The sequence below is a fragment of the Lissotriton helveticus genome, chromosome 6 (genome assembly GCF_964261635.1).
Source record: "Lissotriton helveticus chromosome 6, aLisHel1.1, whole genome shotgun sequence".
NCBI classification, from domain to species: domain Eukaryota; kingdom Metazoa; phylum Chordata; class Amphibia; order Caudata; family Salamandridae; genus Lissotriton; species Lissotriton helveticus.
The window spans coordinates 1,813,345,594-1,813,633,951 of record NC_136067.1 but is presented as its reverse complement, the minus strand read 5'-3'; the positions used below and the strand labels follow the sequence as shown (position 1 = coordinate 1,813,633,951).

Here is a 288,358-nt window from a genome sequence, read left to right as displayed (position 1 = left end):
TCGCTGAATCCATAAAGCTGATTTCTGTTGTCCTAGGGAAACACGAATCATGAGTCCCAAAGCACTGCCCTCAAAGTGGTGAAAAGCTCCTGCTTTTATCAGGAGTTAAGCAGCACGGGTGCGGTGGTAGCAACATACCGTATAGTGATCAGTAGGAGTGAACAGGTCCTTTTTACCTGTGTCACTAGAGTGAGGCTTACAGGTTCACTCATTTAAAGTTCCACCGCTGTGTGCTTAACTCACACTTTGCTTACATCAGTTTGCTGTTTAGTGCTGTGCAATGCATGTGTTATGTACATGTGCTGGATGTATGTGTCCCAGTCAGTGGTGCGATACAGGGCTAATGAAGTAATTTGCAGTGTGTGTATGTTATATGCATGTGCTGGGTGCATGTGTGCCTGTGAATGGTGCAATACACGAAGGATGTAGTGCAGTATATGTTTGATGTTTACATGTGCTGAATATATGTGTTTGCGGTGAATGGTACAGTAAATGGAAGACTCTGATTTCCATTTTGGGAGACCCAGGGATGCATGGTGAAACATGGGGAGGTAGAGGAATCCCCCAGGACAGATTTGTGCATTTCTGCTTTCCTGTTAGCTGGGTGGAACACTTTGGAGAGAGTGAGAGTCAGGCTCCAAAGGTACACTTCAAAGGGTGCTCTTTTATTCAGAGGGAGAACCAATGTGCAGGCATAGAGCTTCGGGGGAGCTAAACCAAGCATCCTTTTCTTGCAACCAAAAGATGCATAATTTGCTTTATTACAGTTAATAACCATCTTATTTGGTTCAACCTGTAAGTATGGATGGTCTTGTTACTCCTGAATGATGCTCAGTTCTTGTTAGAAACTGGGTGTCTGGTTGGCAGAGGTATGCACCCCATCCAAGCAGGATGCGCAATCCTCCTCAGGGTAAGTAAGATGCACAATAAAAGTTTACCTGTGCTCACCCTCTGGTAGCTTGGCACAGAGCAGTCAGGCTAAACTAGAGAGCCCAGGAAGAACTATCAGAATGCAGATGAGTACTCAGACACACCTAACCTGCCTGTGTTTGTGGCTGTCTATAGAGAATAATGTGTATTTGAGACAGGCAGCAGGCACACTTATCTGTAAGAGCCCAATTTCTTAAAGTGGCACTTCTAAAATAGTAATGTAAAATTCAGTGTTATCAGTAAAGAAGACCCACCTACTCCTTCCTTTCTAATCAGGAATTACAGCCTAAAGGTGTATTAAGGAATTCCCAGTGATAACCTATGAGAGTAGTAGGGCTAATAGTGGTAAAAAGCGAATTTAGGTGTTTTTCTCTACCAGGACATGCAAACTTAAAAGTGCATGTCCCATCTTTTAATTACACAGCACCCTGCCCTATGGACTACATAGGGCCTACCTTAGGGGTAATATATGTGGAATAAAAGGGGAGTTTAAGGCTTGGCAAAGGGTTTAAAATGCCACGTCAAAATGGCAATACAACTACACACACAGGTTTTGCAACTCCAGGCCTGAGACATGTTTAAAGGGCTACCCGTGTGGGTGGCATAATCAGTGCTGCAGGCCCACTGGTATCATTTAATTTACAGACCCGGGGTATATGGTATACAACTTTACATGAGATTTACAACAAATAAAATATGCCAATCATGTATACACCAATGTTGCTATATTTAGGTGAGATTCACATGCACTTTAGCAGTAGTCAGCAGTGGTAAAGTGCTTAGAGTCCTAAGGCCAACGAACAGAAAGAGCAAAAGCGGAGGTGCGCAAGCAAAGTGTTTGGGGGAAGACCACCCTAAGGCTGACAGGTCTAACACTACTTTAACCCCAAAGGCCATGCCATCAAATTAGGATAAACAAGTGTGAGCCAGTCCCAACATATTTGTCATCATAAGGCTTTATTAGAAGACTTATGGTTTTATTTTTCATATGGTACAGTCACAAACGCAAAATATTAAGAAGAGTCCTGAGGTATGATTACACACTAGATCTTCTTTCCTTTCTTTTACAGGGTCCTGGGAGTTCCTGTCTGCCAGTGCCTTTAGTATAAAGAAGAATATCAGGTAAGATACTTATTTTTTTAGATTTATTTTTATTAGCCAGGTAAGTTAGAATGGTGCTCCCCTTTTCGGTAAACAACCTTTACAACGCACTTTTTACAACGCACTACCATTACAACGCATTTTTTACAACGCAAAAACTTTTACAACGCATACCATTACAACGCATGTTTTTACAACGCTAGTACTTTTACAACGCATGCCATTACAACGTAAGTATTGGTAAGTATATAATTATATTTAATATTTTATATGTTTGGTTTTTTTTACGTTTTCAGTTTTTAGATAAAGGGGTATTTTTAGGGTTTAGGGTCAGTTTTCAGTTTTTGGGTAAAGGGGTATTTTTAGGGTTCAGGGTCAGTTTTCAGTTTTTGGATAAAGGGGTATTTTTAGGGTTTAGGGTCAGTTTTCAGTTTTTGGGTAAAGGGGTATTTTTAGGGTTCAGGGTCAGTTTTCATTTTTTGGGTACAGGGGTATTTTTAGGGTTCAGGGTCAGTTTTCAGTTTTTGGGTAAAGGGGTATTTTTAGGGTTCAGGGTCAGTTTTCAGTTTTTGGGTACAGGGGTATTTTTAGGGTTCAGGGTCAGTTTTCAGTTTTTGGGTACAGGGGTATTTTTAGGGTTTAGGGTCAGTTTTCAGTTTTTGGGTAAAGGGGTATTTTTAGGGTTCAGGGTCAGTTTTCATTTTTTGGGTACAGGGGTATTTTTAGGGTTCAGGGACAGTTTTGGGTTTATGGGGTACAGGGGTATTTTTAGGGTTTAGGGACAGTTTTGGGTTTTTGGGGTACAGGGGTATTTTTAGGTTTCTGGGTTAATTTGGTTTTTTGGGGTACAGGGGTACAAGGTAAAAAAAATTAAATAAAATAAATTAAATTAAATTAAATTTGATTAATTACAATTAATTTAAAAAAAAATATTATATACTTACCAATACTTACGTTGTAATGGCATGCGTTGTAAAAGTACTAGCGTTGTAAAATCATGCGTTGTAATGGTATGCGTTGTAAAAGTTTTTGCGTTGTAAAAAATGCGTTGTAACGGTATGCGTTGTAAAAGTATGCGTTGTAACGTCATACATCCCCTCTTTTCTCTGTTTTTGCTGTTTAGTTGGATTGGTTGAGGGGGGAGCTATATTTGGAAGAGAGAACCCACTTCTCTCGGAAAAACAAAATCACTGGACCTAGTGGACCTAGCAAAAAAAAAATTCACCCTCTTGACAAGGTTACCGTCACCTCACAATGCTTAATATTTATTGTTCCATTTCTCCAACTCCCACACACCCCCCTCATTTTTTCCTTACTCACTAAGAGGCTCGACTTATGAACCGTACATGCACCTGGTGAAACCACTCCCTTCCTCGGATGGGGCAAGCAGCAGATACCGGTCGGCAGACAGGAATCATCGAATCTCTCTCCGGTGGCTTCGCTATCTCTCCTGACCGTGGGTCTTCCTGGATTCCCCCCTCTGGATTTCCTGGTTCTGTCAGGACCATCTCTCAAGTCGCTCCTGTTTCCGGTTGTCCGCAATTCACACCTTCATCCTCTCTTTCACCTTCTAGTAACGCTGCCTAGCCACTTCCTTAGTCCACTTTTACGCTCTGCCCCTCCCCTTGGCCTGACTACTTGTTTCCACAAAGAGGGTCGGGAAAGCGTTGTCAACTCCAGCTTTGGTGGTCCCAGGTATGTGACACATATGTCTGTCTTTTGATTGAACTTGAAAGGGGTGGGGCTTTCAGCTTATGAGTCCCCCGGGTAATCTAACAGGAACTAACTGAGACATGACCTGCTGGATGAGTTAAGCAGTTTCGATGAAGATGATGGTTTTCTAGTCATCTTCCTTTCTGGCTCTGACTTAAGCAAACACTTGATACAACCTAAGCCAGATGTACTAGTGCTTTCTAACTTTCTAACTGGCATTTGTTTGACCTCTCAGCCACTTTTGACACCATGTCCTCTTTTTGGCTGCATGATGGTTATCGTCTAAGTCTCTGGGATTTTCAAGTTTAGTTTAGTTTTTTCTGTTGCAGGTTTAGTATAGTTATTCCATTTTCTGTGCAAGTGAAGTCCGGTATTCTTAAGGATTTTCCACAGTTCATCCTGTCATTAACGTATACTCACTTGTGGATTGGGTCTAACACTGATAACCATGTTTCCATACCTATTACAATGACATACAAAAATATTCATGTTATCATTTCACAGGAAGGCTTTGCTTTGGTGTCAAGTAGATTTAGTCAGTCATGATATACATGGAAATGAAATGGTTCCAAGACTTATGGTCAAATTTACAAAGTTTTCACGGAGTGCATAATAGCAACTAAGTTGAAAGGGATAGAGCAGAACAGCGCCACTCTAATAAGAAATTTAGCTGTTTTTCTCTCTCCCTGCGCTGCCAAACTTTCATCTTAATACTTGTTTAACTTTGTATATGTGTGCTGTAAAGTACAGTGGAAAAGCAACGTGATAAGAGTTTTGATAAAAGAAACATTTTATCAAATATCTTGCCTGTCTCGAGGAGGTTTACATTTTTGCCACAAATCCCAGTCTACCAATGTTAGTTGATACTTTTGCTCTGAGAATCTTCTGCTTGATCTATTTACATTACACTTAATTCCTATGCTTTTAATCCACCCTCAAACGCTGTTTTACTATACCAAGTTTGCCAAGACGGGACCAACAATGTAGGGGTTCTTTGCTGTAGTGACCAGAAGATGTGAAGGGGCCATATTTCCAAGGACTCGACTTGGCGCTGATGGAGCGGTAATTTCTTCTGGTAATTTCTCTTTTTTTTTTTCTTTTTTTTTATTATTCATCATCAGAAAAAACAAAGTACAAACAATTAATTACTTTGGCATATATATCTAATACAACAGAAATAATTCAATTAAAGCTTAGTCACTTGAAGTAACAACCAAGATGCAAAACATGATTTGAATACAGTTTCCAAGAAAGAAGAGTTGAAAGATCTGAGCAATTTTGACACCGCCAATTTTAATCCTATCAAAATGAGCATGAGTCTATCCCCTTTTAATTAACCCTGGGCGAAGCACTATGCTACGCTCGCGGAGTTTGCGAAGTTTTCGCAACTTCGAACTACGCGAGCTGCACGTAGCACAGTGCGAACATGCGTAGCGCAGTGTAGCGTAGTGCAGCGGTCATTTTTTGCTTGTTCGTGGTCCTGAACGTCATGTTCGCGACCGCGAGCAAGCAAAATGACATCCCGGCGAGATTCTCAACGCGAGGAGGTCAGGTTTCTTATTGTGAGTGGTTGCGCATGCTCGCGACCGCTCTCAATGAGAAACTACCTGTTCACGTTGAGAAAGCTGCCGCTCGAGTAATAATCTACTCGAGCAGCAGAAAACTACAGCTCGCACTGTGCAAGATGCCGTTTTCAATGCTGCACAGTGCCGGATGCTTGTCCGCACTGTGCAATCATTGAAAATGCATCTTGCACAGTGCGAACATGCTACTACGCAGCTCGTGTAGTGCTACGTGAAGTTCGCGTTGTGTGAAGTGCACTTCGCGTAGCTTCGCGTAGCGCTACTTCGCGAACTACGCCCACCCTTACTTTTAATACCCGTCTAATTTAAGATTCCATTTTTCAACCGGGGCCCATATCTGTTTCCCAAGCTGTTTTGCATTCAAGCCTTTTTTTCATATGAAGCTTTCTCTAGGGTATAGATAGCTAATAATTTTGATAGCCATTGTTGAAACGAAGGGGGATTAGAGTCTTTCCATAACTTTGCAATACAAAGCCGGCTCAGCGTCATTGCAATAAACAAACATTCTTGATGGGGTACATCCTGCCCCTCCTTTGCCACCCCCAGGACCATAATCTCATCAGTTAATTTAATAGAAAGCTCCAATTCCTCTTTAAAGAATTCTTCCACAGCGTGTTTAAAGGGATCTAGTTTAGGACAAGCCGCAAACATGTGTATCGTGTCTGCCTTCATACTCTGACATCTTGGGCAGAGGATCCCACTCGTTCCCCCCCAGCGGGCTATTCTATGCGGTGTATAATATAATTCATATAAAGTTTTGTAGTGTTGTGCCTGCAGATTTGCAACCTTTAAGATAGTGTTTCCTAACCTAAGCGATTTTTCACCCTCATTCCCGACTAGATTTAATTTAGTTCTCCATTTATCAAATACCTTTCCTCTATCATCCTCGTTATACAGGCATAATGCACCATAAAGTTGAGACATTGAACATCCCTCCTCATCTTGAACAAGTTCCATCAAGTCTACCCTAGTAAACTTACAGTTACCTGCTTGTTTTGTCTGCAGGACTGATCTTATCTGTAAGTATTTAAAGAAATCTCTTCGATCCAAATTGTATAGCTGTTGCGCCCTTTCAAATGTTATTAACCCTGATTGATCTATAATGTCTCCAATTGTTCCGACCCCGAGATTATCCCACCGCCTCATCACTTGATCATGAAATACATCTGGGAGAAGTTTATTCATATATAAAGGGGTATAGAAGTTCATTCTCCCTAATTTAATTTTCTTCCGGATAATTGACCAAACTGAAATGACCGCACCCAACACCTTCAACTTCGTTCTTTTATAGTAGTTTAGCTCCTTGAATGTAAGAAGTCCCTTATTAGAGTCCAAAACCAAAAGATCATATATATCCGGAATGCCAGCATTACCCCTCCATATGTCTTTCATATTCCCACCGAGGAGTCCTTTGCAATACTGAAGAACTGAGGCAAAATAATATGTCTTAAAGTCAGGTACTGCAAGCCCCCCCGTTCTTTAGATAGTGCCAGCATCTTTATGGATCTTCGGGTTCTGCCCTTGGCCCATATGAAGCGATTACAAATCCCCTCTATTTCCTTAAACCACTTATTAGTAAATAATTTCTCAATGCAAAACCCTCATGCTACCTCTAATTTACAGCTGAAAAAGGTGTTGGGCCCTTCACACCATGTATTACCGTCAAAAATGCAATTATTATTTAAACCAATAAAGAGATTTGTTGAGTATTTTAAAGGGTTTTATTTTCTAGTCAAAGTTAATTTTTCTCTGACCCTTTATTCATTAGTAAAATATCAATCAGGTTACAAAATTTGGAAAACAGGAAAAATAGCATTAATACAGAACACATTACATTCTGCATACAAGCATTGCGGGAAACATCCTTTACAACGCAACTGTTACTCTGCACTACCATTACGACGCAACTTTTACAACGCAAGTCATTACAACGACTTGCACTGGGGGGCGCTCCAGGATAGGGAATAGGTTAATTTACTATCCAACACCTTCCCTACTATCCACGGGGACTGGAGTCGGAATAGTAAATTAAACTATTCACTATCCAGCGCCCCCACTTGCATTGTAAAAGTTGCGTCGTAATGGCATGCGTTGTAACAGCATACGTTGTAACGACGTACATCCAGCATTACATGTAGGAAAGAAATGTGGCGCAAAATATCAGTCAAAACTCTTAAATAGTCTTGCAAAGCTAACCAATATTTAAATAGTTAGCAAAAATCTCCCTTGAAGAGAAATAAATGCAGAAGACAAATACATCTTTTCAGACCTAATTAATTAGTCAAAGCATAAACTTAAAGTTTAGCATCTAAATTTAAAAAAGCCTTTCTAGCTCCGGGGTAGGAGCTTCGCGAGCATTCAAGATGGTCGCGTGAGCACAGAACTCCCAAGACCCTTCGCCGCCCTTCGCAGAAATCCTGACTTTATCCTGAATTTGAATATGGGCTTTTGACAACTAGCTCTGGCTGATCCTAATATCCTTCAAAACTACTGATTTGGATGCTGGGAACCACTTCTACGTCGTCCTGGACTTTGTGGCCCACCCCTGGACGAGACCTGGGACTTGGCTACGCTACAGGCCAGACAGCAGTTGAACAACAACGGCTGGAGGGATCCCTCCCTCTGGAGGGTCGCTGCCCAACTTTCGTTTTCCTGCTCTCGGCTTGGACGGACCGGCTAACTGCTCGGGTCTCCACTTGCCCTGTTGGGTTCTCCTGTGCCAGTGAGGTGCCTTCTCATCTTTTGCCTGACTGTTCCTCAATATTGGCATCTACGCTGGTTTTTGGCTAGTTTCGCCGTCTTTTGCCATATCGCTGCTGGCCATTTTCACCAGGTCGCGCGGGCCCCTTCGGGGTCCGTTCTCCAATATGGCCACCAAAACCGAAGCGGAGAAACGCAAGACTAAGCTGCTACATCGTGGGGGCCAGACCCAGACCAACATTATGGACCACTACTCCCAAGTGAAGGGTTCTCCCAGTGGTGCTGGCCGTACACCTGATGATCCTAAGACTATCTGGGACCAGCCCTACGGACCCTGATCCAACCTCCGGCCTGTTAGGTGGCTCAATTCTCTCAGATAACAATAATGTAAGTGAACCACTCAACGCTTCTGCTAAGGTCATAGCTGAACAAGATACGTGTCCATCTCTGTTACAACCTACTCCAGCAACTATATGAGCTAGTGACTTTCTGAGATCTACCAAGGAAAGGCTGCCAGCTACAGACGGAGAGAGGAGAGGTAACACTACAGACCTAACTGTCGATGACAACACCTCAGCTTTGTTTACCGCCTCAACCTCGGCTACTGCATCCCTCTCCACGACTACGAATAATATCCTCTCTAAGAAGCCAGAGGAGGAAGACAAGCAAGAACCTAATTCTACCCAGCTTGACACAATACTTCAAATACTAATTAATCAACGCGCTGAAGCACAAGAACACTATCTACAACTGCGTGAAGATAACAATAAACTCCAGTCTTCTTTATCAGAACTAACCTCCAAGTTCTGTGAGGTTTCGCAGGACATCGAAGAGCTGCAGCACAGAGTAGCAGGGGTACATTCAGTAGTAGACCAACATGACACTCAGATAACTGCACTTCAACTCAAAGTTGAGGATTTAGAAAATAGACAGAGAAGATCAAATCTGAGACTCTTTGGGGTGCCGGAAGGGTCAGAGCGTCTTCAAAGAAAACAAGGGAAACCCTACTCACATGGGAACCAGGGCCAACAATTATATCAAAGAACAAAGGTTCCTGTGGTATAGTAAAACATAATATGAATTAATTATGTAGCTTAATAGCAATAGGTATCAGCACCAAGGGTTGACAAGAATGGCGGAAAGAAATGCACGACCAATTATATAACTTATTATCATGTTTTTACTTCATCATATAAACTCTGTTTAAATTCTGTTTAAATTTTTCATGCAGTTCAGTGCATACAAATACATAAACCATACATAAACAGGTGCACAGTGTCCCAAGTGTATCAGTGAAACCGAAATAACAATACATATAACATAGACTACATAGGCGCGCAGTGGTTTCTTATTGGATACATAAAAAAAGGAAACGGACCAAAGAGAAAAATAATTGGTTACTAAAGTGATACTACACAATCGTAGACACTGTTTTAAAGGTTCAATTCCTTGTTGCGTCGACGGCGTTTCGACCCTTTGAGATATGGGTCTCGTCAGGACAGGACAGTGAGGGACATCTATAATTTAAAAAGGACGGAGTGAAAAATGAATATACTGTATAACGGCTTTTTATTAAAAACCAAGTTATATTTATTTAGACAAGGGGCCTATAATACCTGAATATTATTCTCGTGTTCACCCATGCATGGTGAGAATGAAAAGCTCACTTACAGGTAACCCAGCCGGGTACTGTTGTTGAAGCAGATAAAGGGGAAACAGATAAAGGAAAACAAAATAAGAGGCGGGATACGGATTAATAAACCCGTGAGTAATACAAAATTATCCACATGTGTGATTTTGCCAGGTACTTACCACATGTAGTGGTCAACGAATTGTAATGAATTCTGTGCGCACAGTGGCACTTTTAAAGTTGTCTCAGGGTAATGCCTAAAAATAATGAGGTTCCCAGAAATACGCTATTAGAAACTGTCTCCACACATGTTTCTAGAGCCAACATTTTACAACAATATTTAGAGTTGTATTAAACTTTGTTACCTGAGGCCATAGGAATTAATACCGGATAGCCTAGATAGCTTCCGGATCTAGGGTCCGATCTGTAGCAGTATATTTTGAAAAGGATGATGCCTATTTAAATAAGGAAAAGGAACGCGTCACTGATAACGAAATTCGCGTTTTCCCACCAACTCTTTAGTAAAAAGACATTTTCATTATTTTTATTTTAAAAGTTTACCTCTGTTTTGCGGAGCCCGATCGCGTCTCACAATCCTCTCAATCCGTGTACGGAAACCCTTTCCCCGCCCTTCCGGTATATCAAGTCTTGCCAGACCTGACCGTGAGAGTCAAGAAAACTCGATCACTGTCAGGTTCCACAGTCAAATTCCTAGATAGGTATTCGAACCCGACCACTTCAACCCGTGATATCCCGAATAAGTCATTTCTTGAGCATATGAGGGCAAGCAAACAGTCAAACATATATATGCAACCAATTTACAAACAGTACCTTGAATTTGCAATTGCTATGTTAACAATCATGATCCAGCCTGCAAGATCGTAATACTAATCAGGTCTCCAATTCAATTATACATCTGGCTGCCTTATCTTTCCATAAATCCATAGTTGGAAAATAATGGAGTAAATCCATAGTTGGAAATTAATGTAGTGTACAGCCTAACAATTATACTATACATTATGAGGCTCAGTTAGTGAGTGACATACAACGCTATTTACAAACAAAGTGTGTCTATATGGAATAGATTCCATGGGAATAAGTTAGGTATTCATATTTGACATACACCTAGATCACGGTTAGTAAAGTCAAGCAATTTCATTGAATTTCAATAAAAAAATCCTACAAGATCATAATTTCAAGAATGTTCATATCTACAGTGTAACTATACATATCGCTGCTTAATCATTACATGAAAACATAGTTGGAAATTAATATACTATACAGCTTAACACACATAATATACAGTGTAATGTTCAGTTGTTGAATATAACACATCGCTATTACAGGCAAAGTTGGGTGCATGTCTATATGGTATAGATTCTGTTTAGGCACGATTGTTAAGTGAAAACCATCACGGTTGGCAGGCAATGTTTGGGTGCATGTATATGTGATATAATTTATGTCGAAACAAGTTAGTCATTCATTTTTGACACATACCCTCTCCATTCGTCAGCAGAGTTTAGACCATAGTTGATAGAGTCAAGTCTATCGATCCAGTGACATTCTCTTCGTTGTAAAATCTGTGAAATGTCGCCTCCTCTTTCTGACATTGTTATGCTGTCAATAACTTGCCATTTGATTTGGTCAGCATTATGATTCAGATCTTTGTAGTGTGTTACAAGTGGTGCTGTCAGGACTGATTTCCTAATACGACTTCTGTGTTGGCCTATCCTCGCTTTGATGGGCTGTTGTGTCTGAAGTCTGAAGGGTCAGAGGGGTCAGACTCCAGAGCGTTTCTTGTTGGCCTACTACAAAAAGCTTTCCCGGACTTAGCCGATTGGGACTGGGATTCCCAAATCCAACGAGCACACCGTTTACCCCTAATTCAAAAAAACAAAGAGAGCAAATTCCCACGTCCTTTTCTTATTTTTTTGGGGCAACTTTTTGCTGAGACAGGCCATATGGCAGAAAGCTCGTCCTACTACTCCTATAGCTATAGGGAACCTATCCCTATTTGTCAGGGCTGATCTTAGCAATGCCACAATGGATAGACGCTGGGAACTGCGCAAATTGATTGACCCAATCAAATCTGTGGGGGGGTAAGTCTTTCTTCAAGAACCAGCGTGCCTGAAAGTCATGAAAGGCGGGCTTCCTCATTTTTTTAACGATCCTAGAGAAGCTGAACATTATCTTTCTGGACTAAGTAAAAGCTAAGTAAAAGCTAAAACCTTAGAGACTTAACTACTCAGCTAAAAATACTATGTTTTTCTTGTTCTGATTTTGCTGATTTAATAGACTATAGTTAAGGAAATGAAGCTCTAGGAGAAGTAATGTTTTTCGGAGGGGGTGGTGGTAGGACTCTTCAGGCAGTCTGCCGCAGAAGCTGCCTCTCCAACGGCAGCAGAACCTGAAGGGTGGTCCCTTCCCGTTGCGGGTGGGTGACAGGGGGGCGGAGGGTGGGATTCTTCGACTCTCCGAGGGGTGGAGGGGGTAAAAAACTGAAAATATTTGTTTGCAACCTGAGAGGGAGACTTGCTACAAATGATAAAAATGTAAGAAAAATTTCACTCATGCATGGCTTTAGAACTGGAAAATACCACTTGGCTTACTATTATGTTGATTGTTTCATTTACAATGTATAAAATAATATGTCTTGCCTGGAATGTTGCGGGGCTAAATAGCAAAAATAAGCGACGTCTGGTGTCTGAAGAACTAAGAATACATAATCCCCATCTCATACTGCTTTCTGAAACGCACATAGCTGGCAAAGATAAAAAACTACTTTGTCAATTAGGCTATGATAGTGTTTGTTGTACCACATTTGGGGCATCAATAAGAGGGGTTGCGATTCTCAAAGACAAACGATTTAAGGCCGAAATTCTACAAACTGCTTACGACAAAGATGGCAGATGGGTAATAGCTCAAATAAATATTGAAAATCACAAATACGTCATTTGCGCGGTGTATGCTTCGAACCAAGATGAACCTAGGGTCTTCGATGACTTGAATATAAAACTCTTGGACTGGGATGGGGAACTTATTATAATGGGGGATTTTAATTGTATCATGGATTACCAATTAGACACTACTAGGCCAGGGAGCTTCCAACGGATGCGCAAAACTAGAGCCTCAATTTTAGATTTATGCCGCACTCATAATATCAAAGACGCATGGCGATATTTACACTTAAACTCTCCAGGCTATACATATTACTCTTCACCTCATAAACTTTGCTCCCGGCTGGACATGGCTTTCATTAACTCAAATTTTTTAAACACTTGTCTAATGGAGGTCTGCCCCCGAATCTCATCCGACCATAATCCTATAATGCTGACTTTTGACACTTCACATATAAACAATTGCCCCAGATCATTTTCTTTTCCTAGACATTTGACAACAGATCTTACTTATATTTCACAGCTAAGAACCCATCTTACTGATTTTATAGAAATTAACCAAAATTCTGCTCCATGTAACACAGTCTGGGACGCCTGTAAGGCAAGCATCAGGGGATTCACGCAGGGATATGTGCTCAGACAAAATTTTGAACGTCAAAAACTTAACGAGTCTATGATCTTTAGTATCTCTGCTCAAGAAGCACAGCTGTCTACTGCACTACAGCTCAATTTGCCAATGACAGTAGAAATAGGCCTTAAATTAAATCAATTGAAATCAGAAATAAAAGCAAAACTTATTAAAAAAAACAGTATTAACATACACAAATATAAGATCGAACAATATGAGGGCGCGGACAAAATTGGGAAAATTTTGGCATACAAAGCAGAGGAAGATAGAGCCTGTACTACAATTGCCAACATTCGGGGCTCTGACAATCACATGATCAACCTCATGACATACTGGAACAATTCGCAGACTTCTATAGGACTCTATATACTCCAGAATCCACTCCAAACGAAATTATAATACAGAATTATCTAGATGAGCTCCCTTTAGCCCTACTTAGTCAATCAGAATCAGGTCTCTTGTCGGAAAACATTACTGGACAAGAACTACACCAAGCTTTCGCTGCTCTACCCTCAGGAAAGGCTTCAGGAGAAGACACAATCCCTCTAGAGATTTACAAAATCTGCTTAGAGGAAATCGCACCTTTACTATTACGGGTAATGCAATTGATTGGGGAAACCGGAAAGGCCCCCAAGTCTTGGAATAGAGCCAAAATAATATTCTTTCTTAAAAAAGGCAAACCAAAAGAGGAAAGAGGGTCATATAGACCCATCTCCCTGATCAATACGAACGCAAAAATATTTGCCAAAATTTTAGCTACCAGGCTGGCTCCTCTTATGCCCAAAATGGTTATCCCACAGCAACACGGGTTTGTTAATGGGAGGGACACTACCACACACGTCAATATGGCTATCACAGCGTTTGATGTGGCTGAGATCGAGTCCACCCCACTCGGTATGATACTTCTAGATGCCGAGAAGGCTTTTGACCGAGTGGGGTGGGACTACTTATAGCGTGTTATGACTAAAATGGGGTTTAATGGACATTTTCTAAAATGGATAAAAACGCTATATGATAACCCCTCAGCCCGCATTAGCTATGGGGGATTGACCTCTACAGATTTTCTGATACTGAGGGGCACCCGTCAAGGCTGCCCTCTATCACCGTTATTATTTGCCCTTTCACTTGAACCATTTTTACACTCCCTTCAAATACAATCTAAAATTATACCGTTTAAATCTAATGAACAGGTGTTAAAAATAACGGCATATGCTGATGACATTGCCATATATTCTTCCGACATTATCCAGACTTTAGAAGGAATTAACACAGAGGCTCTTAAATTTGGCAAAGTATCTGGGTATAAATTAAACTCAAACAAAACACAAATTATAGCTAATTACTCACCAACAGCAAATGTCCCTGAGATATGTAAGACTGCCACTTATCTAGGTGTAAAAATTACTTCGAAAATACGAGAAATAAACAATCTTAACTACAATGAACTAATTAAATATACCACCGCCACACTAAAAAAATAGCATAGATTACCTTTGAACTTAATCGGCAGAATTAACCTCATTAAAATGAAGATACTTCCCAAATTTTTGTACTTATTTCGTTCTATCCCACTTGCTCTAAACAATTCCTTTTTTAAGCAGCTTGACGGGATTTTTAGCAGTTTCATTTGGGGATACAAAAAAGCCAGAAGATCGCTGAAACTCCTTAAAAATAGCACAGACAAAGGCGGCTTAAACTTTCCAGATGTGAAATTATACTTTTGGTCCTCATTTATTAGGCGCCTTCGATCTCTGCTATATAGAGAAGACACTTTCTTTTTTCATGTATTTATGTTAAAATCTGAGTCTAATATGTTTTTATTGCGAGCTAACGACCCTAATTATTATAAAAGGGTGAAATTTAAGACCGCCAAAGACAGTATCAGGATATGGGCTAACATTTTGGTCTACTGCAAAAGTTCTTTTTATCATCCGAAACTACAGCTTTGGGACAATCCTGGTCTCCCGGGAATATTCAACGATGGAATGGCCCGTAGATGGTCAACCCATGGTATTAATACTTTGGGGGATTTATATGGCATACAAGGGTTTTTAGACTTTCATACTCTACAAACCCTCTACAATCTGACGGAAAATATGAGGTTCAAATATATACAAATACACGATTTCCTAATCAGAAAGAAACAGCTACTTAATATCCCAGACTCTGATATTTGGAACTGTTTATACTCCACTAAAAACAAATCAGTGATAAGTGAGGCATACAAATACTTCTGTGCTGTTAAAATTGACGATTGCTCAAAATTAGCTCAAAAATGGAGCAGTAAAATTGGCTTAAACATAACGTCTAAGCAAATTATATGCTCTTTAGCTAACATCAACAATGCTGTACGTTCATCTAGCTTAAGACTACAACAGTTTCGCACAGTTTGTATGCTATATTATACACCGGAAAAGATCTCAAAGTGGTCCCACAACAACATTCAAGGGGACCGCACTAAATGTCCCAAATGCCTTGCTTACGCAGCAGACCTAGAACATATGCTGTTCTCCTGTCCAATGCTAAAGGACTTTTGGGGGGAAATAATTAAAGTTTTAAAAATCAAAAAGATATCTCTACCTACTCGTACCGCATCAACTGTACTACTTGATTTACATCCTGTTTCCCTATCCCAACCTGCTTTGATAACAATTCTTATATCCTGTGCTAAACTTACATTGGCTAGAGCTTGGATCTGTCCCAAACCCCCTAACATCTGGGAATGGTGGTCATTAGTTAACGAAATTCGCTCTATGGAAATCGGGTTAGCTAACCTTAGAGGAGCTCGCTCACGAAAAAAGTTTGAGAAAATATGGGGCGACTTTATCGAAGGCCCTGTGTTCACTTAAAGGCGGAGAAGAGGAGGAAAGGGATATATATGTCTCCTTTCTCTTTTCTTCAGCGGAAAATTAAAATCTGTTTTTTTTTCTTTTTTTTGATGTACTGATATACATTTTTTTCTGTGGCTCCGATATTATCACTCATGTATGTACAAAATGAATTACTTTGCAATGTGTTTCAAGTGGAAAATTAAATTAGTTTTTGCCATGACCATGCTACCTATACTTTGTATCTTATTTTATGTATTTTGTTATGTCTTCCTCATCAGCTTGCAAATAAAAAAAAAAGTTAAAAAAAAAAAAGATCCTAAGGCTGCCTCCGCTGCTATGTCGGAAGTGTCGTTGCAAGATGTCATGGAGGCCCTTAACAGTATGAAGGCCTCCATGGCACAGCAATATGAGGCTCTTGCCTCCAAAATTGACACAGTGGCGGTGGATGTAATGTTGATTCGAGCGGATCTGGCGAAGACCAACGAGAGGGTCAAGGCGCTGGACCTCAAGACTTCCAGTCTGACGACTGATGTTACCGACACCCGACCGAGATCAGGAACTTGCGTTCTTCCCATGAGACGGTGACTCGTCGTCTGGAGGACTACGAAAATAGGGCCCGCCGCAATAATGTGCGTATAATCGGGGTCCCGGAAAATCTCGAATCTGCAGCAACCGACCTCCTGGTGGAAGATCTAGTTTCCAATTATCTAGCTCCCGCTGGACTCACTAAATTCTTTGCGGTCGAGCGCGCTCATCGAGCTCCAGGCGGGAAGGCTAGGCTGGGGGCCCCCCCGAGACCTTTCGTTGCTAGGCTGTTCCATTTCAGGGACAGAGACGCCATCCTGCAAGCTTCTCGGGAGAAGGGCCCTGTGCAGTTCGAGAACGCCACTGTGAACTTCTACCTAGACTTTACCCCGTTTGTTCAGAGGCAGAGACTGGGATTCCAGGGAGTTAAGAGATGTTTGCGGGACTTGGGCCTCAAGTACGCCATGTTGTTTCCCTCCAGACTTCGTATTGAGTATGGGGAACAAACATTTTTCTTCGACCGACCGGACAGTGTCAGTGACTGGCTTGACTCTTTGCCAAAAAGGGATGATCGTGCTGAGCACCCCGGCGGCGCCGATGGTGGTTCGCCGGAGCAAGAGTGACTTGTGGGACCGGACGTCTGAACTTTATAATCTCATTAGCTGAGTTTGCACAATGATTCTTTTGTTTTCCTTATTGGTTGGCCTGTGGGTGGCGGGGGTGACGGGGGACTCTTCCTCCTCCGGGGTTCTTCGTGTAGAATGGGGTTTGAGGGGGCGACAGGCACACTGCGAGTTGGGGTGGCTTTTGAGTCTTATGCAGGGGTGCAGGGTGGGGGATGTTGTAACGGGTTCGCCTTGGGGGGTGGTGGGGGGTGTTTGTTTTGTTGTTTCTTTACACAGGGCATCAAATTGTTTTTTCTAACTGCTTCGGTTTTGGGGTTCCATGTGCATGGCGCTTGATCTCTTCTAAGGGATGGGGAGTGGTGAGTTGAGACTCTTATCATGGAATGTTAATGGATTGGGAGACAGGATAAAAGTAGGGGTAGTGTTGCAGTTCCTTAGACGCCACTCCCCTGATGTTGTTCTTCTACAGGAAACGCATCTTATAGGGAATATGTGTCGAGCCATGAACAGGCGTGGTTACCGCCTAGCCGTTCATTCTGGCTTCACCTCTGGCTCCAGGGGAGTTGGCATTCTTATCCGGTCTTCTCTCCCCCTGGAAATTGATACAGTCATACTTGATGATAGGGGGCGTTATGCCGCACTCACGGGTAGATGGGAAGGGAAGACACTGTCTATTCTTACGATATACGTCCCCCCGGGCCTACAGGCCTCCACATACGCCGATTTGTGCGGGGTCATCTTGGGACTGCCTGAGGGTCTTCTTATCCTCGGTGGGGACTTTAACTCTGTTGTTTCCGGTACAGCCGATCGCTTTCCTCCCAGGGACCTGCATAAATCTCATATGTGGCTGAGCGATTTTCTAGATACCTTTGGGCTTATTGATAGTTGGAGATTGATGCACCCATCACAGCTTCAATACACCTTCCACTCTGGGGTACATGGTAGCCTCTCCAGACTGGATTATTTTCTCATGCCGTCTGACCAGGCCACGTCCATCAGCGAAGTCCGCCATCTTCCCAGGGGTATTTCTGACCATTCCCCATTGTGGCTTCGGTTTGTGGTAGGGGTGGGTAGTGTTGGCAGAATTGCTCCTATCAACCCTTGGTACTTTCCTAACCCCCAAACCCGTTCCGAACTTGTTAAAACCATGGACCATTACTTCAATGAAAATGTGGGTTCTGTCTCTTCTTCTGTTTCACTGTGGGAGGCCTTCAAAACTGTTATCCATGGCCGCTCTCTTTCGCTTATTGCTGCTGCCAAAAAAGCAAAGAATGAGGAGCTTGAGCGCCTCCAATCTGAGATAACTGCACTGGAGGGTGACCTTGATACAGGGGTGACACGCCCAAAACTTCATTCACTTAGCCTGAAACAGGCCGACTATCGAGCTGTTGTCACTGATGCTGCGAAGGTGATGGGCAGAGAGCAGCAGGGCAGGCTGTATGATGTGGGTGACAACGCTGGTAAATTGATTGCGCAGTTGGACAAGAAAGAAAGAGTGAATCGTGTTGTCCCTGTGATTGAGAGGCTCGATGGAGAGTGTGTCACTGACCCGGCTGGGATTGTTGAGTGCTTTGCCGACCACTTCAAAACGGTGTATACTTTGGTCTGCGATAGGGAAGAGGAGGACTCCCGGCTGTTACTCCGTGATATTGCATTGCCCTGTCTTTCTGAGGAGGACAGGGACCCTATGGATGCGCCCCTTACGGCGGACGAAGTGGCGGGGGCCATACGCTCCCTACGCTCCGGTAAAGCCATGGGCCCCAATGGATTACCCATTGAACTTTACAAACTACGACCCGACAAAATGGCGCCCTACTTGAAGGGCATGTTCCTTGAGGCCTTGGACTCGGGTTCTCTTCCCGCTGATCAGCGACTTGCCACCATCGTGGTAATTTATAAGGAGGGTAAGCCTCGAGACCGGTGTACCTCGTATAGAGCCATATCCCTTCTTAATGCCGAACCCAAAATTCTAGCTAAACTGTTAGCTAATCGTTTGATTAAGGTGATCGGGGACTTGATCCATCCGGATGAGTCGGGTTTCATTCCTCATCGAAACACCGCCCTTAATCTTCGGAGACTCCACGGAGTTCTCGCGAGGGCTGGGACTCTTAATGAGCCGGCCATTTTGGCTTCTTTGGACGCAACCATGGCTTTTGATACCATCGAATGGCCCTATCTTTGGGCGGCCCTCACTAAATTTGGGTTCGGTCCCGTGTCCATCGCGTGGGTGGAACTTCTTTATGAGATGCCCCTCGCCCAGGTGGTGGTTAATGGGAACGTGTCCGGTGTTTTTGCGCTCGGACGCGGCACTCGGCAGGGTTGTCCGTTGTCCCCATTGCTCTTCGCCCTCGCGCTAGAGCCGTTGGCGGAATGGCTCCGATGGGAACCTTCTATAAAGGGCATTTGGTGGACTCCTGACTTCGAGGATCGTATCTCGCTATACGCAGATGACATCCTTCTATATCTTACCTCCCCTAAGAAGTCCCTGAATGTGCTCTTCGACGTTCTTGCATCCTTCGGGAGGAACTCGGGTCTCATTATCAATTGGACCAAATCCTTTGTCTACGTTTTGGCTGGTGGTTTTCCCCCGTTGCCACGTAGATTTCCAATTCAAGTATCTGAGACCGGCTTCAAATACCTGGGGATACATATCTCCTTGGACCCTGCCGTTCGCCATGAGCGTAATCTATTGCCTCCTCTTCAACGACTGAAGCTGGATGTTACACGCTGGCGTCGTCTGCCACTGTCACCGCTCGGTTGTGCGGCTCTATTCAAAATGATGTCACTGCCCAGATTTTTTTATGCTCTCCAGAACTCCTTTGACCTTGTCCCCTCGGGTTATTTCCGAGAGGTGGAGAGTTTACAGCGGCAACTCGTCTGGGATGGCCGTGCTCGCATAGCCCTGTCTAAACTCACGCTTCCGTGGTATGACGGGGGCATTGCCCTTCCCGACATCAGACGCTACTACTGGGCCTCCCAGCTGAGTGTGGTTAACCACGCAACATATGCCCCCGGACCTGCCCCGGCTTTTGCCATGGATAGGCATCTTCTACCAGGGGGGACTTTTAATAGGGCACTGTACTCCAAGAGGCTCATCAGAACACTTGCGGGACCCACTAAAACTGCTGTGCGTGTGTGGCATGATGCGACTGCGGCTCTGGGATGGAATGACAGACTAACTCGTGCGACCCCGTTGTATGACTCTGAAAGTCTGGCTAACCTATGGCGAACGAAAGGATTTGCTAAATGGGATTTGATAGGGATCTCTAGGGTGGGGGATCTTTGGTCTAAAGGTGACGTTAAGACCTTTGAGGCGCTCAAAATAGAGTAGAACTCGGGGACAGAGAATACTTCAGGTACGCTCAGGTCCGGCACGCCCTGTTGTCAGTCTTTGCTGTCGGCACAGACATCCCCGAATCCTCACCCTTGGAGGATCGCATCCTGGATGGATATGTGCCCGATAGCACGGTTTCACTGATTTACAAGAAGATGAACAACAATAGGGTTGACCTGCTTGTGCGCCTGAGGGCCTTATGGATTGCCGATGGTCTAGAAATAGATGATGAGGACTGGCAGTCCGCTCTGTCCTCGCCGAAGGAGGTTGCTATATCCTCTCGCCTCAGATTTGTTCAACTCAAGATCCTCCACCGCGTGTATGTCTCTGGTCCGAGTCTGGTCCACATGGGGTACACTTTGGATGCTCTGTGTAAGCGCGGATGTGGTATGACTGGTACCTTCCTTCACATCCTATGGGAGTGTCCGGATATGGTCCAGTTTTGGTCCCGTGTGCATGGTGTTATGGAGGAGGTCACTGGTGTGGCGCTGCTGCCCGAAGCCAGGCGCTGCCTCCTGAATGTCTGGGAGCCCAATGACTGCAACTCTGCTCAGATCACCTGGGTCACCTTAGGCAATATGATTGCCAAACGAGATATCGCACAGCTCTGGGGCTCCCCCAGGCCTCCAACCATATTGCACTGGAAAGAGAACATGGACTGGTGCATGTTTCGTGAGAAGACTGTATACCTGTCACGTGGTAGGCCCAAGAAATGGGGTAGAATCTGGTCTCAATGGAACACTTATCGTGGCAATATTTGTACCCCCCCCCCCGCAAGAGTTGTTCCCTGACGTAACCTTGTCCCCTTGATTGACATTCCACCTATTAACTGATACTGTATTGTTTTAGGTTTTCTCACTGCCCCCTTCCCATGAAGAATTATAATTGCAAAGTATATAACATGTTTACTGAGCGCCGAAACATGGTCCCATGACTGTACCCTCAACTCTCTTATGCCCTGTGTGAATGTTATTGTTTCATTTGTTTTTCTTCGTATAGTTTCTACAAACACTGCACCATAGTATAAAAAACACAAAATTCCATAGACCTATTAACTATCCTGATTTCGACCTTGGCAACTATACGCATGCATCGATATTTCGCCGCCGGACCTCAGGGGTGTCGGCTGATTGGCTATGTATAACCTGTACCGTTGCTTGTTGCTATACTTATCGTGGCCGGCCCCCAGGGTTGTAGGCTAAGCGCTGTGTCAATGTGCAAATGTTAATAAAGGTATTTAAAAAAAAAAAAAAAAAAAAAAAAGCCTTTCTATCTATTGCTGCTCTTCTGCATCTCTGTGTGTCTGATAGGAGCTGCTCCTTGAAAGGGAGAACAGCCATAACAACGCGGGGTTTACCCCGCACTGCCATTACAATGTGGGGATTACAACGACTTTCGCTGGAGGGCGCTGTTGGATAGGGAATAGTTTAATTTTCTATCCAAAACCTTCCCTACTGTCAACGTGGGCTGGAGTTGGAATAGAAAATTAAACTATTCCACTATCCAGCGCCCTCCAGAGAAAGTCGTTGTAACGATTTTCGTTGTAATCCCCGCGAAATTACAAAAGGAACAGGAGCGGAAATTGTCCGTAGTGATAATGTACCCTGATGTTAGCACTTGGCTCCAGACTCTTCCATTCTAGATCGGTGGGATGGTTGTTGTACGGTGGATATCACATCTCTCCCGTGGCCCCTCCCTGCAAGATTGGGGGGGGTGTTGTGCCACTACGTCCCCTCATGGGTATTCCCCATTCCCTACGTTCTTACCATCTAATTTTGTTAGACGCTACCCGGTGGGTTTACTGTTGGTTGCAATTTACTGGGTCGGTGTTTTTGAGTGTTGGGATGTACAGGGGCGGAACCTTTAGCAAATTGGGGCAGCTGAAGTGGGTGGGGGGGAGGGAGGGATTGTTCATATGGTTTGAGCCGCAGGTGTTGTGATTGGTATGTCAATGATACAGATGCTCAATATGCTACTTTCCACATACACTATAGAATAACTGATTGCTCTTGTTTTGCTGCCTACTGTCATAAATGAGAGGTATTACGTTTAAATGTGTGACCTGGAATGTCCGAGGATTAAATACGCCTCGGAAGATGAGGCAGGTTTTAGCGCACCTAGACAGACACGATGTGATAATCGCTCTATTACAGGAGACTCATCTCAATAAACACACCGAGGGTAAAATAGCTAGCAGGTGGGATGCTTACAGACTAGCTTCCTCGTACTCCACCAATGCACGAGGGGTGCTTATTCTCATTAAGAAAGGAGTGCCTTTTCCGGTCATACGCACGAGTGTGGACACTGAAGGTCGGTGGGCTGTGGCTCAGGGTAAGCTGGGTCTTACGGTAGTCACCATTGTCAATACATATGGCCCCGTGGTAGATGATGCTACACCCTTCCTACACATGCTTGATGAGTTGCGCACATGGCCGGAGACGGCTCTTCTATGGGGGGGGCCATCTTAATACTCACCTAGACCCTCTAGTGAATAAATCTGACCCGACGGGGGCTCGTATGGTTAAAGTAGCCCACTGCAACAGAGGGGTCATGGTGGAGCTGAGGTTATTAGACTCTTGGCGTTTGAGGAATGCAGGCGTACTGGCTGGTACACACATAACACCAGCATTCAACAGCTGGTCTCGCCTGGATTATTGGCTCCTTAGTGAGGATGCGAATGCATGGGCGGCGAAGGTTGACATTCTCCCTCAGACCCTGTCCGACCACAGCCCAGTAGTAATAGAAGTGATGTTGCCTGATACTCCCCACAGACCCATCACATGGCGATTTAAAGCGACGGCGCTGCTGTGCCCCGTTTTTGCAGACACCATACGGTCTAATATAGTGCAATTTTTCGAATTAAATAAAGGCTCAGTGGACAGCCAAGCTACCCTATGGGAGGCGTTTAAGGTGACAATCCAAGGGGTGTGCATTGGGACGACTTCAGGGTTTCTTAGGGATATTAGGGGACAACTATCGACAATTGAGGAGAGACTGAGGGAATTAAAGGTCCAATACGACCACACTCCCACCTTGGAAACACTGGCCCAGATCCATGAGATGGCAGAGGAATACAATACGCTGACAGAAACGGAAATTAAATATCTGTCCAAACACCATGTTGCACGCGCATATGGAGAGGGTGGGAGGCCAGGTAGAACTTTGGCAGATAAACTGCAATGCAGGTCAGCGAACCCCCCAATCGACCACATAGTGGATAACAATGGAATATCAAACCAAACACACGATGCAATAGTAGAGCAGTTCCGACAGTTCTATGCTTCAATGTACTCCACTAGGGGAGGGATGACGAAGGATGCCATGACAGATTACCTCAAAGACACGGCTGTAGCTTGGCTCTCTGACGTCCACAGAAAATATTTGGGGTTGCCCATAGATGACAAAGACATTAGGGAGGTCATATTTTCTCTACCTAACAATAAAGCTCCGGGGCCGGACGACCTAACTGCGGAATTTTATAAATACTATGCGGACCCTCTTATCCCGCATCTGCTGGAGGTGTATGCTGAAGCCCACGATACAAGACATCTACCTCCTTCCCTAAGGCAGGCCCTCATAATTACCCTTCTGAAGATAGATAAGCCCCAGAAGAGTTGTGACTCATACCGCCCACTCTCGTTAATACATCTAGATGCGAAAATCTTAGTGAAAGTATTGGCCACAGAATTACAACCCCTTATGCCCCTCTTGGTACTTCCAGACCAATCCGGATTTATACCGGAGCGCTCCACCTTCCTTAACCTGCGTACTATCTTTGCCATGTTGTATGTGTTAAACCCTGCTTTGCCCGCTGTTGCAGTGCTTTTAGATGCTGCAAAAGCATTCAATTCTGTGGAATGGCGGTGTCTGTTTTACATGCTTCATAGGATGGGCTTCCCCCTGGTATTCATCAGGTGGGTACAGGTCCTGTACACTGAAATCACAGCAAGGTTGCGGGTTGGTGGAATCACTTCAGAACCATTTCCAGGGGAGAGAGGCACCAGACAGGGGTGCCCTCTGTCTCCTCTCCTATTTGCCCTCATTCTAGAACCCCTGGCATGCAAGGTCAGGCATGGACATAGGGCAGCTGCATTGAACTTTCACAATCGGCCTGTGGGAATATCTCTATATGCAGACGACATGGTTGTCTATGTCCGTGAGCCCCACATGTACCTCTCCTCAGTAATAAGGGAATACATAAAATTTGGCCTCTTCTCAGGGCTCCAAATAAATTGGGAAAAATCCGTCATAATCCCCCTGACGCAAATCACTACTCCGCCACAGCTAGAATACCCGCTCTTATGGTCTGTAGACCCATTGAAATATCTGGGGGTGTGGATCCACCGAGATCCGGAAGTAGTGGTTAAGGAAAACTATGGCCGGGCCTACACCACACTGACACAGCAGATAGACCGCTGGGTGGGCATGCCTTTCTCTCTTTCAGATCGCATAGCTATATTAAAGATGGTCATCCTATTTATCCTGTAACGTTCCAGTTTGCTTAACAAAACACTTTTTTAAACAACTCCGGACTCAACTGTTGCGCTTAGTGTAGGGGAATAAGCGACCCAGAATCAGTTGGCATACACTTACACAGAAATTTGAAAGACGGGGATTTCAAGCTCCAGATTTTTACGTGTATTATCTGTGTAGTCAGGCACAATATGCTTATTTTTGGTTTAAACCGCATGGCTACATACCTCACGTTGCAGTAGAAGAGGGCGACGCGTATCCTGTGCCTTTGAGCGGAGTCCTCACTCACACTAAGCGGCATACACCAAAAAATGAGATCAACACCATAGACGTCATGGTGAGGGCATGGCAGGAAATTGGGAAGAGGACTAACAGTCTTCCATTGTATGCGCCTGATATGCCGAAACAGGGACATGCCGCTATTTCGGTGGCCCAGGAACATGGCCCGATGCTGACACTCCGAGAGGTGGGGATAACACTAGTGGGTGACCTGTACACTGACGTGAAATATGTAACTGATAATGACCTAGGTTAATTAAAACATCCTACGCCACTCTTTCAATACACTTGCTTTAGACTGCGTCAGGCGATGAAGGCTCATTAGACTACTTTCCCTAACAAACCAAGAGTGTCTCAGGCATTGCAGACGGTGATAGTGGCTCCTAGCAGGAGAAAGTTGATAACGAAACTGTACAAAGCAATACAAGGAGACACAGATGTAGGGCATGATTAGAGTTTGGACCGCTGGAATGCCATATTGACGCCCCCGATTACAGATAAAGTATGGGAACAGATTTGCACACTGACGCATCATACACGTTAAATTCATACATCAGGTATACTACTCCCCCCAAAAATTGCATAGGTTGGGTCTGCGTGGATCATCCTGCTGTAGGAAATGTGGGCAAGATAAGGCTGACTTTTTGCATCTAGCGTGGCAGTGTGGGGCGGTATTCATGTACTGGGAACAAGTTATTGCTCTACTTCATAGGATGACAGGCCAGGCGCTGCAATGAACGCCCCTAAAGTGCTTATTAAGCTACGCCCCCCAATGCAGATCGTTAGTGGGTCGATTTGTGCAAGTGGCTTTACTACTAGCTAAAAGGCGTATACTGTTTACATGGGATAGTTGACTAAAACCGAATGCGAATCTGTGGCTTAAATATATGGCCTATTGTCAGGAACAACTAGAACTATATGCAGAAGAATTGCCGATGTCATCCAGACCAAAGGATATTAGGGCCCCCTTCAGGGAATACTTGTGGGCTCAAACTGAGCAAGCCTCGGGATGACTGCCTGTCGCGCTAATGATCATAAACAAAAGGAATCCACTAAGTGGAGTACGGTTGTTACCACAATGGTGGGGAGCAACCAGTGTTGTTTAAATACCCCTCACACACCAACAGGCCCCTTGGTGTCATGCTTCATCATCGGGGTCTTCGCAAACCTCTACGGGATGCGGCGTGCTACGACTCACGGCTACGTAGGAGCACTATCTGTGAACTATGTGTTGGTGTGTGTGGGTAAATAATGTGAGTGGTGAGGTGCAGGTGAAAAAATTAAAAGATACCTGGCATGTAAGTACTGAAATTTTTTTTAATTAGTCTTCGGCTGGTATCGTTAAAAGAGTGCTAGAGTGGTTGCTGTCTACTGATTAGGGTAGAACAACCATGTTAGTGCGTCGACATGTTTCGGAGTTTAAGGAACTCCTTCTTCAGGACGAGGATATGCACTACTTATCCCCACCTTACTCACACGTATGTAGATATAAAAGTGTGCTCTACAAAAAATAATTAGGTGAAAATGTACCTATCTGTTTTTAAAAAAGTAATGAGGTCCGTTGCGCCCAATTGGCGGATAAAGACACTTATAATAAAGGGTCAAATTGCCTCATGAGCCAAAGACGTTGTGAGGGGGTCCGTTCTGCCCGATATGGCAACGGTTACTTCTAGGGCTGTCTGGCTTCCTACCCCTCCACACGGCTCCGTTGAATCGCGTGGAGGGGTAGGAAGCCAGACAGCCCTAGAAGTAACCGTTGCCATAAACCCTTTATTATAAGTGTCTTTATCCGCCAATTGGGCGCAACGGACCTCATTACTTTTTTAAAAACAGATAGATACATTTTCACCTAATTATTTTTTGTAGAGCACACTTTTATATCTACATACGTGTGAGTAAGGTGGGGATAAGTAGTGCATATCCTCGTCCTGAAGAAGGAGTTCCTTAACCACTTGGATGCTAAGCTACTTGCGCTGCTTCCATGTAATTTCCATTGAAATCAATGGAAACTCCATGACGAGCTGAGCTCGTCATGAGAGTCCAAGGGGTTAAACTCTGAAACATGTCGACGCACTAACATGGTTGTTCTACCCTAATCAGTAGACAGCAACCACTCCAGCACTCTTTTAACGATACCAGCCGAAGACTAATTAAATTTTTTTTCAGTACTTACGTGCCAGGTATCTTTTAATTTTTTCACCTTCACCTCACCACTCACATTATTTACCCACACACACCAACACATAGTTCACAGATAGTGCTCCTACGTAGCCGTGAGTCGTAGCACGCCGCATCCCGTAGAGGTTTGCGAAGACCCCGATGATGAAGCATGACACCAAGGGGCCTGTTGGTGTGTGAGGGGTATTTAAACAACACTGGTTGCTCCCCACCATTGTGGTAACAACCGTACTCCACTTAGTGGATTCCTTTTGTTTATGACTATTGCCAGGGGAGACAGAATCCACTATTGCCTCTCCCTCCCCCTCTTTGTTTATTATTATTGTCGCGCTAATGACCCTGAACTATTGTGTAAAGCTCGGACTTGATCAGCATATGACAACATCAGCAAACATGATTAGTATGTGTGGTATTGTAACCAATCACTGAGTTCAATCTGTTTTATGCAGCTAAAGGTTGTTACATTGGGCAGACTTGTTATTTTTTATGTTTGAAGCAATGCTATTGTATTGTAATGGTGCACTGCGGTCATTTTATGTGCTTCATCAGCAATTCTTCAATAAACAAAGTTTTTTTAAAAACTATATCGGGAGGGACACTAGCTGGGAAGTTTTAATTCGGGTGAATTCTGTCCGGTAATTAGACATTACTCCATAAGTGAGGACTGGGACCAAGAAGATCGAGGGGAAAGGTATTAAAAACTCTTCTTCTCGGGCATTGATTTTTCTGTGTACAGGATGGAAATTCTGCTTTTGTTGATTAAACCATCTTACTATATAGCCCTTTAACGGAACAGATAAACACAAGCACTGGCAAAGCCAATGAGTGTGACATCAATGTGCTTTTGCATGTAACCATCATTTGTGCACTCCTGTGCTTGTGTGCATCAGCAGATTAAGCCAGAACTATTGGCTTTGACAACGCTTGTTTAATCATTTCATGTGCACAGCATTTCACTACATACCCTGAAATATTTGTCATCAATAATTGCATTCTTGTCACAGGCATATAGGTTAGGGACTGATTATCTTGAGTTCAAAAACTCTAAACTTGTCAAAGAACACAATGACAGTGGCGCAGTGACTCTAAAACTGGGCGCGAATGATGTTTGTGGCCAGTCTGAAATCACCTGCTTCATGCAAATTACACAAGCGCCAGGGATTTTCATGAGAATTGACTGAGTAATTAATACCTTTAAGAATTTGCATCGCCAAAACAGTGCAGAAATGCGGATACTGTACAGAAAAAACGGCACTTTATTACCCATTCCGTGGTAAAACTTGGACTCAGGGACAAAAACCTGACATGCACTTTTGCACTCGGTATTACCAATGAATTTGTAAAGAGACCTTTATCTCTGTAATGACACAGCATGGTCAGTGCAATAAACTGATAATACCACAAATGTCAGCGATAACCACAGTATCGCTAAGAAGAATAGATGCTTAAGAACAGGTAATTAAGAGCCACGGCTGCTAGAACATATCTAGGTCAACTAGAAAGAAAAAAACATATTCCTGGCCAGCAGACCCTTCAAATGAACATTATCCTGCGCTGCTTTTAGGGTTATTAGCGGAAGTGTCTGTCCCTAATCCTGTGGCTGGGTGACATGAATGCATGGATTCCAATACCTAATCAAGGAGAAATGTGTTGTTGATGTTCAATGTACAGTGAGCAGACACTGAGGCATGAACAAGCACTTTGCTTTTGGTAACCTTTCACATTGATTGCCCCTAATCAAAGAACAACCCAATGGATTGTGTAATTGTCTGCACATGACAAATTACTAAGGAGTAATTACCCCTAACTGAACCGCTTGATTGCAGCTCGCTCACTGTGCATGTAAAACAAAAGCTTTCATGGGGAGGAGCATTTGGTTAAGCTCACTTAGATGCAAGGTTTATTTAAACAGTAGTATATAGCATCAGCCTCCTCGTGAAATTCCCTAAACCCATTATTCAGATGGCAAAATATTTTCTTTCTTGATCTAAAACAGGTTTCCCTCTGTTTTCCTCTGAACTAACTGGTGAAAGTTTTCTGGACATGTTGAATTATGTTAAAAGTAGGTTTGCAGAACTGCAGTGCACCTATTTATTAGATAATAGGTGTGTTACGTACACACTGTGTTATCCAACACAATGGCTGATGGTGTTTCTTCTTGCATTTACTCAACATCATGACTGCTTTCGGTAACTCCTAAATGGGTTTGTTAGGAGTTCCCTATTCCATGATTGCAGATGCTATTAAGAAGTTGACGTCACCTGTGAGAATAGCCTGATTCTATAGCAAGTCTCGCTAAGTTGATATTAATAAAACTTAAATCAGGGTGGGGTGGGGTGTGATAAGTAGAAGGCTAGGTAGTGTCAGTTGTTTATGCAACGTGATGTTTCTATTGCATACAGGGCCGGACTGGCCATTTATTAAATCAGGCATTTTCCCAGAGGGCTGGAGACATTCGAGGCCGGTTATTAAAGGTATGTGGCCACTGCTGACTCTTCTGTCACTTTCTAATACTCCCAGAACAGCAAGTGTGCGGGAAGATATCAAATACTAGGGCTAACTGAGTTAAAAATAAGTATTTTTTACATCTCACTTCTTTTACCAAGCTATGTATTCTTGTACCATATCCCCATTTTCAGGAACCACAATATGGGAGCCCTGACAGCCCCTTGAAAAAAATTCTTAAGAAATCTGCACACAGGAAAGCTGAGTCAGATCTGGAAGTTTGGGATACGAAAAACTCCAAGATGACCACCGCAGATGAACATTTAGCTCACCAATCTTGGAGCAGCACAAGCCTTTGATGCCATCATTGCAGCTGGGTATGCCTCCTAAATAATGAACCCACAATATTGGTGGGATAGAACGTTGAGGGTAAAACAAAGAAAGAAATAATGACAGATATTTAAGTCTAGATTTTCTATATCTAACTCCACATAAATATAACTATGTGCTACATATATATTCAAGGTACTTAAAGTTAGGAATAGTAAATCTATACTTTCCTATATGCAGTTACCATTCTATATATTTTCCCTCGATATTCTGTTCTCAATATTTTTTTACCATGATATTGATGCTGTCGATATTTAGTAGTACAATCTGGCAGCAGGGAGCTTCTGGAGTGCGCAAACAGTGAATGGCACTTCAACTAACCGCCCAAGTGGATCAGTGTCTCCAGTGTGCTTTCCTGAAGTGCTGAGTTTTGTCTTGTTTTTTCTCCATTTCTTTTTACATTTTGAAAATCACACCATTTTGGGCATAAACCTGTTGATCCTCACACTTGCATGAGTGAAAAAATCAGAAATCAGTCAAGTGCAGATCTATTTGAATATTTCTCTAAAGTGAGAGCACTCAATACAAACTTATACAGAACATTTTGTATAAAGCATGGAGAGTAGAATGTGTTGTAACTAACTGGGTTACTATGAAGAACATTCACAGAACTTTTACAGTGTTTGGAAAAAGAACACTTAATAAACCTTTATCAGTTGTCGGAGAATCAGTTGACGAATTAGACTGAAAACATCTCTATTCCCAGATCACTGAATAAAATAGTTGCATACAATATCAAAACACAAAATCTCAGAAAATAAATTTCGATAACCAAAATATCAACTTCCTATACATAACTAGTTAAACCAAAAACTTCAAAAACACAAATATTGTTGTTAAAAATATCGATGTTTACTTATATCAAAATCACACATATCAGAAATGAAAATATCGACACCTTTAACTAAAAACATATATCAAAAATATCGATTCACACAATATCAGATGCATCATCATCATCATCATCAAACCACTTTATTCGGTTAAATTAAAACCATAAAAGTACAGCACAAACATACAAACATATAAAAACAAAAATACAAAATACAGTACCTAAAATATAATGGAATGTGGTGTAATCCGGCCACAACAGTCTATGTGCAAAGGTGCAATACAGTACTTGATCAAACATAGTGCATTTCAGGGCAAAAAGTGACAGTGCATCATAAAAATTCAGTACACACCATAATTAAAATTTCGACCATAATTAAATAATTTAAAAAGGATAAAAAGCAAGTCATCTAAAACTCCGTTAATTGTGGGCTTTTCTCCCGGCTATTCCTCAGTCTAACAGCTGCCACAAGAAAACTGGCTATATAAAAAATCTCATTCGGATCATTTAACAACTGTAAGTACAATAAGGCTGGCTTTACTTGAATAATTATTTTTAATATTGGGAGTAAGAACCTCTTTCTGATCTCACTATAAAAGTCACAAAACATTATGAGGTGCATTGTGTCCTGAACTGAAAAGTTATCACAACCGCAGGGCCCTACTTTTTTCAGACTGCACCACCCCTTAAAGCTTCCTAAAGAAAGATGAATTAGATTAAAACGGAAATGTGTTAAAAGCATACGGTGAAAAGGCCTAGTAACAATTTTTAAATAGGGTTCCAACGTGGGTGAAATCTTTAGAAGATAATGTGCTTTAACCGTTACTTTTATCAGCTCCAGTTCTTCTCGTTGTACGGCCCATAAATTTAAAAGCTGTTTTTTTACCCACGTAGAATCTGTTATTGTAATTTTCTCAGGGTTTTCAAAAAGGTCCTGTTGGCCAACTGTTGCTAAAGTTTCCTTTACATAAACAAGCCACCTAATCTTATGTACATAATCTAGAATAAGACAATCCCAAATTAGTCTATGATTAAGATCTAATTCAGGATTAAGCCATAATTTAAGCCAAAAAATGACTGGAGCCAGAGTGAGTTTATCTGTTTTATAGCCCATCCCCAATTCCTGATGAACAGCATAGGTAGGCGTTGACTGGGGGACCGATAGTACTCCCCCTAGAAATTTGTTCTCCTCTGTCTGCAAACCCTCCATGGGTCTATGCCCCCAAATTGAGGAACCATATGTTGCAATCGCAATGCATTTTGATTTATTTATAAATGTTCAACATTGCCTCTACAGGTTTCGCCCCCAGCCGTTTCAAGAACCCATTTACGGACGCAATTGCCCTACCCATACTATTAACTTCAATTTTTTGTTGGGCAAACCATGTACCATTCTCATCAAAAAGAACCCCCAAGTACATAAAAGAGGTGACCCTGGTAACTTCGGATCCTTCACACAAAAAAGGCCTGCAATTTCTTTTACTCTGGCGGCCTATACTCATCACATGTGATTTAGCTATATTTACCCTTAAATCCAATAAGTTCATGAAATTTCCAAATCCTTCTAACAGCTTCTGTAGGCCGACTGATGTGCGAGATATCAAAACCGCATCATTGGCGTATAGAAGCACAGGGCAATGCTCCTGTCCAATAATGGGGACGTCTAAAGTAGCTACATCTAAAAACTTGCCTAGATTATTAATATAAAGGGTAAAAAGTAATGGTGCTAAAATGCAGCCTTGTCGGACTCCACGGCCAGAACTAAAGTGCTTAGTGCAGTTTCCCTCTTGATCAATCCGTACCCGTGCAGAGAGGTTCTGATGCAGGTCACCTAAACAATAAACAAGGCTCTTTTCCATCCCCATCTCTAGGAGAACCTGCCAAAGCTTTGACCTGTTAACCAGGTCAAGAACTGACGATAAATCCATGAAAGCCAGCTGGAGTATTCCATCTTTCGCTACAGTATATTTACCAATTAACAGGGATAAGTTAAGGCACTGGTCTTGGGTCCCCCTGCCACTTCTAAAACCATATTGAAAATTCGATACTACCTTGTTCTCGTCTAACCATCCCGTCAATTTTCCTAACACCACCCTCCCCAAAACTTTACAGCAGAATCGATTAGGGAGATCGGTCTATAACATCGGGCATCTCCTCTACTGCCTTTTTTAGAAATGGGAACTATAATAGATGTAGCCCAAGAAGGTGGATGGTTTCCCTTTGCTGCCGTATTAAAAATTTTAGTCAGGACTTTTGCCCAGAAAACGGGATACATTTTGTGCAAATTGGCTGGAACACCATCTTATTGCTGGACATAGCCTTTCCTCCTCATTAAAGCTCAAAGGTGGAGTTAAGTCTCTTGGGACAGCACAGGATACAGAATCTGTATGTGCGGGTGTCTCATATATAGCCTTGAAATGGGCTAGCCACTGTGCTTCGGTGATGTTACATTCAGCCGCAGTGTTACCTTTGTCCGAAAAAAGGGGCTCATTAACAATTTCCCAGAAACTGCGGCTATTTTTAAGAACATCAACCTACATCAAGGCCTCCCAAGCTTCCTTTCTGATGTCATTCTTCCTGGCTCTTACAGCTAATTTATAATCCTTTCTAAGTATGGCCAATTTAGTCCTATTTTGTGGGATCTGTTTTATAGCACTCATGAACTTACTATGTGCCTGTGAACATGTGGAATTAAACCATTTCTCGGCCATTTGTTGCCCCCTTTTACCTGGGGCCAGTAAATTCAAGGATATTTGTTTACATATGGCTGTATAGGCCTCAATTACCGGTATGCCCTCAGATGTTACATCTAAACATATGCCCCCCATATCATTTACCAACAAAAAGAGAGTATCCACAAAAATTTCGGGAATAAGCTTAGTCCATTTCAACCTTCTGCCCTGATCACTCAGTTTGATACTGACCTCCACCCTTGCATGACTCGTAGGTCGTCCCAAACCACATTCATTATTTAGTTCTAAAATGACCGGGTTGTGATCACTAAAATGCGAATATTTCGCACTATAAAAATAAACACAGGGCAACAGGAGGGGGGACAAGAAAATTTAATCAATCACAGTATTACATCCTCTGGCTGTGAAAGTTGGGATCCTATTATTTAATTCAATTGTATTGGCTTCATAGAGATCCACTACTGCTAGAACCTCTTCCAGGCATTCCCCTCGTTTATTATGCTCAAAATGAGGAGCGGCATACATTGTGGAATCACCACTCTTCAGTCCTGCCTGCACTGATGTATATTAAAATCACCCAAAATAATAATGGGATGATAAGTGGTTTGATTTTCCCTATACTCCTCTAAAAATGATTTTTAAATTAACAGATTTTCATTTCCAATTAAACAATCTGCCGAGTTATAAAAATTTACTACCAAAAGCTTAATGGAGTTATGATCCCTTAGTTCTACTGCTAGACAATGGGGTGTACCCACTTTGACCCTTTTATATAACCACGGCAATTTAACAGAAAATAGCAGAAGAAGCCTCCCTTTTGCTCTACCAGAGGAAGAAGTTTCCGCTGGCTGTGAAAAAGATGTAAACCCATCCAGCCACCATTCCCCCTCCGTGTCCCAGGTCTCCTGGAACTCCACCAGATCATATGAGTTAATCAACTGTAACCACTTAGGATCATCTTTCTTAGAATTTAAGCCAGCAATATTCCAGCTCAAGATACCAAACTTAGACATATTTTGATTACTTAAACGCCACGGCTTAATATTCTCAGCGTTAATACTCTGGTCAGAGGTGACTGTATTGAGTCAATCATTTTCATCCAGGGTGGTAGGGGGTGATGATATAATTTCAATTTGATTATTACGTCCCTCTGCACTTGGCATCAAAAGATTGGGACTTCCCTCCTGTACATTTACCAGACTCCTTGCCTGTTAAGCACCATATGGTATTCTCCCATTATTTGAAGTGTTTACATACTGACTAACTCTAGTAGATGTACCCCCAAAACCTGTCTTATCAGATGCAATAATATTACCAAGATAATAAATTATCATTAATAAATATAAAAAAGCACTTTTTACATAAAACAATTATTTGAAACAAACCTAAAACACTTTATACACATGTTAAAATGAAACATAAATATATTACATCATCAAAATATGTAGCGTTCACTACAAAAAATTATATAACTAAAATCATAACAATATAACTCCCAAAACATTTGCATTACCTACAAACATTTAGACTATAGCCTAAATATTAAAAACTATCAAACTATATATCATACATTTTAAATAAAACCAATAAAATCAAAGTATAGACAGCCTTAACAATAAAATCAGACAAACAATTAAATCAACAATATAAAAGGCACACTAATTTAAACTACAAAATACTTCAAAAATGACAAATGTTGCAAGACAGGAAATTCTGCTGGATTAGCTTACCAGACCATTAAAGACAAAATACATAGAGGTAAACATCCTTTACAACGCAACTTTTACCACGCAGTGCCTTTACGACACAACTTTTACAACGCAAACCATTACAACGCATTGCGCTGGGGGGCGCTCTAGGATAGGGAATAGGTTTAATGTACTATCCAACACCTTCCCTACTATCCACGGGGACTGGAGTTGGAATAGTAAATTAAACAAATCACTATCCAGCGCCCAAAAGCACTATGCGTTGGAATGGTATGCGTTGTAAAACTTGCGATGTAAAGGTAGGCGTTGTAACAGTATGCGTTGTAACGTCATACATCCTACATAGATCTCAACAACTACCTAACCAAGGCAACTGACCCGCTTCCTCAAGGATAACAATATCCTGGACTCGTCCCAATCTGGATTCTGCAGCAACCACAGCACCGAAACTGCCCTCCTCGCCACCACCTACGACATCCGGGCTCTGCTGGACAACGGCGAAACCGCAGCCTTCATCCTCCTGGACCTCTTGGCTCCCTTCGACATCATCTGCTGCCACACCCTACACACACACCTCCACGACGCAGGGATCTGCAACAAAATCGTAGACTGGATCACCTCCTTCCTCACCGGCAGAACCCAGAGAGTCCGCCTCCCCCCCTTTCCGATCCGAAGCCACCAAGATCACCTGCGGCGTACCCCAAGGATCATCCCTCAGCCCAACTCTTTTTAATGTCTACATGGCACCACTTGCCAACATCATCCATTTGCACAACCTCAACATCATCTCATACGCCGATGACAGCCAGCTGATCCTCTCTCTCACCAAGGACCCCGCCACTGCCGAAACCAACCTCCATAAAGGAATGAAGGCCGTCACCGAATAGATGAAGAGCAGTCGCCTGAAACTGAACTCAGACAAGACGGAGGTCCTCATCCTCAGCTCCACCTGATCCGCCTGGGATGACTCCTGGTGGCCGGCTGTGCTAGGATCTGTCCAAACCCCACCGACCATGCACACAACCTGGGGTTCATCCTGGACTCATCACTCAGCAATGACTTAGCAAGTCAATGCCGTCTCCTCCTCCTGCTTCAACACCCTCTGCATGCTTCGCAAGATCTACAGATGGATCCACACCGGAACCAGAAGGATGGTCACCCAGGACCTCGTCAGCAGCAGGCTCGACTACGGCAACGTCCTCTACGCGGGAAACACGGCCAAACTCCAGAAAACACTTCAACGCATACAGAACGCCTCTGCATGCCTTATCCTCGAAATCCCCTGCCACAGTCACATCACTGCCCACCTGAGAGGCATGCTCTGGCTCCCCGCCAACAAGAGAATCACCTTCAAGCTCCTCACCAACGCTCAAAAAGCACTGCACAACGCCAGACCAACATACTTCAACAAACGAGTCGCCTTCTACACCCCAAACCGCTAGCTCCGCTCTGCTGACCTCACCCTCGCCACCGTTCCACGCATCCACCGAACGACCACTGGTGGCAGATCATTCTCCCACCTCGCTGCCAAGACATAGAACATCCTTCCCATCCACCTGTGACAGGCCCAGGACCTGCTGACCTTCTCAAGACCTGGCTGTTCGAGCAGTAGCAGCACCCCTCCTCCCCCCCCTTAGCGCCTTGAGACCCTCACTGGTGAGTAGGGTGCTCTACAAATGATTGATTGACTGATTGATTTATTGATTGAAGTAAATAAAACTTATATTTAAACTAAAACGTACTTGTTAATTACTGAAAATTGTAAAATATCAGATCATTTATAAAACACTCTCCAACTTCTATCTCTTTCCATTGACTTCCAAAAAGAAAACACTACGATTTAGAAAGTGATAAACAGCCAGAAAAAAAGCATTAATCCAAAATCAGCAAAAAAAATGATAGTAATTAAACATAAATTTATAAAAAATACAATACACCCAAATAGCGAGTAAAAATAAACCTAGGAACCTCAATCTATACAAACTACCATTAAATAAAAAAGAAATTCAAATGTTTTTATCCAACAAAAAATGAAAGCACCTGTTCCAAATTGGAACAACCGCAAGGGAAAAGCTGCAGTGAGAAACAGAACATACATGTAAATATACAAAATAGAAGTAGCTGCATATTGTTACATGTAAATAACAAATGTTCAAGCTTTAAAATATTGTATATATTTATACTATTATACTACTTTCAGATACAATAACAAAGAAAGCAAAATGCATTACCTTGGAGAAACGAAAGCAATTACTAAATCACATGGGCTACACCTAGAGGCAAGAAAGTGCATCAACAGAAAATATATATTGGAAACATACCAAATATTATTCTAATGTATGCTATGGGAGGGGAACTACAAAATATTATGTCATTAATGTAAGAGAACACAACCACTCCCAAATGTGACGGAAATAAACAATGGGATATTGCAGGTTATAATAGAGGCAAGCACTCGCTCCCAGGAACAGGAACCCACAACCAAAATACTTAAAGATGTACTGCCTAAAATCCCAGAACACATCATAAGCCAACTACCACCTACACCCACTTTAAAATGTTTAATTGCACAAACTATAAAAGCCATCAGTGATACTCCTTTTGCCCCTATAAGGTACCAAGACATTGTGATACCTGTACATTTAACAATGACGCATAAGGAGGAATCTTTCCATTTACCTGATAACCTAAATATGATAAACACATCTTTATATTCCCTACAGCAAATAACTTACTAAAACTAAGCCTTTGTCATACCTTCAAAATGTGTCCCAAACCATTCACTGAGATATACACCATGAACGGTGAATTTCAAAACACAAAGGTTCCTCATATATATGCCCTACAGACTGGGCTATTGCAATGTTCTATATCTTGAGCTCTCTCAGTCTCAACTAATGAGACTCCAGCGTGTACAGAATGTTGCAGCTTTCTGCTGCTAAATCTTCCGAGATGCTCCTCCACGGCCCCTGCTCTTGTTTCCTTTAAAGACATGTGCTATTAGTTCAAAATTTTGAACAACAAAGACCCATGATATCTGCACATTCAAATCAAACCCTACATCCCAAGAAAAAAATCTGAGACCAGCCGGGGCTTCTCTGGCCTGTATTACCATCTTTAAAAAGTCACGTACCGGAGGTTGATCCTCCGGCTTTCTGGCCCCCAAGATATGGAATTCTCATCCCCTTTCAGTTAGGAAAGAAACTTCTGAGTTATCCTTCCAGAAGAGTCTGAAAATCTGGTTAATACATATCTAACTGAGCCATATTGGCGGCTTCTCTGTTCTGAATCTCTGGAGCGAAACCTCAGCGCTGGGACACTTCTCGTGAAGTAACTATATGCTCTACAAGTCACTTTATTATTATTATTACTGTGCAAACAAGTGGAATCAGTCAGCATTTGTGCATCACCATTTCATTTGCAACATTTCTGCATTAACGTTTCACAGTGAATGCAGACTCTTAATAACAAACTCACTACAGCACAGTGAATACAAGGGATGTGTCCTTTAGGATTCCAAAGCCAATGTGAGCTCTGAGCGGTGCTGTAATGCTCCCCGGGAAAATATCAATAGCAAATCCCCAGGGCAGTACTACATTCCTATGAAGAGATCTGGGACTGAACTACCTAAAGTGACCCTGAAGCACAACAAGAGTGGGCACCTACTTTCTGTACCCTGGGGCACTTTGGTATCATGCAAGGGGCTGCAGACCCTTGCTTGGCCGCTTCTATAATACAGCTAGTGCAGGTGCAAATGTAGTACTGACACTTTCCTAAAGGACCTCACCCTCATTTGTATAGGGGTATGGTCATATGGAAAATAAATCCTCTGTGCCTATGCCCTATAATGAATATGGGCAGGGAAGCAGAGAGGTTGTCAGGAGTTGCACTGACTATATGTCAGAAAGAGGTGCGCTGTCTGAGGTTACCCCTCTGGATGGGTGACAGGCTGTCCCATGATTCCCCAGACAGCTCTTTAAACCCTATAAGTAGCCCTGTAAAAATGTTTCGGGAGCAGTCACTCTTTGCACCCACCTGAAGGGGGTAACTGTGACAGGCAGGCGGGTGATTCAATCAGCCAGTCCATCTTTCATTAATGTTCTGGCCCTAGGGCTGCACAAGCTCTTAGCTGCACAGTGCATTATCAGTATAGTGCACTGACCTGTTTCCACAGGACGCACCTCCTTAAAGGTGCGCTGCGGCGCAAACAGGGACAGTGCACACTTAATGTAATATGGCCCTTCGAGGTTAGAATAGGGGGTTAACCCCCACATGCATCAACCTATTTAGGAAGTGCAAACGGTGCGAATCGGTAAATTCGGCCGTTTGCACTTCCTAAATACGTTTTTGGGATGCATGAAACAATTTGCTATTTTTTGCATTTCTTAAAAATGCAAATGCAATTAAGGAATCGCATTTGTGCGATTCCTTAAATGCAATGCATCAATTTGTAAAAAATAGCGAATTTTGAAATTGGAAGTGCAAATTAACACGAGGTTGACCCTTGTGTTAATTTGCGAAAATTTAAAAAAAAGCAAAAAAATGCATTTTTTAAACTTGCATGTTACAGACACACATGTCCTTAGGACATGTGTGTGTGAAACATGCACTTGAAAATACATTTCAGGTGTGCAGGGGGGGGTCCTTTGGACCCCCCTCTGCACCCTTGCAATGCATCAACAAATTGCGAGTGCAAAAAAAAAAAATGCAAAACGGCATTGATTCCTATGGGCCTCTAGGCCCATAGGAATCAATGTAATGCCATTCCGCAATTAAGGAATCGCAATTTCCGAAAATTAAGAAATCCTAAAAACTTTTAGGATTTCTTGATGCATAGGATTTTGCATTTCCTAAATAGCGATTCCTTAATTTTCGCTATTTAAGAAATGCAAAATCCTAGATTGATGCATGTGGGGGTAAGTGATTTCACTGCATATTTCTTCCACTTTAAGCTGCAAAAGTCACAATATTGAAGCTTTTGACTCATAAAAATGTTAGCGTGTGCTACCTGGCAATAATTTGACTGGTAAAAACGTTGGGTAAGGACACAATTTGTAATGTCGATTTGGGTGCAAAATCACGTTTGTGCCCAAATTGGCATTACCAGCCAACTCACAATAAAGACATAAGTCTTTATTGTTTCTTCTCCCTCGAACATGCCCATGACCACCTCACACTATTCATGATACTTCATTAGCAAAAGTGTAGAAGCATAGGCCCAGATTCATCAAACAAAAATCCGCTCGCAAAGGGGCAGATTCTCAGAATCTGCCCATTTGCGAGCTGTATTTTTGCATTTGGGATGCAGCATCCCAATTGCAAAAATCACAATTTTAGAAATCGCTAAATTGCGATTATTTGCATTCAAGGAATCTCAAATTGAGATTCCTTACATGCAATGCATGAAAGTTTTTAAAATAGCGAATTCGCTAATAGGGCATGCAAATTACCATGAAGTACAACTTCATGGTAATTTGCAAAAACTTTGAAAAATGCACTAAAGTGCATTTTTCAAAGTTTCATGTTGCAACATATGTGCACATATCAATTTCAGGGGTGCAACAGGGTGTCCTTTGGACACCCCTGCACCCTTGAAATTGCAATCTCAATTTGCGAATCGCTAATTGTGATTCGCAAAGTGAGATTGTCTTCCCATTCATTCCTATGGGCCTCTAGGCCCATAGGAATGAATGGGGAGGTATTCCTTACTTGCGACTCGCAATTTGCGAGTCGCAATTAAGGAATTCTAGGAAATCGCTATTTTTTAAGTGATTTCTTGATGCATTCCATTTTGCTATTCCTTAATAGCGAATCGGTATTTTTCGCTATTAAGGAATCGCAAATTGGGTTGTTGATGCATCTGGGGGATAGTGAGTTAATGTAAGAACAGAATTTGTGCAAGAAATTAGAAAAAGAGAATGTGAGATGGTTATAGGGGAGACGTGCTTGAAATGTCCTGCATAATTGTGGTCTGCATCGATTTAGCACTCCTGAGCTAAAAAATGAGAACATCTAGTCTTTTGCTTAATAATGAATGGCATTTATTTAAAAAACATGCTTTTTAATAGAGACTTATTTTAGTTTATATGGTATCCAGCAATGAAAGCACTTACAGTAGAAATGTGTTTGCCAGAATCCTTGTTCACTGCTGTTTGCTTTGCTTCTGAATACTTTGGCCTCTTTTTTAATAACAATATTTATGTAGCCACACACAGGCAACCAGGGTAACTGCAAGCAGAAAAACAGATCGGACAATCAAAGAAAAACAGAAACTTTAAACCATTACTCTCTCAGCCTCAATATGTGTCACGAGTCCTGAAATGTACTGTGACTGAAGAAAACACTAGTCTAAAAGGCTGTCTTCCCACAGGAAATCTTTGTTGTAAATCTGCCAAAAGATTATTATTATATTAAAAATAGATTGAATAATGAAGCTATCTATAATCAAGCTTAATGGCGGGACACCTCTCACCTACGGGTAGCTTAAGTTTCAGAACTTCAGTGGTTTATTACATTTCCTTGATGTAAGGAATAGCACTGTGTAAATGAAATAGTATTGGATAGACTACAAAGATTAGTGTAACTTCTACAAATATTTTGTGTTTCGGTGTTCCCGATGTTAGGCTTTAGATTTGACTAAGAGTAGTGCCTGGAAACTCGCCTTGAGGCATGGTCGGCGCTGTATAAAAACAGCAAATAAAATATTATAGAGGAAAGGGGGTCATTTAGATCCTGCCAGCAGTACGCCGAGCCCTGCTGGGTGGCAGAGGCATCACCCCTACTCACCTTTCACGGTCCTCCCTCTCAATTTCTTTTTCACCTCTGCAGAGACTTTTTATTTCTGATGAAATTTGTCTCACCAACATGTCATGAGCCCTTTCAATAGACGTGGATGATGTGCGTCTGCCATTGGCTCATGTTTCACAACCAAACGTCCAAAGCAGGAGTTATTTTATAAAACAAAAACAAAAAAAGCAACAGCTCTGATGTGCAGTAAGTTTTTTCCAGCGCCTGGGCCACATTGCTTAGTTTCTTTTCCCAGGACCACCATGACTCACTGGGCAGATATGGGCAAGGAAAATACACTTGAGGAGGGCCGCCATAAGAAGTGTCCTCCAAGTGCATGAAAGAAAGCGACTTTCTGGTGCACGGGTCGCAATGTTTAATTTGTAAAATATTAAGTGCCAGGGCTCTGAGCAGGAGCCCACTGCAGCTGGCACCACCCATCGTCCTTGTCATCGCTGCCAAAACAACTACTAATCATCTCTCTTGCATGTAAATGCGACAGTTTAGATTATTCCAGGTCCCCAAAGCTACAGGAATGGCGGGGGAGGCACGTATTAGGAATTTGAATCTATATTGTATTCCTAAACTACCGTTGTTCTGCTCATCTCTAAATTAGATAAGCAGCTCCACCATGTGGTGGACTGTTCCTAGAATGGTGCTGAAAATTAGGTTCCGGTGCCGTGCACCGGAAACCAATTAAGTGCTGGTGCTTAGCACCGCAAATCCCCTGCTCAAATTAAGCACTGACGGGTTGCCACCTTTAAGGAAGGCTGCATCAGCGGTCAATCAGTGACTCCCTCGCCTCTAAATTAAGCAAATGAATTTGAAAGGGAATCACAGATAAACTAGGTGTAATTTTAAAGGATGTCATTCCAACTAACCAACGAGTAAGGCCATACAGTTGTTACTGAAGCTCATCACAATCCTACCTAAATTAGCTTGGGGGCTCTTGGAACCCTTATTTAACATCCGCAATTAAAAGTTACGCAGCAACGAGAGAAGTTGATTGGTGTGCTATAGCATTTTAGATCACATGGGTAACGTCCATATCCCACTTAGGCCTGGGCAGCAAACTCCGCTCAGCTTCACTTGTGGAGTTGTTTGTACTCTACAGACAGCGCAGAGCTCGGAGTTGTGATAAACTCCGCAGAGCATGGTTTTTCCTCTCTCGCGGCTCGCCAGCATTAAGTTGGCGAGTGAGGAAAATCCAATGCTAGACCACCTACTGGAGAGATTTCTCAATGTGGGTGGTCACGGCAGGTGGCTTCTGCTCGTGTTGAGAAACCTGCCGCTCACTTTGAGAAAGCAGGCGCTCAAGTAGAACATCTACTCGAGCGGTAGAAAAATATGTGCCCTATTGCGCTAGATGCGGTGCTATTCATGCTGATTTTACATTACGGGACAAACACCTGGTGCTAAAAATCAGCGCAAGCAGCTCAGCTTACCTCACTCTTCCGCTTGCAGAACTCAGCGGAGTACAGCTATGTTTTTTTGTCACTTCGCAGAGTTGAAACTCTGCCCAGTGCTTTATCCACATTTGGTCGTTTTTATAGTTCACTACTTCCAGGTCATTATACAGCCAACTTCCAATGCGCTCAGCATTCTGTATCAAGGACCTGGGATCACCTTCTATCCCCATTCCACCATGCTGCTGACTGATGCTGCATATGGATGGGCTTTGGACTTGCATAGTGGGAGTTTACCAATGGGCCTGCTCTGTGGCCAGCCCCAATTCTGCGGCTTTTGCAGTAAGCCTGATCTGTAACCAGGCCCCACATCAAAATCCCAGTGTGGCTAACCTCGACTTTTGGCTGTAGCCCTGCACAGTGGGCTGTGTGTGGGGGAAGTGTACCAGCCCCTGTGTCATGTGCCGGCTCTACATAGCCTTTAGGGGACTTTGTGTTTATTCCTCTATCACTGAACTAGCTGACCTAACTTTTGGAAGCCATGCGCAGGAGACTCATGTCTCAGGGCCTAGTCTATAGCCATGCACTCCATCCGCCTTGAGTCCACAATGCGAACTCTGCATGAACTTTGACAAAGCATAGTGGCACTTGTATTTCTTTTATTTTTTTGAAGATCCCCAAAAAATATTTCAAATTGTTATAAAAAGTATGGATTTACCCGTGTCCCACATAAAGGATTAATTTCAGTACAGTTCTAGTTTCATGCCAAGTTCAACGTAATTCCAGTAATCAATTTCTGTTGTAGTGGCAAGCAAACCTTACTATGGGAGCTGCATTAGACAAATACACCTTTCTCTACCCCTTATAACAATTTTTCCCCTGCCCGGATCAGCATAAAGCTTGACCTGACAATATGTAGTCAAACAATATTCTGCATTCCTGGCACTGTAGCTGGGTTACTGATCAACTTCTGGTCTTGTGTAGTGGAAACTCTTTAGAGGTTACTGATATGAAGAGAAAACTTCAGAACAGACTGGAAAATAACTGAGGACGGCAGCACACATGACATCAAAATTATTGTTTATTATATGATACCTGGTGCGCTCCACTGTTGCAGTCACGTGAATTCGCCCATCAGTGGCAATGTAGTGTTCAATTCAGTAAAGTCCATATTGTCATAATTTGGATGAAAAAAAACCCTGTGTCATTCTTATTCATGTATGATTTGTGTAACACCAGTTATTACCTTGTGGAGGATTGACAACACCAGAAGCCCTCAGGATGTACTCTGACATAAACCCACTAAGAAACTGCTCAAGCGCCTGGATACCCTCATGAGTGATTAATCACACTCTGCAAATCAAAATAACATTCTCGATGCATGGGAGGAAAGAAACACTTGAGTACGTTGGGCCTGACTTTGAGGTGGGCACTATTGAGCATTCTATAAAAAAAAATGCAGATTTCTTGTCCAATGAGCTCTGTGCTCCTTCACCTCTTTTAGAGCAAGGAGAAAGGCAAATGGATGAACCGCTACCTTCTGTGCTATTGGGGTGTGGTGTGGGCACCTGGTGCCTATGTCACACCAGAAAGGGGGTCTGACTGGCTGCTACTTTACACTGACTGATCCGCAACCCATTCACGTGGCTCTATCACTGAGCAGTATTGGCATGTCCAACCAGGAGGTCTTGCACAGAAGGATGCCCCGAGGGAGTACTCTCAGCATATTAGTCATCTGCAAATATGAAACCGAAAATGGTTATTCATTCATGACAGGGATTGCTTCCCACCAGACACACAAGATGTTATTATTGTCATCACGGATATTATTTACCACGAGACAGTGTTCACTATTGATCTAGTCCCTTTCACGCTGGATGAGTTCAAACTAATCTTACCAATTTGCTCATTTTATTTATCCTCTTTCTTCTAAGATGAATCTTTATTTAGTTGACAGGGATTGGCAAAACAATATCAGAATTCTCAATAAATCTCATCAAAAAGAATGATCATTCAATATAACTAAATCAATGACACTAATAATGACTCTAATGACTATAAACTCTGTTTATAAGTCAATATGCTTTATCTAAATAGATGTGATTGCTCATCAAGTACAATACAGCTTGAATAATAGATCATCACACAAAGAACATTAGTAAATAAATCAATTGTACATCTCAAGTGTCAGCGCAATGAGAGAGTGGATAGGCGTAGAGAGAAAAGGATAAAGACATATACAAATTAGATGTATGCAAATTCAGAATATCATACTAACCAATCTCACAAGGTTCTAGAAATCTGAAAAGCTACCCTCTGACCATGAGAGTAAGCTGGGCACCCCAAAGAAAAATTGTGGAGCATAGTCAAAGAGTCAGGATCAGCAGAACAAACAGTCAGCCCATAGGATTGGGAAACAGCAACACAGCTCTCTCCTCTTGCAAAGTAGGAAAATACGCCTAACCCCCCACCCTCTTACTACTAATAGTTATACATAGATTACATATACATAGATTCACTAAAGGTCCAACCCTCATTATATCTTTACATATAACATAATTCGATTTCATCGGTCCAAACAAGGGGTGTCTAATCACAGCACCACACAACTATTGATATGCCTAAGTTTTCAACAGTTCTTTGTTTCTAACAGCTCACGTCATTAGCTTTTCGGCAGAGGGAGTACAGATAAAATTTCTTCTGCGGCTTGTACATTTCTCCATCTCACTAATGTATCAATGTTTCAGAACAAGTGTTCTCATATTCCACTCTGCAAGGAAGTTCCATTCATAGTCTTCATTTGTTTCATTTGCGCAACCTAGGCCATCATGAGGAACTTTCGGAGGACAGATCACAGTTTCTCCTTTCTACATTTCTAATAAGATAAATAATTCTAAAATTACTCTTGAGCCTTTTCTGCAGAGCAGTGAAATACAATCCAGGAAAACCAATATGAGTGTTATTTTCAGTTTTATTTTATGAAACTCCACTATTAAACGCTCTATAAATGCTTTTGCTTGCATTTTCTTACGCTTTGCACAACTATTTCCAAACAGTTAGTGAAAAGAAATTAGTGAAAAGAAACTCTCCACTTTTGGCTGTTATTCTCTGCATTAATCATGTGCATTTGCGCCCTAGATTAACACTCAAAGCACGCGCTTGTGCAGTTTTTCATCTTTCCCCTTTTAGTATTGCACAATTAATTTTCATATCATTTGGTTAATAATTCACACAATGAGGAGTTCAATCCGAGCAGGTTTTATTTTGCGAAAACCCCGCCTCATCACTATCTCAGGGGCACCTGCCTTTGGGGGAGGGAGCGATACTTTTTACTACAACGGGCATCTCAAGATTCAGCGAACCATCCTGCATTGGTGATATTGAAATACTTCCTACACCTGCAGATTGGTAATTTGATGGAGACACCTAAACACACATAAAGACCATATGTATTGGTGTAATATAAAAGCACAATACTATTTCCACATTCGACAACCAGCATAAATTGTGTTCATTTATTTTTTAAAACGTAAGTTGTTCCATAAATAAATTATCTCCATTAATTTAAACTAATGCATTTCATATTTATATTTTTGCTACTGTCGTTTTCGTTTTGTAAAAGTGACATACGGGCAGCTGTTTTATGGATTTTTTTTCATTTGCTTAAGTAAAGATTGTTTCAAAAAGAGTATTGGTAAACATTGAAAATGATTTTGAGAAATATGCTTTTCGAAGAAATGTATGATTTCGGCCAAGGAAGTATTTTAAAAATTAAAATATCCTTTAACTATTCTATTTTTGCTTCCATCCATCCTTCCTTTCAAACTTCAAACCACCCTTACGTTCCTTTATTCTTTCACCCATCATAATGATTGTGCAAATACTTTTCAGGCCATTTTTGTCAGAGTTTTTATACAGCGCAAACTTGACCCGGAGGAATTGGGTATCAGAGCACTTTACATGAGCACTAGTTGCGTTACGTAAGGGGTCATTCATTTTTAACCCCCACGGGGAGATTTAGTGATTTGCCCAGAATCACAAGATGTTGTGTGTTGTTGCCGAGACACAAACCCAGTTCCTCAGATTTGAGGGGAACCGCCCTAGCCATGAGGCCACATCCTCTCCCCTAAGCCATCAATCCTTTTACCTATACATCTTTTCTTTCATCCATCCATCTGTTTACCCATCGAGCATCAGATCCTTCCATCTGTGTATTATTTCACCATTCTGTCATTTCAAAGATTCACCAATCCTTTCACCTTTCTTCAAATCCATTGATCAATTCTATGTCAGGACCGGAGGCTCAGATTATGCTTTTCTTTCTCTGCCTTTGTTAACATACAAATTTCATAGCAGTCAGAAAAAACTACCTTATCCTTTTTTCTGAACGGTCACAAGAAACATGAATCAATCCATGAATAAACATGACCAAAAACTGCAACTCCCATAACACCAAGGGAGGTTCCACAATAAGTCCTTTTACAGTGTCCATAACCAGCACATAGTCCTTCCATTTTGACTGTCCCTTCTCTTTCTACACTGCTTCGCAGCCAGTTAAGTCACGCTTTTTGTTTCTTGTATCTGACTATTGTGTATTGCTATTTTTCGGAGATTATTTAGGCCTTCCCGTGGCTTTTTTCAGTCTAAAGACTTCGTCCGGGGACAGTTGTTATTATTGGCTTTGTATAATCTTTGCTTTTTTGCAGATTCCCTGCCAGCCGCTGGAGCGTTGGCGTTCCTTACGCGACCGGCGCCATTATGACTGCGGTGCTTTGTAGGCCCGCTAGGAGGTCTCGCCCATCTCGTTGCTCCCGCGTCACGGTCTCCTCAGCAGAGGAACCGCGCTGCGTGAGTCGAGTCTAGGCAAGCCTTGTACCCTGCTATCCTCACCGTTATGCCTAGCTGGGTCTATATTCACCTTGCATACCTCATTGAAAGACGCCCCGGTAGGGGTCCGTATTGTGGCATTGTTCAGCGGGGACATCTCCAGGTAAAATTAATTGCACTATCATTGGTCTGTTTCTGGCACGCAGGGAAGCAGCATTGCCCTGTCTGTTTCCTCTGAGGGCTGGTGCACGTGAAAGGCAGGTGCAGCCTTATTTGAGGTCCTTGGGGCTGCGTGGTGATTTTTGCAGTCCTCCGGTCTGCCTCTTATTATTCTGGGGGTTTTCCCAGCTCCAAATCCAGGCTCACTACGCCTGAAGAGTTGTACTGTTTTCCATTATAGCCCAGAGTTATCCTGTTTAACCCAGTATAGCCTTTGTAATTGAGTTTTTCTTGTGAGTTGGAACACAATGATGTGTGTGAGGAGGATGAGGTCCAGGAGTACCTTCCATGGGATGATGAGTTTTTTGAGGCAGTGGACTCCTCCATTTATAGGGTAGTGCACAAAGTGGTTGGGCCCATGGAACAATGTCTGTCTGACAAGATTGTTTGGGAGTGCGCAAACTTAGTGCAGGTCCGCGTTGAGCCTCCTGCTCCTACTGTTGATTCCGCATCTGGGGAGGGCCCTCCACCTCTCAAAAAGAGTTATCCTGAGGAAAAACAAAAGAGTTGCCCTGAGGAAAACAGTGTACTGGAAGGGTGGAAAAGGACACGTGTGCACACCTCAAAAGCTCCTTCCTTGCTAAAGTAGCATCTTCCTTCCCTGCATCCCGGCAGAGCCCTTAGGGACTCCAGACCCGGCCTCTCTGGATCCTGATGAGGATTCGCAGGGGGATTCAGATGATGAGGCGGGTCCCTCACGCCCTTTGCACCTGGCTGTTCTTTCCTCCTCAACTCCAGAGGATGACTCGGGCATGTTAGACCCGGACAAAATTATTCATCCTCGGTGTGCAGCTTGGGCTCCCGGTGGCAAGGTGGCCACATTTGTCGTCGGTCGCCTCCGCAAGCCCCTGGAGAAAGAGGCTCGGGTTGCTTAAGGGTGGAGTGCCCGAGGCCCATTCTAGAGGGGAAGGTTGCCTTCACCCCAGAGTTAGACTCCAAAATGGCCACTTTCTTGCCAAAATATATGACGGATCCTCGGAAGGGCATTTATCGGGCTTGGCATTCCTGCAAAGATAAACTTTTGGATGCCATTGGTCCTAGGACCAAGATATTGGATATGGCAGAGGCTACCGTGTCTGGTTCCCCTATATCCCCCGATGTGCTCTTCAACTGGGCTCAGTGGGCTATAATTTTCATGGGCAACGCAAATTGTGCCCTGTCATCTGAGCCTCGCTGCTCCCTGTTGATTAAGTTAGACCCCGAACTAAGGGATTTGGCCTCCCCAGAGGCGGGGGCTATTGCGCAGGGGGGCCTCTTCGGAGACCCTTTTGTAAAAGAGCTAGGTAAATTTGTGGCTACATTTACCTTATGGATAGGGCCCAGTCCAATATAAAAAGGGTCTTCCACCCCGAGGTTTTCCACGGGCTGATTGAGGTAGGGGCCGCTCGGTCAGCTGTGGTTTCCAACAAAATCCCAACAGGGGACAAGACTCCGGTCGTGGACAGTACAATACCAGTGCCAACTACAATAACTTTTACCCCACAAGAGGCCAGCGGTTTAAGGGCCATGGAGGATTCAAAAACAACGCTGAGGCAGCGGTAAGTGTACTACCAGCGGCACAGGTCCGTATCGGGGGTCGGTTAACAGCCTTCCGGGATGCTTGGGCAGCTATCACAGCAGACGCATCGAAGGTTTTCATATCGAGTTTTACGAGCATCCTCAGCAGCCGAATTTTCCTTGCCCCCTTTCCTTCTCAGTTTTTGATGCACAGCTGGTCGACGAAGAGGTCTCCACTCGCAAGGGGGTTGATCAGCTCTGCATACCAATGTTTTTCTAAGCAACATCTTCCTAGTCGACAAACCGCCCGGTTAATAAACCTCAAGGAATTTAATGGGTGGTTGATCTACCGGCATTTCAAGATGGAGGGGATTCATCTTCTCAGGGACGTTCTGCTCCCGTCCGACTGGATGGTGAGGCTGGACCTCAAGGACACCTACTTGGTGATCACCATTCATCCCCTGCATCGTCTCTTTCTGCAGTTCTGCTGGAAGGATCTGTTTTATGAGTTCCCCACCCTTTCATTCGGTCTTTCATCAGCACCATGGTGCTTCACAAAGGTGTTCCACCCAGCGGTGGAATTTTTCAGAGCCCAGGGCATATGCATGATTGTTTACCTGGACGACATTCTTCTCATGGGGCAGTGTCCCAGGAATTTATCCAGTCAGCTCCAGCAAATGGTGTCTCTTATGCAGGGGCTGTGATTTGTTATCAACGAAGACAAGTCGGTCCTCAGCCCTTCTCAGAGTGTAATGTTCCTTGGGTTTGTTGTGGATTCCGTACACTCCTGCTTGAATCTGCCGTCTCTGAAGATGGCCAAAATTTATCATGAGCTGCAACAGACCATTTCTAAAACTCATACTTCTCTCTAGTAAATTGCCCGGCTGGTGGGTCTACTGTCCTCTTCCATCCAGGCAATTTTCCCAGGTCCCCGCACTAACGGGCTCGTCAGCGCTTAAAAGCTTACCATCTAAGGAGAGGTTTGTCGTATGATCAGTCAGTCTCTGTGCGGAAGTAAAGGAGGAGATGACGTGATGGATCACTCACATGGGGGCGTGGAATGGCCGAGCGATTTTCGGGTCAGTTCCGATCCTGATCATGGAGTCTGACGCCAGCAGGTCGGGTTAGGGCACCTGCTGCAGAGATTTCTCCACTGGAGGCGCTTGGTCATTAGAAGAGCAGACCCTGCACATCAATTGTCTAGAGCTCCTAGCGGGTTCTTTCACAGTTCGATGTTGGACCAGGGACAGAGTGCGGTCATGTGTACTGGTAAAGATGAGCAATGTTTCCGCAGTCCGGTACGTCAACCAACTGGGAGGTCCTCGCTCCAGAGCCTTGGCAAAACTCGCATAGGATTATTGGGGTTTCTTCTTGGCTCATCAAATCGCAGTAACAGCAGAATACTTTCCGGGCTAGGACAATCAGATTGCGGATTGGCACTCGAGACATCTCCACGATTCCAGCCGGTGGAAGCTGGACCCTCAGGTCTTCCGGTGGTTAGACAGTCTGTGGGGGCCTGTTTCAATGGACCTCTTTATGTCACGTCTGGATCACCAGGTCCAGCGATTTTTCAGCTGGAGGCCGGATCCAATGGCAATTGTTACGGATGCGTTTCTACAGGATTGGAGTCAGGAGAGTGGTTACACATTCCCCCCATTCTTGATGATTATTAGGACGGCAGCCCAGATTCCCCGTCAGATAGCAGAGATGGTGGTGATAACGCCATGTTGGAGGTCTCAAGTTTGTGTTCCGGTTCTTCTGGAACTTTCTTGGGATTCTCCAATCCTGCTCCCCCTGTTTCCTCATCTCCTTCTGAATGCAGACGGGGAGCAGAATCATCTGGTCACCCAAAGGTCTCTCCACCTCATGGCGTGGCAAGTTTCAGGCAGCGGTGGTCGCTCCCGGGCCTTTCGAGACTGGCTGAAGCTCTCCAGTCAAAGGCATGGGCGGACAGCACCACGAAGCGCTATCGGTCGACTTGGACAGGGTGGGTTCATTGGTGTCTTCGAAGGGATTTGGATCCCGTGGTCGCAGCTGTTGTTCCAATTTTGAATTTTCTTGTGGAGTTTGAGACAGACGGCCTGGTGTACCGTTCAATCAATGTGGGGAGTTTGGCGATTTCAGCAGGGCATTGATCAGTGGAAGGGCCTCCGGTAGGAGAGCATCCTTTCTTCTGTAGGCTCCTGCGAGGTATAAGTCAGTCGTTGCCCCCGGAACCACGCTATTCAGTCCTATGGACATCAATTTGGTTTTGAATCTCTTTCTGTCTTGGCAACCAAAGAAATACCTTTCTTTGAAACAACTCTCGTCCAAGCTGGCTATGCTTTTATGTTTAATCTCCTGTAGGAGAGTTACTGATGTTCATGCATTGGATATTTCAGCAAGAGTTTTTTCCCCAGATGGGGTAGTGTTCATGGTGGGAAGGCGCACTAAGTCTCTTACTCTGCCCTCCAGGCGAGCAACAACTTCTTATTACCTTGAGAAAACCGCACAGAGTTGTCTCCTCCCCCACCATAGTCAGGTGGGTGCGTTGGGTCATGCAGGAAGCTGGCTGTGACACAAAGCAGTTTGGGGCTCACTAGACCAGGGGTGCAAAGGCTTCTAAAGTTTTTTCCCTGGGGGCCCCTCTAGAGGACTTAATGCGTGCTGCGGATTGATCCTCGGATTCCACCTTCAGAGATTTTACTTTAAACCGGTGTTGGAGGTCGCTCAGTTGGTGGCAAGTAAGCTTTAAGCTAGCATAATCTGAACCTCTGCTCCTGACATAGAATCAAAATGTGCCTAGTATCATACCGGTAAGTTTCAATTCTATTAAGGACACGGAGGCGAGAATTATCCCACCCAGAGAACGATCTCGTGCAAACCCATCTGTATGTTTGTAAGTAACAGCTATTGATTATTGAGGCAATGTTGTGGGTTATTAAGATTGATATGAATGTTTTGATCGCTGGCAACTGTTAAGAATTGATTGGCTAACACTGCAGGATAGATGGATGGGAGATGGTATTGAGATGCAGAATGAAGAATGGCAGGAGGCAATATCTTTCCCAACAGTGGTTGCCATTCCAGTGTGACTTAGATTGGTGCATCTAAAAATCCTTCACCGAATATACACGACAGGACCTCGGCTAGTGCAGATGGGAAGGGCTGACATGGGGGAGTGTAGAAGGAGATGTGGCCAATTAAGAACATTCATGCACATTGTATGAGAATGCGACCTCATACATCCCTATTGGCAGAAAGTACACACCATTCAATATGCAGTACTGACCTCACACCTTCACCCTAAAGACCGCAGGTGCCTCCTCAATGTGTGGGAGCCTAGGGACTTGAATGTTACTCTGACGCAATGGGTCACTCTGGGTTTAATGCTTTCAAAAAGATATGTCGCACAGTAATGGGGTGCATCCCACCCACCCACTGTGGAGGCCTAGGAAAAAGACCTTGACTGGTGCATGCACAGGGAAAAGACAGTTTATGTGGCTAGGGGTTGCCCCAAAAAATGGTCTCGTATATGGGGCCTGTGAAACTCCTTGGAGATATATGCCAACCGCCTTGTAATATTGAATATGACGATCCCCTCTCCCCGTAGACTTTCCCTCTGATGTATGGCTGTCATTAGCTCTCACTTATTGTCTCCAAGATGAATGATTTTGCAATTTCATCTGTAACGAATTTATGATGCCGATGTATGTTAATAAAAAGATAATATTAAAAAAAAAAGAATTGATTGGCTGTTTGGAATAGGGTTTTTTTATTCTTGGAAACCCTTATGCTGTCTCTGTATCTTTTTTAGAGAATGATGATTCGAAACAGGACCAGTGATGATGTGGTGTGACTCGCGTGACGAAAGAGGAGGGACAGTCAAACTAGAATGACTATGTGCTCGTTATGGACACTGTAAAATGACTTATTGTGGAGCTTCCCTTGGTGTTATGGGAGTTGCAGTCTTTGTTCATGTTTATTCATGGATTAATTCATGTTTCTTGTAACAATTCAGAAAAAAAGGATAGCATAGTTTTTCTGGCTGCTTTGAAATGTGTATGTTAATGAAGGTGGAGAAAGAAAAGCATAATCCTCGCCCTACGTGTCCTTAATAGAATTGAAACTTACTGTTACGATGCTAGGCAAATTTAATCGTCCCTCTCACCCTTCCGTCCAACCATCGTTTTGCTTTTTCTGCTTTCCACCTCTCTTCGTTTCACCTTTACTTCTTTTAATTCTTCCTTTCAAATGTTCCTCGCTTCACCAATAAGTCCTTTATTTCACCCTTTCCTTTATCTGTTTTTCCTACTTTTTTCCGTTCCTCCCGTTTGCCCTTTCTTTCTACCCTCCTTCTCTCCTTCATTCCTTTTCCTGCCGAAACATTTTTATTTTCTCTCCTATTTACCTCTCCTACTTACTCTTTCTTTCTTTCCCTATCTTTTGCATGTACCTCTTTCTCTCTCTATGCTCCCTCTCTCTCTTACTCAAAGGAAATGTTGCAGGAGAGAGATTGTGATGTGTCTGCCGGCTACAGGGACTAGGCCAAATGCTGAGTGCTGTATACTGTCATCATTTAGAAGATACAAATCATATTTGCCATTCCACGCGTCTGTAAATGAACACTAGACTTTTTAGACAGTTCAAGTACTTTGCATTCAGTTGCAATTATCCTTCGAAACGACTCTTGTTTATTTAACAAACAATCGGACAACACCCCGATTGGGGCCCTTTAGCTTTCACTACACTGAAAACTGAAAGAATGGGGACTTCTGAGTAGAAGGATATTTGTGTAAGAAACTGTACCGATCAATATTTACCTAATTACACTTCATGATTAATCACATTTGTTAAACTGGCTTGATTTACCGCGAGTGTAAACATTTAATTTGCAAAAGCAACTGAAAAAGCAATATATTGCCGACCTCTAAGAAAGCGTTTGTAGGCGTTTGTCTGAATCTTCATAACACATGATACACAATAAGATACTCTGTTGCGTTCTTGTTATATTGAAATTATCTTATAAATGTGATCCCAATTGTAGTGTTGTATGGCGTTTCAGGATCCAAGCGCAATTTTCCCAATTCATGCCCTTATATAGGTACAATTCACATTGCCCTAATATAGGCATAGAAATCATATCCATATTTAGACTTAGCCCATGCAGTCCAAATACAGGCATGGCCACTTCCACCCGTTCCAAAAAGCCACAACGATTTCTTGGAAAAATCGACTTAAGCAGTCAGGGACATACCCATGCTTGAATATTTATTTGTCCAAGAACTCATGGAGTTTTCAAAGAACTACCATTCCCTTGGGGTTCTTTATTGACATTATCATGCCCGACTTTACGTCAAACTATGCACCTTCAAGGTATAAATATGCCTTCACTTGCCCTAGCAAAGACACAGTGGTTCGGAGCAGCTCGACTATCTACTTGCCCGACGCCGCTCGCTACAGCAAGTGCCGAAGGAAGCCGACCCTCCAGCTGATGCACTAATCAAGAACTGTCCTTTCTCTTGCCGAGAATCCAGCTCCAGTGTTTCCAAGCTCCCCTTGCGGGGTGTTGGGAAATCGAGTCCGAGACAGAGATACCAGACCTTCTTCATTCTAAACAAAGGTATGGAGCTGATTAGACCCTAAGAGAAATCGTGGATAGATTCTTGGCAAAGAAACTAAACCTATGCTACACCACACTTAGCTCTTCCCTCGTATTAGACTTAGGTTAGGTACATTGGGGTAGGCGTATTTTAGAAGCACCAGTTGAGTACTTTTAGTCATTGTTATTTATGTATGTTTTTGTATATGGCTTAGAAACCATACAATGCTCTTACAGTATTATTTTATGATACTCTTCTTGCTGTACGCATTATACTTTGCAGCCAGTATTACGATTGTAGCAGTTCATTTCTTTTGCATGAGAAAGAAGACTGTTCAATAAATCCTTTTATTGAAAACCCCCTTCTCTCTATTTCTCTGCACCTCTGGTGAAACGAAGCATGCACGATTGACTGAGTAAAATATCTATCTATTGTTTCCTTGACTCTAGAGATACATTTCTTATTCTTGGGGAAATAAAGTTGTCATATTTATGCGGTTGTCAGAAACTAATCCCTTCTTATGTATTCGAGAAACTTTCTAGTGACCTCTGAGCTAGCTGGCACTCACAATTACGTTTAATATATTCGATAGAGACCTAGTCAACCTAAGTCCTACGTCTAATCTATAGGATATATTAATCCAATGGGCAGAGCCTATTTGGAATATAGGAACTACACTACAATAGAAGGAATTGTTTTGGATACAACATATACCTTTCTTTAGCACAATATCTCTTTTATGTTTTTTTTTGGGAAATTCTGTATTATTCAGCAGAAATGACTCTTTAATCAGCAAAACTATCTGTTTTATTACTAGTGTGAAACTAGATTAATTTGATGAAATCCCATTATTGATGGATTTAAATATCGAGTAAATTCATATGGGATATAGACGAATCACCACATGAGAAACATGAGCCGGTCAAAATCTCTAGGAAATTAGAGTTTACAAACTATTTAACAAGGATTGGCAATACTAATATGTCTGACTTTGTCAAGTCATTCACAATGTAACATGAGAGGTATAATGCCTACACCTCCACATTTAGTAATAATCAAAGCAATCCTGTTGTATTTAATAAAAAATAAATAAAAATGACCATGTGGTCTCTGCCTAAAGAGACCTATAAATTATTTAGGAACACTCAAAGAATACATTAACATGTACCCTTTGGAGAAAGCAAGCACTTTCCAGTGCAAAGCCAACAAAAAGAGACCTATTATTTAAAGCATTTCTTATTGCATTTGTTAGAGAGTTCACAATGTAAATCAACTTCCTGTTGTATTCATGAGGTGGCTACAATCTAAAAGCTCCTTGTGGTGCTTCTCCTGGAATGCACAATGTTAAACAATTATTGCTGGAGTGGCAATTAATTTAAATAAGATGGTATAACATCTCTATCTCACACCAACAGTGTTGATCACCTATTGCGGTGTTTCCCTTTACTTCTTGACAAAGATTTGCCGTCGTTTATGAGAAGACCAGGAGCTTAAAATCACAATATTTTTTCAGTCAATAATCAGAGTTGTGATTAATTTTAAGGGTTTTATTTTCATTTAAAAGGTTTAGGTTTTCTTTTTCCTTTAATTAAGTTAGGTTAAGTATCAATCAGATTACAGAATTGATCGTAAAGGAATGGTTAGAGCAATGATAACAAAGAATGCATCAAGCATGTTCCATAAAGGAAAGAATTCCCTTTTCTAGAGAATGGAGCAAAAATGCTGTTAGCAGAAATTCATAGAGAGTTCAAGTTCGAGAGGCAAGAGGATCATAGAGCATAAAGCTTACATTCAGTCAATTATTTACTAAATTTCCCATTAGGAGAGGTTCACCAACTCAATAAGTCTCAGCAATGAAGTAAAATAATCATGCAGTAGGAACTGCATTCAGCAAGTCAGGTAGGGAAAGGGTAGCAAATCAGCATTCTACCTTCAGCATTAAGCCGTTAGCATTCAGCTTCAGTGCGGACAAGTGGTATATAGAAAGGGTCAGGAAAAGGCCTTAACCTACCCTAGAAAACACACTAATATAAACAGTCAAAAGAAGTATTACAATTCATGTAGCATCTTCTTCTCCTCTCGGCCAATCAGCATTCAATTCTTCTTCAGAACAGATTCTTCTCATCCTTTCCCACGTTCGCATACAACGGGATTACTAAGACATCATGAAATATGAAACATATATTAAAACTATGTCTATGTGTGAGGATTTTCAATTCTTAGACCTTCTTCCCCATGGGAATGAGCACATTCTTAATTTTCTAATGATACGTCTAAATGTTAGGCTAAACAATAGGCTATGCAAATTAGAATCATCTGGTGCGAAGAATAGTATTCAGCACTGCTTTTCTTTATTATTAAATGAGGAACATTAAGTTAAAAGATAAACATGTTCTATTCATGAAATGTATTTAGTGTTTGAAGTAATATGAAGTCACTTTATTCAATGATAAAGTGTTTCTAGCAAAGCATTTCAAAACGTTATGTTATTCAAAAGCATTCTTTGTATGTGATGTGAAGCTTACAAATATTTGTCAGGTTAAAGTGAGTTTTAAGCCTTTGGTGCATGTCTCAGCACATGTAACTTTGCTGCTGGAAAAATGAAGCTTGCTCTAAACATTTTGAGGCCTGGTACTAATAGATATGGTTATATATTCTGGTTTTGCATATTTAAATAGGGTGTCAGTTTCATATCAATTGCATGTTAACAGTCTCTTTAACTACATTATTTTGCATTTTGATAAAAAAACGTTCTCTCTATATAATATTTAGATCGTTCACCATGTAAAACCACTTTTTGTTGCATCCCATAAATCAAACTAGCAGTGGATGAACTCAAAACCGCCACAACAATATAACCCCTGGGCATGTAGCAAACATTCCTGTAACTATACCAAAAGGCAAAGATTCAGCCCATTTCTGGGTGTTGTATTCCAAGGCTCTTACACTAATCCCCACAAGATCTACCTCTCCCAGAAGATAGTCAAATGTTCATCAAAGAATTAATAGAGTTAATTTTAAATCAAGCCCTTGCTTCCCAAAACATCATCTTTGTCAGTGATCTCAACTTACACTGGAGCAACCAAACTTACACTGGAACAATCAAATAGATCCCCATGTGACTCAACTTAATACCTTACTTCAAAACAATAAACTTTGACAATTCTGCAGCAAACCAATGCATGATGAGGGAGCCACACTGAGCATCGTGATTGCTGAGAATGAGAACATTTCTTTCAACTCAATACAACCTGTCAACTGGTCTGACTACCACCTCCTCCATTTATCCCTCTTCTGAATGAGAAAGAAATCAAAAGGGCAAGCAATGAAACCAAACCAATGAGTCAGATATGCAACGCATATAAACTCACAAGATCTTTATAATGATTGTGGTGTATTTTATTGTGTGGTTATGTGACCTCACTGTGTAATAGACTCATGAAACCACATTGGGTCATGTCAAGCTCGTTTATAAAAATCTAGCTCACCCATCGGAGCGTCTGTGGCTTTGAGCAGCAAGCCTTAAACAAAGGAGCTAGTTTAAAGCATTTAGATGCTCCAAACAACAGAATAAAAAAGTCAAACAACAGGAAAAAATTCAAATACCAATTTATAAAAATAGATGATATATGTGTATATATTTTAGACACCAACATGAGAAAAATCCACCAGAGGGTTCCGGAGATATAGGTTTTTAAGTAAAACGTAAATCTCAGCTTCGTAGTCCAAACTGTAAACAAGTATTGGTAACCTTCCAGGTGCCGTCAGGCAGATGTTGTAGAATCTCTTTCCGAGTCCTTCTTTGGTCCTTTCTCAGTCCAGATGTGATCTGTGGTCTGGTTGCCAGGGATGCAATATTTAAGCCCAGGAAGTGTCCTGGGGGAATGAAGGGGTCACTAGCCATTGAGCTATCATGAACCCTCCCTCTTTATGATGACCTCCTGCTTTGTGTGGCATCTAGCTATCCAAAAGTGAACTATTCTGCCAAGTCCCAAAATTTTTGAACCCTTCTCTTGGTGTGGGGAGCTTTGTAGCACATCCTGGAGGTGTGGCTACCTGTGGGCTACACACCCACTAAAAAAATTGTTTGGTTATTGGATTTTCTATCTATCTGAACAAATAGGGCTTCTCTTTTGAAGTTTGCCTTTTGGGCCAACACCATGTATGCCTCCCTGTGAGGGGGAGATATCACCTCCCTCTGCAGCAGCCTATATTGTACCTATGCTTGGGCATCATTCACACTACTGCCCAGGAGGTCAGAATGCTGTCTAGTGGCCAGCATATGAAAATGGCCACCGGATTGACTGGGCAAATTTCTGAAAGTTGCTTTTCCTTAAAAGTAACAACTTGGGTTTTATGCCACAATTAATTTAATGCCTTAATGTACCAACTTTAGTAGTCACATTCAGAAGTTAGCAGGGCTGGGGTGTAAGCCTGTAACTCTGTACTTGCCAATAGGGGTACTAGCCTTTCCAATGAAAAATGATCATTTCGGGGGTTTTACTGTTAGGGCACATTGAGGTAGATGTCTTATTTAATAATATACAGCACCCTGCCTTAGGGCTCCATAGTCCTTCTTTAGTGGTGACTTATAGATATTATTAAGGGAGGTTTGGGCGTTTCCATAAGTTTGAATGTCAAAGTTGAACTAGCAGTTTTAACACTGCCCTTCCACTTTTTGGCAGGCTGGAAGCCATATTGTGCTTTGTCACACTCAGAGTGGCACAATCTGCATTGCAGCCCTGGGTGGACACTTTAACTTATATGCCCTTAGTACCCCTGATACCACATACTTCTAGGTAAGTTAACTTATACCCTTTGAATGTAGCCAATTCATTACACATTTTAAAAGGGTTAGAACACTGGCATAGAGGTCTGGTTAGCAGTACTCAATGCACTCTCAGAGTTTAAAAACCAGCAGCATTGGTCCAAAACTTTGGGGGTGATCATACCTAAAAGAAGCATTTTCTTATAGTCTTGCAGTAAAAGTTGACGCTCATTGACAGATGCCGGCCCATAGAATTCATATGAATGATTTTCCATGGAACTTAACTAAGATAGAAGACATTCACGTTTAAGGGAATGTAGATGGAAACAAAACCCACCGGCTTTGAATCTTCTGTCACTTTACCAGTCAAGGAGACAATATACAAACACATCTTGTCATACAGTTTATACTTTCTCAGTAAAAACTGTGTGCTTGTTAGACAACATAAACTTCAGAACTGTGCCAGCCTGTTTCTACACACACCATCAGGATATGTTGGCCTTAGTCCTGTTTGTTCACAGTGCACCATCTGGACCCCAAACCTGACCAGGTAACAAATGGAATGTGCAACCTCAGTACATAACAACCCTGACTCCCCAAGGAAATTGTAGTAACAGATCTAGAACCCTTTTGTTTGGCTACTCATGCATATCCAAAGAGCTACGCAAGAAATAAACAACATGCAGTTTCAATATTTATTGAAGCATTGTGATTCTTGAGTAAAACATGTGAGCTGCAATAGCCAATAGGAGGAAACAGAATAATGTGATTAGCATTAGGAGAATGGTGAAGAAGATACGCAATTCAACTATTTTGCTGTTACAGAGAATATATGCTAGCATATAAGCATTGTTATATATTTTACTCCTACCTAGCGCTTCTCGTCTTAGTGTGCCTAGGGTAGGGAAAATCTGCCAGAATCCCTATGAGGTAATGTAACTCCCCCGTTACCTGAGGCAAGTCATTAAGGTGCCTGACTTGGTGGAGAGCTGGGCATCATCCCTCGCAAGAGGTAAACAAAAATCAACCGGGCTCGAATTCAGGCATGGGGTGACCTCTCAGTGCCAGCAAAATGCTCCTCTAGCTAAACAAGGGAGTAATGTAGTTGATTTAATAAATATCACCCATGTTGCTATGCCAAAGTCCCAGTCAGGCTGCTATTGTTCATTCTTCTACGATAGCTCAGTCGCCGAGCGGACAATAACAAATAACAACATTTTGTACAGTGAGCTCAGTTCTTTGTGATGGGAAGTGAGACAGGAGCCAAACCAGTCAGAGGTTTAAGTATATGGGTTTAATTGATTATGTATACTAGAGATATTCCAGGGGTAGATGCATTGCTTGGTAGTTTAGGTGTAGAAGGTAGAAAAGTATTAAAATAATTGCCAAAACCTGTGGGCAGAGATGTGGATGGATCAAACCATGATGACGAGGATGTATATGAGAATGTTCTTTTGGCATTGGAAGACAATTATGGATAAAAAACGTCATGTTGTCGTGGGGAGACACAAATTTCTTTTGTATGGTCAGGAACCTGGGGAGTCAAGCGGACAATATGTGGTCATGGTAAGGAGATTGGCGGTCATATATAAATTTAGGGATCTTAGAGATTAAATGATAAGAAACCAAATGATAAATAGGTTAAACAATCTAAAAATTCAAGGAAAATTACTAGAGTTGAAGGATCCTCCATTAGACAAGACGATAGAATTGACCAAAAGCATTGAGAACACTTTTGGTTATGTGCAGGAATTAAGTGGAAGTTGGTCCAAAAGAAGTTCAGATGCAGAGAAAATGTGTAAGTTTGTAGAGACAAGAAAACAAACTCATAGATCCTGTGACAAGAATGATATTAGAAGAAAGCAAAGTGGGGTCAGGAAAATAATGTGCTTCAGATGTGGCAGTGAGATGCATACTGCAGAAGCTAGCAATTGCCCGGCAAACAAAAGCAAGTGTTTCTATTGTAATAAGTCGGGGCATTTTGCGAGAATATGTAGGATGAATGAATCAAGGAGTGTTACAAAACCTGTAAATGTGGTAAGAGGCAGATAAATTAGGTCTAAAAGTGAAGATTCTGATTATAGTGATCAAGCCGAAATTGAGGTACTAACAGTGGAAGAAGCTGATGGCAAACAGTGTACAGTCTGAGCGGTGAATGGAGAAAGTTAGGTTTGTGCGGATTCGTGCTCACCTTTCATTGTCATTTATAAGTCTACCTTTGAGAAGGTGAATGTTTCTGAACCTCAATCTAAAGATGTTGAACCAGAGGGATATTGTGGTGACAAGTTACCAGTTCTTGGTTATTTTGTTACTATGTAAGAGTTTCAAGACAGACATGCAAGAGGCAAGGTATACGTATTCGAAAAAGTGAGGTTACTTTTAGGTAGGAAAGAACAGTTTGTGTTGGGCATGGTTTTGGATCAGTGGGCTAATCAATTTCCCAAATTATTTAGCAATGAGCTTGGTTGTCTAAAAAAATGTGTAGATAAAATGATTTTAAAGGAAAGTGCTACACCCGAAAGTGCACAAAGTGCGGAATGTGCCACTGGCTTTGAGGAGTGCTCTGAAAGAAGAATTGCAAAGATTGTGTGATAATGATGTTATAGAACCCATCGAAGCCTCAGAATGTCCTGAGTTATCACCCAAAAACCAGCTGGCATGTGTGTGGATTCAAGAGACTTGAACAAATGTATATGGGTAGATCAGCATTCTCTACCCCGTATAAATGAAATGTTGGTGAGTGTGACTTTGGGTAGGTACTTTACCACTCTGGATTCATCAAATGCCTACCACCAAGTACAATTGAATGCGGAATCTAGATATTTAATATCGTTCATCACGTTGGAAGGGGCATTCAAATTTATCCATATGCCTTTCGGTCTGGCATCTGCATCCGCAGTGTTCCAGAGGGTCATGGGAGGGAACATGACCAATATCTTAGTGTTTCAAGAAAATATCCTGGTATGAGGTAAGGACTTTATGAAGCATGATGAGGTCCTTAAGAATGTGTTGAGCAGATTGGAGATAGCCAATGCTACTATTGATTTGGACAAATACAAGTTTAGAAAAACAGAACTGGAATACCTGGGGCATATTTTAACATATGATGTGGTCAAACCCAAACACAATTTAATAGAGGCCATACAAAGAGCCTCTTCTCCACAAGATAAAAATCAGATCATTCCTTTCTGCCACATTTGTACATCATTTTGCAGAAAAGGTACATATTTTATGTGAATTGATGAAAAAGTGTATTGAGTACTTATGGACACTGACAGATGAATGTCAAAAAGCAATGATGCAGTGAAAATGGCAATTGTAAAGGCAGTGGTATTCAAACCATTTGATCCTGCTGATAGTACAACTGTTGTCAGTGATGCCAGTGGTTATGGGCATGGAGCAATTTTGATGAAAGAACATGAAGGGAAGGAAAGAGTAGTAGAGTTCACATCACAAACTCTAAGAGGTGCTGAAAAGATATACTTAGTTGTAGGAAAGGAGGCCCTGGCCTGTTGGTGGGGAGTGCAACACTTCCGTATTTTTGTATTGGGTATGCAATTATGAGCTTTCAATTGATCATAAGCCCTTAGTTGATTAGTTCTCCAAGGCAGGTGTGACGAAAGCTACACCACGTATTGCAAAGTGGTTACATCGTTTGCAACCAAATGTCTTTTCAGTGAAATATGTACCAGGCATAAGAAATATATACACAGACTGAATGTATAGATTTCTGCTGGATGATGATGGTGGTGAAAAAGAAGATGAATGGACTGTTCAGAAATATCTTAGGTATGTCAAGCCATTGATGAAACTGAATGGAAGGTTGATATGGCTGCTGATCCTGTACTGGTAAAAGTGAGGAACACATTACCCAAAGTTTTTGGTTAGAAATTAGATAAATAATCAATTGTGTACAAGAATGTCTAGGAAGAGCTGTCTGATGTAAATGGGATTGTGAGAAGAGGAGAAAGACTGGTGGTGTCGGAAGGGTTACGGGACAGGTTATTGTGTTTGATGCATGAGGAATATGGTGGAATGTCTGCCATAAAGAGGTAGGTCTGGATGGATTTCTGGTGGCTAGGGATGGACAGGCAACTCAAACAGAATGTTAGGAGTTGTGATTCATGTATGTGCAGCGACAAATCACTCACTCTACAGGAAACCACCATTAATCCTGTGGAATTGCCCAAATGGGCATGGGAAAAGGTAGCCATGGACATTTGTGGTGCATTTGACTGTTCAGGAGTGAATGAGATATTTTCCATAGTGCTTATGGACTACTAATATCAGTTGCCAGAAGTGACATTTGTGCAGGAGGTGAAGACTATGACTGTAATTGCGTTTAGTGAAGATATTTTCCGCAGAGAGGGATGCCCTGCTGAAATTCAGACGGACAACAGTCCACAAATCGTGTCAGATGAGTTTGTGAGTTTTCTCAAGAAATAGGGAATCAAGCAGTGCAAGACACCTGTATATCACCGAAGGGTAAATGGTTTGATTGAGCGCATCGGTCGTGTGCTGGTGGACAGCATGCAATTTGCAGTGTCATCCAATGTCTGTTGGAGAAAACAAGTGAAAGAAATGTTATGGAATTACAGGACAATGTCCCATTCTGTAACTGGGGAGACACCTTTTTGTTTGCTGAAGGGAAAGGTACCCTGTGCAGTGGCTGTCCCTGCTTGGATGGAGAGATATGGTAAAAAGATGATAAAGAGTAAAACATGTGTGATGAGGTGGGACATATCAATCACGTTACAAAAGGAGACACAATGAGAAGGTGATCAAAAGAGACAGAAAATGTGAGGAAGGTATGCTGATCAAAAAAGGAAGTTCCAAATTATCAGAATCCAAAAGGGTGATGAAAGTGCGGGGAAATCTGTTGTTATTGTCTCATTGTAAATGGTGGAACGCCAGAAGAATTGTACCATGCTCTGAGTTGGAAGAGGTCAAATGGATGGAAATAATGGCGTGTCAGGAGAGCAAGGTGGAAAATAGTGGATGGTCAAAGAGAGAGGCGAGCATGTGTTGCAGAGAGATACCATCTATGTCTATGTAGAGTTATTTATAAAGCCCAACTCTTATTCCAGTGTCTTGGCGCTACTGCAGAAGAATATCAGCGGGAAAAATAGGAGGGAAAAGCAAAGGAACTGGAAAAGAGGCCGGTCTTACTTTTTTTTAAAGATCCGTTTTGCCTTGATGCATCTGAGTGTCAATGGAAGTTTATTCCAGAGAGAGAATGGAAGGTTCTCTCTCTGGGGACAAGGAAAGAGAGGGATCTGCCCCCCTGACCTTGCCTTCCTTATCCGCGGAACTTTGGCAAGACACATACAAGACAAAGATTTACAGAACAAAGGTTTCTCTGGGGGATGTAGAACTTAATTCTATCTTGTAAATAACCTGGCCAAGTTCAGCGGAAGGCTTTCTGGGAATTGAGCAATGTCTTAAAATTGATCCTCTTTTTCACCGGAAGCCAGTGAAGACTCTTAAGAAGACATGTTAAATTGGAATTATCGAGGAGCCTGAAAATTGTTCGAGCCACTACATTCTGGACGAGCTGCAGCCTATCAGTCAGGTGTTTGGACAGGCCTGAGTAGAGTCCATTCTCATAGTCAAGCCATGAAGTTATCAGAGCTTGAATCACTTCTTGTCTAGCTGTAAAGGACAGGAGAAACAGGAACTTCCGAAACAAGTGAAGTAGGGCAATACAAGTGCCCACTACCGAATTAACTTGGATGCGAAATAGCAGTTGTCCATCAAATTTTAAGCCCAAGTATTTTGCATTAGCGAGGGCCATCATATGGCCAAAAAGACTGCCACGATGTCAAGTCATCTACACCGAAGAAAAGCCGCTCTGTCTTCCCAGCATTAAATTTAAGTTGATTCATGGACAATCAACTAAACACCGCTGTGAGACATTAGCGGATTTTGTCACCTGGGAAGTCCTTGCAATTCTTCCAGTAGAACAGCAGTTGGGTGTCATCTGCATCTGACACAATGCTTGCCCCTAAAGATTCTACCAAGGTATTCAAGGAGGTAAGATAAACATTAAATAGAATCAGACTCAGGCGTGAGGCTTGTGGCACTCCTACCCTTATTTTACAGGAGTTGGCAGAAAAAGGGTGGCACCATATCTCTTGTCCTTTCTCCTCCAGAAAAGATGAAAGACCACTTCCAGGCCTGCCCCCTAATTCCTACTGAGACGTGCTAAAAGGATGTTGTGATAGATCATATCAAACACAGCCAATAGATCTAACAAAACCAGCAGCACCCTAACCCCCACATCCAGGCTGAGTCGGCAACCTCAAACAGAGCTGTTTCAGTACTGTAATTAGGGCAAAAACTGGATTGGTTAGCATGTAGCAGGTTAGAGCATTCTAGGTACGAAGATATCTGCTGGTTAACATGTTTCTCCAGTACTTTGGAAAAGGCTGGGAGGAGAGGGATCGGTCTATAGTTGGTCGGATCAGAGAGGTCTGCCTGAGTTTTTTTTTAGAAGCGGTACGATTTTCACCTGTTTCCATTTTATTGGCACAGTAGCTGAAGAGAGGGAGATATTAAGTATCTGATTCACCAACAGGTTAATTGCCTCTGTCCTGTGGGATAGGATAAAGGAGGGACCCGGGTCCGAGGGGAGCTTGATTTGAGGTGACTTAAAGCTAGCAGAGAGTCTTCAATGGAGATGGGAGAAAAGGAATCCAGGAAGCTAGCTTTACCTTTAATGATGCAGACTGATAGAATAAGATCTTGACAAATCTCTACCACATTCTCGTTCTCGTTGCGGGCTACTCCCTCTGTGTTAGAGCCCAAAATGCCACTTTCAGCTTCAGAAGCAGGAGGCTGGCCTGAATAGTAGCTGCTTTTTCATGGAAGAAAAGAGTGAGTTGTTCTCACCATTCCTGGGATGGGAGTTTAGTGTTAGTACCTAATTCCGGTGAGCTAAAAGACTTAACGATTTTAAATACCTCCCTGGAGTAGTTTCGTTCGTTTACGATTTTGGCCTCGAAGTAGAGTAGTTTTTGCTAATTCGATCTCTTTATGGTAGTTCTCTAGTGCTACCTTTGCATTTTGGCAGTAGGCCAACCTCCATTGCCTATCTTTATGTGTACATTCTGTCTTTATTATTTTGAGGAAATGGGTATACCAAGGACTGGAAACTTTGGTGCAGCGTTGCTGAATCCTTCTTTCTGATGCTAAAGCTTGGATAACGGACTCAAACCAACTATCTATCCACCTAACATCCTCATCAATATTGCCAGAAAGAGAGGGTTTACCCTCTTCTATCTACTACAGAGAGCTTCAAGTTTAATTTTATGAAAGGCTCTTACTGTACGGGATAAGTTGCATTTATTAACAGGGGGGGCTCTGAGCTTTGCCCATCTGAGCCTGAGCATGTAGTGGTCAGACCAAACCAAAGGGATAGGGGAATTAACCGCCTTGGCTAAAGGATTTTAAACACAAAAATGACCCATGTTTAAAACTGGTCAAATGGTTCTGGGATAGACCAATCAGATAGAAATATGAACAGCCTCCGGTAGGTATTATTGGACTTAAGAAATAGGTATAATCCCTACAGATCAGCTCAAGAACGAGTTGTTGGATGTGATAAAAGATTACTTAGAGGTGTCTTGTACACATTTTCCAGGACAATTCCAGATAGATAGTAGCAAGTCTGTAATGTCTTAAGCGAGAAGGTCATGGTTTATAGTACTTAGGGAATAATAGGGGAACAGGACTGGTCTTCCGCATCTGTTTGGACTCCAGTGCACATTTCTGCAGCGGTTCAGATGGAAGTTCATGCCTGAGGAATGGACAACTTAGCGTGGCTTCTCTGCCATACAGTGATAAGCAGATCAACAGTGGATTGTCAAATCCCTGCAGAACTCAAAGAAGTATCCTACAAGACTCAGTTGTGTGGGTGTCATCCTTCATAGTGACGAACCATGTATATGAGGGACTTGCCTCAGAGTATATCAAATTTTAATTCAGGGGTGTGGAGTTGAATTTGGGTGGCTAGCCACAGTTACCGAGGTTTGGCCATAAAGTGCTTTGTCAGTGGGACATAAATCTTTGAACTGAAAGGTCTTGGAGGTCTGAGTGCTTTAGTTGTGACAGGCAACCAAACATCAGCAGGGTTTCATGCTATCTGGAACTTGTTTGAGAGGTATATATGTAAAATACTTTAGCTTTTAGTAGACCTCAGTATCATGTATTTGCTTAGGCCATACAAATTGCTATTAATAAACAATAGCTGATGCCTTGTGGTGTCCCTCAGGGCTTGTCATTAAGCCTGACCCTGTTCAATGTCTATGTCTCTCCCCTGGCCAATTTGATTAAGTCTTTTAGGTTTTCATTGGTGACCTAAGCAGATGACACCCAGCTCAGTGTGTCACTCTACAATGACATCCACAATACAGCTGAGACATTTAAGAACTGCATGGCTGAAGTCAGCAACTGGATGAGTGACAACTGTCTTGTATTAATCTCAACCAAGATGGTAGTCATGCTTTTCAGAAACAATGTTTGCATCTGGTCCTCCGCTTGGTGGCCACAAGACCTAGGGACACTCCCCATGCCAGCAAACAAAAAAGTAAAAAATCTAGGTGTCCTCATAGATGACAAGCTTACCTACAAACACCAAGTCTATGTCATCAGCTCTTACTCGTTTTACATCTTGATGACAATAAAGAAAATCACCCATCTTATTCCCTTTGATTCCTTAAAGACCATGGTCACAGCCTTAGTGCTTGCAAGACTGGATTGCTCCAATGAACTTTTCTAAAATCTACAAAAAAGGTAATTGAATAAACTCCAGAGGAAGCAAAACACTGCAACACAAAGGCTTCCTTTCATTCCCAGATTCGAATCGTCACCCCGGGCCATAAGTAATTTACATTGGCTGCCTGTTTAGCACCGTATCATTTGTAATGCTCTCTGCATAGCTTTTAAAGCACTTCATGGAATTGGCTGCGACTATTTAAAGAACAACCTTAAATGGTATTCTTCAGGAAGATCCCTATGCTCCAGCCACTCCAGAAATCTGGTTGTTCCTCCCCTGAAGCGTGTGTCTTAGGGAGGCAAGATCTTAATCATATGCACTGCTCTTAAATTTAGCAGTCCACCCTAAAATCTGAAATTCGCCACCACTCTCTTGGCTTTTAAAAAGTTGCTAAAAACCTGGCTTTTCTCTAACTAATTGGCTCTTCTCCATTGATCACAGACAGCACCAAAACGCCTCTGGGTATACAAGCTCTCAACAAATCCTATCAGTATCAATGCACTTATTTTCATTATTGAACAATAATATGCATTACATTTATTGTGTGATTTGATGGTACGCTTTTAGTCAATGTGTCCCTGTTTTTATTTTAGTTGGTCATGCTTAGGAAAAAGCATAGGGCCATATGCATCAAAAATCAGTATTACATGTCCTTAATAGCGAAAAATAAGGAATCTCTATTAAGGACATGCAAACCGCGATGCATCAATGATTTCGGTATTAATTACCGAAACGGTAAAAATCGCTATTAAATAGCGAAACAACGTCAGCGAGACTAGCAAATACCGATTTAGCAAATACCGATTCGGTATTAGTGAATCCGATATTTGCGAAATCGGTAATAGCGAAAACGGCAAAAATACGCGACGCATCAGAAGCAGGCTGATGACATCACAACCAGGAAGAAGGACAGTCCATGCTCCATTCTGTGCCCGAAGGAGCTCAGAGGAGGAGGCAGAGCACAGGAGCTGAGGAGCCAGACTGAACCAGCAGCAACCAGGACTAGGCAAGCAGGTCAAGATGGAGAAGGAGGCCCCCCAGCAGGGAAAGGACACACACAGAAAGAGGAAGCGCAAGTTCTCAGACAAGGACCTCGAAATCCTTATAGAGTGTGTGACCAGCAACAATGACAGACTGTTTGGGAAGTTGTCGCTGAAGGTGCCTGAGGCTGAAAAACGAAAGATGTGGCTGCGCATCAAGGACAAGGTCAATGCCTGTGGAGTCACACACCGCAGCATCGCCGATTTAAAAAAACGCTGGTATGACCTGCGTAAAAGGGCCAAGGAGAGGATTGCGCAGAGGGTCAAGGATGCTGCTGGCACAGGTGGGGGCACATCCAATGTGACACCTAACACAGCCCTGGAGGACCTAGTGGAGTCTACCACAGAGCCGGAAGCTGTTGTGGGGGTCACCCATCTGGACACCTCTGGTGCTGCGGAAGGAGGAGAAGGTAAGATGCATGGCAGCGTAGCAATGCAGCGTGTAGTCAATCCCTGCCCACTCCCCCATGCCAGACCCAGTGCACATGTAGCCGTGCCTCAAACACATAGCCTCACCACAGTGTTGCACCATGGGAGTTGTAGTCAATACATGAATGAGTGCATGTCTGACTCCAGAGGTGAATGAAATGAATACAGCAGCAAAGGGCCAAATGTCAGTCCAAAAAACAGCTTTATTTTGAGACAACAATGCTATATCCACATACAATACATTTATATTAACTATGCAGTGTGTCACACACAGATGCATCCCCCATGGATTCTGACGGCAGTGACCGCCTCGTCATCTCGGAGTCACCAGTGTTGACCGATGCGGAGTGCTCACAGGCACATGAAGCCATGTCCTCTCCATCACCACCACCGCGGACAACACCTCCACCATCCATGCGGAAAAAGACACCACCACCACCACCACCGCCATCCACACGGAAAAAGACACCACCACCGCCATCCTCGCGGGTAAAGACACCACCACCACCACCACCACCAGTGCGGTCAACTCCGCAGAGCCGCAGGGCAGATGTTCCCTCCCTGGTCGAGATGGAGTCGGAGCAGAGTTCAGCAGCCCAAAATGTTCCACGCCAGGGTGTCGTCACTCCAACCACCCAAACTGCAGCACGTCAGCGGGTCAGACAGAGGGCTGTGCCCCTGGTTAGGGCAGCAGCAAGACAAGTGGATCCGTCCGAAGGGTACGGAGTTGTGGAGGCCCGGATGCTGCGTGTCCAGCGCCTACAGGGGAGACACATGGGTGCAATGAAACTCTCAATGACAAAACTGTGCAACAAATTTGGCAACATGACTGACGCTGTGCGTGAGCACACCACTGCCGTAGCTGCGGGCAACAATGAGATTAAGGTTTGCCTGCAGGAAATGACACGTGCCATAGTCACAGGCCAACAAAGTGAGCGCCGGCGTCACAAGCAGGTCATGCTCGCTTTGAATTCCACCAACAAGGCCATCAATAAGCTGTGCAACAGCACAGCTGTGCTGTCCCGCAGGTCCGTGTCCCTGCAAGTGGACCTAGGGCATTATTGTGGGGATGTGGCAAAGGCCCTTGAGAGGGTGACCACTGCAGTGGAGCAACTGCAGCCTGGGTCAGCCAGTGTCAGCATTGTGGGAGTGGATGAGGGGAGTGAGGCAGCCTCCAGTGTGAGCAGCGTCTCCCTGCCGGAGACTAGCGGGAGGAGGCGCAGTGTGCGCAGCGCAACTGCCACTGACACCCATCGTGGAGAAGCTGAGGAGTCACAGGACAAGAGACTGGGGGTACGCGGCAAACGCAAGTAGACATGTGGCAAAGTCAGACTATCCATGGTGACGTAACCATGGCCCAACTATAGTGCCACATGCATCACCCGTGTTGAGAAGGGACAATTTACGTTTAACTTCTACTGCAGCTGCATCATGTTTGAGTTACATATTTCTGCACCTGTCAGGGGTTTGTTTCCATGAAACCCTTCCAAATCAAATACTGTTGTCAAGGCACTCTCTTACCTGTCTCAGAAATGATGCTGTGTGATGTATGTCCGCCTCCGTTGCCCTTCTGCTGTGTTGGGCACATGCGCCTGTTGGTGTTGGGGGGGTTGCTGTGCACGTAGGTCATCCTCTCCGTCCACCTCTATGGGTATCCCCCTGCGGGTGGCGATGTTGTGCAGGATGGCACAGACTGCTATGATCTGGCAGCAGGTCACTGGATCGTACTGCAAGGCTCCTCCAGTCTTGTGCAGTATTCAGAAGCGACTTTTGAGGATGCCGAAAGTACGCTCGACCACATTCCGTGTGCTGATGTGTGTTCTGTTGTAGCGCTGCTCTTGCGGTGTAGCTGGGTTGAGGTAGGGGGTCAGATATTCACGCAATGCGTAAGCGCTGTCACCTGCAGGATGGGGAAAGAAAGGTCATTAGCATGATTGCAATGATACATGTGGGGATGGAGTGAACGATGCTGCATCAATATGTACCTAGTAGGTGTCCCTCTCCAAATTCACCGTTGATCAGGCGCCTGTGGAGGCCACAGTGACGGAATATGTAAGCGTTGTGTGTGCTCCCGGGGAATTGGGCTACAAGGTCCGTAATTATGTACTTAGCATTGCACACAACCTGCACATTAATAGAATGATAAGACTTCCGGTTGCGGTATATGTATTCGGTGGCTGATGGAGGACAGATGGGGACATGCGTGCAGTCAACACACCCTATCACATGGGGGAATTGTGCCACCTGGTAGAATTCCCCTTTGGTGCGGGTCAGCTGCTGGGGGGTTGTGGGGAAGGTGATGTGGCGATTCATGAATGTCAGCATGGCCTCTAGGAACCGGTGGAAGAAGCGTGATAATGCGCTTTGCGACACGCCTCCAGTCTCAGCTATTACCCCCCTGGAAGCTTCCAGACGCCAGCAGGTGCAGGCAGCATAGGACCTGGACATGGGCTGGTATGGCGTTGGTCCTACGGGTCTCATGCTGCAGTTATGGTTCCAGATCAGCTATCAGGCGTATGATCATGGCACGGTTGAATCTGTACTTATCGTACACCTGTTCCTCGGTCTGCCCCAGCAAAGTGATGCGCTCCCTGAAGACCCTGTCCTGGATCATCCTCCTGCGCTGAGCCTGGGCTTTGATCCTCCTCCTCCTAGCACGTAGAGGGCAGCCATTTTGGATGACTTGTGGGGTTTCCCAGGGCATATGTGAAGGCTTACTGATTGTCAGCACCTGCTGGGAATTTTTTTTTCTTTTCTTTCCTTCAAATAACTTTACCTCGTGATTCAGATTCCCCTTATTTTGCTCATGCTAAATAGCGATTTTTGCGTTTTTCGGTATTAGCGATTGTTCATGCATTCCATTGCGATTCTTTAATAGCGATTCGGTATTACCGAGGTCAGCTTTGGTGTTCGTTATTTCCGAATGTCTGATTAGCGATTCGGTAATTTACCGAGGGGATGTTGTTAGCGATTCTTTATTTTTTCCGATTTTTGGTTGATGCATGGCATTTTCTGGTTTACCGTTCGGTAACGGTCTGTTTTACCGATTCGGTATTTTACCGGGAGGTATTTTGCTTGATGCATCTGCCAGATAGTGGTTTTCAGCGAAGTGTGTAAGGAAATTTTCATGTTATTTCTCTCTCCGTACTTCATGAGCATGGAGTTTAGTTTTTTCAAAATAAATGAAAGTGTAGCAACATATTTGGAAGAAAGGTGAGATTTTTGAAAGTTACCAGAGATGTGCATTGAGATAGAGTTTCCAAAGTGTTAATGCACACAGGTGTGCCAATAAGTAAATTCTCAAGCAATGGAACTGACACAGGTGTCCCCAGCAATGTAGTAGGTATGAATTGTGCATAGATTTGTGCAACTCCATTGAAGTTTTGTTTTATTCAGCAGTAGAAATTAGAAGTGGTGATGGGCAGAGACAACTTCAGGAACATTTGATCAACATCATTAACAGGAGAAAATCCCCTTCATCTGTTGGACAGTGAAGAATTTGTAAAATGCATCATTAAAAAGGGAGAAGGACACCATATGCGGTTTGAGCATTTGCAAATCCCAAAATAACTGTGTAATGTCATATGTCTAGATTTGTTGTTCATTTAGTATGAATGTATTCTCTTTACTTAGCTCCATGGCAGATGGAGTGGTTGCAAAAATAGGATAAACACATGTATATATTGTGCAAAACCTATTATCTATGACAGAAAGGGTATCCTGTAATATTCTTTTAGCAATAATCCTAATACAGGTAGCAGTTTTCTTCTCAGAATAGACAGCTTGTCTAAAAAATATATTAAAAATATGATCATTAGTTCTCGTTTGTCAGTCAATTTGCTATCATCATATGTTTTTATCATCTGCTTTTTCACCAAATTAAGGTTGAATTTGACAAACACTGTTGGCACAATTTCCAAAACTATTGGCTGTAAGGGTAATATGATGAATACATTGGGTCAAGCCTAGGAGCAAATAGACTAGAGGTTTTTCACCAAACTCTTTACATACACTAGATTAGGTGTTTCCAACCAGTTTATCTGAGTTGCCAGTAGCTCACAGACACATTCAGAGTAGTTCACAACCTTGATTTAATTTTTAAGATAGGAAAGGATCACATTTTCCTTTTTAAAATTAAGGGTGACTATGTTTATTTCACATTATTATCCCCAGGCTGCAGATTGTAGGGCCTAATATTAAGCAGTGCTGGAATCAGGTTCATGACCTAGGGCACAGAGGTGAAGAACTGAAGCATTTAAATCTTAAATAAAAGTCCTTGTAAACTCAGTATTGGAGCATGAGAGAAAAATGATGTTTCTGAATGATTTTAATTGGGATAAAATTAAAATGAAGAGTCAACTTAATGATTAAGTTAACTCTTCTTTTTAATGTTATCCTATGATTAAGTAAACTCTTCATTTTAATATACCATTTTAAAGAGTTGCATTTACAACCAGCAGTATGGCCTCACACACTTCCAATGAGCAATAAATACTGTGCCATATTTATAACTGAAAAATACTGTCATTTCTTTCAAATGGGAGACATTTAAAGTGGATTAAAATATTTCTATGAAACATTGAGTCAATGTTTTTTCCACTTTCAATTAAGCTAATTACATCTTAAAATGTTATAAAGCATGTTTTGTCACTTTAAATTCCTTCTATTTAAACATATGAATGTGTTTTCCTCATAAAATTGACAGAGTGTCTACAGGCCACTGGGTGCAAGATGCCTGATACTTGTAAATGAGACACTTTGAAATGGGAGAAAATTCTAATTATGAGTTTTCATAGAATCCATATAAATATAGAGTTAACTCTTTAGTTTCATTTTCTCCCCAGTCAAAGTGTTGACTGTAGACACACTTTCATATTTATGACTGAAAAAGACCCATTTTTTAACTGGGAGGAATTTAAAATGCAGAGAAATGTTTTGCAGAACATCTGTCTGCACTTTAAATTTCTCCCATTAAAATAAATGGTTGTATGTTTGTGTTATACATGTAATAGTGCCACATATGGCGAAAGGTATGCCCTGTGCCACAAGGACATACAACATAGACTCTCATGCACCCATACACATATATCTTATACATACGCACACATGTTCATACATCCCTAAAGCCCACACTCTCACCGACACACATGGCAGCTCTGTCATAATGCCCCTAGTATTTTGTTCAAACTGTATTCTTTGGCTCTATGGACATGAGGCTTAAATTCAATGAAACTGGGCACAGGGGTGTCTAGTAACTTTGACTGAGTGGCTTGGCCTTCAGTATCTCACAATGATTTTCACTGATCAGAAGTAGCTCTCACTAAAGAAAAGGTTGGAGACACCTGCAGTAGATATTCTTGACAGGTCATAATGAGGCTACGTTTGACACATATGTTGGTGTATTAAATGCACCATTTTTAATCAACTTGTTATTTTCATCATTGGATAAAGCTCTTCTTGATTTAATTCTGAATCTGTGTTTAATTAGTCTGTACTGTTAATTGAATTACTGTTGTATTGAAAAAAAGAAATATCCTGAATATGAACAAGTAGGATATAATGTATCAAATCCCTCCTTTTGGTATGATTCTGTATCTCAAATACTTTTCACTAGAACTGTTTCATGCCAGTGTGTGTTACCTTGTTCGTAAATGAACTCTAAAAATTCAGGTGAATGCAGCTAAAGTCTTCAAATCATTGAGGAGCGACTTGACTGCTTTTATATCTTATGGACTTGCAAAAAATCTAGCATAACAAAGTTATCCAATGAAATACGAAGGTCATGTGAAATATATACCACTGCCATTATCCCTAACCATTTATACAGAACTCTTTACTAAAATTGTCATTAAATTGTAGAGAAGCAGTGATGTTAACAGCATTGTAGCTCCTAGCAACACAATGTGAAAATGTGGCTGTAGTTGTATAACAGGAAACGGTGGCGAACCCTCAGCATTGTAATCAACAGAAGAAAGGAAAAAATTGCTTCAAAAATTAAAATATAAGACCATGGCGGATGGAAAGGCCCAGTATTCTTCCAGCAAAAAGTGATCATCCATCTAGATTGTCACCTGCTGACTTTAGACATTTACCATTCCAGGAGATATGGAATAAGAATCACTTTTGTTTCTTCAGGTTCTGGATCAACCTTTCTCTAAAAGAACTCTGAAAATTCAGCAGAATAAATGGCTATATGTGGTGTAACCAAATCCAGTGGTGATAACTCACGGTCTTGCAAATAAAAGTAAGCAGATGAATCAGATTGTCTGTAGATGTAAAAATAAACATGTTTGTGCTAGACGTTCCTTGAACTGTCAGCCCATGGGTTCTCACACTACAATTATTGAGGGAAATTATACCATTCATGTTAGCTAGTTGATTGATCAATGTAATTCTCTCCATAGTGATAAAAACAAAACATATCTTCATATTTTTCTATGTCAGGATAAGGATCTTCATTTTGTAACAAGTCTTCAAATCTTCAATTAGCTCTTTGCTTTTATATGCCATGGACTTGCAGACAAACTTGGCATAACAATGTCACACAGTGAAATGCTCAGATTAACTAGTTTCTGTACTACGTCCATTGGCCCCAAGATCTGATTTAGAACTCTTGCCCAAAAATTGCAATCAGGTAGTTGATATTAGGCCACGGTGGACAGATACACCCACTACTCTGCCAGAAACAGGTGCGCATCCATTTGCATCACCGCCTTCTGACTTCACACATTGACTTTTCCATTGACTAGCAGACAGGCCACACATCAGACAAACATAAATTAAGTACCGCTATGAATGTGTGTTGATTCTATTGATACTGGCCCTTGTTATGGCAATACTTTCGATGCTAATGTTTAGCTATGTAGGGATTTCTGAAAATGTACTGTATAATGCTGCCCATTTTCATAATATTATTATAACATAAATATCATATTGCTTGAATTGTACTGCTTTCTGCAATTCACTTTGTTACTTTTATTCTTCAGGAAAAATGGCTGAAAAGAAAGACTTTAAAAATAACAGTATTGATTTGTTGCTTTTGCTAACTTGTGCAGAAAGGCAGTCAGCTCTCACAACAGAAATAAATACATATGCCCACACAACAGTTTCTAGCATTTTTACTTACCCAATGAGCATTATTTTTAGGTAAGTTGAGAGAGATACTTATTTCTTAACTTATCTGTTCCTACTGCCTGGAATTGGTAAACTAGTCCAATGCTGTACTTGCCAAAGAGCCAGGAAGGATCTATCGGGTTATTTTACATAATGCTTGTAAAAGTAATACCTGTAAATGGTGTTGCACATCACATCTGGAAATCACAACAGCGAACACCAAGGTATTTTTCACAAAATGAAGCAAAGAAAATAGCTCATGTGACTAGTCAAAGTGCATAAATGCAAGCTTGATGGTGATTTCAATAACTTGGGACGAAGAAGGGAATTTAATGTTAGATGTGATGCATTATGTTAAGGTAAGTTGAGGGAGATATGTATGTCTTAACTTATCCGTTCCTACTGCCTGGAATTGGTAAACTAGTCCATTGCTGAACTTGCCAAAGAGCCAGGAAGGATCTATCTGGTTATTTAACATAATGTTTGTAAAAGTAATACATGTAAATGGTGTTGCACATCACATCTGAAAATCACAACAGCGAACACCAAGGTTTTTAATTATTACATAATTAAGCAAAGAAAATAGCTCCTGTTACTAGTTAAAGTGCATAAATGCACGCTTGATGGTGATTTCAATTACTTGGAACGAAGAAGGGAATTTAATGTTAGTTGTGATGCCTAAGTTGTACATTTCTTGACTTGTTTTGCTGATGGACCTATGGAGTTTGGCCACATGAATGGAAGAAGTGAAGTGTGTGCATAAACAATGAGAAGGATCTCAGTCTTCTAACTGTAAGGCTAGTGCAAGTGTATTCAATTTTCTTCAGGCATTTTCCCAAGCTGCAACATGATGTGAAATAGAACGATATGGCAGACCCCTCTTATACGAAGGTGTATTGTGTTTATATCCTAATTTTATATTGGGTTTACCTACATTTCTCACCTATTCAAAGAAAGGTTTTCTTAAACAATAACCCATCTTCGCATAATAATAGTTATCACCACTCTCTACCCAACTTTATTGTGATGTCATTAGGTATTATGGTGTGAGATATAGCAGGGGCTAGCGTCTCAGTTTTAAGACATGCTATTGTGGTGTTACTACCAAGAACAAATAATATAACCAAGTGTGACCTAATAATTTTAACTTCATTCCAAGTCTTCTAGCAATTACAAAGAACCTCTTCTGTTGGTCATTCAGCAACTCCAAAGTCATATTGAAAATATTTAGAACACATAGGGGGTTGTTCAAAAAGTTATCTTTCACTTGTTAGTAATTTACTTTCTAATTTACTCTTACACTTTAGAGTAACTCTACTACACTTAGAGATTCTGAGTGTAAAGTTACTGCAAGTGTGGACTTACTTTTCTCGACCTCCTCATTTCAGGTGGTGGAATAAAAATATAAAAAATGTATGACTTTATTATTATTACATGTAACTTATGGCTGTATGCACTTCTGGCAAACCCTCTTGACTCAGGATGGAGACTCCACCTTTGGGGCAGAGACTCCGTATGTTAGTAAATAGGAGACCACTCAACAATAGTGGAGACCTTACTTGGCCATGTGTAAGAAACAACAAAACACACAAGATGAATGTTGCACAATGGCAAAACATTCACCCCCAGTCACAGATCTGGGTTTAATCCATCGTTATTTTGCTCACCAAGCCACCCCAGTTCAGACATGGCCATATGCAAATCAGCCTTGACCCTGTGCCTCATGGGAACAGTCCAGCCCAAACTGCCAAGCAATGTCTTCCCGTGCTCACTAAGCCACTGGAGTCAAGCTATCCTGGCTGAAGATGGCTGACAGCCAGAAACCGGTCCTAGGATGCTTGATTACGGTCCAGGGAAGACATGGCTTGGCAGTTTGGGCTGGACTGTTCCCATGAGGCAAAGCGTCAAGACTGATTTGCAAATGGCCATGTCTGAACTGGGGTGGCTTGGTGAGCAAATAACGATGGATTAAACCCAGATCTGTGACTGGGGGTGAATGTTTTGCCATTGCGCAACATTCCATCCATCATCTTGTGTGTTTTGCTGTTCACCCTATGTGGGAAGTGTATGCCGAGACGTGGGTCCCGTGCTCAAAAAGCCACTGGAGTCAAGCTATCCTGGCTGAAGACGGCTGATAGCCAGAAACTGGTCCTAGGATGCTTGATTCAGGTCCAGGGAAGACATAACTTGGCAGTTCGGGCTGGACTGTTCCAATGAGGCACAGGGTCAAGACTGATTTGCATATGGACATGTCTGAACTGGGGTGGCTTGGTGAGCAGAATAACGATGGATTAAACCCAGATCTGTGTCTGGGGGTGAGTGTTTTGCCATTGTGCAAAATTCCATCCATCATCTTGTGTGTTTTGCTGTTCACCCTATGTGGGAAGGATATGCCCAGATGTGTGTCCTGTGCTCACTAAGCCACTGGAGTCAAGCTATCCTGACTGAAGACGGCTGATAGCCAGAAACCGGTCCTAGGATGCTTGATTCTGGTCCAGGGAAGACATGGCTTGGCAGTTCGGGCTGGACTGTTCCCATGAGGCACAGGGTCAACACTGATTTGCATGTGGCCATGCCTGAACTGGGGTGGCTTGGTGAGCAAAATAACGATGGATCAAACCCAGATCTGTGACTGGGGGTGAGTGTTTTGCCATTGTGCAACATTCCGTCCATCATCTTGTGTGTTTTGCTGTTCACCCTATGTGGGAAGGGTATGCCCAGACGTGGGTCCCGTGCTCACTAAGCCACTGGAGTCAAGCTATCCTGGCTGAAGACGGCTGATGGCCAGAAACCGGTCCTAGGGAGCTTGATTCTGGTCCAGGGAAGACATGGCTTGGCAGTTCGGGCTGGACTGTTCCCATGAGGCACAGGGTCAAGACTGATTTGCATGTGGCCATGTCTGAACTGGGGTGGCTTGGTGAGCAAAATAACGATGGATTAAACCCAGATCTGTGACTGGGGGTGAGTGTTTTGCTATTGTGCAACATTCCGTCCATCATCTTGTGTGTTTTGATGTGTAGGAAACAAGGCACACCTGAAACACATTCTCTTACAACCAAACCATGGGATCTGTTTCTTTCCTCTTCATCTTTTAGGTCCAGCAGTCACCACTGAATCGTTCTTCCTCAAGGCTAATGCATGTATTGAAGAGGAAGACAAATTTCACTGAGGATGAGACAGTCCTTATAGTTAAATTTGTACTTACAAGCAACTACATGAGCTGCCTCCATTCTCCATCAGTGGAACCCAGAAGGCAATCTCATGGCAGGACGTCACAGACTGAATTTTGGGGGAGGTCCAGACTGTGGGGGACATTAGGAAAAATGGCTAGATGAGAGGAGGTGGGCTGAAGGAGAAGTTCTCCTGAATTCAGCTGGATTTCTGGAGGACCAATTGGAGCCTGTCTCCATTATCTGCCAGACACCCTATTCTCCGTATCTGCCATGTGTATCAGTTTCATGTTTGATTAGGTAAGCTAGTCCTGTTTTTTATTTGAATTATGTGGTTTATACTTGGTTAAAAAAGTCCCAGAATTCTAAGAATAAAAGTGTCAGTGGCCTAGCCGGTCACACATGGACCTAGAAAACATAATAGCTATTATTCTCTATAGCTCTATAAAGCTACACCGACAAGCACTCATTCATATTTGTCCTTCTCTCATACTTGCATTGTTAGTCACACATCACATGTATACCCTTCATAAAAGCCCTGTATCACATTTTGTGTTAATGTTTATTTTACTACTAATTTATATACAGCAAGATTGATTGTTTCTGCTGGGAAAGAAGTCAAGGCAACTGCAGCAGGGCTACCCATGAGGCAGATTTTGCAACGCAAACCACCTAGAAAGACAGGTATGTTGCTATGGTATCAAGCTGAGTAACATCCTTTAGAGGATTGTTCTGGTTTGTTTTTTTATCCAAAACAGAAAAGTCAATATGTATTTTGTCATATCTTTTAATTGTACTCAAATCTAACCTTGTCATACATGCTGGTATACTAATATAATACAATATATACTAATGCTTTTATTTGTAACTTTTAAAGGCCTGTGTTGTTCTCCCATCAACTACATTCCACAACATCGACTTCTGTTCCTAGCAGTGCTACAACATCTGGACCAGTACCACACAGCAGACAGATGGTACACACTGATAAGATCAGTCTCTGAACCTTAGCCTAAGGATCTAATATCTTTATTAATTACTGACAGGGTGGATGAATGTCTCTTCTCACACATCTCTGCTGTCACCATGCTCAATATGTCAGCCTATAATATTACATATTGTTATTGACATCAAAACAGACCCTGAAATACAGGCCTGGCGACGAATGTTTTCCCAGTGCTTGCAAAAGAGCTCCTCCTCCTGTAGTGGACAGCCACTGCATTGCAGCATGTGGCAATGTCCTGCCAGATTTGGGCCCGTGTTGCACTGATCATGTGTGTATCAGGACCCCAATAAAGCTGACGATACTTGCAATGACTCACTAGGTGATTCACTAGGTGACTCACTAGGTGATCCCCATCCGACCCCTGCCCTAACCACGTCTTCAACATAGCCAGCACAACCATCGCCCCCCACCTCCGGAAAACAATCAACAGTTCCTTCGAGACAGCAACCTTCCCGGAAAGCTGGAAGCACGCCGAGATCAACACCCTTCTTAAGAAGCCCAAGGCGGACCCCACGGACCTCAAGAACTTCCGGCCCATCTCCCTGCTCCCGTTCCCAGTGAAAGTGACAGAGAATATTGTCAACAAACAGCTAACCCGCTACTTCGAAGACAACAACATCCTGGACCCTTCCCAATCCAGTTTTCGCAGCAACCACAGCACCGAGACCGCCCTCATCGCCGCCACTGACGACATCAGAATCCTAATGGACAAAGGAGAAACAGCCGCCCTCATCCTCCTGGACCTATCAGCAGCCTTTGACACAGTCTGCCACCGCACCCTATCAGCACGCCTCCATGACGCCGGAATTCAAGAGACGGCCCTGGCCTGGACCACATCCTTCCTCTCCGGCAGAACACAGAGCGTCCGCCTCCCACCCTTCCACTCAAAAACCACCGAGATCATCTGCGGTAGCCCACATGGCTAGGCACAGCCCCGGAACCCACAGACCATGCACGCAACCTGGGGGTCATCCTCGACTCCACCCTCTCCATGACCATGCAAGTCAACGCCATCTCTGCATCCTGCTTCAACACCCTCCCAATGCTCTGCAGGATCTTCAAGTGGATGCCTCCCGACACGAAAAAAAACGTCACCCAGGCCCTCGTCACCAGCAGGCTCGACTACGGGAACGCTCTCTACTCAGGAACAACAACCAAGCTCCTGAGATGACTACAACGAATCCAGAACGCCTCGGCACGCCTGATCCTCGATGTCCCCCAATGCAGCCACATCACACCCCACCTGAGAGACATGCATTGGCTTCCCGTCAACAAGAGGATCACCTTCAAACTTCTCATCCATGCACACAAAGCACTACACAACGCCGGACCTACATACCTCAACAACCGATCCTTCTCCTACCTCGCCACCAAGACCTGGAACGCTCTCCCCACCAGCCTACGACAAACTCAGGACCTGCTGGCCTTCAGAAGACTTCTCAAGACCTGGCTCTTCGACCAGTAGCGCCCCCCCCCCCCGTAGCACCTTGAGACCCTCACGGGTAGGTAGCGCGTTCTAGAAATGCATTGATTGATTGATTGATTGAGGTGATGATTTTCAATTCACTTTTTTTTAAAGTGAGGGGGGACCTTCTTGTCATGTCCCTCAGCCATGTTGGGGGCAAGCTTTGGCAAAGGAACAGCAACATGAAGGAGGAAGTTACATGGAGAGGATGGCTCAGAAAGCAAATTGGCCAACTTCCTCTTCCTGTATGTCATTTCCTGTTTGTTGAAGTAGGCAGAGACATCTTAGACAGCTATGATTTTAAAATGTTTGCTCTAAAACGATGTTTTGGTTGCGTGTTGGTCTTGATAAGTGTTACAATATTTGAGAAAATGAACAGTCCACTTCTTTAAAACACAACATTATTGTAGGAGGGATGGGTGGATATAAGGATGCGGAGGCTGAGTATGTTTCTGAATTTTGGTGGTTTATTAATTGTCATAGAGTCAAACTGGTGAATATGTATCTGTATATGTGGTTTCTTAGGATTGACAGGTTCTTCTCTTCTTATGATGTTACTGATGATGGGGTTTCCTTCCTTCTCTTTTCTGTTTGTTACAGGTCTTTCCAGGAGGACCGCGCTGCCAGTAACCTCAAAAAAGAAAAAAACGGTAAGGAAGTGTTCAATATGCCTGTTGTTTTCATCTGCCACCCTCCCCCGTGAAGGTGGTTAGTACAGGGGTAACATGCCAAGATAAGCCATGTGCCTGGGACAGCCCCACTCAGTACAGTTGTCCTCGTAATCTCTCTGGTGCTTTCTAGTGCTTTCAACTAAAAACGATTCAGGGATTTCAGTGTCACCCGGAGCATGGATTGTTTCCCTGAATAACAGGATACTCTTGATAGCTACAAGAATACCCCAGACCGGTGCTAGACACCCATGTCAACAACAAAGCAAAAATGCTTTAGTTGCACCCGACACCAACGATAATGGATTCCTTATGATAAAAGAGATGCATTGTGCTCAAGGAAATAACCCCTCCTTGCTTCCTGCTCCCTTTCCTGAGTCACTCCACACAATGCTGCAACTCTCCCCCGATTTGCAGCTGGCCGAACAGTGTCCCCCAATGGCGTCTACCACTCCTCGGTCCACATCTCTGGAGACTTCGATTGGTGGCAACGTCCTCCCGTCGTCTGTCTCTTCTTCAATCGAAATCTTCCTGCATCCCAGTCAGTCCTTCCTCCTGTCTAGAATTCCTGCTGTATCTTTCCTCCCTCTCACCATCCTCTCCTTCTCTGTCACCTGATTGGTTTGCAGCTGTCAGGGCCCCGTCTTCCTGTTCAGAGACAGAGTAGTCCGTATGCCACTGTTTTTTGCCTTTGGTAGGTCTTGTCCGTTCTCACACTTCATTTTTCTTTCTCATTACAGGTACTCCAGCATCGAGAGACAACGGAAGAGCAGACCCAGGTGTCTATGACAGGTAAGCTGTAGGGTTTAGGGAATTCTTCCCCAAAGTTAGTTGGTGATAATATGCAAAGCAAACAGAGTTGTCTCAGGATGGAATGTGTGAGGAGTATGTTAGACGTTCACCAATCATTATTGACAAGATACTGTCCAACCACATAAATGCACTAACCAAACTAGCAATTCAAGAGAAAAGGGAACTGGCCGGCTGATTTCACATCTGCATTATATCCTTTGATACTTCTAATAAGGCACACAGACGGGATATCTGTCACTCTAAATTAGGCCATATGTCACAGTTTAAGGCACATAATTGATGGACGGAATGCAGAACAAATCAAAACATTCACCCCCAGTCAAGAGATCTGAGTTAAATCGATCATTCTTTTGCTCACCATGCCACCCCAGTTTAGTTTAGGTAAACAATGGACTTAGGCCCAGATCACTGTACTGGGGTGAATGTATGACATTGTTCTGCATTCTGTCCATCAACTTCTTCTTTCTTCTTTTTGCATATGTCACAGTTTGGCAGAGGGGTCAACAAAATGACAGATTGAAGGAGGACCCACCCCTGACAATCCAGGGACAGCCCAATCATCAAATTGAGAGACCCTCCTGCTGCTTTCAATTGTGACTTTTTGTCAAAAGCATTCCCGCTAACATGGCAGGAGAACGTTCAGCAAATCTTTGAATGCATGATGAGATGCCATGCATTAACAGCCTAGTCAGCATGTTTTTTGCTTTCTGAAAACAGACTCCAAACAAAATACCAACTAATGTCTCAAACCCACAGTTTTCTCAGTGTGAGTTAGGACAATTCACATTTTGTCATGTGCAGCATAGCCATTATCCAGTCATGGTCCCAAGCAGAAAAAAATCAGTGCTAAAAGGCCCATCATAAATAAAGCTGTAAATTAGGCCTGGGCAGAATTTTACTATGCCAGAGTATTCAGAGAAATTTTGGTAATTCTGCATGACTCTTTGATTCCAAACTACTGATAATTACATGGTTACTCCTGCTTGCGTAACTAAGAGTAATTTGGGGGGAAGAAATCCTACAGCAAGAGCATATTTAGAGAGTATGAGAGGCTGCTCTCCCTCACTATTTGTGTTCTGTTACATTTAGCATTAGTTCTTAGCGCAAAATGCATCCTAACATCTATTTTGGACCTGAGGGGGGCGTTTTTGCACAAAGAAATAGCGCTAAATGCATATTTACTCTTGTATAATTCTGCGTAAAATCGCGATAGTGATTACAGTACACAGAATTACGGCAGTTACGCTCACCCCTATTGTAAATCTGGCAGCCCTGTGATAAATAGGCCATATGGAGATAATATCCCTTACCGTACATGAGGACAGAAGGGTTGGGCTGAGTTCTGGCCGATGCCCTTTTAATGTCCACCTCTAAATAACACCTCCCCACCCCCAGAGTCTATTTTGCCACTTCATTCATAAGTGATTTGTGAAGGTCAAGAAGACAAACTGACCTGTTCTTCTTTAGAATTCACTATAACATGTTTGATTGTGTATCAACAGGAAATCGAGCAGTTAACCTGTACTTTTAAATGCTTATAATTTACCGTTCTTACACATGATAACAACAGCAATTTTAAGGAATTAACATGTGCTTTCCCAGACTTCATCGTTCGTATACAGTAAGATTACAAGTTTTTACTATGCATTTGTTCTTGTGTTAAAAAAAAAAGAAATGGATGGAGAGTCAAGAACAGCTTCCACAAGTATTATGACAGCTTCTTCTTCACAGAGTAACATGAGTATTACCTTGAGTGATCCAAAAGAGTTTTTAGTTAATCCAGGTGAACCTAATATCAAATGGTTGGATTGGAAAGAATATTTTTTGAATTATATTGCCACTCTAGAGGATAATGGCAGTATTATGTCTCCAGAAAGAAAAAAAAGAGTTTTAATGCATTGTTTAGGACCTGAAGGTCTCAGAGTGTATTTACAGATGCAAAAGATTGAAAGAAGTGGAGATCTGGATGTATTTAAGTGTGCTATAGCTGATCTTGATGACCATTATTCCACAATTGTATGTGTCGCGGTTTCTAGACGCGCCTACTATAAGCGTAGACAAAATACAAATGAGACCATTGAAGATTATATCTCTGTTCTAAAGAATTTGGCCATCAAGTGCAAGTTTGGACCCCTGCATGATGAAATGATTAGGGATCAAGTTGTGATGTGTAGTAAGAATAAGAATGTCCAAGACAAGTAGTGGATAGAAGGGGATGCATGTCTCAAAGACATTATCACATTAGTTAAAAAAGCAGAGCTTTCAGATAGATGTGCCAAAGCAGTCTCTTCTTCCAATGAGCCAGTAACTGTTAATAAGATCAATGACACAAGGAGAGACAAGAATACTAATGTGAGACAGTCCAAACAATATCAACATTTTCAAAATTGGAAACCACACCAAAATCCTAGTTTCAAGAAAGAAGATAACTCTACTCAATTTTTCGCTTGTTACAGATGTGGTAGCACATCACATACTGCCAGGTTTGATAAATGCCCTGCTAAGTCTTCAAGGTGTGCGGTTTGTGGCTTAATCGGTCATTTCACTAAACAATGTAGAAGAAAATTTCAAAAGAAAACAAGAGTAACTTGTGTAACTAATGATGACTCTGACTTATCAGATAATGATGAGGATTATCGTGATGAGGAGTTCGATCCTTCAAGCAACAAAGCGAGACATGTAGTTGTAAATATTACTGGTGATGATAGCAACAAACCTTTATGTATAGTCTCCTTTGGTGGTATAGATCTACAAGTAGCAGAGGATTCTGGATCTCCGTTTACTGTAATACCCAAATCTACTTGGGATAAGAAATTTACAAGGGAAATTGGCCGCAACTTCAACCTACAGATGTAATTCCTGCTAGTTTCACTGGACAAAAAATTGAAATGTTAGGATTATGATCCTTAATGTTTGAATTTAAAGGTAGAAGAGCTGTATGCAAACTGTATGTAGCTAAAGATGGACCACCTGTTTTGGGTTGGAAGGATCAATGCTCACTTGACATAATTCTTAATCCTAATAGCCCAGAACAGGTGTTAGTCATGTGTGAATCTGAAAGCACAAAGAATTGGGTTTTGAAAGAATTTCCAGAAGTCTTCAATGAAAGTATTGGGAATCTCCAAGGCTTTTCACACAAAATTAGACTCAAACTCAAACACTATTCCAAAAGTGCATAAGGTTCGTCACATTCCACCCATCTTTCGTGATGAAGTAAAGAGAGAGATTGATAAATTATTAGATGCTGGAATAATCAAACCTGTAGAGGCATCTGATTGGATTTTTCCGATCGTTATCGCCAGACGCCCAAATGGTAAAATCCGCATGTGCATAGATTAAAGGTATTTGAATGATAATACAATTGTTGATCGCTTTCCTCTTCCTAGGATCGATGAGATGCTTACCTTGACCAAAGGGGCTAAATGGTTTTCAACTATCGATTTGTCTTGTGCGTATCATCAAATTTCCTTGCAGCCTATGAGTAAACACCTTACTTCCTTTTGCACTCCTTTTGGGTGTTTTCAATTTTGCCGCATGCCGTTTGGGTTAGCGTCCGCTGCGGCCGTTTTTCAAAGGCTTAAGCATGAGTCATTTGGTGATATGCAAGGCGTAGTATTTTTTCAGGACGACATACTTATTATGGGCCCAAACAAGAAGATACATGATGAGCGTTTGAGGAAGGTAATGGATATTTTGCATAATAAGGGAGTTACAGCAGAACCTTCCAAGTGTAAGTTTGCGGAAAAAAGTTTGTTACTTACCTGGGGCATGAAGTTAGCTCATCTGGTATAAGGCCAAAGTCTAGTTTGGTGAGTGCAATTAAAGATGCTCCTGCACCTAAATCTAAAGAAGATCTTAGATCATTTCTAAGACTTGCTGAGTTTTATGCAAAGTTTGTAGATAGATTTTCAGAAAAAACCCATATTATGAGGTCTCTACTTAAGAACAAGGTACAATTTAATTGGTGTGAACTGTGCCAGAGATCGTTTGATGAAATTAAAAAGGCGATTTCACAGGCTCCTAGTTTGCAAGGTTTTGATACTAATGCTGATACTATAGTCACAACTGATGCCAGTGGCAAGGGGTTGGGTAGTGTCCTTACCCAAATCAATGAGAACAACAAAGAGGTCATCATAGTGTTTGCTTCTTGGTCCCTTTCTCCCACAGAAGAACGTTATGCAGTTGTTGAAAGGGAGACCCTTGCTGTGGTGTGGGCTTTAGAGCATTTCAGGAAGTTTTTGTGGGGAAGGAAGTTTATTGTTCGCTGTGACCATAAACCTCTAACGAAGTTACTTACAACGGATGGTCTTACCAATGCCACAGCAAAGATAGCAAGGTTGTCCATGAGGCTGCAAGACTTTATGTATGAGGTGCAATACGTGCCAGGCACAAGAAACTTCACGGCTGATTTTTAAGCCGTATGTCATTACCGCTAATTGAGTTAGATAAAAATCAGTGGAATGATTTTTCTATTGCACATATTTCTTTCGATAAAACTCAAGGTAGTTTTACGCAAGAAGAATGGCTCGAAGCGGAAAACAATGACCAAGTTTTACTTGTTTTGAAACAATTGATTGTCAAAGGTTGGAATGGCATGGACAAGAAAATCATCAATGATGATTTAAGAGGTTTTTCGGAAGTTCGAGATGAACTTAGTATGTCCAATATGTTAGTTGTACGAGGTGATAGAATCATTCCACCTAAGGACTTAAAAAAAAATCATTGATCTTTGTCATGAAGGACATTCAGGGATTACTCGCACAAAACTTCGTATTAAAGAACTTTATTGGTGGGCTAAGATGCATGTAGAGGTTGAAAGATGTGTGAGATCATGTGTACAGTGTGAAGTCTCTGATAAAACCTTTAAAACTTTTAATCCACCATTAGCTCCTCCTGATTGTCCTAAATTTCCATGGGAGGTTGTAGCTATTGATTTTATGGGTCCTGTCACTTGGCAAGATGGAGTTCAGAAGTACATCCTAGTCTTAATTGACACATTTTCAAGATGGTTAGAGATCAGTGTAGTAAATGTGATTAATACTAAAACTGTCATTACTTTTCTAGATGAGATTTTCTTAAGGGAAGGCTTTCCTAAGTATATATTATCAGACAATGGTGTGTAATTTAAATCCATGGAGATGAAAAACTATTTATTAGCTTCAGGTATACAACAAAGGTTTACTGCTCTTTACCATCCTAGTGGGAACGGTATTGAGGAAAGACCCAACCATAGTATTAAAGGAGTATTGCAGTTGGCAACTAAGGGTAACTTATCTTGGGATGTTAATTTGAAGAAATTGCTGTGGGCTTATAGGAGTACCATTCATGGCTCAACAAATCAAAGTCCCTTTTCATTAATGAGAGGTAGAATTCCACATTCTAAGATCAATCCGGGTTGGATGGATAAAAGTGGCATGACTAATTGTGATTTAACTAAAGTTAGAAAGAGCATTATGGATTCACAGACAAAGAATAAAATCTATTATGATTCCAAACATGGAACTAAAGAGGCCAGTGTATGCAAAGGTCAATGGGTTTGAGTTAAGAGTGCCAGGAAGACCACAAAAGGTGAGAGTAAGCACAGTGAACCCAGAATGGTTGTTAAAGTTATGAACAATACTGCCTTATTACAAAATGGTGAGGTATGGCATTTTAGTCGTCTTGCACCTGTATCCCGTGGTGATGTTCAAAGTAACAAAGATACAGAGATGTGCAAAAATTTGTCATCTTGGTGGTGGGACATTACGGTGGATGAGTCTCAGGATGGTGATATCTCTTGTGATAATTCACCTTCTGGTGTTGACATTCATGAGGGTGTTCCTATATCGGGGGATAGTTCTCGGGTTAAGGAAGGTTCACAAGTGTCATCGGATGTACCTAACTTTGTGCCTAACGAATCGGTCATCAAAACTTGGAAGAATTGGTAAAAAACCTAAAGGTTTGGAGCTGTTTGATTGTACTTAATATTATTATTTTTGTGTTTTGTTTTGTTTTTTTGTTGTTTTTTTTTAAGAAGGGGGGATTGTGTAGTATATCACTTTAAGATCTGTGTAAGTATATCACTTTAAGATCTCTGTATTGTGTTGAACATTGAGTATGTTCCAGAATTGTTTATATGTGTATGTGCATTCTTAGAGAGCTGTTATTAGAGAAGCTCTGTGTCTTGATAGCTGTATGACGTATTCCTCTGTGCTGGGGGGTTTAATAAAGAATCTAACTACAAGGATCTAATGGTGTACTTTTCATTGCTACAGTAGCCCATTTGCTACTACCTGTCTCCCCCTGTAACGCCCTTAAATTCAGCATTTAGGTGGCAATCCTAGACCGTAAACCTAGAAGTGATGGACAAAAAGAAGACCAGGACTTGATGCCTGAGAACTGAAGCCCTGCTGCAGAAGAAATGTTTGGCGCCAAATCTACAAGTTGCCAGCTCCTGACACGAGGACTTGTTGATGCACAATGTCCAGCTGAACTATCTTCTCTGCACCCAGCCCCTCTGCCCCACCAGCCCCGGTAACGATGAACCACCCATGCTCCTGTGGTTCTGAGAACTCCTACTTCCAGTGGGACCCACCGGACTTACCTCTAAGTCCTCCTGTGCAGTGTATTTCTAGGTGGCCACCTTCGTCGTACCGCACCTGCTACCAACACCTGCAGCACCCAGCTCCTGGCCGAATCCGGGACACTCCAATCTTCTGCTGCTGGAACTTTGAACCTGGCCCTGCTATCGACCTAAAATGAGAAGGTGACCTTCTTGAAAGCATTGCCTGATTTTAGATGCTTTTGTCTACTTTTCGCCATGGGCTTCAATGGTGTGTAATTGCACACAAAAGTGATATATTTTTTGATCTCTCAAAAACTGTATCTCCTAAAGTACTTATTGTAGATCAAAAATCTTGGTCTTAAAAAATACTTACAAATCAATATTACATTTATGAATTGGTTTTGAATTTTTTCAGTGTGAGTCTCATTTATTGCCTCTGCGAGTACAACAAATGCTTAGAACTACCCTCTGATCAGACTAACTGCTCACCCATACTACCACAAAAGAGCACTAGTATTATTTACTTTGACCTCTGTGTACCAGTAAGCTATCCACTGGATTCTCTGTACAGTGTACTTTATTTTGGTACACTATATAGAGAGCCAGCTTCCTACAGCCAGTTAATCAATTAAATACGAATATGGTTAGTACAATTCTGAAAATATGTGATTAACATGACACACATTAAGTTTGCATATTATGCTTTGTAATTATTCTAAATGCTTACTGCTTAATTTCACATTAGCTTGTTATTGATTTCTAAGAGGTGCTACAACTACAGCTACTGAGACAACTACATGTCTCACTTAATGCTGTTCGTCAGAAGAATACAGTGAAATAATTGAAGGAGCATCAGACTACTTTCTGTTAATTGTTTATGCTAAGTGTTTCTAACAACAATAAGATTATGTTATAAAAGTTGAGCACCGAGGGTGATGGGTATAGGGCAATCTTGATGCATGTGACACTGGACAGGACAGTAGAGAATCATATCTTCGGTCACAATTGAAGGCTACTGGGGTGGGTAGCCCTTAGCCTTCACTCACTGACTTATCTCTGCAGCTGATCCAGTGAGATGAGAATAGCGGACTGTGCTATTTCATTGAACATATAACTCTACTGTTCAAACAGGTATGTAGGTGTGTACAATCCATGACATCCGAAATAGGTTTTATTTTCTCTTGTGCAATAATTAGATCAGTGCTTAGAAGAGGGTAGAGTTGCCATAAGTACAAAACAGCAATCATGTTAGAGTGGTTATTCTTATTCACGCTTCTGGTAAACGTAGCTGCTGCCATTTTATCTGTCTTCATTATGGGTGCAATTCACATTGTGTGCACTCAATTAGGATTTCGATTTTAAAATATTTAAAATGTATCCTTTGAGTTCTAGTGTTCTTGAATGTGTTAATGCTTAATGAAAAAGTATCTGGGGTTCTACTGACTATCTCCGTAATGCCTCATAGGATAGATTGTTACCTAAAACACATTTCACTCAAATATTGCTTAGTGGGTTGTGAAATAGTTGCAGTACAACTGGTTTTCTGATTCAGACGGGCACGTTGACTGATCCTTAGTGTCAGGGGGCTTGAAAACTGACCTTTGAGTTTCTAGAAAAAACTAGAAATTGTTCTCAAGGCCATGGGTTTGAGTTATGAAAAGGTTTCTTACAATTTAAAGTGAGGCCCACAACCATATGTCCTTTTAAAGATGGTTTGCTGGTTTATTTCTCTCAAGTACTGCTTTCTCTGTCTCCAAGACTCTTTACACCCTCCATCTTTAGGAGAGTCATTCCAACATGAAGCTGCCTACGTTGGTCAGGAGCTGGATCCCTTTGTCCCTCTGGGTCAACTGAAGGCTGTCTTTCTTTGCCCTTGGAGTAGACTTTCAGGTCCCAAGTGCAGGATAAAGCAGTAGACCGTTTCCCCGCAGTCCTTTTCCATGCAGATAGGAATTCTTCCAGTATGTAAAAGGCAATCTTCTTCCCTTCTATATAATTGATCTGGTCAGCTTTATCCCTTCAGAGTGCTTTGCACCAGATTTTAAAGGGTGAACTCAGTTATGATTGGGGACATTACAGAAATATTCACCCTAAATCTATTGTATTTTCCCTGTCTAGACATTACTACAAAGTAATCTAGTTTCAGTCTCAACAAGGAACCTTTTGTAGCAGCTATCCCAGAGTGCCTTGTACTACGGCTCAGAGATGTCAGCTGTAATCTTTCCCTAAACTAGCATAGTAAGAAATACCTTATTTTGTGCTTCATACTACCTTTCTGCTGTTTCTAACCCAGAGTGCCTTGTTATACTGGTTGCAAAGGTGGCAGCTTCAATATTTCCCTAAACTTAGCACAGTAACAATATATTGTTATTTAGTGCATCCAACCACAATTAGGATTGTTCTATGTTTCCCATTGCCATTAAACTTAGGTTTTACTATTATCCAATTTAAAGGAACTCAGTTACTGCCGTAAAAAATGTATAAGGCTGTGTTTGCCTTTCCAAGATTCAAACTGATACCCTACAGATCGCTGCATGTTACAGTGTGGGGTATTAAACTACCTGATCAATCTGGTTCATTTGCCTGTAGCTCTATCCAATCTTTGCCCAAGGCTGGTAAACTACAGCTTCAAGGGGAAGCAAATAAAACTTCCAAGCAATATGGGCATATCTCCTCACATGCCATGCTGGGAAGGACTACTCTGATCCTGAAAGGCCAGTTACTCACAAAGAGGGCAAGTGTTATGGCACCTATGGAGGTGGGAGTGGAATTGGTGTGAATTGAACTAGATGAAATACTTTGTGCTGAGAAGTCTTTGATATGTGGCCATTGACCACCCTTCATCTAAAGATGATGGAGTGTAAATTAAATCAATTATTCTGAGCCACTGGAGGCTTTCCCAGAGGAAAAGGAGAAGATTAAATGGCAGGCAGATTAAATGATAACTTTACAAAAGCGATACTTGCAGGTTGGATAACCAGGCTCCATTGTTTCCATTGATTTTGTTATACTAATTTAATGACATGCTGTGAGGATAAAATGTGTACTAATTTCCTAAAAGAAGCTATCAAAAAAACGTATAGAAAAAAGTTCTAATTGTCAGGCTTTCTGCTTAATGTGACCTCAAATTCCATGCTACTTTTTAAAATGTAAGTAAGGTTACATCTTAAATTTCAGATTTGAACATTAAGCAGCTGTACAAACATCTTTATTTACATTTACTTCTAATCTGCAAAGAACTAAGGGGCCGATTAGGATGGCGGAAGGCCCACCACCGCCAGCCGTATGGTGGCGAGCCCTCTGCCATCCAACTGGCAATTGTCCCCTGCCACATCACAATGGTGGGGGAAATCATTCCGCAAGCGCGGCGGGTGCAAAGACCTCCCCCCACGTTTCCGCCACAGGCAATAGTCATGGTTGCCTGGCAGAGCGGACTAATGTATGTGAATGGTGGCGGTGCCTAGCAGGCACCATCCACCAAATCTCAATGCTAGCCTCAGCCAGCGTTTCCATGACGGGAGAATCGCCATGGAAAGGCTGGCGGGGATTGAGTATGTGGGCCCCTTGTTTTGGGGGGAGGTGTTGCTGCACTGCGGGGTACCAATGGTACCCCGCTGCATTTAATTGGAATAAGAAGCTCCGTCGCACTCGTTTTGTGCTCAAGTTTACAATCTGTAAAGTATTATTATTCAAGTATTCTTTAGATTTGGGTCTGTAGGCTGTCGCCTTCTGTCCTTAGGCGAACAGTGTTGAAGAAACCAGAATTTGCCCTTTCCAGCGGGATATGGTCACTGCCTACAGGCACTCACTCAGCGAAAGGAATCGCTTTTCCACATAAATTTGAAGTCTTCAAACTCAATCTATTTTTCAAAGACGTATACAATCTGCTATAAGACATAAGTGGTCCAAAGTTATCACATGACTGAGCGTCGTAAGAACGCTGCGCCGGAAGTAGCACCAACATCAGGGACTTAAACCCACAGGCCAACATAGCCGCTATATACCACCGTGAGCAAGATTCGCAATGGATTCTGAGACCAGAGAGCTATACACACATGAAAACTCACAGGTATGATGTGTTTGTAGTACGCAACCGGCACCTTTTTTACCTTGATGTTAGCACCTCTCAACCGCGAACCTACAGTTTGGTACTTTTTGAGTCTAATGTGTCAACACGACCACATTCACGATCGGCATGTTGGTTCCGTTCACATTATCACTCTTTGGGTTAAACCGGCTATGCTCACCCTTTGCACGTTCCGCACACAATATATGAAACTTTTGGCTACAACTCGACAACATTGTTCCGTATTTTTTCTCCACCTCATAAACACCGCCGTTTTCGTCTAAATGCATGGCTTGCGGGAGCCCACCATCGGCACTTCACTGCATGCTTTATTTTGTTTCACATTTCAGCAATATTAACCAATAAATCACACTCACAATTTTAGTCACCACCCTAATTTTCTGTACTGTAGCACTAATGAATGTATTTCAGTAGATTGTTGGATTAAGTTGAATGTGTCTTGCTTTACTTGTTTTCAGGGAAAAACCCCTGACAAAGGGCTGGTCACGAAATGCATAGGGGAAACACATACCCTGTCATGATTTAACAAAATGTTTGATTAAAATTAATTCATATGATTATAATTTGAACACCTATGACTGTATTAAATGTGGAAATCACTGTAACAGAGATCAAAAAACTCTTTGAAAAATGAATTGAGTTTGAAGACTTCAACGTGTGATCAAATGTATGTGGAAAAGCGATTCCTTTCGTTGACTGAGTGCCTGTAGGCAGTGACCCTATCCAGCTGGAAATGGAAAATTCTGGTTTCTACCCCCCTGCATTTCCCTGGACTGCATGGCAGGCACCGTGTGGTGTCTGCCACGTAGTGCAAGGAAATGCACAGCATCACATTTTAACATAGAGTACAGTGCTGCAGCCAGCAGCACCGTCCGCAAAGTTAAATGCCCAGAACGTGCCTGCTAGAATGGCGGGCGCATTGTTTTGCAGCGGTGAGACCGCTGTATGACTGGTGGGCAGTCCCAAACACTGCAACGATTGCTGGCAGACTCATGTCGGCCTGCCATCTTATGAGCCCCTAAGTTCGGTATTATAATTGCAAAAATGGGTCTCATTTTCTTTTTAAACACAGTTGTAAGCCTATGAATCCATGCGGCTGTTTGTAGACACAGATTACATTTGTTTCAGGTGTAAATTGGTTAAATTACCTCATGCAGGATTACCCCTTTGTGCAACCTGTACCACGTGTATGCATATTAAATCTAACTTATCAAAGGATCAAATATGTCAGTTTAGCCTTTACCATGCTCATGACGAGCTGAGCTTGTCATGAGGCACGGTGCTCCGGTGCTCATGACGAGCTCAGCTCGTCATAAGCCGTGGAACGCTCAGGTGCGGGAGAATTCCCCTGCTGTGCTGAGCATTCCACGGGAGCCGGTGCACCTGTGACCAGCTCAGCTCATCATGAGCACAGGAGCGCCATGCCTTATGACGAGCTGAGCTCGTCATGAGCATACGGGCGCTGTGCGCACCCTCCTTCCCCCAGCACAGCGGATGAATTACCCCCACAGCGGAGGGGTTATTTTCAAAATCACAGTTAATGTTTAGGGAAGTGTACTTGCAGTTGGAATCTGTTAGCAAGCTCTAATTGCCTAGCTGTTACAATTCTAGATATTGATGGAAATAAACCTGGAATAACCCTGCAAAAAGATGGATTTTCTACACTGAGGTTCTATGGGTGATCATCATAGATACAGGTGAGGCAGCGACTTGGGCTTCATCATCCATATTTGTGGATCATTACCTGGTGCTAGTGGATCGTGCAAGCACCATTAGACTAGGATCCTCAGTATACCAGTGGTATCATGCGACTGTGCAATACAAGTGAGGGGAGGAACTAATTCACTTCTTTGACTCACTTTCAGATGCTGTGGCAACTTTCTAAGTACATTTTAGGCTATTATTCTTCGAAAGGACTGGAACAAAAAAGATGCTTTAATTACATTTGTGAATCACAATCAATTTTTTTTAGCACGTTTGTTACAAGGTTGTGGGTGACAGAGAAACAATATGAAGCTAGCTTGCAAAGACTAAAGAGGACACTAGTGAGGACTGGCTCCTTCTTGTAAGCCTGTGCAGGTGGGGTAGTCCACAAGAGAATCAGGTGAGATCAAATATCAGTAGTAAGGTTTGTGGTGGAAAGATATATCTAGGTGTAGGGCTGCCTGCATTGATATGGGCAGGTGTCTAAAACCTTTTGTTTAATAAGAGCTACATATATTCAATAATTATCATCTCAAGCTACTAATATTTTTAGTATTGCAGTTTTGTGATAGTGACACGTCAGACAATATTACACTAGTGGCCACCTGATGCAATATTAGCACCAGTAATCAACTCAGTGCATCAAGCAACGTTGTCAGTAGTAACTTAGGAAAGGATTGGTCAATTTGGAATGTTTTTATCTGAGTAATACATAACAGTCATAGTTGCAGCACTCCAGGCACAAAGGTAATAATATTAGTAATATGATCCTCTCCCTCATCAACAAACCCACAACCGCCCGAAACAACTTCCGCAGTGTGATGAAGACCATTGCCACCTGGATGAAAAACAGTTGCCTCAAACTCAACTCGGAAAAGACCTATGTCCGTATTCTGGGACCCAATCATGGTGGCCCTCCGCATTAGAACTCCACCCACCCCCACGGACAACACATCAAACCTTGGCATCATACTGGACTCCTCGCTCACAATTAACCGCCAGATCAACGCCGTCTCCTCAACATGCTTGCACACACTTCACCTGCTTCAAAAGGCTTTCAGATGGATCCCCATGGAATCCATAAAAACCCACGCCATCATCAGCAGCAGACTCAACTACAGCAACGCACTCTATGCCGGCGTCACCCAGATATTCCTCAGGAAACGACAGAACATTCAAAATACTGCAGCCAGACTGGTCCTCAACATTCACCGCCACAGCCATATCACTGAACACTTCTGAGAACGCCACTGGCCCCAGTCAACAAAAGAATCACTTTCAAGCACCTCACACATGCCTACAAAGCCCTCCACAACGCAGGACCAGTATACCTGAACCACTGCCTCTTATTCTATGTACCCACCAGACACCTCTGATTTGCCCAGCTGGCCCTAGCCACCGTACCACGGATCCACAAAACTAGAACCGAAGGAAGATCCTGCTCCTACCTCGCTGCCAAGACTCCACCTCAGACAATTCCCATTGCTGACCGAATTCAGGAAGGATCTGAAGACCCACCTCTTCAACTGAACCCCATCGCTCAGACAGACCAGCAGCCCCTCTTCGCCCTCAGCGCCTTGAGACCCACATGGGTGAGTAGCTGTGTTTTATAAACCCTGGCTGATTGATTCAAACACCAAATTATTTATCACTCAAACACCAGCTTAAAATGTATTTTGGAAATTCAACTATTCTCTCAACAACATCAGCTTAAGAGTTCTAAAAATGCACACATATTTGTCTCAAATACACACTTTTCAATGTTGGTACACATATATTAATTAGCCAAGCAAAAGGTTCTAGTTTAGTAGGCTGGGATGCACACAGGAGAGCTACTTACAGGTACCTGGAGAGCTACCAGTAACTCACGAGCAACTTGTTGGAGAAGCCTGGAAAGGCATGAACAAGGAATAAACAACTTGCTGTATAGTGATGGTCTTACATAATTAAATCATAGTATAGCATGCATCTTGTCTGTATGCCAAACACAGTCAAATTAGACGGATAACAGGATCTTAAGAAGCACCACTGAATTAAACGTGCACTATAAGAAAAACACATATTACATTGATGATATTCTGTGTGTTTCATCGTGTGATGTTCTTCGAAGTCGTGTGATTGTTTTGGTTGCCAGTTATCATTGATGTGGGACTATAATGGCAGCGTTCGTGTGTTAAACATAGTTTGCTATATTAAAAACAGCAGATATCAATAAATACATTTTATCATGCATGCTTACCACCAATCCCCAAACACCTAATGCACCCAACAGCTCTTCTGGAAATAGTTTATATAAAATACATCTTATCAAGTCATCAGTTCTATATGGACTTCGAAAAATGGGTGCCCCAGGGGGAGCGTAGCGAGAGCAGTCTCCCCCTGGGGTTTTTCGCCCAAATGGAACGGCCCGCAGCCTGATTGGCGGGAGGTGCGGGGACAGTGCGCGAGGGGAAAAATAAATTGGTAGCTGCGCATTAGGCGCGAGTTACCTGTTGAGGAGGCAGGCTGGAGGGCGGGAGAGGGTTTTAGGTGGCGAAATCCCACCCGCCCACCCCAAAAAGAACACAAAAAAAAAAACGTTTTTCATGCCACTATTAGACAGGTGACTCTGGAAGACGGGCCTGAAGGGCGAATTTTAAGGGGAGTGGGTAAGTCTGGAGCGGGCTTACCCATCCTTTTGGATACAAGCTGAAAGAAAGGTAATAAAACAAGGTTTTTGGAAAAAGGTACACATATATATATATATTGATGGTTTTGGTCAGAAAGTTCAACATTTAAGTAAGAAGTGTAAGATTTTGGCCCATTTTACCAAATTGTGTATACATAATGAAATAAAGAGTATTTCTAGTTTAGAGAGTTTACCTGATCTAAATAAAGTGGCCTTCTTTTTGCTACACTGATAATGTGTTGGTCTGTTCATTTTGGGCGAAGGACGTTCTACTGCTCTGAAACAATGCTCCAAAACAGTCTCAAGCCCTTAATTCTAACCTCATTTTAGTTGCTTATGGAAATTTTAAGTAAACGGTACTACGTGTTGCTATTATGTGAGTCCATTGTAATTGAATATAGTCTCGTGCACAAGAGCTCGATCTGGCTATGGCAAGTGAAGTGAAGTGAAGTGAACTGGAGTGCAGATGAGGCTGACGCAAATGGCCGGGTGTAGGAAGGAGTTCGTGACACACCGGTTCCTAATGCCCTGCCCTCGAACTCTATGATCGATTGAGTCATGACTGTCGCAAGGACAATGTGCGAGCGAGGTATAGGAATCTGTTGTTAAAAAATGTGGCGCGTGACAAACTTTTTATTAACAGGAGAGGCCTTTGTTAATATTGACTGCTTGATTGATTGATTGTATTTTTAAATGAAAACGAACGCGGCATGGCAGGTTAAATGTCTGTAGTAAGTGAAATTAAAGTTTTTCAGATCTCTGACTGACCCCAGGCAGGGGTGGTCATAGGACTGCTATCCTCCGCCTCTAATATGGTTTCTCTGGTTCCCCATACGGCGTTGCTATGGGGAAAGTGTTAAATACTTTCTAATAGGTCAGACAGCAGCACATGGTGACCACACACTCCCATAAAAATGAAATATCATTCAGCGCAGCTGGGGAAATACCACAGGGAAAACGTGGTAACGGAAGGGGAGGGCTGACTGATAAATGCAGGTGCTTAAAAGCGCGGATAATTCCGCATAGGAACCGAACATGTTTCTCACCCAGGGCTGCGTGCCTATAAAGTGCAGGAGCCTCTCTGCATGAAGCGAAAATAGAATTCGCAGTAACACGATCTGAGTGGTAAAAGAGTTATAAAATATTTTTTTCCTTTATTTTCCCTTGTGTGTTTGAATAGTAGACCCAAAATTGTGCTTGAATTATTAGTCCGAAAATACTGAAATGTGAAACGAATGCCAGGAAAAAATATAATGAACCTTGGAAAACTAACAACTGTGCTTTGTTTAAAAAAGGATTCTTCTTAACATAGAAAACAGTAAAATTAAAACGTCTCCCAACTATCAAAGTGTTTATTAGTCACACATGTTTCATATAATTTGTCTGGGACGTCAAAAATTACGTTTATGTGAGAAAACAGTGAAATAAAGATTGGCTGCTGCTGCCATCTTCTGGGCAAAAAGGCAACTGCTCCATCATGTGCGAATTCTTTCCCTGTACATTATTACAAAGTAGAAACTGTATCTATATAGCACATTTGTCATCAGAGAGGACTGGGTTAAATAAGAGTGACAAAACCTCCGTTTCCAAACAAAAGTTCTGTTTCCTGAATACATTCCGAATTCAGTCAACGTATTGATCCTTAAGTTATCAAGCGGTGGCGACCGTCCCACCATTGTAACGTGTTTTACCCAAATCTCCCCGTGCCTAAAATGGAAGTGTGTCCTCATGCAATGTAACTGGTGCTATGTAAAGCGCTCTGATAACTGATTCGGTTCGGTTCTAGTTCGCGCTATATAAAACTCTGCAAAAAAAAAAGAAAAAGGCCTTTCCATGGCGGTGATGTCACCATGGAAAGGCTAGCGAGGATTTGTTTTGGGGGCCCGCTGCCGGCCCCCGGGGGGTGGTGGGGTGCACTTTCGGGGGTACCCATGGTACCCGTCTGTGCATGTCCATGCACAAGGCGGCAGGCACCGCGCGGTGCCTGTCACGTTGCGCGTGGAAATGCACGACATGGCATTTTACCATTTTATTTTTATTTATTTATTTATTCATTTATGCGTTTTTATATAGCGTGGACTTTACCCGAAGGCGTCAGAGCGCTTCACAATAGGAACAGAAAAATTACAAATGAACAAATTACAAAAGCAGACGATAAGTTACATGAGGTAAAAGTGACAATTGTGAGCAAACAATACATGAGGTAGCAAACAGTGCAATACATGAGGAAAGAGTGACAAGTGTGCAGGTTACAAGAGAAAAACAAAGTACATTTAGAGGTAATATACTGCAAAATATGCTAGACACAGAGGCACAAGAACAAACGTTACGTAGGCAATGGTGGCACTTGTGCAAGTATCAAAAGCAAACAAAATGTGAAAGGTAGCAAACAGTGTGTTACAAGAGAAAAGTGGTGGATGAATGTTACAAAAGAGAACCAAACACAGAAACAAGGATAATACTGCAATAAATGGCATACACTCCAACCACACGAACACACTGGGAAGGCACTTCCATAGTCATGGAGAATAGAGTTTTCAGTGATGGGAGGTCTTCCTTCAGATAATAGAGAGTGAATGAATTAACTTTGGAAGTGTCTTTGGAGGAGGAGAACTTTGAGGTCTGTTTTGAAGGCCTGGGAGGAGGTGGTGGTCCGGAGCTGAGGCGGAAGTGAGTTCCATATTCTCACTGCGTTGCCTGAAAAGGATTGGGCCATCGATCTTTCCTTCTTGAAAGTGGGAGGTTCAAGCAGTAGATTATCCGCATTACGTGAAGGTCTAGAGCCTCCAGAGAGTTTCAGCTTGCAGCAGGTGCTGCAGCCAGCATTACCCGCCTCAATGTTATAATGCCAGGTGTGACTGCAGCGGTGGTGGTCGCATCATGATCAGGGGTGCAGGACCGCTGCTTGGCAGGCAGGCGGTCCCGTTCCCACTAGGATGGCGGGCGGACCCAGGTCCGCCCGCCATCCTAATAGGCCCCTTAGAATTTAGTAACCGGGAGGTCACCCAAAAGGTATTTAAAACATTCTAAGAAAAAAATGGGGCTGTCCTATTTAGTCAAGTATGGAAACTTGGCGGTTACGCATTAAGTTCAAGTTCAGGAATTTGTATAGCGCACTACTCACCCAGAGGGTCTCAAGGCGCTTGAGGGAGGGAGTGTGCATTACTTATCAAATAGCCAGGTTTTTAGTTGCTTTCTGAAGGAGAGGTGGTTCTGTGTGAGGCGGAGGTGAGTGGGGAGCGAATTCCAGGTTTTGGCCGCTAAGTAGGAGAAGGATCTTCCTCCCATGGTGGACCTATGGATGCGCGGAATTGCGGCGAGGGCTAGATTGGATGATCGAAGTTGGCGGGTGGGTGTGTAGAAGGACAGTCGTGTGTTGAGGCATTCGGGTCCTAGGTCGTATAGGGCCTTGTGTGCGTGGGTGAGGAGGCGGAATGTTATTCTCTTGTTGACGGGAAGCCAGTGGAGGTCTTTCAGGTGACCGGAAATGTGAGCTTGACGGGGGATGTCCAATATGAGTCTGGCTGAGGCGTTTTGGATGCGTTGGAGTTTTTTCTGTAATTTGGCTGTGGTTCCGGCGTAGAGGGTATTTCCATAATCCAGTCGGCTGGTGACCAGAGCGTGGGTAACTGTCTTTCTTGTTTCGGTGGGGATCCAATGGAAGATTTTTTTGAGCATGCGAAGGATGTTGAAGCATGAAGATGAGACGGCGTTGACTGTCTGGTCATCGAGAGGGAGGAGTCTAGGATGAAGCCTAGGTTACGTGCATGATCTGTAGGTATGGGTGCTGTACCCAGGGCCGGTGGCCACCATGAGTCGTCCCAGGCAGAGGGGGATGATCCTAAGATGAGGACTTCCGTTTTGTCCGAGTTTAGTTTTAGACGGCTGTTCTTCATCCATTCCGCTACTTCTTTCATTCCTTCGTGTAGATTGGTTTTGGCGGTGTTTGGGTCTTTGGTGAGGAAGAGGATCAGCTGGGTGTCGCCTTCCTCACAGAAACCTGGATGAACGCCTCATCAGCGCCCGACATCGCCATAGCCATCCCAGACGCCTACAAGATCATCCGAAAAGATCGCACCAACCAAATAGGAGGAGGCATCGCCATCGTCCATAAGAATACCATCCACATCTCGACCAGCTCCGACGATAACCTCACTTGAATATGAGACACCGGTTTTCCAGTGTATCATAAAATGTATTATTCAGGAAGAATCCACAGCAGAATACCATCTTAATCTTAAACATGTGCCCGCAAAATATTTTTTGGGTCACAATCGTGGTATGGAAAACAATAGGGGGTAGCAAGAAGCAGTGAGACTAGTCTGAGTCAGAGGTACTCTGTGGGCGTACTCAGGACTGGCTGTATAGCAGTACTAAATCTCTCAGCAAGGGTAAAATACTTTTAATGGGAAAGTGCTTGTCAGTAGGAAACATTTACTTCTACGTGGTGAGTATCCATAATTTTATATTTCCATTTCAAGCACTGTGAATATCCACCACTATCAGTAAGGGTTCCAGTTTACCAGCTTGACAAGGTAGTGTTAGATTTGTAAAAACGAGTACAGAGGCCCAAACCTTTCAACACTGCTTAATGCCAGGGCGGTCGAATACCACAGCTGCCTACTCTTGAATCCAACTCATCAATGGGGAAAGGAAGGGAGCATACTTCTCCCATTGCATTATGGTAGATGCAGTTCGTAGTGTTTTGCATTACAAGTGTTAAAGTGTTTGTCATCAGTGTGGGAGCAGCCAGTGTTTGCTCTTCTGGACACGTGTTTGTGACTTCAGTATAAAGTAGATGGTAGGTTTGGGGATGTATGAAATGCCACTTGTAGTATATCAGGTGAAGTATCGCTCCAAGGGATGCGGGTGCGTCCCATGCCTGTCAAACAAGCAATCCCCACAGGAGCCGAACATTTAAGGGGGAGGAGTGGGTTGGGGGGGGGAGAGAGAAGCAAACCAGCACCTGCCCTCCCATTGCATTAGAGTTCATGCGTGTGTTTTTTTTGTTTGTTTTTTAATTCGCCAGTAATATCCACCAGGGTGGATGCAGCCAGTTCTTCAATTTCTGGACACATGTTTTTGTGTTTATGCTCATCAACAACAGCATAAAGAAAGATAGAGGCTTCACTCTGTGTTGGCTGCTTGGAAAGAGTAGTACACAACACAGGATCCTTATTATGAGGGACTCTGCTTGTCAAGCTGTAAATGATACTCCTTTACACCTGCATCTTTTGTGGCTTTCCAATCTATGCTATGTCCCTCTGATATATCCATGGATATGGCATGCATTGTTTAAAGTTTGGATGATGTCCGTAAGGCCTGGCTGCACAAAATCATTGAATGTTTCACATTGTTCAGCATTCCGTCCATCAATTGTTCTTTTTGCATTTGTTACCCCATGTGGGAATGATATGCCCAGACGTGGGTCCTCTGCTCACCATGCCACTGAAGTCAAGCTAGCCTGGCTGATGTGAGTGAGTGAATTTCTTTATTAACGTACGATTACTTAAAATCTTTACAGTATAAAACACATTAGAAACCCCCTCCTCCCATCGACCCTCCCACGTAGAGCTTCCCAGCAATCAAATACAAATGCGCAATGCCTGCATGAGCTCTGTTTGCTACTTGGTATCCTTTTAAGACTGCAGATTTAAAAATTAATTAAAATGTGAGATCAACTCCTTTATAATGGTCGTTCGTGGCCATTATTGCTTAGTCCTGTTAGGTTCATAAGTTGTCTTTAATAGAAGTTCTTGGTATGCTTCCTACTGGGCCCAACTCAGTCTTTATGATCCGATTGTCCATGTGAGAGAGCCCCTGGATTGAAAAGCTTCCGTCAAAGCTAGGGCGCCGGCTGGGTTAATTTCTAATTAAATGCGACCCTGGCATCTGCTGCCTGTTGCTGGAAGTCAAGTGTGATTCTGATTTGATGAATAAACTTGGCTGCTCTTGCAAGTAAGCAGGTAGTAGTTTCTGAGAAGCACCAATCCGAAGCGTCCCTGCAGGTTCTAAAGCACTTCTCCCTTAGGTCGGGGTGTAGCAAACAATGGCGATCACTGGCCAGCAAGGAGCAGCAGCATAGCAGATGTAACCAGGATACCCTATGGTAATTATATAGCCATCAGGAGACTGTGTTGTCTTTTCGCACCCATGCTGAGTTGAACTCCAGGATCATGACGGCAATGAGGCGAAACAGAATTTTCCTTCTAGCGTCGGCTGAGTGTTGGACTCGCATGTAAGTTTGCACTTTTCGAGGGATTTACAAATTGTCCAGTGCCAGTGTAAAGGAATTGTACCAGAGTGAGGAACGATCCAGTGCAAACGAGATAGTCTGGACTTATCGCTTCCCAGCATTAGCCCAGGCAATGTATGGAATTTCACGTAAGGGCATGCTCTCTGCCTCTATTTTCAGTGAGAGTGTTGCTTGGACCAGCTTAGAGTGCCATGGGGATCCAGCTGAACTGAAAATCGGTTTCAGAAAGTGTTTGAGAGTAATTTCAGGGGGTTTAAGCACACTGATATCATATTTTATTAGGTCCCCCTGTAGTGTCAAATCCGGTCTATTTAGTCTTGTTTCCAACCTTAACCTGGTGTTCCTTGCTTGTCTGGGCACTTGTAGCACAATCTTGTAAGCATTTATTGGGCTGCAGTGATTGATTTTTCTAGTGCACCTGGGAAGACTAAATGGCCATAAGTAATTGCTGGAATTAATTTTTGCCCTGAAAACTGTCAACATGGGCCCTGCAGATGGACTTGCTAGGCAATGGCTCAAACGTCAAAGTGAGAGAATTATTCTATTGATTTTCGGAGTTAGCTCCTTTATGTGTTTAGCTGCTGTTACCCTCTCTGTTAACCATACCCCCAAGTAGTTGTAGGATGGGGCTGCCCTGATTCTGTGGTCGCGCAGCGATCAGGATGATTGCTTTTTGTGAGGATATTTGCCATAGATTATTATCTTTGTCTTATTCCGATTAATTTGAAGGCTGTTTTCCTTATTATACACTATTAGACTCTTTAGAGCTCTTTGGAGCCCCACCCTGGTATGATCCATGATCACTATGTCGTCCGCATACTGAAGGATTGCGAGGGTCATCTTGCCCAATCTCAGAGGTACTAGGCTGGTGTTTTTTCAGAGCTTGCCCCATGTCTGCTGTATATAGGTTGAATAATAGTGGGGCCAGAACACAGCCCTGCTTTAGCCCGGTGTTAGTTTCGACTCTCAAGGTTGCAGTTGTTGGAGTTAGTTTGACCTGGACCCATGTCCCCTCATAGAGGGCTTTTATCGCTTTTAAAAGGGTTGCTGGGATCCCCCAGGATTTAAGTTTTGTCCATTGTCTTCCACGATTGACTCTATTGAAGGCCTTCCTTAGAGAGGTACGACAGTGCTAAGATGTTATCCATGGTGGAGCTATTTGCCCTAAAGCCAGTTTGATAAGGTGGGAGAATACCATTCTTGTCCACCTAGTCGTCTAGGTCCCTTAGTAGTACACGGGCATAGACATTTGTTTCGATGTCGAGCAGAACTATTGGCCTATCATTTGCGGGTTTCAAGTGGTCTTCTTTCTTGTGTATTGGGAACAGGATTGAACCTTTCCAGGATTGTGGTAATATTACTGCGGTGTATGGGTGATTGTAAACCGGAGTGAGAATTGGTGCAAAAAAAGCTAGAGCAGACTTAAAAATTGGGCTGGGATGCCATTTGGCCCTAGGGCCCCAGCAGTTCTTATTACCCTGATGTACCTAGAGGTCTCCTCCTCTGTGTAACCGTCAATCTGACTGGGCACTGTGGTTTCTTCCTGCCTGCACTTGGGTTGGGAATTGATATCTTTGGCTGCCGTCTGAGACCACTCTGAGATGGGAGAGCCCACCTTGTATGATTCACTTGTGTACAGACCCTTCACGTACTGTTCCCACACGTTGCCAGCTACACTATTCCCTTTGGGCATGCTTTGGGAGCTCAGGCTGTTGATTTATCTTCATAACTTGATGTTATCTTTTTCTTTGAGTAGGGAGAACACTTTAAGCCAGTTCTTTTACGCGTGCTGTCTTTTCAACTACAACACTTTCTTCTTACATGTGCTTTGCAGGGCTGAGATGGAGGTCCTGTGTGAAGAGTCAACTCCTTTCTTTTTTGCCTTAGTTGCCTTTTTGGGGGCACGTTTACATTGGTTCAGGCACTTCGGTGCTCTTCATTCATGAGAGGGTAGTTTTGAATTAAGGCTCCTTCTTAGTTGGTGGGCATTTCCAAGGTTCTTCTGTAAGTCCGCTGTCAGGATTTCTAAATAACTTATGATGTTCCTTGTCTGCAGTGTCTGAGGAACCACCTGCCTTGCAGCTACATACTCCTGTAGTCTATTACTAAGATTGGCGGTTCATTTTAATCTTCTAAGGGCTAAATGTCATTCCTCGCCCAAGGTTGCGCCAATTATTTCCAGGGCTTCCGCTGGTTCCAGGGCCAGGATAAAGATGGCACGAAGTGACTGGTGATCGCTTTCCTCTCTGTCATCCACTACAAAGACGCTCAGCCTATGTGCCTGCCCTTCATTAATTAGAATGTAATCTATAGTGAATATGTTCATAAAGGTCGACTTGGGGATCCATGCGGGGTGGGTAATTTATTTTTCCATGAGCGGATTGTAGCTTAAAGTTTTTAAGAAGGGAAATCAGAGGGCCCAACTTCTTCCCATTGCTGGCTGCAACTGGGGCATGATCCAGACCTCTTGTGTTAAAATCTCTGACAATAATCACATTATGATGACCAAGTGTAATGAGTGTGTCTTCCAGGATGTTGATAAATGATTCCATGGGCAGTTTCGTTTGTCATTTTGTTGGGTTAATATAGCAATTAATTAGTAACAAGTAAAGGGGCCCCTTTTCTAGCCCCTCAATTGTTATAACTTGGTGGGCAGATGTTTCTACTTTTATGATTGTGGTTTTAAGTTTACAGGCGTGAGTTAGGAAAATGGATAGGCCTCCTGACGGGTGTCCAATGATGGTCTTTTTGGTCGCTGGTATGTGATGTTCATAGAAGCCGCCAATTGAGGTCGCTGAATTGGCCCAGGTTTCCTGGAAGCACAAAACATCCCCCTTTGCAAGGTAGTCATGTGTGGCCTTGTCTCTAAATATATTGCTTAGCCCTGCGATGTTCATGAGATGAGGGTTAGTTTGCGTTGTTGGACACAAGTTGATGTTGAGCATCCTCTACTGTCATTGCTATATCTTTGGTTAGGGACGCTGTTGCCATGGATCCTCCAAATAGATGGGCTCTTGCTGGAGCGTCTCCACTCTGCACTACATGTCTCTGTGCGAGATAATGATTTTTATCGGAGTTCTTGGTCATTCGGGTTTCTCTCTCTCTTCTAGGCTTTTGTTCCTTGTTTTATGTAACAAGATGAGGGAGTGAAGAGGTAGTGTCGTACACAAACACTCGGCCGGATACGTCCTCCAATACTCTGCATTTAAATCAAAAAGATCCACTACAAAGGTCTGACTGTGTTCAGGGAAGTGTGTTTCTCATCCTGGTGTGGATGCACACAGTGTTTGCTTAAATACCCCTCACACACCAAAAGGGTCCTGGTGTGATGGGTGATGGGGTAGTGAGAGTCCTGATGAAGAAGCCTTTGCTTCGAAACATGTTGACTTTATAGGAGTATCCGCACATTAAAGGCAGGACATCTCCGCATCACTTTTTCAGCAGGTCCAGCCTCGGCGACCTATTAAAGTTTTTTAAGTCCATGAGGCCATGTCCTTTTTAATTCACCTACCCATATTTACTCCAGACCCCTCCTCTCACTACCCCATCACTACACATAGTATTGTTAAAACAGTGCTCCCGCTTAGTCGTAGGTCGTAGCACGCCCCGTCCCGCAGCGGGCGGGAAGACCCTTATGATGAAGCATGACACCATGGGCCCTTTTGATGCGTGAGGGGTATTTAAGCAAACACTGTGTGCATCCTCACCAGGATGAGAAACACACTTCCCTGAACACAGTCAGACCTTTGTGGTGGATCTTTTTGATTTTAATTTCTTTTGTTCCTTGTGCCTTTAAGGATTTATGGGGGCTCCCGCCGGTCGTGTTTGGGTCTGAGAACAAGTGGGTATTTCGGTGTACTGGGAGCGGTGACTTAAATACCGCAGTTTGCAAGGTGTGGAGCTTCACGGAGAACCGTCTGTTATACTTGCAGTTGGTTGAAGCCAATTAGGGTGGTGTCTCTGTGAGTATCACTCACTTACCTTCTGAACTTTACCCACTCTATATTGTCAGAGGTAAGCTGTGCCAAGGTGACAATATGTCCAAAGAGACATAAAATGTTGGACCTGTTCAGAATGTCGTAAGAGCCATTGGCTGTGTATCTGGGGGTGGGCAACACCTCATAGATTACTGGATGATTTTTGTACTTGGGGGTGAACAGTGTCGATCTATCCTCCCACAGGGAGGGCCTCTGATAGTTCTGATTTAGTGATGCCTGATGTCTGCTTATTACCCCATTTGGCCATCCATTGCTTTTGTTTTCTTCATACCGCTCAACCTGATTGCTTTTAGGGGGTTTCCCCATACTGTGTGGAAGCTCCGAGCCCGGCGGGGAGGCAGCCCTGACTTGTGTGTGGGCAGCCTCATGTGGTGTGGGCTGCCCGACTGTCTCATCTTGAGTCTTCTCAATATGCGTTTGGTAATGGTCTGTGTGCGATGGAGCAGGGCTTCACTCGAATGCAGTGAGGGGCTCTTCAGGTTGTCACCACACAGAGTAGGGAGACGGACGCTCCTCTGGTCACACAACACTGGGGGAGTCGACAGTTGTCATTCACTGCTGACTAAGTATTTCAGATTGAAACAACGTGCAATTGGTTAACAACCTGAAGAGCCCCTCACTGCATTCGAGTGAAGCCCTGCTCCTTCGCACACAGAGCATTACCAAACGCATACTGCGCCTCACTCCTCCACACATCCATCGCTTGTACCACCGCCGTGACTTGCTCCGGCCCCATCAGTCCCTCTGCCTGCCTACCACTACCCTCACATGGGCACCCGGATGGTTACCCTGTGAGTTCATTTGTTTCACTACATTCACTGTACCACTACTCCTCACCCTTGGCTGTGCAGGCCTCGCTTCAGGTGTCCCGATATTTCTAGGTCCTGAAGAGACCCCGCATCCCAAACTGGGTCGAAACGCTGTTGACAGTTTACAAAGGCGAACCATTGCCCAGCACTTATGATTGTATAACGTGTTGTTCAACACTTGGCAAATTTTCAGAAGGTCCGATAATGTTGTATAGTGAAACCTTGCACATAAGTCACGTAATATGCTACAATTAGATTAGGTTCCATAGGTTTTTTTCACTGGGACATCTCTCACTACTGTTTATTTACTGTTGGCTAAAAATTATTTTTATTGCCAAACATCATGTATGTAATGTTTACTTTACCTATGTACTATATAAATTACTGCACAATTTGACTACATCCTCTGTGTGTATGGTCAGCTTTCTTTTTGACATCAATTCAACCCTGTACATTGCCATTGTGCAGACTTTATTATCAAAAAAGACCCTTATCTATCCACAGGAGCCATTGTTTCCTCGTACATTTACTTACCCAGGCTCCAAGTGAGTAGGGTTCCCTTGTCCTTTGTTCTCATGTTAGTATTTGAGGCCACATGGAAAGTACATGATAGAGCCCTTACACAAGTGTGCTGTCTACTTACTAATGTAGGTATTATGTTGAATGCTGAAAAGTGCAAATTTCCCATAACAAATTCTTTGGGTATATTTTCTCAGACAGGGGGACTACTATAGATCCAGCCAAGATTCCGGCTTTGTTATCTACCTCCCCTTCACAATATGTAACCATGCTGCATTTTTTCTTGCTATGGCCAGCTACTGCTCAAGGTACATCCATTACTTTGCCACTGTGAGTGCCCCATTGAGAGAGTTAACAAAACATAATGCTTCATTACAGTGGTCAAGGGAGTGTGATCAAACTTTCAAGACTATTAAACATGGAATTGATAATGCTACTGAAATGGCTTACTTTGATCCAAAATTGCATGCAGAGATTGTTGTGGATATTAGCCCAGTGGGCTTGGGAGCGATTCCTGCTCAACATAGTGGACATGCAAAAGCACAAAGGCGTATTGTAACTTATGCTTGCTGAAGTTTGTCACAGATTAAACAAACTTACTCACAACCTGAGAAAGTACGCCAAGCTGTTGTGTGAGCTTGCAAACACTTTCATGTGTTTCTTTATGGGAAACGTTTTATGCTTGTTACTGATCACCAAGTCCTGCTCACTATTTTTGGTCAAACAAAGGCCAAGATTCCCCCTCGCATTGAGGTGGTTGGTGTGACTGCAAAAGTATGACTACACCATTGTACACCGGCCGTACAAAGATCAAAACCCTGCTAACTACTTTTCTTGAGTTCCCCTACAGTGTCAGGGTACCCCTTCTAAAGTGGTTGAGGCCCACGTTAACTTCATTGTGAGATCTAGCACTCTTGCAGCTGTGTCCGTGGAGCAAATAAGTGCTGCTACCAATACAGATAGGAATATGCTCGTCCTCAAAGACATTATTATGCACCAATCCTGCAGAACACTGCTCAACCTCTTGATAATGACATGGAATACCAGAAATTCAAGAATGTGCATGATGAACTGTCAATTACACAAGAAGGGTTTATATTGTGAGGGTTGAGAATTGTCATTCCTGAAAGTGTATGATAGTAAGTTATTGAAGTGGCACATGAGGGACATCGTGGAATTGTCTCCACAAAGCGAGTCCTCCATGCCCATGTTTGCTTCCCTCATCATGATGAGTGAGTTCATTAAGAGCTCCAGGCTTGTCATTTGTGTAAACAACACAGCATCTGTTGAACATGTCAGATCTTCCAAAACACATCTGGGAGAAAGTTTCAGTTGACTTCTTTGGACCCCTTGAAAGTGGCCATTACCTCATGGTAATTATAGATGAATACTCCCAGTTTCCTCTAGTGGAAGACCTTTTGTCAATCACTCATTATTGAATAGTTGAAAGAATATAAGGCATATTGGCGCGTTATTCAATGGTCAGGAATTCAAAGGCTTACTCATTCATTTGAATATCAGGCATTAGAAAAGCGCACCTCTACGGTCACTAGCTAATATTGTTGCTGAGCGTTTTATGCAAACTCTTAAATAGGCTGTCCAGCGTGCTGTGCTAAAGGGACTTGAGCTCAAGTCTGTTCTGTATTCTACCCTCCGTGCCTACAGATCTACCCCCATTCTACAACCAGCAAAAGCCCAACCACTTTAATGTTCGGGAGAGCCGTGGGTACTAAGCTGCCCCAGTGGGCCACTGAAAGAACAATTGATTCAATAAAGTTCGACTTACTGATTCATCTCACAAGTTTTGAATGAAGACTTATGCAGACAAGCATCAAAGTGCTTGGTATATTACGTTTCAGAAGGGGGATTGTATCCTTGTCAAGCAGAAGTGAAAACGCAAATCTGCCTTGGAGTCTGTTGGCTCCAGACATCCAGAGTCAGACTTTGTCATCAGAGGGCCAGGAGAACCCCAGGACTGCATCAGTGTCTAGATCACCAGTTCCTGCTGTGGGTGTTTCTCCTGTGTTTCCTCAGCCTCACATCATGAGATCTGGAAGAGTGGTTTGAGCACCTTGACAACTCATCGAGGAACTATGATGTGTGTATATTTATGTTTTTTCATTGTATTTTTTATTTAACAAAGGGGGAGATGTAGTAACTTGTGTATTACAGAGCACGGGACCCTATGGTCCCTAATGGACTCCGTCTAGTGACGTAAGTGATTGGCTGTGGTTAATAAAATTCATGACACAGTACGAGCCAGTTAATGGTTAGACCCTGAGAATGAAGAAGTGTAATACCGAGCTCTGTGTGTGGCGTGATTCATTTTCATGCTACTGGGCTGTGGCGGACGTTACTGGGGGATAGGTATTGGTGTATATGTATTTGGCTTTTTGGGATACTGTATCGAGAATCAACTGCTAGAGTCGCATTCATGTGTGCATTTTCCTTTCCGTAACTATTTCTAGAGGAACAAGGCAGGCAGTCCTGTCTCCTCCGTCTTATTCAGCATAGAAGTCAATACAAAGGCACATTTGCTAAGGGAGTTCCTTACTGTCCTTCACTATCATCTATTAGAGGACTTCTAGCATCACTCTATGCAGACAATGTAATGCTGTTAGTGAGGAATCTGGATGCTAACCTTTAATTTTTAACAGCTTGTCATTGGGGATATTGTCTAATTTGGCCATTATCCCTGGATAAATATTATTTGGTTAAGATGGAGATATTAATTCTTACAGCAGCCATTCTACTGATCGAGCCTGAATATTTATTACATTTGTGGATGGTGTCAGTGCAGCATTTAGCTGTCCTGGGCCACAGAAACAGGAAGGTGATAATTACAAACCAGTATTGGCTTGTTATTGCTAGGATGACAGATACATTTAAGAGATGGATTAAATTTCCCTTGTCTATGGCTGGTAGGATGGTCCTGATAAAATGGTCCTACTCCCAAAGCTCTTTATTCTATTCACTAATATTCCAATTAATTAGCACAACGTTAGCTGGACAGGTCTAACTCTGTGTTCTGCAGGCTTCTTTTGCAATTTATTGGTACCACCCACACCACACCTATCACATTTGATTGTGGACTAGGAGACTAGAAGAATTCACGAACAGTCCTGTATAAACATCCACACTGGTCACCTATGGAGTGTCGCACAAGGCCATCCTCTACTCCCTGGTGCTTCTCTTGGGAACAATCCCATGCTCCAATTGTCTTCTATTCTGCAGTTCAGGGAGTGTTCTTGAGGCGCAACGTAAGTCTCCTGGGGCATGTATATAGAGAGTGGCAATTTCTATCACTTGCTGTCTTCAAAGATTGTAGAAACATTATTCATTGAATTATTTGTATATTACAGACTGCACCATACAGTGCAGACTCTGTCCTCTCTCAGAGCCAGCCATATTTACATGGTTGACATAAGTACTATGTCCTCCAAATGCAGTATGCTTTTTTTAAATTAAATATTTTTATTTAGGGATAGTTCATCATAGCATAGTACAGTTATAGATTATAACACCATCTCACATTTCCACATGATTACAAATATAAAAAACATATTCAAAAATTAAGATGCAAGATTAAAATATTGTACAATTAGATCCAGGGTCATGTACAGCATTTCTTAAACCATAGTTGTTGTGTATCCCGCATAGCAGCACATCAAGTACATATTAGCTATTAGCACAGATTAGCTATGAAATCGGGTGAATATTCTAGCACAACAGTCTGTGTGTCTAGCATCTGCTGGATGTTCAATCTGTTAAAACAGTACTGATTAATTGCTCCCTAAAATCCATTTAGCTCTGGGCATTCCCAGATGATATGTGACCTTTTCCCTCCTCCCTCCATATTGCAGCAGAAGCCATTTGCAGAAATCTGAGGATTTATTTTATGTAGGAAAAACTGGCGTTCGATATAAGAGCCACTTAGTATAATATTGCATATGTCTAAGATTGGCCACTTTCAGTAAAGAGTAATTACACTTTTTGATCTGATTCCAGGTCAAGATAGATATCTGTAGCCCATCCTGGGATTCCCAGTTTCTCTGCGCTTTTGGATACAGTTTACCTGCCACCTGGCCTCATGGGGGCGGCCCATCCAGTGATCATTTTGCGATTTTTAGGGTCTAGGAATTGCCCTGATAGCTCGCTGGTCTCATTAATGTGCATGGGATTAAGTTCCTGCAGGAAATGTCTAATCCTAATGAAGGACCTTTGAAAAGTTATTTTACTATGTTCAATACACAGCTCTATTTTGGTCCATGTTTTCCAATTCCCATTAAAAAAAGTGCACTATTCTGCTAAAACCCTTACTTCTCCATTTGACTATATCCGCTGGTTCTAGGAATGGATTTTGGCCTATATATACCTCAGAGAGCAACGTTTCTCTATTAATATTGGGGATTGCATAACGACTAAACAGTTTTTTTACGCTTAATACTCCATTGTAGTGTTTTATATCGGACTGAATTTTTGTTAGACACATAAAATTATAGATTTCATATTCTTGGTGGATTGGATCTATATAGAAATGATCATATCTATTAATATTTTTAAGAAAATAGTAGTTCTGTACATGGTATGTGCAAAGTTTGCAAAGTAGTATTCTCTCAGGTCAGGAAGAGCTAAACCCCCTTATTCCCCAGGTCTATATACTACCTTAATAGCAAGTCTTGATTCCTTATTTGTCCAAATAAATGTAGAAAACAGGCCCTACACTTCTTTAAAAGATTTCATTTAAACCGCATTTGGAATGGCTAAAAAGAGAAAATTGCATAAGGGTAAAATCATCATATGAATTATGGCTGGCTGGCCTATTATTGATATAGGAAGTTTTTTCCATTTTATCAGTTTGCCTTTTATCTATACTACTATTATAAAGGAAGAACTTTGAGGCTTTGAGGCGGGTAAACTCAGGAACCACAGCGCCAATCCACACACCCGATACATCGTTGGAATCCTCAGGTTGTGCAGATGGACATAGGCTATATAAATAAAAAATATATACGTTATTTAAAAAATTTGACGATAAGAAAAAAGTAGTCCCTTGCAAGTAGCGCCGGACGCGACCTGCGTGGTGACATCAGGAGCGCGGGGAGGAGAGGCGTGCAGGAGCGGAAGAGGAGCGGCGGACATCAGCGCGGGGAGGAGCGGCGGACAGGCTGGAAGGAGCGGTGAGGAGCGGCGGACAGGCGGGGAGGAGCGGTGAGGAGCGGCGGACAGGCGGTGAGTAGCGGCGAGGAGCGGCGGGGAGGAGCGGTGAGCGGCGGATGAGGTAGGTTATTTATTTATTTATTAAGGAGCGCGGAGCAGCAATGACAATCGTGAGCAAAAAAAATACAAGAGCTAGCAAACGGTGCATTAGCGTAGCAAATGGTGCATTACAGGAGAAAAAAGTGACGTGTGCAGGAGCTGCAACGACAATCGTGAGCCAAAAAAATACAAGAGCTAGCAAACGGTGCATTAGCGTAGCAAACGGTGCATTACAGGAGAAAAAAAGTGACGTGTGCAGGAGCGGCAATGACAATCGTGAGCCAAAAAAATACAAGAGCTAGCAAACGGTGCATTAGCGTAGCAAACGGTGCTTTACAGGAGAAAAAAGTGACGTGTGCAGGTTACAAAAGCATACAAAGTAAACATAAAGGTATAATACTGCAATATATGGAGGAAGGCTCAAGGGGGCCCACGGACAACGTCGGGCCTGAAGCCTAATTGCTCCCGGACAACGTCGGGACGGGCTGCTAGTCTTATTATAAAGACGGATATATTTTAAGGCATATATGTAATTGATATGCTCTGTGACATATACGCCTAGATACCTCTTGGGCTTAATATTAGCCAATGGACTTAATTCTGGCAATAAAGAGTCAGAAGTACAATTGCAGAGCAATATCTCTGTCTTTGATTTATTTATTCTGTATTCTCCCATGGATTGAAATTCCTGGAAAATATTAAATATTTGATTTTGGACTTCTGAAATAGGTTTTAGAAAGAGAGCGATATCATCAGCGTAAAGCTTAATGTTTGTTGTACCAGGCATTGGAGATGTCAAAATACTAATAGAGTGAAAGGCTATGGCTAGGGGCTCTATAAAACATGCAAAGAGTAGGGGAGATAGGCGGCCACCTTGTCTCGTTGCTCTAACAACTATACACTTGCCGACTTTATTAGTGTTTACAATTATTTTTGCCTTAACCCACTTATACAATTTAGAGATTACGGCAATCAGCTCAGAAGAAAAGCCAAATTCAGCTAAAATGGAAAAAAGACTTTGCCAACACACAAGGTCAAAAGCCTTTTCGGTATCTGATAACATAATTTGAGTCAGAATTGTATTTTGAGTAAAATAGCCCAGGGCCTCAACTAATAAGGCGGTATTAAAAGATAGTTGTCTACCAGCGACAAATCCGCACTGATCTGTATGTATGATTGACCCTACACAGCTATTCATTCTATTTGCTAGTAGTTTGGCTATAATTCTATAATCTGTGTAATAAGAGGTTGATCGGCTTGTAAGAATTCACATCCTCTTTGTCTTTGTTTTTTTCCAGGAAACTAACCACAACAGCCATGCGAAAGGAAGATGGTATCTCTCCACGCTGTAGAATATAATTAGCTAACAAAACTAGTTCCTGATTTCAAATTGCACTAAAAGAAAAATTAGATTCCACCAGAATGCCTGCATGCTTTACCACTAGCCAGGATTGAACAACCGTTTCAATTTCTTGTAATGTAACGATGGCAATCACACTTGTGCTTTGACTTGCCTGTAATTTTGACATTTGCAATCTAGTAAGAATTTTTTTAGTTTCAGGCTGCCAACCTTCTTTTGAACTGAGTAAATGGTTTCATAGTGTTTTAAAATGTTTTGGTATTTACTCTTCATTAGTAATGCGGGTTTTGTGATTTAATGGGTTAATGCGAGAATTCTGTTCTGTGCCTGTTTATCTTTTATATGCCAGACTAAGAATCTACCAGTAAATGTGCTCTCCTCATAAACCCTTTGTAGATAGGTGGAATTAGCCGTGCATTCTTTAGTATAGTAGTAGTCTTGCATAGCCTGATGAGCTAGCTCTAAAGCTGATTTGTTTTAACTACTTTTCTCCCTTAGATATTGTTCAGTAGTGCGCATGACTTCAGCTTCAAGGTGTGCTCTCATTATATTTTAGAGGAAGGAAAACAGGGAACCCTACTCACTATGGAACCAGGGTAATAGTTATAAAAGGAAAAACAATGGTTCCTGCGGATTGATCAGATACCTTTGTAATAAAGGAGGCAAAATTGCAATATTTTAGAGGGTACCTCAATGACAGAGGGCGAAACAAACTCTACCACAGGAGAATCCATGTAACATTTTTATACATTTTTAGACCAAAAGCAATATAAACATAATTTGAAAATCAAAAAACATTAGTGCATTGTGTCCCAAGTGAGAACGGGAACCCAAAGTTAAGTGACAGTGTGAATTTCTCTATAAAAGGTTTCCACAATTTTTTAAGTCGACCATTATCAAGAATAATCTCTACGTAGACAGCAGCAATATGCAATGACATGCGCGGTGTAAGGGTTTGCCTTTTCTGTGTGTTCACAGCGTTTTGACCCTATAGTCAGTGTAGGGTCTCTTCAGGCCTAGCGATGAAGGGACATCTGAGCCCAGCCTCGGTGGACCAACAGCAATGGGTTCGCTATTTTGAGGAACAATTTAGGTGCCCCAGTGATGCGCAGGAAAACATATGCTGGCCATTGTCGGATGACCCCTTGGAGTTTACGGTCAGAGATGTTGAAGTAGTTTTGACATCTATTCCAAGGGGAAAGGCTCCTGGTCCCGATTGTATTCCTGCCGATTTATTCCAACAGGATCATGACCTCTGGGTACCGTACTTAGTCCAGCTGGCAAATGCTTTGGCCACAGGTGCTAGGGTTCCCGAATCCTGGGCAGGTGCAGAAATCCTGCCTATTTATAAAAAAGGTGATCGGTCGGTTCCATCCAACTATCGGCCGATCAGTCTTATTGACGCGGTGCAAAAAATCACAGCCCGTCTTGTTCTTGCCAGGATTCAGGAATGGATAGAAGAGCATAATGTTTTAACCCCTCTTCAAGCTGGTTTCAGATCTCATGTGAGCACTCTAGATCAGGCCTTTCGCTTCATACTTCTCTATTGGAAGACTGTTGTTTTGGGTAAAGGTAACCTATACGCAGCCTTCATGGACTTGAGGTCTGCTTTTGATCTCGTCCCGAGGGCTGGGTTGTGGAAGTGCCTATTAGAACTGGGCATGCCATCCCCCCTGTTCGTCTCTTGGTGAACCTACATGCACATACCTATGCCCAGGTCCGCTGGGGCAAACCAGGGGAGGTGACGGATAGGTTTCCTGTGGCCAAAGGTGTCAGGCAAGGGTGCGTGTTGGCCCCTACCCTTTTTTCCTTATATATTAACAGGGTTACCAAGTATTTTGAAAACTATCCCACGGACGCTCCGTCTTTGGCCGGAATGAAAATTCCCCTGCTCATGTTCGCTGACGACACACTCCTGATTTCAAAAACCAGACAGGGCCTTCAACAAGCCTTGTCGAGGTTTGAGTTTTTCTGCAGCGAACATGAGCTTGAAGTGAATGTGTCTAAGACCAAATTCATGGTTTTAAGAGGTCACAATCAAATTAGTGCAAGGGTAACTATGGGGGGTACCCCATTGGAACAAACCAAGTTTTTTACTTACTTGGGTGTTACTTTTAGCGAGACCCTTAGTTGGTCCCACCAGGTTGAGCTTATGGCCCTAAAGCATTTGCAGATAGGTGTTGCGCTGATTAAAGAGCACAAAGGCTCCTTTACCTGGCCAATTTCACCACTAATTAAGATATATGGCTCAAAGGTTCTACCCTCAGTTTTATATGGGGCGGAGCTATGGGGCTTCAGCAAACTGGATCCCTTGAGATCAGCTCAAAACAAATTCCTCAGGATGGCAACGGGTCTGCCCCAGTCAACTCCGCGGATCCTGCTTTTATATGATCTCGGGTGTCAACCGGTGGAGGATCAAGCGAGATTCCGTCCATTGGCATTCTGGCGACGCCTATGGACAACGCCGGAACTCCATTTTTATGCCAGGGCCTGCCTGGAGGTCAAAGATCGTCCTGGTTCCTCAAACATAGGCTGGTTTAAGGATTTAAGCTCTACCCTTTCCGCCCTGGGGTATGGTGATTTGTGGTCTGGTCCTGAATTAGCAATCTTTCCCTCCAAAAAAGACCTAAAATTGCACTATTGGGACTGGGTGGTTTATAATAGACACTTGAGTTTGTGTTCCAGCAATCTTACAAGTCTATTTATTGTTTTTAAAGACGTATCCAAGCTCGAACAATATTGGGACATGATAACAAAGCCCCTGGATCGTAAATTATTCCACCAGTTCAGATGTGGCTCGCTGCCTCTAGGGGATTTCACTAAAAAGTGGGGTTCTGGTGGGACGGGGCACTGTCCAAATTGTCTTGGTCAAGGTGAAAGTGTAAACCATTTTTTGTTTTTGTGTCCTCTGTACACAGCCCCAAGAGCCAAATGGTTAAGCTCGGTTTGTAGATGCCTAGGTACTCGCTCGGCTATGGAAGCAAGCAGAATTTTAAAAACTAACCTGACCCCATTAATTGTTGTGGGGGTAGCTAAATATTTGGGGTGGGCTTGGTTGCTTAGAACCAGGTTCATCAAAAGTAAATAGCTGGGGGTTCATATTGTTTGCTTGCTCATCTTTTAATGACTAGTTTTTTATATTTAATGCTTATTGGTAATCTATGTGGTAATGCCAATTTTGTACTCATTCATAGAAGCCTGTATTAGTAATTTAATATTGGTTTTAGATGTTTTTAATTATGTATTTACTGTATTTTACGTCTTTTATGATGCATTAATCGAATAAAGACTTCTTGAATTGAATCTGTAATTAGGCAGTCTTGTGAATTATGTGCCACACGTGGAAAAATAGAAGAAAAGAAGTTACTCATATGAGAACCCGTCCGGGTACTCAATATGAGGACAAACTGCCAGTAAAATGATTGGAATGCGGCCAGATGGGCTTATGGCGTACTTCACTACAGCCGTAGCCAGGGAAATCCCTTTGGTAAATGTTAACCAGTGACAATGCACTGTAACCAGAATGTAGATAAATATCCTGCGGGACAGCTCTCCACCTTTTCGAGTTGCAAGGTTGCTTCTGTCAGCCTTGTGAGGTACAATAGCTAAACGCTGGCTTTTTAAAACTAGGGATGTTTGATATCAGGCATCTCTTATTAATTAACCCACATTGAGTACAGTGATGGATTTATTAATACATGCACGCAGAGGGCACCTTAAAGGTACCCCCTGAAAACCTATGAACTACTACTGTGCTGACCGACTAGTCCTAGCCAGCCTGCCACCACAGATGAGTTTGTGACCCCCCCCAGGGGTGAGGTCCTTTGCTCTCAGAAGGTCCGGAACAAAGCCCGTTTGGGCAGGGGGTATTTACACCCCCTCCCGCAGAGTGAACTACAAGCTAGCATTCCAGGGCTTCAAAGAGACCACCTCTGGCTTCCTTTAGAGAAGAGGATGCTCTTCCCTCCAACCCCCATCCAGGGGCCATTTGGCACCTGGACAGGTGGGAAAATTAGTTCTCAGAGAGATGTGCTCACCTTCAGGTTAGTTCCACCCCTAAGGTGGCCTACCTGAAGTGAAGATGAAAATCAGAAGTCTGCCATCTTTGTGATGGCAAACGGGAAATCTGGGACAGCGTTATGCCCACTTCCCACAGAAAGGGGTTATATAGGGTGGCATAGTGACCCCCAGGGATAAGTAACCTATTGACTACTACCCTACACTCCCCTAACACACCTAAATGTAGTATTTAGGGTATCCCCTGGCACCAGGAAATCAGATCCTGCTGACCAAAAAGAATAGGAGGGACTGAGGAGCTGTGAAAAGCAAGAACTGTGGAAGAAACAACTTCTTGGCCCCAACATTGCCGGTCTGTTCACTGTTCACGACGATTGTGCCAATGTTGACTCATCCTGTAAGCTGCTCTGCCTCCAAAAGCCTCGTAGGACTACCAGTGCTTTTGCCAGGACTCAGGAATTCATGTAAAGCAGCGAATTTGCATCCCTGCACTCTGCATATACCAAAGAAAGAACTCCGGACCGCATACACCTAACACCAGTCAGCACCACTACACCTGTTTCCCCAAGTCTGAGTTGAAGTGGACCAATGGTACCAATGTGATTCACCCAGATCTCCACAGAAGAAGCCCACCTTGGGTTTGCCAGGAAGGGACTCCTCCATGCAGCCTCTTTGTGCAGCCCCCCGACCGTGAGTGACTCAGTTGTGAAAGACCCGATGCCCCAAGACACCTCTGTACCCGTCGCCTCGGGCCCAAGTGAAAGTGGTCCAAAGGTGTACCCGAGCATCCTGAGACCTGAGCCCCCTTGTTGGCTCAGCTTGACTGGTTTCCCACTCCAACCTGCAGCCTCTTTCCGACCGGATCAATTCCCCTTGACTAACAATGGGCACCCGATGCCATAACACACCTTTGCACCTGGACACCCCAGAGCCTCCAGAGGTGGCCTGTTGGTGTGGCCTTGGACCTTGGCCCATACTCACCTTAAGTCCAGGAGATTAGTCCCTTAATTCACCGTGAAGTGCCTGAATGCAGTGCATGTTTTTCCCCCATAGGACAACATTGGGCACCAACACTAAAAATCACCTCTGCAACCAGCCGTCCCAGTGCTGGCAAAGGTGACTTGTTGGTTCTGCCTTGGACCTTGCCCCACACTTACCTTAATTCCAGGATATTGGTTCCGTAGGTCGCTGTGAAGTACCTGTACGCAGTGTATGTCTTTCCGCCATAGGATAACATTACTGCTTGAGAAATTGCACTGTGTCCATTTTTTAAAACTGTAGAAATTCAAAACTTGAAATGAACTTACATGATTGTGATTATTTTGGTGCCTAAATATATATAAACATATGTGTTATTTTTCTATGGTGTGAATCTCCTTGAGTCATGTGCATCATTTGACTGTGTGTGTATTTTCAGATATCTAACACTTCTCTCTGATAAACCTAAGGCTGCTTGACCACACTACCCCCTGGGAGAGCATCTTGGGATTGCTAGAACAAGCCCCTGTCCACTTATAAGGGAAAACCAGGACTCTTTGCACAGTATACCTCTTTTTGGTTTACAATATAAATAGCCAGCTTCCTACAATGTGTGGTTGAACTTTGGTTCGGGACCCATTGCCTCAGTGCGGAATGGGCTTCAGAAGTTGACTTCCTGCAGTCACTCTTCAGAGATCTATGCTTCCCTGGAGCCAACAACATGGAGTTGTTGCTACCACTGATTAATGTAAAAAATTCCCCTTAAGGTTTCTCTATGTATAGAAGGTGGCAACTTGGCCTTGTTTTTCCGTGATATGCTGAATTATCTCGTCTAGGATCGTACTGGTATAGTGCTTCGTCCATGAACTATTCTGATGTACTGGTTTTGAATATAGATGCACCTTTGCTTAATTTGTGCTGGTGTTTGCCAATGCTTGGCACAAGCATTTATTTCTTAACCCCAGCACTTAAAATACCATCTACCACATCGTGGCTAGTCCATCTATTTCACTCAATTTAATACAAATCAGAAAAGTGATACTACCAGCACATCCAGACCACTGTTACAGATTTGAGTGAATAGAAATAGTCCATATTGCTACATTTGTAGGAGTGTGATTGCTGGTAGGCAGAGTTTTTATTGGCATTTGGCAGAACTCTTATAGACAGCAGATGGTGCAAGCTTCAGTGGCATTCTGCATTTATTCTTTTCTCGCTTCTTCTTTTACAAATCGAGCTCTGAGATGGATACTGGCTATGTACTTCCCCCCCACTTTATGTACCACCATAAGACTAACAAAAAACTAGCTGATGTTGAAAGAAGGCCACCTGGCCTGTGTTGAATACTGTAATTGATGTTTATCAAATGCTGGTATGCTCTACTGTTCCACGGTGCTAGTGAGAGAGCCAAGTAGAACGAACACATCAATGGATGAGTAATTAATTACAATTAGCCTGGCTTTTAAACACAATGGGGCTTATTTATGAGCCCTTGTGTCACTTTTGCACCGCCAGGTGCGTCACCTTTTGTGACGCACCAGTGACGTAAAAAGGAGCCATGTTACGTCATATTTACAAAGTGGCGAATCTAGGTAGATGCGTCACTTTGTAAACACCTGCGCCACATTGCACCTGCGCCTGGTATAATATATGCAGGGTGGGCGTTCTGACACAAGTAAGCCTGGTAGAAGTGACGCAGTGAAATCTGAGATTTCACTGCGCCACTCTTAGGACGCAAATGCTTCAATATCTTACATTTTATATTTTGATAGTACACGCTAGTCATCTTCCCAGGTCGCAAGCTTTTTTTTAGTCATGCTGCACAGCAGACGTAATGCATTACTGCATGGCTAAAACTCATTAGGAGAACCAACAGATTGTATATTGTATATTGGAGCCCTATTATCTTTGCTGATGCTTGTTTCTATAGCTGTTAAAACTAAGGCTGTCTGACATGGAAGTCAAAATTCCTGTTGAGGTATGCAGATGTGCCAGTTCCAGTGTAAAGTTGTTTTGGGATTATGAAGGCGCTCTGGATCCGAGACTCTAAGTATTCATGTTTGACCGCTTTGATATGGGGTCTGTAGTAACCGAGACTTGACCACAGTAGGAAATACGACAAGTATGAGTTACACTAACAGCGACAGAGGAGAGAATACCGGTAAATTCGTACAGCAAACAACCAAGTTCAGGTCTTGATAAATCAATAGAAATTAATCGGCGAGTGCATCCAGTTCCAGATACTATGTAATCCACATGCCACCATGAACTAGTCAAAATTTCTGCCTGCAACACATGCCCTCATTTGCCTGACTCCAGTTTAAACTCCTAGAATTTGAAACTGGATTCAGGCAAATGAGGAGATGTGTCAGTTGTTTGCTGCATAGATTTATCGGTATTTGGGGCAAAGCAGATGAGATCATTATAAGCCAGCAATATGGGGCAATAATTTGAGTACACCTTAAATAAGGGCTGATGTTTGCAAGAATAGGACACTTTACCCCGCACACTTTTACTCCACATGCCATTACCCCGCAGTTTTTACACCGCAAAATCTTTTACAACGCAGGGCTTTACAGGCAATCCATTACAACACATTCCTCATTACAACGCAATTTAATATTCTAACTTCACCGGGGCGTTACTTTGGGGAATGCTTTGTGATAGTTTGCGGTGTAAAGCCCTGCATTGTAAAAGATTTTGTGGTGTAATAAATGTGGGGTAATGGCACGTGAAGTAACACATGCGGGATAAAGGATATTTCCCGTTTGCTATGAAGGAGATGTCGATTCTAATGAAGTGTTAAAATACAAATATTATCATTGCAATATTGAAAAATGGCCTATCGAGGTGAATGGAAAATCTGGACATAACCCTGAAGAAGGGGTAGAGTAGGCACAGCAAAACATGTGTTGGCTGTTGGTACGCCCCAAGATATACTTTGATATGCTTTTAATTAAATAATCTTTTGTGTAAATTAGATCAATGGCATCTTTGTATAATTAATGGTATCTTTGTATCTTTTGTAATAAAATTCTACTTTTTATAAATATTTGTAGGTCAATATTGTACTTTTGACCCCAACATTTGCCAATAGTAATTCCCTGTTGGGGTGTTACAGAAGAACTATTACATTTTGGTAAGATGTGTTTGTCTGGGGAATCACAGTCAGGATATTAAGTAACAGCAGGGCCACTGGTGTGTATGTAGTGCATAACTTTGACTTTCTTCAAGAAAATATATGTATATATATTAGTGTTGAAACAATTAAAACAATTAACAACTCAATTGTATCATTTTGGAATTAATAATTAGCATGTTTAATTTAAAAAGTTCATTTTTAAACTTTTATTGACAATATTATAAAATGTACATTAATTAAAGGCATAACATTCAAGTAAATATGACAAATATTAGTTAAAAATGAAAATGATAGTGAGGACATCATTTAAAAAAAATAATAATGTTAGTAAAATAATGAATATACTTAAATGATTTACTTATTTAATAAAATCTTTTGTAGTAGGACTGTGTTGTAATATTTTATTTATCAGTTCTAGGTTAACAACAACATTTTGTAGATCATTTTATAATTATACTTCACATTTAAATATTTTTGAAAATACTTAATAAACTTTATTCATTTTTCCTATACTTTCTCATAGGGAGAGCTCAGTTATGAAAATCACCACCTACATGTGAAAAATGATTAGTGGTAACTTTACACACATTAATTCAGCCTTAGATTTCTAAAATACCTGAACAGAGGTGGTGGAGACATGCAAGCCTACACTTAGTTTTAAATCTACTTTTGGAAATGGAAATGGTGAGTATCAAAAAAGTATAAACGCACACTTAGGGGGAGTAGTAAATATTCACATGAGTAAATATACATGTGGATATTTAATTTGGTGAATTGTCTCCAATAAGTATATATGATTTTGCAAAAGGTATTCAGTTTTTTATTAAGAGTTATATATAAATTACCCAATACAGGAGCACCAGAATATTACTGACTGTTAATTAGATTTTCAGTGTCATAAAGATTCGAGTAGTGACTGAGCTGAACTCCAGCAGAGAGAATGCATAGTTTCGTGCCCGAGGTAGTTTTCTTTCCAATAGAGGAGAAGTGTTGAGGTACATAAATGTAAGATAGTCCTCTCTTGTATGCTTTTATTTCGGGGAAAAGCAAGTTTCATACCCGAAAACAGAGAGTTGCTTACATAGAGATAAGGTATATCCTACATCGAATATATCCTTTCTCTGTTGTGGTTAGGCAAAGAATTTCCATAGCTGGGAACAAAGATATCTCTTTTAGATACCCTCTTCAACCTACAGAGTTCAATGCATCCTGCTCAACACCCGCTCTGTCCACAGACACGCCATCGAACTCTGGAACCTCCTCGACACCACCGCTCCTGACGTCGCCTTCCTCACGGAAACTTGGATGAACGCCTCTTCAGCGCCCGACATCGCCATCGCCATCCCAGAGGGCTACAAGATCACCCGGAGGGACCGCACCGCCAACCAGACAGGAGGAGGCATCGCCATCATCCACAGGGACACCATCCGCATCACGACCAGCACAGACGACATCCTGACCACCGCCGAACACCTACACTTCCAGATCCACACCGACCCGAAGACGACCCTCAGAGGCACCCTGATCTACCGACCCCCGGGACCACGCACATGATTCAGCGAGGACATCGCCGACTTCGTCAGCCCACATGCCCTCCCCTCCGCTGACTACATCCTCCTGGGGGACATCAACTTCCACCTGGAGAACAACAACGACCGCAACACCACCACCCTGCTCGACAACCTCGCCAACCTCGGACTCAAGCAGCTGGTGACCACCCCCACCCACCTCGCCGGACACACACTCGACGCCGTCTTCTCATCCAGCAAAGACATCACCTTCAGCCACGCCACTGGACTCCACTGGACGGACCACAGCTGCGTCCACTTCACCTTCAGAAGAACGACGATCCACCACCACCAGCAACAGGTTGCCCGCAGAAGCTGGAGCAAGATCACAGCCGACCAGCTCGCCGCTTCCCTGAGCCAGCACCCTCCCGCCAGCTCAGCGAACCCCAGCCAGGCCGCCGACAACCTCACGGAGTGGATCAGCAACTGCGCGGACGAACTCGCCCCCCTGAGGACCCCGCCCAGCAGACCCGGCAGTAGAAAAGCCCCATGGTTCACCGACGAACTCAAGAGCTCCAAGAAGAACTGCCGAGCTATCGAGAAAACCTGGCGCAGAGACCCAACACCGGACAACATGACTGCCCTCAAGCTCGCCACCCGAAAACACCACCAACTGATCCGCGCCACCAAGAAAACTGCATTCAAGGACCGGCTGGACAACAACGCACACAACAGCAAGGAACTCTTCAACATCGTGAAAGAGCTCTCCAACCCCAACGCCGGAAACAACGACATCACCCCATCGCAAGAACTCTGCAACTCCCTCGCCTCCTACTTCCACAACAAGATCGCGGACATACACAACAGCTTCAACACCCAACAGACGAACGCCACGTCCGACACGACCGAACCAACGCCCCCCACCACCACCCTCCGCGCCTGGACCCCGATCAGCACCGAAGACACCGTCCACATGATGAACTCCATCCACTCTGGATCACCGACCGACCCCTGCCCTCACCACGTCTTCAACAAAGCCGACGCTGTCATCGCACCCCACCTACGGGACATCATCAACACCTCCTTCACCACCGCCACCTTCCCGGAGAGCTGGAAGCACGCCGAACTCAGCGCTCTACTCAAGAAACCAACAGCGGACCCCACCGAACTCAAGAATTACCGCCCCATCTCGCTGCTCCCGTTTCCGGCCAAAGTCATCGAGAAGACCGTCAACAAGCAACTGGCCGCATTCCTCGAGACGAACGGATCCCTCGACCCCTCACAGTCTGGCTTCCGAGCCAATCACAGCACCGAGACCGCTCTCATCGCTGCCACCGATGACATCCGAACCCTGATGGACAACGGAGAAACAGCGGCCCTCATCCTCCTAGACTTCTCCGCGGCCTTCGACACCGTCTGCCACCGCACCCTAGTGCAGCGCCTCTACAACGTCGGAATCCAGGAGAAGGCACTGGAATGGATCATCTCCTTCCTCGACGGAAGGACCCAGAGAGTCCGCCTACCACCGCACAAATCAAAGGCCACCGAAGTCATCTGCGGCGTACCCCAAGGATCCTCTCTGAGCCCAACCCTCTTCAACGTCTACATGAGCCCCCTCGCGGCCATCGCACGCCAACACAACCTGAACATCATCTCCTACGCCGACGACACCCAGATGATCCTCTCCCTGACCAACGACCCCGCCGCCGCCAGAGCCAACCTTCACGAAGGAATGAAAGAGGTAGCCGAGTGGATGTCGACCAGCCGCCTGAAGCTGAACTCGGACAAGACGGAAGTCCTCATCCTGGGATCCTCGCCCTCCGCCTGGGACGACTCCTGGTGGCCCCCCACCCTGGGAACCGCACCCAAACCGACAGACCACGCACGCAACCTGGGCTTCATCCTGGACTCCTCCCTCTCCATGACCAGGCAAGTCAACGCCGTCTCCTCGTCGTGCTTCAACATCCTGCGCATGCTACGGAAGATCTTCCGGTGGATCCCCACCGAGACCAGGAAGACTGTCACCCAGGCACTCGTCACCAGCCGACTGGACTACGGCAACGCCCTCTACGCCGGAACCACCGCCAAGCTCCAGAAGAGACTCCAACGGATCCAGAACGCCTCAGCCAGACTCATCCTCGACGTCCCACGACACAGCCACATCTCCGGACACCTAAGAGACCTGCACTGGCTCCCGGTCAACAAGAGAATCACCTTCCGTCTCCTCACCCACGCACACAAAGCCCTCCACGATCAAGGCCCGAGCTACCTCAACACCCGCATCAACTTCTACGATCCCAAACGACACCTCCGATCAGCCAGTCACGCCCTCGCCGCCGTCCCCCGCATCCGAAGAACGACAACAGGAGGAAGGTCCTTCTCCTACCTGGCCGCCAAGACCTGGAACTCCCTCCCGACCGACCTGCGCCTGACCCAAGACCACCTCGCCTTCAGGAAGAAGCTCAAGACCTGGCTGTTCGGGCAGTAGCAGCACCCCCCTCCCCCTAGCGCCTTGAGACCCTCCGGGTAAGTAGAGCGCTCTATAAATGTCTATGATTGATTGATTGATTGATTGCCCAGCAGAAGGTGCAAGTTAGAGTGGTGGAATTCAGTGTGTATAACTTATTCCATTTCCCTTTTCCTGTTTTCTGCAACTGGCCCTTACATTATTGTATTATGTGGCCATAATTTGAGGCAACGAGAGATGGAAGAGTGCATTGCTACTGTTGGATCCAGAATATAAGTTTAGAGTTTTCTGACAAAAACCTACGGCAGGCTGAGGATATCACAAATAGCATGAGGCTACTTGGCAGATAGCATTTACAATGGAAATTTCAACAATCACATTATGAAAATGCCCCCAACCCCATGGCAATGTAAATTATATTTGGCAATAATCTGTTTGAATGATTACTTTATCTTTAGAAATGCAACTGCTGTGCATGTTTTCATGTCAATAAGATTATGTATAGCAAAATGTAGGGTTTCTTGACTGTTTTCGGTTTCAAACTTAACATTCACTGCTCATTCAAATGAAAAATATGCCCACCGACACCTGGAAAATAAGTCTGCTTATTGCCTATTCATAGAAAATTACATTGGTTCCCAAAAAATGCAACAAGACTGTTCTTTGCTTAAGTGTGAGCTGCCTCAGGAAGGCACAAGGACTCAACACAAACAGAGCATGGGTCCGGCTTCCTTCCTCTTAACTCCCCTCTCCCCAAAGCGGCATAGTACTTACTGAAGCGTCCTCCACAACCTGAGTACTAACCGATGACTACGCCACACTCGGAGCTTAGTATAACACTTCTTTATCCTTCTGTGCATAATGCAAACTCAAAATTCCAAACATGCCTTCAATTCACTGCCCTCCAATGATTGCGTCACTCACAGTCCTACAGAGTCCATCTGGAGCAATAAGGTGTTTTCATTAAATACTCACACAACACTACATCTCTTCCTTTGTTAAATAAAAGAAATAAAAATGTTACAAATATATACATTCAGAGCTCTTCAATGTGTCTTAGTGGTGTGTGAATCACACATCCCAACTGTGTCTTCGGAAACAGAGGAAAGGCAGTAGAAATATCCATGACTGGTGTTGGTGATGGAGAAACAACAGCAGTCAGGGTTCACTTGTCTTTTCAGTACCAGTCTCTATAATTATATCAGTGCCTGACGAGCGATGAGCCACACACCAAAAATGTAAGGAATCTCAAGTAATGGACTTCCCAAGACACTGGACAGTCACCATTTGTCATTTGCTGTTCACAACATGAAATGGTTCAGCATCGAAAGGTGAATCATACTTTCTTTTTCAATGCTGATGAACAAGAGCTCCAGCTCCTCTAGTGAAGGTGACACCTTTTGCATGTCGACGTTTATCTGCGTAGGCTTTCATTTTCCTCTTACAATCCAAGTCTTTGCCCCTTGAGACCCTCACGGGTGAGTAGCTGCAATATACGAACCCCTGATTGATTGATTGATTGATTGAGTGAAGTCTTTCATGTATGTTTCTTCCTCGGTATTTGCTCTTCTGTTGGTCCATTGAGGTAACTTGATCATCATGGCTCTCCTGAACATCAGAATTATATATCAATGGGATAACCTGAAATACTACTGGACCCGGGTAGAACTGCAGTACAGCAAAAAAGCAGTCACAGTAGCGATAATTTCACAAAAAGCTAATAAAAACATTCAGGGCCTCACATATCTGCAACAAATGCAATTTATTTTCTTAGACATCAATAAATTGTTGGAGACAACACAATTGTCTATACATTAAAAAAAACGGTGCTCAGGAGGAGGAGAAGAGGAGAGGTGCTCAAGAGGAATGTGCGTTTGTGAGGATTGCAGAGGAGGAAAGGTAATGTGCCATATGTACATTACATTTCCATGCTGAAACCTGTCCAGCCTATAACAGGCAAAGTAGTACAAAAAATCATAGCACTGTATTGACGCAGAAAATAAATCTCAGTCGTCAGAGCTTGTATCCAAAAGAGAACAATGGTCAACGTTTCGACCCCTTCAAGTGGTCAAGGTTATTTGGTCCTTAGCCTGAGGTCTTCATTAGGACAAAAGAGGGGGGAGCACCTAAGGGTAATTGAATACTCCATATTAGTCTAATGATGCGGAATGTCATAGTGTAAATGCACAGTAAAACAAGAAATGTTTACCTTATCTGTAGGCAGCGAGAGAAATCAGGCTGAAGAATGAGAACGGTGGGCTCCTTAAAGCTCCTAAGTCAAAGAGAACGAAAAAAAACATGGTGGTGTAAGGCTTAGTCTAGCATTGCAGCAAGAGAAACAAGCATTAGAAATGCAATCGGGCTCGGATTTATTTGATTTTGAGCTAAAGGCATTGTAAATGGCAATGTGTTTTCCTCATGTGTGATGGAGTGTGTGCATGTGGTGTGTTACGGGCTCCCAATGTCACCCTGCATAGTCACACACTGTTTATCATGTACACTCATTCTGCAGACTAACACAATGTGCACCCTGCACCCTTACACACTGTCTCTCTGCACTCACTACTCACTACTCACTACTCTGCACTCACTACTCACTACTCTGCACTCACTACTCACTACTCACTACTCTGCACTCACTACTCTGCACTCACTACTCACTACTCTGCACTCACTACTCACTACTCTGCACTCACTATTCACTACTCACTACTCTGCACTCACTACTCACAACTCTGCACTCACTACTCTGCACTCACTACTCACTACTCTGCACTTACTACTCACTACTCACTACTCTGCACTCACTACTCTGCACTCACTACTCACTACTCACTACTCTGCACTCACTACTCACTACTCTGCACTCACTACTCACTACTCTGCACTCACTACTCACTACTCTGCACTCACTACTCTGCACTCACTACACACTACTCACTACTCTGCACTCACTACTCACTACTCACTACTCTGCACTCACTCACTACTCTGCACTCACTACTCACTACTCACTACTCACTACTCTGCACTCACACACTACTCTGCACTCACTACTCACTACTCTGCACTCACTACTCTGCACTCACTACTCACTACTCACTGCTCTGCACTCACTACTCACTACTCTGCACTCACTACTCACTACTCACTTCTCTGCACTCACTACTCACTACTCTGCACTCACTACTCACTACTCTGCACTCACTACTCACTACTCTGCACTCACTACTCTGCACTCACTACACACTACTCACTACTCTGCACTCACTACTCACTACTCTGCACTCACTCACTACTCACTACTCTGCACTCACTACTCACTACTCTGCACTCACTACTCTGCACTCACTACTCACTACTCTGCACTCACTACTCTGCACTCACTACTCTGCACTCACTACTCTGCACTCACTACTCTGCACTCACTACTCACTACTCACTACTCTGCACTCACTACACACTCACTACTCACTACTCTGCACTCACTACTCACTACTCTGCACTCACTACTCTGCACTCACTACTCACTACTTACTACTCTGCACTCACTACTCACTACTCTGCACTCACTACTCACTACTCTGCACTCACTACTCTGCACTCACTACTCTGCACTTAATACTCACTACTCACTACTCTGCTCTCACTCACTACTCACTACTCTGCACTCACTACTCACTACTCTGCACTCACTACTCACTACTCTGCACTCACTACTCACTACTCTGCACTCACTACTCACTACTCTGCACTCACTACTCTGCACTCACTACTCACTACTCTGCACTCACTACTCACTACTCTGCACACACTACTCACTACTCTGCACTCTCTATCCATACCCAAAGACGCTAGAGTCCCCGCAAATCCCACAGATTCCGGCAGCTGGCAGGCACTTCACCTCAAATTACCTTGGCCTTCTTTCAAGGGCACTTCCTCACACGCCCACTTCCCCAGAGCTTTCTGCTTCTTCCCTTGTAGCTCTGATGTTCATCCACACCATATGTGTTGTTTTATGTCTACCTTTTTAATATAGATATTCTAGCCTTTCATTGATTAGTCTTTTATCTATACCTCCTTGCGTCTTCCAAAGCAAAAAAGCCAACCAACATGTCCCACGTAATCGGAAATAAAGCGCAGGTCCTTATAAAATGCGTAGCACAAGCAGCGCTGCACCTTGCTGCCCAAGTGACACCTAATCCTACGGTGCTCATTTCATCAACCATGAAATAATAAATGGCGGAGCCGGCCCTAGTTCATCGTAACAATCCTTGTGTCACACAGATTTTGGCAACAGGTGCTAACCTGTAAATTCGGATTTTCAGGATATTCAGAAAAGACACATTTATATAAATCTAATATAAATGGAGTCATCCACAGAATCAGTGGGTATCTTAAAACATCGGCATGGACTGGCCCTCCTGGACCTAAGTTGGACACCAATACGCGAAAACTACTGCGGTAAGTTTACAGAGTAGCAGGTAAAGAATAAATACCATAGCAACGGAGGGAAGGAGTGGGTAGGTGGCGTCTCTCTCTCGGCTAACGCGGGGTTGTACTAATTAGTAATATTTAAGAAAAGTGGCTTCTGTGCATCCCTTTTACCACCTACGACACAATTAGGTCAAAATTATTATAATAAATAAATAAACTCCAGATTCAAATGTGCCTGTCTTTTCCTGTCACACTTGCGGTTCCCATCTTTCCCTGCCTCTCTATTTAAGGTTGGTTTGCATTTGTTCATGTTCTCTCCTACTTTTCTCTGTTGTTCTCTGTCTGTTCCTTCATCCCTCCGTTTCCCTTAACAACAGTTTCTGCCTCCATGACCTTCGCTCTGTTTTGCTCTTTGTTTCACCTTTGCTTTTTGTGATTTATTTCTGCAGTTTTTAGTATTTTTTGGGCTTTCTGCGGCACACATGCCGTGGTTTCTTTACTTCCATGTGCCGTGCTGTTCTTCTCATATTGACCCGGCCCTCTTCTCTCTCTGTTTTCCGTCCGTCCTCTCACCTCACCCAGAACAGTGCAGACTGCACGAATATTCTCTGTTTTGCCAGAACCCCCTGAAGCGCCTCCTTTAATTTCCCGCGCTCCTCGTATAGCTCAGTGGCAGCTTGCGCCTGCTGCAGTCGCGTGTGGCAGGTTGTGAGTGCTGCCTGATAGCTTCACTTCGCCGGTTTGAATGAAAGCGGGGACTGGCTCAGCATTTCATCCTTTTGATGTGGATAAAAGGAGAATACTTTTGGTGGAAATACCAACAACGGCCAGTAAAGCGCCATAAGCACCGCGCAGTGTCCTCTACATCAGTTTTTGAAAAATATTATATTTACTCCTGGGTCCAGGCTCACCACACTCCGACCCAAATACACAAGACATTGACAATGTAAGCACCGAGTTTAGGCAGTAATCCTAATATTGAAAATATTAAATGTGGTACCGCTGCAAATGGTGACTATTGTCATATCGTTCTTATATGTCATTGGCTACCACTTGCAAGTACTAACATGACTTAGTAGAGCGCTTCAACGCAGCTTCCCGTAAGCGCTATACACATGAAATTAATAGCGCATCATGCTACATAACTGGCGGAATTACTTCAAATAAAGACGCAAAAGTGTCCCCTTTTATACACTTCTATTAAACACGAACCTTAAGGACCAGAAAAGGCCTTTGCAGGAACACGTTTCACTTCAAATTAAATATATTTAAAAACTGTGAGAAAACGAGGTCTGTGGTGTGGAAGCAAAGCGATGAAGCGTTATTATGGGGGTAAAAAAATATATATGTACTCAAACCTGGAAGAACGTGTGTGTGAAATACGTACGTAAAAATCAACTCAAGGTGATGGTAAATAACACACGCCGCAATCTACATAGCTGTTTTTGTTTATTGCGAAAATCTCTGTTAAACTCTAACATATTGAAGGGAGGAGAAAACAGCAACGGAAATCACTCCTCGCAGACAAGAGGCAAATGTTCGTGCAGCCCCAGAAATATCTTTTCAGAAATCTTGAAAGCCTGCGCACTTTTATTTTAGAAGACACGCGGATTGGCGAGGCAAGGGTGCTTGTCTTAGCTTGAAGAATCTGCGAGGTATCTTAAAAAGTACTGTGACTGGCCTTGAAGCTACAGGAAACTTCTCGCTTTTTCACTTCTTTTTTTTTAAAGGTTTAACACTTTCCTTTGATGTGGACGCTTTCTTACACTGTGCCATGGAGTCATCGTGCTCAGCTCTCGGCCTCGCGCGCGCGCCACTGCAGGCATATGCTTTCAATTGTCTCCACCGTGAACGCGGCACTCTGACAGCTCCTAATTAAAATTAATGGACTGCTGTGCGCGAAACCACACAGAAAATGCCAACAATGGCTACCGGAAATTACATGTAGCCTATCGCGTCAAGGCTACTAAAAAGACAGCACAGCGAAGACGAATCACCATGCAGATGCCATAAAAAAAGCGCGCGCACTAAGGAATGTTGCTGCCCGGACCCCTAAAGACACTTTTTTTTTTTTTTCTTTTACAATAGGATCTCGGAGCTCCGCCCCGAGCCCTAAAAACTACGTGTGATGGAAAAAACACTTATTCAAAGGCTAAAACAAGGCGCGATCAGTCACCTTCTTGTGACTGACGGTCCACAGAAGGTGGGTTAAAGGATCCCACACTTTCATAAACACGTCCTTGTTTAGCTTCCTAAACCAATAGAAGGGGAAACTAATAAAGGATTTTGCTCGAAAAGGTGTTTACAATGATTTATCAACAGTGAAAAATAAGATCAGGCATGGGACGCCTGTAATCATTTATGTGGAGCTCCCTTTTCTGAAAGGATATATATACACCCAGAGTGTGCCAGCGTTTATCTAATATGGCTATTACCATGGTGCATAGCCCATCCATGCCCAATTGTTGTCCGAAAATTGCGTGTGTCACAAACCGAAGTTAAGATAACATGCAACCTGAGTCATTGTCTAAATAATACTCAAAAGAGGGTAAAATATCCTGGTTGGCCTTTCAAAACAGCGTGTGTATATGCCATGGGAGAAAAATAGCCCATCTATGCCCAACAATCATTCACAATGGAGTGTGTGGCAAACCGAAGTTGAGATAATATGCATACATAGTTAATGTCCAAAAACGGGGAAAGATCTCCCAGTACGCCTTTCAACACGCTGTGTGTCTCTGTGCCATGGGTGAAATAGAGTTACTAACGAGACACCAATAAGAAAGGTAAAAGAATAAAACATGCTCCCACCGAAGTTGGGTTAAAGAACAATCTGTAAACACAGGATATGGCTTAGGCATAGCAAAAAAAAAAAATGATTGATGGTGAAAACGACATCAAATTCCACTTAGTAAAACCCCAACGTACCTCCGTCTGCCGTCTGACTATCAAAAGACTGATGAACTGGACCTGGGAAGTGATCTTAATAAAGACGCCAGCCGCTGCGTGCACACTGTGTGCATCCACTCGATACCGGCACGCCTAGAACTGTCACCGAGGTATGGTTGCGCCAACCGGAGTCTTTCTTCTCATCGGAAAAGCAAAAGTAAAGGGTCAAGAAGTAGGGCCTCATAAATGGCAGGATGACTCAATGAAATAGATACAGGTGATCGGGCATGTTTCAAGAACTGGGATGGCATTGGGAAAATAATCGTGGTTTATTGCGCATCCTATATGGCATTGTTGACAGACAGACATTGGCGAGTCTCGTATCTGACAGTAAATGAATCCTAAATCCTAGATATCCCGAAATCTCAAGGGAATGTCACTGCGTGTTATGTCATGTGGTCAGTACCTTTGTAACATTGTTATCATGCAATATTAGGAATCCCTTGGTGAGATATAGTACATCAGATAACAACAAAGACCCTTGACTGTAGAATGGCTAAGTAAACAGATAAAAATAACACAGTTATTGTAATGTCCTGAATTATTATATATACACCAATGGCCACATATCAGCTGATAAAGATGCAGATCATTGTTAATTATTATGACAGACATGGGCAAGTCTCGCATCTCATGGTAAAGGAAAGAAGTATTTCCCAGGGGCATAGTGAAATCACAGCAGTTGCATAAAAGAATTGTAAGCATACGTGGTAGGTCATGTCCATCATACGGCCAGAACGTAGTTAACATCGTTAGTATCAGTATATTTGCAATAACTTTATTCTGAATACTATTCACGGACATAACAAGAAAACATGTGTTATAACCTTATGACAAACACTATGCATAGTTAACCTTTCAAATACGGCATTGTTTTCGTCCTACACCTGATGGGATCATGAAGAGCCTGGGATCACATAAGTGAACACGCACATACTAAATTGTTACTCTTTAAAAAGACATTAATGACATGAAGCAAATAAAGGTTGAATACATATAGAGGGATATGTGAGACAGAGACCCATCCTATATAATATTCAATCTTGCAGTTTATCAAAGCCACTAAAATGCCACTGGTAAGAAACTATTCAGTAGTCAGACAAATTAGTTGGGCGTTCATAGCGTCCAATTAATTTAGGCCATTGTTGACAGTATCTATAGTATACATCCACTTGCACTCACGTACATTCAGAATAGAGTTTATATCCCAACCCTTAACTCCCAAGGATACTTTTTCGAGGACCACCCACTTGATGGATTCTGGTTGATGGCCTAGTGTTAGGAGGTGGTCAACCAGAGGTGCTCCCACTGTACCACATCTTATCCTGCTACAATGTTGCATGATCCTGGTCTTAACTCTTTGTCTGGTTTGACCTATATACATCTCATTGCAGGGACAAAGAATAGCACAGATCACATCTGCTGTGTTGCAATTGGTATGTACCTGGAGATCAATTGTGTGGTGTGTGTAGCAGAACTGTTTTGTCTCAATGGTCAATTTGCATGCTTTACAATGGCCACACTTAAAGTGAGCCAAAATCTCCGGTAACTTCCACATTGTCTAAATGGTGGGTTGAAAAGGTGTTTCAAGGAGTGATCGTACCACATAGTCCTTCACATTGTTGGCCTTTTGAAAGAATGCATCGGTGGATCTGGTATCTCTAAATCATCCAAGATCAATTTCCAATGTTTATTTACTATATTTTTTATATCGTTACTGCGAGTGCAGTACGTGGTCACACATATCATCCTGTTGGAGGTATCCATTGGTCGTTGTTTAGGTTAAACCATGCCCTCTTTCTTGCTCGTTTAACCATTCTCTTTAGATAACCGTGTTTAACAAGGCGGTTAATGAGGTCATATGACTCAGTGAAGTAGTCATCCCTCCAGGAGCAATTCCTTTGAATTCACAGGAATTGGCCGAAGGGGAGATTGTCACGCAAGGCCCTCGGGTGATGATTGGAATATCTTAATAATGTATTCCTCTCTGCTGGTTTCCTGTAAAGAGTGGTATACAGGCACTTATTCTCTGGTTTAAAAGAGATGTCCAGAAATTCTATTGTGTGCTGGTCCCAGTGGATAGTAAACTTGATGTCATCCGATCTTGCGATAAGCCATTTGAAAAACCTTTGTACATCTGTGGCGATGCCTGTCCAAATGAGTAGCACATCGTCTAGTTACCGTTTCCAATGTGACGCCATATCCACCATATCCATTGTTACCAATAATTGATATTCAGGGTCAAATGGCATATTGTATCACGTATTCCATTGTATGCTCAGGTCGATTCAGCTAGGGGCTTTAAGAAAAAGTCAATGAATTTGCAAAGAGGTTCTAATAAGGATTCATATCCAGAAATGATGGTGTGCCCTTGTGGGCGGTCGAGATTTTTATGCACCTTAGGTAATGTATAGATGGTGGGGAGGCGAGGTTGCTTCATGTTAAGGTACTCAAACTCCTGGTCTGATAGAAAATCAGCTTTCTCACTATTTTCCATGATGTGCAGAATCAATTTTCTAATATCCTTTGTGGGGTCAGAGTTAGGGCAAGAGTAACTCACCTCATCCCTCAGTTGCCAGTAAATCTCCGCTTTATAGTCAGGGGTATTCTGCACCATGATTGCTCCACCTTTGTTACCCGGCTTGATCACAATAATTTTGTTGATTTTGAGTGTATTAAGCACATCACGCTCTCTCCTGGTGACATTGTGCTTTGTGTATTGCTTTTTGGAACACACCTTAAGCACATCCCTAAGTATCACACTTTCAAAGGTTAAGATGTGACATTATGTGGGAAAGTTGCATGTAAGTAGATGGTACCCTCAGGCCAGTGTGCATTGTGGAGGAAATGGGTTAGGAATGTTTAAAGTAATGTCTCAACCTAACATTTCGGAAAAACCGGTGCAGTTCCGTTTTAATGTTAAATCGGTTGGGGTGCGTGGTTGGTACAAAAGAGAGTCCTTTGCTGAGCACCCTAGTTTCATCTTCAGAGAGCTCATAAGATGATGATAAATTAATGTTTGGCTTCTCAATCCGGTTACCACCTGTAGACACGCCGCTGGGTCTGGATCTCCCTGTGGTTCTCCTGGGGGAATCGTACCTGTTTCTGGTTCGTTCCTTGCTGCCTCCCGCCTATCCAGTTCTGGGGTTGTTGGTTCTGGCCCCTCTGCAGTCCTCTGTTCCAATTGTAACCTCTCCCTCTTGAAGGTCTCCATTAGGTATCCTCTAAAAAAGACGGTCCCTGTAGTAGTTGGTACCAGCTGTCTTGGTCTTACCCTTAGGTGCTCCCTACTCTTTTGTCCTTATGAAGACCCCAGGCTGAGACCCAAATAACTAATAGTAGTCAGCTGGGTTCTGATCTTTCCCTGGACGATGCACAATGGTGTAGTAGTACTCTTGCAATTGTGGATCCCCAACAACCAATGTGAGGAGGCCTTTTTGTTTTTGGATTTCCAAAGATACTCAACATTCCTTGAAGTTCAGTCACAAGCATGAAGGTCTTCCAATAAAAGAATACGCGGAAATGTTCACAAGCTCACACCACTATTAGGCTTTCTTGCTCAGGTTGTAAATAAGCACGTTCAGTTTGGGACAAACTTCGGCTTGCGTACACCATAATATGTCTTTGAGCATTTGGGTGTCCACTGTGCTGTGCAAGGATGGCACCCAACCCGACAAGGCTAACGTTAACAACCACCTCAGTATAGAGCTTTGGATCAAAATATGCCATTTCAGTAGCATTCTCAATAGCTTACTTGATTTTCCAGAAGCTTTACTTGCACTCCTGTGTCCAAAGAAAGGAAACATTATTTTTCATCATGTCTCTCAATGGTGCACTGACAGTGGCAAAATATCATATGTATCTGTATTCACAAGGAATGAACGTAACAAGGAAACACCTTGTGGGGGACTGGCAGTTGACAGTGCTTGCACTTTATTGGGATTGGGTGTCATACCTCCATCAGAAAAAATATCGCCAAAGAACTTTACCTTTGTCTAATGGAATTGTATCAGCGTACTTTTGGCTCCACCCTTTTATGTTTGGCCAGGCCACACATGGCCTCATGTATTCGTATGACCTAATATCATTACATATGGCCTCATGTATTCGTATGACTTAATATCATTAACATGATGTGGTGCACTGAAGAGCTACAGAAGGTGCATTTACTGTGCAATTTCAACATTTATACAAGTGTAACTACTAATGTTTCCCTTTCAGTAACATCGAATAGCAGTCCCCAAATATGTTTGCATTTGTGTGGTTTGAATAATATTGTTAACTATTATATAATCTTATATTCATTCTAATAGTACTCTGAATCTATTTTGTAATTATATATGTATCCATACTCATGCATTTTAAATGTGTACTGAAATGTTTGCCACGTTTACTTGACAAAAGGCCCTAAGCATTTGGGTTTCTTAATGTTTAACCTTCAACAAGAAGCTTGCTCAGGTTGCAATGCTTTTCTGTCCTCTGCAGGTGCAGCCGTATGATCTAATGAATAGAGAAAGGCACATTATGTATGAGAGATAGTAAAGTTCGGCAGGAGTACTTTTGGAAAGGGTGAGAAGCCTTAACAAACAAAGGGAGGGCTACTGTCCATGCAGAATTGGGTGACTGAAGGAATCCAAGGACATTCTCATGTGCGGACCAAAGGAAAGGAGTTTCAAATGTAGTTGCCAAGTTTTACTGTATGAAGGTGGAAAGTAATGAGACATGTGATATGGGATTCTCGAATGTTCATTTGTTGGGGTTAATTAGTGATCACACTTCAGCTTTAGTCAAATTCCTTTTTGACTCAGATTGGTATAGACCTCATTGCAGTATCTCTGTTGTGTGGGTTTATGCTATACAATATTCTTTATTTTGGAGAACTTCTAAAAAATTCCATTATGCTGACATCTTCATACTGTACTGGATCTGATTTGGGTTTCCCCAATCAGTCCTTCTAAATCTCCTAAACTAAGCCTGAATTATATTTCCTCATGCATAATAGCCAAGAAGACCGCAAATCTTATATTGATCATCATCACATTTTATTCCTTATTTTCTTCATTGCTAACACCAAATTCCTTTTATGTTTCATGTTATTGAGGCTGAACTTTGTTAGACAATTTGGCCTGCCAGTAGTGATTCCATACTTTTACAATGTATTGTTAAGACTTGTGTAAATCAGTTTGGCTTTGAATTTGTATTACACACATACTTATTCCTATTTACCGACAATAGGTCCTCACTGTGTGGCCGAATTCGATATAATGTAAATTGAACCAGTGGATGAGGTTATCTTCCTGTTATTCCTTAGGCACCTGAAAAGGTCAGTTGCAGGGAAATTTGGACCGAGGGCTCAGTGCTCCAGCAGATGGTAGCAAAACAGGAATGTTTAGGTTCTGGAATAGGGAAAGTTAGGATAATTTGTTAGAGTAGTTCAGACTCAGTTCCAGTCCTAGAGCCTATGTCTCCATTTGGAGGATCTGCAGAGTTTCAGGAGTTCGAGAAAGAGTTGTAACAGTGGAGGTGTGAGTATTATTATGGTTGCGCATTGTAATGGAGTGTGCTTAGCCTGCGGTATTAATGGGGACTGTGTGATGTTTGAGGAAGATGTTTTGAATGTTGCATGAATGTGATGCGTAACATGGAGAAGTTGAAGTTATCAGGTCCGACATGTCATAAGATACCGGAATGATTTTTAAAAGTGTAGAAGAGACAGTGTTGTAATTCTCTGTTAATGTTTTCTGGTGCCTGTCTTGAGATGTCATCAACATTCCTATTGAGATAGGGACATTTATCTTTGTGTGTGAATGTGAGGTGTGATTGGTGTGGAGGACCCTTTGTACAGGGGGAAGGTGTATTATCAGGGTGAGTCTCCCCAGGTTAAGGTCTTATTAAAATGTGTTTGGATAGGTTATAAAGTGTTATTCTGAATCATTTCTTGTATGATTGAATACTGTTGAGTCCTTTAGAGGAGCAGACAGTTATTTGTTATGATTGCTTTGTATTGGTTTATATGTGTATTGCTGAGGTGAGTGCATTTGTGAAAATTGTAAAAGAGGGTGAGCTGCTTTAGTAAGTGAGATTGACATTGCAGTGTGAAGTGCTGAGATTGGTCAAATGATGCAATGCCACATTGTTATTGATTGTCTACGTCATGGAGTGCTGCTCTAGTATTGGTTGTTGATTTTAGAAGGAGAATTTTGAGTAAACTATTAGTTCCTACTCTGAAACAAAATTGGAATTGGGATTATTTACATTCTTACCAGTAAATGCAATGTTTCAAAGTCATACAAGATTTGATTGGTGGAGATATGATGATACCCATTAGGGAAGAAGAAGAGACACCACCCGAAGATACTGCGTGTCATTATATGGCAATAAACCTAGGGCTCCTCACCTGTATTGGGCTTGACCAATGCCATAAGATCACTGAGAAAGTAGGTGCACTGGCATTTCCATGCTATGGTACATTAAATGTGCATATTATTCAAAAACTTAGGGAGAATATTATATGAGATGAAACCACACCCTAGAGCTACACTGTTTGAAGGGCTTAATACTTGGGTGCTTGCAGCTCATTACAAAAGGCAATATGTATATATGCTGATGCAAGATGGAATGCAGAACAAAGAAGGTGGAGAATGTATAAGATAGAGGGAGCTAAGTTGTATCCTGCATTAATGGTTGAATTATTCAGGAAGGGAAAGAAATAGAAGGCAAAGGGGATGAGTTGAAGGAACAAGATGAGAGAGACGAAAATAGTGACAGTCTTCTAGACGTGTTGTTGTCAGAACACCCACCGCCATAATATGAGACCCAAACAATGGGAGGTGGAAGCGCTAATATAAACGGAAACTTAGGAGTGGCTACTGCACCCATAAGTGTGAACCCTAGAATGAGGAGAGCCACCCCTTTAAATATGAATCAAACCCACCCAGGAGGAAATCCAGGGATTTGTATCTCTGGCACTTCCACTGCTCCTAATGTCCCACATGCTCTCACGGTCCCGGTCACTATTGGCCTTGTAGTTCCTATATATAATCCCAGTTCCACAGGAAACGTAGGACATACTTTGGCTTTTCCCACCAAGGTGAAACTCCAAGAGAGGTATCCACAAAGTTTAAATTTGGGTGGATTTGTCCCATTCGTCAAGATGAATGTGAGTACCCCTCGTGGTGCGAGTGTAGATTCAACAATGAACCAGAAGGTTTGGACCTTCAAGGTCATTGTCTGGATTGCCATATATCAATTCGCTTACATGGGAGCCCTCTTTAAGCGCACACTGTAGCATCTCTAGAGAGGGGACAGTACCTAAAGCCCTTGCAATGCAGCCACATTTTAGCGCTCAGGAATTGGACAAATGGATGAAGGTTGTTAATGCCACTTTGAACAAGAGAGGAAGCTCAGAGTTGAGTCAAGGAACGATTAAGTTGTCATTGAGTAGAAGTCTGGTGGATGTAGGTAAATTAAATCTTGAATTGGATGAAATGATAAGTGGAGGTCTTGAATTGGCCTATTTGGACACTTATCAGGAAAGTGAACCTGTGTTTATGAATAAGGATGCTACCAGACAAACAAGGCCAACCCACAATAATTAGTCCGAGGTGGCTCGGAAATATGAAGTAGATTTGGATCAGACTCAAACTTTATAGAAAAGTCATCGACTCTGTTGTAGTAATAAGGACCTAGAGTGTATGAAACTACCAGGAATTAAGTTGCACATTCGGAAATTGATTTAAAGCATTCAGACTTGGAGTGCCCTACATAATTGGGAAGGTAAATGGGCAAAGAAGAAGGGTACCAAGAGATCTATGGGGAACCACCTCCTCCTGAGAGGGGGGAATGGGATCTGCAAGTTTCCCTTTATGAAAAGTGGCATAAAGCGCTGACCTACTTGTGGGGAGGAAAAGGTTGAAGCCTGTGACTGGTCACATGCCGCAGGACTCAGAAACTCATTCGTCCCTCAATCCCTCAACACCCTAAGTGCCTCCTCTACACTAGTCTCCCCAGTCCACTCCGTTCCCCCTATACTAACCATACCACCTATAGCCAGATGACAAACTCCTGCACTGACACTGGGGCAGAAGATGTGTCACCTTTCCTACTAAAGAGAACCCTAATTCTATGTCCATTACATTTACCCCCTAAAACACCCGCAGTCTAACCTACGCTACCCAATTGCTGCCCTTGTAATGCCTTGAACTGCAGCACATGCCCAAACGGTCTGAGGCTATTACAAAATAATGGGGTAACCCATAGAGCTGAAGGACCTGGGTGCAATCCGATACCTGCAACAAAATGGTCCTAGCAGACAATGTAAAACAGCAGAATATACAAAATGAATGTACATATCCTTATCCTGCTAAGATGATCAATGTAAAAACAAAGAATATACAAAATTAATTCACATCCTAATCCTACAGAAGTCATCATAGCCCTCAAATCCAGAGAAAAGTGGTGATTAACATTCCTGGAGGATGGGGGGGAAGAGTCCAGAGAAATTACATCACACAAAAAGGGACACTTGTAAGCAGACAATGCAAATTGTATTGAAAATCAACAGTATCTATACATTATTTACATCTGCTTCATTATGTGCAAAATAGTGCTCAGAAGAAGTGTTGGTGCATTAGTGGTAGAAGGAAAAAGGGTGAATCAAAACATATGAAATTAGACTTGAATCAGCATTGGCCACAGGCAATGCAGTGAGCCTGTCTGTTAACATGTCACACAACTAAGTTTGCATACATAGGGTATAGTATAGGTAATTGATAAGTCAACATTGACTCTCTGTGGATAGTGTATTCAGTGCAGGCTGAGAAATGAAGATTGTGGATGTTTCGACCCAAAGCTGGGGAGGGGCCAATTTGAACCTTAAACGTGGGTCTTCATCAGGACAGTGTAACTAACAAAGAAAGGGAATCAGCCTGGAGTTATGCACAGTCTGATCAGAGATCTGACCAGCAATTAATTCCCTCAGCAAAGGCCCACCGGCTTTTCATCTGTTGGGGAAACGTCCTCCGTTTACTGAAGCAGCATATGTTGCAAGTGAGAGTGTTAGACCTGGCACTATTGGCATGGGTCTCTCCTACATATTTTGCCTTTGCCTCTTGTGTTTTTGCTGTGTGTTGGACTTTGTTTTGCTGGCCTGGATGCTTTGGGCACTTTGCCACTGCTGTTCAGTGCCAAAGTGCGAGTGCTCCCTTTATAAATTATTTCTATGGATTGGTGTTTCCATGATTGGCTGATTTGATTTACTAGTCAGTCTCTAGTACAGTGCACTGTGTGTACCCAGGGCCTGTACACGACATGCTGCTAATGGGTTGCAGCAATGAGTGTGCCACCCACAGAATCAGCCTGTAAAATGTAACTCTGGCCTGCAATTGTAGAGACTGTGTTTAGTTTGGGACTGCCATGTCAACTTGGCAAGTGCACACACTCGCCAGTCTCTAATTTTCCCTTTTCTTGCATGTTAGTCACCCCTAAGGTAGACCTAAGGTACCCCTGTGTGCAGGATGCAGTGTATGTGAAAGGTAGGACATGCCCTGATGTGTGTGGCATGTCCTGATAGTCAATTTAGTTTTTCACTATTGCAAAGCTACCTGTTTCCATAGGACAGAATGGAGAGTTTGTTTATAACATCTTATAAACATAACTACCCCTAGGAACACTGTAGGAAAATAAAGTTTATTATGCCTGAACTCAGAATGTTAAAATGCATCTTTTAGTGAAGGTGATTTTTACATTCTGTGTTTGAAAATACCACTTTTAGAACGTAGGTATTTTCTTGCCTAAACATCCAGTGTGCCTCTGCTAGGTTTGTGTATTGCATGTATGGCTTTTGGATGACGGGGCTGGAGAGGGGCAGTGGCTCCAGACAGCCTGATGAGTCAAGACTGGGCTGAATAAACCTGGGCTGCATTTAGTATAGGGGGAGGAGATTTCCTTTCACCTGAATGGGCATGGTCTGCTTTCAACAATGCTGTCTCCACCTCCTGCCAGGAAGCTGCACCGGTGAGGACAGAACTGGGTTTGGCTGGGTACAGACACTCTCTGCCTTTAGAGAACGAAGGAGTAAAAGAGGGGCCCAGGCCCCAGACATTTAGATCACTTCTGAGAAATTAAGATGATCCTTTGCCAAGGAGAAGAGCCGGAGAAGCTGAGGAGGAATACTGGCCCTGTGCTGGTTGTTGTCTGGGGTTGGCCTGCAGTGACTACTTGCTGCCAAGGAAAGGTGAAAGGACTTTGCTGCTTGTTTTGTCCCCCTGCTTGAAGAGAAGATCTCCAAGGCCTTGAACTGAGCTTGCCCCCTGTGCTAGAGTTCTCAGGAATAGCAAAGACCACACTGTGTCTTTGGGCACTGTCTCTGATCATCTCCGCAGAAGAAAAGGGTAACCAACTCTGTCATAGAGTCCGCCTCAAGATTCCGTGTCCTGAAAGCACCGCCGAGAGCAGCGCCTCACTTCGCAACGCAACCCTGGTCTCACCAACTCTGTCAATGAGCCGCTGCTACACGCTGCAAGGACATCACCAATTCCGTTGCTGCCCGACCCGAACATCGAACGGCTCTGTCGCTGCACTGTGACCTGCCAGCACCGCACCGAGCACCGTCTCACCCTTCAATTCAAGCCCTGGACTCACTGACTCCGTCAACGAACCTCTGCCTCCACCGCACCAGGAGGACACCACCTGCTGCAATGCTCCATTTCACGATGCAACTGCGACATTTGCCCAGACTGACTCGCACAGACGTGTTGGTCGCAACAAATTAGGTACTGTGTCCGAGTCTGTCAAAGCTTTAGCTGGCCCATATCAGTCGGCTGGAATTTTTAGACTCTGTCATATTCAGTATCGCGGTAGCCCAGGGGGAGCTACCGAGTCGGAAGAACTGTGTTTTAATGATTTTCCTGCAATTTAAAGGTTATTTTGCACATGTACTATTTTTCAAGAGTATTGTATGTTGGATTTTTATCGTATTTGGTCTTGTTGGTTTAGATAAAGATTTGCTATGTTTCTAAACTGGTGTGGTGTCCATTTGTAGTGTTTTTACTGTATTACTGTATTGGTTCAAAAATGCTTTACACACTGCCTCTGAGATAAGGCTGTCTGCGCGTGCCAAGCTCCCAAGGGGGTGAGCAGGGGTTATTTTAGAAGTGTATCCCCCTTACCCTGACTAGAAGCAAGGGTAACTATTTGGACAAAGGTACCTACCTCTGCCAATTAGAGACCCCCATTTCTAACAAACATGGTCAATGCCCAAAAACAGAAAAAAAATACGTATAAATCTAGGTGGGCGAGCCCTTTATGTTTTAGTCAGCAATTTATCTCTAGTGTGATACAACTCAGCCGCATCACCAGGTGATGTACTCGTTCCACCCTCCCAGAAATGATACTCACCCCTTTCCTAAGGATTGGAGGTCTATGATCACTTGTGCAGGATCAGGATGTGTGAATTAATTTTGTATATTCTGTGTTTTTAGATGGATCACCTTATAATTCACTGATTCCCTGTCAGCCGCATCACCAGGTGAAGTGACTGAGAGGGAGCTAGTAACACTTTGTATCACACTAGAAATGAATTGCTGACTAAAATATAAAGGGCTCTCCCAGATTTTTTTTCTGTTTTTGGGTGTTGACCATGTTTGAATTTATTCCATCAGGCTGCTTCCCTTCACTTGCAACATATGCTGCTTCAGTTTACAGAGGACGTTTCCCCTACAGATGAAGAGCCGGTGGGCATTTGCTGATGCCATTAATTTGTGGTACGATCTCTGATCTGACTTTGCATAACTCCAGTCTTTTAGGATTCTAATTGGTCCCTCCCCCAACTTCAGGTCTAAACATCGACAATCTTCGTTCCTCAACCTGAGCTGAATACATTATCCACAGAGAGGCAATATTGACTCATTATTCACTTTCCTCTGTGCTATGGGTCCAAACTCAGTTGTTTGGTATATTAACAGACCGGCTCTCTGCAGTGGCCTGTGACCACTGCTGATTCAAGTCTAATTGCTCAAGTTTTGATTTGACCTTTTTTCTTCTACCGAGTATGCATGAGCACTTCTTCAGTGCACTGTTTTGCACATAATGGAGCAACTAATAGATGTAAATAACATATAGATACTGATGATTTTCAATACATTTTGAATTGTCTTCATACAAGTATGTCTTTTTGTGTTATGTCATTTCTCTCTACTCTTTTCCCCCTCAGAAATTATACTCACCCTTTCCTCTGGATTGGAGGTCTATGATCACTTGTGTAGGATCAGGATATATGAATTAATTTAGTATATTCTGTCTTTTTACGTTGATCACATTAGCAACATCAGGATATGTAAATTCATTTTGCATATCCTGTATTTTTAAATTGTCTGTTAAGACTATTTTGTTATATGCATCCATACAGGCCAAGGGGTAGACCTCTAAAGTATATCTGTGAGTTAAGGTTGTTGGTGGGTGTTTATAACTGGCCATATTTGATAGCTGTGAAGTTTAGGCAGGAGAAAGAGTAGATTTCTCACAGTGACCATTAGTTGGACGTAATTGGGTTAAAAATACATGTTCATCCAAAACTTGCCTGCATTGCACAGCGCACAGAGAAATGGGCAGGTGTGCCAATTGAATAGGTGAAAGTGTGTGAAGAAGGTACACAACTGTCTAAATATTGCCAAGGCAAAAGGAAGTGCTTACAGGTGAGTGAGCAAATGAATGTATTTGTGTGTGTGAGGGGGAGGTGAGAGGAAGGAGATGTAAGGAAGTATTTGCAGGAATGAGTGAAAAGAGAGCGCTGAAGAGGAAAGAGATGAGGAATGAGATATGCAGATGGAGGGTTACAGAAAAATAACAGGAGTCTGAAAAACTGCAGAACAAAATTGGGCGTGATTTAATAAAGCTTTGCACCGGGTTTGTGCAACATAAGTGAAGCAAACCCAGGGCCAAAAGTTTGGAAGGGATTTACTATCCAACCCAAAACTAAGTTTGTGTTGAGCATTACTCCAAAATTAAGCAAAGTTGTACTATGCACTGCTTTGCACCATTCTGCTTCAAGGGAGCATTCCATGGTGACACATGAGCATTCCCATCCAGCTACCCATAGGTTTTGACACAAAGCCCTATTACTAACACTTGTAGACTGGTATTTGTGCCACAATCGTATGCCTCCTCGATGCATGTTTTCAATACTCCTTTTATTTCCCAACATTGCATAAGTGCTGTATTGTACAGCGCATTTACAAAGTAGAAAAAGTTATAAAGGTTAGATATTGTACAGTACAAATCCTATTCCTTAGAGAATGCACATACCCTTGTACTATGGTGCATGGGTGCATGCATTGATGCGTGCAAGCAAAAGTGCACTGGGCTGGGGAAGAGAAAGAAATACAACATATATTACTAGGTACAGCACATTTTATAATTTGTTCTTTTGACGCAAGGCAGCCTTGCAGCTTTGGTAGCCGCACTGCCTTGCATCAAATATTAGTACATTTGGGCCGTGGTGTGTTGAGAAGAAATGGAATGATTACAGCACTCCGATGGCCACTACCCTTTCAAAAGCCTTAGAAATATTTAATTCATAGTCTACTTAAACTGTTGAACAGAATTACACCAAATTTGACAAAAAGGTAGTCCTTGGTTCAGAAAGAGTCCTTTTTTGTGAAATGGTGTAAATCCGTTCAGTAGTTTCTGAGAAATTTGAGAAAAAAAGGTTTAGATATCTAGGGCAGCGGTGGGTTGATGAACCCTCCTGAGCGCAGGCTTCACTGTGATTGGCTGCCAACAATCCAAACCAGGAAGTGCTGGCAGCCATCTTGTGACTCGGTAGAACCGAATCACAAGGAAACAGTGAAGAAAATTTTTAAAAACAAGAAAAGGGGACAGGGTAGAAACACCCTGACCCCCTAGGCCTCCTCAGGGGGTCACACAAGGACCCCCAGGGCCCAAAAAAGCATTTTTTTGTAAACAGCAGAAGTCACACTGGGTGCGCGAATCCTGCTGATAAAATTTTAAAAAAACAAAGTGCGGGTTTCGCGCTTCGTTATTATTGAGCTTCCAGGTGGGCCAGAACCCGGGGGCATATGTAAAAGTAATATCAAGGGCCCGTGGGGGCCCCCTCAGCCCCGGGGACTGCCACCTTCCCGGGGCTTATTAAATCTAATGCGGAGCCCAGGGGACCGCCGCCTCCCTGGGGCATTTATTTTTAGTTAAGGGCGGGGAGCCTTGCGGGCCCCCATCCCCGGGGACTGCCACCTCCCAAGGGCTGTAAGTAATTTTTGTGGGGGGTTCAAGCCCCCCCCCCACACTGCCCTGGGGACCACCACCTCCCGGGGCACGCTGAATTGAAATGGGGGGTCCATTACGGGGCCCCGGGGACCACCACCTCCTGGGGTTTAACCTTTGGGAGGGCGGCCACGCGACCCCCCCACCTGGAGCCCTTGATGGCCCTGGGACGGCCTCCCCCAGGGCCGGCTCCTGCAGTGTCCCGGGGTGCTCACCCACGGGACACTGCTGTTTGCTATGGCAGTTCAGAAAAGGGGGTGGTGATGAACAGAGTGTCTGAATTAAGCAGACCACTCTTACCCAGTCCAAAGATCAGGGCTTGATCCATCACCGTTATTTATCTCACTGCCCCATCCCAGCTCAGAACCTGGCTATATGCAAATTAGTCTGTCCCTGGCCCAGTGCATCATGGGAACAGGGCAGACCAAACTACCAAGCCAATTCTTCACCAGAAAGGAGACAAGCTACCGGGGACCGGTTTCTGGCATTTCAGCCTCTTCGGCCCGGCTTGCTTGAATCCTGATGGAGCAGTGAGAAAGGGACTCATGTCTGAGTATACCCTGCCACACCTATAGTGGCCAAAAACGATTCAGTGGCTCCCGCCCTGTCATCACAAACACTGCTTTTGATTTTGGAAGTGAGAGCAGGTTTCCTGCTCTCGCTTCCAAAATCCAAAGCAGATTGCTTTTCCACAAGGGGAGCTGCATGTTAGCAGCTCCCCGTGTGGGAAAGCAATGCCGGTTCCAGCCGGAGGCGGGGAGCCAGAGGGACCGTGGGGGCATTGGGGCTCTCCCCACGGTCCCCAATGTAGTAGCCAGGCCCCTGGGATGGGGTCTCCTGGGCCAGAAGTAGCCTGGTGGGGGCCACGCGGCCCCCCTTCCCATTAATTAAACTATAAAATAAAAAAAGATGGAAAGGCTGGTCCTGGGGGATGGGGTCCCTGGGGACATAAATGGCCTGAGGAGTGGGCCAAGCGGCTACCCTCCCCAAAAATGTATAAAAAAATAATAATAAGGCCCCGGGGATGGGGTCCCCAGGGCCAAAAGTGGCCCCGGGAAGGGGGGGACACGCATCCCCCCTCCCATAACAGTGAATTAACTTTTTTTTTTAATGGAACCGTCACCAGAGGGCCCCCCCCTGCAGCACTGTGCAATCGCGCCCCCTGGTGCGTTGTAAGTTGGGGAATTAATTCCCCTTCAATCCGGAGGGTCCCTGGGGGCCAACTAGCCCACCAGGTATCTCCATTAAGTGCCACAGGGCTGCATTGCAGAGATGTGGTCAGAGGCCATGCCCCTTTTTACACTTCTCAGCAACACAGCTCTGTGGCGCTTACTGGAGATTCCTGGTGGGCTTGGTGGACCCCAGGGACCCTCAGGATTCAAGGGTACTTAATCTCCCAACATAACATGCGCCACAGGGTGCGTTTGCACACTTGTCACATCAGGCCCCTCCCTGCACCACTTATTGGTGGTAATAAAAGGGATAGTTGGCCCCCAAGGTTGACGTTGGGGGCTACCTACTCCTCCTGTTACCTCCAGTAAATCCCACACAGTGGGATTGCTAAGAGGGGTTTCGGAGGCCATGCTCACCTTTCTCCACCACTACTGGATGTGTGTGTAGACCTAGGAATCCGTCAGTGCATATGTAGTAACTGGTATTGGTGTGTCGATGGTTTCGAAAATGGTAGTCTGTATTTTACAGTGGGTGTTTCAAAGGTTATATTAGAATATGAGGAGGTGCATCAGATTTTCACGTGGATGATGTAATCAGTGATGTCATTTGAGATGTCATCAGTGATGTCACTGACCATCAGCAGTGCATTGCGGGGGCGCGAGAGATAGTTAGCTGAACTAACTATAACAGTGGAATTTCTCTGGTTTTGTAAGATTGAAATGTCCAACTAACTATAACGTCAATGAAACCTATAGATTTTTTCAGTGTATATATATCTATGTGTGTATGTGTATATATATATATCTATATATATATATATATATATATAGATATATATATATATATCCTCTCCAACGAGTAGCTCGTAGCTATCCAACTATCTGTAAGTAGCTCTCCTATGTGCATCCTAGGCAACTAATTAGAAGCTTTTCCTTGGTTGAATTAATATATGTACACCAAAATGAAAAATCATACATTCAAGATGAAAATGTGTGTATTTTCAGAGCTCCTAAGCTCAGGTTTACAGAACAATGGTTGAATTTTCAAACTATATTTTAAGCTCATATTTGAGTAATAAAAATCAAATCTTGTTGGGGAAACAGATTACTAATATTACTATCATCTGGTTACGGGCATTGCAGCTATAGCTGTTATGTAGTACACACATAGTGGCATTCCACATTTGCAAAGCATTTTCCATTTCTGCTAGCAAATGTGCCTGAAGCATTGAAGTGCTCACTGCTGGTTATCTTGGTATATGGTGGCCGGCTACCACAAGGCAACAACCCCCACAAGCACAAGCAGGTTGTTTAACACTGCCAAACTCCGAAACAAGCTCACTCAATAGTGAGACAAGTTCAGAATACAGCAATAGAAGTGAATCTGATGACAACGTGGAGACAAGAAGGCTCGACTTAGGGTATGAGATCGATTTTTTTAGTCGAGGACCAGCGCAACACCTACAGGCCGCGAAAACCAACACAGCCTCCCGCAAATGCAGAAATGTCAAAAGAAGAGATAGATGCGAAAAAAAAAATCAAAAAGAAATTACTGGCGCAAACAATAGAAACAGCCAAAAATGATAAAACAATTATAAACCTGACAAATATGGTATTATCTGAAAAAAGAACAACAAATTCTCAAGTTGGGTCTCTCATATTGTCTGCCTAGCAATTTCAACTATGCACAGACCAGAATAGATATCTTTAATTACATTCGGAAACTGAAATTGATTAAATTCTTTACCGTCAAAAACGATTTGGCCAACAGACAAACAGAAGTGTCACTAAGACAACAACAGGCCAGCAACCTTTCAGTTACGGATTTCCCACTACTATTGGCTGCACAATCACTTTCAGTGGAAACATCCATGGGAAGTAATGACAGTGATGGCAATATATCAACACAACAACAATTGCAACAAACAGCCATAACACAAACAGGTGCAGGGAGCAGTCCTTTCAAAAATAAATCCACCTTTGTCCCACAGATGCCAAAAGACTCAATCGACATTTTTCATGACAGAGTGACAGATGATATTAAACAATTATATCACAAGCTCAATCACAATCAACAGAAAAAATATCACAATGAAAGAGAATACATCAAACTTATGGACAAATTAAACAAAAACATCGAGGTTATCATAAAACCCTCTGACAAGGGTGGTAACATAGTCCTAAGGCCCCAAACAGACTACCTTAAAGAAGCCCACCAACAGCTCTCAGACAAAGCATGTTACGAACGTCCAAACAAAAAAGAGTACAACAGTGCCACAGAAAAATTAAAGAAACATCTCCACCAATTCAGACGGGATGGCATGATCTTTACAGAAGAGTTCAAATATTTATGGGTTGAATATCCGAAAATCCCTGCAATTTATTTTGTACCTAAGACCCACAAAAATATCAACCCTATTCCTGGTCGACCGATCATATCTGCCATTGACAGTGTTGGGGAACATCTATCCCAGTATGTTGATTACTATCTTCAGGATCTAGTTAAAGATCTTCCAACATATGTCAAAGACATCGGTGATTTCCTCAACAAGATTAAAGACATACAATGGGAAGCAGACATGAAACTAATAACTATAGACATTGAATCATTATACACATGTATTGAGCATAATGTGGGGCTCAGAGCAGTCCAACATTATCTAAGCTCCAAATCGGCTGAAAATTATGAGCACAACAAGGTCATTTTAAAGTGTATTGAATGGTGTCTTAATAACAATTATTTCATGTTCGGTACCCAGATGTACAAACAACTACGGGGAGTAGCAATAGGTTCTGGCTTCTCCCCTAGTTATGCCTGTTTAACGGTTGGCTGGTGGGAGGAGCAGATCCTTAAACAGGTACATCACGAACAATTCACGAGACATGTCAGACATTGGCTCATGTTCATTGATGATGTATTTATTGTGTGGCAAGGTAATGAGGAGAGTGCTAATGTATTTATTAATGACATCAATGACCATACAGTAAATCTAAAATTCACTTCACATATGAGTGACATGGAAATTGATTTCCTTGATGTCAAAGTCTATGTTGAGGCAAATAAAATTAACACCACCCTCGATAGAAAAGCAACAGCAGGCAACTCAACGCTTCATGCATCGAGTGCCCACCCCAAACATTTTGTGCAGAGCATACCTTATGGTGAATTATTAAGAATTAAGCGAATCTGCAGCACCGTAGAGCAACAAGAGATATGCTCACAAGGAGCACTTGAAAGATTTAGACAGAGAGGCTACAGCACATCAACCTTGAACCAAGCCCTGTCCAAGGTTAACAACAGATCAAGAGAATCTCTATTAAAACCCACTAATGCCACACCAGAATCCCCAGAGGCTACTAACATACCGCAACTCATCCTCACTTTCAACAGACAGGAACGCCAAATTCGATCTATCATTAATCAAAATTGGCCAATAGTCCTTACAGATGGAGTGTTAGCCCCTGACATGCCTGACAAACCCACTATAACATTTTGTAGAGGGACCTCTATGAGATCACAAATAGTGCGTAAAAATCCTGAAACCCTTACAAAAAAGACCACATGGTTACAACCCAGACAGGATTTCCACAAATGTTCATCATGCAGGGCATGTACATTTGGGATCTCCACCACCAAATATCTGACCCCTTTCAGCCCTAATGAAATCAAGATTCAAGTTAACTACAACTGCAAAACGGAGTACGCTGTGTACGTTCTGACATGCACCTGTGGCCTCAGATATGTAGGCAGTACAAAACTACAGTTGCATGTCAGAATTTTACAACACCTGGGAGCCATAGTTAATAACGACACAGAGTACCCAGTTACCAGACACTTTAAAGCTGTGCATGGCAACGATCTCAAATGCCTCCAATATTTTGTTATTTCTGCTGTCTCAGAATGTCTTAAATGAGGCAATAGAGAAAGAGCCTTGAGACAATTAGAATCCAAAATTATCTTAGAGTTGGATAGTAAACATCTAAAAGGGCTGAATAATACAGAAGACCTTCACAACTTTCTCTAGCCAGTTCCAGTACTGTTGACTCACAAAAATAACTCAATATTGAATATATATATACATATATATATTTTATCTACGTTTCCTCTTATGCTGCAATTGCCATCCCCCTTCCCTTTGATACTGTTTTTTAATATGTATATTGTCTTTTTAATGTACATATTTTTTAGAGACACAACAACTTTATTTGATTTTATGACAGCATCAGCACATTTTTGCACAATTTATCTATTTGCACTACAACACTGAGGCACTTTAAGGTAATTTATCATAGGAATTTAGTGGACCGATATATTGTTTACATACAGTGAATAACTTTGCACATTTTGAACCTGGTACAATACTTGAAAATACCGGATATGGCTTTTAATATCATATGAATTTATTCAGTTAATATTTTAAGATCTGTCATGAATTTTTTATACTTACATGTATTGATAAATTGACTGCAAATATGGTATTTTTTAAAGTATAGTTATTTTTTTAAGTATGTTATATATACAAACTTTATATGACATTTTAGATGAAGATATTTGATCAGCATAATTTGAAGTTTTTAATTTTTTCTTTATTTATTTTCCTGTTAATTCGCTGTGGATTACTATATGAACTCGCATTTATGCAGAAATAATAAGTCTCAAATTACCACAGCGATATTAATACATGTATTGTGATAATACATTGGGCTAGTTCAAAGTGCAAAAACTGTTTGGGAAATGAAAAATTGCCATGAGTCTGTCTTATGTTTATTCTTCACATGACACGGGTGAAAGCAAAGTGTAAAATGGTATAAAAACAGAAAGCGGACTGTGTTTCTGCCAGTGAACAAGGATACTCCGATATCCGAAATGAGTCTGACGAGGCTTTAAAAATAAAGACCTGCAATACCACGACATTTGGTGTCCGTATTCCCATCTTTCTCTGAAGCATTGCATTAACCGGCTGGAAGTGTGAGTGCGAGAGACGCCCGGGAACCTGCTTGGATATATATATATATATATATATATATATATATATATATATATATATATATATCATGCTTGAAACTCCCAGATTATGGATTTATTTCAAAAAATTGCATTTTGCACTGTATTTACAGCCAGTCTTGAGAAATTCTGGGGATATATTCTTCACACAGGATATTGATTTTACCCACTTAGGTTGTATTGGGTCAATTCCCTCGCCGATTTTACTTTGATTTTAATGAATCAATGAATTTGAATGAATTTCTGTCCAACGAGGGTTGTTTAGTTGCCATGATACTATCATATTGAGTACTTTTTTTTATTGATACTAATATTGTATTATATTTTATCTTACCGTTTTACTTTCTGTAAGATAATGTTTGCCATCATGTTCTAGTCTTAATATGAATGATGAAATGTCAGGCTATACAAACTAGCGCGTTGATTACTACGCACCCAGTATTTTCTCTGTGTTTAGTAAATCTGGTTGTTGTTACTACCAATCATGTAACAGGGTTTTGCACACTTGCACTTAAAAAAGAAACTGCTGCTTTAATAGCGTCACGTGACCAAGGCCTCTGGGCAGGCCGAGACGTTATGCTGGTGGCGAAATTAAAAAACGAATAAAATATTCACCTTAAGCCTGGGTCGGCTCTCGTTTCTTGTATCCGGTGGAGTCCTTTTCGAGGGAGGACTGCTGGAGATGCTGGTTCGAGGATTTGCAATATATATATATATATATATATCCTCTCCAATGAGTAGCTCGTAGCTATCCAACTATCTGTAAGTAGCTCTCCTATGTGCATTCTAGGCAACTAATTAGAAGCTTTTCCTTGGTTGAATTAGTATATGTACACCAAAATTAAACATCATATATTCAAGATGAAAATGTGTGTATTTTCAGAGCTCATAAGCTCAGGTTTACAGAACAATGGTTGAATTTCCAAACTATATTTTAAGCTCATATTTGAGTGATACAAATCAAATCTTGTTGGGGAAACAGATTACTAATATTAGTGTCATCTGGTTACGGGCATTGCAGCTATAGCTGTTATGTAGTACACACATAGTGGCATTCCACATTGGCAAAGCATTTTCCATTTCTGCTAGCAAATGTGCCTGAGCATTGAAGTGCTCACTGCTGGAAATCTTGGTATATGGTGGCCACTTATGTAATCTTGTCTGATGTGGTGACTATTACCTCTCTTTACATCTCTAATAATATAGTAGTTTGTGAGGATTTTCATCGAACATTAGTACCTCTTTTTGCAGAAAAGGTTGTAAACCCCTGATTTACATTTATGTAGGGACGGACAGACAGACAGACAGACAGATAGATAGATAGATAGATAGATAGATAGATTTTCATAGCTGCCCATGTAGATGACCCCGCCACGTTTATCTGTGCCCACCCCCTAAAAATAATTTCTGGAGATGCCACCGCTTATCAAATTCTGGGACCGATTTACAAAGGTTTTGCTTCTGCTTTGTGCTACTTTTATAATTCAGACCCATTTCAAAATAATTTTCAGGATTTGCAAACCAACACGAATTGGTATTTGAGTTGCTTTTCAAGAAAAAGTAGGGCAAACCAGCACAAACCACTTCTTTGCGTTACTCTCCATCAAGGAGGTGTTCCATGGATGGTACATTGCAGTTGCGGCTCCTCGAGGGAGTGTTGCGGGGCTGGGCGGGGAGGGTCAGGGTAATAAACTCAGGAATGCAGCCAAACGAAGTTGTGTATATATATATATATTTAAAAAAAACGAATTACATTGCGCACTGCAATCGAGGAGCCGCTACTGGTACATGGGCATTCCTGTGTAAACACCTATGGTTCTTGACGCCAAACACTATCTACTAACAATAGTAGACAGGGGTTTGCATGAAAAATTAACACCACTTGAAAGCAGGCATTAAAAAGGAAAAATACTTTCATTTCTACATTCTTTTCTAACTTTGCATGTATGCTGTACTGTAAAGCACACATTCACAGTGGGAAAAGTTTTAAAGTCAATCTAAACTATGCCCAGTATTTTGTACCAGAAGTGTACTCTTCCTGTACAAAACATATTCTAGACTCACACAGACAGCCTTGCACTATGGTTCAAAGATGTGTGCGTGGTGCTTGGCTGCCTGATTGTGCACCAGTGCTAGACAGAGAGCAGGATAGTGCCATGTCTCTGAAGATATAGCGCTTTCCCGCTCTCCCTGCCACACAACGCAGCTATTTTGAGTGCTGTACTGCGTTCCCTGGCAGTTTTGTAAATCTGGGCCTCTGTCTTTCCCTTGCTGATTATTGATTTCAAATTGGACTTTATGTGTGGATCGCTTCACTACACTCAAAAATACAACGTGGCTAGAATGTAATGTATTGTTTCACTGTTCCGCAATAATTTGTTTTTTGCTTGGCATACTAGTAAAATCCCAAATATTTAATTGAAATTATTCTAATGTGCGCGTGACCATTAATGTGCTTGTTTATGTAACTGTTGCCTCCGTATTTATTTCTGGGAGCATGGTTTTATTTAATCATTGGCCGAATGCGTTCGTCCTTCTACACCGTCCTATGATAAAATGCTGATCTGGGGTCGTCCTCACGAAACTTTATTATTCTCAGCTTTGGAAATGATGTAATCAAACGTCTTCTTATATCTCGCCCTACTCTCTTGTCACTGGCACTCAAAATATGAATATTCACCTGACAAATATATTCAATAGAAAGTTGGTGTTTGACGCATCACACCATTCAATAAGGTGCCATAAGTATACTACTGGAAAACTGCACGGTTTAATAGTATTTCGTTAAGGAGTCAGAAGGTGGCGCTCAAACATCGAAAACTGTCCATGAAAAAAACAACGCCAAATGTAGTTCAAAAAGCACGTGGGCGCCGTTTCAAATTACCTTTATTCACACTCTTCCTTCCGAGGCACAACACTCGCCTGAAAATCCAACGTTTCCAGCCATCTCCACGCTGGAAGGACTCCAGTGATGTGTCATCTCTTCTTACACAGGGGAGGCTGTCACGGGCCACCGTCGAGTTGTGCTTTCTCGTGCCAACACCCTCCCTCTTCCCCGCCCAAGTGCAGAGCTCCGAAAAAAACGAGGGTGCGTTAATTAGGCGGCAATGTATGTACACCGTCTGGGACGCAAATATTTAGAAATAAACATACTGGTTTAGTGAGATGAGATCTTAATATGCAGCGAGTGACATCTGACGCCGCCACCAAGAGACCGAACAGGCTGCGGGGTGCTTCCGTGTGTGTCTGTGTATTTGTGTGAAAGAGTGAGCACAGTGTAAATTTGAAGACTGCGAGTTAGCAGTCTAGTTAATCGCGCACCAAGGCGTGCGCATACGCGTGCGTAACTACGTCACGCAGTGGAGTATAAATAAAGGGGGCGTGACCGGATGGTTAGTCCGGGACCACGTGGAAAGTAACTCTGGCGTCCCGAGTCTCTGTACCGCTGCAGCGCTCCCCCCCCCAGCGCATACGGTATTTTGAGACTTGACAATGGCGACGAGGGCCTAAAAGACCCATGCTGTGCCCCACCCGCCACACCCCGTCTGCCCTCCCGAGATGCGCCTACGCTCGGCCAGCTGCCCGGCCTTCCGAGTGCATCAGGTCCAGACCGAGCACCACGCCCTGAGCCTGGAGTAGGCGGATGACGGCGGTTGCGGGTGGCAGCCCCCGCGGGTGAGTCCGTGGAACACGTGAGCCGCCGGCAGGCGTGGCGCGCCCGGACGGTGGAAGTCGATGTCCCATTCCCACGTCCACAGCCAGCGGCTGCAGCCCTCGGTCATGATGCGACCACAGGAGCGACACATTGCCACAGCGTGAGGCCCTGGGATTGCCGGCCTGTTTACACGCACGCGTCGAGGTTGCCCATCAGCGAAGCAGAGCCGCGGTTGCACCGCGACGAGCTGATACAGCGGAGATATCGCCCCTGCCACGCACTAGGCCGCTCCACGTGCCAACATGGCGGCCATTCCCCCTGTGAGAAGTTGGCTTGATATATAGTGCTCACTATTCTAGTGATCACTCTGTATCATTCCAAACAACCCTTATTGATGATTGGTTGTAAGTCAACCTTATTAGACCAGCTATCCTAGTAGCGTGGACAAGAGCAGTCTTTAGGCTAAACTCTAGAGGGCGTGTTAAGCCAGCTGTTTTACCATCACATATACCCCTTGAACACCAAGTGAAAGGACACCACACAAGTTGTTATAAAAATAAAGGATATTTATTTATAACAAGACTACCCTGAACTCTTTATGAGTCAGGGAGCTAAGCACAATACAAAACTCTTACGAAAATACTGTAAGTTACACAATTTACACAAATGCCTGAGAGGCACGAAAAACCATATACTCTAAAAGTGGAATGCGAAATACTAGCAGGTAAGTAACACGATCCAGAGGCTTCAGGACCACTAGGACTACCTTACTGAACCCTCAGGTTAGGAGCAGGAGGCCTAGGGAACCCAGGTGCAGAGTGGGAACTCTTACGCGGGATGCGGGACAAAGTCTATGGATGCTAGCAGTTTCTAAAGTTACTGTTTCCGGACGAATCCGACTAGGTAGACTAAAAACGAAAAAGGATCTGGACACTAGGATAGTGAACCTGTGCTGGAGCATGGAAATGCTCGAGTTACCTAGCCCAGGGGCTGCGGCTGCATAGGGTTCAAATGACGTCGGGAATCCTCGTTGTAGTCTGTGGAGCCTGAAAGAAGATGTTGCTGGCAGGCGACCAGTGAAGATGTTCGGTGTGAGCCAAGGCTGGATCAGTGAAGGAGACAACCTGAAAGCAGAGGGGACTTAGTTCTCAATCACTAGCCAGTGATTGTGTGGGCACCAGGATGGCACCGGGTGAAGTCACCGCGATCTGGTGAGTGGGCGACGCTGGACTCTGCAGTCACACGGACCAGGAGGCGTTGTCGGTGTCCAGGCTGGAGGTGCGAGCTGTCCCACGATGGTGTCTGCTGTCGGCGATGCTGGATCCAAGGTTGGAGCAACAAACCTTGGCAAAGGCAAGCCCACGCAGTGGAGTCAAAATGGCGTCTGGAGTGGACCAGGAGGGTCCAGGGCACTTCTTGTTGGACAAGGAGCAAGGGCCAGTCTAGAGGACCTAGACCAGCGGTGAAAACGTCGTGGTACGTCATCAGGAGGGTCACTAGCCAACGGGCAAGTGACCGGACAACGTGGCAAGCAGCAAAGAAGCAGAAGGGCCCCAAGCAGATCTCGTGAATGCTGGGGGGCTGGACTTCGGTGCTGGAGCTGCTTAGGGTTGGGGCTTCTCAAACCCCAGTGCACTCACTCGAGGGTCCCTCGGCGGTCGTGCTGGTTAAGCGTCGTGCAGGTCTTGAAGATAGCCGGTCCCACGGGTCTCGTCGCACCCACGAATCTCAGCTTGGCTGATGATGCAGGTAGAGGTCAGAGATGGCAGGGAATCCGGGTCTCGTCCAGCTGGGCAGTCTTGATCCGGAGGATGGACGTGCAGCAAACCGCAAGCGCTTAGATGGTGCCTGCTGATGCAGGGTGGCTACTCCTTAGCCACAAGGGAGAGTCTTCAGAGAATGACAAGAGTTCCTTTCGTGGAAAGTAGTTCAAGTTTCAAGATGATCTAATTTGGGAAGGGTGCCCGCTCCTACCTTTATTCTAAGAAAAGGGGCTGGCACGCGACTAGGTCCTGCCCATGGGTGGGACCAGGAGGGGGGTGGTTACACCCCTCTCCTTTGTCCGGTTTCTCCCCAGCTCAGGGGCTGGTGTGCCCCTGGAACTGGTTTGAGCCGGCATATGCACAGTGAGCACCGGGGTGCCACTTGCAGTCACCTTCCTCTCAGCCCTGCCTACCTGGAATACACAAAATCCTGTCTGGGATGGTGCTGGCACCGCCCCTGACAGGAAACCCTTTGTCCAGGCCTCCCTCGCTGGAAGGACTCCCAGCAGCAGGAGGTCAGACTTGTGTCTGTGGTGGCAGCATCCATTTTGTGATGCTGAGGCTTGAGTTAACTTTAACCGGGGTTCACAGTTACATACATGTCGTGCCCCTCTAGAAGGGTGGAATGCTAACCCCGTCGCCAGAATTGGCATGGGGTTAGTATTCCAATTCGTATGACACCTTACTCGACATGTTTTGATAATGCTATGCCAAAGTTAGCATCTGACCGCGAGGTTCATAATGCACTTAAGAGTATATGGTATAGCGTTATCATGGAACAGCTATAAGGACTTGGTTCCGCAAGCTGCAAATGGGCTCAGCTCATGTCAGAGCACCATCTCACATAATTCCAAGCACTCTGCCTTCAGGATTGATAAGGCCTGCCATAGGAGTGACTGATAGGAATATATGTGTCCATTTTAGGGTTAGATATAGGAATACTATATCTAAAGCAAAGGGTGATTACACCACCTTGCCCCAGCTGTCACGCAGCCAGTTGTGTCAGATTTGGGTGGCCAGCCAGGGGTGGCATAATACATGCTGCAGCCCCTGGTAGGCCCTGGGTACACCTATGCCCTGGATACCTAAGGTATACTGTACAGGGACTGATAAGGTGGCCCAGTACCAATTGGTAAATGCACCTAAGGTACATGCTTGTCAATTTAGAGAGAGAACAGCTAGGCAGTGGGTCTGATTAGCAGGCCCACAGCCAGGGAAAGTCGTAAACCAGTGAAGCAAAAAGCAAAAATCTGGGGTGGCCATGGGATTGAAGACCCCACTCTCCTACATAACCCCCCCCCCCCCAAACTTAGGGACATTAAACTAACCTTGACCAGGTGAGTTTTCTTGTTCTAAGTGGAAGTACCTGGAGAGACCATCTGCATTACCATGGTCAGTCCCTGGGCGGTGCTCCACTGTAAAGTCCATCCCCTGTAGGGAAATGGTTCAGAAAAGGGGGTGGTGATGAACAGAGTGCCTGAATTAAGCAGACCACTCTTACCCAGTCCAAAGATCAGGGCTTGATCCATCACCGTTTTTTAGCTCACTGCACCATCCCAGCTCAGAACTTGGCTATATGCAAATTAGTCTGTTACTGTCCCAGTGCATGATGGGAACAGGGCAAACCAAACTACCAAGCCAATTCTTATACTGGGAAGGAAACAAGCTTCCGGGGACCGGTTTCTGCCATTTCAGGCGTCGTCGGCCCGGCTTGCTTGAATCCTGATGGTGCAATGAGCAAGGGACTCACATCTGAGTACACCCTTCCACGCTTATGGTGGACAAAATGATTCAGAAAAGGGGGTGGTGATGAACAGAGTGCCTGAATTAAGCAGACCACTCTTACCCAGTCCAAAGATCAGGGCTTGATCCATCACCGTTTTTTAGCTCACTGCACGATCCCAGCTCAGAACTTGGCTATATGCAAATTAGTCTGTTCCTGTCCCAGTGCATGATGGGAACAGGGCAAACCAAACTATCAAGCCAATTCTTATACTGGGAAGGAAACAAGCTTCCGGGGACCGGTTTCTGCCATTTCAGGCGTCGTCGGCCCGGCTTGCTTGAATCCTGATGGTGCAATGAGCAATGGACTCACATCTGAGTATACCCTTCCACGCTTATGGTGGACAAAAGGATTCAGAAAAGGGGGTGGTGATGAACAGAGTGCCTGAATTAAGCAGACCACTCTTACCCAGTCCAAAGATCAGGGCTTGATCCATCACCGTTTTTTAGCTCACTGCACCATCCCAGCTCAGAACTTGGCTATATGCAAATTAGTCTGTTCCTGTCCCAGTGCATGATGGGAACAGGGCAAACCAAACTACCAAGCCAATTCTTATACTGGGAAGGAAACAAGCTTCCGGGGACCGGTTTCTGCCATTTCTGCCATTAGTTTGGTCTGCCCTGTTCCCATGATGCACTGGGCCAGGGTCAGACTAATTTGCATATAGCCAGGTTCTGAGCTGGGATGGGGCAGTGAGCTAAATAACGGTGATGGATCAAGCCCTGATCTTTGGACTGGGTAAGAGTGGTCTGCTTAATTCAGACACTCTGTTCATCACCACCCCCTTTTCTGAATCATTTTGTCCACCATAAGCGTGGACGGTTATACTCAGACATGAGTCCCTTGCTCACTGCTCCATCAGGATTCAAGCAAGCCGGGCCGACGACGCCTGAAATGGCAGAAACCGGTCCCCGGAAGCTTGTCTCCTTTCTGGTGAAGAATTGGCTTGGTAGTTTGGTCTGCCCTGTTCCCATGATGCACTGGGCCAGGGTCAGACTAATTTGCATATAGCCAGGTTCTGAGCTGGGATGGGGCAGCGAGCTAAATAACGGTGATGGATCAAGCCCTGATCTTTGGACTGGGTAAGAGTGGTCTGCTTAATTCAGACACTCTGTTCATCACCACCCCCTTTTCTGAATCATTTTGTCCACCATAAGCGTGGAAGGTTATACTCAGACATGAGTCCCTTGCTCACTGCTCCATCAGGATTCAAGCAAGCTGGGCCGACGACGCCTGAAATGGCAGAAACCGGTCCCCGGAAGCTTGTCTCCTTTCTGGTGAAGAATTGGCTTGGTAGTTTGGTCTGCCCTGTTCCCATGATGCACTGGGCCAGGGTCAGACTAATTTGCATATAGCCAGGTTCTGAGCTGGGATGGGGCAGTGAGCTAAATAACGGTGATGGATCAAGCCCTGATCTTTGGACTCGGTAAGAGTGGTCTGCTTAATTCAGACACTCTGTTCATCACCACCCCCTTTTCTGAATCATTTTGTCCACCATAAGCGTGGAAGGTTATACTCAGACATGAGTCCCTTGCCCACTGCTCCATCAGGATTCAAGCAAGCCGGGCTGACGACGCCTGAAAGGGCAGAAACCGGTCCCCGGAAGCTTGTCTCCTTTCTGGTGAAGAATTGGCTTGGTAGTTTGGTCTGCCCTGTTCCCATGATGCACTGGGCCAGGGTCAGACTACTTTGCATATAGCCAGGTTCTGAGCTGGGATGGGGCAGTGAGCTAAATAACGGTGATGGATCAAGCCCTGATCTTTGGACTGGGTAAGAGTGGTCTGCTTAATTCAGACACTCTGTTCATCACCACCCCCTTTTCTGAATCATTTTGTCCACCATAAGCGAGGAAGGTTATACTCAGACATGAGTCCCTTGCTCACTGCTCCATCAGGATTCAAGCAAGCCGGGCCGACGACGCCTGAAATGGCAGAAACCGGTCCCCGGAAGCTTGTCTCCTTTCTGGTGAAGAATTGGCTTGGTAGTTTGGTCTGCCCTGTTCCCATGATGCACTGGGCCAGGGTCAGACTAATTTGCATATAGCCAGGTTCTGAGCTGGGATGGGGCAGTGAGCTAAATAATGGTGATGGATCAAGCCCTGATCTTTGTACTGGGTAAGAGTGGTCTGCTTAATTCAGACACTCTGTTCATCACCACCCCTTTTCTGAATCATTTTGTCCACCATAAGCGTGGAAGGTTACACTCAGACATGAGTCCCTTGCTCACTGCTCCATCAGGATTCAAGCAAGCCGGGCCGACGACGCCTGAAATGGCAGAAACCGGTCCCCCGGAAGCTTGTCTCCTTTCTGGTGAAGAATTGGCTTGGTAGTTTGGTCTGCCCTGTTCCCATGATGCACTGGGCCAGGGTCAGCCTAATTTGCATATAGCCAGGTTCTGAGCTGGGATGGGGCAGTGAGCTAAATAACGGTGATGGATCAAGCCCTGATCTTTGGACTGGGTAAGAGTGGTCTGCTTAATTCAGACACTCTGTTCATCACCACCCCCTTTTCTGAATCATTTTGTCCACCATAAGCGTGGAAGGTTATACTCAGACATGAGTCCCTTGCTCACTGCTCCATCAGGATTCAAGCAAGCCGGGCCGACAACGCCTGAAATGGCAGAAACCGGTCCCCGGAAGCTTGTCTCCTTTCTGGTGAAGAATTGGCTTGGTAGTTTGGTCTGCCCTGTTCCCATGATGCACTGGGCCAGGGTCAGACTAATTTGCATATAGCCAGGTTCTGAGCTGGGATGGGGCAGTGAGCTAAATAACGGTGATGGATCAAGCCCTGATCTTTGGACTGGGTAAGAGTGGTCTGCTTAATTCAGACACTCTGTTCATCACCACCCCCTTTTCTGAATCATTTTGTCCACCATAAGCGTGGAAGGTTATACTCAGACATGAGTCCCTTGCTCACTGCTCCATCAGGATTCAAGCAAGCCGGGCCGACGACGCCTGAAATGGCAGAAACCGGTCCCCGGAAGCTTGTCTCCTTTCTGGTGAAGAATTGGCTTGGTAGTTTGGTCTGCCCTGTTCCCATGATGCACTGGGCCAGGGTCAGACTAATTTGCATATAGCCAGGTTCTGAGCTGGGATGGGGCAGTGAGCTAAATAACGGTGATGGATCAAGCCCTGATCTTTGGACTGGGTAAGAGTGGTCTGCTTAATTCAGACACTCTGTTCATCACCACCCCCTTTTCTGAATCATTTTGTCCACCATAAGCGTGGAAGGTTATACTCAGACATGAGTCCCTTGCTCACTGCTCCATCAGGATTCAAGCAAGCCGGGCCGACGACGCCTGAAATGGCAGAAACCGGTCCCCGGAAGCTTGTCTCCTTTCTGGTGAAGAATTGGCTTGGTAGTTTGGTCTGCCCTGTTCCCATGATGCACTGGGCCAGGGTCAGACTAATTTGCATATAGCCAGGTTCTGAGCTGGGATGGGGCAGTGAGCTAAATAACGGTGATGGATCAAGCCCTGATCTTTGGACTGGGTAAGAGTGGTCTGCTTAATTCAGACACTCTGTTCATCACCACCCCCTTTTCTGAACCTGTAGGGAAATGGACCACCTAAGAAGTTTGGGGTTTTCACCCTTCATTTGATTTAGCCATAAGAGGGGCTTATGGTCGGTCTGAATCTTGAATTGAGTACCAAACAAGTATGGCCTCAACTTCTTCAGGGCCCAAACCACAGCAAAGGCCTCCCTCTCAATAGCTGACCAACGTTTCTCTCTAGGGGTCAGCCTTCTACTTATAAAAGCAATGGGCTGGTCATGACCATCAATATTCACCTGAGATAGAACAGCTCCCACACCCAACTCAGAAGCATCTGTTTGGACAATGAAAGGTTTGGAGTAGTCTGGACTCTTGAGAATAGGTGCAGTGCACATGGCCTGCTTTAGGTCATCGAATGCCTTCTGACAGCTAACTGTCCACTGAACTTTCTTTGGCATTTTCTTACTTGTCAGGTCATTAAGTGGAGTCACAATGGTTCCATAATTCCTGACAAATTTCCTGTAATAACCAGACAGGCCCAAGAAAGCTCTGACATGTGTCTGGGTGGTAGGAGGAGCCCAGTCCTTTATGGCCTGTATCTTGCTCTCCAGAGGTTGAACTTGGCCTCCACCTACAAGGTGGCCCAAGTATACAACTTGACTCTGCCCTATCTGGCACTTAGTAGCCTTGATAGTGAGGCCTGCCTCTTGCAGGGCCTCTAAAACTTTCCTTAGGTGGATCAGGTGATCCTCCCAGGTGGAGCTAAAGACAGCAATATCATCTAGATATGCTGCACAAAAGTCATCCAACCCAGTGAGAACTTGGTTCACCAACCTTTGAAAAGTGGCAGGTGCATTTTTCAAACCAAAGGGCATCACCACAAATTGGTAATGACCTCCTGGGGTAGAAAATGATGTCTTGGCCTTGGCATCCTCAGCTAACCTGATTTGCCAATAACCAGCTGTTAGGTCAAATGTACTTAAGAAAGTTGCAGAAGCCAACTTATCTATCAGTTCATCTGCCCTGGGTATTGGATGGGCATCTGTCTTAGTGACAGCATTGAGACCCCTGTAGTCTACACAAAACCTCATCTCCCTCTTACCATCCTGGGTGTGAGGTTTAGGCACTAGAACTACAGGACTAGCCCAAGGGCTCTCTGAGGGTTCAATGACTCCTAATTCCAACATCTTTTGTACTTCAGTTTTTATGCAGTCCCTGACGTGGTCAGGTTGCCTGTAGATTTTACTCTTTATAGGCAGACTGTCTCCAGTGTCCACCTCATGTGTGCACCAGTTTGTCTGACTGTGGGTCAGAGAAAACATTTGTCTGAAGGATTGAAGGACTTGCTTACAATCCTTTTGTTGATGCTCAGAGAGGCTGTCAGAAAAGACTACACCATCTACTGACCCATCATCAGGGTTCTGAGTGAGCAGGTCTGGGAGAGGGTCACTCTCTTCCTCCTGTCCCTCATCTGTGGCCATGAGCAAGCCCATGTCCTCCCTGTCAACAAATGCTTTGAGCCTATTCACATGAAGTACTCTGTGAGGGCTCCTGGGAGTTCCCATGTCCACCAAGTAGGTGACTTCTCCCTTTTGCTCAATGATGATGTGGGGTCCAGACCATTTGTCTTGGAGAGCTGTTGGGGCCACTGGCTCCAACACCCACACCTTCTGTCCTGCATGGTAAACAGTTAGGACAGCCTTTTGGTCATGCCAAGCTTTTTGAAGTTCTTGGCTGGCCTCCAGGTTTTTAGATGCCTTCTCCATGTACTCTGCCATCCTGGAGCGGAGACCAAGTACATAGTCCACTACGTCAAGTTTAGGCTTTTTGAGAGGTAACTCCCATCCTTCCTTCACAAGACATAGGGGTCCTCTTACAGGATGTCCAAACAAAAGCTCAAAAGGGCTGTAACCAACCCCCTTCTGTGGGACCTCTCTGTAAGCAAACAGAAGGCAGGGTAAAAGGATGTCCCATCTTCGCCTAAGATTTTCAGGTAACCCTTTAATCATCCCTTTGAGGGTCTTGTTGAATCTTTCAACAAGCCCATTGCATTGTGGGTGATAGGGTGTGGTGAATTTGTAATTTACACCACACTCCTTCCACATAGCAGTCAAGTATCCTGACATGAAGTTTGCACCTCTGTCAGAGACAACCTCCTTAGGAAACCCCACTCTGGAGAAAACTCCAACCAGGGCCCTAGCCACCACAGGAGCTGTAGTGGTCCTAAGGGGAATAGCTTCTGGATACCTGGTGGCATGATCCACTACCACCAGTATAAATCTGTGCCCAGATGCTGTTGGGGGTCCATTGGTCCAACAATGTCAATCCCCACTCTTTCAAAGGGAACCTCCACCACAGGTAGTGGTATAAGGGGGGCCTTTGTGGTGCCACCTGATTTGCCACTGGCTTGGCAGGTGACACATGAGCGACAAAACTCCTTAGTGTCCTCAGACATATGAGGCCAGTGAAAGTGTGGGGCAAGCCTTTCCCAAGTCTTGTTCTGGCCTAAGTGACCTGCAAGGGGAATTTCATGGGCTAAGGTGAGAAGGAAACCTCTCAGAGACAAGGGGATGACCAGCCTCCTGGTAGCACCAGGCTTGGGGTCTCTTGCCTCAGGGTATAGGAGTCCATCGTCCCAATATACCTTATGGGCACCTGTAGCATTCCCTGCAGCCTCAGCAGCAGCCTGCTGTCTGAGGGATTCAAGAGAGGAACAGTCTAACTGTGCCTGCCTCAAGTCTGCCCTGGAAGGTCCCCCTGTCCCAAGAAACTCAACCTGTTCAGGCTCAAGCTCTTCTAGGACAGTTCCTTCTGGGGTCTTGGGGTCAGTCTCCTGAGAGAGCTGATCCTCCACCTGAGGCAGGGGGGAAGGGTCAACCTTACCCCTACTGCTCTTTCTCTTGGGTAGTGTCTGGTCCATTCTTCCAGGATCCAGCACTAGTTCAGCTGGGCATTTCTTGGCCTGTGACCTAGTCACAGCAAGGACATGTGCTGATAAACCTAACATTTCCACATGAGTCCTATAGTCCACATCTGACCATAAGGAGGATTCCAAATCATTGCCCAAAAGACAGTCCACTGGGAGGTCTGAACTAACAACAACCGTTTTGAGGCCATTTATCCCTCCCCAGGAGAAATTAACAAGTGCCATACTATGGGAGGTAGTGGCATTGCTAGCATTGGTCACCAGGTAGTCTGAACCTAGTATAACCTGGTCAGCGTCCACAAAGTTTGGTGTCACCATAGTGACACTGGCACAAGTGTCCCTGTAGGCCTGAGCCATTTTTCCATTGATTAAAGGCGTCTGCCTGTACTTGCCCAGAGTACTGGGACTTATTGTAGGGGTCATATCCATGTCCCCAGTACAAACAAGAACAGCCTGAGTAGGTATCCTGACTAGGTCAGAACCCGCCTCAGTTCCCAGGGTTAACCCCACTATAGCCTTGGGAGGATTACTACCACTACTAACTGTACTAGGGGGTGCAGATGCCTTGGGGGCAGTAGTGGTAGGAGTTGGGCCTTTCTTGGTGCACTCACTAAACCAGTGAGTATTACTTTTGCAGTATTGGCACCATGGTTTCTTCTGACCATTATTCTTCTTCTTTTGGGAATTCTGGGACCCACCCTCTTTAGATTGTTGGGGCCCTGTTGAAGACTTCTGGTCATTTTGCTTATTCTCATTACCCTTGGGGTCTGCTTTCTTTTGGCCACCACCCTGGTTCTAGTTCTGCTGCTTGACCCTTGTCCTGACCCATCTGTCTGCCTTCTTTCCCAATTCTTGGGGAGAGGTCAGATCTGAGTCAATAAGGTGCTGATGCAACAACTGATTTTGACAATTATTTAAGATGTGTTCTTTCATAATTAGATTATACAATCCTGTGTAATCAGTAACTTTGCTTCCCAGTAACCAGCCTTCAAAAGCCTTAGTGGCACAATCAACAAAGTCAGCCCAATCCTGAGACTGAATTTTCTGGGTGTCTCTGAACAGCAACCTGTACTGTTCAGTTGTTAAGCCAAACCCATCAATCAGTGTATTCTTCAGGACTTGGTAATTGTTAGCATCCTCAGCTCTAGTAGTGAGGAGCTTATCTTTACCTTTACCTTCAAAGGAGAGCCACAATATAGCTGCCCACTGACTCTGGGGGATGCACTGGACAGTGCAGGCCCTCTCCAAAGCAGTCATCCATTTGTGGATGTCACCCCCTTGTTTAAAGGGGGGCACTATTTTACTCAGGTGTCTAGTATCAAAACTCCTGTCTTTATCCTTGGGGATATTGCTGCCACCAGTGGGGACTACCCCACTCAACTGTTGCTCTCTAGCAAAGGCAAGCTTCTCCTTGGCAAGGGCAAGTTCTTCCCTCTGGATCCTTAGATTAGCTTGTTTCATCCTTGCTTCATGTTCTCTCCTCTGAGGGAAGTCATTCTCCTCTGGGGAGAAATCATTCTCCTCTGAGAAGAGGCATGAGAGTGCACAGATCTATTGGAGTCCCTAGAATGAGACCTATCTCTTCTAACTCCAAAGTTAGGCCTGCTTAGGGTCAGTACTGGGGGTCCCCCAGATCCTTCCCTATGTAGGTCTACGTTGGCCCTAGTAAGCCTGCTGACTAGCTCAGGACCATCCTCAGAAAGAACCTCTTCATCCTCCTCCTCCTCTACTTCCTCAGTTTCAGGGAGGTCAGGATCACCAAGGGTACCTTCTAAGGCTGGCATGCTCCCATCTGTATGAGTAGCTTTTCTAGCATCATATGTCTCTAAGAGACCTAACAGAAAAGGAGTGGTAGGGTTAGAACCCTGTTTCAATTTCCTGGAGGTAGACAATTGTCTCATCTCCTGGAAACTGAGAGCTGCATATCTGGAAAGGACCTGTGGAGGGTCACTAACCACTAGGGGAGTCTCTGCAGACTCTCCATGGGTAGACATGCTTCTAGTGTGGTGTAAGTGATGCACCTACCTACACTATGGGTTTACCTACTGATCCCTTGCTAGAGTTGTAGTCAGGGTGTGCTAAGCCCTGTTACACTACAACAGCTGGTTCAGTAGAACTCAGAGTATTCTAAGTTAAGTTATATGTACCTTGGTACTTATGTGATCTTTCAGATGATATTCTTAGGATACGTGTGTGGTAGAACAACAGCAAGCTCAAATCCCACCGCTGCCACCAATGTGAGAAGTTGGCTTGATATATAGTGCTCACTATTCTAGTGATCACTCTGTATCATTCCAAACAACCCTTATTGATGATTGGTTGTAAGTCAACCTTATTAGACCAGCTATCCTAGTAGCGTGGACAAGAGCAGTCTTTAGGCTAAACTCTAGAGGGCGTGTTAAGCCAGCTGTTTTACCATCACATATACCCCTTGAACACCAAGTGAAAGGACACCACACAAGTTGTTATAAAAATAAAGGATATTTATTTATAACAAGACTACCCTGAACTCTTTATGAGTCAGGGAGCTAAGCACAATACAAAACTCTTACGAAAATACTGTAAGTTACACAATTTACACAAATGCCCGAGGGGCACGAAAAACCATATACTCTAAAAGTGGAATGCGAAATACTAGCAGGTAAGTAACACGATCCAGAGGCTTCAGGACCGCTAGGACTACCTTACTGAACCCTCAGGTTAGGAGCAGGAGGCCTAGGGAACCCGGGTGCAGAGTGGGAACTCTTATGTGGGATGCGGGACAAAGTCTATGGATGCTAGCAGTTTCTAAAGTTACTGTTTCAGGACGAATCCGACTAGGTAGACTAAAAACGAAAAAGGATCTGGACACTAGGATAGTGAACCTGTGCTGGAGCACCGAAATGCTCGAGTTACCTAGCCCAGGGGCTGCGGCTGCATAGGGTTCAAATGACGTCGGGAATCCTCGTTGTAGTCTATGGAGCCTGAAAGAAGATGTTGCTGGCAGGCGACCAGTGAAGATGTTCGGTGTGATCCAAGGCTGGATCAGTGAAGGAGACGACCTGAAAGCAGAGGGGACTTAGTTCTCAATCACTAGCCAGTGATTGTGTGGGCACCAGGATGGCACCGGGTGAAGTCACCGCGATCAGGTGAGTGGGCGACGCTGGACTCTGCAGTCACACGGACCAGGAGGCATTGTCGGCGTCCAGGCTGGAGGTGCGAGCTGTCCCACGATGGTGTCTGCTGGTGTCTGCTGTCGGCGATGCTGGATCCAAGGTTGGAGCAACAAACCTTGGCAAAGGCAAGCCCACGCGGTGGAGTCAAAATGGCGTCTGGAGTGGACCAGGAGGGTCCAGGGCACTTCTTGTTGGACAAGGAGCAAGGGCGCAGGTCACTACTGAGGCCCTGAATGAACTGGCCCCAGTACGGACCCGCCGCCGAGCCAGACAGAGACCATCTGCCCCATGGTTCTCAGACTCCCTCAGACTCCTCAGGCAGGAAGTGAGGAGGAAGGAGAGGCTTTGGCATTCTAGCTGGGACCTTAAGAACAAAGAAGCCCATAAACTCCTTGTCAGGAAATATAAGGCTGATATCGTGCAGGCCAAACAAGATCATTTTGTGTCTTTGACAACATCGCTCTCCTCGCCTAAGGAACTTTTTAAAATCGTTGATTCCTTAGTCAACTTACAAGCCCCTGATCCTGTAGTACCATCGCAAGACCTATGTGATAGGATTGCCACCTTTTTTCACACTAAAATACAGGACATTCATATGGCTCTCGAGGAGCAAAAAGGACGTATCATTAGGCCTCCTGCTTGGATTGAGATGAATATGACTACTATTGACATCTCCCCATCTTGTACTTTGGACTTCTTTCCCCCGCTAGTCTTGCAGGATTTGGAGTCTTTGCTTAGCAAGATTAAGTCAGGCTCCCCTATGGATATCTGTCCTTTGAAAATCATTAAGCAATGTAGGGAGACCCTCTTACCTCCGCTGCTAGAAATAATGAATCTAGCTATTAAAAAGGGTATTTTTCCCTTGCAGTGGAAGAGCGCTGTAGTGAAACCTCTGTTAAAGAAGGCCTCCCTTGATCCGGAGGTTTTAAAAAACTTCCGTCCGATCTCGCTGCTTCCAGCTCCAGCGAAGATGCTTGAGGTACATCTTAACAAGCACCTCGCTGCCTTTGTGGAAAGCTCGGGCTGCCTGGACTCCTCCCAGCATGGATTCAGGAGGGAACATAGCACCGAGTCGGCCCTCACCACTGTGCTTGATAAGATCCGCACAACTGTGGATGGGGGCCAGACTTCCCTCCTGGTCCTATTAGATCTAACTGCGGCCTTCGATACCCTCTCACCCTCAGTTCTCACTTCTCGTCTGAGGGAGGTGGGGGTGAAGGACACAGCTCTGGATCTGCTGACTTCCTTCCTTGATGGGAGAGTACAAACAGTCAAGCTGGGGGAGTTTCTATCTCCATCCCGAACAGTGCTGTGTGGGGTCCCACAAGGGTCGGCTCTGAGTCCGACCCTATTCAACATCTACGTGACCCCACTAGCCAGACTTATAAGATCTTTTGGGATGGAGGTAGTTTCCTACGCAGACGACACCCAAATCCTCGTCTCTCTCTCGCATTCAGATGTACGAACTGCCTCCAATTTTAGATCTTGTATGGAGGCGGTTGGTTACTGGATGATCCAGAATTCTCTCAAACTGAATGGGGAGAAGACTGAGGTAATGGTGTTCGGAGGGAAAGAGAATATCTGGTCAGCCAACTGGTGGCCGGACTCGCTGGGAGAGTGTCCTTCCCCAACAACATCGGCTAAGAACCTTGGGGTGATGATAGACCCTGCCCTGGATATGGGCAAGCAGGTGAGTAGAACCATCTCCACCTGTTGGGGATTGATTCACACCCTGCGAAGGATTAGGAAATACCTCTCCCCTCAATTTAGAAAGCAAATAGCGGTCGCACTTATTGGCTCACGTCTGGACTACTGCAATGCGCTGTATGTAGGGCTAAGCAGGAGCCTTCTACAGCGCTTGCAGGTGGTCCAGAACGCTATAGCCAGATTTGTCTTGGATGCTCCCAGACGCTCATCGGCCACGTTGGCCAGGAAAACACTGCACTGGTTACCGGTAGAATACCGAGTACGGTTCAAGGCTTTATGTATGACCTATAGAGCCATCACAAAAATCAGTGATTCGGGAGTTGGTTCCATCATCTCCCTCTATATTCCTGGAAGGAGCCTACGTTCCTCAGGGAAATCGCTCTTGACAGTTCCCCGCACACGAAAGGCCAAATGGGGCGGCAGGGCCTTTTCTACCCTAGTTCCCAAATGGTGGAATGATCTTCCCCTTGACCTTAGGTCCCTGCCTTCCCTACAGAAATTTCGAAGTGCTCTTAAAACTCGCTTTTTTCTGCAAGCCTATATGTAAGGATGTATGTTTCAACTTTCTGATGGTATTGTTAGGCGCCTTGATACCTTCGGGTTATTGTCTTGCGCATTATAAATTTTATCAAATCAAATCAAATCAGTCTAGAGGACCTAGACCAGCAGTGAAAACGTCGTGGTACGTCGTCAGGAGGGTCACTAGCCAACGGGCAAGTGACCGGACAACGTGGCAAGCAGCAAAGAAGCAGAAGGGCCCCACGCAGATCTCGTGGATGCTGGGGGGCTGGACTTCGGTGCTGGAGCTGCTTAGGGTTGGGGCTTCTCAAACCCCAGTGCACTCACTCGAGGGTCCCTCGGCGGTCGTGCTGGTTAAGCGTCGTGCAGGTCTTGAAGATAGCCGGTCCCACGGGTCTCGTCGCGCCATGAATCTCAGCTGGGCTGATGATGCAGGTAGAGGTCAGAGATGGCAGGGAATCCGGGTCTCGTCGAGCTGGGCAGTCTTGATCCGGAGGATGGACGTGCAGCAAACTGCAAGCGCTTAGATGGTGCCTGCTGGTGCAGGGTGGCTACTCCTTAGCCACAAGGGAGAGTCTTCAGAGAATGACAAGAGTTCCTTTCATGGAAAGTAGTTCAAGTTTCAAGATGATCTAATTTGGGAAGGGTACCCGCTCCTACCTTTATTCTAAGAAAAGGGGCTGGCACGCGACTAGGTCCTGCCCATGGGTGGGACCAGGAGGGCGGTGGTTACACCCCTCTCCTTTGTCCGGTTTCTCCCCAGCTCAGGGGCTGGTGTGCCCCTGGAACTGGTTTGAGCCGGCATATGCACAGTGAGCACCGGGGTGTCACTTGCAGTCACCTTCCTCTCAGCCCTGCCTACCTGGAATACACAAAATCCTGTCTGGGATGGTGCTGGCACCGCCCCTGACAGGAAACCCTTTGTCCAGGCCTCCCTCGCTGGAAGGACTCCCAGCAGCAGGAGGTCAGACTTGTGTCTGTGGTGGCAGCATCCATTTTGTGATGCTGAGGCTTGAGTTAACTTTAACCGGGGTTCACAGTTACATACATGTCGTGCCCCTCTAGAAGGGTGGAATGCTAACCCCGTCACCAGAATTGGCGAGGGGTTAGTATTCCAATTCGTATGACACCTTACTCGACATGTTTTGATAATGCTATGCCAAAGTTAGCATCTGACCGCGAGGTTCATAATGCACTTAAGAGTATATGGTATAGCGTTATCATGGAACAGCTATAAGGACTTGGTTCCGCAAGCTGCAAACGGGCTCAGCTCATGCCAGAGCACCATCTCACATAATTCCAAGCACTCTGCCTTCAGGATTGATAAGGCCTGCCATAGGAGTGACTGATAGGAATATATGTGTCCATTTTAGGGTTAGATATAGGAATACTATATCTAAAGCAAAGGGTGATTACACCAGCTTGCCCCAGCTGTCGCGCAGCCAGTTGTGTCAGATTTGGGTGGCCAGCCTGGGGTGGTATAATACATGCTGCAGCCCCTGGTAGGCCCTGGGTACACCTATGCCCTGGATACCTAAGGTATACTGTACAGGGACTGATAAGGTGGCCCAGTACCAATTGGTAAATGCACCTAAGGTACATGCTTGTCAATTTAGAGAGAGAACAGCTAGGCAGTGGGTCTGATTAGCAGGCCCATGCCAGGGAAAGTCGTAAACCAGTGAAGCAAAAAGCAAAAATCTGGGGTGGCCATGGGATTGCAGACCCCACTCTCCTACACCCCCCATAGAGCCATTTGTAGTGGACGGCGCCCCGGCTTCCTTGGCACCACGCTGGAAGGACTGGACGGAGCGCCTACAGTTTTATTTTGAAGGTGCAGGCACGGCGAGGGAACGCCGCAGGGCGCTACTTCTTCATCTGGGAGGGAAGGATATCCACAGAATTTACAAGACCCTAGTGGAGGCCACGCCACACCTATACGTCACCCACCTCAATGCGCTCAACGCAAATTTTGAACCAATGGCTAGCAAAGACTATGAACGATTCATATTCAGGCAAGCCAGACAAGAGGCGGAGGAATCACTCGACGCTTTCCATGGCAGGCTTAAAGAACTCGCCAGTACAGTGGGTTTCGTGATGAGCAAGAGGAGATACGAGGTCAAATAATACAAGGATGCTACTCGTCAAATCTGAGAGTGAAGATCCTTCAAGAAGACGGCAAACCACTGGCAGAAATCCTGAAGTTAGGACGCTCCAAAGAACTGTCGCAAGCGAGAGCGTCTCACATGGAGGCAGCCCTCCATCGGCCCGTCAAAGCAGAACAAGTCAACATGGCTGAACAGGTCAACGTCGTCCGGCCGAAATCACGTCAGTCGGGAGGAAAGAAGCCGCCGGAAAGGCACAAGGAATGTGGATACTGCGGAGGGATGCCCCACCGCGCTCAAGATTGCCCAGCGCGCGGGAGAAAATGCAGCTCGTGTGGGCGGATGAACCACGTCGCAGCCGTTTGCAGATCCACGAAGACGAAGAACGAGGCAGCCCACGCCATCAGAGAGAGCCCAGACAGTGAAGACATGGACGATGATTCCAATGACTACCCGGTCCACTATGTATTCGCCATTGACCAACCGCTGAGGAAGAAAAGGCGACTTCCGAAGTGTCGCATAAGAAAACCATCAGGAGGTAAGAGCCACGATCGACACCGGAGCCTCGATCGAGCTCATGGCGGCGAACGTATAAAACCAACTGCGAGAAAAACCAACCCTGAAAACAGCAAAAATCCGGGTGTTCGCATACGGACAGAAGACCCCGATTCCGCTAGTCGGATGCTTCCAAACGGAACTACAACACCAGGAGCGGAAAGTCCCGACGACGGTCTACGTCACCAAAGAGGGCAGTGGCGTGCTCATCAGTGGGCAGGCAGCCGAAGACCTCCAACTAATAACGTTCGCAATGGCAGTATTGGAAGAAGAGCTTGACTCGATACTAGAAGAGTTCAAGGACACGTTCCGAGGCTAGGGTGCCTCAAAGGAAAGGAGGTGTCCCTCCACATTGATCAATCCATTTAACTGGTTGCTCTCAGGCATCGAAGAATAGCATTCCACCTAAGGAAGAAAGTGGAGGAAGAGCTAGATGCCCTCGAACAACAGGGCATCATTGAAAAGGTCAGTGGGCCCACCCCGTGGGTGTCCCCAATCGTAGTAGCGCGCAAGCCCAAGCAACCAGGCCAGGTCCGCATCTGTGTGGACATGCGCCTGCCCAACGCGGCAGTCAAGAGGGAACGGCATTTAACCCCCACCATTGATGACATTCTGGGAGAGTTAAACGGAGCTAAGTGGTTCTCCAAGATGGACCTCCGATCCGGCTACCACCAGCTGCCCCTCCATCCCGACTCCCGCTACATAACTACTTTCTCAACCCACGTAGGCATCAGAAGGTATCGACGGCTCAACTTCGGCATCTCCAGCGTGGCGGAAGTCTTTCAGAACACCATCAGAGAGGTTCTAAGCGGGCTGCCAGGCGTCTTAAACGCCAGCGATGATCTGCTCATCTACGCAAACTCTGTCGAAGAACACCACCAGAGACTGAGAGGAGTACTGCAGAGAATAAAGGACTCCGGCCTGACATTTTACCGCGAGAAGTGCCAATTCCTACAAAACAAAATCAGTTTTTTCGGCTACACCTTCTCGGACCAAGGAATCGCACCCGACCCAGACAAGGTGAGAGATGTGCAAGCAGCCCCAGACCCTTCCAATATATCGGAGGTACGGAGTTTCCTGGGCATGGTCAACTTTTGCGGAAGGTTCATCCCGGACTTATCTAACATTACCAGGCCCCTCCGGGAACTCACCAAGTCCACCACCCCCTGGCAGTGGGGAGAGGAACAGGACACCGCCTTCCGAGACACCAAGGCCGCGCTGTCGGCAGACAAGACCCTGTCATACTTTGACCCAGCGAAGGATACCAACATAGCCGTGGATGCCAGCCCTTACGGCCTAGGAGCCGTGCTGACACAACGCCAAAGGGAAGATGACTGGGCACCCATTGCCTATGCCAGTCGATCACTGACCGAAACAGAACAACGATACTCTCAAATAGAGAGGGAAGCGATTGCGATCCACTGGGCCTGCAGGCATTTTCATGTCTACGTATACGGACACCCATTTACCGTCTCGACAGATCACAAGCCTCTAATCCCACTATTCCGAGGATCAGTATCCAAGCCACCACCCCGAATAGAAAAATGGATCCTACAACTACAAGAATACGACTACCAGCTGGAGTACAGACCAGGAGTGACAAACCCAGCAGATTAACTCTCGAGACATCCCCGAGCTGCGACCAGAGGAGAAAAAGAGGATGCTGAGGAAACAGAAGAGTATGTGAAAGTCATACTGGAAAGATCAAGACCCCTACCCATGAGCATGGACATGATCATAGAAGCAACTCGCAGCGATGAAGTCCTTCAACTAGTGGTGAGCGCTGTACAAAACAATGACTGGAAAGCCATTCAAGCATCACTAAGCAAAAGAACACCACAGGCGAGAGGGTCCCTAGAAACATTTCTGAGGGTGAAAGAAGAACTGTCAGTCGACAGCCAAGGATGCCTATTGAGAGGGCCACGGATCGTGATGCCGCAAAGTCTGGCCCAGCAAGCAATAGAGCTAGCCCACCGCGGACACCTGGGGGTAGTGAAGACCAAGAGCAGGCTCCGTGCAAAGGTGTGGTTCCCAAACATGGATGCAGGAGTGGAACAAGCTGTCAAAAAGTGCCAATGGTGCCAAGCCGCGGGGCTACCGGAACGCCCATCCCCGGTCATCACCGAAGACAACCCGCAGAGACCATGGGAGCATGTCAGTGCGGACTTCGGACACCTGCCTGATGGAAGGTACATGCTAGTCATTATAGACGACTTCACCAAGTATCCAGAAGTAGAAATCGTGACGACCCTCACTGCCAAGGAAGTAATTGCGAAGTTTGAGAAAGCAATCGCCACGCATGGCATCTTCGAGTGTGTCAAGATGGATAACGGACCGCCTTTTCAAGGACAAGAGTTTGCGGAGTATCTCAATGAGTGGGGAATCCGTCACAGGAAGGTAACCCCCCGCTGGCCCCAAGCCAATGGGGAGGTTGAAAGGTTTATGCGCACACTAAACAAAGTCATCCGAATCGCCCATGCTGAGGAGGCCCCCTTGGAGAGAGCGATCTACACGTTTCTGAGGGAATATCGGCTCACACCACATCGCACCACGGAAGCAGCCCCAGGCCCCTCTGCGATGGGGAGGATAGTCAGAGACACTATCCCCAACCACCATACCTGGATCCCGAATACTGCTGACCCAACAAAGACTCTATCCAACCGGAGGCGGTCAAATAACTATGCCAGCTTCCAACGCAGGGCCAAAGAACCATCTATTCGAGAGAGAGACCAAGTATACGTCAAGGACAGATATCCAGGGAGCAAGTTCAGACTCCCATTTGAACCTCGGCCATGGACAGTCGTGCGGCGCACAGGCACCATGGTGACGGCTCAGCGAGGGACGGAAATGGTCACACGAAACATCTCCTTCTTCAAGAAAGCGGCCCCAAGATCCCCGGACCCCCATGATCCAGAACCGGAGCAGGAACTATCCAATCAGCCAGAGGAAATGAACAGTCCAGGAGGAGGCGAAAGTGCAGCCCTGCCGGAGGACTCGGCGGCAAGCCCCATTGCCACTGGGTCGCCGAGAGTCAGCAGCCCCCGGGCCCCAGATGATCACTGGGGTGCCCGAGAACCACCTCCAGAGACCCCACGAAGGGTACTCCCCCGAGGAGAAGCAGCTGGGTATGGGCTGAGAAGAAACCCGGCACCGTCTTCACAGCTGGTGGACTTTGCAGTAGGCTGATCACAGACTCCTCCACCCACCAGACTGGTAACAGACCGGATGGCCTAATATCGTTTTGTTATCCCAGCACTCAATGACTGATAGACTTTGTGTTTTGTTTAAATAAAGGTTGAAAGGAATGTAATGTTGAAGACTGCGAGCAGGAGCGTAACACAGGCCCCCGCAGCCCCCGCAGTGCGGGGGGGGCCCTGAGCTCCAGGGGCCCCGCAGGGGCCCCTCAGTCTGAGCAGAGCTAGCAAGGCACACCACGTCATCTTGTCATCTTCTCAATTACTTAAGGTGCAGGCCGGGGGCCGGCCTCTTAATAATTGGTGTCCAGGCCCGGCCCCGGGCCTCTGAAAGTGTACCAGGTAGGGGGGGGAGGGGGTAGAGAACAGGGGCGTAACAAACACCCCCGCGGTGGGGGGCCCCTCAGTCTCCAGTAGATGAAGGGGGCCCCTCAGCTGAGCTCTCCGGTAGAGAGCTGTCTCTCTCTCTCTCTCTCTCTCTAAAGCAGCTGCTGCTGTCTGCAGCCTGCTCCTTGCTCCTCGCACTGCTGACCTTTGACTGAAGAGAAACAAAGTATCAACTTCCATTGTTTCTCTTCAGTCAAAGCCACGAGCCAGGCCCGGAAAGAGGAGGGGGTGGGGGCCCCAAGATAGTGCATTCTCCTCAGGGCACTATTCCTTTGAGAAGGGAGGAGGCCAGGGCTGTGAGGGGTGAGGGGTGAGGGGTGGGGGAGGGGGGTTGTCAGGGTTTGGGGGCCTACATGGGCTGGGGACCTCTTAATGTGATTGTAGCACCCTTAAAAAACTGCTTCCCTGCCTCCCCCCTACAAGTTATCTAAAGACACAATTACAATGCTGAAGCTGGCTCTGTGTTTCCACATCAGCATTTTAAAAGCATGCTTACCTTTTCTGGATGATTTCAGCCGGCTCGACTACGCATGTCTAACATGCGAAAGTGAAAGCGAATTGCACACCCCTCTTGAGTGGGCCTCGGTAAATGTGGAGAGCTGGCATGCTGGCATGTGGCGAAGACGCAGTGTTCTGCTATGTGCTTGTGCACATGTTCCATGGTGAATTATAAATATTAGAAAGAACGCTCCAGATGCAGAAGCACTTCCTCAGCCACTTAGTTTGGGACAAGCAACGAGACAGTGAGTACGTTTCTTTTTATTGTTGAAAGGTGAAACAGAGGTCTCGTGGAATGGGATAACGGGCCTGCAAGTAAGGGAAGATTATCTCTGTTCAGACAGCCTGTAGGTCATTTCTCCAACATACGTGCCTGTGTAATATAGTTTGTAATCACTGTGACATTTTTAAGAACTTTTATACATATTAGAAATTGTGTTTTCCGACAAGTCATGGTTCTTTTAAACAAAATACAATTTTAATTGCTTGCTTTATCGTAGTCAATTTCACACTCACCCTGACATCTGTTTAAGTCCTCCAAGTCATTTGTTATTCTCTCGGTGTACCAAGTCAACCTACCCTCTGAGTTGGGTAAGCTGAGTTACAGTGACAATCGTTATGTACAGCACATAGAGGTGTCAAAATGGCATTTGTACAAACATTAATTTTATTGTGAGAGAAAAGAGAATGCATGTGAGGGTGATGTGCTCTCTGCCCACCCTTTTGTGGGCGATATATTGTTGGTAGTTCTAAGTATTTAGTGTGTATCCTTGGCTTGGGATGGTGGCACTTTCCTTGTATAGCCAGAGTACATATGGATACTGGATGAAAACTGCAAACTGATAGTAGAGCACCTGCCATGCATTTACTAAAAATAAAAAGCTTGTCTATTAGGTCAAAATTATTTTGTTTGAAGAAAGTGATCAGCTTACGTTTTGGAGTCCAGGCGGAGGGGGAGAAGGGTGTAAGGCAGAGGGGAGAAGGGTGCAAGGCAGAGGGGAGAAGGTTGCAAGGCAGAGGGGAGAAGGTTGCAAGGCAGAGAGGAGAAGGGTGCAAGGCAGAGAGGAGAAGGGTGCAAGGCAGAGAGGAGAAGGGTGCAAGGCAGAGGGGAGAAGGTTGCAAGGCAGAGGGTAGAAGGTTGCAAGGCAGAGAGGAGAAGGTTGCAAGGCAGAGAGGAGAAGGGTGCAAGGCAGAGAGGAGAAGGGTGCAAGGCAGAGAGGAGAAGGGTGCAAGGCAGAGGGGAGTAGGATGCAAGGCAGAGAGGAGAAGGGTGCAAGGCGGAGGGGAGAAGGGTGCAAGGCAGAGAGTAGAAGGGTGCAAGGCGGAGGGGAGAAGGGTGCAAGGCAGAGAGGAGAAGGGTGCAAGGCAGAGAGGAGAAGGGTGCAAGGCAGAGGGGAGTAGGATGCGAGGCAGAGAGGAGAAGGGTGCAAGGCAGAGGTGGAGAAGGGTGCAAGGGGGAGGGGGAGAAGGGTGCAAGGGGGAGGGCGAGAAGGGTGCTGCAAGGCAGAGGGTAGAAGGGTGCAAGGGGGATGGAGATGAAGTTAAAAATGTGCCCCCCGGAAACAATTGTGCAGATGCCCATGGAACGCACACTACTTTGTGAGAGAGAGTGGGAGAGAGTGGAGAGAGAGAGGAGAGAGAGAGAGTGGAGAGAGAGAGTGGAGAGAGAGAGTAGAGAGCGAGAAGGGAGAGAGAGAGTGGAGAGAGAGTGAGGGTGGAGAGAGAGGGTGGAGAGAGAGAGTGGAGAGAGAGTGGAGTGAGGCAGTGGAGAGAGAGTGGAGTGAGGCAGTGGAGAGAGAGTGGAGAGAGAGTGGAGAGAGAGAGTAGAGAGAGAGAGACAGTGGAGAGAGAGTATAGAGAGTGGAGAGAAAGACAGTGGAGAGAGAGTAGAGAGAGAGTGGAGAGAGAGAGTGGAGGGAGAGTAGAGAGAGAGAGTGGAGAGAGAGAGAGTGGAGGGAGAGAGGGTGGCGAGAGAGAGTGGAGAGAGCGTAGAGAGAGAGAGTGGAGAGAGAGTAGAGAGAGAAAGTGGAGAGAGAGTGGAGCTAGACAGTGGAGAGAGAGATAGTGGAGAGAGCATGGAGACAGTGGAGAGAGTGAGCGAGAGAGTGGAGAGAGAGTAGAGAGAGTGGAGGGAGACAGTGGAGAGAGAGTGGAGAGAGAGTGGAGAGAGAGTAGAGAGAGAGAGAGTGGAGAGAGAGTGGAGGGAGAGAGAGTGGAGAGAGAGAGTAGAGAGAGGGAGTGGAGCGAGAGTAGAGAGAGAGAGTTGAGAGAGAGTAGAGAGAGAGTGGAGCTAGACAGTGGAGAGAGAGTGGAGAGAGAGAGAAAGTGGAGAGAGCGACAGTGGAGAGAGAGAGTGGAGAGTGGAGAGAGAGAGTGGAGAGAGAGTGGAGAGAGAGAGAGAGAGAGAGAGAGAGAGAGAGAGAGAGAGAGAGAGTGAGAGAAGACAGAGAGTGGAGAGATAGAGAGAGAGAGAGTGAAGAGAGAGAGAGAGAGAGCGAGGGGAGAGAGAGAGAGAGGAGCGAGAGAGAGAGAGGAGAGAGAGAGGAGAGAGAGAGTGGAGAGAGAGTGGAGAGAGAGTGGAGGGAGACAGTGGAGGAGACAGTGGAGAGAGAAGGGAGAGAGAGTGGAGACAGAGAGAGAGAGAGAGAGAGGAGAGAGAGAGAGGAGAGAGAGTGGAGGGAGAGTGGAGGGTGAGAGTGGAGGGAGACAGTGGAGGAGACAGTGCAGAGAGAGAGTGGAGAGAGAGAGTAGAAAGAGAGTGGAGAGAGAGTGGAGCTAGACAGTGGAGAGAGAGAGAGTGGAGAGAGCATGGAGACAGTGGAGAGAGTGAGCGAGAGAGTGGAGAGAGAGTAGAGAGAGTGGAGGGAGACAGTGGAGAGAGAGTGGAGAGAGAGTGGAGAGAAAGACAGTGGATAGAGAGTAGAGAGAGAGTGGAGAGAGTAGAGAGAGAGAGAGTGGAGAGAGAGAGTGGAGGGAGAGAGAGTGGAGAGAGAGAGTGAAGAGAGAGAGTGGAGAGAGAGTAGAGAGAGAGTTGAGAGAGAGTAGAGAGAGAGAGAGTGGAGCTAGACAGTGGAGAGAGAGTGGAGAGAGAGAGAGAAAGTGGAGAGAGAGACAGTGGAGAGAGAGAGAGAGAGAAGAGAGAGAGTGGAGAGATAGAGAGAGAGAGAAGAGAGAGAGTGGAGAGAGAGAGAGAGAGAGAGAGTGGAGAGAGAGTGGAGGGAGAGAGAGTGGAGAGAGAGAGTAGAGAGAGGGAGTGGAGTGAGAGTAGAGAGAGAGAGTTGAGAGAGAGTAGAGAGAGAGTGGAGCTAGACAGTGGAGAGAGAGTGGAGAGAGAGAGAAAGTGGAGAGAGCGACAGTGGAGAGAGAGAGTGGAGAGTGGAGAGAGAGAGTGGAGAGAGAGTGGAGAGAGAGTGGAGGGAGACAGTGGAGGAGACAGTGGAGAGAGAAGGGAGAGAGAGTGGAGAGAGAGAGAGTGGAGAGAGAGAGAGAGAGAGAGAGGAGAGAGAGAGAGGAGAGAGAGTGGAGGGTGAGAGTGGAGGGAGACAGTGGAGGAGACAGTGCAGAGAGAGAGTGGAGAGAGAGAGTAGAAAGAGAGTGGAGAGAGAGTGGAGCTAGACAGTGGAGAGAGAGAGAGTGGAGAGAGCATGGAGACAGTGGAGAGAGTGAGCGAGAGAGTGGATAGAGAGTAGAGAGAGTGGAGGGAGACAGTGGATAGAGAGTGGAGAGAGAGTGGAGAGAAAGACAGTGGATAGAGAGTAGAGAGAGAGTGGAAAGAGTAGAGAGAGAGAGAGTGGAGAGAGAGAGAGTGGAGGGAGAGAGAGTGGAGAGAGAGAGTGAAGAGAGAGAGTGGAGAGAGAGTAGAGAGAGAGTTGAGAGAGAGAGTGGAGCTAGACAGTGGAGAGAGAGTGGAGAGAGAGAGAGAAAGTGGAGAGAGAGACAGTGGAGAGAGAGAGAGAGAGAGAAGAGAGAGAGTGGAGAGATAGAGAGAGAGAGAAGAGAGAGAGTGGAGAGAGAGAGAGAGAGAGAGAGTGAGGGGAGAGAGAGAGGAGAGAGAGAGTGGAGCGAGAGAGAGAGAGAGAGGAGAGAGAGAGGAGAGAGAGAGTGAAGAGAGAGTGGAGAGAGAGTGGAGGGAGACAGTGGAGGAGACAGTGGAGAGAGAGAAGGGAGAGAGAGTGGAAAGAGAGAGAGTGGAGAGAGAGAGAGAGGAGAGAGAGAGGAGAGGGAGAGGAGAGAGAGTGGAGAGAGAGTGGAGGGAGAGTGGAGGGAGAGAGTGGAGGGAGACAGTGGAGGAGGCAGTGCAGAGAGAGAGTGGAGAGAGAGTGGAAAGAGAGTAGAAAGAGGGTGGAGAGAGAGTAGATAGACGGTGGAGAGAGGGTGGAGAGAGAGTGAGACAGAGTGAGAGAGAGAGAGTGAGAGAGTGGAGTGAGTGAGTGGAGAGAGAGAGTGAGAGAGTGGAGAGAGAGAGTGGAGAGAGAGAGTGGAGAGAAAGAGAGAGTGGAGAGAAAGTAGAGAGAAAGTGTGAAGGGAGAGAGGGTGGAGAGAGTGGAGAGAATCGAGAGAGAGTGGAAAGAGAGTAGAGAGAGTGGAGGGAGACAGTGGAGGGAGACAGCGGAGAGAGAGTGGAGAGAGAGTAGAGAGAGAGAAAGTGGAGAGAGAGACAGTGGAGAGAGAGTGGATAGACAGTGGAGATGGAGCGGACAGAGTTGAGAGAGAGAATGGAGAGAGAGAGAGAGTGGAGAGAGAGTACAGACTGGCTGACTGACTCAGAGACTGAATATTGAATGACTGAGAGACTGACTGGCTGAGAAACTGACAGAGAGAGAGAGAGAGAGCGAAGCTGGCTGACTAAGAGAGTGACTGACTGACTAACAGAGAGAGAGAGAGACTGATTGAGAGTGAGACTGACTGAGGTAGAGAAATACTGACTGACAGAGAGAGAGACAGAGAGAGAGGCAGAGGCTGACTGACTGAGAGAGATAGACTGATTGACTGCGAGAGAGACTGACTCACTGAGAGAGACTGACTGACTGAGAGAGACTGACAGAGAGAGAGAGAGAATGACTGACTGAGAGAGACTGACTGACTGGGAGAGAGAGAGACTGACTGGGAGAGAACGAGACTGACTGACAGAGAGAGAGACTAAGAGAGAGAGAGAGACCTGGAGACTTACTGGCTGAGAGAGAGACTGGCAGAGAGAGAGAGACTGACAGAGAGAGAGACTGACAGAGAGAGAGACTGACTGAGAGAGAGATTGACTGACAGAGACTGACAGAGAGAGAGACAGAGACTGACAGAGAAAGAGAGACTGACTGACAGAGAGAGAGACTGACTGACAGAGAGAGACTGACTGAGAGAGACTGACTGACAGAGAGACTGACTGACACAGAGAGAGACTGACAGAGAGAGTCACTGACTAAGGGAGAGAGAGACTGACTGAGAGAGACTGGCTGACTGCGAGAGAGAGAATGCCTAACTGAGAGAGACTGACAGAGGGAGAGAGAGACTGTCTGGAAGACTGACTGACTGAGAGAGAGAGACTAAGAGAGAGACTGACAGACAGAGAGACTGACTGAGAGAGAGACGGACTCACTGAGAGAGACTGACAGAAAGAGAGAGAGAGAGAGACTGACAGAGAGAGAGAGAGAGAGAGAGAGACTGCGAGAGAGACTGACAGGGAGAGAGACTGAGAGAGAGACTGACAGAGAGCGGGACTGACTGAGAGAGACTGACAGAGAGAGAGAGAGAGAGAGAGACGGACTGACTGACAGACTGACAGAGAGAGAGAGAGACGGACTGACTGACAGACTGACTGACTGACAGAGACTGACTGACTAGGAGAGACTGAATGACAGAGAGAGATAGACTGACTGACTGAGAGAGAGAGACTGACTGACTGACAGAGAGAGACTGTCTGACTGAGAGACTGACAGAAAGAGAGAGATAGAGAGACTGACAGAGACAGAGAGAGACCGACTGACGGACAGACTGACAGAGAGAGACTGAATGACAGAGAGAGATAGACTGACTGACTGAGAGAGAGAGACTGACTGACTGAAAGAGAGAGACTGACTGACTGAGAGAGAGAGAGAGACTGAAAGAGAGAGACTGACTGACTGAGCGAGAGAGAGAGAGAGAGAGACTGTGATGGAATTGGGGTCAGAGTGTGTATGAAGCTATGCAATGCCTCTTAAGATTGCTATTGTCTACTAATAAAAATGTATTATCAAAATGTGCTCTTTGTAATTACATCTGCTTTTGAAATACTGCATTGTCGCATTGTCTAATGTTTTAAAACGGAAACGAGAAGGAGCAGTGGATGCACTTTTGTCAAAACTGAACAATCAGTGGGCCTGATGTTGTATATCATGTCAGGAGTGTGCATCAGGAAACCCACCTAAAATTGGGCAAACTTCCCCGGCCTACTGATGGCAGGGACCCTGTAATGAATGGACCACCACCTATGATAGCCTGCGGACAGACTAAGCCCAACCTCTAACTCCACCATCCAGTGTTACTTATAACGGCTGTATTGGTGACAGTGGCATAACAATCGCCCCCCATCCCCTGCAGAATGGCGGGTCGCTGGCCTGAGAGCTCTAGACTGGCACGGAGAATGGGGGGGCCCCCTCCATGAAATTTGCAGGGGGGCCCCCTCAAGTTTCGTTACGCCACTGACTGCGAGTTAGCAGTCTAGTTAATCGCGCACCCAGACGTGCGCATACGCGTGCTTAACTGCGTCACGCAGTGGAGTATAAATAAAGGGGGCGTGACCGGATGGTTAGTCCGGGACCACACGGAAAGTAACTCTGGCGTCCCGAGTCTCTGTACCGCCGCAGCGCTCCCCCACCCCAGCGCATGCGGTATTTTGAGACTTGACACACAGGAATGAATGCACACGAGGAAGGACGGACGGGATGAAGGATGAAAGGATGGATGGATGGATGGGTGTGTGGATGGACGGACGGACGGATGGGAGGGGTGGGCGGATGGACGGACGATGGATGGGTGGGTGGACGGATGGGTGTGTGGATGGACGGAGGGACGGATGGGAGAGAGTGGGTGGATGGGTCGAACAGAGGTGCAAAGAATAAATGAGCGAATGTTATACATGAATATATAACTGCCATTGGCCAGCACCTACCTTGGTCTTGATTGTGATCTGTGCATTAAGTAGAAACTGTGGGAAACAGTATATTGTTTTCTAGGATTTTATTTCTCCATTTGAGATCCATTCCATGTCACACACAAAAAAATCAATCCAAATGAAATGCCGTAAATACATGAACAGGCTTCCACCCCACTGGGAGGAAAATCAGATTCAGGGTATATAGGAACAGGATCTCAAAGAGGAAATGTATGTTCCGCGAACCTGCTCTTTTCCATCCATTCCACGCCCGTCTTGTCCAACTGCACAGGCAGTGAGTGAGCAGTGCGCGGTCTGTGCTGCGCAGGGCAGAGACTGCGCAAACTGCGCGCTGGTGTGTGCGCGCGCTTCACGCGGAACTCGCGCTCTCGCACCTGCGTTGCGTCACGTTGCACGTACCCCGCACCATGGCGCATCCGTTGAACCACCTCGGCGTCACAAAAGTGATGCAACGGCGGCGCAAGGGGCTTATAAATCTGCCCCATAATGCCTATGAATGACATGTGGCTCCTACACACATTTCCTACACACTGATGTACACATGTGTGATTAACTGTCTCTGTATAATATTTTGTGATGTAAAGTGCTCTAACACTTTCCGGTGGAAGGAGTAGCGCTATCAAACAAATAAAATACATGTGAAGCAGGTGTTATGTAAGTATGAAGGCCACAGTTACAAGGTTCTAGTGAGGGAATCTGGAAAAAGAAGGTTATGGGGGTCGGGGGGCGCCAACAAAGGTTGTCTCACAGGCACCACCAAAGCTAAAAGGCCCTGGTCGTGACAAACACACGGTAAGGGTAGACCATCCACCACACACCCATCTTTAAAACGGTGGGGCCTGTACTCAGGGGCGGATTGGCACTGCGGGCACTCTGGCATGGGCAGAAGGGCACTCTGTGGGCCGGTTTTTCCCCCTTTACCAGTTCACAGAGAGCACTGACAGGGAGAGGAAAGCAGCTCCGCCCGGTGTTCCGTCGTTTTATTTCCCCATCGGGATGATCTCCCCCTTCCCATAAGCCCCGTAGGGGGACACCAAACCAACGGGGGAGAGCATCTAGTTAGCTCATAGCTGTATTTGTAAGCTCCCCTCTGAGTAGGGGGAGACCAAACCATCGGGGGAGATCCTCTAGTTAGAACCTGGCCAGTTTAGTGATGATCAGCTGTGGCCTCTCCTTGACACCCTGCCAAGCAATCACACTGATGGTGGGCTGGGGAGCGGTGATTGTGTGCCAGATTCTGCCTCCCAGGGGGGCAGGTGTTGTTCAGGCCTGTGAGCCATTTTCACCTGGCCCCCTGGGGCCCACGCAGCCCAGAAACAGTGTTTGCACCTCGCCCACAGCCCTTCATTCAGGGCATAGTGGGGAGGAAGAATGGGTCTCACTATGGGGGCCCGGTGATGTGGCGAACTGCACCATCTGCACCTTAGCCCCCCCTCCAGCCCTATGGATGGCCCAGAAGCTGTGTTTTTGCTTTAGCCCCTCTCTTGCCACCCATTGCCCTGAGGCAGTGAAGGGCTGGGGAGAGTTGAGTCATTTACAAATAGCTGGGTCCTTGCTGTTTTAGATGCTCCTGAGCTGGAGGGCTGGGGAATAATTTTTTAAGAGAAAGGGAGCTTTCTGTTTTCAGATGCTCCTGCACTGGAGGGCTGGGAATAATTTTTTAAGAGAAAGGGGACGCTGTTTTCAGATGGTCCTGCGCTGGAGGGCTGGGAATATTTTTTTAAGAGAAAGGGGCCTCGCTGTTTTTTTCAGTTGCTCCTGCGCTGGAGGGCTGAGTAATAATTTTGTAATAGAAAGGGGCCACGCTGTTTTCAGATGCTCCTGCGATGGAGGGGCTGGGAATAATTTGGTAATAGAAAGGGGCCTGTCTGATTTTCAGGTGTTCAGCTTGTAGGACATTGTCACCTTGGCCCTGTGTCCTTCCCAAGAACAATATCCTCCCACTTACATTCCTTGTGTGTTTCATGAAAGGGCATGGCTGTGAATGTGGGCCATGCCCCGCGAATGTGGGCAACGCCCCGCAAATGTGGGCCACGCCCCGCAAATGTGGGCCATGCCCCGCAAATGTGGGCCATGCCCCGCAAATGTGGGCCACTTTTTTCGTCAGTGCCCGGGCCAAATTTTGATCCCAATCCGACCCTGCACAACTCTGTCATATAAATTTGACACAAGCAATTTACCATGCTGTTCCTTTATCAAAACAGCACGAGGTTTGGTTGTTTAAGAATGTTTCTAGATGAGATGAGCGGGGCTGCAGCAAGCAATCAGAAATGTACTTAAAACTCTTTCTTGAAATTTCAGACGAAATAAATAAACCAAGATGACACTGAGATCGCGGGCTCTAAATGTTCGGTTATCAAATTGACATGCTACTTGTAAATGGTTCTGCAGTGCAAAGAAATACTAGTTATGCATTAATGTATATGGAAGTTTTGTAGAGCGTCGTGTGTCTCCTTTCTGTTACTTCAGAGCCTAAATTGAGAAGTCTCCTACCTGGCAAGTAGATAAGAGGTAATGAACTGAGAGAGTGCGTTTTGGTCTTTGTGAGGCTTGACTGGACCCAGGGCTGACTAGGAACCGAAATCGACCCTCGCAAAGAGCCCTGCCAGCCCCGGGGTGGTGGTGGTGGGGGTGGGGGGGTATGGTAGTGGAAAGTGCCTGGGTGTGAATGTTTTGCCATTGTGCAACATTCTGTCCATCACCTTGTTTGTTTTGCTGTTCACCCTATGTGGAAAGGGTATGCCCAGACGTGGGTACCGTGCTCACTACTCCACTGGAGTCAAGCTATCCTGGCTGAAGACGGATGATAGCCAGAAACCGGTCCTAGGATGCTTGATTCCGGTCCAGGGAAGACATGGCTTGGCAGTTCGGGCTGGACTGTTCCCATGAGGCACAGGGCCAAAACTGATTTGCATATGGCCAAGTCTGAACTGGGATGGCTTGGTGAGCAAAACAACGATGGATTAAACCCAGATCTGTGACTGGGGGTGAATGTTTTGCCATTGTGCAACATTCCGTCCATCACCTTGTTTGTTTTGCTGTTCACCCTATGTGGGAAGGGTATGCCCAGACGTGGGTCCCGTGCTCACTACGCCACTGGAGTCAAGCTATCCTGACTGAAGACGGCTGATAGCCATAAACCGGTCCTAGGATGCTTGATTCCGGTCCAGGGAAGACATGGCTTGGCAGTTCGGGCTGGACTGTTCCCATAAGGCACAGGGCCAAGACTGATTTGCATATGGCCATGTCTGTCCTGGGATGGCTTGGTGAGCAAAATAAAGATCGATTAAACCCAGATCTGTGACTGGGGGTGAATGTTTTGCCATTGTTCAACATTCCGTCCATCACCTTGTTTGTTTTGCTGTTCACCCTATGTGGGAAGGGTGTGCCCAGACGTGGGTCCGTGCTCACTACGCCACTGGAGTCAAGCTATCCTGGCTGAAGACGGTTGATAGCCAGAAACCAGTCCTAGGATGCTTGATTCCGGTCCAGGGAAGACATGGCTTGGCAGTTTGGGTTGGACTGTTCCCATGAGGCACAGGGCCAAGACTGATTTGCATATGGCCATGTCTGAACTGGGGTGGCTTGGTGAGCAAAATAACGATGGATTAAACCCAGATCTGTGACTGGGCGTGAATGTTTTGCCACTGTGCAACATTCCGTCCATCACCTTGTTTGTTTTGCTGTTCACCCTATGTAGGAAGGGTATGCCCAGACATGGGTCCCGTGCTCACTACGCCACTGGAGTCAAGCTATCCTGGCTGAAGATGGCTGATAGCCAGAAACCGGTCCTAGGATGCTTGATTCTGGTCCAGGGAAGACATGGCTTGGCAGTTCGGACTGGGCTGTTCCCATGAGGCAGAGGGCCAAGACTGATTTGCATTTGGCCATATCTGAACTGGGGTGCTTGGTGAGCAAAATAACGATGGATTAAACCCAGATCTGTGACTGGGCATGAATGTTATGCCATTGTGCAACATTCCGTCCATCACCTTGTTTGTTTTGCTGTTCACCCTATGTGGGAAGGGTATGCCCAGACGTGGGTCCCGTGCTCACTACGCCACTGGAGTCAAACTATCCTGGCTGAAGACGGCTGATAGCCAGAAACCAGTCCTAGGATCCTTGATTCCGGTCCAGGGAAGACATGGCTTCGCAGTTCGGGCTGGGCTGTTCCGATGAAGCACAAGGCCAAGACTGATTTGCATATGGCCATGTCTGAACTGGGGTGGCTTGGTGAGCAAAATAACGATGGATTAAACCCAGATCTGTGACTGGGGGTGAATGTTTTGCCATTGTGCAACATTCCGTCCATCACCTTGTTTGTTTTGCTGTCCCTTTCACAGGGGCAGTTGTGCTTAGAGCATGGAGAGGTTCCAATAAAGTTGCCAGGTTGGAGATAAAACGCCCACAGGAATTTGGCATTCCCAGGAACCTTCGCATTTATAATGCATTTTGTGGGACAGCTGCCATTTTGATGGCATCTAGTTTCTTCGGGTCAACTTGCAGTCCATCACTGGACAACAAGTAGTAAAAGAACTCGACTGACTTGGTGTAGATGGAGTATTTCTTTCAGTGAAGGGTTGCTTCATAGTCTGCCAATCTCCAGAACGTGGCTCTCAGTCTAACATTGTGGCATTCCAGGTTGTCGGAATAGTCCAAAATGTCATCACTCATGTTGTGTACATCAATTAGTCCTGACAGGATCTCTCTGATGATGTCCTGAAAGATGTCTGCACTGGATGAGATTCTAAAATTGAGACATCTGCACCTGTGAAGGCCAATGTGTGTTCAGAAGGTGATGATGTACTTGCTTGCCTCATCACGTTCACGCTGTGGTAGCCTGCATTCAGGTCTCGCTTGGAGAACCAGTAAGCTCCGATAAGGTCTACCACTATTTCATCAATGGTGTGGATGATGTTTCTTTCATGGCATTTTGCCTTATTTGCTAGCCACATATTGGCGCACAATCTGACAGCTCCCAGCTGCTTGAGCTTGACAAGGGGCGATACCCATGGGAGGGTCCTGTTACCCTCTCAATCACTCCTAGCTGTTCGAGATGGTTTAGCTCCTTTTCTACTAGTGGATGTAGATGGAACGGCATTCTTCTGTTGCAAAGTGCAGTGGGTCGGCTGATTTTATCAATATGAATTTTTATTTTCAGGCCTTTAAGGCACACCAGCCCTCGGAACAGATGTGGGAACTCTTGAAGTATGCACTCAGCGTTTGAGTCATGTACTTGTCAGGCGAAGAATACCATCCCAAGGTCCTCCGCCGTGTGGCATCCGAGGAGGCTGCCGGTGTCTCTTCTGGTTATGTGGAATTTGGCCTGTGTCATCTGACCTCCGCTTTCTGATTTCACCTCCACTACTCCTCTCAAGGGTAGTGATTCTGTTCATCCATATTTGTAGATTGTGGCATTGGTGGGTGCCAGTTTAGAACACAGCGACAGCTTACAGAATTGGTAGCGTCCATGACGTCTATGGATGTGCCTGTGTCTATGAAAGAGGCGATCTCTGCTCCTCCTATGATTACTTTGCACATTGGTGGCGATCTGTGGTGGTTCTCTCTGCCCACAAAGGACACTGTGAAGACTTCATTGTCTTTTGTCAGCTCGCCTCCACCTGCGCGTGCCTCTGCTTGATCCGTGTGTCAGGAATCGTTGTTTGGGGGAGTGTGGTACAGCGCTGGACCACCAGGTGGTGCTGGGGTCGAGCTGCACATGGAGCAGTGGCTTCTTCAGTGCTGCCGGCCGTGACAGGGCCAGTGCCGTGGAAAGCTGTGCGCTCAGAGACAGCAGCAATGGGCCCAGGACACAAACCTTATAATTGAGGGCAGGGCGTAGCAGTCCACCGGTAGCCAGCAATCTTCCAACAGAATAAGTCTCACCGTATGTTCCTCTGTTCACAGCATGGGGCAGAACTGACCATATCGAGTCGCCGGTGGGGTGAGTGCCTCTTGGTATGCTTGGGGATGACCGGGCTCGTCACCAATGTCATTTTTTTTTAGCTAGACATCGTGGTGTAGGCCGTGATGCTGTACAAAGAACGGACACACATGCAGATAACAGTGGTTGCCAAGTAAACCACAAGCGTTCACTCTGGATTTATATATACCTTTGGGTGGCACCCTGCACTCAGGTTGTGCATTGGCAACAAAGAATATTAGAGGCCCGGTGGCACTCTACAGTTTTTACCCTGGTAGACTGCACAAACAATTCAGAGGACGATTACTAATCATTGCCTCAAATTTTGGTATCAGGTCTGTTGAACAAAATGCAGCTTTATCTGCTTCAGGGCAACTATGTTAGCTATGTCTAGTTAGTATTCATTAGAAAAAATGACAAATGGCTCCCTCCCCTTAATTTTAATGTGTGGCTCTGTGGTCCCCAGGACCTATGAAGGCTCGTGGAGGAGGGGCCATGGGGTTCCCTTCCACTTTGAAACAAACAAGCATTTGGAATGCAATAGGTCTCGCATTAGGAAAGTTTGAGCTATTGGTATTGTAAATGACAAATTTTTTATTTATGTGTTGGTTTTGAAAAAAGCAAAATTAGTAGCTTTGTCATTTACAATGCCAATAGTTTTAACTTTCGCAAATGTGACACCTATAGCATTTGTAATGCAATATGTGTTGTATTTACGTGACTTAGATGTATTGCTAATACAAATAACAATGGCTTTTAATTTGTTTAATAATTAATATTAAATAAAAGTTATTGTAATTTATAATTGCAATAGCTTAAACTTTTGTAAATAACTTTTGTGAAGATTATGTTCAGTGTATTTTATTGTGACGAATATCCAAGAACAGAAGTGAAATATTAACATCTTTTTGTGACATTTGTAATAAAGCTTGAAACATTGAGAGAACATACTTGAACCAATTGGTGTTCGAATGGTTGCGCAGATTGATGCTGTGGTGGCGCTGAGTGATGTGGTGGCGACGAGTGATGCTGTGGCGTTCAGTGATGCTGTGGTAGCGCATAGTGATGTTGTGGTGCCCCTGAGTGATGCTGTGGTGATGCGATAGATAGATAGAGTTAGTGCGATAGATAGATAGAGGGAGGGCGATAGATAGATAGAGGGAGGGCGATAGATAGATAAAGGGAGGGTGATAGATAAAGGGAGGGCGATAGATAGAGTGAGGGCGATAGATAGACAGATAGAGGGAGGGCGATCGAGAGATAGACAGATAGAGGGATGGCAATAGATAGAGTGAGTGCAATAGATAGACAGATAGAGTGAGGGCGATAGATAGATAGATAGATAGATAGATAGATAGATAGATAGATAGAGTGAGGGCAATAGATAGATAGATAGAGTGAGGGCGATAAATAGAGTGAGGGCGATAGATAGATAGATAGATAGATAGATAGATAGATAGATAGATAGATAGATAGATAGATAGCTAGAATGAGGGCGATAGACCAATAGATAGAGTGAGGGCGATAGATAGAGTGAGGGTGATAGATAAATAGAATGAGGGTGATAGATAGATAGAGTGAGTCCGATAGATAGATAAATAGATAGAGTGAGGGAGATAGATAGAGTGAGGGCGATAGATAGAGTGAGGGCGATAGATAGAGTGAGGGCGCTAGATAGATAGAGTGAGGGCGATAGATAGATAGAGTGAGGGCGATAGATAGATAGAGTGATGGCGATAGATAGATAGAGTGAGGGCAATAGATAGAGTGAGGGTGATAGATAGATAGATAGATAGATAGATAGATAGATAGATAGATAGATAGATAGATAGATAGATAGAGAGATAGAGAGATAGAGAGATAGAGAGATAGATAGATAGATAGATAGATAGATAGATAGATAGATAGATAGATAGATAGATAGATAGATAGATAGATAGATAGATAGATAGATAGATAGATAGATAGATAGATAGATAGATAGTGATCCTATCGCCAGTTCTCTTTTGCCTATTAGCATTTATTTTACTTATTTGTGAATGTGCAAGAGCAAGCCAAAAAACAAAAAAAAAGAGAAAAACTTTTGAACAGTAGTAAATAAATGCAATGTGCTGGAACATGAAATAGGGTAATTCGCAAGCTGACACTTTTTCTGAACAAATGGGCGATCATAGTTTAAAAACTAAAGGAAACTGACTCCGCTATAGAACTCTGTGTACCTGTGAATAAAATCGCTGCCTGTGTTGTGTAGGGACGCTTTCGAACGTGTGTTCAAATGGAAGAACGCAACAAAAAATTCCAAAGCGGTTGAGAGTGACTAGGACAATAATATGCCGAGAAAGAATGTGTGCCTTCCAAACAGTAGATCTGTATCAACCGATGAGAAGCTTTAATAAATGCAGTAATCAACAAGGATATTGCGCTGCATAACTAAATGCTTATAAGGTCACAAAAGCGAGACCTACTGGCTATGCCAATGCTTGTTCTGTTGAGTTTTTATCTTCAGTTGGTGCAATGACTTCCACATTTGAAGCATCTGTTTTTTTATATTTCAATACCCATTTTATCCAGAAGATGGCAGGGCTGGCTAAATGTTTCCCCAGCTTTCTTCTACACATCATGTAGGAATTCTTTCCTGCCTGTCCAATATACAAAGCATTTGAAAAGACGAAATTTGGAAGGGCGCACTGATTTATGTTATCATTTGAATTTTCTGAGAACCAGGATTGCCTATTGTGAAACGATCTTAAAATGTATTTAATTCATGCTAGCTTCTCTCGTATGGCACTGTGCATATTGCCTGACTGTACAGTGTCTAGAATCTGGCATTGCGCATTGTTTAAAACAGAAGGAAGAGGACACAGCATAAGATTGTTTAAAAATATTATTTACTGTCTAGCAATAGATGACCAACCAATCCTGTTTCCTCACTATGCGTCATATTCCTGTACTAACAATAACTGTGGAGAGGTGTGGCACAGCGGCCAGAGCGTCTGACTCCAAATTGTGGGACCGCGGTTTGATCGCAGGCGGCAGCTTACGTCATGTGACTCAAGGCAGTCCCTGACTGCCCCCAGCACCTTAACCCCTTCTATGCTGATGACGGGCGGGAGCCGTCATGGCACACAGTGCTCGTGTGCTGATGACGGCTCCCGGCCGTCATGACCGCACCCGCGATGTGAATATGCCACACAGGCGCAGAATCGCGGCCGCGCCCAAGGGGTTAAAACCCTTGAGTTCTGATATGTTCACGCTTTACTAATACGGATTATTATAAATGTGAGCTTAGTCCATTCATTCAGAACAGGGAATGTAGGCAAACTACTCCCATCTACATGCTTTAACGTGCTACGAAGTTGGCCCATATAAAATATTATTACGGATTGCTTTTACGGAACACACCGCAAATGGGGTTGTCTTTTGACTCGGTTATTGTAATTGCACTCAATATTCTATCACAAAAAAAACCAGATACAATTAAGCAATGCATCCTACTTATTTGTGCATTAAAAGGTGTATCAGGAGGAGGCGCGTGCCTGCTTAAAGTGCGGAAAGGTATGGTAAATAGTAGGATGCTGCAAAAAAATGTCCTCCCTATGTTTTCAAAATACATTGACACGGCCCTGCTGGTATTACAGAAGGTGATACCATTTTCCTTCTAAAAATAGGGGGGAATACATAAATGTAAATGAAGCCAATTGTGTCTTTGCAGAAAAAAATAGTACTTCAAATTCCACCTTTGTTCAACTAGGTGTAAGAATTAAGAAATTGAGAACAATTGCCATGCCTCTATCTTTGAAAGACCCGCTAAATTGAGACAAGCGCGTACTTTACTAATAAAACATTGACTAAGACATAAAACAAGAGTATGGAGGAATAAGGGCAGTAGAGAGATGAGCGCAGACAGGATGGAGCGAACAGGAGGAGTCCACATCGGGGAGGGTAGAGCTGGCTGGAAGCTGAGATGGTAGAGAGGAGTGCATGGAGAACAGACAGGCAGGGTGAAGAGGTGTGAGAAAAGACGGGTGGCAAATGGTGATCATTTTCACGGCCGCTTTGATGTTCTCAGTGGCCACGCAGCTCACTGAGAACATCAAAGAGGTCACGAAATTGCTCCCAAAGGCTGCAGGTGGACAAATGGTGCGCGCGCCCGGCGCACATGCACTGTGTCCGGTCTGCAGACTTTGGGAGCATTTTTAAAAGCCCCACTTAATTCTCGCAAAGCATCACTTACGCAATTGCTATAGCTCGACCTAAAAAGGCCTTAGGAATGGGACCCCGGCGCTGCAATTGTCCTAGGGATGGGGGCTGCGCAGTCCCCGTCCCCTTTGAACATAGGCCCTGGGGATGGGGTCCCCAGGGCCTAAAGAGTCCAAGCTTATTTTTTCGGAAGAAAGCTTCTTTATTGGCACAGCCATGGCTTGGAATGAGTTACTCCCCTTTATTTGTGTGGGTCCTGGCTTGCTTGCATGAAGGACGGGTTTTAAAGTGTGGCTTTTTAGCAACTAAGCCCCTTTTGTTCTTTGGAGATAGAGCCAGGAGCCCCTGGAAAACAGTGTGCTTTATAAAAACACCTGAAAAGGAGACAAGGGAACCCTTGTAAGTAAAGGGACCAAGGGTAGTAGACAATTTTAAGAGACACCGGTCCCTTGTAAAAAAGCATAATGTAGATAACCACAAAGGTAAAATCAAGAATGGGTATAGTACTGTCTGAATAGACAAGGTTTAATTATTAATTAGACAAATTATTAGCAACAAAACAGAATACAAGCAGTGAGTGAGCAGAACATGAAGGGGTATTGGGAAATCAGCCGGTTTCCTTACAGCAGGCAGGTGACTTAAAAGTGACATACAAGTAAAAATGCAAATAGGTAGTAGTCACAATATTTATAACATCTAGTACTCAACAAATTCATTCATTTATGGTTTTGAGTTTAAGATGTGAGTATCAACGGCGTTTTGATCCCCAACCAGATTATGGGATAATCAGGACTTGAGCATAAAGCAAATGCCTGCGAAGTTGCCTGGGTAAGCATAGGGGAGAACACCTAACATTAACATATAACATTAACATATATAAATATTTACACAACATAACTCCCCCTCGTCCAAAATCTAAAATTTTGTTATTATGGGAGACAGAACTTCAACATTCCTTTTCTTTAAAAATGTGGAAGTTATTTTGGAATGAAATAAAACATACTTCTTGTAATGTCAGTACTTCACAAACCTTTTATTATTTTTATATTCGGTTCTATATTACTCCAGTTTCTATAAAAAATACAACCCAACTCTTTCAACCACATGTTGATCCTGCAATAGCCTACCTGGCACATACTTGCATGTTTTTCCATTGTCCCTCAATTGAAGCCTTCTGGTTTCAAGTGTGTAGGACTATCTCCACTATGTGTTCTACTAATTTTCTGTTTGATATTCAATACATTTTTGGGGGAAGCTCCTCACACTATTGGTCGTATAAATAGAACCAAGGTACATTGCACTTCAAGTCATCACATCCGATTTGAAAAAACTCTACCATGGTCAATACTACTAGCTGGTGGAACCTTCTCTGTTCTTATCATAGACTCGATTCTGCATCAGTTACCTCTCAGCTACATGTGATTAAAAAAGACTTGTTTTGGTCACCTCCTTGATCATTTTCTTATTTATATATCATGTTATCCTGTTTATTACTACATATAGTAAACGTAACACAACCGTTGTTATAATATGATATGTAATATTATATGTACTGCTGATTTCTTTCACTCTTTTAACTTTCTTCCCTTTTCTTTTCTTTTCTTTTCTTTTCCTTCCTTTCCTTTCCTTCATTATAAATCATAAAATATAAAAGGCATTTTTTTTATAGGTTCAGAATTATTATATTGTTGTAATTGGTTTACAGTATATCTTGTATTATTTATAAATTCATTATTCTTTCTTGTACTTCTGTGGTAAATAAATAATTAATTACCGGTACTATTTTTGAATTACATTAACAATAACAGATAGCTCAATAAATAAGAGGCAGGATCCGATGTATCCGAGTTTGAACAGGCTTTATTCAGGCAAAAGGGAAGGGACTGGAACGGGACAGCCTGAAATAAATAGGAAGGAAGGAAGGCAGCTGCACCATTTCATTAACAGTGCAGTGTATATATAGTAAGACATTTCAAATACATTACATACAGTAGGCGTAACTTGTGACAAGCGTAAGATAAGGACACATGGGCGGTAACAGAAGGCGTGCATAAGGCGTGCACTGAGACATGTGATGTGAAACGTCATAGAAGTGTCATGAATGGGCGGAAACATGGAGGGGGCTACCTGAGAGCAGCTGGGACCTTTAACCTAGTGGTGCGCGCAAACGGGCAATGACGTGTTACCAGGGAGAACTGGGGGCTATGACTTCCGCACTAGAAGAGGAGACTAAAGTCTGCGGTGTCAGGACGACATGTACCTATATCATATCTGGTATCTCGTGTTTGGAGTACATGTTGATAGAATCTAAAAGTTATCAGGGCAAAGGCTACTTGACACTAAGGCTGGTGCATGCATCTATTCTACATGTATTGCGTGTGCTATGAATATTCTATGAATATTAATACGGTAACTCTCTTGCATGGAGACAGAAAGACTAGACTATAGCTGAAACTCTGATGCGGTTCAGTAGCTTAGGAATGCAGAAGAGGAAAGCTGAACTGATAACTGGAAACATAACATACTCTTGGCAGACAGGCAGGCAGAGCCAGGCCGGGCACCGCGCTGCTTGGCAGGAAGTAAGTGAAGGGTCAGGGATGCAGGTGGGGGCTGCATCGCTCCTCAGAGTGGGTTCAGGAGACTGGAGCTTGAATCTGGTGTCCGGGCCCTTTTGAGGCCTAGAAAACGGGGACAATGCGGTGAATTAACGTGCACACTGTAAAACGTGGCAACATAGGCCTAATACTCGTTGCTTTCACGAGAACTGGATACTGGCATACTAGAGTTGGACACAACTATAATTGCGTCTTAAATCGATCATAGGGGGATATATGCATATCGATCATGCACATATAACATAGGATGGGGAACACGTAGGCACATATAACATGGCAAAATATAATTTTCCACATTCCCTCCTTGTGCCCTACGTTTCCATCAGGAAACATCAATATTCATGATACTATCTATCTGTTCATATAGCATCATTTGCTCGTCTCGAATTGTCTTGGAACGGGACTTAGGACTAGGAATACAAGAGGTAGCACACAAGCCGCAAATCGCAGGGCCACATTGTAAACAGAGGCAGCAACTGAATATGATCATTACTGCTATACCTAGGAATGACAATACTTTCCATCCCCAGGCAGATATTATACTCCAGAGCCAACCGGACCATGTCCAGGTGCCTGGATTCTGGTGTAACTGATGGGCAATATTATGAAGTCTGGTTATAGCTGAATAAACAGACGGCGCGTTATTAGGAATGAAAATGCAGCAACTAGATCCGATGACTCTACATGCTCCTCCTCTATCGGCCAGTATGACGTCAAGAACGAGACGATTTTGGAGCACGACAAATCTAATAGCAGATTGCTCTTCAGTTAAATTACCTAGAGCGGAAGTAGTCTCATTCACTACTGCTTCAAGGGTTCTGGTTAACCTACGTATTAACTTACTATTCTGGACAGGACCTATAAAGAAGAAGAAACCTTTATTGAAGTCTTGATATTGTTCTAGGGTAGTTTCAGTTTGATCGACAATTGGGGACTCAGTCTCCCTTCTATGTCTAACGTGTACTAGATGTGTGTTTCTGTGATAATCGGATGGGGCTAGAAAAACTGGTGGCAGTAGGAAGGCAATATAACATGTTCCATCCCAATCGAGGGGCAGACGAACATATGCGGTCTGACCACAAACAAAATAAGAATGACGTGAGGCTTTGAAAATGGATTTCCCACTGTCACTATACTCGACCATAGTAGTACAATCACTATGTCCTACATGTGCGGAACCATTCTTTCTGACACATAATTCGCCTTTTACTGGTAGTACTGAAATAGCGGGCAAATCTGGAGTAGTATCGGACTGAACATTCAGAACCATGAAATTCGAAGAATAATTACCTAAATCATATACTTCATTTTCTAGATCTAACCCTGTTCTATGGGAAAGACCTTCCTTGTCTGGGAAACATGTTCGATTCAGACGGGACATATCAGTTGAGGAAGACGTTAACGTGGACCATGCTCCACACGAACCATTATGTGAAAACGGATAAGGAAAGAGTGGCAGACCTCCCTTCGGTGTCTGGAAAGGGGGAAGTCGACCACACACCCAACAATTTGTGGCATTGCTGGTCTGGTGTGAATAGTGCAGCATTCGGATAAAAGTATTATTACGCATAGCAAGACGATAGGATAACTCGTGAGGAGGCAGGTCAATAAATGTGTGCTCTACTGTAACATTAGAAAACATATGTACATGTGAAATTGGAAAACATAAATGTAAAGCATAACTTATGCATGTAACCATAAGACTTAAAAATAATAAAAAGAACAGAGTAGCTATACATCGACTGCAAATATTCTTTCGATAGCGTATTCTCTTGGAGTTTTGACTAACTCTCTCACTGTGTGGGTCTATCTCATACATGTCAGGAATCTGTCTAACCGTTTCACCCGAGAGGGACTTAGACAATTAAACTGGCTGACTTACTAGACCTCAACTTTGTTTTATACTCCTGCTGCGGAGTTTTCTCTAACAGGGGAATTTTAGATTCAGTTTCTGGGCAGTCCTTGAGAAAAGATTTAGCTTTGAGTCCATGGAATTTCTTGACGTGGCTGGCGTGTAGCCACCCTTTTCGGTTTTCAATCTTCACTGCTGTCCGGGTGGTGAGGAGAACGAGGCGGGGCTCCTTCCAGCGGGGCTCCAGCGGACTTGAACGATCAAAATTTCTCACAAGGACGAAGTCACCTGGAACGACCTCGTGCGGTTTCACTTCGGTGTTGTCTGGAAATGCCGCGGCAACCTGTGAACGACAAGATTGTAGTGCAGACATCAAGGAGGCAAGGTAATCTGTCAGCATATTACTGTCAACATCAGTTATGGTACGGGGTCTAGGTGTACCCCACATGTTGGGGGGACGACCAAACACTAACTCATACGGGGACCGACCTGAACGGGAGTGAGCGACCATTCTCATATAGAAAAGGGCGACTGGCAGTGCTACCATCCAATCTACACCTTTCTCGGCACATACTTTGGCGATGCGGATTTTCAGAGTCTGGTTATGTCTCTCTACGAGACCGGCTGCTTCAGGATGGCGTACACAATGGAACTTCCACTGGTACCCTAACAGAAGGGATACTTGTTTCATGAGCTCGGATGAGAATGGCTGGCCGTTATCTGAATACACGACCCTAGGTAATCCATAGCGGGGAAAGAACTCACGAACCAACTGCCTGGCAGTGGTCGCAGCTGTGTAATCTGGAACTGGATATGCTTCTGTCCACCTGGACAAAGCACATACGACTACGAGAACATACTTGAAACCTCGACATCGCTCCATCTGAATATAATCCATCTGGAGGACTTCAAAAGGGTGGTCAGGAGGATGGAATCCACCTTGTTCCACCGGGACACCTTTACCTGGATTAAACTGACAACAGATCATGCAGGTACGTATTTCTGCTTGGCTGCTGCTCGTAAATGCTTGTTGAACCAGATATTCTGGATACTGTCTAACATGGCTTTTTCTCCTAAGTGTGCTGGACTATGTGCGGTGTTAATAATGACTTGAACCATAGAGTCGGGGAGAAACCATGTGGCTTTTCCCTTCGTCAACCATCCTTGATCTGTCTGGACCCCTCCTTGTTCGGACCATTTCTTGATTTCTTCTGGAGTGGCATGTACCTGTATATCTATTACATCTTGTGTAGGGTCCTTAACGGTCATACAAGTAGTCTGATCTGGAATATGTGTCGGTGTCGTGTTAACTGGAATATCTGGAGTCTGAGCTGTGAGCTTGGCTGTTCGATCGACTAGATCGTTACCTTGGGAAATGATGTCAGTGACTTTCGTATGTGCCTTGCACTTCATGATAGCGATAGCTGTCGGTAAATGTATTGCATCTAACAGAGCTTGAATGAGGGGGCCATGCTGAATCTTGGTTCCATGAGAAGTCATAAAACCTCTTTCCTGCCAGAGCACTCCAAAGTCGTGTACGACTCCGAATGCATAACGTGAATCTGTGTATATATTTACTTTCAGGTTCTTGGCTCGTATGCAGGCTTGGGTCAGAGCGACAAGCTCTGCTGCTTGAGCAGACAGGGTGTCAATACGATGTGTTTCTATAACTTCGGTTTCAGTAGTCACTGCATACGCGGCTACTAGTTCTCCTGTACTTGTTCTCATACATGAACCATCCACATAAAGTGTTAGGTCGGGATCAGGTAATGCAATGTCTGTCAGATCTTGTCTTGGCTTTGTCATGGTGTTAACAACTTCCACACAGTCGTGTGTGGCAGGATTTGAAGTAACTGACGGTAATAATGTAGCTGGATTTAAAATGTTGCAGCGTCTGATTTCTATGTGTGGCTGGAACAGTGTCAATTCATAACCTGTTAAACGTGCAATTGTCAAGTGCTGAGTCTGAGTTCGGTTTAAAAGAACTTCCACGGAGTGTGGAACTTGTACTGTCAGGGAGTGTCCCAACACTATGGAATCACTTTGTCTGATAGCTAGTGCTGTGGCTGCAACTGACTTGAGGCACGCAGGCAGAGCCTGGGCCACTGGATCTAATGTGCTAGAAAAATAAGCACAGGGCTTGTATTGTCCTGCTTGATCTTGTGTGAGAACAGATAATGCAGTACCATCACGTTCAGTAACAAAAAGTGTAAAAGGCTTACTGTAGTTCGGTGTTGCTAGAACAGGTGCATTACATAAAGCTTTCTTTAACTCATTGAAAACAAGTGTATGTTCATGGGTCCAAGGGAGGACAGTCGATACGGCTGCCTCCTGTGTCGTTAACTGTATCAGTGGCTTGGCTAGAAATGCGTACTGGGGAATCCATTGTCTACAGTAAGAAGTGAGGCCGATAAAAGCTCGTACCTCCTTCTGAGTCTTGGGCTGTGGAAGACGTGCTATTAACTGGATACGGTCAGGTGTCAACTGCCTACCCCTCTTGGACAGTAAGTGTCCTAAGTAGACCACTTGCTGGACACAGAATTGTAATTTGGAAGGGGACAACTTGTGCCCCATCTCGGCCAGAAAATACAGAACTGTAAGTGACGCACGTTCGCAGTCACGTTCAGAACGGGCTGTGATCAGTAGATCATCGACATACTGGAGCAGGGCAGTGTCAGTTGGCATGTGAATATTGTCTAGTTGTCTTTTAAGTGCTTGACTGTAAATGCTAGGACTTTCTGTGAATCCTTGAGGAGCTAGTGTGAATTTATAGCTTCTTCCATTTAAACAGAAACCGAAAAGGAACTGGCTGTCTGGATGAATGGGGACACTAAAGAATGCGTTCTTGAGATCGATAACTGTAAAGAATGTGGCTTCAGAATCAATGGCTGTCAAGAGAGAGGAAATATCAGGGACCACTGGGTATTGGGGTATGATACATTTATTGTGCCACTAATTGTTTTTAAAGTTATCCAGGCTCTAACTGAATTTTTCACTTCCAGGGGTGTTGCCGACTGGGGCAGGTCGCTTCTCGGGGGCTCCCGGCGGTAACGGGCGCCATTTTGGCTTGGGCATTACCTCACAGCTTAGCCCTGCCACTCCCCTGCCGCTCCGCCCCTACTTAGGAGCATGGTTCCCCCCTCCTCCGATGTTTGAACCAGTGGCCCGGTGGCAGTGGGCTCGTTGGTCTGACTCTTGGAGTGTCTCCTGCTTCCCATAAATCTCGCCGCGCTGACTACGAGCGGAGGCGATCTTTTTAGCGAAAATTGAATGTTGCTTTTAAATATTGTGCCACTAATTGTTTTTAAAGTTATCCAGGCTCTAACTGAATTTTTCACTTCCAGGGGTGTTGCCGACTGGGGCAGGTCGCTTCTCGGGGGCTCCCGGCGGTAACGGGCGCCATTTTGGCTTGGGCATTACCTCACAGCTTAGCCCTGCCACTCCCCTGCCGCTCCACCCCTACTTAGGAGCATGGTTCCCCCCTCCTCCGATGTTTGAACCAGTGGCCCGGTGGCAGTGGGCTCGTTGGTCTGACTCTTGGAGTGTCTCCTGCTTCCCATAAATCTCGCCGCGCTGACTACGAGCGGAGGCGATCTTTTTAGCGAAAATTGAATGTTGCTTTTAAATATTGTGCCACTAATTGTTTTTAAAGTTATCCAGGCTCTAACTGAATTTTTCACTTCCAGGGGTGTTGCCGACTGGGGCAGGTCGCTTCTCGGGGGCTCCCGGCGGTAACGGGCGCCATTTTGGCTTGGGCATTACCTCACAGCTTAGCCCTGCCACTCCCCTGCCGCTCCGCCCCTACTTAGGAGCATGGCTCCCCCCTCCTCCGATGTTTGAACCAGTGGCCCGGTGGCAGTGGGCTCGTTGGTCTGACTCTTGGAGTGTCTCCTGCTTCCCATAAATCTCGCCGCGCTGACTACGAGCGGAGGCGATCTTTTTAGCGAAAATTGAATGTTGCTTTTAAATATTGTGCCACTAATTGTTTTTAAAGTTATCCAGGCTCTAACTGAATTTCTCACTTCCAGGGGTGTTGCCGACTGGGGCAGGTCGCTTCTCGGGGGCTCCCGGCGGTAACGGGCGCCATTTTGGCTTGGGCATTACCTCACAGCTTAGCCCTGCCACTCCCCTGCCGCTCCGCCCCTACTTAGGAGCATGGTTCCCCCCTCCTCCGATGTTTGAACCAGTGGCCCGGTGGCAGTGGGCTCGTTGGTCTGACTCTTGGAGTGTCTCCTGCTTCCCATAAATCTCGCCGCGCTGACTACGAGCGGAGGCGATCTTTTTAGCGAAAATTGAATGTTGCTTTTAAATATTGTGCCACTAATTGTTTTTAAAGTTATCCAGGCTCTAACTGAATTTTTCACTTCCAGGGGTGTTGCCGACTGGGGCAGGTCGCTTCTCGGGGGCTCCCGGCGGTAACGGGTGCCATTTTGGCTTGGGCATTACCTCACAGCTTAGCCCTGCCACTCCCCTGCCGCTCCGCCCCTACTTATACGGGCCACATGAGGCAGCGCAGCGGACGAGCGCAGCGGGCGCGACGTAGGCGCGCCGGAGTCGTGCCAGAGTCCTGCCCGTCTGCGCCCGTCCGCGGCAGGCTGGGGCCCGGGGCACGAGACGCTGCCGGCCTTATCGTCTATTCATCTTCTCAACTACGCCGCCTCTGGGTCCCCGGTTGTATAAACCCGTCCACCACAGCGTACTTATACCATCTTGGCTTACACTGTTCCTCCTTTAACCCCCCCCCTGAGACAGCCCCATCAATAATATTCCCTGCACCTTCACCTCCCTCTGATCACCCGCCACTGCTAGCATCCCCTGTCCAGCGGCCCACTACCTCGGCTGCCCTCCTGAACACCAGATCGGCAGTGAGCCATCAATACGAAATAGCTGAGTATCTTGATTCTTACGAGCCAGATCTCCTTTTCTTGACCGAGACCTGGTTCAAGACTGACTCTATGCCTGACGTTCTTGCCGCATTACCATCAAACTATGTTGCCATCCGTGCAGATCGTCCCGAAGGTAAACGGGGCGGGGGGGTGGCTTTAATAGCCCGCTCGGATTTCAACTTTCAGACCCTCCCTTCTCCCCCCATCACTGATGTCGACCTTCTTGTAGCCCGTTCCACTTCCCACCTAGTTCCCCTTACCTTCGTCCTTGTTTACCGTCCCCCCCAATCTACCCCTTCCTTTCTCCCTAATATTCAAACCCTCTTGGCCACTCTGGCTGTTAATAATTCCTCAGTATTAGTTCTGGGGGACCTTAACTATTGGCCTGATGATCCTGCCGAATCCCCACAATCTAAGGACTTTACAGGCCTCATGGAAAGTTAGAATTTCGTCCCGTGGATTCACAGCTCCACACACTCCCACGGCCATACGCTCGATCAAATCTGGGCGTTGAACATTCCACTCACTCCTCCTATCATATCCCCCTGTTCATGGTCGGATCACTTTATCATCACCTTCTCCCTCTCCCTTGCACCCCTGCTAAAACCCCCTCTGCCCAAAAACACCTGGGTCCGCAAATGGGGTAAGACGGATATGCCCTCCTTTTGTTCCACTCTGGTCAAAACCTGCCCTGATCTATCTGATTTACCTGTCACCCCTCAGCTGGCCGTCATTAACAACTGGCTCACGATGGCAGGCGACGAATTTGCCCCACTTAAGCGCCTCTCAGTTAAGCGGATCCATGCAGCTAACCGCTGGTTTACCATCGATCTGAAGGAAAAAAAACTAGCCGCCAGAAGGGCCGAACGTGCTTGGAGAAGAACCTACGACCCTGCCAAAAAAACAACTTACTTGGCAATTCTGCAGACCTATAAAAAAAGCATCCTGGAAGCTAAAACCGAGTTTTACACTAACAGGATAATGGTCGCGGAATCGCAGTCGAAGGAAATCTTCTCCACCGTTCATGAGCTTGCCTCATCCTCTAGAGCCACTGCTGCTATTCTCCCGTCCCAACCCCTCTGTGACTCGCTCAATGAGTTTTTTATTGATAAAGTAGTTAAAATTAAACAAAACATCCCCCCGCCTTCCGCCAATTTTGTTGACCCCCACATCCCCCCCACCACTCTTAAATTGACCAACATCCCATTGCTTACTACTGCAACTCTCTTTCCTCTACTCCACCGAATTAAATCCGGTTCCCCTCTTGACTTTGCCCCCGCCAGTATTCTTAAGGAAGTCTACTTGGCTTGTCCTTCCCCTCCCCTAACCCTCCTCAATGCTTCACTCACTCTGGGTCACGTCCCTACCCTACACAAATCAGCAGTTGTTATCCCCATTCTCAAAAAACCAGATGCCGATCCCTCTCTGCCCGCTAACTTTCGCCCCATTTCACTCCTTCCCTACCTTGCGAAAGTGCTGGAAACTCACATTAGCACCACGCTCAGTGCACACGTTGAAGCAAATCATTGCCTCTCCCCCTGTCAAGCTGGTTTTCGTCCCCTGCATTCTACAGAAAAAGTGGTCGTCTCAGTCATGGACAAGCTGCGGGAAGGTATTGACATCAACCTCCCGCAAGCCTTGATTTTGCTAGATCTATCCGCCGCCTTTGACACGGTGGACCACACCATCCTCCTTAACCGTGTCTGGGCGGCGGGCATAGAAGGCTTAGCCTTCTCCTGGCTGGAGTCCTTCCTGGCTGGGAGGTCCCAGGCAGTCCGGCTGGCTGACTTCAAGGCGGCCTCTCGGAAAGTAGATTGCGGGGTCCCCCAGGGCTCATCACTTTCCCCCCTTCTGTTTAATCTTTATATTTCTCCCCTCATTTTTATGTTACAGCAACTGGAGGTCACCGTATTTAACTACGCGGACGACCTCCAGTTAATCTTTAATCTTTCCCATTCACCTTCATCTGCCCTAAATGTCCAAACCATCATGGTCCTTATCCAAGACTGGATGAACTGCAGCCACCTCAAACTCAATCCGGACAAGACCGAATTGATCTTGACCGGAGGTGGCTGCAGTCCATGGACCCCTTCCTTCTGGCCCTCTTCCCTTGGTACTCCCCCACTCCCGGTGACCAAAGTAAAAACCCTGGGAATTTATCTTAATCCCCAACTCACTGTTCACCCACAAGTCAATTCGGTGGTCTCTTCTTGTTTTTTTTCTCTTAGGGTAATTAGGAAGGTTTCTCGTTTTTTCACCCCCCCAGCTCTAAAAATCATCATGTTAGCCATGGTTCTATCCCGTATAGACTATGGAAACATAGTCTATAACGGAGCTCCTGCATACCTGACTCGCCGTCTACAACTGGTGCAGAATCAGGCGGCTCGCCTGATCCATGGCTTACCCCGATACCACCGAGTCACACCTTTACTTAAATCGCTGCACTGGCTCCCGGTCAGAGAACGTGCCCTATTCAAACTTGGTTGTCTTGTATACCAGGCTAGATCGGGCACTGCCCCTCAGTTCATCTGTTCCCTTATTAAGCCATATTGTCCAGGCAGAGAACTTCGCTCAGCCCACTTGGCCCTTCTTACCATCCCTCGCTTTAAAAAGCAAAGGGCTGGCGGAGCGAGGTTCGCAGTCCTGGCCCCAACCTTCTGGAATTCCCTCCCTGTCACACTTCGCACCTCACTGTCTTATCCTCTGTTCCGAAAAGAGCTAAAAACTTTCTTGTTCACACAAGCGTATCCGACCTAATTCTCATCTGCCGTTTGGCCACTGATCAACACTAGCGCCATGAAACCGCGTGGTATGCGAGCGCTGAATAAATAATTTTAAATTCAAATTCAAATTCAAATTTATTAAGTTCTCGAAGGTCAATCACTAATCGATAAACTGGAGGTATATTTGGATCAGTACGTTTCAGGACTGGAATGATAGGAGAATTACATACATTGGAGTCAGTTTCTACAACCACTCCTTGAACAATAAGCTCATCAATAATTTTGGATAAGGCTGTTACAGCCTCAGGTGGCAATTTGTACTGTCTGATTCGGGGTAATACAACACCTGGCTTCAGAGTGACACGATGGGGTGTGATATGCATACAACCTACATCAGTTGGACCTTGCGCCCATAAATGCTGTGGTACTTTCAATAATCTTGGATCAAAATCACGTAATACATAATGACCTTTGAAATCACGGAGAAACAGTCGCACCCCTTCTGGGGAGCAGCATATGACTGCTCCTAATTCTTTAAGAGTCTTTATGCCTAACAGATTCTCTGGACAAGATTTCGTGAGTAACAAGTCTGTAGTTCGGGACAATGGACCGACTTCTAGAGTAACTGGTTTCGATATTTCATTAACAATAGGCTTTCCTGAAAATCCAAGGGAAACATTTCTAGAGCCTGAGAGCGGAGCCCCTGGAACCTCGTCATGACTGATGGTAGTCCTACTTGCCCCTGTATCAATCAGAAACTTTCTGTCTTTCCCCAATACTTGACTGTGTACATAGGGACCCTCTTGATCTACAGGAATCTCGATGAGAGGCAAGCCTACCTCCCTCTCTAGGCTGTTTCATGAATACGGCTGATAATCTGGATACTCTGACTGTGCATACTGGTACATCTGCTGTGTAACATGCTGTGTTGCAGCAATAGGCTGCGGTACTGTAACTGACTGTTGTGCATTCTGTGGTGGCTGGGAAGTCTGTGAAACTTGTTCTTGTCTAGGCGGACGTGGTCTTTCTTTAGTTTTACCAGTAGCTATGTTGTGTTTCAGAACTGCACATTAGTTTATAAAATGACCTGGCTGTTTACAGTAATTGCATGTCCCTTTAACGGGAGCTGTCGGATGACTGACTTGATTCGGACCCCTCTTCTGACTGTCTTGTGGAACAGATTGTGCAACTAGTACTTTCATTTTCGTGTCTTTCATACGTCTCTTTTCGTGTTCCTGCTCTTCCCTGATTCTGTTCTGGTGATACTGGAGCATCTGGAGCATCTGTGACGGAGTATTAGCTTGCCAGGTACTTTCGACTTTCAGTACTCGATTTTTAACTTGTGGACTTGAATTCTCGACTAGTTTGGTAACAAAAAGATGAGGGTACGATTCACTACTTGTTTTCAGACCACTATTAATAATGAAACATTTCTCAAATCTAGAATAAAAATCACTAGTATCTTCGTCTTGTTTCTGTTTACAGGCTGAGATGGCATCCCAATCTTCCTTTTTCGTGGCTAGTAATCTTGGCAAAACTTGTATCAGTAACTCAGGCAATGCTTTAGCTTTATCCCCAAGACCAGTACCTGGTACTCGTGTATTATCTTCAGTTTCTAATGCTGTCCAATCTATCTTTTTCTCTCCCACCTCCCATTCTTTTTCTTTTAATTTTTCATATATGCCCGCAGGCAACAGGACTTTTAACATTTTAATGATATCAGGATACGTGTATTCTCCCATACGGAGCATGTCCTTTAATTCACGGTGAAACCCTGCTGGGTCTTTATCATGACAGGGAATTAACTTTTTCATTTCCAAGAGTTCTATTTTCGTGATAGGGGTGTAAACAAATACTCGTACTAGACTACCATCTTCTTTCTGGACTGGATGTACTTCTCGTAACGGATTCTGTCTGTCTATGTAGAATGATTTATTTTCTGGGGGTGAGACATGAACAAAATGTGGATTCAGAAAAGTTCGGTATTTGTGGCGCTGTTCTAGTATGACACTAATTAAATCGGTACCTAGACCTTTCCATCTGTATTGGAGTAACTCGTTCAATATATCATGTAGAGGACCTGGATCAGAATGCTGTTCCTCATACAGTGTAATGAGGTGCTGGATCATGTACATACCCACCAGACGTTGCTCGGCTGGGGGCAGTTTCAGAAACGTTTGTGCCACTATTTCATCTGGAAACGTGGTAGAATCAGTAGTCCATCGGACTGCTGATCGGGCTAGTTCTTGTTCATGCATTGTACTAAGCTCGCTATAACCTATTCGTGATTTCAGAATTTGATCGGTGGCCTGGAATACTTGCTCAAGAGAACACTGTTCTGGTGCAGGAGGAGGAAAAGCTTTCTTGTAATCTAGGCGTGAATGTCGGTCGGAAAGTCTAGTTCTACCTACATACGCTATTCTGGAGGGATTCTCGCTGTCTACCTCTTCACTAGAAGAGTCACTCTCTTTCTCGGTTGCTCTTTTTGCTTCTCGTTCCTTGTGTATACGTATTATTTCCTTACGAATTTTCTTATACATACTCTCTATACAACCTTGTGTCTTGTGTTTTCTATCGGCTATATTGTCACTCCACCTAGTCAGGACTTTAGTTCTTCTTGATCTTTTCCTGGATAATCTTGCTCTCTTACTAAACTATTAATCAGGAACTTTAAAATCATGAGCTGAGTCTCGACTTTTCTTTGAACCATGGCTTCGTGAATACTTCCTGGATTCTCTCCTGTACGGATAAAATGATATATTCTGTCTAGATGTTCCTTCATATCGGGCAGGGTGATCAAAAAGCTGGCCACCCGTCTTAAACGTACTGAATATAAGATCATGCGATCTTCGCCTGGAACTGGATCATATATACAGTCAGTAAGAAGTCGCTTGAGATCTGTGTATGTCGCCACTTTTGGCGTACGCTGTAACGCTACGTCATGTAGCGTCAGACGTTTCGGACCTCCCCCCGCGGCACCTAAACTAGAATCGTCGGTGAATACTGTACGGGCTGGTAAGGTAACTGGCAAAGCGGGTACATTTACTGTGGGCTGGTCCGGGGGTGCTGGAACATGAACTTGACCCCCGGGAACAGTAGTTGGCGGAACAGGAATTACATTATTAACGGGAGCAGGCGGAACAGGCGGAACAGGATTTGCATAGGCTGGGACTGTGTCGTCCAAATAGGACGAAAGAAAAATTTCAGCTGCGGTCGGTTTATGACGTAGCTTAATCGGGACCATTGGCGGCGGTAAATTACAGGGTGCTTCCGGGGTTGCCTTCGGCAAGCCCTCGGCAAGAAGAGGATACATACCTTTAATAAGGGCATTTCTCTGTCGGTCTGACTGTTCTGCTCTAACTCGTTCACCTTCTTCTATTAATTCCCTTTCTTGGGCTCTTTCTGCGGATTCCCTACTTAATTCTGTTTTTCTGAATTCTTTTTCGGTTCTTTTATGAGATTCTTTGCGCCATAACTCGATGGCATCTTTCTGGGACTGTCTGGCTTTCTTTTTCCATAATGCTTCTTCTACTCGCATGATGCACTCGGCATCCCATGTACCTGATACGGGCCATCTATATTTCTCTTCTAGTTCCTTTGTATAGTCCGCCCATAAGTCTAGATATATTATGGCATCTAAGCCATGCTTGTGATACATAAAATGTCCTGGACTGTCCCTAGGAGGGACAGGAACTGCTTCTTCGAGTAACCCTTTTCTGGTCTTTAACTGACGTAATTTCGAGAACAGAGGCATTTCGGTTATATACTTGGAACCACAATACACAATAATCACAGTAATAAAATAGCGAACAAAGCACTCATACCACGACATAAAAATACATTGATAACAGTTCGAACAGAATACTACCTGATACACTGAAAACAGCACACATGAATTTCTCGAGAACGAAACTTACTAGAATTACTGGATGCACTGCTAAAACAGTACAGAATATACCGGTCCCATAAAGAGACACGTCGGACCGTATCCACCTAGGTGAATACTTCGGACTGGATCTGTGTACCCAAACCCAACGGACCAGGAACAAACTAATGATCCTGTCTAGATACTTCCCCCGCGACGGTACTCACCGGGAAGCAGAAACTGGAAGGCCTCGGACTGGACTGGACTGCTACGACGTCGGACTACGAACTTCGGACTTCGGAAACAGGTGGGCCTCCGGATACTTCGGACCTTGCTCTCTCGGCTTGGGCTCTGGTCGGGACGAACCGCATTCCACACCGCTTCGTCTGGATGTCGGACCGCAGTCTCCGTCTCCTCCGTGGGCCTGAGGGAGACTTGAAGCAGAAATATCTGCACGTGCACAGTATTGTTCCGTCACGGCTGCAGAGGGTCAGGGGACCGGCGTTGCATCGCCAGCGCGTGAGGAAGGGGCTCGTCCCTATTCGGGCGCCATTATGTGGTAAATAAATAATTAATTACCGGTACTATTTTTGAATTACATTAACAATAACAGATAGCTCAATAAATAAGAGGCAGGATCCGATGTATCCGAGTTTGAACAGGCTTTATTCAGGCAAAAGGGAAGGGACTGGAACGGGACAGCCTGAAATAAATAGGAAGGAAGGAAGGCAGCTGCACCATTTCATTAACAGTGCAGTGTATATATAGTAAGACATTTCAAATACATTACATACAGTAGGCGTAACTTGTGACAAGCGTAAGATAAGGACACATGGGCGGTAACAGAAGGCGTGCATAAGGCGTGCACTGAGACATGTGATGTGAAACGTCATAGAAGTGTCATGAATGGGCGGAAACATGGAGGGGGCTACCTGAGAGCAGCTGGGACCTTTAACCTAGTGGTGCGCGCAAACGGGCAATGACGTGTTACCAGGGAGAACTGGGGGCTATGACTTCCGCACTAGAAGAGGAGACTAAAGTCTGCGGTGTCAGGACGACATGTACCTATATCATATCTGGTATCTCGTGTTTGGAGTACATGTTGATAGAATCTAAAAGTTATCAGGGCAAAGGCTACTTGACACTAAGGCTGGTGCATGCATCTATTCTACATGTATTGCGTGTGCTATGAATATTCTATGAATATTAATACGGTAACTCTCTTGCATGGAGACAGAAAGACTAGACTATAGCTGAAACTCTGATGCGGTTCAGTAGCTTAGGAATGCAGAAGAGGAAAGCTGAACTGATAACTGGAAACATAACATACTCTTGGCAGACAGGCAGGCAGAGCCAGGCCGGGCACCGCGCTGCTTGGCAGGAAGTAAGTGAAGGGTCAGGGATGCAGGTGGGGGCTGCATCGCTCCTCAGAGTGGGTTCAGGAGACTGGAGCTTGAATCTGGTGTCCGGGCCCTTTTGAGGCCTAGAAAACGGGGACAATGCGGTGAATTAACGTGCACACTGTAAAACGTGGCAACATAGGCCTAATACTCGTTGCTTTCACGAGAACTGGATACTGGCATACTAGAGTTGGACACAACTATAATTGCGTCTTAAATCGATCATAGGGGGATATATGCATATCGATCATGCACATATAACATAGGATGGGGAACACGTAGGCACATATAACATGGCAAAATATAATTTTCATAAAAGATGTACAAGTTCTATAATCAACTCGTGTACCTGGGCACCAGTGTGTGTTGCATCCGCAACCATTTTTCAATAAAGTTTTTTGAACAAAAATATATTTGTGTTGAGTCGTTTCTTTATTCTTTGTTCATAAGTTATCCAGATATCATAATGTTACTTCACAAGTAATATCTTCATGAATACTTTTCTGTAATTTGTGCACATTTTAATCGCCAAATACGTGGCCTTCAATGGCCTCCCAATGCATTTCGGCGCAGCCTCGCGCCTTTATCAAGGGATCTGTAAGTTTTAAACAATAATCATTACCAACAGTCTATCGCAATACACAAAACTATCAGCACTAACCTAGTGCCCTACAATTAATACACCATATCATAATACACAGTTGTTTTAAATAAAAAAGTTATAACCTGTTACATACATTGCTGTTCGGCCTCGTTTTTAAATGTCATATATTCGTTAACGCTCTTTACACCCATCTAAACATAATCTACCATTCTACACAATGCTTCTTCTAAACCAAGCACATTTGTAAATAACTAATTTAGTTTCATGGTACCGGGTTGCGCAATGGCGCTTAAACGCTAGCTTCCGTGTTACGCTGTTAGGCTTTACACATTTGAATGACCACGTCCCTAACTTTCGACAGCATGTTTGTTCAAATAAATGAGTCGACAAAACTCGCTCTCATAACCTAGACATCATGCGCGCTTGTTAACATGCTATTCTTAATAGTACAGCGGTATGTGTTACCCAGTTTACTAAAGCGTTCACGCTTACCTGTTTAAAGCTAACGGCCGTTCCCAACCGCATGTGAGGTTCAGCTTGTTACTGCAGTGAATGGCGACGATAGTTAAATAAAATAAGGGGAGGAGTGACATCTCCTCATTTAGCGCTAAGCATGTTGGACTTTGTAGGCTGTAGCCTCATTGTACTCCGAGTTAAATAATACCAAAAGGTTCTCATGCAATGTATCTAAGTAACATATTACACCATAAACATCAGAGCACCCATGCATAGAGTCATTGCAAAATTCAAATACATTTTTTACAGGTAACATTGAAACTCCACCCTTTCATTAAGCCCCAACGGCTTAAGGGTCTGGAGACGGTATATCCAATGATTTTCTCTTTTGAGAAGCTGAACTTTGTTGTTTATTCCATCATGTTTCTCCACATTTTCTAAGATACAGGCTTTCAAATCACTAAGGTCATGACCTGCTTCCATGAAATGTACAGCAACTGTTGATTTCAATTGTTTTGTTCGAATGTTACTCTTATGCTCATTTAAACGAGTCTTCAATTTGCGCTCTGTATGGCCAACGTAATGCAGTTTGCATGGACAAGTTAAAACATAAATAACATTTGTGGAGTCACATGTGCCATTTACTCGAAGATTGATGTTGATTATAAATTCTGGGGTAAATAACTGGTTTCCCTTCATGATATTCGCACAATTGCTGCAATTCAAACATGGTAATGTGCCTTTCCAAATCTTATATGGGTCTGTTTTTACTTGGGGTCTCAACAGTTGACCAATGTTTTTGGAGCGTGTGTGCGCAAACAAAGGATTTAGTTCAAAAGCTCCCTTGAAGTCTGGTTCTGAGCGCAGGATATTCCAATGTTTTTTAATGATGTTTTTAAAAACTGTACTTGCTGTGGAAAATTTACTGACACATGTCATCCGCTGCTTCTTGGAGTCAGGTTTACTGCTCAGCAGAGCCTCCCTTGTTAGTACCTTGACTTTGTCGGTTGCTTCTTTCAGAATAGTTTGGGGATAGCCTCTTTTCTCAAACCGTGTACACATTTCTGTAATTTGAATATCTGCCTTCTGTTGGTCTGAGACGACTCTTTTCACCCTCATAAGTTGTGAAAGGGGTAAATGTTTTTTAAGTGATGGGGGATGAAAGCTACCAAAGTTTAATAGGTTGTTACGATCTGTCTTTTTCCTGTAGAGGGTCGTATCAAAACTTGATTCTCCTCGGGTTATATTGACATCTAGAAAGTTGGTAGTTCTGTCCTGAATGTCCCAGGTGAACTTAATGCGTTCATCTATCAGATTTAGTTTGAGGATTTCTGATTGCATAATTTCATTAGCACCTTCCCAGACGATAAAAATATCGTCGATGAAGCGAACATAGAGTTTGATATGCTCTTTCCAGATGTTTTGACTCAAAATGTTTGTATCCTCGAAAATCCTCATGAAGATATTGGCATACGTTGGCGCTGCCGAATTTCCCATAGCTGTACCACTCTTTTGGATATACCATTGATCACCATGCTTAAAGTAGCTGTGCATGAGTGTAAATTCTAGAAGCTCCATCAAAAAGACTCTCATGTCATCTTCATACTGGCTATGTAATAACACTTTTTCTACTGCCTCAATGCCTGACAAATGAGGTATTGACGTATACAGGGCTTGTACGTCTATCGTAACCAGATAGATGGTTGCATCTTTGTTGATTTTTATATTCGCCAGTTTTTTTAAAAAATCAGTAGTGTCTTTGATATATGAGTAGGCTTCCACTGCGAATACTTGAAGATATTTATCAAGGAATTTTCCAACAGGTTCGTGTATGCTTTTGACCGTAGACACGATTGGTCTACCTGGAGGTTGATACAGTGTCTACGGTCAAAAGCATACACGAACCTGTTGGAAAAAACTGGCGAATATAAAAAAAATTTGATGGAGCTTCTAGAATTTACACTCATGCACAGCTACTTTAAGCATGGTGATCAATGGTATATCCAAAAGAGTGGTACAGCTATGGGAAATTCGGCAGCGCCAACGTATGCCAATATCTTCATGAGGATTTTCGAGGATACAAACATTTTGAGTCAAAACATCTGGAAAGAGCATATCAAACTCTATGTTCGCTTCATCGACGATATTTTTATCGTCTGGGAAGGTGCTAATGAAATTTTGCAATCAGAAATCCTCAAACTAAATCTGATAGATGAACGCATTAAGTTCACCTGGGACATTCAGGACAGAACTACCAACTTTCTAGATGTCAATATAACCCGAGGAGAATCAAGTTTTGATACGACCCTCTACAGGAAAAAGACAGATCGTAACAACCTATTAAACTTTGGTAGCTTTCATCCCCCATCACTTAAAAAACATTTACCCCTTTCACAACTTATGAGGGTGAAAAGAGTCGTCTCAGACCAACAGAAGGCAGATATTCAAATTACAGAAATGTGTACACGGTTTGAGAAAAGAGGCTATCCCCAAACTATTCTGAAAGAAGCAACCGACAAAGTCAAGGTACTAACAAGGGAGGCTCTGCTGAGCAGTAAACCTGACTCCAAGAAGCAGCGGATGACATGTGTCAGTAAATTTTCCACAGCAAGTACAGTTTTTAAAAACATCATTAAAAAACATTGGAATATCCTGCGCTCAGAACCAGACTTCAAGGGAGCTTTTGAACTAAATCCTTTGTTTGCGCACACACGCTCCAAAAACATTGGTCAACTGTTGAGACCCCAAGTAAAAACAGACCCATATAAGATTTGGAAAGGCACATTACCATGTTTGAATTGCAGCAATTGTGCGAATATCATGAAGGGAAACCAGTTATTTACCCCAGAATTTATAATCAACATCAATCTTCGAGTAAATGGCACATGTGACTCCACAAATGTTATTTATGTTTTAACTTGTCCATGCAAACTGCATTACGTTGGCCATACAGAGCGCAAATTGAAGACTCGTTTAAATGAGCATAAGAGTAACATTCGAACAAAACAATTGAAATCAACAGTTGCTGTACATTTCATGGAAGCAGGTCATGACCTTAGTGATTTGAAAGCCTGTATCTTAGAAAATGTGGAGAAACATGATGGAATAAACAACAAAGTTCAGCTTCTCAAAAGAGAAAATCATTGGATATACCGTCTCCAGACCCTTAAGCCGTTGGGGCTTAATGAAAGGGTGGAGTTTCAATGTTACCTGTAAAAAATGTATTTGAATTTTGCAATGACTCTATGCATGGGTGCTCTGATGTTTATGGTGTAATATGTTACTTAGATACATTGCATGAGAACCTTTTGGTATTATTTAACTCGGAGTACAATGAGGCTACAGCCTACAAAGTCCAACATGCTTAGCGCTAAATGAGGAGATGTCACTCCTCCCCTTATTTTATTTAACTATCGTCGCCATTCACTGCAGTAACAAGCTGAACCTCACATGCGGTTGGGAACGGCCGTTAGCTTTAAACAGGTAAGCGTGAACGCTTTAGTAAACTGGGTAACACATACCGCTGTACTATTAAGAATAGCATGTTAACAAGCGCGCATGATGTCTAGGTTATGAGAGCGAGTTTTGTCGACTCATTTATTTGAACAAACATGCTGTCGAAAGTTAGGGACGAGGTCATTCAAATGTGTAAAGCCTAACAGCGTAACACGGAAGCTAGCGTTTAAGCGCCATTGCGCAACCCGGTACCATGAAACTAAATTAGTTATTTACAAATGTGCTTGGTTTAGAAGAAGCATTGTGTAGAATGGTAGATTATGTTTAGATGGGTGTAAAGAGCGTTAACGAATATATGACATTTAAAAACGAGGCCGAACAGCAATGTATGTAACAGGTTATAACTTTTTTATTTAAAACAACTGTGTATTATGATATGGTGTATTAATTGTAGGGCACTAGGTTAGTGCTGATAGTTTTGTGTATTGCGATAGACTGTTGGTAATGATTATTGTTTAAAACTTACAGATCCCTTGATAAAGGCGCGAGGCTGCGCCGAAATGCATTGGGAGGCCATTGAAGGCCACGTATTTGGCGATTAAAATGTGCACAAATTACAGAAAAGTATTCATGAAGATATTACTTGTGAAGTAACATTATGATATCTGGATAACTTATGAACAAAGAATAAAGAAACGACTCAACACAAATATATTTTTGTTCAAAAAACTTTATTGAAAAACGGTTGCGGATGCAACACACACTGGTGCCCAGGTACACGAGTTGATTATAGAACTTGTACATCTTTTAAGTATTCATCACACCCTTGAGTGGAGGGTGAACCCGGAGCACAGGAAGCGTGTGAACATTTCTGATTAACTTTAGCTGTGCTCGAATCACTTGTCTTTTGTTAAAATATAATTTTCCACATTTCTCTTATGGCATTATTTTCTCACACACTCTTGTATTTCTCATTTTACAAATAAACTCTCTACTTTTGTAACTTATTCTAATAAAGCTTTTTTAAACTAAAAAATAAATAAATGTCTGAATAGACAGAGCCTCAACCCAATTGATTGTCCTTACTACCACCCACCGGAACATTCACCCCTCAACATTCAATGACCGAACCATCAGCATAAGATAACAGGGAAGAAAAGGGGAATAAAAGGTAGGATAGGGAAGGAAACAATTAGGCAGCAAAAAGAAAAAAAATCCATTATATTAGAGCTCCTTAGTCTGCTTCCATCTCAGAAATACAACAAACATTTGTCTAAGATAGTGATCTCTGATTACAAACCTTGGGATTTATGGTGGTAGCCTTGTAGTGATATTTTGTGTTTGGAAGCAGCTGGAGAGGGGAATGTGGTTTTCTCTTTTAAAAGATTTAACAGCCTAAAGTCAGCTGTCCCAAGATACTTCAAGATTATGGGTAGTTAGTCTGCATAGTGAATCCTAAAATGACAAAGGAGAAATTCCTATGCACCTGGTGTTTCCATCCTGATCAAAACGTTATTTATACAACGCTACGGGGTATATTCACAAGAACGTGTGATAACTGCTGCAAGAGTAGCGTAACGCAACTTTCAACATCGCAGCCTATTGCGGGAAAATAACCCTGTGTCAACGTGGAATTCACAACAAGGCGGTAACATGCGATAGACACCTGATAACGCAGCAAATGTCTGTGTAAAAATCAATGACATGCCACAAAAATGCGATACGCTAACTCCCAAAAACATGCGATGAGGCCAACCGTGGTACAAAAAGTAGTGAAAACCAGCCACAGGCCTGCCAAACCCACGCGTCTGGCGGCCCAAAAGCGCAGAGGGCAACTCGAATCCCACAATCCCCACAGACTACCAGCAAGGGAAAACGGGGTCGGGGAAGGCCAAGGAGAAGAGGGAGAGGAAGACGGGGTGCAGATTGCAGGAAAACAAGACCAGCGTCACTGAGGTGACAGAACACTACCAGCAACTGACACACAAGCAGACCACCTGCAATGCAGTCGGAGTGCTGAGGAGGCCAATCGAGGAGGCCAATAGATGATGGTATGAGGTGACAACCTAAACCAGGCACCAACCCGCTGCCAACAGGAAGGCAGAAATGATGACAGGAGGTGGCAGTCCACCACCACCGGAGGAGCTGGAGGAAACCCAGCCCACATTCATCAGTGTGGAGACGGTGCAAAGAATAGGGAGTATGGACACAGCTCGAGAGGACCTGACACAACACCAACAGGGAATGCAACAAACAGGCACTGGGGGGGACGGGGGGAGAGAGGCACAATGGCATACATGCACAACGAGGAGTATCACACTGCACACCCACAAACACCCAGGATCATGTCCCAGATCTCCTTGGCACACTGCAGCACACATACGTAGCATGAACAGTACCCACATTGACGACAATGTGGAACAACACGCATAGCCGACACTGCAGAACAGAGGACACAACTGGCTCCGCACATGCACCGAAACATGCCCACTACAGCTGACAGAGCCCGTAACAGTGAGATGGAAATGTAAGCGTACGACCTCACATTCGTCATGTAGTCCAAATGTACACTTACCCACAGAAGAATCCAGCACCCCCAAACAGTCTGTTACACTGCCATACAGTCTGCATGCAAACTAGCACAATGCGCCAACATATATGTCAACACAAAGGCAGCACACACCTCCTCTTCATATCGCAGAGGGGCACACAACACCTGCAGCAGAGCACATAATACAACACATCAGTGATGCCGGAGAGGACCACCACACTGTAGAAACGTACGCCCTACAACAGCACATGGATACCCCACGCAACCCCCCACCCGGACAGCCAAGCTACTCAGATGAGAACACAGAGCCTGCAACAGACCACACAGCAGGAAGCACCCACAAGCACAGTTGGCTCACAACACTTCACCTATTCACAACATGGCACCCCAATGCCAGGTGTCAGCACGCTAAAAGGAGGTGGCCCAACAGGTGTTGGTGGGGGCTGAACCCATGGAATGCAAACCAGGACACAGACGTAGGTGTCTATAACCCCACTAAGGAGACCCACACTGCTGTAGAGACACCTGCAGATGAACATTCACAGTAACGAACTACGCACAGGGGTGCACAAATTGCAGTCATGCACCCATGTTGGCTGTGCGTATGACGGCCCTGGCCACTCTCCATACGCATTGAGTGGGTGACAATGAAGCTACATGTCCAAGCTCCAACCCGCTGCCTGCGGTGACACGTCTGCCTCCGATGTACACAGCACAATGTAATGTTGTGAGGGCCCAGGGCCCTCATGCATACAAGTCCACAGGGACATACGCAGATATCATTTGAACTGGCTATGGGCACATGCGCACGGCCCCTTTATTGGCAGGGCCACATGTGCAGTGATGCCTGTGCTAGATGCGTGTGGGGTGAGTGTAAGCCATTCCGCACCGAATGTCTGGTGCTGGCAAGCACGTGAATATTGGACACCAGTGCAACAGAAACTGTACATACATGCATTACAGAGTTAACTGCTGAGCAACATTGAGTGAGCCAGAGAAAGTCCAGAGTCCATCCAACATGCAAACAGAAGTGTCTGTGAGCTGCAGGGCACTGGGGTTGGGACACTGGAGATGAGCAAGATCATGGGAAGAAAAAGTCTCGCATTGTGTCCCTTTGGTATGTATCTGATGCAGATGCAGTGGGGTGTGTTAGACCTGCATCATCTTCCCCATCAACGTCTCAGGGCCCCCACACTGTTTGAGGTGACATGGCTACGCAACCGCCCCACAGCACATAACTCCATCAGCAATGGACAATGGCCTGCAGTGCACTGCATCACTGGCACCTGGAGTGCTGAGCAGGGCATCAGGCAGATGATGGCATCCACGACAGGTCTGAGCAACTCTGTAAGTCTGTCAGGACCACCGTTTCAACTCTGGCAGATGGCGGTTGTAGGTGGTCCTTGCGGTGGTGGCATGTGCCTCCTGCGATTATGCGACGTCCTGGCCGGTGTGGACTCACTTTGGTGTGTGAGCCCTGGTGGTCCGCATTCAGGCCCGGAGGCTGAGTACAGTGCAAGGCCACAGAAAAAATGGCATTGAAGACCCCAAGGCCTATGCTTCAGGCCCCATCCAATGTCTCCGGAGAAGGGGTCCAGGACTTGACCAGCACAGAGTTTGTGGCCCCGGATGCACTGCGGCCGGCACAGGCACCCAGCCACGGGACGGTGACTTGCGGTACAGTCAGATGGGCCATGCGACCAGAGCAGGTCACCATCAATGTCCGAGGTATATGTTGCGAAGGGTCCTGGGGGACAGTGGAAGGTGTCCTCCAGGGCAAGACGCCGAAAGTTTTGATTTCATCCAAAACCAGCAAATGGAGCAGTGGAATGCGACAGCCTTGTTGCCACCGCCAATTTGGTATCAGCTACATGAGGATGAAAACTGCTCCCTAGTCTATAGACTCAGACGCCACCAAAGTTCTACCAGAATGTGTCCATAAATGTCGGGGAACAGACTTAGTGGCACCGGGGCTGAGTAGGGATGCAGTCTACGATGATGCCGGTACACTGATATGAACTCCCCCATAGCAAAATCATGACTCTGTGACTACTGGACAACAGTGTAGGCCGGAGGCAGCAGTCAGCAGTGGCACACAGCCACGTGTCTTCGGCTCGCGATGCACAGTGCTGGTGACACCAGGGCAGTTGCCGGTAGTGTACAAACACCTCCGTAACAATGATCTTTTTCTCTCCTCCAAGATGCAAGGCAGCATCCTCTTAGGCCCCTCCTTGGGTGCAATGAGGTGTAATCTGCCTTTGCATACTCAATGTTCAGTTCCAAATCTGTGACTTACTGGAGCACAGCCTAGGCCGAGAGTAGTGTAGGCCGGAGGAAGCGTTCAGCATGGGCCATTCACTGAGTGTCGCCGGCATAAGTTGGTGGCCCCACCAGCCTGCATAGTTCAGGTTCAGTGGCACCACGTGTTCGGTCACCTCTGTGACTGTGACCTGGCTTTCGTCCGGACTGAGCCGCATTTTCCTATTACTCCTCTCCGTGCAACCACTGGTGTGGACTCAGCCATTCGTGATTCGCGACTAGGGGCTGGATGTGAGACCTACTGGTCCGCAGGGTAGTCCTGGTCCCTCATCCACGTGTTGCCGGCTGGTGTTGAACAGGGTTTGTGGCAGCACGGCTCGCTGGATGACGCTGGACAAGGTTTGTGGCAGCACAGCTTGCCGGCTGGCATTGGACAGGGGTTGTGGCAGCACGGCTCTCCGGCTGGCATTGGACAGGGTTTGTGGCAGCACGGCTTGCCGGATGGCGTTGGACAGGGTTTGTGGCAGCATGTGTTGCCGGCTAGCATTGGACAGGGTTTGTGGCAGCACGTTTCGCCGGCTGGCGGTGGACAGGGTTTGTGGCAGCATGTGACGCAAGATGCGCATATGGGACTATGCCTCATGGATCGAAGGGGGTCTGGTGCTGTGGCCGCTGTCCCGAATTTGAGTGTCCTGAAAGGTAAAAGTTAGTAGGCAGTTATAAATAGCATGCATATAGCATTACTAGGTTGGACAAGAAGGAGATTACTCAATTTTTGAATAGAAAAATAGTTATTCATCTTTATATTTTAACATTCATTTCATGGTTGGAGGCATACAGTTGAAACAGCACTGCATAGAATGTAAGGACAACCACATGAAACTTGGTGCAGCAAACGTGAATAAATAGTGCAAGTGGCGACGCAAGTGAAGGAGAGCAAGAAAAACAGCGTGGTCGGCGCACTGTAGAAATGTGCAAATTATATACAGTGAGTGGCTAAAGGTGGCACATGTGTGACTTAGTGATATCACAAAGAGCACAGTTAATTGATTAAATTTGGAGCCACTGGGAAGTAGTGCGCCTATAATTTAGGCTGTTGAGTCGACGGCGTTTCGATCCGGACGATTTCGGATCATCATCAGGACTGGTTGTCAGATTTGGAAAGTGCTGTGAAAAGAGGGAGGGATTATTTAAACAAGGGAAGGTAAAGGTGGAAGAAAAGGCGTGTGGTTCGGGCTGTCGGTTACCTTGGAGAATCCGGGTGATTTGGAATCCTAGTAACCCACCGGGGTTCAATTGGATGAGCCAGGGACCATCGGGGAATCGGGTCACAGGGAGAAGCTGGCAATTACTGGGGGGAAAAAGGGAGGAGGGGTGAGTGTCCAGGTGATGAAGAGGGCGCACGTTTGGTGGGATAATGTCAGGTGGAGACAGGTAAGGCAACACATACCTGGCTAGTCTTTGTATTCCTGCCTCAGTGCAGCTCGCGTTGGGTGCGACCAAGTTAGGACAACTTCGCCCTCTTCATCACCTGGACACTCACCCCTCCTCCCTTTTTCCCCCCAGTAATTGCCAGCCTCTCCCTGTGAACCGATTCCTCGATGGTCCCTGGCTCATCCAATTGAACCCCGGTGGGTTACTAGGATTCCAAATCACCCGGATTCTCCAAGGTAACCGACAGCCCGACCACGCGCCTTTTCTTCCACCTTTACCTTCCCTCGTTCAAATAATCCCTCCCTCTTTTCACAGCACTTTCCAAATCTGACAACCAGTCCTGATGATGATCCGTAATCGTCCGGATCGAAACGCCGTCGACTCAACAGCCTAAATTATAGGCACACTACTTCCCAGTGGCTCCAAATTTAATCAATTAACTGTGCTCTTTGTGATATCACTAAGTCACACATGTGCCGCCTTTAGCCACTCACTGTATATAATTTGCACATTTCTACAGTGCGCCGACCACGCTGTTTTTCTTGCTCTCCTTCACTTGCGTCGCCACTTGCACTATTTATTCACGTTTGCTGCACCAAGTTTCATGTGGTTGTCCTTACATTCTATGCAGTGCTGTTTCAACTGTATGCCTCCAACCATGAAATGAATGTTAAAATATAAAGATGAATAACTATTTTTCTATTCAAAAATTGAGTAATCTCCTTCTTGTCCAACCTAGTAATGCTATATGCATGCTATTTATAACTGCCTACTAACTTTTACCTTTCAGGACACTGTGTGCTAACTGTATCTTAACTACCCAGTCCTGGCTTGGTTTATGGGTTGTACTCCTGTGCTCCTTACAAGAGTGTGAGCAGCTGCTGAGCTGCGAGAGTCTGTACCTTCCGGTACCCACAGTCCTAGAGCCTATTCAAATACGGTCCTGTCGTGGTGTCAATATATAGGACACATGCGATGTCGAAGGAGTCCCTCTCCTACACGGAGGATTATATTAACCCTCTCATGGTTGGACCCTCCCTACTTACTCACGCCCCTTCCTCCTCCACTTCCACCACCCCTTTCAACTCTTCCAAAACCCTCCTTGAAAAACTGGAAAAGCTAAAAAAGAAGCAAATCCGCACAGATTTACATGCGCACATGCTCACCGATTATCTTAGATCAGGTACTATCCCGGTGGGCCTACAAATACGCAACACTCCGGCCATCTTTACCGCTGACCCTTGTTCCGGACCAAATTTAGTCATTTGGCCACCACTTGCTCCAGACATTGGATGGTCTTAGGTATAGACAAAGCCATTGAACATAGCTGTTTGGAACTCCAGGAAATAGCTGATTTGGAAAAACAAATCTTGGAAGATCCATCAATCTCTGATGCAAAAAGTCTTTTGGAAAAAATCTATTCTACCATTGACACCTTCAACACCTTCGAACTGAACAAAAAAACCAACAAAATTCAGAAAGACATTAACAACTACAAAGTAGCAATCACCTACCCATACCTAGACAAAGCATTTTACAATACTCAATACATTCCACCCAGAACCCGTAACTGGGGCCGTTTCAAGAACAACCAGCAAATTACTTTTTCGGATTCATCAAACACCTCAGCTGAGGATTCAGACTCAGATAACCGTCCAGGCACCTCTGCTTCCACCACTAGACCTCCCCCTTTAATCCCGGCCGGTTTTTTAGGGAGAGGCCGCGGACGCGGACACCAACCTCCTCAAAATCGCCCCAACAGAAATCGGCAATACCAGCCGCAACTCCCAGGAGAACGCCAAACCCGCAACCGATTCTACCAATGGGGCCAACAACCGCAATAGAAGATGCAAACCCACCAATAACTACTGATTTACAAATACCGATCTTTAACCTATCGGATTATGTATTCAGTAGTGATGAGATCAACCTTCTGTCCCGTGGGCTGACATTTGTGCCCACTGAACGCACTGATTTTTTGGATCTACAATCGAGCCTCCTGAAATTCTTTAGACGGATTCGACTAAGACACTACTTTGCGGATAAGAGAGAATCAGCACCTTGGAATCCATCACCCTTCAGACCACCATCTACCTTCAATCCTCCCTCTCACGCAATGCCACCTGAAATCCTGGCCTTCGAGCGACTGGTACTCAAAGATGTGATGGATCTCAAAAACCAATCACAATTCACTCCATACAACCTTCCGCTCACTGAGAAATTGGCCCTACAAACACTCAAAGAAAACAACGACATCATCATAAAACCCGCGGACAAGGGAGGTGGAATTGTGATCATGAATACAACCAAATACGACCTCGAAATCAAAAGACAACTGGCAAATCAAGAACACTATCAACCCCTCCCTAAAGATCCACTCGAGGACATTCGAAACAAAATTCTTTCAATCACTATGGAGGCCAAGGACAAAGATATCATCACCAAAAAGGAATTCGAATTCCTAAACAACACTAATCCCCGCACCCCGGTGCTGTACGTTCTGCCCAAGATACATAAAGACATCGAAAATCCTCCTGGCAGACCGATTGTCTCTGGTTGTGGCTCAATCCTGGAGCCACTTGGAAAATATATAGATTCCATCATCAAACTCTTTGTACCTGAAACCGACACCTACATCAGAGACACGATGGATCTTATCAACACCATCGAGGATTTACCTTTTGATACCAACCAACAAGTGATGGCAGGATTGGACATCGAATCCCTTTATACCAATATCCCGCATGATGAAGGCCTACAAGTGATTCACAATCTACTCATCTTACGACCGCAGCCCACACGTATTCCTACAGAATTTATCATGGCTCTTTTACGAATAGCTCTAAAAAACAACTACTTTCTGTATCGAGATACGTTCTTTTTACAAACAAAAGGAGTCTCCATGGGAGCATGTTTTGCCCCAAATTTTGCCATTCTGTTTGTCCACCACCTGGAAAAGACATTGATCCTAACGCCACTGAATCCATTCTTCAATAACATCAACCTGTGGCGAAGGTATATAGACGATGTTCTATTACTATGGACTGGTACAGCTGACACACTGCGGCCCTTCGTTGAATGGCTTAATCGATCCCAAGAACACCTTACATTCACCAGCGACTGCAAACAGAATGATCTGCCGTTCCTGGATGTGACCATCCACGCTGAAGAAGGTCTCTTAGGCACCAGCCTATACCGAAAACCAACTGAAAAGAACACGTTGTTACTATATTCAAGTTACCACCCACGCGGATTACGTGATGGTCTACCCTACGGGCAATTCCTCCGAATCCGCCGTGACTGCAAATGGAAAAAAGATTACTTCAGGGAAGCGGACGTTCTTAGCAAGAAACTATTACATCGTGGTTACCCCAAACGTTTGGTTACCAGAGCCAAGAAACGAGCGTGGTTCTGTCACCGGGAACACCTCCTAACCACTCAACCAAAGAAACCAATGTCAAGGATTCCTTTTGTTTCAAAATTCAACCCCCACAGCAACAAAATAAACAAAATTATCAGAAGAAATTGGTCTTTGCTACGATCACATGAACAATTTAAGGAAGAACCACTATTTTCATACCAACGGGGCAACAATCTAGCCAATCATTTGGTGCATGCCATAACTTGGCCACAAATCCAACAGGACAGAAATACCATCACAGCCGCCTTGGGCCTTGACCCTGTAGTGGGACATTACAAATGCCAAACTTGCAGTGTGTGCTGTCTCACCACTAACACCAAAGAATTTGTTGCCAATGGTCGAACCTACAACCTTAAGAAACATACAAACCGTAGATCGCAGAATGTAATTTACGCCATCAAATGCCCGTGCGATCTACTCTATATTGGACAGACAACGCAAATGATCAAACAGCGAATCATCCAGCTCAAGAGCCGCATCAATTGTCAAACTATGTCAGCCCCATTGGTTTCACACTACCTACAGAATGGCCATCTGGATACAGACATACAATGGCAAGTGATTGAAAAACTTACACTGCCCATTCGTGGGGGAGATATCAAAACCCTCCTCAATAGGGCAGAATGTAAATGGATGACGATCTGTGACTCCATCAGCAAGGGCCTCAATACCATTGACGAATGGAACAGCACAGTCACTGTTTGAATTCATTCCCAATACCTTCCCAAAATTTTTTTCGGACAATCTGTGTTATTCCTTATACATCCCCCCCTTTTCCCACCCCCCGTTGAATACGTTCTATTAACAACAACCAGCTGAGTATGCACTTTCTCCACTTAAAATTGGCCTGAACCACTGTTTTGAATCGAATTGTAACCTGAACCCTTCCTTAATACTCTGAATGGAACTGTGTAATTGTAACCTGAACCCTTCCTTAATACTCTGAATGGAACTGTGTATTTGACATGCCTGTAATTGATTTTTGAGATTGCTTTGAGTATCTCACCTTAAACAAAGGGCAAGCCCGATAACAGCAAAAGTATGCTACCTTGAGATGCCTGTAAATACTGTTTATTTGACACACAATGGAATGCAATTGGTTTCATGGTGATACATCACCCCCATGCGTTTCTCTGCCCTTTTTCCCCCCCTCTTTTTTTCCCCCCTCTTCTCTCCCTTCCCTGGTTCACGCCTTAATGTTCCTCCTCCGGAACCGACCCCGCCCCCCTCCCACCCTCATCCACCCAGGTCCCACTACCGCTATCCCCGGTCACATCGTTCCCAATTACTGCCTTCATGCACTACCAACTTTCCGACCTTGTTTTATTCTGCAGCACTCGCTGTGCGCCTTTAATCTTCCTGTGGGGACGCCTAACCATAGCAACGATACCCGCCCCACTGCCACGCTAGTCATCCTATCCAGGAGACTGCTTCCTCACACACCTCTGCTGACGTGCCTGACCATCCCGCCCCCATCGCCGCCCATATGCGGAAATGCCATTGCTTCACTGACCGACGCTGCCTGCAGAACTCTCGTCACCACTTACCAGACGGACGCGCTGACTTGCCCAGGTAACTACTGCCCGTTCCCTCATCCCCCCCACCACCCGACCCGTCCTGCGCTTCTGCACGCGGACACATCAATTAATTAACCAATGCCTCGCCTTATCCTCAGCGCCCTCCGAACTTGGCTGACTTATGTGGCCGGATACAGCGCGAAGTTGTCCTAACTTGGTCGCACCCAACGCGAGCTGCACTGAGGCAGGAATACAAAGACTAGCCAGGTATGTCTTGCCTTACCTGTCTCCACCTGACATTATCCCACCAAACGTGCGCCCTCTTCATCACCTGGACACTCACCCCTCCTCCCTTTTTCCCCCCAGTAATTGCCAGCCTCTCCCTGTGACCCGATTCCTCGATGGTCCCTGGCTCATCCAATTGAACCCCGGTGGGTTACTAGGATTCCAAATCACCCGGATTCGCCAAGGTAACCGACAGCCCGAACCACACGCCTTTTCTTCCACCTTTACCTTCCCTCGTTTAAATAATCCCTCCCTCTTTTCACAGCACTTTCCAAATCTGACAACCAGTCCTGATGATGATCCGAAATCGTCCGGATCGAAACGCCGTCGACTCAACAGCCTAAATTATAGGCGCACTACTTCCCAGTGGCTCCAAATTTAATCAATTAACTGTGCTCTTTGTGATATCACTAAGTCACACATGTGCCGCCTTTAGCCACTCACTGTATATAATTTGCACATTTCTACAGTGCGCCGACCACGCTGTTTTTCTTGCTCTCCTTCACTTGCATCGCCACTTGCACTATTTATTCACGTTTGCTGCACCAAGTTTCATGTGGTTGTCCTTACATTCTATGCAGTGCTGTTTCAACTGTATGCCTCCAACCATGAAATGAATGTTAAAATATAAAGATGAATAACTATTTTTCTATTCAAAAATTGAGTAATCTCCTTCTTGTCCAACCTAGTAATGCTATATGCATGCTATTTATAACTGCCTACTAACTTTTACCTTTCAGGACACTGTGTGCTAACTGTATCTTAACTACCCAGTCCTGGCTTGGTTTATGGGTTGTACTCCTGTGTTCCTTACAAGAGTCCTGAATTTGAGGTCACTGCCATTCAGGAGCCAGGACACAGTCTCACATATGGGACCCACTGGGCCGCAGAGGTCGCCGGTAGAATATGTCAACGAGGCAAGTGTAATGTGGGCCAGCATCGGGGAGACTGCGGTGGTCTGAAAGGCTGGCTGGGTCGTGGGCCTCTGGCTTGGAGCTTACACAGGCACGTGGTGGGCCCTCCATGACACACGCCGGTGTCAGATGCTGATTATTGTGGCCTGACTGCGTAGGGTCGGGCCTGAAGGGTTTGGAGTCCACAGGGCCGGGGTAAGGCAGGCGTACAGGGGATGTACGGCATTACGACGCGTACTTTTACAACGCGTGCCGTTACAACGCGTCTATTTCAACGCAATTCGTTACCACGACTTGCGTTGGAGGGGGTGCGGACTTAGGAATTTTTTAATTTACTATTCCAACACCAGCCTACGTACAGTAGGGAAGGTGTTGGATAGTCAATTTAAAAATTCCTTGTCCTGCAGCGTCCTCCAGCGCAAGTCGTGGTAACGACTTGCGTTGAAAAGACCACGTTGTAACGGCACGGCGGTGTAACAGCCGCATCGTAAAGGCTGTTCACCGCGCACAGGATCTCAGGCAACTCCGCTAATGAGGACGCGTCGGCCTCATTGTAGAATGGGAGGAGCCACCCTGGTAGAGACATTGGCCTTTCTGGAAGTGGACAACGCCCAGGGCTACGTGCTTTTCATTCACACCCCTACGCTGCCTTGGCGTACGCCGGCCCATCCCACTCTGCTCACGCTTACGGGGGGCGTAACAGGCAACATATCTGCAAGGACCCCCACTGGCTGGGGTGACATGGTTGCGTCCACTGTCCACTACACTCCATTCACCAGAGGTGTATGTCGCCGTGGATATGGGTGTGTTCTGCATACTGCGGTCTGGCCAGCACATCTCCGCCACTGTTGGTATTGTGTACTTTCCCAATCATGGCTCTACTGAATCCTTCACACATGCCTGGTTGCCTCCTCCCCCACATACGTCTATTGTGTGGCTGAGGTGCCATGCCGTTGGTTGGTCATGTTCATGGCTTGCCCAGGTTACCATTGTGAGTTGTTCTATCATGTCTGGTGGGTGGGCATGTTGTTGTGCATGTTGGTTGTGGACTTGTGACATGTGCATTGTCAGAGTTGTGGATTGCATGGTTGTGGAGTTAAGGTGAGTGGGGTGTTAATTGGGAACTTGCGAAGGGGCTGTGCATTTCCCTCTGTGCCATCCTGGGATGGCTGGTTGCTGTTAGACTGTCGGAGGGTGAAGGGATCATGCACACTGGCTGTGTATTTGGAGGCGAGATTGGTGTAGGTCCCATGGTGTTCTGATGTTGCCTGCACATTGATGTGTGAAGTGTGCTTCCTGTTGTGCTGATTATGTACTGTGTCACCAGGGGGCACAGGTGGGACATGTGTGCAGTGGAATGCCCCCAACACATGCGTGCATCCAGCTATGGCGTATGGTCCTTGCTTGGTCTCCAGCCATTCCTGCACATTGTGTTGACAATATGGGATTGTGGTGCCAGGGTGATGGTGATGTCCAGGACAGGTGTGGGGGTCTTGGATGTGACTGGCTTTGAGACTTCGCCGACTCTGGCAGTGTTGGTTGGGGTGTGCCAGAGGCCAACAGGTGCTGCACAGCCAGCAGCTTGGTGTGGGGTCAGATGTAGGTTGTCCGCTATGTTGGTGGAGTTGGTCTTTTCGGTGATGACGGCCAGGATGCGTAGGATGGTTGTCCCTTTCAGCCTGTAGTGGACAGTGACATTGTCAGATGTTGTGCCTGTGAGGCAGGTGCCTTTCCTGGGGGGCCGCTGTCTTTGTCTGCGCTGCCCCTGTGGTGGCCCGGGGGGTGGGGGCTTGGGGGGCGGGTGGGTGTTGTGGCCCTCTTAGGTATCCGGCCTGCATAATCAGTTGCTCCATGGCATCTGTTGCCCTTCCGATGATGCCCTGGGCTGGGCTCCCTATTGTGGTGCAGGCTGCCGTCCACCACCAGGTCAGAGCAGGTTTAAATTTCCTGCTGCTAACGCGCCTTATCGCGTGTTTTGTGTTCTTATCACCGATCTGTCTGGTCGTTGTGAATGTTGAGGTGTGGTGTTTTTGCGGGTTTTTGCACGGGAACGCCTACTCTGCATCTCATTAGCGATAGTTGCGGTGGTCCTCTGTTTTTGCAGCTGCTATCGCGGGAAAAGTGGTGCTGGGGGCTGTTAGCGCCTGCTTGTGAATGGTGGGGTAAATTTATCATGACTTTGGCTGCAATGAACTGCAGTTAATTCGGCAAAGGCTCCTTGTGAATATGCCCCTCAAACTCCTCAAGGAATTGCAAGTGTTCCTCTCTGCATAAATGTTTGTACTATGTTTATTCACCACATTACAGACAGCAAACACATTTCAACCCAAACAACGGTTCTTTGACAAAACAGGGAGTAAAAGGATACAATGGCCAAACGTCCAGTTCGAAGGCCACCAAAAATAAAACCGATTACGCAATGACTTATTAACTGAAAAAAGACTACGTAAGTTGGGTCAAAATTGAAAATGAAATCATCAGTACCGAGTCAGGACATACAAGATTCAAACCCAGGCCTTCAGATTCACTGGCATATCTTCTTGCCATTTTAAAATGCAATAACAGTTACTGAGCACAAGATTAAATCAGATAAAGTGTGCTACGTAATAAATAATTTCAAATATAACACCAGTGTGCAACCTCGTATAATTATGTGTTGTGGTGACCGAAAAATAGTATAGTTAATAACTGTATTTCGTAACACACTTTTTTTGCTTTAGTCAAGTGTTCAGTAGCTGATGTTCGACGGTGCAGTGCCAAGAGAATGTGAAAGTGAATGAGCAGAATAAAAGAAAAGCGGAAATTAAAATCTCGTTTCCTGTGTTGAACAGCATCAGCAAAAATAAAAAGAAAACGTAGCTGCAGTGTAATGATCCATGCACGTGCAGACGTGCAGGCATGACCATGTATGCAGGTGCATACATCTTAAGGTAGGGATATTTTTTGTTTACATTTATAGTTCCAGACTGATGGATGCTCATCTTAAAGTAGTACATTAAAAAATGTCATATTTTGTGAAAGTGCATGTGCATTTAGTGAAACGAGCAGCCTGGTACAGCAAGCCCCTCTTAAAAAGTCAAAACAATAAAAATGTTAAAACAATTAAACCAACAGCATAGGTGGGGTTGTGGAAGCAATGCAGGAATGGCGGCGGGTTGAGTGATAAGGTGAATGCTGCAGAGTCGGAAGCAGAAAGGAATGAAGAAACAACACATGAGAAAGAGAGCAGGTGTTTTTTCAATTTAAAATAGCGAATTAGGATGAAGAGCTCTGGGGGAAGCATCAGACAAGTTAGGGATGGGACAGCACCATTGAGAGTGCAGGGGTATTGATGTGAAGAGGGAAGGAGCACAACTGGAAGAGGAGAGAGAGCAAGAAAACAAACACATGTGCTGCTATTGAGTGTTGAAAGCTAAAGAAACAAGCATTGGAAATGCAATAGGTCTCGGATTTATTTGAGTTAGAGCTAATGGCATTGTAAATGGCAATGTCTTTTAGCCATGTGTTATGAAGTGTATGCATGTGGTGTGTAGTGGAATTATGTGAGTTGGATTGGAATTGTTAGTTGTGGATTGTGTGGCGTGAAATTGTGTGGTGTGGAGTGCATTTGTGTAGTGAAATGATGTGGCATGGTAGAATGTTGTGGGTAGTAATTATGTGGTATTGAGTTTACTGGAATTGTGTGGAGTGGGATTGTGTGTTATTGAGTGTAATTATGTGTAATGGTATTTTGTGTTGTGGAATGGTATGTGGTGGAGTTTAATTATGTGGTGTGCTGTAGAATTTTGTGGCATGATGTGGAATTCTGTAGTGTGGATTAGATGTATGTGGTGTGTTGTGCTATTGAGAGAGTCCAGCAGTGCTTGTCCTCAGTGTTCGCCTGGCTTGCCCGGGCTTGTCTCAAATGTAACGAGGACAAGTCAGAGATTCTTCTGTACGGCCACTTTCCAGCGACCTTCAAAGAATCCATTTGGCCCGGGGGACTGCCTTGCCCTACTGGGAATAGCGGGGTCGCAAAGAATTTAGGGATCTGGTTCGGAGTCGACTTATGTTTCCGAGATCAAATCACGCGACTGGCGGGAACCTGCTATGGGACCCTAACCACTCTCCGGAAGTTCTTTCCCCTTCTCCCCCAAGTGGCAAAAGAAACAGTAGCCAGAGCACTTATCCTCTCGCGTCTGGATTACGCCAACGCCCTTTATATAGGCGCACCTGACTTTTTGCTTCACAAATTGCAAGTCGTCCAGAACGCGACAGTAAGGCTCCTGTTCAACATTCTCAGGAGTCTCAGTGTACGCAAGCAGCTCTCAGAGTTACACTGGCTTCCAGTAGCTCTGAGAGTACGCTTTAAGATCCTGACACTGGCCTTTAAAGTCTTACATGGCCCATGTCCGCCCTATCTAAGGGACAGATTTGCTTTCTACCATCCTCCGCGTCAACTGCGTTCTGCCACCCTGAGACATCTGGTTACCCCCAGATTCAAGGGAGTTCGACTAGGGGGAAATTCCTTGGTGGTCAGAGCTGCTCAGATGTGGAACAATCTCCCCGACCTTCTCAGACACACGACAAACCTCTCATACTTCAAAAAACACCTAAAAACCTACCTATTTAGGCAACCCGTGTAGACCACCTGCTTTTATACTAGCTGACATCCGAATCCTCTCTCGCGCCAGGACAGTCTTGACTAGCAGTGCGCGTTACAAGAAACCATATAACATAACATAACATAACATTGTGTTGTTGAGTTGAATTATGTGGATTGATGTCAAATTATGTGGAGTGGATTTGAAATGTGTGGAGTTGAATTGTGTAGCAATGGAGCTGTGTGGATAGCTTTGCCTTTTTGGTGACAAAAAAACATTAGGTAGGAGCTCATCTCCAAATCTGTGTCTTTTGAGGTTAAAAACAGATGTCCGGACACATAACTGGAGCCCTTATAGGGCTTCTAGTCATCACGTTCATGGCCAGGTTGGAGTAGCGATGGAGGGAAAAGGTGCCACCAACCAGAGGAGAGAAAGTATTGCAAGAGTTAGCACTGAAAGAAGAGGCAGATGGTCCCACCTACCAGAGAGAAGCTATTTCAAGAAGGCTGCCACAGAAAGGTTGGTGCCTGCGGAAATCCACAAGAAAATCACAAAAGCCAGAATTAATGACTGCAGCAAAATAGTATCATGTGAAAATCAAATCGCAACTACATGCCCTCTGCTTAGCAAATTACACACTAAAGACTTGTGAGATTCTTGTAACATTTGAAAACCTTTGGTCTCCTTATCATGCAACTACAACCACCACTCCTTGTATATAAAACTAGAAATAGATATGGCATTCCTTCAAATGTCTATGGAGAGATCCCAGAGAAACCCCCAAAAAGGGTTCAGTTGTTTTACTATTTTGCTTGTTTATTGACTGGTCTTGGCACCTGCTGATGTCACACTCCTTCCTCCCTCCAACACCATGTCACCCATGGGGGAACATTGACGGTCATCTGCTGTGAAGCGCCGGTTCTTGTCTATGGTTACATGCACACTTTGAGCTTGGCTAGGGGTAGGAATGGATATGAGTAGTCCACAGCCCCTCCCTGCACATACGGGTGTGGAGAGGGCCTGCTCTGCAGAGAAAGACATTTTGCCCACTGTCTCCTTTGCCTCATCCATGCAGCACACGTGCCACCCAAGGTTGCTGCAGGGGCAATAGGGGTGGACCAGGCGCACACGCCAGTGCCTCTCCCTATGAAACATGACTGCACGTGATTCTACAATGGCCACATGCAGGGCACGCCCTATGATTGCAATGTAACATTACATGTGTAGTAAACTGTACGTTCACCCAAAACGTGTTTCAGTTTCCCAAAAATAATCTGCAGATTATGCAGCAGATGGATTATGGGGAAAATAAGGCAAATACATAAATATGTTAAATATCACCTCCTCTTCACCCAGGCTAGCTTGAATCCAGTGGCACAGCAAGCATGGTGCACACTGACACATTCCCCTCAATGTACATCACAATGTGGACTCACAACGTACACCTATGCCCTGCAGTTTTGCGAGAAATGTACCAATCACAAGGGTGATTCAGGGAGAAAAAAAGAAGCAGGAAGGTAATGGTCATGTATTTCTAATAATGAACCACCTCCATCAGCTTTGAGCAAGTGGGCGCCTAAGGACAAGCAAGCATTTCATGGAGCTGTAGGCAGCTGTAATTGCCATTACCCCTTAAACTGCCACCAAAAGACTGCCTGTATGCTTAGGAGCCTGAACAGGCTGATGTAAGAAGTGTGTGCAGTTATTATGTTCATCTGACCGGGTTCTTAAAGGGCAGCCTATTAACTCAGTTTACAAAAGTGACAGGGAAACTGTCCAACAATCCTAGAAACCACTCGAGCAGCAGACTCTCACAAATCAAATCAGTTCGTCTCCCACCTCCTTCCACTTGAGACTAAGCTAAAGAGATTTACACCATGGATCAAGTCCAGTGGTTGGAATATTATACAAAGTGTGGGAGGGGCAGTGGCCATTCACTTGGAACAGTGCTTTATTCTCCAACGATCACTGATCTGTTTAGACAGGCGACAAAAAACAAACAATCGCCAGCATCAAGCTGAAATCCACGCATCTTTCTATTTCTTGTCAAAACCATTTATACAGCATGTCTTCCCAAGTTCAGAACTACCCCAATTTGCAAGCAGGGGTCTTCCTTTTCACAGTGCAGCAATGTATTCAACTACAAGAACATGTTTCACTGGAGGGTGGGTAGGGCCTTGAATCGAATGTCGGGTAGTAGGGCAGTAGGGCAAATACGTGTACACAGTCACCATGTTATTGTTAACTACGAATGCAAGGTGCAGTGGTGGTTTCATTATGAGGGCACAGCCCTGGACAAAGCAACTGACGTACAAACCTCCAAGCGGCCACCGGAAGATCTCAAGCCTTGTCGAAGCAGCACCGCCTTTCATCTCACTTCAGAATTACAACAGAATGCATTTTAATTGATAGCCTGCCCGGGTATCTCTCCGGCACTCAATTGTTCGGGTTGGTTTTGTTACACTTGTGTGATGGCACGGAGCACTTTCAGTGGCCCTGCATATAACTACTCATTACTTTTGATTCTACATACATATAGAAAAGAGCACACTGAACCGTGCTGCGTGTCTGGAGGCTCAGGCAAAACCAATAGGTGGCTTGTAACTGAACATGCAAACCAGGCATAATGGGCTGTGTGAAATGTGAGGAAGTGTTCAAACAAAGGGACCTTGCCAGGGTGGGTGGTGGAGCCACCCGTGACGAGACCAGCCAGGTATGCAGAGGAAATAAAAGAACATCACAAAGGGCGGTGAGTGGAGCTGCATGACAGAAAAAGGCCCGTCTTATACATAGACGGAGCTGAGGCGCTCTCTACCCGAAGCCCGCTACGCAGCACAATTACTGAAGCAACCGAGTGTGGGAAGAAAGTTCATGAAAACAAGCAATGTTGTGTTCTTGTCTGATGAGCTGCAGCAGAGGGCAGTAGCTTCAGGAGTCTGCAGTAAAGTGGAATTCAAAGCAACAAGGAGGCACTTGTAACTGGCGTGGGGGAAGCTACGAGATCAGGAGATGGAGAGTTAAGGAGAAATAAGGAATAGCGCGAGAGAACATAAGTCGGGAGAAAATAAGCAGCCACTATTGCTAAAGGGTACCAGCGATGGCAAAGTAAACAAGGGGGCGGTGGTGGCACAGTACAGCAGACTCATTAATACCCAGTGTGCATTGCCATCACCTTCGGTGGTACAGGAGAGCAAGCGGCACTTCAAGCGATCGCGAAAGCGATCCAATTGTAACGCGCGCGCATGTGCCACTGCGAAGCATATGGCCTTTGGTGCGCGTAACAGACACCAATAGGCCATGGGCGGAGCTACGCGACCGCCCATGGCCTATTGCGTGTTCTGTTAAAAAAGTACACGCACACAAAGCACAATGAAAATGAACCTAGGAAATGCACACGCACGAGCTGTGTGGAATTTCTAGGTCCATTTTCAAAACCCCGAGAAAAGGACTCTGGCTGCGTGAACACTGCTGCGCAGTGTACGCTAGGCCGAGACCTAAAAAGTAGCTCCCTGTTGTGGAGCTTTTTTTCATCAGAGTTTTATATAGCACAAACTAGACCCAAAGGTTTCAGAGCGCTTTACATGAGCACCAGTTGCATTACAAACGGACACATTCATTTTTGTTTTTGTTAGGCATAGGGAGATTAAGTGATTTGCCCAGAATTAAAAGATGTTTAGCATCCCTTGCTGAGACTTAAATCCGGTTCCCCAGCTTCAAGGTCGACTGCTCTTGCTATTAGGCCACATTCTCTCCGGGATACAACTCAACAAAAGTACTGTAACCAAACTATGTTTCAGGAAAGGAACAAACACAAGAGGTGATAAGAAAGCCATCGACTAAAAAGCAAGAAAATGAGATTGACGAGGAAGCCAAAGGGTGGTAGGTATTATGGTGGCCAAAAGCTAAGGTGACCACTCCACTCCATTACTGGCACAATCTCCAGCCCTGAACATTTTACCAAATAAATCATGGTTTGCAGGCGTTAGTCTTATGAAAGCAAAACAAGACTACAAAACCCAAAACGCATTAGGCTATCACACAAAATTCCAGCAATGGAAACAGTACCATAATGACCTGGAGAGAGGTTGTCATCTATCCAAAAGTTCTTCTAAATACTGAAATTGTACACAATAGGCTTCAGCATCAGACATCTAAAACGCTCTCTAGACAAGACCTAAAATGAAAAATTAGTATAGAAAACTTGCCAGCCCTGTCTGTTGCCTCTTTGGTTTTTATTTTACTCTGACGGTGCCATGTTTTGCAGTAAATATACATGAAACTGACAAATAGCTTTAACCTCTTTCAAACAATACTTTCTAATCCTTTGTTTCTAATAATCTGATTAAAAATAGCTCTGTTTCACCCTACTAATGGCCTAATTACAAGTTTGGCTGTGCAGGAACAGAACTGCCGCCCCACTCCCGCACCGCCAAAAACTGTGTGCACAATGCCTACCAGATTACGCCTTTTTTGTCACTGGCGGGCGGGTCTTTGGTGGCCCCACGGCAGTGCCCTTGAAATAGGTACGGCAATGGGAATGTCAAAGGCAATACCTGCATGGCATGGACTGGTGCAGTCCATGCTGTGCAGGTACCTGGGTGCATGCACACAGGGTAGCAAAACATGTGTACCTGTGCATGCACTCCATGGCCCGGAGGCAACAGGAGAGGTCCGTAGGGCCCCCTTTGTTTCCTCTCCACCACGGTTTTCATGGAGTCGGAACCGCCATGAAAACTGTGCTGGAGAGGAAACTCGTAATATGCCTGCTGGGACCAAAGCATATTACGGCCACAAGACTGCCGCACCACTGGCAGGAATTTTTGATCCCTGGCGGTTGAGGTGGTGCAATGGGAGTCCGACTGCTCTTGTTGTAAAAAGGCGGCCGTACCACTGGTGCGCCAGTTCCCGGACCGCCACAGCCACCGCCATACCATTGTGAGCCTGGTTGTCTGTGGGCAGCCAGACTCATAATCAGGCCCTCGTGTTTTTTTCACATCAGTGGCTTTGATGCTAATATTACTAACCTTTATCAAATGTTTGGAATTGGCTAGCCAATGAGAATGCTACCTTTGTGGGCAATAAATACTGTTGCAGGCCTACAAAGGGAGCAAGCCATGGCTGCCAGCTCCCTCTAGCCCCATACCCAATCTCATAGTGGTGACTTCAGCTTGTCAAATAGTTAAATAGATATTCAGTTTAAGAAAGGCAGCCCCTTCTCTTTTATCAAAAGCTTCTCTCTCTATTGTGCTGTGATGGCCCTTCCATTTCCCTCACTCTGGGTGGGAGAGGATGTAAGGCCTAATGCCCAGTAAAAAACACCAAACATGTCATTTTGCCTTTTATTTCTACTTTCCAATGGATGTTAGGCCTTACATTTAATGTAGACATTACATTTCCCCTAGCAAAAAGCATCATTTTGCCTTTTATTTCTACTTTACAATGGTTGTTAGGCCTTACATTTAATGTAGACTTTACATTTCCCCTAGCCAAAAGCATAGAAACAGAAAAGGACACACATACAGTATGATTATTACTTTTAAGTCGTACTAATCATAACTGCAGTTGAAATTGTCAGGCTGTTGCAAGTTCATATAATGTTACCTAATGACTATGAAAAACATTTTCCAGACAAGCCATTCCTGTCAGATCATTCAGCCAAGTTTCTACTTTGGGTTGTGTCTGTTTTCCAATGTCACAGTACAGCGTTTTAGCAGCGATCAATGCACAAAAAGCAAATGCACATTCATGTGCACCTCAGCACAGACTATGAAAGACATTGCTCAATGTTTTTTTTTTTTTTTTTTTTTTTTTTTTTTAAAAACCTTTATTGTACAAAGAAAGCTCACAAATACGGGCCTACAACCCACGAGGGCTGGCCACCACATGGTAGATAACGTAATAAACGAAAAACAAATTCTCAACAGGATATGTCACCAGGAGCACAGGAGAAACAACAAAAGGCATCGAGCAATCAGCAAGAACAGGACAATAAAAGGTTAATTTTCTAATGCGGGGTGGGGAAACAGAAGAACCATGGGCCGTGCAAAAAACAACCAGGGAGGGGCCGCGGCAAGCCGCCATCTTATGATCACAGAATGACAAAAGAGGCCATACAAACATAGCTATCAAAGAGTATAAACATAATCGGAATATAAAGAAACGACAATGGCATCAATCAAACCGCACCTACCCGTCGCCGCCCCCACCCAAATTGAGGAGACATGATCAAAAAGGCCCACATAATAAAAGACAATACGATACGCACCCCAACAAAAATAAAATGACCCCCATAAAGGAGGAAAAAGGGGAGAGGGAAAAAGGGAACGAAAGAAGGGACTCCCACCAAACCACGCACCCCCAGGAGTGAAAGCAGGATAATAGAGTCCGGCAAGCGACGTAGCAAAAAATCGATACCGAATTACCCAGCGAGCCACAATCAGATACACACCGGAATACGAAAGTCACAGAAACTCCCCAGGGGGATACAGGAGGAGACGGAGTCCCGAAAAAAGTGAACACACAAGAGCCATAGAACAGAAAAAGAGGAAATAAGGGAGGAAAAAGACCCCCCAATACGGACAGACCCCCCCAACCCACCCCTAAAGCCCACCCTGCACCCCTGCAGAAGGCTACGGCCTACCCCCCCCCGCAGCGTGCCTGTCGCCCTAATTAGAACCCGAAATATAGCGGAGCAAAGTTAAGTCGGAAACAAAAGACAAAAATTGGAAGGGAAGAGAAGGAAACGAGGGATGGGAAACACACACAGACATACACGGGGGAGGGCCGGGAGACAGGAGTAAACGCACCCAGCCACCCGCCTGAGTCGAGGAGCCAAGTCCCCGGGAAGCCAAAGAACATCGGGTTAGAGTCCAGGGGCACCAGTCAGTCACACAGAACCATACAGGACAGGTTGACCATCCAAACCAGTGCAAGACTACCGCACACAGATGCCAGTATACATCAGCCCTGTCCTTGTTTGTCCAAAGTGGAAACGGTCCGATCCAGCGCGGACCAGGCTACGAAGAACAGGAGACAGACAGCAGGAAGATCCAACGGCAGTCCGGAAAAGGCACGTAAAGTGGAACACGGAAGATCCAGGAAAGTCACGAAGTGTAGCAAACGATGCAGGCACAAGTCCAAGGATATGTCCAGAAAAACCGACCCATCTGGGCCAGCACAGGAGACATCGCCGGGCAGCAGCGACCGAAAGGAAGCGGGAGAGTCATGAAGGCCAGGCCAAGCAAAATCCAGCTCCCGGGCCTGAGAAAAAGAAGGTAGCGCAGGAGGAGGAGGCGCCATCAAGTTCCGTACATCAGCAGACGCGGTCGGAGCCGGGGCCAATTCCGCCAGGATAATTCCAGCCGCACCCCGCGGCGGCACAATCACATCTGGCCGTGGGGGCCCCGGAGGCCCGCCGTGAGGAACCATCTCCGAAGCTAGGACAGGCGCGGTCACACAGAGCCGCCAGGAGAGCAGGGTGTCCAGTACCTCCTTAAGTGTAGGAAAACCTTTACAGTATCCGGCACCCGGGCCATGCGGCGGGCCTCCAGCGCTCGCCCAGGCCCGGTCAAGACACCCGGGGTCGGTCGCCATTTTGAGAGTCCGACAAGGCAGCGCGGCTGTAAATCTCCGCCGGGGCGGCAGCAAGGCAAACAAAGTCCCGCCGACCGGCAACAGAGCACCCCGGGCAGGAAGGGGGGCCACCAGAAGAGAGGGACTCGCCGGCCACCCAATGCCGCCGTTCCCGTTCTCCGAGTCCGGGCGGCAAAATCAAAATGGCCGGACCGGAGAACAAAGGGAGAGCAAGCCGGACACACGAGGAGCTCCGACCACGGAAGGCAGCGCCTCCACCATAGGCCTCCTCCCCACGGGAATCGGCCAGGAAGGACCTCCGGCCCACACGAACAACGGCCTTCCGACCACCTCCTCCGCGCCCCGGAGGGTAGATCTGCAGGCTCCGTCCGGCCCGGGAGCCGGCAAGAAGATCCAGGCCAGTCCGCCTCCGACACCCCAATACAATCGGGGGCACTGCACCGGATCCACAGCAGCCAGGATAACCGGAACAAGAGGTAAGTGCCTGCAAGGCGTCGTAGCACTACCACACAGCAAACAGGGCTTCCCGGGGCAGGAGTACAGCAGGATAAATGTGAAAACACAGGCGGGCGAACGGAGCCGAGCTAAAGCGCGGCCATCTCGGTCGCGAGCTAGGCTCCTCCCGACATTGCTCAATGTTAAGTGTGGTGCTCAGCGTCTCAAATACCTCCTTCCAGAAGTCAAAAGCTCTATCACAGAACCACATGATTTGAAGGACCTGAAGCTCTTTTACAACCCCAGTAACATGTAAAGATCTCCTTACACTTTGGGAGCCAATGTAAAGATTTGTCTGCCTGGTTCTAACCTTTCTAAGACAAGAGAAACAGAAAACAGACGAATCATTGACAATATCTCAACTGGAAGAGGCAAGCGTTTGGCACTCATGACATTTGAGAATTCAGTGCAAGTTTGACATCCTGCAACACTACTACATCTCTCTACTGCACTAGTGGCATCAGAAACAACACCAATAGAATGAGGTGATGAAGCGGTGTTCCATTGGTTCAACCCATATTTTGTTAACAAATTTCAGACTTTAGGGGAGTCCTAATGTCCTCTGCCATACTAAGAGCCTGACTCTCTTATCGCCCCAAATGTTCAGCGGTATTTGAGTAGCATCTGCATACATGATTGAAGAGGCACAATATAGCCTCCCCCTACATGTCAAGGAAATGCAATTCTATATGTGCATTTAACATCATACTAACTGTGTGCTTTAACTTTATTAACCCATGTGAAGCATTTAAACACATAAATGACATTTATTCACTGAAGAAACTAGAGATTGTTAAACTTGTGTGCACTGATGTTCAGTTTAAACATGAAGACATGTATTTCTTTTTTTTTGTAAGACATGTATTTCTTATTCACGCTTTACACTTACACTTCAAGAGATATTTGCATGTGTAAACATATTATTTTGCTCTTGTTTTGCAGTTCTTTTAAAGTTACACTTGTGCATCTATAACTGTGTATTCGAAGTGCACATTAAATGCTTAACAAAAGATAACCTAAGTAAAGTTAGGGTGAATACAGGACGCAGTTGAAATGTTTTTTCTTTCACCAGCATGTTTTCTCTTTTCCTTGCAAGTTCATTATCATGATTTACAATAGCGAGGAAAAGACTTATTGTCTGTATTAGGCAGCTGATGGAGAGTCCTGAGAGAAACTTGGCAGTGAGTGTGGAGAAAAAATGATCAAAAGAGACCTTTTAATCATCGTGTACCAGGATGGCAAGCTGTCCAAGCCTAACAAGCGAATTTTTAGTTCAATGGGAAGTGAAGCAGAAGCCATGTAGCAGATGCATCCAAGTAGTGTTCTGATTAGTTCCTGGTGGTGTGAAGAAGATAAGAACATTTCTGAATCTCATTTTATAAGTAAATGGGTGTTCTCACAGTTGAAGGTAGAGCAGATTCCCTTTAGATTTAGAGAGGTAACACCTCTCTGCTTGCCCTTTTCTTGCAAGTGTGAAGCTTTATGCTAAACCAAAGGGGATGATGGACAGAGTGTTGAACAATGCAAGCACTCACCCCAGTCAACTGATCTGGTTTTAATCCATCATCATTCTTTAGCTCACTCCACCACCCCAGTTCAGACATGGCCATATGCAAATCAGTCTGACTCTGTGCCTCATGGGAACAGTCCAGCCTGAACTGCCAAGCCATGTTCTACCCTGGACCGGAAACAAGCATCATGGGACCGGTTTCTGGCTAATCAGCCATCATCAGCCAGGTGTTATACATTATTCCTACCTTTATTTCCTGCATTACCTTACACATTACTCCTACCTTTATTTCCTGTATTATATTACCTCTCTGGAATACAATGAGGTAATATAATACAGGAAATAGTTGTAGTTGCATTAAACTACAACTATCCATATGACAGACTCCAGAGTATTTACTACACCAGGCTAGCTTGAATCCAGCGGTAAAGTGAACAAGGGACCAACATCTGGGCATACTTTCCCAACTTAGGGCGAACAAAGCAAAACCAAAGGGGATGATGGACAGAGTGTTGAACAATGCAAGCACTCACCCCCAGTCAACTGATCTGGGTTTAATCCATCATCATTCTTTAGCTCACTCCACCACCCCAGTTCAGACATGGCCATATGCAAATCAGTCTGACCATTAGCATCATGGGAATATTCCAGCCCGAACTGCCAAGCCATGTCTTCCCTGGACTGGAAACAAGCATCCTGGGACCAGTTTCTGGCTAATCAGCCGTCATCAGCCAGACTAGCTTGAATCCACTGGCAAAGTGAGCAAGAATGATGATGGATTAAACCCAGATCAGTTGACTGGGGTGAGTGTTTGATTTGCTCAAAAGCTCCGTCCATCATCCCCTATGGTATCGCTCCTTTCGCCCTAAGTTGGCAGGGTATGCCCAGACATGGGTCCTTTGCTCACTTTGCCACTGGATTCAAGCTAGCCTGGCTGTTGATGACTGATTAGCCAGAAACCGGTCCCACGATGCTTGTTTCTGGTCCAGGGAAGACATGGCTAGGTAGTTCGGGCTGGACTGTTCCCATGAGGCACAGGGTCAGACTGATTTGCGTATGGCCATGTCTGAACTGGGGTGGTGGAGTGAGCTAAAGAATGATGATGGATTAAACCCAGATCAGTTGACTGGGGGTGAGTGTTTGATTTGCTCAAACGCTCCGTCCATCATCCCCTTTGGTATCGCTTTATGCTAAACACTTATTTTCTTTTGTTTTTAGACGTTTACTGAAGGCTGATAATGCTGACACGTTCTTCTTCTGTGCTGCCAATTTAGAGACCCTTGATGGATTACCTTATATTTATCCATGTTTAGAAGAGAGAAGGGAAGTTTCTTTATGGGATACCTGTTTTCTTTAATCTGTGTTTATACAATTGAGATAATTGCAATTTGATATGTCATTTTATTGCTCCTTAACCTACTGTAATATTCCAGCTTATTTACAGTATTGCTGCATTTACTGAACTTATTTTTTCAGTCACATTGGAGTCACAAGTTAGAAATGTATTGTTTATGTTTTCTCGCTTTTAAAGCTTCATATCAGCTATCAAAGGCCCATATGCCCAATGGGGGAAAATCTTTGACAACTTGAATAAGAGATTACGTTTTAGGGCCCTGTGCTCCAGCGTGATCATGGTAGTTCTTATCCTATGGAGCAGATTCTAAACAACAGATGTGTCAAAGTCGCCCATTAAATGTAGAACAACCGTGGTGAGACGTTTGATTCATGTGGCTATTCCCAGTGAACTGCTTTGGCAGCAGATGTAAAGGCCCCTAACTGAATTTACTAAGTTCTGTTAAATAAGAAATGAGACAGCCAATCTAGTGCCCAATCTCTAATTTTCGTCTCAGATAGCCACTTCAGAATAACGTAGTGTTTCATGGTTTTAAATGCAGCTGCCTAGTCAAGACAAATCAAGGCACCAATTCTGCTAACATCCCCAATTTTTTGCAGCCCTGCTATCAACACGACAACAACTGCCTCAATCCCAGTGATAGAGCACAAGCTAGCTATAGGTGAAGTATGTTATTCGTTTATACAAACTCCTGAAGATAAGAGGCAACAGTCTTTTCCTTTTTGAAGGAAAAGGCAGCAAGAAGATAGGCATACAATTTGCAGATCATCAACATTCACAGATGGTGTCTTCAAGCTGGGACAACCCCAGCTAGTAAGAAACTATTTGGCATGTATACAAGCAAAGAGCATACAATTTTCCTTTTAACTATACATTATTAGGTGCCCTACAAGGCTGCTAGTACTAGACAGAGGTTTTCTATACTCAGTAGGAGACAAAGTGGAGAAACAATTCAGGTTACCACCTCATTCCATAAGCCTTATATTCACCTGGGGTAGGTTTCTGCCACTATGCCCTTTCTAAACAGTTGCACTTTTAAAAAAAAGTAGCCCAACAGAAAGTCAACTTTGTTGTGGCTTTAGCCTTACTTTTAATGGCAGGTGGGTTTGCTAGGTTATTCCTCAACTTTAAGGAACTCATGTGGAGAATTTTCACATCACTAATTCTCAGGGATAACACTGGTTGGCCAATGCCTAATCAAATGAAAGTATTTACTGAGTTGCGTTTTGTATGATAGCTTTTTCCTGATCATTTTAGTGTCTTCTACATTCAAATTCTCATTTTCACAGTGTACATCTCTCATGTTTCAGTGTAGAAGGGAACTGTTTGCAGTTCTTAAATGTATCCTTTCCTGCAGGGCACTTCAATAGAGAGTGGAAAAGACCTTACTCATTATCCAAAAATAAGCATTTGTATTCTCAAATTTCAGTTTGTATCCATCCCAGACAAGATAATTATTAAAACGTTGATTAGCTGCCTATGCAAAATTTGCAGAAGCCTCCAGGGATGTGTTTAGATTTTTGCTTCCTTTGGTACCTATTTTACTTATGTCAAACTCCAGCGGATTAAACACTGATCCAATCAAGATACTTGAATTTAAAGACTAATAACTTCAATGAAGTTGACAAAAATAAGGTCCAAGGTGTGATCACCTTTACGCATAGCAAGAATGGCCTCTTGCCTAAGATTCAGGAACTCCATATTGGCTACAAGAGTTTTTGATGGGGGTCAACATCATTTTAAATAATTAACTACACTTGGAATAGTAAGATAATTTCATAAAGAATCGCAAGATAATCTAGACACTCTAAGAATTCACAAAGTGGCTGATAAAAATTAAACTTAATGTTTAATTATTAGAAGGCGTAACTGAAAGATTATAATAATGTACACCAGTTAATTGCCCCCATCAGAAAAGCTTGGCAGGGATATCACCTTCAAAAGAATCACAAATTCCCCTCATAACTTTCACAGCATGGTTCTAATGAACATTAACTTGCACAGTGGCCTCAATTGAAAACATACATTTATCTGACCACCAGAGATTGGTCACATAAAATAAATCATTGCCATCATTAACTCTTTTATGGCATGACTGCATTACTGTAGCTCACTTCTGAGTGGCCATCTATAAGCCTGGGTGCAAGAGTACAATGGGAAGGGTTAAACAAAGACGTCTGTAACCCTTGTTGTAGCAGACTTCATACATTTGATCATGATAGGTTGGTGTAGGTTTTTCTGGTGCGGATCACTGCATATTGGTGAGATGGGATTGTCGCCTTCATGTCACACAAGCATGCACCTCTGCCCTGATTGTCCCAACTGCATCTGAAACTGGTATCCCAACTTATTGTTGGCCCTGCAAACACACTCATTTTGCGTGTGTTCATTGACCTATGTCTGTGTATGATAATGCTATTGATACATTTGGTGGTTGGTCATATTCTTTTATATTAAATTGCCCCTGAACTGACTCCTAATCAGCCAGAAGAGTGTAAAGAGGTACTGGGATGATTTTACCATCTCTTCCCACTTACCTTAGTGTTAAAACAGACTGCCTTAGGGTGGTCTTCCCTCCCAACTTTTTGCCTACCTCCTCCACTTTTCTGACTTTGATTTTGATGCCTTTAGGACTCTGTGCACTTTACCACTGCTAAAGTGCTTGTGCTCTCTCCCATAAACAAGGAACAACTATTGGCTCATCCCCAATTGACATATCTAATTTACCTATACATCCCAAGTGAAGAGCACTAGATGTGCCTAGGGCCTGTAACTTAAATACTACTAGTGGTCCTGCAGCCCTAATTGTGCCACCCACTTATGTAGCCCTTTAACAGTAGCTCAGGTCTGCCATTACAGAGCCTGTGTGCAGCTTACACTGCCAAGTCGACTTGACAAAATAAACCTTTTGCAAGGCCCAAGCCTCCCTTAAGTAGATATGTCATCCCTAGGGTAGACCATACACGTCCCAGAGGACGGGGTGCAATGTATTTAAAATGTAAGGCATTTACTTTTAAGTTTTATATGCCCTTAAAGTGAAAAACTCTCAAATTATTTTTTCACTACTGTAATGCCTATCTCTCCAATGAGATAACATTGGAGTTGCCTCATTACATTTTATAAGTGTAATTTCCAACTGGGAAGCTATACTAGTTCATGTTTGGTTTCTCTGAAATCACAATTTAAAATCATAATTCATGGTGAAGTCGGATTTTAAATTACTATCCTGAAAATGCCACTTTCAGAAAGTTAACATTTCCTGCCTGTTAGAAATGGGGGTCTCTAGTTGGCAATGGCTGGCCACTGTCCAAGTAGTGACCCTTCTTCCTAAATCAGAGTAAGGGGGCTACACCCTTTGGTAACACCTGCTCAACCCTGTGGTAACGTAGCACACGCAACTAGGCTTATCTCAGAGGCAGTGTGTAAAGCATTTATGATCATACACAGAAACACAGTGAGAAACACTACATAGGAACACCACACAAGTAGTTATAAAAAATAAGTATCTTTATATATAGAGTTAACACAAGGCCAATAACGTTAAAAAGCCACAATACTGAAAAATAGGGTGTTAGACCTGACACCTTTGGCGTGGTTCTTCCCCCATCTTTTTGCCTCTGACTCATGTATTTTTGATGCTGTGCTGGATTTCGTTTTTGCTGGTTTAGATGCTTTGGACACTCTGCCACTGCTGATCAGTGTCAGAGTGTAAGTGCTCCCTCTGTAGATTGCCATATTGATTGAATATACCTGATTGGCATATTTGTATCACCAGGAAGTCCCTAGTAAAGTGCACTGTGTGTGCCAGGGCTGGTGATGACAGATGCTACTAGTGGGCCTGCAGCGCAGATTGCGCCACCCACATGAGTAGCCCTAAAAAGGACTCAGGCCTGCCAGTGCAGGGCCTGTGTGCAGCCAGTGACTGCCTGTCCCCCTGGCCAGTGTCTCCACTGGCTGGGCCTAACCCTTCCCTGTCTGTGCACCTCAGTCACCCCTATGGAAGGCTCAAGGTACCCCCCTGGGCAGGGTGCAGTGTATGGATAAGGTAGAGCATGTACTAGTGCAGGTCACATGCTCTGGTAGTGGGCAGCAGCCATTTTATGTGCTCACTGCTGTAAGGCTCTCTTGCTCCATAGAGTAACATGGAGGAGGCTGGCCCATGTGATACCAGCCTATCTCCCCATAGGAACAAGATGGGACATGAGTGAAAGATATCCCTGAACTCAGAATTTAATGACACATCTTTTAGTGAAGGGTGTTTTTAAATCCTGTGTTGGAGAATAGCACTTTTAGAAAGTGGCTGTTCTTTTGTCTAAACCTTTCTGTGTGCCTGGGTTTGTGGAATGCCTGTCTGGGCTGGGTGTGACCGAGGGCTGCAGAAGCCCCGGAGGAGGGGGTAGGAGTTAGCCCGTGGGTGAAAGGCCGCATCTGCTGCTAGGGAGGTGGGAGGAAGAAACGCCTGATAGTGCTGGGCTGTGCCTGCCTGCCCACACTGCTGGCTCCCTCTCCTGCCGGCCAACTGACACCTCTGACCCTGAAGCTGACAGGAAGAAGAAAACCAGAAACACCTCAGTGCTTCAGCAGCCCCCAGAACTGGTTTAGACTGGAGTCAGGGCCGCTTACACAAGGACTTCAAAGGACTTCAAAGACTTTGAGGGGTATAAGGAAAGGACCCCTGACTACAGAAGTTTAGATTCTAAAATTCTACAATCAAGAAGGAACCTCTGCTGTCTAACTGGAAGCTGAGGAGGAGAAAGGGACTTGGCTGTGTGCTGTGACCCTGCCTGCTTGAACCTGCTAAGACTTTGCTGTGTGCTGTGTCTGCAATTTGAATCTCCAAGGGCCTGAGAAGAGCTGGCCTCCGGTTGGGAACACAGGGTTAAAGGTTCCTACAACTTTGCCAAAAGCAGCTGCAAGATCGTGCTGTGGTGACCTGGGACGTGTGGTCCTCGACTGCGGAGCGTGAGGAAGGGATCGGTGTGCTCATCGGCACATTCCCAGCGAGGGTCGGAGGCTTGTGGTGCCTCCCCTCGTGAAATTCGCTCCAGAGTGGTTGTGAGGCCGAGAGGGGGGTCTATTCGGGACCTGCGCCCTCAAAAACCCTTTGCCGCCAAATCACCACCGCGGCCCGGGGCCAGGAACACCCCCTGCAACTTGCTTCGGTGTTCAGGAGCTGCGGGGCCGAAGATCGAAGCCGCCGCGCTCCCATTGGACGAAGGAGCCAAGCCCCCTCACTAACGCCGCGACGGAATTGGCCCGTGCGGCGCAGCGTCATTGCCGTGGCTGAGTAGGGATTGGGCGAGGAAGCGGAGCGTCATCCGCGAGGCCGCGCTGCCATTGGTTGGCGGCCTAGCATTCAGAGGGGCTCGTCTGAAAAGCCGCGACGGGATTGGCTGCCTTAGCTGAGGCGGCTGGAGGAGCCGAGGAATCGCCGCGATCACCGCCGGGACCGGAGAAGACTGACCCGACACCGCCGAGGGAATCTGAGGCATCCCGCACCCCTGGCCAGCCGTCCCCCACAAGGTGAGCAGCACCGCCTCCCCCGCCGCTCGTTGGATTGTCGAGAGCGGGCGGGAGAGGACAGGGGACCGGCCGGGGCGGGGACGCGTGCGATCTGCACGGCCTGGGGCGCCGGAGGCCCAAGAAGGCGCGAGGCTGCACCTGGGGAGAGAAAGAATCCCTGGGCCTCGCGAAGGAGCGCATTTGAAGCGCTGGAAGCCCCCAAATCAGAGTACACGTGGGCAGTGGTTCCTTGCTCGTTTATTTTTTTTCTTAGAGCACCTTTCTCTGAAATAAGTCAGGACTGTGTGAAAAGGTAGAGCCGATGTCGACCAAGAACCTTCAGTGTTTGCCCGGCGTTAGCCGCCTCTCATACCATCCGATATTACCAAACAAAGAGGCAGGCGCTGGAGACGGAAGGCAGGAAACAGGAGTTTATTCTGACGGAGCAGAACACGTCAAATCAGACAACAGGGTATCTTCTCGAGGTGCTCTAACCGCATCTCTGAGGCCTGGCCTCTTATACACAGGTTTATGGCTTTATTACATGCACTGCATCCGTAATGTTTCTTTGAAGGACAGAAAAGACATCCTCGGAATCCCCGGTCCAGGCCCGTTCCCACACACATCTACAGTAGAGTTCCCACCCCGATCTCAGCATGTGGTGGTTATCGCGCAGCTGGACATTCCGCTGGGAACGGGGATGTGTGTGATCAGTCGGATCTTCGGGGTGCGAAAGCATTGATTAATCCCTGCTCCTTTGATGTGAGGTGAGGTCCCACTGTAGGGGGCAATAAACTGCATCTGTTGGGCTAGGTGATGGCCTGGGATCAGGCCGGACAATCGGGCAGGGAGGAAGAGGTTATTGTAGTGAATGAAATGATGAATGGTCAGGTAGATTCTTGAAGCTCTTTATTTCAAGTATTATGTACAGGAGGAAAACCCCACCAGGAGTAGGATGGTCACTGCTCAGCCCTCTCTCATCAACTGTCATTCCACATCCACATCAGGCACACTAACATTCTATTCACTCTGTCATCCAACATTCAACATTCCATACAGACATCACATACATACTGGCTGAGCAGGAAGCAAGGAGATAACATAAGGCACAACATATCTCCTTTTCTCCAACGAACAATAAACACAATATTATAATACATAGCAATATGAGAGGAAGCAAAAGATGAAGCTTGCAATATATATGTATATACAAATTAAGACCAGAATAAAATAGACTAAGTAAATATAGGTAAATACAATCTAAGCAAATATAGCTAAACGCAACCTAAGAAAATATAGCTAAACGCATCCCCTTTCCTTGGGAACATTGAAATTGTAAAATGCAATAGTACTAATGTATGTATAAAATAACTGCAAAGAAGGTACAGCTGAAGCTAAGTAAAAAGATTACGTAGGGTAAAAACAGTAGGAAGGGCGCGCGCACACCCCACACTGAATAAGTATAGGGACTAGCTCTTAACAACCTTACGAAGAATAACCTTAAATTTAAAGTACCAGTAATCACAAGAAGCACCAATCATGAAGCTAAATTTGTATCACTAAATTCGTACCATGTAAATATCAACAATTAATTAAATCATAAAGGCAATATAGATTCATTACTGTATAAAGCATTAAAAGTAATACTGACTTAGTGGAATTGCTGTACCAAACATTGAAAGTAATACAGGCTTGAATCGCTGTATAAAGCATTGAAAGTAACACAGGCATACTTGAATTGCTGCATGAAGCATGAAACGTAATACAGGCTTATTAGAATTACTGTATGAAGCATAAAACGTAATACATGCTTATTAGAATTACTGTATGAAGCATAAAACGTAATACAGGCTTATTTGAATAGCTGTATAAATTATTCAAACACCACTGCTTAACTTAAATATCTGTATAAATGTAGAACATTATAAATGTAGAACAGCAGACTTACTAGAAAGCTGTATGAATTACTTTAAGAACAATAGACTTACTAAATTGCTGTATAAATATGTAAACATGACTGTAACCTCACTTACACAATTTACTGCATGGATAATTAACATAAGCAGTACAATCTTGTAAAAATTATTATAAGTAGTACAGTTTTTAAATAAGTGCATTGTTTAAAACAGTAGAAGCTCCAGGAAACCTTGGGACAGTCAATGAAGAAATAGAAAATAAATACCAAAATAAACCATTAGATGGTAGTTTAACCTTGTTTGGTGAATCAAAACTGTTCACTTTTCAAATGACTCGTTTTTCTGTTGAAGAGATAAACAATCCTTTTTCTAAACACTGCTACGTGAAAACTGCTCATGAAGGTCCTAAAATTTTTTAGAAATTCTCTTTTTCCACAGCTCTAGACAGGCAATATAATAATAATGAAATTGCAAGCAATGAAAGCACACTGAAATAAAACAAGCATTGAAAATGCAATAGGTCTCGCAATAGAAGAGTTTGACATTTTTCGTTTTGCAAATGGATGAGTGGCGTTGCGTGGATGAGTGGCGTTGCATGGATGAGTGGCGTTGCGTGGGTGAGTGGCGTTGCGTGGGTGAGTGGCGTTGCGTGGGTGAGTGGCGTTGCGTGTGTGGCGTTGCATGTGTGAGTGGCGTTGCATGTGTGTGTGGCGTTGCGTGTGTGTGTGTGGCGTTGCGTGGGTGAGTGGCGTTGCGTGGGTGAGTGGCGTTGCGTGTGTGGCGTTGCATGTGTGAGTGGCGTTGCATGTGTGTGTGGCGTTGCGTGTGTGAGTGGCGTTGCGTGTGTGAGTGGCGTTGCGTGGGTGAGTGGCGTTGCGTGGGTGAGTGGCGTTGCGTGGGTGAGTGGCGTTGCGTGGGTGAGTGGCGTTGCGTGGGTGAGTGGCGTTGCGTGTGTGAGTGGCGTTGCGTGTGTGAGTGGCGTTGCATGTGTGAGTGGCGTTGCGTGTGTGAGTGGCGTTGCGTGTGTGAGTGGCGTTGCGTGTGTGAGTGGCGTTGCGTGTGTGTGTGGCGTTGCGTGTGTGTGTGTGGCATTGCGTGTGTGTGTGGCGTTGCGTGTGTGTGTGGCGTTGCGTGTGTGTGTGGCGTTGCGTGTGTGTGTGGCGTTGCGTGTGTGTGTGGCGTTGCGTGTGTGTGTGGCGTTGCGTGTGTGAGTGGCGTTGCGTGTGTGAGTGGCGTTGCGTGTGTGAGTGGCGTTGCGTGTGTGAGTGGCGTTGCGTGTGTGAGTGGCGTTGCGTGTGTGAGTGGCGTTGCGTGGCTGAGTGGCGTTGCGTGGCTGAGTGGCGTTGCGTGGCTGAGTGGCGTTGCGTGGCTGAGTGGCGTTGCGTGGGTGAGTGGCGTTGCGTGGGTGAGTGGCGTTGCGTGGGTGAGTGGCTTTGCGTGGGTGAGTGGCTTTGCGTGGGTGAGTGGCGTTGCGTGGTTGAGTGGCGTTGCGTGTGTGAGTGGCGTTGCATGTGTGAGTGGCGTTGCGTGTGTGAGTGGCGTTGCGTGTGTGAGTGGCGTTGCATGTGTGAGTGGCGTTGCATGTGTGTGTGGCGTTGCGTGTGTGTGGCGTTGCGTGTGTGGCGTTGCGTGTGTGTGTGGCGTTGCGTGTGTGGCGTTGCGTGTGTGTGTGGCGTTGCGTGTGTGAGTGGCGTTGCGTGTGTGAGTGGCGTTGCGTGTGTGAGTGGCGTTGCGTGTGTGAGTGGCGTTGCGTGTGTGAGTGGCGTTGCGTGGCTGAGTGGCGTTGCGTGGCTGAGTGGCGTTACGTGGGTGAGTGGCGTTGCGTGGGTGAGTGGCGTTGCGTGGTTGAGTGGCGTTGCGTGTGTGAGTGGCGTTGCGTGGTTGAGTGGCGTTGCATGTGTGAGTGGCGTTGCATGTGTGAGTGGCGTTGCATGTGTGTGTGGCGTTGCGTGTGTGTGTGGCGTTGCGTGTGTGTGTGGCGTTGCGTGTGTGTGTGGCGTTGCGTGTGTGTGTGGCGTTGCGTGTGTGAGTGGCGTTGCGTGTGTGAGTGGCGTTGCATGGGTGAGTGGCGTTGCGTGGCTGAGTGGCGTTGCGTGGCTGAGTGGCGTTGCGTGGCTGAGTGGCGTTGCGTGGGTGAGTGGCGTTGCGTGGGTGAGTGGCGTTGCGTGGGTGAGTGGCGTTGCGTGGGTGAGTGGCGTTGCGTGGTTGAGTGGCGTTGCGTGTGTGAGTGGCATTGCATGTGTGAGTGGCGTTGCGTGTGTGAGTGGCGTTGCGTGTGTGAGTGGCGTTGCATGTGTGAGTGGCGTTGCATGTGTGTGTGGCGTTGCGTGTGTGTGGCGTTGCGTGTGTGGCGTTGCGTGTGTGTGTGGCGTTGCGTGTGTGTGTGGCGTTGCGTGTGTGTGTGGCGTTGCGTGTGTGTGTGGCGTTGCGTGTGTGAGTGGCGTTGCGTGTGTGAGTGGCGTTGCGTGTGTGAGTGGCGTTGCGTGTGTGAGTGGCGTTGCGTGGCTGAGTGGCGTTGCGTGGCTGAGTGGCGTTGCGTGGCTGAGTGGCGTTGCGTGGCTGAGTGGCGTTGCGTGGCTGAGTGGCGTTGCGTGGGTGAGTGGCGTTGCGTGGTTGAGTGGCGTTGCGTGTGTGAGTGGCGTTGCGTGGTTGAGTGGCGTTGCATGTGTGAGTGGCGTTGCATGTGTGAGTGGCGTTGCATGTGTGAGTGGCGTTGCATGTGTGTGTGGCGTTGCATGTGTGTGTGGCGTTGCGTGTGTGTGTGGCGTTGCATGTGTGTGTGGCGTTGCGTGTGTGTGTGGCGTTGCGTGTGTGAGTGGCGTTGCGTGTGTGAGTGGCGTTGCGTGTGTGAGTGGCGTTGCGTGGGTGAGTGGCGTTGCGTGGGTGAGTGGCGTTGCGTGGGTGAGTGGCGTTGCGTGGGTGAGTGAATGGTTAGCTGTTGCTTATGCGACGTATAGCACTTAATACTAAAGTAGGCAGACCTTCTTAGCCTTTGTGAGAATAATAGCAAAATAAAAATAAAAACCAGATCAAGTCAAGGACGCAAACGGCACCATGCTATTGTTTATTTACTCAGATGATTTGCATAAAAATGTAACTTGTGAGCACGTTTCTCTAACTCTCCAATAATCCCATTACAACACTTTGTACAAATGAGATTGGGACTCATCCTTCCGAAGTCGAGAAAAATGTGCAATGCTGTGTTGTAGTTAATTTTTTTAATTAACAAAATGCAAATAATGTGGAGAGATTTCAAGTGATTCAGGAATGGGCGCCCTTGTAAAGAGAAAGTACGGCCGGCCTGGGCAGTGATAGGGGAGGAGGGAGGAGAAATGCGAGTCACGGCAGCAGCAGCCTTTGATGTGCCTGCCGGCCGGCCGTGAATAATTAGGGGGTGAGAAATGCGCTCGGAGGGCTGCCTTTGATGTGGTAATGCGAGGCAGGCAGGCAGGCGGCTGGTGGCATTGTGCACGCGCTTTTTAGGGCTTGCGCAAGCGCAATGACCTAAAAAGCACATGCACTTGAAGGAATCGCCAGTGGAATCGCCAGTGGTGGATAAACACTGGATAAGCCCCTATAGAGCTTCGCCAGCTATGCGCTGAAGCGCATCAGCAGGCGAGCCCTAAACAACTAAGAAATGCAATGTAATAGTAACGCAATCAAAATGCAAGTAATGAATGCACACTTAAATATAAGCAACTTAATGGCATTAAGAATTGCAATGTAATAATAACGCAATCAAATTGCAAGCAATGAATGTACACCAAATTATAAGCAACTTAATGGCATGCACACCATCCTCATTTCTCTCAAAGGAAGGTAAAACCATACTTGTGTCAAGAAATTACCCACACAGATAGAGATAAAACGTCACTAGCTAAAGAAAGAAGAAGAGAAACACACGCACAACATAAGTGCATCTGACGTCTCAGGCTCGCCTATGTGTAAGAAATCCAATCATCGGCAATAAAAGAAAGATGGATAAACAAGAGCCGTTAAGTAAACAGCGAACCGGCGCTGAGACTTGACTGGACCATAACCAGAATGTAAAAATGCATGTGTGACAACAAGTACTCAACAAAGAAGACAAGATATACTCACCCGTAATCAGAATATCGGGATTCACACACTCGTAACTTGTAAATTACAGGGAAACTTTCACCTGTGTAATCTATGTAAAAGTAACGCAACAAGCAATGAGATACACTCACCCAAACATGCAAGTAATGAGATACATTCACCAAACCGCAATATTAACCTTGTCGCATAAGAGTAAATTACAAGGACCTGTATGAATAAGCACTAACTCGTAAATAATATTATTTCAGCAATGAGATAAACCCACCCAAACATTCAAGCAATGAGATATACTCACCCAAACTGCAATTTTAACTTTGTCACGTAAATGTAGACATTTGATAATATTCAGCACATATTGTTCTCACAGTAAATCATTACAATGAAATAACATTTTAAATAGAACAAGAATCGGTATTCAGCTTGTTAAAATTAAGGCATAAGCGATTTCAAAACATGCCAGAAGATGGCGCACAGTGTATATTTAAAGAATAAAGGCCGAATAATGAAAGTTTCCGAATAATACAAAATCTTATCTGCGTCAAATTGGAAACCAGGAATCAGAAAGGAGTGTTCAAATAACCAGCAGTCAAAACGAAGATGTAACTCCTTGTATTTCTAAAAGTATTTTTCATACAAATCCATGTAGAGGGAACAGTTCTCAGGAAGACATGAACTGCAACCTAATTTGACGAAACTCAGACTGTGGTACTTGCGGTTCATGTGTAGTTCTTCATGTCAGACCGTCTGTGGTTCTCGCTCTTCATGTGTAGGTCTTTTGTTGAACCCAAAATGACGGCACGCAATAGACGTGCTAGCAGGGTGGCTCTCGGTGTGTGCGTGCTCCCACGGGCTTGCACACAGCAAAACGTAGGTGACGAAAGACTCGAAGGCTACGACTGTCATAAAGGGCTGAATGAAGGCCTCGCAAAAGCATTTGAAGTGAGGTAAGTGCGCGCAGACTCTGTGTGTGCTCGAGGCATTCTTTGAAACAATGGCAGCAGTTAAACCGGCTAAGTAAAAAGACACACAGAGGAAATGCGCAAAACCCAATTCGAGGTTGGAAATGATGTAGAAAAATAAACATGAGGCTCTCAGAGTATAAATAAATGCACAAGTTCATCAAGGTAGCCAAACAGAACAGCGGGTCATCTCCTCAACGTTCATAGTGTGGTTGGCATTCAAAGCTCCACTGCGTCATCACAACTTTCTGAAGACAGCCAGGTAAGGAGCTCCTAGAGTAACTGACTTTTCCGAAGGCTTAGCAGGTGCCAGAGACAGTACGTGACGAGCACGGAGGTTAGTTTATATTTTCAAATACAGAGAGATGCGTGTGCAACTTGCAAAACGAGAATAGTTTATTTTCAAATGTAGAGATGTGTGCGCTGTCAATATCCTTTCCTCTAAGCCATTCCTTTCACGCATGCTAGCTCGAGAGCTATTTGAACTTCAATGACAGTTCCCATTGCACTTTACCTCTCATTTATTTCACTCGAAATTGCTGAGTATATGTGTTATTGATTTTCAAATGCATAAGTTAACACTCGCCTTACTATCACCATAAGTCAATTTCCCAGCCTTTCAGTTTCTCATCTATTTGAAGTTTTGTAACTCAGCTGATAATTAGTCGAGTAAAATACAGTACTTCCATACAACCAAATCACTCGTTTTTCTTTTCCCTTTGCAGCAAACTGTATTATCTTCATGAGACACTCGTTTTTTTTTGTTTTTTTTTGGCAGTAAGTACTTGATTTTAATTTAGCCTTCTGAATTTAATCAAACAATTGGGTTTGTGACTTATATCTAGATCTGGCATTCGTAAGAGAGTTTAGGGCGACCGATTTCGGGGTCACTGGTGGGGTTTCGGAGTGCTAAGCATCATGAAGAAAATTAAGATAATTTAAAAGTCTTTTACCTTAATTGAATTCTTCTCTTTAGGGTAGTATTGCTTGAAGGTACCTTGTAAATAGGATGTAGCACGCTGTGAGTTCTCCAAACGTCGCCAAAATGTAGTGAATGAAATGATGAATGGTCAGGTAGATTCTTGAAGCTCTTTATTTCAAGTATTATGTACAGGAGGAAAACCCCACCAGGAGTAGGATGGTCACTGCTCAGCCCTCTCTCATCAACTGTCATTCCACATCCACATCAGGCACACTAACATTCTATTCACTCTGTCATCCAACATTCAACATTCCATACAGACATCACATACATACTGGCTGAGCAGGAAGCAAGGAGATAACATAAGGCACAACAGTTATCAATAGGGCCTGTTCTTTGAATGAGATGAAAGAGCGAGGTGGTTCAGTACGGGATGTGGCTCGGAGACAGGGTCGCGTTAGAGGTGCGTTTATGGCCCAAGCAGGAGAGACCGGGGGCTGTCGGGGCACGGGGGAATGCTTACGAGGCCGGGGAGTGAGGGGGAGAGACGCGCAGGCTATTGGCAGTGGGCAGAGAGGCCACGACACACAAAATGGCTGCCACTTACGTGCATGATGGGGCCTAAAAGGGACAAGATGGCACGGCCACTGTTTCACGATTTTCACTTTACTTTCAACAGTGGCTGTGGTGAACATAAATGAACGCCGCTTATGTATACCTAACTTTAGTCATTTTCCACAGTCCCCAGTTTTTATCATAAGTTAGTTCATTCCTGTTCATGTCACAGGTGAGGATGTACAAGCTGATATTAGTTATACAATTCGCTTTGGTAGCCCATATGCATTACAGGCAGATGGAAATAATTCTGCTATCAATGCAGACAGAATCGTACATAACCATATGTAGTCAATGTGATGGGCGGGGAGACAGTGCATACAAAATTACATTAGCTGCGTCATACGTTAGCCCTTGGAGGCGGGGACATTACTTTAGACGATGTAGGAGATTCGTCCGAATACAAACATGATGTCATACAAAAAATGTTCTGGCAGGATAAGGGCTATCATCACTTGATTTCTGGACTCCATGGGGGTCAAAACTAGACAGCATGTTCATGTGCATAACTGGTGTTCTACAATCATCAAGATACAGGGTTAACGCCTTCTTAGTTATCCATGTACAGTTGAAAGTGACCGATGTAAGGTTTCGAAAGCTCAATTGGGTGGTAATGAATACAAAGCGGTTGGGAGAGGATTTCAACTTAATACAAGGGACAGTCAAGGGGTGGCAATGTTCAAAAAAGGGTTCGTCTTTCCAGTGTCTTATTACAGCGAGCCATCACTGGTAGGCTCTCATTGTTTTTCTTCTTTCGTTGGCACTGTTGAGCACCGGCGGTGGAGCTATGCGTCCAGCTCGGATTCAGATTTCGCATTGCAGGGTGTGGCCACTCTTTGCTCTCGGACCACAGTCCTGTTTGTCCTGTTACCTAACTAATCTACCATAGGTACTTTAGTCGGGGTACCCGTATTCTGTTCTTCTTTCGGGACAAACCCTATTCTATCTTTTGTGCTGTGTTTTTTGTTTTTTTTCTTTAAGTCAAGTTCAAAAACTCCATATGGAAAAAGGCGTGATGGGGGCGTGCTTTGGGAGGCCGAGGGAAAAGAGGGTGGAGTGGGATCAGGTCTGAAACGGACCAAGGAGGGCAGAAATTTCAAGCAAGTGGGCCCATCAATCGGGCACAATGGGCTGGGACTTTCGGCACGAGCTCATCAACATGTAGGGGCTTCTGGACATCCCTTCTTTCCTTCACTTTCTACGTTGAGAATGGTGCCTTGTCCCGCAACTCTTTGCTCTGTGGCTCCACCTTGGTCGACTTCATAGATATTCCCCGATCTGCAGCCAGGCTGTGCGTCACGTCCGGCCCCTCTCCTCCGACGACCGCACGTTATCTTTAAATGAGTACAAAAAAACAAGTCTTAGAGAACTGGCAGGGGACGATGTTTACACACTTTAACTTCTCTCCCAACCCCAAGTAGTTGGGGAAACGTTTATTGGTCACGATAGGGTGGAAGCTTAGTAATCCTTACATCGGTGTATGCTGTTAACTCATGCATCATTGCTGTGGTGCAGGTCTGCAAGTATCTTTCTATTTTCAAACATCATGTCTGTCTGGTGTTTATTCCTGTTATATTCGCGAGCGTGACAAGAAGTCTGATATCCAACAATTACATGGTTCATCGAATTCAAACCGGCTCCTCCAGTAGAGACTTGTGTTTTTCTAAAACAAATCCTGTTGAGCTATATTTTTCTTCAAGGTCTGCTAATTCATAAAAAGTGTGAAGTGCTTATTATCATGGGCTTACAGCTACTTTTTCCAGGGAAGGACATACGTTAAGCATTGTTTTTTGTTTTTTTTACAGCAACGGCTAACTTTTATCAGTTTTTTTGGACGATTTATCTTTAAAAACAAGGTCATCAGCTACAGTCTTTAAGATTTTCTGGGACGGCTGGTTACAGAACTGGGACCATTCTGGAAAAACGGGGACGTTTCGGACATTCTACTTTTGTGCAATGGGCGGTGGTAATCCAAATGAGGAGGGTGGTGTTACTAAAGCACTAAAACAAATAGCCACTGACATATAGTTCCCTTTTAAGGGTCAGATTAGGGTGATTAGTCGTCTTACCTGTCCTTTCTTTCTCAGCCAATTAAGTTCCATCATTTTACAGAAAGGAGAGGTAGTAATATGGCAAAATACGATCGTTTTGTTTCTGTCAATTTGTTCAAACACTGTCGTGTCTAAAGCCAATTATACCTGTGCCGGTGAGGTACAGTGTCGTCATTTATTCAAAAGGGAGCAAGGGAGCCCTCAGAGGGAGCGAGCGTCGTGTGCACCAAATAGGCTATTAGTACACGTACAACATAAAGAGAGAGAGAGAGAGATGTGTATAATAATAGGTTATTCAGTGCGCACACATATAGAACAGTACGGGTCGGTTTCACATATAAAACACAAGCTGAGGGAAAACATAAATCCATAGTTTACGTACACACAAATACCAGATAGGGTGCGACAGTACATACATCAAGTACGGAAACCTAAGACAGAACACAGAGCTATTTTGGGCAAAAGGACTTTGTCATGCATGTTGCGTATTCTCAGTATTCCCTTTAATTCATTCTGGGGGTCGAGCTCTTTGTTCTCCATCCTTCCTAATAGTAGACAATTTTTTGTTGGTAACCTCGCTTCAAAAATACTTACTCCTTTTTAATTGGTCGGACACTAGTCCAGTCATGCTTATACTCACGGTGGGGTCTTCCAACACCTAGCAAATGATGATCCAAGCTGAGGTAAAGGAGGGGTGTCAGTCGGACATGCGGTGGTACAATTCTGACTTTTCTATGAGGGTGGAAGAAGAAGGGGTAGATCTAAAAAAATAACAATATCCCTAATATCTGGGCTGAGGGGGATTTTGGATGAACCCCAACCCGGGGTACTCTTAACTTTTCTTATTTAGTCAGCACATAAATTGACTCACTGGTGCGCATTATTTTGGGTGTACATTTGGGATATCGGTTGGGGTTGGGTTCGTCGTACTGAAATAAGCCTTCGAGTTTCTGGTGTAGGCCACTCTCCCATTCGCTAGCTCCAGAGAGAGTCGTTCCTAAGTAAGGAAAGTGCTATATTTTTATTCGTCTTTCACATGCAGGTACCATGTTCGGGCTTAATTTTCCTATCCCATTAACCGTTCGATCAACGCCTCAATCATACAAAAAGCATTCTTAGTGACCCAGACGTGCGCCACACATACGCATTCATACCGTACACATCAGGGCCCATGCGCACATTCATACCATACAATTTTTCGCGCTCCCAGAGATAGCTCCTACATATAATGTACCGTCTCACAGAGCTAGCCTATTTTCCTCGCGTGGAACGCGATGCGGTTTTAGGTCTTCTCCATACTTCAGCTGAAATTCCGACATAACCTGCAAAAAGGAAAAAAAAGAGGGGGGGCAGCATTCAAAGCACATCAGCGCGCATAAACACGAAAATGTTTTTACCTACCACGTACTTGACTTATCTCTCTGGGACGCAGTCCCTTATGTCTCGGCATTGAAGCCCAGAAGAACTGGTAGTGCGGCAAAGATAACCAATGGTAGTCTGTTCATTACATAGATCGCCCGAGGGCAGTAGTACAGACCGCGTGTAGGAGAGGGTCAAAGGCCAGGGGTATTCAGTATAAAGTGGGGGTGACGGATTCATGTTTTCATTCGAGGAAAAGAAAAGGTTTACGGTGGTATAGGGTCGTTCCTGTTCGCAGAGCATGGTATTTAAAAAACAACCCAATCAATCTAAATGACTGTTATGATGCTAGTTCGATATATATTTTCTTTTAAAACCTTGATTGTAAAAATGTCAGCATTCAAATACGGGCCTCCAACCATACAGGCCGGCCACGGGGCAGACGGGAAACTCATGAGGTAAGGAGAGATTACACTGTAGTATAGGAGTACGTAACGAGCGAGCCATTTAATTGGAAAAAACTAAATGTGACAAACGGTTGCAGGATCAGTGAAGGTTAATTTTATAATTGAAAGTATAACAGGATCAGTTACAATAAAATCGTCCATACGCACACCATGGGCGAGTATCATGAGTAACATTAATTCGGAGTTTTAATAATACAATAATCAATAGTAAAAACCCGACATCAATAGGGTTGTCCGCATGCCCAGTCAGTACACTTCCCCGCCCGCCATGTGCACAAAGACCGCATACATCCCCCATAACATCAAGGCTAAGTAATCGTCATAAGGAGTTGCACGTCCCGCCCATACTGGCGCCATTTTGGTCGAGGCCAGGGCGGGTCCAGAGTATAGTTCAAATGCCTCCAATAACTAGCGGCCGGACCAGAATCCCTTTCGGCAGTTCAAAAAAAATTCCGTTAACGCCAGCAGAAGGGACAGGCGGCATGAACCGCGACTTAAAGGCGAGAAAGGCAAAATCTTCCCTACCGGGTCACGCTGAGGTCCCACCGGAACTGATCGAGTTGGCAGTCTACAGTGTCTCTTAGTAATTCGGACAAAAGCTGGTGTCAGCATGAGAGCATCACCATCTTGTGACAACGTTGTGGCCACTCCGGAGAGCGGGACAGCAGACGTATCCCTCCACAGATGCGTTGAATCAGTCTTTCCTACGGCACCAGATGTGGATAAGGCGGTGGTCGCCCAGGGCAGCGGCATATCCATGGGGGATAGTCGAGCAACAGTGGCGGTTGCCCCCACCGGAAGCCCGCGGGAGTCGAGGGCCAACGACTCTCGTAGAATCTTTAAAACTGAGAGGACGTCTTCAAGAGTGGGGCTCATGCCCGAGCAGGCAAGCATCCGAGTTCCATGGTAGCCCAGAGCCATCCTAGTGGACCCGGCCCAAATCCGGGGAGCCGGCCGCCATCTTGAGAGTCCCCCCCCTCCCGCAGCTGTCCTTCACCACAGCCACCGGAGCGGGTCCCCCGGCCAGTCAACCGCAGGGGCTCGTTGAGTGGAACGCTAATGGCAGTCTTAGTGCGGGAGAGGAACCTCCACCTGGGGGGGGCGAGGGGGCCGTCCTCGCCACCTCTCCGCGGGCGCCCCATGCCATCTCCCGGCGCAGATACACAAGATGGCCGAACCAGGCAACAAAAGGGGGGGAGCCATCAGCAGGGCATCCCCCGCACACAACTTGCTGGACACCACCTCTGGACGATCTGGGGACGGGCCTCGGCGCGTGGTGTAGCCTCCGGCCTATTCGCACAACGGTCCTCCACCCCAGGCCGCCACCTCGCCACCTCGCCGGCTGATGGCTTTTGTAGACTTTTTATAGCCCAAAGCCAACTAAAAAGTAGCCCAAAGTAGCCCAACATTGCTACTTTAAGGAAGGAGGGACAGGAACAGCGTCAAGCAGACGGCGAATGCATTGGGATTGATGTTGCAGCCGGCTGCCATGTAAATAGTTGTATTAATAAAACGTTTTAACATATTACTTTGCTGGAGTGTTGTATATATTTATAATATTTGCATAGGGTTTGTCGTTATTTGGGCGGGGGCGGCGGAGCCGAGCTGTCTTGCGGCCATCATGGCGTCGAGCTCGGTTCTTCTCACTAGTTTCATATTTCTCATGAGGGGTTGTTCCTAATGTTTCTATTTTAGCGGGGTCAAAAAGATCCCATCAGTGGCCTACTGATTTTGCTCGATTCCTTTTGTTTTTCCTAACGATTTTTTTATGTTATAGTTTGCTAGCACGATACAGCGGCTAATCCGTATTTTTACATATATGTCCTTTTTATTAGGGGTGTCCTCCGGTGGAGCCGGATGATCTACCTCTAATAACGGTCCGGGCTGAACCAACTACTGAACAATGGGGAGAAGATAGGCATGACGGGTTACAATGGGGACAAAAGTCTGCACTACCTATCCTTCACTACTTTGCGGAAACTAGGCAGAATATTCCTATTCTACAGTATTCGCAAATAGGGAATACCCAAAGAGAGAACCAATTCCAAACAGTCAATGTTCGGACAAACAATCAATCAAATGAGGGATAAAAATAGGCACGACGGATTACAACGGGGGCAAAAGCCTGCGTTACCTATCCTTCACTATCTGCAAAGACTAAACAGAGTATTGCGACTCTGTGCTTGTTTGCAAATAGAGAATGATCCAAAGAGAACCAATTCCAAAACAGTAAATGCTTGGATAACAATCAATCAAATGGAGAGGGAAGCAGGCACGACGGATTACAACGGGGGCAAAGGCCTGCGTTACCTACCCTTCACTATCTGCAAAGAGAGAATACTCCTATTCTTCCCTGTTTGCAGACAGAGAATCTCTCAGAAACAATCAAATGAGTAATACTAGTATTTTCAAACAATCAAACAATCAATTCGCAATTTGTCGTGTTACACGACCTTACCCGGACCGTATGGACAGTTTCTCGTCTTCCGCTTCCAGCACCTGATCGTCCTCTATTCTCCGTAATTGCTGTGGCACTCCTGATGGTTCCCAGTCAGGACCGTAGATCACTCGAGAGAGGTCTGCTCGGAACCAGTGAAGTTCGGATGATCGGCTGCCAGACGAGGGTCTATCGGGCAGGTGCACTTCCCGATCGTTGCAGTTGTTCACTCTGTCGTTGGGACCTCTCCCACTGGATCCACGTGTCGCTGATGGGCCCCACGTTTGGGACGCCAATTGTGAAAAGGTAGAGCCGATGTTGACCAAGAACCTTCAGTGTTTGCCCGGCGTTAGCCGCCTCTCATACCATCCAATATTACCAAACAAAGAGGCAGGCGCTGGAGACGGAAGGCAGGAAACAGGAGTTTATTCCGACGGAGCAGAACACGTCAAATCAGACAACAGGGTATCTTCTCGGGGTGCTCTAACCGCATCTCTGAGGCCTGGCCTCTTATACACAGGTTTATGGCTTTATTACATGCACTGCATCCGTAATGTTTCTTTGAAGGACAGAAAAGACATCCTCGGAATCCCCGGTCCAGGCCCGTTCCCACACACATCTACAGTAGAGTTCCCACCCCGATCTCAGCATGTGGTGGTTATCGCGCAGCTGGACATTCCGCTGGGAACGGGGATGTGTGTGATCAGTCGGATCTTCGGGGTGCGAAAGCATTGATTAATTCCCGCTCCTTTGATGTGAGGTGAGGTCCTACTGTAGGGGGCAATAAACTGCATCTGTTGGGCTAGGTGATGGCCTGGGATCAGGCCGGACAATCGGGCAGGGAGGAAGAGGTTATCAATAGGGCCTGTTCGTTGAATGAGATGAAAGAGCGAGGGGGTTCAGTACGGGATGTGGCTCGGAGACAGGGTCGCGTTAGAGGTGCGTTTATGGCCCAAGCAGGAGAGACCGGGGGCTGTCGGGGCACGAGGGAATGCTTGCGAGGCCGGGGAGTGAGGGGGAGAGACGCGCAGGCTTTTGGCAGTGGGCAGAGAGGCCACGACACACAAAATGGCTGCCACTTACGTGCATGATGGGGCCTAAAAGGGACAAGATGGCGCGGCCACTGTTTCACGATTTTCACTTTACTTTCAACAGTGGCTGTGGTGAACATAAATAAACGCCGCTTATGTATACCTAACTTTAGTCATTTTCCACAACTGCTTATTCTGAACCCTGATCTTTAATGAGACTTGAGACTATCTTTTTACATAAGAACTTCCTGAAATTAAGTACCACCATAAAGATAAGTGCAACCATTAAGATTAAGTACAACATCTGTCTAAAGAAATGATTATCGTACAACTGCCTTATTTACCTTGCTGAAACTAGATAAAGTTATATATTTTTATAAAATATACTTACCTGTGTGGTCTCAGTTTGTGGTGGATTGGGGATTATTGCTGTGTTAAGTGCAAATGTTATCCACATTGCCTCTGTTTAGCCTAGACTGCTCGCGCCATGCTACCTAGAGGGTGAGCAGGGGTTATCTCAGAGGGTTATTCCTTCACCCTGACTAGAAGCAAGGGTCCCTATTTGGTCTAAGGTACTTACCTCTGCCAACTAGAGACCCCCAGTTCTAACATAGGGTTATTCTTGTGTGGAAAAGTAAATTTTGCCATGTTCTGTGTCCCTACGTGTTCCCCATCCTATGTTGTATGTGCATGATTAATATGCATATGTATTCTCCGTGATCGACTAAAGACGCAATTACAGTTGTGTCCATCTCTAGTATGCCAGTTTCCAGTTCTCGTGAAAGCTACGAGTATTAGGCCTATGTAAAGTTACGTTGCCTCGTTTCTCAGTGTGCACGTTATTTCATTGTAAAGTCCCCGTTTCTAGGCCTCAAAAGGGCCCGGACACCAGATTCAGCTCCTGTCTCCTGAGCCCTCGCTGAGGAGCGATACAGCCCCCACCTGTATCCCTGACCCTTCACTTACTTCCTGCCTCACAGTGCCCGGCTCGGCCTGGCTCTCTGCCTACTAGTCTGCCAAAAGTATGTTATGATTCTAGTTATCAGTCCAGCCCTCCTTCTCTGCATTCCTAAGCTACTGAATCGCATCAATAGTTTCCGTCATGGTCTAGCCTTTACGTCTCCATGTAAGAGAAATACTGTATTTATGGTCATTTAATATTCCTCAACACGCACTACATGTAGAATAATGCATGCACCAGTCTTAGTGTCTGTTAGCCTTTACCCCGATAACTTTTGGATTCTATCAACATGTTCTCTAAACATCAGATACTAGATAGTGTTTAGGTACATGTCGTCCTGACTCTCCAGACTTCAGTCTCTGCTCCTAGCGCAGAAGTCATAGCCCCCAGCTTCTCCTAGTAACACGTCATTGTCAGTTTGCGTGCACCACTAGGTTAGAGGTTCCAGCTCCTTAGGTAGCCCCCCCCATGTTTCCGCCCCATTTTATGACATATTCTGTTACGTTTACATCACATGTCTATGTTCACGCCTCTTGTTACACCTACTTTCACCCTAATCTTTCGCGACTGCTATTGACCACACCCACTGCTCCGCCTATTGTATGTACTGTAATGCAATTGTTTTAGTATATATACTTGTGCACTGTTATTAAATGTTACGCCGATTCCGATCCTGCCCCCGGCAGCGCTGCCATCCTAGTCCTGTGCAGGTTGTCCTGTTCCTGTCCTTTATGCTGTATTAAAACCTGCAAACTCCTACTACCTCGAATCTTGACTCTTATTTATTGAGCTATCTGTTATTACTATATCCAGTCAAAAATAGATCCGGTATTATTTATTTATATACCACATAATGGCGCCCGAATAGGGACTTGCCCTTTCCCCACGCGCCGGTGAAGCCACGCAAGCCCCCTGATCCTCTGCAGCCGTGACAGAACCATACCGGCCACGTGCAGATATTTCTGCTTCAAGTATCCCTCAGGCCCACGGAGGAGACGGAGGTTGCGGTCCAGCATCCAGACGAGGCGGTGGAGGAACGCGGCGAGTCCCGACCAGAGCCCAAGCCGAGAGTCCAAGGCCTGAGGTATCCGGAGGCCCACCCGTAACAGAAGTCCGAAGTGTGTCCGTCCGGCGTCGTAGCAGTCCAGTCCAGTCCGAGGCCTTCCGTTCTTGCTGCCCGGTGAGTACCGTTGCTGGGGTAGTATCTAGACAGGGTCAATCTAATTGACTCTGGTCCGTGGGTTTGGTGGTACACAGATCCAACACGAAGTGTCCACTTAGGTGGATGCGGGTCCTGACGCGTCTCTTTATGAGACCGGTAAGTTTCGTACTGTTTCAGCAGTGCATCTAGTTTCTGTTCTAGTCAGTTCTGTTCTCGAGAAAATTCATGTATTCTGTTTTCAGTATTCCAGGTAGTATTTTGTCAAGACTGTTATTTTAAAATGTCATTCATGTATTTTAATGTCGTGGAATGAAAGTGGTGTAATTATCGTGTTCATTGTGTATTGTATTGTGTCTAGATTACAGTCCAGTCATGCCTTTGTTTTCCAAACTACGTCAGTTAAAAACTAGAAAAGGTCTGTTAGAAGAAGCAGTTCCTGTCCCGCCTAGGGACAGTCCAGGTCATTTTATGTATCAAAAGCATGGCATAAGTGCCGTATTGTATCTAGATTTATGGGTGGAGTACACCAAAGAGTTAGAGGAAAAGTATAGATGGCCCGTATCAGGTACGTGGGATGCCGAGTGCATCATGCGAGTAGAAGAAGCATTATGGAAAAAGAAAGCCAGACAGTCACAGAAAGATGCCATCGAGTTATGGCGCAAAGAATCTCATAAAAGAACCGAAAAAGAAATCAGAAAGTCAGAATTAAGTAGAGAATCCATAGAAAGAGCCCAAGAAAGGGAATTAATCGAAATAGGTGAACGAGTTAAAACCGAACAGTCAGACAGACAGAGGAATGCCCTCATTAAGGGTATGTATCCTCTTCTTGCCGAGGGCTTGCCAAAAGCGACCCCGGATGCATCCAGTAATTTTCCGCCACCATTAGTTCCGACCAAGCTACGTCACAAACCGACCGCAGCTGATATTTTTATCTCGTCCTATTTGGACGACACAGTCCCAGAATATGCAAATCCTGTTCCGTCAGTTCCTGTAAATGATGAAATTCCTGCTCCTCCAGTCACCAGGGCACCTGTTGCAGTATCTGCTACGGTACCCCCGGTCCAGCCCGTAGTACAACTTCCCGCCACATCAGTCACTCTGCCAGCACGAAGAGTATCAGTCGACGATTCCAGTTTAGGGGCCGCAGGAGGAGGTCCTCCTGGTACCCCGCCGCCACACCAACGTGTAACGTTAGTCGAGTTACATGAACGTGCGTTACAGCGTACGCCCAAATATAAGTCCGTTGCAGAAATCCGACGAGCTCTTACTGAATGCCGCTATGATCCAGTCACAGGCGATGATAGTACGGTTATATATTCCATACGTGTAAGACGGGTGACCGGGTATTTGGACACCCTACCGGATATGAAAGAAGATCTAGACAGAATATATCGTTTCATCCGTACAGGGGATGATCCAGAAAGTATTGGCGAAGCCATGTCTCAAAGGAAAGCTGAGATCCAGCTCATGATATTAAAATTTCTGATTAATTGTTTAATAAGGGAACAAGATTATCCGACCAAAGATCCGGCCGAAATGAGAACCCTGACCAGGTGGAGTGATAATATAGCCGAGGGTAAGCACAGAACCATCAGTAGTATAGAGAGTATGTACAAGAAAATTCGTAAGGAAATAATAAGGTTACACGAACAACGTAAAACAGCACAAGTAAGTGAGAAAGAGAATGACTCTCCTACCGAAGAGGTAGAGGACGAGAATCCCGCCAGAATAGCGTATGTAGGTAAATCTAGATTTCCAGGCCGACATTTACGCCTAGAACACAAGAAAGTCTTTCATCATCCAGCACCAGAACAAGGCTCTCTAGAACAAGTGTTTCAAGCTACCGATCACATTCTGAAATCACGAATCGGTTATAGTGAGTTAAGTACTATGCATAAACAAGAACTAGCCCGATCAGCAGTCCGATGGGTTACTGATTCTACCACCTTTCCAGACGAAATAGTGGCACAAATGTTTCTGAAACTGCCCCCAGCCGAGCAGCGACTGGTGGGTATGTATATGATTCAGCACCTCATTACCTTGTATGAGGGTCAACATTCTGATCCAGGTCCGTTACATGATGTCCTGAACGAGTTACTCCAGTATAGATGGAAAGGTTTAGGTACCGATTTAATTAGTGTCATTCTAGAACAGCGTCATAAATATAGTATGTTTTTGAACCCGCATTTTGTTCACGTCTCACCTCCAGAAAGTAAACCGTTTTACATAGATAGACAGAATCCGTTACGAGAAGTACACCCAGTCAGGACAGCAGATGGTGAAATGCAACGAGTATTTGTTTACACCCCGATTACAAAGATGGAACTCTTAGAGATGAAGAAATTAATCCCCTGTCACGACAAAGATCCAGCAGGGTTCCACCGAGAGTTAAAGGACATGCTCCGTATGGGAGAATATACGTATCCAGATATTATTAAAATGCTAAAGGTCCTGTCGCCCGCAGGGGTATACGAAAAACTCAAGGAAAAAGAATGGGAGGTGGGAGAGAAAAAGATCGATTGGGCAGTTCTAGAAGCTGAAGATAAGATACGAGTACCAGGTACCGGTCTTGGAGAGAAATGTAAAGAATTACCAGAACTGTTAATACAAGTTTTGCCCAGATTGTTAGCCACTAAAAAGGAAGACTGGGATGCAATCTCAGCCTGTAAACAGAAACAAGATGAAGACACTAGTGATTTTTATTCTAGATTTGAAAAATGTTTCATTATAAACAGTGGATTGAAGACGAGTAGCGAGTCATACCCTCATCTTTTTGTTACTAAACTAGTCGAGAATTCAAGTCCACAAGTTAAGAATCGAGTTTTGAAAGTCGAAAGTACATGGCAAGCTAGTACCCCGTCCCAGATGTTACAGATGCTCCAGTATCACCAGAATAGAATAAGAGAAGAGCAAGAACACGAGAGAAGACGTATGAAAGACACGAAAATGAAAGTACTAGTTGCACAATCTGTTCCTCAAGACAGTCAGAAGAGGGGTCCGAATCAAGTCAGTCATCCTGCAGCTCCCGTTAAAGGGACATGCAATTATTGTAAACAGCCAGGTCATTTTATAAACGAGTGTGCAGTTCTGAAACATAATATAGCCACTGGTAAGACTAAAGAAAGACCACGTCTGCCTAGACAAGAACAAGTTTCACAGACTTCTCAGCCACAGAATGCACAACAGACAGTTCCAGCACCGCAGCCTATCGCTGCAACACAGCATGTTACACAGCAGATGTATCAGTATGCTCAGACAGAGTATCCAGAGTACCAACAATACTCATGAAACAGCCTAGAGAGGGAGGTAGGCTTGCCTCTCATCGAGATTCCTGTAGATCAAGAAGGTCCCTATATTCATAGTCAAGTATTAGGAAAAGACAGAAAGTTTCTGATTGATACAGGGGCAAGTAGGACTACCATAAGTCACGACGAGGTTCCAGGGGCTCCGCTCTCAGGCTCTAGAAATGTTTCCCTTGGATTTTCAGGAAAGCCTATTGTAAACAAGATTTCAAAGCCAGTTATTCTAGAAGTAGGTCCATTGTCCCGCACTACTGATCTATTACTTACGAAATCATGTCCAGAAAATCTGTTAGGCATTAAGACACTGAAAGAACTAGGTGCAGTTATTTGCTGTTCCCCAGAGGGAATACGTTTGTTTTTACGTGACTTCAAGGGTCACTATGTATTACGAGATTTTGATCCGAGATTGTCTAATGTCCCGCAGCATCTATGGGCGCAAGGTCCAACTGATGTAGGTTACATGCAAATCACACCCCATCGTGTGACTCTCAAGCACGGTGTAGTGTTACCACGAATCAGACAGTACAGATTACCACCTGAGGCTGTAGCGGCCTTATCTAAAATAATTAACAAGCTCATGGCTCAAGGAGTAGTTGTAGAAACTGACTCCAATGTATGTAATTCTCCGATCATTCCAGTCATGAAACGTACTGATCCAAATGCACCCCCAGTATATCGATTAGTGATTGACCTTCGAGAACTCAATAAATGTATTATTCCCCAGTACCCAGTTGTTCCAGATATTTCATCCCTGTTGACAGCCATTGATTCTGAGGCAATATTCTTTACCGTAATTGACCTCAAGAACGCGTTTTTCAGTGTCCCCATTCATCCGGACAGCCAGTACCTTTTTGGTTTTTGTTTAAATGGAAGGAGCTATAAATTCACACGAGCTCCTCAAGGTTTCACAGAAAGTCCTAGCATTTATAGTCAAGCACTTAAGAGACAACTAGACAACATTCACATGCCAACTGACACTGCCCTGCTCCAGTATGTCGATGATCTACTGATCACCGCCCGTTCTGAACGTGCTTGCGAGCGAGCATCACTTACAGTCTTGTATTTCCTTGCCGAGATGGGGCACAAGGTGTCCCCTTCAAAGCTTCAATTCTGTGTCCAGCAAGTGATCTACTTAGGCCACTTACTGTCCAAGTGGGGTAGGCAGTTGACACCCGATCGTATCCAGTTAATAGCGAGTCTTCCTCAGCCCAAGACACAGAAGGAGGTACGTGCTTTTATCGGCCTTACTTCTTATTGCAGACAATGGATTCCTCAGTATGCATTTCTAGCCAAGCCACTGATACAGTTAACGACACAGGAGGCAGCCGTATCGACTGTCCTCCCTTGGACATCTGAACATACACTTAGCTTCAATGAGTTAAAGAAAGCTCTATGTCAAGCTCCTGTTCTAGCTACACCAAACTACAGTAAGCCTTTTACACTTTTTGTTACAGAACGTGATGGTACAGCATTATCTGTTCTCACACAAGATCAAGCAGGACAATACAAGCCTTGTGCTTATTTTTCGAGCACATTAGATCCAGTAGCCCAGGCTCTGCCTGCGTGCCTCAAGTCAGTTGCAGCCACAGCACTAGCTATCAGACAAAGTGATTCCATAGTATTAGGACACTCCTTGACAGTACAAGTTCCACATTCCGTGGAAGTTCTTTTAAACCGAACACAGACTCAGCACTTGACAGTTGCACGTTTAACAGGTTATGAACTGACACTGTTCCAGCCACACATAGAAATCAGACGCTGCAACGTTCTAAATCCCGCTACACTGTTACCGTCAGTTAATTCGAATCCTGCCACACACGACTGTGTGGAGGTAGTTAACACTATGACTAAGCCAAGACAAGATCTGACAGATATTCCATTACCAGATCCTGACCTGACACTTTATGTGGATGGTTCATGTATGAGAACAAGTACAGGAGAACTAGTAGCCGCGTATGCAGTGACTACTGACACTGAAGTTATAGAAACACACCGTATTGACACCCTGTCTGCTCAAGCAGCAGAGCTAGTTGCTCTGACACAAGCCTGCATACACGCCAAGAACCTGAAAGTCAATGTTTACACAGATTCACGCTACGCATTTGGAGTCGTACACGACTTTGGAGTGCTCTGGCAGGAGAGAGGTTTCATGACTTCTCATGGAACCAAGATTCAGCATGGTCTCCTTATTCAAGCTCTGTTAGATGCCATACATTTACCGACATCCATTGCCATCATGAAATGCAAAGCACACACGAAAGTTACAGACATTATTTCTCAAGGTAATGATCTAGCAGATCGAACAGCCAAGCTTACAGCACAGACTCCAGACATGTCAGTTAATCCGACACAGACACATACTCCAGATCCGACTACTAGTATGACAGTTAAGGACCCCACTCAAGATGTCATAGATATCCAGTTACATGCTACTCCCGATGAAATCAAGAAATGGTCCGAACAAGGAGGGGTCCAGACAGATCAGGGATGGGTAACGAAGGGGAAAGCCACATGGTTTCTCCCCGACTCTATGGTTCAAGTCATTATCAATACCGCACATAGTCCAGCACACTTAGGAGAAAAAGCCATGTTAGACAGTATCCAGAACATTTGGTTTAACAAGCATTTACGAGCTGCAGCCAAGCAGAAAGTCCGTACCTGTATGATATGTTGCCAGTTTAATCCAGGTAAAAGTGTCCCGGTGGAACAAGGTGGATTCCAGCCCCCTGACCACCCTTTTGAAGCCCTCCAGATGGATTATATTCAGATGGAGCGATGTCGAGGTTTCAAGTATGTCCTTGTAGTTGTATGCGCTTTGTCCAGGTGGACAGAAGCATATCCAGTCCCAGATTACACAGCCGCGACCACTGCCAAGCAGTTGGTTCGTGAATTCTTCCCCCGCTATGGACTCCCTAGGGTCGTATATTCTGATAATGGCCAGCCATTCTCATCTGAACTGATGAAACACGTTTCCCTGTTGTTAGGATACCAGTGGAAGTTCCATTGTGTACGCCATCCTGAAGCAGCCGGTCTAGTAGAGAGACATAACCAGACCCTGAAAATCCGCATTGCTAAAGTTTGTAAAGAGAAAGGTGTGGACTGGCTAGTAGCTCTGCCAGTCGCTCTGTTTTATATGCGCATGGTCGCACATTCCAGATCAGGTCTGTCCCCGTACGAGGTCGTTTTTGGCCGCCCCCCGAATATGTGGGGTACACCTAGACCCCGAAGTATTACAGATGTTTCAAGTAATATGCTGACAGATTACCTAGCTTCCTTGATGTCTGCCCTACACTCTTGTCGTTCACAGGTTGCCGCCGCATTTCCAGACAATACCGAGGTGGCACCGCATGAAATCATTCCCGGAAGTCTGGTTCTCGTAAGGAACTTTGACCGTTCAAGTCCGCTGGAGCCCCGCTGGAAGGAGCCCAAGCAAGTCCTCCTGGCCACCCGTACTGCCGTCAAGCTGGAAGGCAGGAAGGGCTGGGTGCATTTGTCGCATGTAAAGAAGTTTTATGGACTAAAGACTGTTTCCAAGAACATTTCCGAGGATTTTAAAGACTGCCAAAGTACTATTCTCAAGGACTGTCCCGCAAAAGACACTGATTCAAAGCCCTCCCTGTTAGAGAAAACTCCGCAGCAGGAGTATACGTTGAAATTAAGGTCTAGTAAAATAAGTCAGCCAGTTTGATTGTCTAAGTCCTCCCCTAGGTGAAACGGTTAGACCGGTTTCTGACATGTATAAAATAGACCCCCATAGAGAGAGAGTTAGTGAGAACTCTAAAAGTTGCATTATTATTTTATGTTTCCTGCTATATCTCAGCCTTATGATTACCTGCACGAGTTATGCATTGCATTTATGTTTTCCAATTTCTCATGTAAATAAGTCTTCTAATACTACAGTAGAGCATACGTTTAGTGATCTGCCTCCTCATGAACTATCTTATCGTCTTGCTATGCGAAATAATTCCTTTATCCGCATGTTACATTATTCACACCAGACCAGCAATGCCACTAATTGTTGGGTGTGTGGTCGACTCCCCCCTTTCCAGACACCGAAGGGAGTTCTGCCACTCTTTCCTTATCCATTTTCACATACTGGTTCGTGTGGAGCATGGTCCACGTTAACGTCATCCTCAACTGATATATCCTTCCTGAACAGTACATGTTTTCCAGACAAGCAAGGTCTTCCCCACAGAACAGGGTTAGATCTAGAAAATGAAGTTCATAATTTGGGTAATTATTCTTCGAATTTTATGGTCCTGAATGTTCAGTCTGATTCTACTCCAGACTTACCTGCTATGTCAGTACTACCAGTCAAAGGCGAATTATGTGTCAGAAATAATGGTTCCGTACATATAGGACATAGTGATTGTACTACTATTGTCAAGTATAGTGACAGTGGGAAATCTATTTTCAAAGCTTCACGTCATTCTTATTTTGTTTGTGGTCAGACCGCATATGTTCATCTGCCCCTCGATTGGGAGGGAACTTGTTACATTGCCTTCCTACTGCCACCAGTTTTCCTAGCCCCACCTGACTATCATAGGAACTCCCACCTAGTACATACTAGACACAAGAGAGACCTCCCGATTGTCGATTATACTGAAACTGCTCTAGAACAATACATAGATATCAATAAAGGTGTCTTTCCCTACTTAGGTACTGTCGTGAATAGTAAATTGATACGTAGATTGACCAGAACACTTGAAGCAGTAGTGATTGAGACTACCTCTGCTCTAGGTAACTTAACCGAAGAGCAATCTTTTATGAGAATTGTCGTGCTCCAGAATCGTCTCGTCCTTGACGTCATACTGGCCGATAGGGGCGGGGCATGTAGAGTCATCGGATCTAGTTGCTGCATTTTCATTCCTAATAACGCGCCGTCCGTTTATTCAGCTATAACCAGACTGCATAAAATTGCCCATCTGTTACACCAAAATCCAGGCACCTGGACATGGTCCGGTTGGTTCTGGAGTATAATTTCTGCCTGGGGATGGAAAGTGTTGTCCTTTCTAGGTATTGCAGTAGCGATCACATTCAGTTGCTGCCTCTGTATACAATGTGGCCCTGCGATTTGCGGCATTTGTGCTACCTCTTGTATTCCTAGTCCCAAGTCCCGTCCTAAATCCCGTTCCAAGACAATTCGAGACGAGCAAATGATACTTTATGAGATGATAGATGGTATCATGAATATTGATGTTTCCTGATGGAAACGTAGTGACAAGGAGGGAATGTGGAAAAGTAAATTTTGCCATGTTCTGTGTCCCTACGTGTTCCCCATCCTATGTTGTATGTGCATGATTAATATGCATATGTATTCTCCGTGATCGACTAAAGACGCAATTACAGTTGTGTCCATCTCTAGTATGCCAGTTTCCAGTTCTCGTGAAAGCTACGAGTATTAGGCCTATGTAAAGTTACGTTGCCACGTTTCTCAGTGTGCACGTTATTTCATTGTAAAGTCCCCGTTTCTAGGCCTCAAAAGGGCCCGGACACCAGATTCAGCTCCTGTCTCCTGAGCCCTCGCTGAGGAGCGATACAGCCCCCACCTGTATCCCTGACCCTTCACTTACTTCCTGCCTCACAGTGCTCGGCTCGGCCTGGCTCTCTGCCTACTAGTCTGCCAAAAGTATGTTATGATTCTAGTTATCAGTCCAGCCCTCCTTCTCTGCATTCCTAAGCTACTGAATCGCATCAATAGTTTCCGTCATGGTCTAGCCTTTACGTCTCCATGTAAGAGAAATACTGTATTTATGGTCATTTAATATTCCTCAACACGCACTACATGTAGAATAATGCATGCACCAGTCTTAGTGTCTGTTAGCCTTTACCCCGATAACTTTTGGATTCTATCAACATGTTCTCTAAACATCAGATACTAGATAGTGTTTAGGTACATGTCGCCCTGACTCTCCAGACTTCAGTCTCTGCTCCTAGCGCAGAAGTCATAGCCCCCAGCTTCTCCTAGTAACACGTCATTGTCAGTTTGCGCGCACCACTAGGTTAGAGGTTCCAGCTCCTTAGGTAGCCCCCCCCATGTTTCCGCCCCATTTTATGACATATTCTGTTACGTTTACATCACATGTCTATGTTCACGCCTCTTGTTACACCTACTTTCACCCTTATCTTTCGCGACTGCTATTGACCACACCCACTGCTCCGCCTATTGTATGTACTGTAATGCAATTGTTTTAGTATATATACTTGTGCACTGTTATTAAATGTTACGCCGATTCCGATCCTGCCCCCGGCAGCGCTGCCATCCTAGTCCTGTGCAGGTTGTCCTGTTCCTGTCCTTTATGCTGTATTAAAACCTGCAAACTCCTACTACCTCGAATCTTGACTCTTATTTATTGAGCTATCTGTTATTACTATATCCAGTCAAAAATAGATCCGGTATTATTTATTTATATACCACACTTGAAATGCTGTAAAAATAGTTCAAAGTGTGAAAATAGGAGTTCAGTTCAAGGAAGTGGTCTCTGTGACCCTTTTACTTACAAAGTACCTGGATTGTGTAGCAAAACCAACAAAATGTCGCAAACGAGCTGTAGTGATTATTTTCCTCACGCGAGGCCAGCAATGCGTTGAATCTTCACCGCAAGGGAGGATGATGCGCCGATCTGCGGATGCGTGCGGGGCAAAGCGACCAACTTCTTCACGCTAGGCCAGCAATGTGTTGAATCCTTGTCGCAAGGGAGGATGATGTGCTAAGCCTGTTGCGTGTGCGATCCTGTTGCAATGAGAAGAAATGGTGCTCCGCGAGGAAGCGACGTTCCGGGCATGATGCGAGGATAATGGCGGACGCACCGCAGACGCACGGCGTCCGCATTGCGATGCAATGATCTCGATGCGAGGACCCGGGGTTAGCAAGCACTCGAAAGCCCGCAAACGTGCGATGCGATGATCTTTGGGTGTTAGCGAGCACTTTGTGGCCCGCAAGCGTGCAATGTGATGGTTTTTGGTTTGAACGCGCGTGGCCGCAGCAGCGCAGTGATTTTTCTTGCGCTCTTCAAGTGTGGTGGCTCGCAAACAGGCGTTAGCTGCGATTTCAGCATTCTCTTCTCTGGAGTAGCACTAGAGGCCCTCACCTTCAGATAGAAATCCTCGCTGGGAGGAATCAGGAGGCTGGTAGAGAGTCAGATGTGCCTGTAACTCCATCAGGAGGCTAGCTCTCTTCTAGCCCTTGGGTGAATGCTTTAGCAAAATAAAAGTTATCTCACAGTCCTTTTCCCTCTTCTTCCAAGTCCAGGGGAAACTACTGCAGGCCAATCCAAGAAAAAGCACACAAGCACAAGGACAGTCCTCTCCTGCAGATTCCTTCAGTGACATGGACAGAGGTTCTTCTTGATGTCCAGGAGCAATACAACATTTTGGGGTTTGGGCACAGATATTTATACCCCAAAAGTCTTTGTTTTAAAAAGTCACTTGTCACTGAACCCAGCCAGAACCAGTTCTGCTCAGGCCTGGAGCACTTTGTTTACCAGGCTGCATCCTTCCTTTCAGAAAGAGGGAGGCTGCCATTAGACGCACAGTAGGAGGTGGAGCCAGCATTCACCCTGCCAGGCACAGACCTATTCAGGTCAAGGAGCTACCCCTCCCTAGTACTCAATGCAGATCTCTCTATTCAACCCAGGTCTGACTCAGCTTGCCTTGCCCCTCTAAACCCAGACAGTCAATACACATAACAGCAGAGCACACTGGAATGCTTAGGCAAGACAATACCTACTTTCTAAAAGTGGTATTTTCAAACACAGAATATTAAAATCTACTTCGCTAAAATATGTATTTTATCATTCTGAGTTCAGGCATACTAAATTCGAATTTCTACCATGTTCCCTGAGTCAGTTAGGACTATAAGATGTAATAGTCAGACTGCCCATTCTAGCCTATGGAGAACAGGTAGCCTTGCAGCAGTGAAAAACAAAATGGGATGTAATTCCCTACCAGGACATGCTACACATATCAAGCCATGTCCTACCTTACACATACAATGCAACCTTCCATAGGGGTGACTGATATGATGCCAAGGGAAGGTTCAGGGGCTGGGAAGTGTGGGCACTTTGCAGCCAAGATGGCAGTCCTGGACTGCACACAGACACTGCAGTGGCAGGTCCGAGGTACACTTTACAAGCTGCTTCTTTGGGGGGCGCAAACCAGCGCTGCAGGCCCACCAGCAGCATTTGGGTTACCAGCCCTGGGCACACACAGGGCACACTACTAGGGACTAACAGGTAAACCAAACATGCCAATCAGGGCTATACCAATTCACAGTTACATTTACACAGGGAGCATTCGTGCTGTGACACTGAATGGCAGTGGCACAGCACCCAGAGCATCTAATACCAGCAAAAATAGAGGAGACAACAGCGAAACATGGAAGGGAGGCCACACCAATGGTGCCAGGTCTAACACTGCCTTATCCATTTAGCCTGTCTCTGGTAACATGACTGGGTTTAGCTGATAGTTCAGCTTTGTGTATTCCTCCTAGACAGCCACACACAATAGCGAGCTTAGGTGTCTGGATGGGCCATCACTGGCAGGATGGGTGGGAGGAGCTGGGTACAGTCCCACTTGAACATAAATAGGCTATGTCCTGCCTCAAAACTAAGGGCTCCATAACCCCATGTAGTTCATCTGGGGTCAGCAAGGGCAGCAGGATGCCTGGGGACTTCAAATGGAAACCTCTAGAAGTTTCTCACCCACTTCAAAGACACAATTGGATATCACTACTAGACATCAGACCCCAACTCTTCAGTACACTTCTGTACCTGTGGATAGTCTGCCAGGAAGAAGGACTGCTGTGCTGCTGAAGGACTGCCACTCTTCTGGACCGCACTCTGCTGGACTCCTGCTTTGCTTCGCTGACCTGCTGCCCTCTTGCCTGAGTGAGAAGGACTGGACCTGCATCGCTTGAACGCAGAATAACTCTAAGTGCTAGTTAGCGGAACCAATGCATCTACTCTGGTGGGTGAAACAAGCCCTGTAGAACCGATGCATCGCCACTGCTGCGTGAATTGAACCAGATGCAAAGACCCACATCTTCTCTGCAATGCCTGTGGAATCACCACTGCACAGCGCATACCATGCGCAGACCCTCGCATCAATGGCTGATAGCTGCCTCAACGACGACAAAGGACTCCACATTGCAGCCTCATAGCTCTTCGGAACTGATGCAGAGCCTCGACTGCGTGGCGCTTTCTCGATCCTGGATTTCACATCACAAACCTCGTAGATTGGATCCTCGATGATAACAAAGACCCTCCCACCGCAGCCTCGCCTCATTTTGGAAACAAAATATCGTTTTGCCACATGGCCCTGACTGTGCACTGCATCCTCAACGCCAGATTTCACATTGCAAACCTCGTAGATAGGATCCTTTATGATGACGCAGGCCCTCTCAAAGCAGCCTCGCCGCATCTCGCACACAAAGTATCACTACATCTGCGCAAGCATCTTAGGCGCAGATCCAAACAATGCTCCGCAAACAAGTATTTAAGGTATTCAGCTCCACAGACCTAACTGGGTCCTTGTAGCCGGCCCCTGTTCGATCTCAGTCAGCCTGAACTTGAGACTTTGTCCCTGTCTGGTGCAACCAGATATCCACTGTTGTCACTTTACATCTTTTGGTGCTATATGCTCTAAAAACTTTAAAATTCAATATCTCCAGTTCCACAATTTAGATTTTTGTTGTGTTGGGCTTGTTTTATTTATTAAAAAGTACTCTGTTGTTCTAACTCAGTTGTGGGCTACTTTTATGCTGTAGTTTCACTGTGTTACTGTTTCAAGTGTGCTACAAATACTTTACATATTGCCTCTGAGTTAAGCCTGACTGCTCAGTGCCAAGCTACCTGAGGGTTGAGCACAGGTTAATTTAGGGTTTGCTTGGGATTCAACCTGAGATGAATTGTGGTTGCTGCTCGAGAAGGGTTTCCCCTCCCTCAACCAGTAACCCAGTTTCTTACAGTAATGCTCCAAGTAATTGTACTCAGGGCTAGACTGGGAACAGAAACCGGCCCTGGCACCCTGCTCAGCCAGCCCCCCTGGGGTGAGGGGGAGTGCAGCAAAGCAGTGTACAAGGCCGGTTTTGGCCGATTATGTTACTGGGGGCTGATATTGCCGACCCCCAGTAACAAAAAAACGGCCCCCCAGGGGTCCAAAATCGACCCACCACCCCCACCCTAGCGGCCACCGGGAAAACGCCTGGTGCCCGCTATGGCCAGTCCGGCCCTGATTGTACTACAAGCCACCACACAAAGCTCGGATTATCTTCCATAAAATCTTGCATCATCAATGTCCTCGTTTCATGCTACCAACATTTTAGCTTTATCAACCAAATAAAGCCCTCCTCTACACCAATCAGTTCCTGCAAAGAGCACCTTGAACTATGACACTCATCAGCGCGTCAAACTTTGGAGAGAGATCCTTCTCCATTGCAGCAGCTAAACCAGTGCTTATTTTGAGCAGGTGATTTCCGGTGCTCGGTGCACTTAATAGTCAACACTGGTGCTTATGACAGTCTGCCACATGTTGGCGCTGTTTGTCTAATGTAGAGACAAGCACAACAACAATTGGTTATTAATTCAATATACATTAAAATGGCT

General features: G+C 44.8%; 1 long non-coding RNA gene across 2 annotated transcripts; it reads right to left on the bottom strand.

The window, feature by feature from the left end:
• Positions 1-57,263: 57,263 nt before the first annotated feature.
• Positions 57,264-264,690, bottom strand: LOC144761906 (uncharacterized). 2 transcript variants are annotated; one of them, XR_013595942.1, is made up of 3 exons: positions 264,445-264,690; positions 91,643-91,791; positions 57,264-57,969 (listed from the first exon to the last, which is right to left on the bottom strand). It is a non-coding gene; the product is annotated as an uncharacterized LOC144761906 (long non-coding RNA). The 2 variants fall into 2 exon arrangements; XR_013595941.1 differs by lacking the exon at positions 264,445-264,690 and adding an exon at positions 132,585-132,937.
• Positions 264,691-288,358: the final 23,668 nt, after the last annotated feature.